This window comes from Hyperolius riggenbachi, chromosome 10 (genome assembly GCF_040937935.1).
Source record: "Hyperolius riggenbachi isolate aHypRig1 chromosome 10, aHypRig1.pri, whole genome shotgun sequence".
In the NCBI taxonomy this organism is placed as follows: domain Eukaryota; kingdom Metazoa; phylum Chordata; class Amphibia; order Anura; family Hyperoliidae; genus Hyperolius; species Hyperolius riggenbachi.
The window spans coordinates 29,003,214-29,253,631 of NC_090655.1; the positions used below are offsets into that span (position 1 = coordinate 29,003,214).

At 44.5% G+C, this 250,418-nt stretch overlaps 2 protein-coding genes across 2 annotated transcripts in view; both read left to right on the plus strand.

Annotated features, from left to right (window-relative positions):
• Positions 1 to 73,986, plus strand: part of LOC137536634 (alpha-2-macroglobulin-like) — a 143,179-nt gene extending 69,193 nt beyond the window's left edge. Inside the window, exons 18-36 of the mRNA XM_068258884.1 lie at positions 11,641 to 11,866; positions 13,383 to 13,503; positions 18,093 to 18,214; positions 19,639 to 19,690; positions 20,299 to 20,382; positions 21,024 to 21,200; positions 22,648 to 22,723; positions 25,915 to 26,071; positions 31,480 to 31,548; positions 34,096 to 34,258; positions 35,500 to 35,672; positions 42,051 to 42,266; positions 53,873 to 53,997; positions 55,359 to 55,449; positions 59,922 to 59,990; positions 64,827 to 64,929; positions 66,539 to 66,580; positions 72,245 to 72,373; positions 73,793 to 73,986. Of these exons, the coding sequence (XP_068114985.1) occupies positions 11,641 to 11,866; positions 13,383 to 13,503; positions 18,093 to 18,214; positions 19,639 to 19,690; positions 20,299 to 20,382; positions 21,024 to 21,200; positions 22,648 to 22,723; positions 25,915 to 26,071; positions 31,480 to 31,548; positions 34,096 to 34,258; positions 35,500 to 35,672; positions 42,051 to 42,266; positions 53,873 to 53,997; positions 55,359 to 55,449; positions 59,922 to 59,990; positions 64,827 to 64,929; positions 66,539 to 66,580; positions 72,245 to 72,373; positions 73,793 to 73,848 (2,251 nt within the window). The 3' untranslated portion in view covers positions 73,849 to 73,986. The remainder of the gene's footprint in view (positions 1 to 11,640; positions 11,867 to 13,382; positions 13,504 to 18,092; positions 18,215 to 19,638; positions 19,691 to 20,298; positions 20,383 to 21,023; positions 21,201 to 22,647; positions 22,724 to 25,914; positions 26,072 to 31,479; positions 31,549 to 34,095; positions 34,259 to 35,499; positions 35,673 to 42,050; positions 42,267 to 53,872; positions 53,998 to 55,358; positions 55,450 to 59,921; positions 59,991 to 64,826; positions 64,930 to 66,538; positions 66,581 to 72,244; positions 72,374 to 73,792) is intronic.
• An 18,024-nt stretch (positions 73,987 to 92,010) lies between these two features.
• Positions 92,011 to 243,578, plus strand: LOC137535246 (alpha-2-macroglobulin-like). Its single transcript, XM_068257060.1, has 36 exons — positions 92,011 to 92,109; positions 98,186 to 98,369; positions 105,475 to 105,634; positions 107,902 to 107,954; positions 108,793 to 108,813; positions 117,415 to 117,568; positions 117,660 to 117,744; positions 124,183 to 124,309; positions 135,872 to 135,986; positions 140,721 to 140,830; positions 141,877 to 142,035; positions 143,355 to 143,585; positions 145,681 to 145,747; positions 147,031 to 147,176; positions 147,977 to 148,126; positions 158,524 to 158,685; positions 164,863 to 164,965; positions 183,519 to 183,696; positions 207,352 to 207,577; positions 208,908 to 209,034; positions 209,504 to 209,625; positions 212,269 to 212,329; positions 214,934 to 215,014; positions 215,230 to 215,406; positions 219,747 to 219,828; positions 221,795 to 221,951; positions 223,403 to 223,477; positions 225,953 to 226,115; positions 226,782 to 226,987; positions 230,076 to 230,291; positions 230,614 to 230,741; positions 232,768 to 232,858; positions 235,455 to 235,523; positions 238,744 to 238,846; positions 239,803 to 239,844; positions 243,473 to 243,578. Exons 1-36 carry the CDS (start codon positions 92,039 to 92,041, stop codon positions 243,496 to 243,498), a joined length of 4,428 nt encoding a protein of 1,475 aa, XP_068113161.1. The 5' UTR covers positions 92,011 to 92,038; the 3' UTR covers positions 243,499 to 243,578.
• The last annotated feature ends 6,840 nt before the right edge of the window (positions 243,579 to 250,418 follow it).

Genomic DNA, 250,418 nt, shown 5'->3' on the forward strand with positions numbered 1-250,418 from the left:
CTCGGCCTGCACTCTGGCCATGGTGCACACCAGTCCAGCATGGCCGTCACTACACAAACAGCTGTTTGCAGGGTATTACACAGTGAGCTTGGTGTGTCAGTGTGAAGCAGTACTCTAATAATACTCCCTGATTGATGTATACACATGCAAGATGTTTTAAAGCACTTTAGGCCTCCAATTTAGCATGCAATGTGATTTCTGCCCTTAAAACGCTGCTTTGCGTCAAATCCAGATTTTTCCCTGCGACTTTTGACATCTGTCCCACTCATCCATGCAAAAACTCAGATGTTAGACCCCTTGAAACATCTTTTCCATCACTTTTGTGGCCAGCATAAGTGTTTCTAGTTTTCAAAGTTCGCCTCCCCATCGAAGTCTATTGCAGTTTGCGAAAGTTCGCGCGAATCGAACGGAAGTCGGAGGTTCGGGCCATCTCTAGTGATGGGTATTACAATGTGCACCTGTCACACACAGACAGGTACCAGACAGGCACAGTGACACTGTGTGCGCTCACGTAGGTAGGTGAGTGCACTGAAGTGAACAACAGGTAGGTATATGCAGTGATGGGTATTACAATGTGCACCTGTCACACACACAGGTAGTCACTGAATGTGCTGGGCCTGGCAGTGGCACACACAGTAGGAATTACTAAGGCTTTCTATGCAACACAAGTGTCTGTGGGACACACACACACACAAATAGATCACAAGAACAAGATTAGCTCTCAAAAGAACTGTTGAGGGGTGCTTTTTTTTAGCAATAAGAATCAGCAAGGAGCAAGCTAAGAAGTCCACAAGAGCCTAACTAAGCTTTCCCTGTAGGTCTCTGCACAACAGCTCTCCCTTCTCTAATTACTGCAGGCACACAAGTAAGTCAAATGGGTGACGCTGCCTGCCTTTTATAAGGGGGGATGGGGCTCCAGGAGAGTGTGTTGCCTGATTGGCTACAATGTGCTTGCTGACTGTGATGTAGAGGGTCAAAATTGACCCTCATGATGCACTATGGGGGGGAATCGAACTTCCGGAAAAGTTTGCGGTTCTCCGCGATCGCGAACCCCGGAAGTTCGCCAGTTTCCGTTTGCCGGCGAACCGTTCGGGCCATCTCTAAATACAAGCACAGCCCACTGTTTTGATCGGTAAGTCCTTCGTCAAGCTGCTTTTCAGCTACATGTCATGCCCTATTTTTCCTATCCTCTATCAGTGGTTGGATTTATTTTGCACTGACAAACTACTGTATTGCATGACTTCCTCATTGATTAGCATCTGTCAATACCTGCTGGAAGTTTTACATCACTTCCTGTAGGGTGTCAACCATCCATCTACCCCCAACTGTAGACCTCCTGAATAGGTCTCTTTAAAATATTTTCATGAATGCACTTGGCGCTTGGAATTAGATGACGAAGTTGAGCAATAAGAGCTTCTATGGTGCTTTTAATGTCCTGGGGTCAGGGTCAGTGCTTAATAAAGCATTTCATACTATATATTTCTTCTGCTTAGTGTTATAAAATTATTTTCAATGTGTGCGTGCGCTTAAGAGCCAATGGGTCATATTCTATTAGCTTTTCTCCTGAGTTAATAATAATATTTTGCCTTATCTAAAAAGTATTTTCTCAGTACTTAGTAATTTAAAATGTACTAAAAAGTAGGTAATAAGGTGATTTTAAATGGGGTTGATTGGAACAGCCAAATTCCAAATTCGTCTGAATTCAGTGTTCTGCCGGCAAATTGCACATTTTGATTTCTGATTTTCGTGTTCTGAAGGCAACACATTTTTTTTTCTGGAACAAATATTTTTGGCACATAGTGACACCAACAAAATGGCCACCATGTAATCCCTGGTCCCTAGAGGCCACGTTAGAGTGGCAGAACAAGCAGTTTTCACATGGATCAGGGGTCCAGGGGACCAGGGCAGGGTATGCTCTGGTGTCCCCTTGACCCCCATTCATATGAAAAAAATGCTCATTCTGCCACTTAAGTGTGGCCTCCGGGGACCTGGAAATCTGGCGGACATTTTGCTGACATCAATGTGGGCTGAAAATTCTTGCTTTAGAAGCCAATTTTCACCATGTTAATGCTATTTTCTGAAAATTCTTGTTTCTGAAGCCAAGTTTTAGAACAGAAGGCGATACTAGTGTAAGTGTATAACAGTGTAAATTCAGAGTTTCCTGATTTTACTCGAATTGGACGAATTCCGATGTGGAACTTCAGAACTTAGAACTGTCCCAATCCGAAAGCTCAACCCTAAAATCAAACTTATTTTGAGTATGTTTTTGCTTGGTGGGTACTTTAAAAGTATTTTATTGATAAGGTTTAAAAATATCTACTCTGAGAAAACTCATGAGAAAAGTTAATTTAGTTTTCTCCTAGGTGATATTTTCACACCTTTGGTACCCTTTTAAAATTTTACAATGCTCAAAAGTTATCTTAAAGAGAATATGAAAATGATCTTCTAGGAGATAACTCGGGAGGCTTCCCCCTCCTGAGGTAAGTATCCCCCCTAAAAAAAAGGCTGTAGCAAAATCCACAGGTTTGCTTTAAGTAGTAAGGAAATTTCTCAAACGGACTTACAGGGTACCAGAGCCCAAATGTAGATGTGAAATGGGGGGAACTGGTATGTATGGTGAGCTTTCCTGATGCTCACCGCTCCCCCCGTTCTTCATTCTGCCTGCTCATTTACATGCAATTGTCATGTTGTCCCTATCTCTTTGCCGACCCGGTCAGGATTATTACGCGTTACTACCATGCCTGCACACGTACTACAACCTGGGCCCCGGCCCACTCTGCACAATCCCAATGACGTCACATGCATGCACAGAGCAGTCCCAGGCGGAGAACGCATGCTATAGTACGCATGCAGGCATGGTAGGAACGTGATAATCCCAACCGGGTCGGCCAGGAGATGGGAACAACATATTTGCAGGGAAACGAGCAGCCAGAAGGGAGAATGGGGGGAGTGGTAAGCATCAGGAAAGCTCACCATACATCACCACTATAGAAAAAGGCACTCCACAGGCTTCAAACTTGCGGCTGTGATTTATTGAGCAAGACACACTACATTTTACGAGTCTCCTGACCCTTCCTCAAGTGTCAGGAGACTCGTAACATGTAGTGTGTCTTGCTCAATAAATCACAATCACAAGTTTGAAGCTTGTAGAGTGCCTTTTTCTATAGTGGTGAAGTATTTGTTTGGCAGGAGTGGTGGACCTGCAGAGAAAGAGCACCGGCATACACTACCTAATCAAGGTGAGCTTTATCTGAGCACCAAGGAGGAGATTGTGCAAACTCACCATCAGTGGTGCTCAGCAGAGCTCGAATATTCGAGTAGCTCGAATATTCGAGCTCTTTTTCAGCTATTCGAGCTCGGTATTCGAGCTCCGAATAGCTGGAGCTATTCGAATGGGCTATCCGAGTACACTCGAATAGCCCATTCACTATTCGAGCTATTCGAGCAACTCGGCGCTATTCGAGCTCGGTACCGAGCTCGAATAGCGTCATAGCCCAGATTGATGTCCTTAGAGCCAATCAGAGGGCTCCCAGGCCCTCTGACGGCAGCCAATCACAGAGGGGGACCCTGGCCAGCCCCTACCCTATAAATAGCGGCCGCCATGTTCCGTTTCTCCATGCTTGCCTGAGACTTGTACAGAGAGAGAGTTGCTCCTTTGTGCTTTGGCTTAGCAAGTGCTCTATTGTGATCATTTACCTAGCGTTTTTGCTCACCTACACCTGCCATATACACCTATATTGTTGTTAGTTAGATAGACATTGTATTTTAGTTAGTAGCTTGTGTGTTACATTAGAGACAGGCAGCTGCTGCAAGCTTACAGGTTTAGGCCTCAGGGGGGCCTTGCCTCTGTGGGCAGCTGTCCTCTGTTTATTTCTCTCATCTATACCAGTATTTCTGCTGTCCTTTACTAATAGTATTGTAGTTATACTGTACTAGGAGTAGGACACTCACTGACTGTCACTGTTTATAGGCTACTAGCTAGCTCCTGCGTGTGTGCACTCACTCACTGTCTGTGTGTACACACACTCTATTTCCTTCTGATTACTGATAGATTATTGTTAGTTAGTTGTACTTACTTACTACTTACTCTTACTGTACCCGTAGGGACACTCACTGTCACTGTTCATATAGGCTACTAGCTCCTGCGTGTGCGCACTGCACTCACTGTCTGAGTGTACACACACAACACACACTCTATTTCCTTCTGATCGCTGATTGATTATCGTAATTAGTTAGTTCTACTTACTGTTACTACTTACTCTTACTGTACTAGGAGTCTAGGACACTCAGTCACTGTCCATAGGCTACTAGCTCCTGCGTGCGTGCACTCACTGTCTGAGTGTACACACACCCACACTCCATTTCCTTCTGATCGCTGATTGATTATTGTAATTAGTTAGTTCTACTTACTGTTACTACTTACTCTTACTGTACTAGGAGTCTAGGACACTCAGTCACTGTGTTCATAGGCTACTAGCTCCTGCGTGCGTGCACTCACTGTCTGAGTGTACACACACCCACACTCCATTTCCTTCTGATCGCTGATTGATTATTGTAATTAGTTAGTTCTACTTACTGTTACTACTTACTCTTACTGTACTAGGAGTCTAGGACACTCAGTCACTGTGTTCATAGGCTACTAGCTCCTGCGTGCGTGCACTCACTGTCTGAGTGTACACACACCCACACTCCATTTCCTTCTGATCGCTGATTGATTATTGTAATTAGTTAGTTCTACTTACTGTTACTACTTACTCTTACTGTACTAGGAGTCTAGGACACTCAGTCACTGTGTTCATAGGCTACTAGCTCCTGCGTGCGTGCACTCACTGTCTGAGTGTACACACACCCACACTCCATTTCCTTCTGATCGCTGATTGATTATTGTAATTAGTTAGTTCTACTTACTGTTACTACTTACTCTTACTGTACTAGGAGTCTAGGACACTCAGTCACTGTGTTCATAGGCTACTAGCTCCTGCGTGCGTGCACTCACTGTCTGAGTGTACACACACCCACACTCCATTTCCTTCTGATCGCTGATTGATTATCGTAATTAGTTAGTTCTACTTACTGTTACTACTTACTCTTACTGTACTAGGAGTCTAGGACACTCAGTCACTGTGTTCATAGGCTACTAGCTCCTGCGTGCGTGCACTCACTGTCTGAGTGTACACACACCCACACTCCATTTCCTTCTGATCGCTGATTGATTATTGTAATTAGTTAGTTCTACTTACTGTTACTACTTACTCTTACTGTACTAGGAGTCTAGGACACTCAGTCACTGTGTTCATAGGCTACTAGCTCCTGCGTGCGTGCACTCACTGTCTGAGTGTACACACACTAAATTTACTTGTGATTACTACTGATTATTGTAACTGCTAGTTGTACTTCCTGACTGTTACTACTTACTTACTGTACTAGGGGACACTCACTCAGTCACCTCACCAACCAACCCACTCCATTAAAGTACCCCACTTTTCACCCGCCCTTTTACAAAACTTTTGTCTATACGCCCAAAACATTTAAGATGTCTGGAAGTGGCAGCCAGCGCGGTTTGGGCAAGGGGAAGGGCAGCAAGGGAATCAGGAGGAGAGGGAGCAGCATTGTGGCAAGCCGCGGCCGCGGGCGCGCCACCATGCACAGTTCCGCAGCAGCAGCAGCAGCGTCAGTGGCTAACATTCCTCCCATAGCCACTGGCCGTGGACGCCTTGGGCGCCGCCCAGCAGGAGCATCTGCAACTCACGCTGCAGAGACACAGCAGCAGCAGCGTGTAGCACCTGCTCCCATTTTCCTCCAGCCGGGTCGGAAATGTCCCATTGAGGAAAAGGATGCAGACACTGTGGTGCAACTCATGACGGAGGATGAGCAGCCCACCATCAGCTCTGCATCCGAGGCCTCCACCCTCACCACCACCACCACCCCTGTTCGCAGCAGCCGCCCAGCAGGGTCTGGGGAGGAGGCCAGTTCACCGTCACTCGCCGACCTGTCATTCAGCAGTCTTTTGACCCCAGGCATCATGAGTAAATTGTCTGCTGTTGTTGGCGATCTTGAGGAGGAGATGCTGATGGGCACTTTGGGGGATGAGGGATTGGACAGCAAGACTGTGGCGACAGTCAAGCAGCCCATCCATGCATCAGGAGAGGAGTTTGGGGGGTCCTCATCCCAGCAGGACATGTTTCAGGAGGGGGAGGATGATGATGACCCGGTGACAGACAGAGACTGGGTGCCACCACCTCCAGGGGATGTCGTCCTCAGCAGCTCTGAGGAGGAGGAGGAGGATGCTCTTGTGGGCCTTGCAAGGAGGCGCATCATTGCAAGCATTGGCAGCAGCAGTAGGCAGGTCCCACAGCCTGCTGGTGTCTCAGGCTCAGCAGCAGCAGCAGCAGCATCTGCCAGTACCACCACCAGCCGCACCCAAGCCCCCCAAGCCCCCCCCCAACCACCACAGGGAGACAGGCAGCAGCGCTTCCATGCCGTAGGGGGATGTTTAAGTCACCAATCTGGCGATATTTCACCATGCCCACTGTGTACAGCAAGTACGCCACTTGCAACCACTGTCAGCGGAAGTTGAGCAGAGGTGCAGACCCCTTAAAGTTCTGCACCAGCTCGCTCATCAACCACCTTGCGGCTAAACATTTCCACCAGCATGAGGAGTTCCAGAGGCTGAAGGCATCTGGTGCTGGCAGTGGCACCACACCCATCACTGCACAGCCTTCAGCAGCAGCAGCAGCAACAGCAGCCACCCGCCCTCCTGCTCCTCCAGCAGCACCAGCAGGAGTGCGGAAACGCACTGCTCCTCCCCCCTCTGCAACTCCTGCCGCCGACACTGAGGCCTGTTCTGGCAGCCAGTCCTCAGTGGCCTCCTCTGCTGTGTCTGCTGATTCCCGTGTCAGCAAAAGGCCACGCCAGAGCCTTTTGAGCGAGTCCTTCCAGGGGGTGGTTAGGGCTCTGCCTCCCAGCAGCCGTCGCGTGCGGCAGCTGAACGGCTTGCTGGCACGGGCCATGTGCTCCCAACTCCTGCCGTACACGCTCGTGCAGGAGGGGAGCGACATTCGTGCGCTGCTTGCTTGCGCAGCCCCAGACTGGCAGCTCCCCAGCAGACACTTCTTTGCCCGCAAGGCCATTCCTGCACTGCACCGCTTTGTGATGGCCAATGTGGAGCGAGGGCTGGAGCACGCGGTTGGTGAAAGGGTCCACGTCACCATGGACTCCTGGAGCAGCCGCTTCGGGACAGGCCGCTACCTGTCCTTCACTGTCCACTGGGTCAGCTTGGTGGAAGGGGGTGAGGATGGGAGAGCAGCAGCGGGCACAGCAGCAGCAGCAACACAGTGGGTGGTGCCACCCCGCAGGCTCAGGGGAACTGCAGCAGGTTCCTCCGATCCTCTGCCATCCTCCGGCACACCTGGCCAAACCCCCCGCCTCAGCAGCAGCGTGAAGGCCCGCCACTGCCAAGCGCTGCTGCACTTGGTCAGCCTTGGGAAGACCAAGCTGACGGCAACCCATGTGTTGGCCAAACTCCAGGAGCAGGAGAGGATTTGGCTGACCCCCAGAGGCCTCAGAGTCGGAGAGGTGGTGGCCGACAATGGGGCCAATCTGGTTGCCGCAATAGACAGGGGAAACCTGACCCACATCCCCTGTCTTGCCCACGTGCTGAACCTGGTGGTGCAGAAGTTCCTGCGCACCTACCAGGGGATGGGCGAACTGCTGGAAACGGCAAGGAATGTTGTGCGTCACTTCCGGCGCTCGGCTGCAGCCTGTGCGAGCCTGGAAGACGTGCAAAAGGAGCTGGATCTGCCACGCCATCGGCTGATCCTTGACGTTCCGACTCGCTGGAACTCCACCCTGGCGATGTTGGAGCGTCTGGTTGAACAGAGGCGCGCTGTCAAACAGTACCTTGCCCTGGCCACTGTTTCCGCAGCTCAGAGAAGGGACAAGACCAGCAACTTCCCGTCCATCGTCCCCGATGATGACTGGAGGCACATGCAGCAGGTGTGCTTAGTGCTGGCTCCCTTCCTGCAGGCCACAAACATGGTGAGCAGGGACCATGCTATGGTCTGCGAGTGGGTGCCCCTGGTTTCTCTGCTGAACAGGGCCCTCGATGCTTTGCTGGAACAGGGAGCGGCAGCCTTGGACCAGCAGGAGCGGCAACCAGCTGCGCAGTCCACCTCTGAGGGGGAGGAGGAGGAGGACTTGGTGGAGGTCCCTGACCTGGCTGCTGATGAGGGGGATCAGCACAGCGCAGCTGAGTTGGTGCGGGGGTGGAGAGAGGATGAGGCGGCAGAGGAGGAGGATGAGGACAGCACTGACGTCGATGTGCCAGCAGACGTGGCCCGCCTCTTCCCAATGGCAGCGCACATGCTGACGTGCCTGCGCAGGGACCCCAGGGTGATCCAGATGAAGCAGAGGGAGGACATCTGGATCAGCATTATGTTGGACCCACGCCTCAAGGGGAAGTTGAGCCAGTTCCTGCCGCCTGCAGGAGGAGACCCAGCGCAACAAATAAGGAGCTTGCAGCAGGCCCTTGTTGAGCGCTTGGAGGAAGCCTTCCCCCAGCCTTCCACCCCCACTGTCCAGCAGCCAGCACAGAGGCAGCAGCAGGTGCCTGCATCCAGCAGCAGCAAGCGCCCCACAGACCTGCTGTCTCTCAGCCACGAGCTCTACAGGACTGTAGAGGCTCCGGCAGCAGTGACTAGAGAGGAGATGCATGCAGCAGCATCCTCCTCTGGTCACAGCCAGCGCCTGACCCGCATGGTGGCTGACTACATGGGGTCGTACAGCGGGCTTGACAGCGATGCCCCTGTTGATCCCATGGAGTATTGGGTCAAGCGCATGGAGATCTGGAGCGAGCTGGCGCAGTACGCCCTGGAAGTGCTGTCCTGCCCCCCTTCCAGCGTGCTGTCCGAGCGCTGCTTCAGTGCAGCTGGTGGCGTGGTCACCGAGAAACGCTCACGTCTGTCTCACAAGTCTGTGGACAGACTGACGTTTCTCAAGATGAACCAGGCGTGGGTGGAAGGCGAGTTCCTGGCCCCTGTTGTCGGCGAGAGGGGGACATGAACTGGCTGCCGGAACCATCGTTAATGTGCCTTACCACCCTTTACCACCTCCTGGCTCCTGCTCACTAAGCCAGCCTGGTTCACTTTGACTATTACGTCGCCTGCAGCCACACATTTTACACCTACAGTGGGCTGCTGTGTACTGCCCTTCTGCTGTCTGTCTGTGTTTCCCACTGCCAGGGTACACAGAATTACCTTCTGCTGCCACTCTGCCACCAGCTATTACGTCAAACAATAGCTATATTGGTTGCAAAACCAAAACCAAACAAACCATTAAAAAAAAAAAAAAGGTTTAATTTTTCTGAGGTGCCCGGGTTGAAAACTGTGTTGTCCCAGTTGTGTATTGGACACAATGTGGGCTGCACGACCGCTGTCTGGGACCTCCTGTTGTGTTTATTTACAGCCCTGGTATCACCGCTAGGTACCAGGGCTATTATGTCACGCTGCCTACCTGCTGCCACACTCACACTGCTCCTCCATACCTCCTCCTGCTGCTGCTGCTGCTGTCTGTCTGTCTGTGTTTCCCACTGCCAGAGTACACAGATGATTTACCTTCTGCTGCCACTCTGCCACCAGCTATTACGTCAAACAATAGCTGCTCGCCTACTCCTCCATTCCTCCTCCTGCTGCTGCTGTCTGTCTGTGTTTCCCACTGCCAGGGTACACAGATGATTTACCTTCTGCTGCCACTCTGCCACCAGCTATTACGTCAAACAATAGCTGCTCGCCTACTCCTCCATTCCTCCTCCTGCTGCTGCTGTCTGTCTGTGTTTCCCACTGCCAGGGTACACAGAATTACCTTCTGCTGCCACTCTGCCACCAGCTATTACGTCAAACAATAGCTATATTGGTTGCAAAACCAAAAACCAAAAAACCATAAAAAAAAAAAAAAGGTTTAATTTTTCTGAGGTGCCCGGGTTGAAAACTGTGTTGTCCCAGTTGTGTATTGGACACAATGTGGGCTGCACAACCGCTGTCTGGGACCTCCTGTTGTGTTTATTTACAGCCCTGGTATCACCGCTAGGTACCAGGGCTATTATGTCACGGCGAGCTGCCTGCCTCATTGACTGCCTGCTGCCACACACTCATCCTCCTCCTCCTGCTGCTGAATTTACCTCCTGCTGTCTTTGTGTTTCCACTGCCAGGGAGCACATACAATGGCGCTTCCAACATGCGTGCGCCCACCAGCTATTTGTTACGCTCAAAAATAGCTGCATTTCTTAAAAAAAAAAATTGAAAAGAGAAATACGTGAAGAAGAAGAAGACGATATTGAAAAGGAAGGAGAAGATGAAGATGAAGAAGAAGAAGAAGATGAAGAAGAAGATGAAGAAGATGATGAAGAAGAAGATGAAAAAGAAGAAGAAGATGAAGAAGAGGAAGAAGAAGAAGATGAAGAAGAAGAAGAAGATGAAGAAGAAGATGAAGAAGAAGAAGAAGAAGATGAAGAAGATGATGAAGAAGAAGAAGAAGAAGAAGAAGAAGAAGAAGAAGAAGAAGAAGAAGAAGAAGAAGAAGAAGAAGATATAGAAGAAGAAGAAGATATAGAAGAAGAAGATCGAGAAGAAGAAGAAGAAAGATAAAGAAGAAGAAGAACAAGTATATACAGTAACACTACTGAACAAAATTAAGGACACAACTTCTCTTTCCACATTTTTTTTTAAAGGAACATCCCCACATAATCACTTGCTGTTGTTACTTGGAAAAAAAGAGGTTTCTTGCATCATTCACCCTCAAAACAAGTGTTGGAAGCTATTTAAGGCCAATTCGAATAGTCAGCTCGAATAGTTAGCTCGAATACCGACTCGAATAGTGAGCTCGAAGTCCGAGGTCGAATCGAATAGTAAAAATTATTCGACTCGAATATTCGACTGACCTCGAATAATTTACTATTCGAATTCGACCAAACTCGAATTTTAAAAAGGGGTATTTGAGCATCACTGCTCACCATACATACCTGCTCCCCACATTTCACATCTACGTTTGGGCTCTGGTATCCTTTAAAGGGAAGGTTCAGGGACACTAAAAAAAAAATCGAAATCCACTTACCTGGGGCTTCCTCCAGCCCTGGCAGGCAGGAGGTGCCCTCGGCGCCGCTCCACAAGCTACCGGGGGTCTCTGGTGGCCGACCCGACCTGGCCGGGCCGGCGGCCAGGTCGGGCTTCTTCTGCACTCCATTATGCGTGTCACGCCGGCGCGCTGACGTCATTGGACGTCCTCCGGGCTGTCCCGCGCAGGCTCAGTAGTTCTGAGCCTCCGCAGTACAGCCCGGAGGACGTCCGATGACGTCAGCGCCGGGCTGGAGGAAACCCCAGGTAAGTGGATTTCGATTTTTAATTTTTTTTTTAGTGTCCCTGAACCTTCCCTTTAAAGTCTCTTGCTATCATGGTACCATATTGCAATGTGCTAATCTGAGAGCAACCCATTCTTTCACAAATGTTTGCAGAACAAGTGTACGCATGTGGCTATGGAAAAGATTGGAATACCTGAACTCAATTATTTGGAGAGGCGTCCCAACATGTTTGGCAATGCAGTGCATGTGCAATCATTTTTTCAGATGTGTGTATTTAATTTTCTTTACAGCTCAGAAGGACATGGTGCATTACATCTAACTACACCAGACACTATCACCAAATGGGAATCAGATGCGGTGTGCTTAGGACCATCTGGTATTGGTGAGACCAAAGATGTCAGCGTCACCGCCTTCCAGCATTTTTTCGTTGACCTAATTCTGCCTTCCTCGGTGGTGCAAGGAGAGATGTTTAAAATTGAAACCCAGGTCTACAGCTTTGAGGATAAATGTTATCTGGTAAGATTGTACATTATTTACCAGTGTTACAGCTAGCATGGAGTCTTCTATAAAGACACAGCGATTGGAGCAACGAAATTATCTTTTATCAACGCATGGCTCATACACATGCCCAACATAATGCACAACCAACCGCATAACATGACCAACCACAAGAAAAGTTATTTACAAGACAAGTACGTACACAAGTGCCAATCAACTAAACAACCAACTCACTAAAAACACTGCATGCACAAGCAAAACAACAAACTGCCCAACATGTCCACATTCAAATACAAGAAATTTGTTCAAACAGTTTGTACACACGTGGACAACCTGCATGATGGTTGTGTGGGTTGATGCACTGGATGGATCTGGCAAACCACCTGTTATCAGTTGTCCATCTTGTTGTTTGCCAGTTATACACACGCCCAACTGTCTTCCAACAGACCAAGTATAGAGGATAGTTGGGCAGATTATTTGGACAAATGTACGAGCCTTTAGAATGGGTTGATGAAAAACAAGCATTGTGCTATTGCTATGTTTTTGCTGCAGATAATAGTAATTTCATGGATTGAATCCTGGTGCAAATGTCTAGATGATTTTTTCCAGCATAAACAATTTCTGAATCACAAATCTGGAACAAAAATCCAGTAGGAATATTTGTGATAGATACCTGGACTATCTCATCATTACACTATACAGTATATCACATATATAGTACACTATATTATTATTATTATTATTTATTGTATTTATAAAGCGCCAACATATTATGCAGCGCTGGACAATAAATAGGGATACATACATTGCAACAAGGGGTGACAGAGAGGTAGCAAACGGTTATACATCATAGCACAAGGTGTATAAAATGCGGTTTACAGAGATCCGGCAAAACAAGTACGAGTTAGTCCAAATATGTAAAATTAATAAATTATTCATTGCACATTCCACTTCTTATAATACCAAATACAATAATTTGCAATGGGTAAAAATTGGCTGTTACAGTACAATCATAGTGCATAACAATAAAATACCTGATACACGTTTCGCGGCCAAACCGTTGCTTCTTCAGAGGCTCAACAGGAAATTCTCAGTTTTACACAGAATTTCTTTCAGCTAAAAAACACATAGTTTATGATCAGCAATCATGGAGGCCAGCAGTCAGAAAAAAAGGATGTATATAGCATCCGGGTCTCACAAAACAAGTACTCACTTAGAAAGCCTCTGAACAAGCAACCCCCAGTCTCCTACCATTTGTCTTTGTCTGTAATTCTGTAATGGCACAAATGCATCAGGCCGATCCTGTAATCTCTCACTCAGAACTTGCATTAGGAATTTGGTTGTGACACACTAGGCCTGTGCCAATTTTTATACATTGCAATTTATTGTCTTTTGTATTGCAGAAAGTGGAATGAGCAATAAATAATGAAATTATTATTATAATAATAATTATTATTATTATTATTATTATTATTATTATGTCCCATGTAAGTAAACCTGTGAGATACTTTGTAATTTTATGGTTTTCTAACAGGTGGGTGTGTCCCTGGCTGATTCCGATGGCATTGAAACAAACTCGCCTAAAGAACAAGTCCGATGCGTCTGTGACCATCATTCAACCCATTTCAGCTGGGATGTAAAAGCTACAAAATCAAGTACTATTCAAGCTTGTGTCACTTATAGTTTATATGTTACTCTTCTTCCAGTAGAGATGCAATCTATCCAATGTAGCCTCCTATAGGTATTATAAGGCCTGAATAGGTTTATGTCTCTGGTGAAAGGAAAGAAAATAAGCAAGATGAAATGCAGCTGGTTTGACCTCGGCCCTCATAGACCTAATAACTGGTTATGTACACAGAAGGATCCGCAGACCAAATGCTGGTAGAAAAATGCTGTTTTTTCTTTATTCAAAAAATTCCATGTTGCATAGCAAATAAAACCACATAACTATGACTAAGGGCAGATTGTAAGCCCGACACGCGTCAGTTGAACCCTGTGGTTTTATTTGCTATGCAACATGGAATTTTTTGAATAAAGAAAAAACAGCATTTTTCTACCAGCATTTGGTCTGCGGATCCTTCTGTGTACATTTGTGGACTGGCTTGGCTCTTTTGATCCTGCACCTGCTGGCTAGTTCCTAGGGGGTAGAGCGTTCTGAACTTTTCTATAACTGGTTATGTACACAGCTTGGATTTGGCAGTCTTCCGAATTCTGACTTTGCATCAGAATTTCATAACTTCACATTGGAAGTCGGAATTCTGATTCCACAGAATTCTGAGTCATAAAATCTCAATGTTACGCAAATGATGTTCGCATACAAGCGTTTTTTTTCACACAAATAGCAAACATTTTTACTGAGCATACTCCAGGGGAATATATTTGAGAATTCTATGTGAAAATGTAAAAATTCTAAGCAAAATTCTAACCTATGATAAACATATTTTTACACATTTACCCTAACCATAGTTAATTTAAAGTTTAGGGCGAAAACATATTCACAATATATTCAGAATTCAGAATTTTGTTCATCATTCCTCGTCAAATTCTGGACTTTTATTGCTTCCTCCACTGTTTGGGTCCCTTCATCTCGGGGTGCCAGTGAAAACATAGTGTTGTTGTTTAACAACACCACGTGGTTTGGAATCCGTACGTCCGCATTCAGCACAATTTCAGCACCGGACAAGCAGGGCTGGATGTGTTCTATTTAGCTTTGAAACTTCCTCTTTCCATCTTGGAATCAGGAAGTATCAGAGCTAAATGAAACATACACCCTCCTGCGATGCAGTGTTGAAATGGCTCTGAAAGCAGTAGGAATGCTCATTCGGATTCTGCGGAAATGCAATTTCCGCAATTCTGATCGGAAATTGCATTTCCGCATCGGAATGCGGAAATTGGTAATGCAAGTGCCGTAGGCGGATTTCCGCTGGAAATCGCGGAAATTCCACCCGATTTTAACATCGATTTTCTCAAAAACTATAAGGTCTTTTTGAAAAATGTTTTTTGCATCTTGTTCACAAGATTCAGTTTAAAAAACCCTGACAATTTGGTGTTTCTAGGACTTAAGGGAGCTTTGCTATTAACCACTAAAGTCGGCGGATTTTTACTGTAATGTAAAATGCAGAAAATTTGCATCTGCCTATTTTCTGCATTTTACATTACAGTAAAAATCAGCCGACTTTAGCGGTTAAAAGCAAAGCCCCTGTAAGTCCTAGAAACATGGTTTATTAAACAGAATTTTCTGAACAAGATGCATAAAAAGACCTTATAGTTTTTGAGAAAATCGATGTTAAAGTCAGACGGAATTTCTGCGATTTCCGGCGGAAATACTGCATTGGAATGCGGAAATTGGTAGCGGAAAGCGGAATCGGTAATTGGTACATGACGGAATGCGGATTTACCGCGGAATCAGAAATTGGCATTCCGACCATCCCTAGAAAGCAGTTGTTTGGGTTCTGAACCAGGTGGTCCTGAATTTGAACACGAACACTACAACACTAAAAGGGGCCAGGTTAAAGTGCAGTAGTGTCGATGTCCCCTTATCCTGTGTGGCAGCAATCTATGCCCATTTTATTGCCCACATGATGCTGTTCCCACTCTTCCACTTTATTCTGTTGAAAATTTGTGCAGCAAGGCCATTCTGGAGCATGTTACCAAACAGAGGGATGCACAGGAAAAAGAGGGTCCTTTGATGGGAAGAATGTGTGAGAGAAGGCCATGGGAAGTGAAAGTAAATAGTGATAACCCTAATCTGCTAATTAACATTATGCAGCATTTCACATAAAATTATCAATCATAATAATAATACATAATTATGATTTGGAAATTCTATTGATTTTTCAAAAAGACCTTGTAGTTTTTGAGGAAATAAACATGCAAAGTAAAAATGTTTTTTAAACTAAAAAAAAAATGACAACTTAAAAACTATTTTCCTTTGCATTTTTAAAATTGATTTTCTCAAAAACGACATGGTATTTTTGAATATAAAAACAGTCAGAAAATTCTGGTCTAGTGATTCAGAAGTTATTAGAGGCAGTCAGGCAGACGATCTTTAACGTTTAAGCAAATAGAATTTTAAAGGGAACCAGAGATGAACGATTCACACAAAATAAACATATCAGTTGATAGCTTGTAAAGAATAAATGCTCTACCTGATAATTTTGCCGCTCTGGTGTGCCCTTTTGAGTGCTTTTTATTCATTATTGCTCCAGGAAATATCCAATATGGCCGCCGGCTCATATTCCTTCTGCTTCCAGGTTATGAGGTGTTCTGGATGTGCTGTCTAGGCTATATGAGACTATAGACAAGCAGGGCTGCAGCTGCAGCATTTCTTCTGTGTGCTTTCAACTTCATATTCTGGCATACTGTGTGGCTGCCTGTAGGAAGTGTCTCTCATAGTAATGAAACTGCATACAGTAGATAATGATGACTGGCTGCACAGACAGAGCACACAGATCACACAGCCACACTTGTCTGTTAGACAGAGATTTTTCCTGCAGCAGCAGCCCCTCCCATATCATCAGAGCTCTCAGTATGTAAAGCAGGAAATCTGATCCAGGAGGTGGCAGGCTTGGGCTTGAAAAGACTCCACAAAAGAGTGACTCAGCTATAATGATTCCAGGTCAAACCTCGACTGAATAGTCGGTGGATTCTTATCACAGTTGATAACAGATAGATTAGACTGAGAAGAATAAAACTAAAAGCAGGGTAGGTGTTTACTGTCATGTTCCCACTGATAAATGTAATAAAATACATGAGGGTGCTTCGTCTCTGGTTCTCTTTAAAAAAGAGGTAATAATGCTCCCATAACCTTCTCACTACAGATCCCTGTATGGGCTTATTTCCACTGGGTGACTTATTCCCACTATTCCCTTTAACAATAATTAACAATTAATACATAATAATGAATACATAGTAATATTGGTGACAATACCATGTACGGTGGCTTTGCTATAAACCCAGGGCTCAATTTGCCATAAGCCACTGTAGGCATGTGCCTACAGCCGCCTAATGATGGAAAGGTGGCTCACTCCCCTCCCCAAGTGCCTCCCTCCCTCCTTTCCTATACAAAGTTCCGAGCATGAGAGGTTACTCACTTAGCTCTTGGCATTCCATTGATGATATTTCTCTTCAGCTAGCTGCTTAACTGCTTCCTGTCCACCTAACGCAGGATGTCCCTTGGATGCCTATTGGCATCATCTCGCAAGGACCGAGATTTGATGGGACCTTGCACTCACACGAGTACACTCTCCTGTCACTCTGCACACTGGGACCCCAGTGATCAGCCTGCCAGTCAGCGATCGGTGCTGGCAGGATGTTGGTTATTTTAGCATTTATATAACGCTGACATCTTATGCAGCGCTGTACAGAGTAAAGTCTCGTCACTTAACTGTCCTTCGGAGGGGCTCACAATTTAATCCGTGCCATAGCCTTATGTCAATGTATGTATAGTGTAGCGTATGTATCTTAGTCTAGGGCCAATGAAGGGGGAAGCCAATTTACTTATCTTTGTTTTATTTAATTTTTTTTTTACAAAATTTCTGTCTTTTTTATTAATTAAAAAAAACTATAAATGGCAGCAGCAATCAAATACCACCAAAAGAAAGCTCTATTTGTGAGAAGAAAAGACGGTGAAATTAATTTGGGTGCTAAGTTGTATGACCGAGCTGTAAACCATTAAATTTATGACGTGCTGAATTGTAACTGGTCACTAGGGGGGTATAAACCTCTGGGGCTCAAGAGGTTGATAATGAGGGTACTTCTGGTTACCTAATGCTAAGGGACACCTGTAGCTCTCTATGACGGGCAGAGGTAGTAAGGGAGAAGTGACAGCTGGGACAGCCAGCACACTTGCAGTGCAGTTTGTTGGGGGTTTGTAGGTTCATAGAGGGTGAAGTCTAAGGTGCCAGGACATCTTTGGCTATAGGCTCCAGTGATGTAAATCCAGACCTATATAAAAGTCTGCACTAAATTACGCAAAAATTACAGAGAATTGCGATTTACTGGTACAAACAAAATTTATTTTAATTTTCTCCCAAATGTCCTATTATGATTTTGCATCGTAATTGTGAATTATGATGTAAAATTACAATTATGTAAAATGTGTGCTCGTCACTAAAAGTAAAATCTGTATAGAAGTAGCCTATACTGTTTTCTCTGCAAAGTTATGGGGGGGGGGGGGACTTTTTAATGCCCTCCCCTTTTTTTTTTTTAATGTAAGGAATCTGATCATCATTTTTCTTTTCAGAGGAAGTCAAGATCCACGTTGACAGCGGAGCATTGCTGAGTGAAGGAGAATGCAAAGAGGATCTTACCTTGATAGGATCGGAGCTTAGAGTGGACTCAATTGAGAAAACCATTCGGATCAATGTAAGGATTCAACATGAAAACTGAGTTTTCATTTCATGCAGAAAGAAATGTTGCCCATGAGTCTTTCAGATTTGCTTTAAATAGCAATGGTGCGCTCCCCATTTTGTAGCACACTGCACAACCATCCTGTCTCTTGACTGGCTTCATTGGGATAATTGTATGATTTATATGTTTGAATTAAAAATAGGGGAAAAGGTGCTCACCTCAGCATAGAAGATTCAACAAGGTAAACATTTGAAAAGTATTCTTTAATAATGTACTCCAATAACTGCAACACGTTTCGTGGGACACAGCCCACTTCCTCAGACAGTGGAACTGGAGCAGCTGATCCGTAATCAAAGTGAATGTGGCACCTTTTATGGTGGAGTGTGGAAACTTTTATCTTGTGGAATATTGTATGGGGAGGTGAGTACCTCTTCCCCTAATTTTAATTTAAACATTGTTTTATCCTTTTGCCGCCTCTGTGTTTCTGATACAATTATCCCAATGAAGCCAGTCAAGAGACTGGTTGGTTGTGCAGTTTGGCAGGCACTGCACTACCAGTGTGCAGATCTGCTAGAGGTTTTTGAAGTGCACTGGGCATAAGGGAGGATTACATCAGGATTGATTTTAGTCAGAAATAGTAAAAATGGAAACTGCCAGGGACAGAATTCTCTTAATTTACTATATGAAATTCACTGAAATCAAAATGTGGACAGTACAATACATGTGTTATGTAAGTAGATCAAGTATTTATATACTTATATATGTGTTTTTTCCCCTGGCATTGTATGGCTGACCCTCCTGCTTTAAAGAGACACTGAAGCGAAAAAAAATATGATATAGTGAATTGGTGGTGTACTATGAATAATTTCTAGAAGATTAGCAGCAAAGAAAATATTCTCATACTTTTATTTTCAGGTATATAGTGTTTTTTCTAACATTGCATTATTCTATAATATGTGCAGATTACACAACACTCAGCATTCAAAATGAGTCTTTCAGAGCAGTCTGTGAAGTAATGACCTCTCCTCTAGCAGAGAAAAAGTAAACAGTTCACTTACAGTTGAGATAATAAAAGTCAGATAACAGCCCTCTCTATGACTAACTTAGTCGGAGAGCTTAATGGCTTGTTTGCATAGAGATAACAACCGGAGTTTCTCAACTCTTCCTGTACTGGAAACAATTAGACTGATGATTCTGATCTTAATGTTTTATTTCTTAGCTGTACTACACATACAAATCATAATATCATAATTTTTTTTCGCTTCAGTGTCTCTTTAAGCAGCACTTTCAGTCGTGGTCAAAGCGTGAAAGGTTATCACACAGTTCACAAGTTGATTTAAAGTTTATTTACCACTTTGGTCTGCTGACCATGAAAGAAATGTGTTGGTTCCCATCCAATGACACCATTAACACTGCTTTCATGTTTTTCTCCATTTCAGCACAGAGGATATGAACAGGAAGTTTCGGAGACCCACCTTCTACATGCATCAGGTGAGCAAAATACTCTGACTACATGGCAATAGGACTCTAATAAACAGACTTGGCCTATGCTTGGGGGGAGTCTGAATCTGGTGCAGCGTATCACAACGTATGGAGTGTTAACAGTGTGAACGGGCCCTCAGAATTTTTCGCTGGAGTGGTCCTCTAAACTTTTTTTTATTATTGTTCTTACAGCACACAGCATGCTTTGTTCTCCCTGTCTTTAGTGGGGCAACCTGGTTCTCACCAACAGCAGTGAATTTAATGACCACGAGGGGTAATGTTCCACTGTCCCTTGTGGTCCCATGCACTCTGGTGAAGAGTCGGTGGCCCTTAGATTCTGCACCTTAAAAGAGCCCTTGTCAACGACTGGTAGAAAAGTGATCAGTACCTGCAAAGACCAGGAACAACAAAAAGATTAGAAATGATAAGGAAGCATAGGAAATGGCTTACCTCCAAGGGCACCTCCCTAGTTTAAACATGAAATGGTCAAAAAGGCAGATAGAGCTGCACTGATATAATAACAGATGTGTTTATTCAGTTTGCCTTATTTTATTTTTTTCACCCACTGAATGTTTTTTCATATACTGACCCAGAACTCTGTATTTTTAAATTAACAGATACCATTGAAAAAGTTGAATTCAACCTGAAATCCCCAGAGGGGCTGATTGCAGGCTCTGAGCGTGCCCACATCATTGTGCTAGGTAAGGCATCAACTCTGCCATTTTGTTTTAGCAGTACATTATTATTGTTTTTATTTGTTGTGTTTATAAAGCAAATACATATTATGCAGAATTGCAGAATGGATACATGGGTTAACATACATTGCTGAAGTGTCAGACATTGCATAATCAAGCTGAAAACACTGGGAAAAGGGCCCTGCCAGAGGCTCACAATCTAAAGGGTGGGGGTAGAGACAATAGGTACGTCTGTTGAGAGGATGCCCAGCAGAATATATTATGGTACTGATGCAGGGGGATAGGCGAGCATAAAAAGCTTAGTCTTGAGGGCCCATTTGAAGGTTTTAAAGTTGGGTGAGTCGGATGGTTGCTGGGAGTGGTGTTATAGAGAGTGGAAGCCCTAGTGAAGTCCTGAAATCATGCATGGGAATGAGATATGCGTGGTGAACACAGGTGCAGGTCGTTGGAGGTGGGCCGGTATGTACCTGTGGACAAGTCAGGCTGGTCATGTGCACCAATTTGTAGGCCAAGCACAGAGTTTTGAAACTAATCCTGAAGTGGATGGGGGGGGAGGGGTTAGTGGAGAGCTTTGCACATGGGAGCTGTAGCCGCGCAAGTAAATGTATATCTTTTGACTTGTATCAATCATTATAATTTCTTGACAGGCAACCTCATGGGAAACATCATCGTTAATCTGGAGCACTTGATTCGATTGCCTGATGGATGTGGGGAGCAGAATGTAGCCAAGTTCACTAGATATCTTTACAGCCTAGATTATCTAGAGCATGCCAAAGAACTTAAGCCTGACATTAAAGAAAAACTTGTGGAGGGGTTGTCTACAGGTAAGTTAAGCATGAGAAACAAATTGTTTCTTTCAATGACAGTGATAAGACACACAAGACAAGGACCTTTTGCCTGGAGTGGCAAAAAGGCTAGAAATGTCCCTGGGCTGGCCTGGTAGCTATGCTGGCTGGCCTATCTCCTGAATTGTTGGTTGACCTGGTTGCGGTCAGCACACTATGATAGAAATCAGCAGGCTTCCTGAATATATTCTTCTAGCAACATGGCTACTATACAGCCTTGCCACCAAGTTGCTATCATGGAATTATCTATAGTTTTCCTTTTATTAATAACTGTTCAGCTTCTATAAATAACATTATATTAATAACATATTGATGGCCTGCTCTCAGTTCCCCCATTATGTAAATAACATTGATGGCCATTTCTTAGCACCCCTGATGACGGCAATAGCTGAAACCGGTTGGGTTGACAGCAGGCATTGCGATTTGGAGATCTGGTGGATAGTTTGAGGAGTACCACTAAATGTGGGAAACGTTTTTTGCCTGCGGGTCCTAAAGGAATTAGGACCCACAAATGTGAGTGTTATTTATCATAATTGTTCCTGGATTTTATTAAAGCAAACAATTTGCATTTGATCCTACAACTAAGGGAGTCCCCCGCTCTCTGTTTTATCTCTAAATATGTGTAGACGTGCATTAGAGTTACATCGATACAAGAGACGGGGAAAATGGGACCTCAGACTGAGTACAAGGATCATACCCTATACACTCGCGTATAAGCTTAATTTTTTCAGCACAAAAAATGTGCTGAAATGTTACCCCCTCGGCTTATATGCGAGTCAGTTCAGCAAAATGGATGGTGGAGCAGGTTTTGTTACTGGCAGATGAGTGTAAGGATCGTGCACTAGTGGTCCTGCTCTTGCCAGCTGGCTTCCTGCTGTGCCTTTGCCCCCCATCCCCTGCAACAGGGTGTGTAGAGTGCACTGCTCAAGATTATCTGTGTCCCCTGGTTTGTGAAACAGAGCGTACAAGCAACGTGTCAGTGCAATGAATCGGGGATTCTTCCTGTGTGGCAATCGTTAGGTCTCATATTTATGATGCCATCTAGTGGCGTCTTGAGACACAGCTATATCATCCTTGGGGCACACCTGGCTACTTTGCAGGGGGCTAAACAGGGGAGGGGGCTTATACGCGAGTCAATCACTTTTTTCCTGGTTTCTGAGGGAAAAGTGGGTTCCTCGGTTTATACGTGGGTTGGCTTATTTGTGAGTATATATGGTATGTTATGCTTGGGAAAGACAACAGCACGTCAGATTATTGTAGATATCTGAGGAGGCTCTGTTTGGGGCGATGCCTGTCTGTACTCAGCTGAGGTGTCACAACATCCCATTGAGGGTGTGCAGGTTGGCTTCTGATATATCTTTAACATTTATCTTACGTTGCTTTTACATACACACTAGTATATGGGTATTTGATTTTGTCTTTGCAGGTTACCAAAGAGAATTAACATTCAAAAATCAAGATGGCGCTTATGGCTTTTGGAACGGTGGTGAGCCTAGTCTATGGTATGTTATCAGCTGGCAAGTGATACACTGGAAAAATTAATATTATTACCATTTTCCTCCAAAAGTGTATAATTTGCATTTGGTGACATATTGGGGTTGATTCACAAAACTTACTTATTTTTCACCTTAACTTGTAAAGGGCCCTTTTACACTTAATGCGTTGGTACACGTTAGTGTGTGTTTTTAGTATGCATTCTTTGCACAGCAGTGCATTGTGAAATATAGTGGCATATAGTCGCATATAGTGGCAATGGTGCTATAGGGAAACACGGGCATTACTTTGAAAATCAGTTTTCTTTCAGTTTTTTCAGTTTTTAACTGAGAGCAACTGATTTAGGCCTGGTCCACACCAGTCTGTTGCAGATCGGATCCGTTTTAAACGGATTCGGTTTTCTAAACTTTTTTTCTTCTCCCCCCCTAAAAATGTTTATTTGCAGCATACGTTTCCAGTTTAAGGAGGGGGTAGCAGCCAGGATGGGAGTGGCAGCAATCAGCGGGGAGGGGGGTCACCCTCCCTCACCTGGGTTGTCGCCCCACCCGCTCCTCTCCAGCTATTTGTGCAAAATTGGTTAAAATGTAAAGTATGCAGCGAGCAGGGAGCTTACCTTCACTCCACTTTCTTCTATCGCCGCATCACTGCCTGCAATGCCGCCCTCTATACTTCGGAGGGCAGCATTGCAGTCAGTGATGCGGCGAGGTTCAAAGGCATAATCCATTCCTTATTTGGGTGTACTTACTCACAATGTAGTATAATTTTCGTACAGACTTTAGCAGTTAATAGCAAAGCCTCCCTACATGCTATTGTCACCAGCAAAGGCGATTTAGTGATGAGATCCCTGAAAGTCCACTTGTCAGTGCTGCCTCTTGGGCTCCAGAGGGTAATAATCAAACACGATTGGGTCCACTCTACTGCACAGTCACACAGGTGCGAGCCATCTGCACAGTAGAGCGGACCTGATTGGGCTTGACTATTTCCGCCGGTGCCTGAGTGGAAAGTCGCCATTGCACTTGTGCAGGCAGGCCGCTGTTATTGTTATTGTTGTGGACTGTGGGGGTCTTGTCACTGGATCGGACTGGCTGAGGAGGATGGGGCGAAGACTTTTTAGGATCCAGATGTTTTTCCCATCCTCAGGTAAGTATCTGTTTTTTTTTTGTTTGTTTTTATTACAGATTCTCTTTAAGGAAAATAGTGGGAACAAGTTAAAGCAGAACTGTAAATACAATTTAAGCATACTGTTTTACTTACCTGGGGCTTCCCCAAGCCACTAGCAGCCGCCCTGTCCCGCGCCGCCGTTCTCCCATCGCCAGTTAGTTTCGGATTCGCCGCCGGGCCACTGCACCTGCACGGCTCTGGTCACAGAGGGGAACACGAAGAAAGGATACGCTTGGCAGGGCTGCGCTGGCCTCGACTTTGAAGTCTAGGAACGTGGCTGGCGGCGGGAGAGCGGAGACTTGGGCAGGACCGGCCCTGGACAGGGCGGCTGCTGGGGGCTTGCAGAAGCCCCAGGTAAGTGGAACACTGTGCTTAAATTGTATTTACAGTTCCGCTTTAAGCAAACAAATTCAGAAAGACTTTGGCCCATATGCAATTCAGTTTTTCTCCTGAGTTTTCTCCTAGGTGATATTTTTACAACTTGTTATAAAATGCCTTTTTAGTAACCATCAAGCAAGAAAATGCTCAAAATAAATTTGATAGTACTTTTTCACCAATTTTTGGGTACTTTTTCAATTGTAAAATGCTGAAAATGTAGTTAACAAAGAAGATGAAAATGATCTCCTAACTCTGGTGAAAAAATGAATTGCAAATGAGCCCTTGTATTTTAGGAGAAAAATGTTTGTTTTTTTTTAAATGAAAAATGTAATTTTACTGAGTTTAAAAACAATTTTCCTTTCAAGCTTTTAAAATTAAATTTCAGAAAAGACTACATGGTCTTCCACTATTCCCCTTGACATATGTAGCAATTTTGTGACAATAGCATATATGGGTGCTTAGCTATTAATCGCGGCTCCTGATTACAGTAACAAACAAAATGAATTACGACTTTTTCCCAAATTTCACGTAACGACTTTGAATCGTAATTGTGAATTATGATACAAAATTAGGACTCTGCATTCATTATGACTGTAATTCAGCCAAGCGACAGAGGCCTTTGGCTGAATTACTGACCTGTTCGTATACATGCTCGGTCCTTATTGCCTGAAGAAGCAGGGTCTAACCCACAAACCACGTTGTATGATCCTTTGGAGTGCATAAATGAACTGCTTTATTGATATTACATCAATATTTTCTTGTGTCTGCTTGGCGAGGTAAGTCCGTTACTGCCTCCTCTATTTTTAATTTTTTTTAGATACTTTTATTCTTTTGGCGCCTCTGTATTCCTGTAATATTGTACACATCCACTCTTGGTGGACAGGTGTTTTTTCCCCTTGTTTTCCTGATCTGCAAAGAGCGACTTCTTAAAGGATACCCGAAGTGACATGTGACATGATGAGATAGACATGTGTATGTACAGTACCTAGCACACAAATAACTATGCTGTGTTCCTTTTTTCTTTCTCTGCCTGAAAGAGTTAAATATCAGGTATGTAAGTGGCTGACTCAGTCCTGACTCAGACAGGAAGTGACTACAGTGTGACCCTCACTGATAAGAAATTCCCCTTTTTATCTCTTTGTTCCTCTCAAAAGCCATTGTCTGCTAGGAAAGTGTTTTATAGTGGGAATTTCTTATCAGTGAGGGTCACACTGTAGTCACTTCCTGTCTGAGTCAGGACTGAGTCAGCCACTTACTTACCTGATATTTAACTCTTTCAGGCAGAGAAAGAAAAAAAGGAACACAGGCAGCATAGTTATTTGTGAGCTAGGCACTGTACATACACATGTCTATCTCATCATGTCTCATGTCACTTCGGGTATCCTTTAATCCTGAGTGGGGTCAGGTCTAATCTCCCCACCTGCATCATCAGTGGTTGCCTGAGAGGTAACCCTGTTTTGTGAGTATATTGTATTTACTCTATCATCTCTTCCTCTACTACCAGTACATACTACACCATATTGGGCTCTCATGGTCCCTCTTTTGTTTTATCTTACATGCAAAATGTGTGCTCATCACTAGCAGTCGATGTTATAAGCCTTAGGAATTCCTATGTGTTTTGTTTTTACAAATCTTCTCATTCATTGTCTCACTGTTGCAGGATCACAGCATTAGTCGCAAAGGCATTCTGCAAAGCTCAGAAGTACATCCATGTGGACCCGCAGAACATTGAGGATGCCATTCACTGGCTGGAAAGTCAACAACAGGCTGATGGATGTTTTCATGAAAATGAATACTTTGACAGTGATTTGGTTGATGTAAGCATTTCAGATGTTACAGTCTGATCTTCTTTTTATAGGTTTATAATTGGTAGAAAAAAAATAAATGTAAGTGTCAAACATAGTTTAAACTGTAATCAAAACAGTTACACGACCACCTACTACTTAAATATATGTATATGAAAAGTAACAACCATTTGCTTTTATCTGACACACAAGGTATTCTTTTTGAGTAATTTAACCACTATGCACCAGCCTAACACTGATGGGCAGTTGCAGAGTGGCTCTCCCAGGACCACCTAAAGCCAGTTGGCATCAAAAGCAGTGGGCGGAGATTAGCACGTGGATCAGTGCAGTTTCTAGGCTAAAATGCACCCAGGGCGAGGGTGTAAAAATTGCGCCCCCCCCTCCCCCCCGGAGCAAGGTATGGGTGCCCGCAGTATAGGTTAGCCAGGTCTAGTTTCACTTAGTATAGGTCCCCCCAGTATAGGTAGCCAAGAATAGGTACCCCAGTATAGGTAGCCAGGCATAGGTGAGCCAGTATAGTTGCCCCCGCTATAGGTTAGCCAGGTAGGTGCCTCCAGTATAGGTAGCCAGTATAGTTGCCCCCAGTATAGGTTAGATAGGCAGGCGCCCCCGGTATAAGTTAGATAGGTAGGTGCCCCAGTACAGGTTAGCTAGGTGGGTGCCTCTAATATAGGTAGCCAGAATAGTTGCCCCCAGCATAGGTTAGATAGGTAGGTGCCCCCAGTATAGGTCATTTAGGTAGGTATCTCCAATATAGGTAGCCAGTATAGTTGTCACCTGTATAGGCTAGCTAGGTAGGTAGGTGCCCCCAATACAGGTTAGATAAGTGCCCCCAGTATAGGTTAGATAAGTAGCTGCCCCCCCAGTATAGGTTAGATAGGTAGCTGCCCCCCAGTATAGGTTAGATAGGTAGTTTCCCCTCAGTATACGTTAGATAGGTAGGTGCCCCCCAGTATAGGTTAGATTAGGTAGCTGCCCCCCCCTTCCAGTATAGGCTAGATTAGACAGGTGCCCCCCAGTATAGGTTAGATAGGTAGCTGCCCCCCAGCATAGGTTAGATTAGGTAGGTGCCCCCCAGTATAGGTTAGATAGGTAGCTGCCCCCCAGTGTAGGTCAGATAGGTAGCTGCCCCCCAGTGTAGGTTAGATTAGGTAGGTGCCCCCCAGTATAGGTTAGATTGGTAGTTGCCCCCCAGTGTAGGTTAGATTAGGTAAGTGCCCCCCAGTATAGGTTAGATTAGGTAGCTGCCCCCCAGCGTAGGTTAGATTAGGTAGGTACCCCCCAGGATAGGTAGCTGCCCCCCAGTGTTGGTTAGATAGGTAGCTGCCCCCCAGTGTAGGTTAGATTAGGTAGGTGCCCCCCAGTATAGGTTAGATAGGTAGCTGCACCCCAGTGTAGGTTAGATTAGGTAGCTGCCCCCCAGCGTAGGTTAGATTAGGTAGGTGCTCCCCAGGATAGGTTAGATAGGTAGCTGCCCCCCAGTGTAGGTTAGATTAGGAAGGTGCCCCCCAGCGTAGATTAAATTAGGTAGGTGCCCCCCAGGATAGGTTAGATAGGTAGCTGCCCCCCAGCGTAGGTTAGATTAGGTAGGTGCCCCCCAGGATAGGTTAGATAGGTAGCTGCCCCCCAGCGTAGGTTAGATTAGGTAGGTGCCCCCCAGTATAGGTTAGATAGGTAGCTGCCCCCCAGCGTAGATTAGATTAGGTAGGTGCCCCCCAGGATAGGTTAGATAGGTAGCTGCCCCCCAGCGTAGATTAGATTAGGTAGGTGCCCCCCAGGATAGGTTAGATAGGTAGCTGTCCCCCATAATGGAGGGGGGAAGCACCGTAGCCGCGGGGAGGGCAACCCGACCTCTCCCTCCCTCTCCCGGGCCGCCCTCCGTGCTCCCCCCTCAGATGTATAGTGAGCAGCAGCAGCCAGGGAGGGAGCGCTGTATACAACATACCTCCCTGGCTCCAAGCGCTGCTCTCTCGTCGCTGGTCTTCTCCCATCTGACTACACGCGTATACATACGCTGCTTCCGGCTAAACAGGAAGCAGCGTGTGTATAAGCGTGTATGCAGAGAGAAGAAGACCGGCGGCAAGAGAGCAGCGCTTGGAGCCAGGGAGGTATGCTGTATACAGCGCTCCCTCCCTGGCTGCTGCTGCTCACTATACATCTGAGGGGGGAGCATGGAGGGCGGCCCGGGAGAGGGAGGGAGAGGTCGGGTTGCCCTCCCCGCAGCTACGGTGCTTCCCCCCTCCATTACAGCGCCCCCCTCCCAACAGCGCCCCAGGCGGTGGCACGCCCCGCACAGGGCTAGAAACGGGCATGACGCGGATGCACCCGCATCCCCACTGAGTCAGGCTCTATTCACACCTGCATTTTGCAGGAGTGATTTTTCCGCGATTTCACGCTGAAAAATCACTGAACACTGCGGCGATTTTGGCGCGATCGCGTTTAGCACTTCTATTGCACTGAAACGCGATCGCCAGGAAATTGCCTGAAAATGTTGCAGGCGATGCGTTTGTGTTTGGCGTTTTTACCCGTTTCTGGGCGATTTGTGGCGATTAGCGCAATTCGCCCAAGTAAGAGCAGGCCCATAGGGTTTCATTACGCTATCGCTTTTAAAAAGCGATAGCGTTTGAGCGTTTTGCTGAAATTGCGGCAAAATGCTCTAGTGTGAATGGGGCCTTACGGAGTTTTGCTCTGTAAACAGCCTGCCAGCCGCAATTGGAGCTGGCAGGCTGTTAGGGGGACAAAATACTGTTAGTTACTGTTTTACAGCGCTGCAATCTAGCGCAGTGCAGTACTGGGGACAGCCCTGCCACTTGGCTGTTCCCTGGAGTGGCTCACAATGTGATTCCTCTCATAAGCTGATGCCTTTGAGAGGTGATCCTGGTGCTGGATCTCGAAGGGAGGGGAGGAAATAAAAAAAAAAATAAAAAAACATAATTTAATTTAAAAAAATACTTTTTTAAATTAATAGAAAAAATTACAACACAGCAGCAATCAGGTGCCACCAACAGAAAGTTCTCTTAGTGGCAAGAAAAGAGGGTACAATTCATTTGTGTGCTAAGTTGTATGGCCATGCAGTGAACTGTTAAAGCTGCTGAGTGCCGATTTGTAAAAAATAGCCTGGTCACTAGGGGGGTGTAAGCCTGTGGTCCTTAAAGAGAACCTGTAACAAAAAAAAGTCCCCTGGGTGGGGGGTACTCACCTTGGTAGGGGGATGCCTCAGGGTCCCAATGAGGCTTCCCACTCTGCTGTAGCTGCAGGCAGTCCAGCCCTGGCTTCCCCGAAGTGTCCGGCAATCCTCCCACGACAAGCGCTGATAAGCACTGATGTATTCACCTTTCCTGGCTCCAGCCGGGGCGCTGTTGCGACTCTCAGCACGGAGATAGGTGAAAATAGCCAATGTCTGTCGGGTCCGCTCTACTGCCTAGGCACAGAGGGCTTGCGCCAGAGCAGAAGAGCGGCCCGACAGTGCTCGACTATTTCCGCCTATCTCTGAGCGGAGAGCTGATACTGCGCATGCGCTGGAGCCGGGGAGGTAAATATTTACATCCCTGCTGCTCCGGGAGGATTTTCGCCACCGCCATGGGACACAGGAGCATGGGAGAAGCCTCAATAGGATCCGGAGGCTTCCCACACCCGAGGTGAGTACCCCCTGGGGAACTTTTTCTTATTACAGGTTTTCTTTAAGAGGTGAATTTGCATCTATTAGGTTAACTTCTTCTCTCCATGCACTGCTTGTCATGTGACTGCAGAATGCTGGTAAATGTTAGTTCAGCGGGATAAAAGTGTACCTATTATGAAAATAGTGGCCCCATGGGGTACTCACTTTAGAAGGGGGAAGCATCTGGACTCTAAAGAGGCTTCCCCAGTTCTCCTCCATCTCTCCTTTCCAGCGCTGGGACACAATAAATTGCACTTATAGGTGCCTTGAACAAGCATAGTAGCTCTGTCATGCTTTGCTATCTGCGGAAAAAGCCGCGCTGGATCGGGTTAGTGCCACTGGCGTCCGCTAACTTGGTTCCTAAAGTGCAGTGTTCAGCATAAGTCAATTTTCCGATTGCAGGATCAGGAATTTTAACACTAACATACCTCACAAAATGTTGAGGTAAGAAAGAGGTGTGCCACTGCCACACCTCTAACCACGCCTCTACCACACCCCTCATCACGCACATCACAAACTATTTAGAAGCAAAAGATGTAGTTTTATCATTTAAACCACACTAGTACTTTCAATCATCAGTAGTTTTTTTCCTTCATTTTATCATTTGACAATAAGAAATATTATAATTTAAATGCTGGAAATAAAATAAGTTAAACACATTTTTCAGCATAAAAATTCCTATATTTACAGAAATGTGTACATAGGTTCTTAAAGAGGGACAAAGGAGGGAGAAGGAGGGGCAGAGGGATTTCATTCTCAAATAGGGAATGTCCCTCCAAAAAGGGACAGTTGGGAGCTATGCACTAATATTCATAGGGCTCGATTCAGTAAGCAGTGCTAACTGTTAGCACGCTTCTGAAAAGGCCATTATCATGCCTTAACTCAGTTTGGGCGTGTTAAAATCAGATCGCGTACAAAGATCCGCGCGCACGGCGCAGTGCGCGCGAAGTGCCCATTCACATCTATGTGACATTCTGCGCACACCGCGCCGTGCACGCGCAAAGTTTTGCGCGCATGTCTTTGCACGCGATCTGATTTTAGAAACAGTGCTAACCTACTTAGCACCCTGGTTAACACGCCTAAAGTCTTTAGGCGTGCTAAGTATGTTAGCACCATTTACTGAATCAACCCCATAGTAATTTAAAGAGACACTGACGCGAGAATAATTCTTGCTTCAGAGCTCATAGTTAGCAGGGGCATGTGTACCCCTGCTAAAACACCGCTATCCCGCAGCTAAACGGGGGTCCATTCACCCCCAAAATCCCCCCCCCCCCCCCGCAAAATCAACGACCAAATTGGTCGTAGATTTTACTGCTCCTAGAGGCAGGGATAACGGCTGCAGCCCTGCCTCTAGTCGAGTCTATCAATGGCGCATCGCCGCCTCTCCCCCGCCCCTCTCAGTGAAGGAAGACTGAGAGGGGCGGGGAGAGGCGGAGATACGCGCTGACAGACGCGCGTGGGGCAGGGCTGCGGCGGTTAGCCCTGCCTCAATCAGGAAGTGATCTCCGGCTGCACGGAGGGGATTTCGGGGGGTAAGGGACCCCCGTTTAGCCTCGGGATAGCGGCAATTTAGCAGGGGCACACATGCCCCTGCTAACGATGAGCTCTGAAGCAAGATGTATTCTCGCTTTAGAGTCTCTTTAAGGCAGGGCTCAAATTTGAATAGGCTTTTGGATTTCTGTTGACTAGATAGACCACAATCCTGTCATATTTATTTGACTGGAAATACAATTTAAAATGTCTGACCTTGTCTCTTTTTCAGGCTGAAGGTGATACTGTGCGAACTGCTTACGTCCTCAACAATCTGCTGGCGGGTGACTGCGTCCATAAGGTAAGTTCTTTCTTATTCCTATTTTTCTTGACACATATTCAGGCAGGGGTCACACTTGTCTTTCAGTTTCTACACTTTTCAGAAAACTGAAAGACAAGTGTGTCCCCTGCCTTACAGCAGCTAATGTAATTTATAGAGAAAACTGACAAATTGTGCAAGATGTCAGTTTTTTTTCTGCACGCGAAATCTGCATTCAAGTGTGACCTAGCTCATTGATTAACATGAGTTCTCAGTTGAAAACAGTTTTTCTGTGCAGAAAACGCGCACAAAAGCTGACAAGTGTGACCCCTGCCTCAGGGAAATTCCACTGTCCTTTAGAAAAATGCAGAGGAGGTCAATAGCACCCCCCCCCCCCCCCCCCCCCGAAAAACAAAAAAAGAATGTTATGCAGAGGCCTTTTAAATGCATAAACACAGGAAAATGATATGTAGTTTCTAGATTTTTCTAATTAAATTCTTTAGAATGACTACCATGTTCAGTTACCCAAAACTTGTTAGATGCAGCCACTGTAGCAGAGGCTTGAAATATTTGGCATTTGCCTGCCTAATAAATTCTTTAAATAAATATTTTGTACTGGGTGGTGCTGGGTGATGCTAGCTGTGGGTGGGCTGTGAAAAGCAGTCAGTGGCTGCACATAACAATTTTTAACATACAGCATGTGTGAAGACATGTAATTGTTTTTTGAACAACTGGACATTTCTCTGCCTAATGAATTATTAGCAGAGGCCTGATAAATTGGGCCTAACGCATTGGGCCTGATTCACAAAGCGGTGCAAACTGTTCGCACGCCAGTGAAAAGCCCTTTATCATGCCTAAACTCAGTTTAGGCGTGATAAGAAGAAACTTGCGCGAAATTCCCTATGGGCGCTGCGCGCGGAACCGCAAAACTTTGCACGCGGGACTTTGCGTGCGATAACCTGCACAAAGCGGTGCTAACTCAGCGGTGCAAAGGTTATCACGCCTAAAGTCTTTTAGGCGTGATAACTGAGTTATCACCGCTTTGTGAATCAGGCCCATTGAGTGACATGCACCGATTGGTGTCACCAAAAAGTGATGTCAGTGACACCTCTCTCTCTTTTTAAATTGTGACAGTGAGGTAAAAAAAAAATCAAATGATGCAGTGCGAGCGAGGCACTGCATTAGTGATAACACACCGTACAAACAGTAACAAAAAAAGTAATAGCCTGATCAGTCCTGAAAAGGACTTTTGGGGTCCCTAGCTGGTGAACTACAAGAATCACAACAACTATGGAAGCAACTGCACAGCAATGGATGACACAGAACTGCAGTCACAGCAAGCCATCTATATGTCCCTCAATCAGCACCGCTCTCCCTACACTGACTCCAGGCAGACTGTAAAATGGCTGCCATGTTCATGTCTTTTATGGTGAGTGGGTGGCCCATGTAATAAAAATGCTTGATTGACTCTCCCCTGTGCCAACTGACGTATGGGGGAAGGGTCTAAATATTGTACCATGGGAAAGTACAGGGTGGACTCAAACATCACCCAACACTCATGGTAAACATAAACGTGGCATAGTCTTACCATGAACTGTCCACCGGCAAGCATGTTTGTCCATCACTACTTTACATACTGCAAAACTAAATGGCAAACATTATTTCACCCCGCTGGCAATTTGGGTGCCACACAGACCACAGAGGTAATTCTGGCTATAGTGGGACCCAATGTATCATTTGGGTGTGGGAGTTCTGCCAAACTCCATCTAAAGTTGGCAGTATGAGCCAACAGATAGCAGCAAACATAGTGGCGGTGTTACACGGAAATAGTGTTAAAGTGTTAAATAGATAAAGTGCTTAAGTGGCGCCAGGGATTTAGCTACTAAATAGCCGAGCCCTTGATATTGGTGTAGGGAGTATGTAGATATCGGGGGGGGGGGGGGGGAGGGAATAAGTGATAAGGTGACCATGGTTAAGTAATGTAGCCTTAACCCCTCCCCAACCATCTAATGCTGATAGGCGTCGGGAAGGTGGCAGCCCCTGGACTGCCGAACGCCCAAGAGGCGTCAAGAGTGGTGGGCGGGGATTAGCTGGGAAGGCGCGTGCATGCACGATTATGCCCCGCCATGACACGGAGTCGAGCTCCGTGCTCAGCCTGCTAGCCTGACAGGCTTTGTAACGGCTGAAAACAGCTGTTATTTACATGCACAGCATTGTGATCTCCTGCAGCGCTGTACGAGTACAGCTGTCACTGAGCTGTCCCCTCAAGTGACTCTGAGGATGATTGCCTCTCATAGGCTGATGCCTATGAGAGGCAATCATACTGATTGGTGCTCGGGGGGGAGGGAGAGGGAATAAAAAATATTAAAGAAATAACATTTTATTTAAAAAAAAAACCACACAAATAGATTAAATACCCCCCCCCCCCCCAAAAAAAAAAAAATCCAGCAGCAATCAGAAGCCACCAACAGAAAGCTCTGTTGGTGGCAAGAAAAGGGGGTAACAAATATTTAGCTATTGTGGAATTTTTCTTTACAGGAAGATTATTTTTTCCTTCACTTGTTGCTTGTCTTATCTGTTTGTATACAGGACACTCTGGTGGAGAAAGCCTTATCTTGCATTAGAAATGGAGAGAAAATTGTCAAATCACCCTATGGATTGGCTTCTCTGGCCTATGCCTTCACCCTGGCACATGACGATGAACACAGAACAGCCGTGCTGAAACGTCTGCATGACAGTGCTGTCAAGGAAGGTGATAAACGCCATCATTTACCCTATCCAAAGGAAGGAAATTATTAAAATGGTATTCCAGTTGAGAATACAATTAGGGAAAAAGTTCCTTCACAAATCTCCTTCATTTTCGATTCAGTGGCAACGGGCATGCTCTGTGCAGCTAATAACCAGGGATCTCTACCGGCAATAGGTATTGGTGTGGGGGCAAAAGAGAGGGTTTAGTATGTATGAAATTGGCATTTTACTTATTTTTACTTACATTTAAATTCTAAAGTTTCAAACCACTTGTTAAGAAATTGCAATTTGGTATGATGTGAAATTCTGTTAGTTTAAATTGGAGAATTAACTCGGCATCCAAATTTGAATATCTACCCGCCAACATAAAGGCATACATGCAAAAAGGGCGCCAGGAAAATTTGGGTGCCAGAAATAGTCACTAGTAGAATATTAGTACTTATCAATATTCTATTATTGTACAGTGGTAATTCAGGAAATGTTACAGATATTTTAATATTGCTTAACCTATGCCTATTCTCACACAGAGATCTGCCTCTACCAAAGCCTAATCCACACCATTTCCCCCAATGATGCTTAATGCTAACCAATCACCCATTATGCCTAACCATAACCAATCATCCCCCACCTATGCCTAACCATAACCAATCCCCCTACTGATGCCTAACCCAAACCGACCCCCCCCCCCCCCCCTTCCCTTCAATGTAAACCAACCCTTCCATGATGCCTATCGACCCTAACCAGTCTCCATTGATGCCCAACCCTAACAAGCCCCACATGATGCTTAACCCTAATCGAATTATCCACTAATGCCTAACCATAACCAAACTCCCCCATCCCAATGATGCCTAATCCTAACCAATATTCCCCCACTGATGCCTAACCCTAACCAATCCCCTCAACCTTTGCCTAACCCTTATCAATTCCCCCATGGATGCCTAACTCTAACCGACCCCCAGATGTTGCCTAACCCTAATCGATCCCTTCCACTGATACCTAACCCTAACTTATTTCCCCCTTCTGCAAACACAACAATTAGCACAGTTGTCATTTTAAATCAAAGATATTGGGTGAAGCACCCACTATTTGTAGCTGCAGTTTGCATTATTTGGGTCTGCAGGAGTCCCAATTTCTTTTATTTACCGATATGAAAATGGGCGCCCAAACTTCTGCTGTGCCTCCAATGCCCAAAGTGCCTGCTTCCACATAACTAATGTGCTCATTTCCACTGTATTTTCCATTCAGAGGGAACATTGCACTGGGAGGCTGAATATTTGTCTGTTGAAACCACTTCATACGCTGTCCTGGCTTTGCTTTCTGGCAAAACAACATCCAAACAAGATTTAGAAGAAAGTGCTGATGCTGTCCGCTGGCTTACATCCCAACAAAACCCATGGGGTGGCTATCATACCTCAAAGGTATTTCTTATAACAATACCATTTTCCTTTTTCCATACTTTTTTTTCATCCGTATAAAGGCATTCCAGGCAAATACCTTATGCATCTCAGAGCCTAGCACAGTAATGTTTCTTACTGATACGGTGACCTTAAAGGACCATTATTGCAAAAAAAGTGGTAACATTTAAAGAGACTCTGAAGTCTCATTAAAATCATGATTTTATATTAAACATCTGTTAAACATGATTGCCCTAACTAAAACGCTGCATTCCCACGGCTGAAATCTAGCTAAATCCCTCCAACCCCCCCCCCCCCCCCGCAAAATCCACGACTTTCTTGGTCGTAATTTTTTGCTGCATCGGGAGACAGAGCTTTCAGCTGCCGCTCTGACTCCATGCGCGTCTATCAGCACGTATCTCCGCCTCTCCCCCGCCCCTCTCAGTGAAGGAAGACTGAGAAGGGCGGGTGGAGGTGGAGATATGCGCTGACAGACGCGTGTAGAGTCAGAGCTGCAGCTGAAAGCTCTGCCTCTCACGGAAGTGCTCCCCGCAGTGTACCCCGGGAAGTTTGGGGGGATTTAGTTAGAGTTCAGCCGCAGGGATGTGGCGTTTTAGTTAGGGCAATAATGTTAAATATTTTTTTAATATAAAAACATGTTTTTTATGAGCCTTCAGTCTCTATTTAAAATACACTTGTACACATATATTTTCTCAGATTAACCATTACCTGACCACTGTATCATATATCTACACCCCTGTGGACTTCACTTCAGCTCCAGGGACATAGATATACACACCAATTGTTTTTACCTCACCATTCCCGATCGCCGTAGCGCTGCCATTCATTTCCATCGGAATCCCACTGTTTTGTGAGCGGTGAATGGGAACAGCTTGTTCCCACACCCATTCAGAGCGCCTGTGATGAATGAGACATCGCTTTCATTAACAAAACTAAAGTAAACAGAGTGAGTTATACTTATTACTTCTGTGTACTATTTACAGTTCTCGGCAATTAAGTGTAGCACCTTGTGGCCAAAAAGTAAAAATGCACACCCATACACTATTTTAAATATAAATACATACATTTTTATAATTTTTTTTACCCATTACAGCACTACCCTATAGTTAACAAATTAAAAACTTGACACCAAAAAAATGACACCATTTAAAAAAATACATAAATAGTCACCTTATGGACTTTTTAATGTGTATGTCATGAAAGTATATTACTGTTACTTTGCAAATAAACGCTCATAATTATTAATATAGTATTAAACATCACTAAATGAAAAAAATGCATCTTTATTTCCAGATAAAATGTTATCACCATACATTGTACTAGGGATGAAATTGAAACATTGTAATAACCATTTTTTGTTTTCTTATTTTTCCCTTTAGAATGCATATAAAATAAATTACTTAAAACAGTACCACCCAAAAAAAGCCTAATTTGTGAAACTGCTTGTTTTTAAAGGGAAAAAAACCTTTGGGAAGTGGTTAAAACGTGCTCTAAATTACTTTTCTTCTATGTTACTATCTCTTACACTAGGCAGTAAAAATCTGACTGGCCTAGTCCATTTTCTCCTTGGTGAGTCTCAGTATTTCCTTTATTACTTACAAAAGCACTACCTGTTAACCATCTTTACAAAGATGTCAGTCAGCCTATTCATTTTCCCACTATTCTGGCAGTTGGACTAAGCCTCTGCCATTCAGTAAGCGCTTTGAAGACCCTAAGAACCCCCCATGAGGAGATGGACTGGTCCAAAACCTGTCACATCTGTCAGATTTGTACTGTCTTCTGTAAGAGACATAGTACATTTTAATCTGGGAGAAATGTACTTGTACTTATATGTAAACATATGTATTTGTAATGTTACTATTTTTCAAAATAGTGGCCCTTTAAGTTTCTATAAACCGCATAAAAACCAGTGTGGACATGGCCCAGACTTCTGGATCAGGTAAAACTTTTTGGGGTATAGAGAAGTTACAACCAGCCCCACACATTCTTACTACCTTTGAAATTTAAATATTCTCCATGTTCCTAGACAATGTAGCTACATTATCCCATTAGAGACGGGAGGCTCTGGCCCCTTTAAAGATTAGAGCCTGGGTTTGGCTAACAGCCAATGAAGCTGGATCCTTACCCATTGCAGGAAGCTTGGCTGTCACATGACACCCGGGTCTGCGGCGGCGTCAAGCAGCGATTGGCACGGGGCCGTGAAAAGCCACGTTGTAGACTCTATGCAACATCAGAAAAACTAGAAACCAAAAGATGTGGAGTACATTCCAACTACAACGGTCCTGAGCTGGTTAAACTGACAAAATCAAAGCACGGTTGGGTTAACAAGCCAAAAAACTGTAATATTTTGGGATGTGTGAAAAGGGAGTTAATAACAACCATGTATGTGTTTCCAAGTTTCAACATACCTACAGTATCCTCAGGAAAGGCCTGTCATCAATATGCAATCCTAAAATGTAGAAATATGATGGCCATAGCCCATCCATATAGTGTTGCTTCTCGAGTTTGGCATTATGGTGTTCAAGACCTGTTCACACGCATTCAGCACCATCTTAGGACCAAACAGCTGGATAGGGTGAATTATTTTTTCTCCAATTTCTTCCTCTTTTCATTTAGGTTCAATACTTCCAAGCCTTTCAACCGCCAAAATAGTGTACAAATTACCTTTTTCCTTTGTCGCTGTCAGTAGGTAGTGAAAATCTGACAAATCTGTCAGGTTTTGGATTAGTCCATCTCTTGGAGGGTTCACAGTTATTTCTGTATTTAGAAAATCACTTACTGTACTGCTTAGTTCAACTGTCAAAATAATGTACAAACAACTAGGGGAGCTGGCACCTTTGTATACCTCCTGTCCTGGGACTGCTTTTCTAAAGAATAAAGGAAATATTGACATCACCCTTTGAGGAGATAAACTAGTCTAAAATCTGTCAGGATTTTAAGTCTTCAGGGAGTGAAAGCAACACGTGGAAAAAGTAATTTAATTTATAGTGCATTTTACTCTGGTAGAAACCTAATATATATATATAGGGTTTTTTCCCTTTGTGGACCAGAGCAATTTTCACCTGTCGGCGCTCCTTCCTTCCTTTCACCAGTAGCTTAATTACTATTAATCACAATGTAATGATCTATGTCTTGTTTGTATTGCCACCAATTAGGCTTTCTTTGGGAGGTACAGTATGCCAAGAATTATTTTATCCTAAATGCATGTTAACATGAATAATAAGAAAAAATGTTAAAAATGCATTATTTTTCAGTTTTTGGCCATTACAGTGTTAAATTAAAACATTTTACTGTGGATAAAACCCACACATTTTATTTGCCCGTTTGTTCCGGTTATTGCAACATTTAAAAATTTTTCCTAGTGCAATGTATGGCGCCAATATTTTATTTGGAAATAAAGGTGCATTTTTTTCAGTTTTGCGACCATCACTAATTACAAGCCCATAAATTAAAAATTAATAGTAATATACCGCCTTGACATACATTTTTAAAAATTTCAGTCCCAAAGGTAACTACATATATATATATATATGTATATATATATATATATATATATATATATATTTTTTTATTTTTTTTTTTTTTTTCATGTAAAAAAATGTTTCCCCCCTTTATATATGAAAAAGTGTGGGTACTATGGGAGGGTGTGGGAAGGAAAATGGTTAATTGTAAAAGTCAGTTTGGGGATTTTTATTAAACAAAAATGAATTTTGGTGTAATATGCTATTTGCCCACAAGATGCCCTCAGTCATTATTTCGGATTCACGTACGTAAGTACGTGAATCGGAAGTAATGCGTAGCAGTGTAACAACAGGAAGATACAATTAATGCCGGCGTCTCGTAGACGCCGGTATTCATTGAATCGGGGACTTAGATTTATGAATGGGACCTATGGTCCCATTCATTCACTTGACCTCTAAGTGGCGGTAACGGAGGTGCGCGCGCGCAGGCGAATGGGAGCACGCGTCGGCTGCACGCCGCTGCAGACTTGTATTCACGGCCCTGGTGCATTCTGTCAATTTTGCAGGGCCGTGAATATACTGCACGGCATGCAGCAAGTATATATATACATATATATATATATATATATATATATATATATATATATATATATATATATATATATATATATATATATATATACATTTTAATTGTTAAAAATGTTTACGGCATTGGTAATTTAATGGGCAACTCAAGGTGGAGATATAGAGAGGTCAGAAAGCAGAAGACATAGGGATAGGCATACTCTCCATCAGCTAATTTTGTTTTTTTATTTGTTTTTTCCTGAATGTTCAATTTCATATGTTGAGCAGGAATGAGCACAAATTAAACATAAATGTAATTTTGCATCATAATTCACAATTTCGATGCAAAATCGTTATGCAAAATTTCTAGAAAAATGGTAATTCATTTCATATGTAAATTAATCCGGGTAATCAGGAACCATGATTATGCAACTTTGAATATATTTCACGTAATTTCAGGTTGACTTTAGAGGCTAAAGTGTGCCAGAGATGACTAATTACAAAGTTTTTTTACACACCCGGGGCTTCCTTCAGCCCCACAAGCATGGATGCGTCCCTCACTGTCCTCCCGCATGCCTCCTTTTAGAGGTAATCAGCTCCGGTATTTGGATCAGTGATGTCTGCCGGGGACTGGAGCTGACTGAGCCAGTTACCGGGGCTGGTTACCAATGAATGGAGGGCAACGGGAGGACAGCATGCTTATGTGCTACACCTGCTATTGCCGAAATTCTGTTTTGTCCCCACGTTTATTGCCTGATGAAGCGAGCTTGGCCTGCGAAATGCGTTGCACTGCACTTTATGGGGTACTATATAATAAATGTGATTGCTACTATTCAGACAGTCTTTCGTGTCTGCTTTATGGCGGTAAGTCCACCACTTCCTCCAAGCAAATTTTAAAGGTTTTATCCATTTTTATCCTGCTGGCGCCTCTCTTCTCCTACTGCTTATGGGGCTGAACGAAGCCTCGGGTAATTAAAAAACTTTGTAGTTTGTGAACTCTTGGTCACTTTGATAGCAAAGCCCCCATACTTGTCATTGTCACCAAAATGGCTACGTATTTTAAGAAGAATAGTGGGAATAAGACAAAAAAAATCAAAAATACCTAGTAGTTTTTTAGTAAATAGATTTTAAAGCAGACCTGAACTCAGAACTTCTTCTCTGCTGTAAAAATAAGTAACAGCATAAAAACCTTTGAAGAAAAACTTTTTTTGTACAGCTGATACAAATCTTGCAATAAATCTGTCTCGTTTCTACTTCCTGCTTTCATGGAAGCAGGCATATTGTTACCATCCTGCATTTACCAATTATCTCTCTGCTGTGGCCGTCAGCTGACACAGCTGGGGGATCAAATTACAACTTGTGCTTAGTCACAGATGAGGGGGAATTAGACAGGCTAAACATTTCTAAATACATACAGGGTGCATTTCTAGGTTTTCCTTCTATCCTGTGCAAAGGTCAGGTCCACTTTAAAAATGCAAAGGAAAAATATTTTTTTAAACTATAATTTTTCTGAGTTTAAAAATCAATTTTTTCTTTGCATTTTTTTAAAATCAATTTTCTCAAAAACTTGAAGGTTTTTTTTTTAATTTACGTATTCCCACTATTCCTCCTTAACACAGGTAGCAAATTTTGTTGACAATAGCCTGTATGCTAGTATTTACTACTATATTTGGCACAAAATGACACAAAATTAAGAAAGGATTACTTAAAATCAATTCAATTTCTAAATTGTAAGTATGTAAGTAAGTAGTATGTAAGGGCTGGGGCACACCAAGTGGCTTTTTGGCCATTTTTGCAGCCGCTAGCGGCTGCGGATACGCTAGGGTGATGTATTTCAATGGGGGTGTGCACACCAGAGCGGGAGGCGTTTTGCAGAAACGCATACTCCCGGGCTGCTGCAGATTTTGGATTGCGGAGGCATTTCTGCCTCAATGTTAAGTATAGGAAATTCGCAAACTGCTCTGAAAAACGGCAGATCAGAGCGGTTTTGCAGCCGTTTTTGTTACAGCAGCTGTTCAGTAACAGCTGTACTGTAACAATATATGAAATATGCTACACTGAAATCCGCAGCAGCAATCCGTAAAACGCTAGCAAAACGCCTCATAAAAATAAAAAAAAAGTGTTTCAAAATCTGCTAGCATTTTGCGGATCTGCTGGCGGGTCTTGGTGTGCACCAGGCCTAAGTAAGTAGTATGTAAGTAAGTAAAGTAAATTGTAAGTATTTCACATAAAATTATGTGAAATTTTGCGTAATCATAATTAGCAGATTATGTTCATCACTAATGTTGGACTTAAAACAACTTTGATGTTTGCTGTTAGTACTGCCTTCTTCACTAACAAGTATTCTGTTTCACAGGATACCACATTTGCTGTTCAGGCTCTTGCTATATATGCCAAGGCCACTTCCAATGAAGAAGAGGATGCCACTGTAACAATTGATGGAGAAGAAGGGTTTCACAAAGAGATTCACATTGACAAGACTAACAGTCTTCTTCTACAAATAGTGGATCTTCCAAAGGTTCCAGGAACTTACACGGCTTCTGTCAAAGGACATGGTTGTGTTTATCTGCAGGTGAGTAAAGATTTGTCCTTCAACTCTAATTGCGGCCCTTGTATTGCACTCACGTCACTTCCTCCTTCCCTGGGTGGTGAGAAAAGATGAACAAATTTGGCCAAACCAGTTCCGTGAATTTTTTCACAAAATCGCAAAATTTTCTGCAAAATGTTCACCATTTTGCTAATTAACATTGTAGTCCATGGGGTAAATTTTTGTGGTTGTTTGCAAGGCCTCCGTACATAATATTGACACCAAATTTGGTATGTATATCAAGGGTAACTCAGGGAACATGTAAAAAACATGATATTAAAATCAAATTGGTTGTGTCTATTAAGGCTAAACCAGGGAACATGTGCACAATAATTTTTCAAAAATAGTTTATACTTTTTGAACTAATCAACTTTAAAATTAAGAGAGAATACATTTTCAACCAGTAAAGGTTCTTGGACATTAATTGAACATCTTATTAAAGGGAAGGTCCAAGCAAAAAAAAATGAGTTTTACTTACCTGGGGCTTCTAACAGCCCCATGTAGCCATCCTGTGCCCTCGTAGTCACTCACTGCTGCTCCAGTCCCCCTATGCCAGCTAGTTCTGCTTCTACCAGCCCCATGTATCCATCCTGTGCCCTCGTAGTCACTCACTGCTGCTCCAGTCCCCCTATGCCAGCTAGTTCTGCTTCTACCAGCCCCATGTAGCCATCCTGTGCCCTCGTAGTCACTCACTGCTGCTCCAGTCCCCTGCTGGCAGCTTTCTGACCTCGGAGGTCAGGGCCACATTGCATACATTTTTACGCATTCCAGCTAGTGCAGGAACAAAAATGTACTCGTTGCACCACTAACGCGTAAAAATGTATGCGTTAATGTTCCTGCACTAGCGGGAATGTGTAAAAATGTACGCAATTCGGCCCTGGCCTCTGAGGTCAGAAAGCTGCCAGCGGGGGACTGGAGCAGCAGTGAGTGACTACGAGGGCACAGGATGGCTTCATGGGGCTGGTAGAAGCCCCAGGTAAGTGAAACTCATTTTTTTTTTTGCTTGGACCTTCCCTTTAAAGAGAACCCGAGGTGTGTTTGAAGAATATTATCTGCATACAGAGGCTGGATCTGCCTATACAGCCCAGCCTCTGTTGCTATCCCAAACCCCACTAAGGTTACCCTGCACTCTGCAATCCCTCATAAATCACAGCCATGCTGTGCGGCTGTGTTTACATCTGTAGTGTCAGTCTCAGCTGCTCCCCCGCCTCCTGCAGAGCTCCGGTCCCTGCCCCCGTCCCTTCCCTCCAATCAGCAGGGAGGGAAGGGATGCAGGCGGGGACCGGAGTTCTGCAGGAGGCGGGGAGAGCAGCAGACTGACACTATAGAGATAAACACAGCCAGCTCTGACAAGCTGTTTGTCAGCAGCGTGGCTGTGATTTATGAGGGATTGCAGAGTGCAGGGGGACCTTAGGGGAGTTTGGAATAGCAACAGAGGCTGGGCTGTATAGGCAGATCCAGCCTCTGTATGCAGATAATATTCTTCAAACCCACCTCGGGTTCTCTTTAAGGCCCCCGTGGGGGTTCTTGGACATTCATTTAACATAGTAGAATAAAAGTCACCACTGTGCACTCCTTTGGGGGATATGCTCTCCCATGTGTGCACGTATGTGCTACCCTCGTTGATGCTCATGCATGTGCTTGTATTTGCACCTGTTCAAACGTGAATGATGGCTGCTTTAGATGAGACAAGACACATCACATCTATAACACGTTTTTTCACTGCAGCCAAATAGACCTGCAAAAGGAAACAAATATGTCAGCCTCCATATCATTCTCACCTCGAGTTCGCTTTAAGATCCATGGAGTCATTTAATGACTGCCATCTGTACTGAGCAGATCCGATCACTAGGGCAAAGGTTGCAAAGGTTTGGGGTCTCAGTGCTGTACAGATGAATCACTGTGCGCTGAGCGATCTGTACAAAACTGGGTTTCCCAAACTGTTCCCCAGCCCTAGCAATTGCACCCACAAGCTGGCAATAATGGTCTGCTACATGCCCAACTAGTAAGGAAATATGGCATATGTGGTATCATTTTAACCAATTTTCATGCATGCAGTTAAAGTTTAGTAAATTATCAAACAAATTCATGACAATTCAGAAAGATTTTTACCTCATGCAGTATTTCATTGTAAGGGTTTCCGCCTTCCTCTGGATCAACAGGGATATGTGAGGGAGCAGGCTGGTGTTGTACTTTGTTTTCTGGTTGAACTCGATGGACGTATGTCTTTTTTCAACCCAAATAACTATGTAACTATTTTAAAGAGTTATGGGGCATTTCATTTTGTCTTTGGTGGATAATTGCAGTGCATAGAAAATGTAAGCTAGATCTGGTACAGAAAGCATTCTTTATTATACTGGCAAGTAACTCCAAGCTGAATAAAATTAACATAAAATTAGTGATGAGCAGAAATCACATCTATGCATAATTATGCATCATAATTCGCAATTACTCATCGTAATCGTAATGCGAAATTTCAGGGTAAAATTGTAATTAGTTTCATATGTATTCATTGTAATCATTCATAATTTCATGTAATTTTTGTGTAAATTTGTGCTGACTTTACCGGTGAATAGCAAAGCCCCCATACATGCAGGGCCGGGCCGAGGCATAGGCTGGAGAGGCTCCAGCCTCAGGGCGCAGTGTAGGAGGGGGCGCACAATTCATTCAGCTATCATTCCTAATGTGTTTGAAGCAGAAAGACATAAGAAAAGGGGATACATAGCAGTGACTGCAAGCCAGATAACTAGATATTAAGGTGTTGGGGAGGTTGTGGGTAGTGTTGGGCGAACAGTGTTCGCCACTGTTCGGGTTCTGCAGAACATCACCCTGTTCGGGTGATGTTCGAGTTCGGCCGAACACCTGACGGTGCTCGGCCAAACCGTTCGGCCATATGGCCGAACTAAGAGCGCATGGCCGAACGTTCCCCGAACGTTCGGCTAGCGCTGTGATTGGCCGAACGGGTCACGTGGTTCGGACCCGAACGCGCTCTGATTGGCCGAACTGTCACGTGGTTCGGGTAAATAAATACCCGAACCACGTCATATCTCCGCCATTTGTCTGTGGGTTTAGCTTTGGGTAGGCAGGCAGGGTAGTTCGCGCTCCAGCCACGCTAGCCAGGGTCCCCCCCAGTCATTGTGTGTCGCTGCTGGGAACAGTAGTACACCGCTCGTTCAGCCACACTATATAGCATTGTGTTTACTGCCACTGTGTACCTCGCTCAGCCACGCTATATATATAGCATTGTGTTTTCTGACACTCTGTGTACACGGCTTAGGCTAGCCTGACTAATATAGCATTGTGTGTACTGCCACTGTGCACCTCGCTCAGCCACGCTATATATAGCATTGTGTGTACTGCCACTGTGCACCTCGCTCAGCCACGCTATATATAGCATTGTGTTTACTGCCACTCTGTGTACACCGCTCAGCCAGACTATATACCGTTGTTTACTGACACTCTGTGTACACGGCTTAGGCTAGCCTGACTAATATAGCATTGTGTGTACTGCCACTGTGCACCTCGCTCAGCCACGCTATATATAGCATTGTGTGTACTACCACTGTGCACCTCGCTCAGCCACGCTATATATAGCATTGTGTTTACTGCCACTCTGTGTACCTCGCTCAGCCACACTATATAGCATTCTGTGTACTGTTCTGTGTCTGCTGGGAACAGTAGTACACCGCTCGTTCAGCCACACTATATAGCATTCTGTTTACTGTTCTGTGTCTGCTGGAAACAGTAGTACACCGCTCGTTCAGCCACACTATATAGCATTCTGTGTACTGTTCTGTGTCTGCTGGGAACAGTAGTACACCGCTCGTTCAGCCACACTATATAGCATTCTGTGTACTGTTCTGTGTCTGCTGGGAACAGTAGTACACCGCTCGTTCAGCCACACTATATAGCATTCTGTGTACTGTTCTGTGTCTGCTGGGAACAGTGGTACACCGCTCGTTCAGCCACACTATATAGCATTCTGTGTACTGTTCTGTGTCTGCTGGGAATAGTGGTACACCGCTCGTTCAGCCACACTATATAGCATTCTGTGTACTGTTCTGTGTCTGCTGGGAATAGTGGTACACCGCTCGTTCAGCCACACTATATAGCATTCTGTGTACTGTTCTGTGTCTGCTGGGAACAGTGGTACACCGCTCGTTCAGCCACACTATATAGCATTCTGTGTACTGTTCTGTGTCTGCTGGGAATAGTGGTACACCGCTCGTTCAGCCACACTATATAGCATTCTGTGTACTGTTCTGTGTCTGCTGGAAACAGTAGTACACCGCTCGTTCAGCCACACTATATAGCATTCTGTGTACTGTTCTGGGTCTGCTGGGAACAGTAGTACACCGCTCGTTCAGCCACACTATATAGCATTCTGTGTACTGTTCTGTGTCTGCTGGGAACAGTGGTACACCGCTCGTTCAGCCACACTATATAGCATTCTGTGTACTGTTCTGTGTCTGCTGGGAACAGTGGTACACCGCTCGTTCAGCCACACTATATAGCATTCTGTGTACTGTTCTGTGTCTGCTGGGAACAGTAGTACACCGCTCATTCAGCCACACTATATAGCATTCTGTGTACTGTTCTGTGTCTGCTGGGAATAGTGGTACACCGCTCGTTCAGCCACACTATATAGCATTCTGTGTACTGTTCTGTGTCTGCTGGGAACAGTGGTACACCGCTCGTTCAGCCACACTATATAGCATTCTGTGTACTGTTCTGTGTCTGCTGGGAACAGTAGTACACCGCTCGTTCAGCCACACTATATAGCATTCTGTGTACTGTTCTGTGTCTGCTGGGAATAGTGGTACACCGCTCGTTCAGCCACACTATATAGCATTCTGTGTACTGTTCTGTGTCTGCTGGGAATAGTGGTACACCGCTCACCCGTCACTGTATAGCATTGTGCTCTGTGTCGCTGCTGGGAATAGTGGTACACCGCTCACCCGTCACTGTATAGCATTGTGCTCTGTGTCGCTGCTGGGAATAGTGGTACTGTATAGCATTTCTGTACTGCCACTGTACTGCTGCCAGTCAGCGTGTACTGTAAGGATAAGTGAAATGAGGAAGAAATCCGGTGAAAGAGGGAGGGGCAAGGGAAGAGGTGTTTCCCCTGACGGTTCACGTACAGGCCACAGGGGAGCACCCAAGAAAACCCACTCAATACCGCCCATGTTGTCCAGGACAACAACCCTCACAAATCCAAAAGAACAGGACCAGATAATTACTTGGATGACCTCTCAAGCGTCCAGCAGTGGGTTAAGCAGCACCAGCACATCACGCACGAGGTCCGAGTCCTCAGCCAGTTACAAGGAGCCAGTGGGCACAAAGCTGACACAACCGGCAGCGACACCACGCACACAACTGCCAGATAACCAGTCCGATGAATTACCTCAGGACACAATGGGGTATTCGCAGGAGCTATTCCCAGCCCAACAAACTTCCACCTTTCAAAGGTCAATGGAGGAACAGCCAGAAATGTTGTGCCTGGATTCACAACCGTTAACTGTGGGAAATGCACCGCGCACTGAAATACAAGGCGAGTCCGAAGAGGACTCGGAAACCCAAATCCCAGAGCAATTTGGGCAGGAGGGGTTGCAATTGCAGGAGGTCGGCCGACAAGATCTGGAAGACGACGTTGGAGTGTGCTGCGCAGAGGTTGTTGTGGGGAGCTCTACTCCACGGCGGTGGCCCACAATGACATATGACGAGTTTGAGGAGATGGAAGAGGAGGGTATGGACAATGTGGACAGAGACCCAGATTTTGTTTGTGAACGAGAACATCGCCGTCGTAGCAGCAGCACAGATGAGTCTGTTGAAGAACACACTGCTGCACGAGTTCGCCTTGTGCCACAAGGTAGGCGGCGCGCAATTTCAGGCACCACAAGCGTGGAAGTTCAAGTGAGAGGCAAAAGAGGAGCAAACAGAAATCGCCAGCAAGGAGGCAGGTGCTCCAAAGCCTGGGCTTTCTTTGAAGACTGCACTGAGGATGTTACCATGGCGATTTGCAAGGTGTGCAAGACCCGCCTGAGCAGGGGGAAAAATATTAACAACCTCTCCACCACCAGCATGAGCCGTCACATGCTATCCAAACATCCCACTCTTTGGGCAAACGCGTCAGAACAGGGTACCAGAAACAACACTGCCTCCCTTGGGTTCACCAGACTCACCACCAGACCCGCCTCAGCAGCAGCAGTAGCCCAGCCATTGCGTGGTTCACAACATTCACAAACATCAGACGACGCTGACACTGTCACTTTCCGGAGTAGTGCTCTTGAGGTCTCCCAGTGTTCATCAAACACAACAACCAACAGCCCTTCCGTGTGCAGCGCTACGGTTCAGTTGTCTGTGTCGGAGATGTTTGAGCGCAAGAGGAAATTGCCAGCAAATGACCCCCGGGCCGTGGCAGTAACAGCCAGCATAGCCAAGCTTCTGGCCTGCGAAATGCTGCCATATCGATTGGTGGAGACAAACAGCTTCAAGGGCATGATGTCAGTGGCCATCCCACGTTACGTGGTTCCCAGCCGCTACCACTTTGCACGCTCTGCAGTGCCTGAGTTGCATGAGCACGTGGTCAGCAAAATAACCCGAAGCTTGAAGAATGCCGTTGCCTGCAAGGTTCACCTCACCACTGACACCTGGACGAGTGCGTTCGGCCAGGGTCGATACATCTCCCTTACCGCGCACTGGGTGAACCTTGTGGAGCCTGGCAGCGATTCCTCACCTGCTACGGCACGGGTGTTGCCCACGCCACAAACAGCTGCACCGCCGTCCCTCCCACTGGATAACAGCAGCACCTACCTCTCTGACTCCTTCTCCTCCAACGCATCTCAAAGCTGTACCTCATCCGGAAACGCTAACCCAGCAGCAGTAGGATCGTGGAAGCAGTGCAGCACAGCTGTTGGCATGCGTCAGCAAGCGTTGCTGAAGCTAATCTGCCTTGGGGATAAGCAGCACACAGGGGAGGAAATTTGGAGGGGAATAAAGGAACAGACGGATTTGTGGCTGGCACCGCTGGACCTGAAACCGGGCATGGTTGTGTGTGATAATGGGAGTAATCTCATTCGCGCTTTAAGGTTGGCTAAGCTGACACACATCCCTTGCCTGGCGCACGTGATGAACCTAGTAGTTCAGCGGTTCCTGAGGACATACCCAGGCGTGCCCGATCTGCTGTTGAAGGTGCGTCGAGTGTCCAAACATTGTAGAAATTCCAGTACTGCTTCGGGGGCACTTGCCAAGATGCAGGAGCGCTTCAATCTCCCCCACCATCGCTTGCTGTGTGATGTCCCTACGCGCTGGAATTCTACGCTGCACATGCTAGCCCGCTTTTGCGAGCAGAAGAGTGCAGTGGTCCAGTACATGACGGCGCAGTACCGAGGCGCATCCGGCCAGCTGCCAAGCTTCTGTGGATCCGATTGGGCCAACATGTTGGACCTCTGCCAAGTCCTCCAAAATTTTGAGCAATCCACGTTGCTTGTGAGCAGTGACAACTCTTCAGTCAGCATTACCATACCACTGCTGTGTTTACTGAAGAGGTCGATGTTAAAAATCAAGGAAACAGCTGTCATGATGCAACTGGGGGAATCTGAAGGAGAAAACGATCAGCGTGATGGTACCAACATCAGGCCATCCGCCTCAGGGAACGCTGGCCCCAGCAGCTATGACGAAGAAGAGGAGGAGGAACAGCTGGAGTTGGAGCAGGAATTTCATGCCACCACTGACGAGGGCCAGAGCGGTGCACGTTGGACTTCCACAATTCAACGCGAATGGTCAGCAGAAGCAGACCAGGAGGAAGGTGACGACTATGATGCATCACAACAACTATCACAACGCTCACAAGAGGATGATGAGGATTCTGGTAGGACTCTGGCACACATGGCTCAATTCATGCTAGACTGCATTGAACGTGACCCACGCATTGTGCGCATTCTGGACAACACCAATTACTGGGTTTATACCCTTCTGGATCCACGGTACAAACACAATGTTCCAAAACTGCTTGAAGAAAGAGTCAGACAGGTCAAAATGGAAGAATACCAGCAGGCCCTTGTGGAGACTTTAGAGAGGAGATTGACATCCTCCCCCTCCTCTAGCCAGTTGTACGCAGACAGACTGACTTCCGCAAACCCAGGACGACCAGGAGGGCAGCAAACAACGCAAGCCGCAGCTAGTACCCAAAAGGGAATGGTATCGGCAGTGTCCTTGGAGTGGGAAAATTTTCTGACACCCATGCAGCCGCAGCCCACTGAACAGCAAGCGTGCAGATCCACCTCCAACACCGATCGCCTGGAGAAGATGGTCAAGGACTACATGTCAGATGGCGTAGCTGTGTCGAACCATCCATCTGCACCCTTCAACTATTGGGTATCGAAGCTAGACACCTGGCACGAACTGGCAATGTACGCAATAGAGGTGCTGGCTTGCCCGGCAGCCAGCGTTATGTCGGAACGCTGTTTCAGTGCTGCCGGAGGCATCGTCACAGATCGGCGTATCCGCCTCTCTACAGAAAATGCAGACCGTCTGACTCAAATTAAAATGAATCAATCCTGGATTGGAAATGACTACGCAACACTCCAGGACCCCAACCAAGTAACATGACCAATGAACATCTGGGATGGTGTTGCGTTTCCGGGCCCTGTTTATTGAACCTCTCATCTGTATTACATTTATGACTGCATGGCGGCAAAAAGCATTGCTGCTATATCCGCACGCTTTTTGTCCACATGCAAGGCCTGGGTTGTTGTGTCTCACAAAGCGTGGCCTTCTCCTCCTGCGCCTGCTCCTGTTCCATCACGTCTGCTGCTGCTGGGTTAGCGTTGCCGCGTGGTCCCTGTTTATTGAACCACTTATCTTTATTACATTTATGACTGCATGGCGGTACAAAGCATGCTATCCGCACGCTTCTTGCCCTCATGCAAGGCCTGGGTTGTTGTGTCTCACAAAGCGTGGCCTTCTCCTCCTGCGCCTCCTCCTGTTCCATCACGTCTGCTGCTGCTGGGTTAGCGTTGCCGCGTGGTCCCTGTTTATTGAACCACTTATCTTTATTACATTTATGACTGCATGGCGGTACAAAGCCTGCTATCCGCACGCTTCTTGCCCTCATGCAAGGCCGGGGTTGTTGTGTCTCACAAAGCGTGGCCTTCTTCTCCTCCTGCGCCACCCTCCTCCTGTTCCATCACGTGTGCTGCTGCTGGGTTAGCGTTACCGGTCCCTTTTCCTGGAACCTCTTATATGTATTACATTTATGACTGCATGCCGACAAAAAACATGTTACCTGTGCAAAGAAAACAGACATTTCCCGCATTTAACAGACAGTTTTCCCTTTGAAACTTTAAAATCGATTTTCTCAAAAACTATAAGCTCTTTTTGCTATTTTTTTTTCCTCTTGTACCCACTCCCAAGGTGCACATACCCTGTAAATTTGGGGTATGTAGCATGTAAGGAGGCTTTACAAACCACAAAAGTTCGGGTCCCCATTGACTTCCATTATGTTCGGAGTTCGGGTCGAACACCCGAACATCGCGGCCATGTTCGGCCCGTTCGGCCCGAACCCGAACATCTAGATGTTCGCCCAACACTAGTTGTGGGCCCTGTGGCACCTCTTAGTCTAATAGCAATCAGTGTGTGACGGCTGGGGTGGCAGGGATGGAGGGGCGCACTTTGGTGTCTCAGCCTTGGGTGCTGGAGGACCTAGTCCCGCCTCTGCATACATGCTACTGCCACCAAAATTGTTATGGAGAATAGTGGGTACAAGTCATTTGTTCAAAAAGACCTTGTAGTTTTTGAGAAAATAAATTTTTAAAAATGCAAAGAAAAATGGTTTTCAATCTGTTATTTCTCTGAGTTTAAAAACCATTTTTCTTTGCATATTTAAAAATGTTTTTCTCAAAAACTACAAGGTCTTTGTGAAAAATTATTTTTCTTGACTTGTACTCACTATTCTTCTTAACACATGTAGCAATATTGGTGAACATAGCATGTATAAGGGCTTTGCTAATCACCTCACCACCAAAGTAACGTGAAAATTACACAAAATTCATGCAGAATTTTGAATGATTATACAAATTCAATTGAATTAACATTAGCTGATTTCCTTAACTGGGGCTTCCTCCAGCCCCTCCCCCCCCTCTGTAGCTTGCGAGGTCCCTTGCCACCCTCTGGGTCAGATCACACCGGCCACGCATGCATGACTTAAGTCAAAGTTGCCACCCTCTGGGTCGGATCACACCGGCCACGCATGCATGACTTAAGTCAAAGTCGCCAGGTTTATGGAGCCACCAGCGGGACCACAGGAGGGATCCAGAGGACGCCGAGGGACCTTGCGGGCTACGGGGGACTGAAGGAAGCCGGAGATGAGTCCATATTTGCTTTTTTTTACCGTTTCTTAGGTTCTCTTTAAAGGAATACTGTAGGGGGGTCGGGGGGAAAAGAGTTGAACTTACCCGGGGCTTCTAATGGTCCCCCACAGACATCCTGTCCCACACACTGCACCTGTGCGGCTGCACCCTCGCTCCCGCTGATGTCACCAGGACTGTATTGCGCAGGCCTAGTACAGTCTGCGTCTGCACAGTATGCTCCTGGTGCCATCAGTGGGAGCGAGGACACAGGCACAGTGGTTTTTAGACTTTAAGTCGGAAATTCCAGAAGTGAACTGGAGGTGGGGCCGGAGCATCCAGGGAGTGGCTGCGTGGGCACAGGATGGACCATTAGAAGCCCGGGTAATGCTATTATTTTTTTTTTGTAAACTCTTCCTGCACTGGAAAACAGAAATAAAAAACACTTCAGACACTTTCTTAGTAGTGCTAGAAGTATATGTACCCATGTTTATCTTCTCATGTCACATGTCACTTCAGGTATGCTTTAATGAAGTGGTGGATGTTCAATTTAGATTATAATGAAAACTAATATCTCCAGAATTTAGACGTCAACAATTGTAAATATAACCTCAGAATTTCTTTAAAGGGGAACTTCAGCCTAAACAAACATACTGTCATTAAGTTACATTAGTTATGTTAATTAGAATAGATAGTTAATATAATCTCTTACCCACCCTGTTTTAAAAGAACAGGCAAATGTTTGTGATTCATGGGGGCTGCCATCTTTGTCATGGGGGCAGCCATATTTTTGGTTGAAAGGAGGTGACAGGGAGCAGGAGACACAGTTCCAACTGTCCTGTGTCCTGATCACCCCTCAAGCTGTGCACCCTAGGCTTCAAATGTCAAATTCAAAATGTAAAAAAAAAGTAAAAAAAAAAAATTCCACCAAAACAGCAGAATGAGAAAAACATCAGAAATCCCATCATGCTTTGCACAGCATCAGGGGAAAAATGCCCGGGCAGTTTTCTTCTGTGCAGCTAAAAATGAGGCTTGTATAAGAGAAACAAAGTTCTAATGCTGTGAAACTGTTAAAGAAACACCAAGCCTTTTCAGTGCTGCCGAGTCGATTTTTAGTCTGGAGGTTCACTTTAACTGATGAACAATGATCAATACATATAACACATGGTGTGTAGAAAGTGTAAGGAAAACAAATGTGTGGTATTGAAATTCTCAAATTTGTTTCCTAATTCCATGTCATTGCAGTCACATGTACATTACTTCAGCATCCCTGATGAACATGAGCACAACTTCGATGTCAAGGTCACCACAGACCCTTCAGAATGCAAGATTGGTGCAAAGAACAAGTATAAGGTCAAGGTGGAAGTCAGGTGAGGATAAAATCCTAAAGAAAAATGTAAATATTGAAAAACAAGATGCAGTGTGTTTAAATAAAGTGTAGGTCCCTGGTTGGAATCCCAGCCAGGGCACAATCTGCACTGAGTTTCTATGTTCTTCCCATGTCTGCGTGGGTTTCCTCTGGGCACTCCAGTTTCCTCCCACATTCCAAAAACAAAAATCTAATTTCTATAAAAATGGGAGGAAAAATTTGGTTGCCCAAAAACTTTTGATTGGTGCAAAATGTTCCAAACCATGTGGTTGTCTCAAAATAAGCTATACATTACTTGCGAGGTGGTACCTCAGTCACCCCCAGTCGACTAGAAAAAAATGGGGAGACAAAAGGGGCACCTTTGTTGGAGATGCCATCTCGAGCCAGGATCATTGAGAAATACAGTTTGTGGTTGTCATGTCCAATTATTAAAACATTTGGGGGGCATATTGAGAACTTTTTAATACATACTACAAAACTACCTACAGTTTATCTGAACACCTCATACTATTTGGAATTCTGGAACCAGAAATGGAAGGGAGCTTTTTCGATCTGACAGTGTTGGCGGTCATGGTAGCGAAAAGCGTAATAGCTAAAAATGTGAAGAGTACCTCTTTGCCTAAACTGGAGGCATAGGTTACCCACATTAGTGATGAGCAGAAATTACGCCTATGAGCAATTACCCATCGTGATTTGCAATTACGCCTCATAATCGCCTTTACGTAACTAGAAATTGTTGATTCAATTTACTTTGTATTATCATTCATACTTACACATGAATTTATGCGTAATTTACACATAATTTTGTGCCGACTTTGGCGGTGAATATCAAAGCCCCCACACATACATATTGGTACCAAAATTGTTACATGTGCAAAAGTTCAGGTCCACTTTAAATTTTATTTTACAGTTATTATATAAATCACCATACATGTATCAAAATGTCACATTACATTATAGTCAGTTCAAAGACAAATTAATTTTCTGCTATTTTTTGCAACCACAGAGCCATTCCTTGGCCCCCTATCCAATAAACCTTTTCGCCTAAGACTCTGCATTTCTCCAAGGTGATATTTTAACACCTTACCAATAAAATGCCTTTTCAGCCTCCAGCAAGCAAGAAAATACTCAGAGTCATTTTTGAACTTTTTTCAATTGCAGAGTGCTGAAAAGTAAGATGAAACATTATCTGCTCAGATAAAACTCTTAAAAGAAAAAGGGGAAAACAAGGGAATGTAGGGCTCATGGCCACTCCCATTTTGTAATTTATTCTTTGAACCGTTGTTAACATTCCTTTCATTAAAATTTTATTTCATAACTAAACAAACCAACCAACCATAATGTGTTTTTTTTTAAATTTAGCTATAAAGGAAAGCGAGTAAAAACATCCATGGCTGTCATTAATGTGGAATTTCCATCAGGACATGTTGCCAACACAAGGAGTATTAGGAAGGTAAGTGTCACAACTGGTATGGGAAAACAAACCCAACTAATCCTTAAAGGGACACTGTAGGGGGGTCGGGGGAAAATGAGTTGAAGTTACCCGGTGCTTCTACTGATCCCCCGCAGACATCCTGTGCCCGCACAGCTACTCACCGATGCTCCAGCCCCGCCTCCATTTCACTTCTGGAATTTCAGACTTTAAAGTCTGAAAACCACTGCACCTGCGTTGCCGTGGCCTTGCTTCCCCTGATGTCACCAGTAGCGTACTGCGCAGGCACAGACCATACTGGGCTTGTGGTATACACTGCTGGTGATGTCAGAGGGAGCGAGGACACGGCAACGGCAGTGGTTTTCAGACTTTAAAGTCTGAAATTCCAGAAGTGAACTGGAGGCGGGGCCGGAGCATCGGTGAGTGGCTGCGCGGGCGTAGGATGTCTGCGGGGGATCATTAGAAGCCCCAGGAAAGTTCAACTCATTTTCCCCCGACCCCCCTACAGTGTCCCTTTAAAGATAGAAAGAGTTTGAGCTGAAGCTCGGGTACAAAACTAGATACTTACCTAAAGAAAGTGAAGCCTCAGGATCCTATTGAGGCTTCCCTCCCTGCTCTGAAGTCCTCCATTGCTGAGCATGGCATTGTCGCTAGTCATATCGGGGCCACACTGCTCTTCTTCCTCCAGTGTGGCTGTGCAATAGCCGACCCAGCCCGCACACACATGCACAGTAAGCCAGAGCCGCAAGCTCCATGGTACTGCACATGCTCAGGCCGGCTCGCACAGCTGCTGCCCAAACACTTCTCAAGAAAGAAAGTAGCTCAGCAGTGGGGGCTTCTGATCACCGAGGAAATGCCGATTTCTGATTTCGTGAAAGTTTAAATTTCCGGCAATGCAAATTACCAATTTTGCCAAGTCTTTTTTAGTCATTTTTTTTGCATTCTCTGATTAGCCAAACACTATATAAAGTTGACTCTGCATTCTCAGTTTGGTCCAGTAAAATTACAAAGTTGCGGCAATGTGGTATTTCTGCAGAAATCCGATTTCCGTTTTTCGATTTCCAAGGAGTCTTTTTTTTTTTTTTTAATAATTTCTTGCACTGTCTGATTAGCCAAATACTTTTCCAAGTTGATTGGTCCAATGCTTTCGAGTTCTGTAATTGGGCTAAAATTACCGATTTGCAGTAATGAAGTATTTCAACAGAAATCCGATTTGGTTCCAATCAGAAATGCTAACATTGTAATTCCATTAAATCTGAGTGAGCATCCCGAATTGCCACTTTTGCATTAGTCTTCTATTAAAGCAAATGGCACAATACAGACAGAAACCCCTAAGAAGTATATCATGTTTAGCTGCCCCTCGGCCACAGCTTATAGGGTCTCTTGCTAGTGGAGATGGTTAGTCAGATGTTATTGGTTTGCCTTCAATGCAAATTTAATGCAGATTGCATGCAGTTTGGAAGTGGGAAAAATCAAATACACTTCCTGTCCACTAGTAATGGTTTAAAGGACAACTGAAGTGAGAGGGCTGCCATATTTATTTCCTTTTAAGCAATACCAGTTACCAGGCTGTCCTGTTGATCCTCTCCCATTAATACTATTAGCCATAGCCCCTGAACAAGTATGCAGCAGATCAGGTGTTTCTGTCATTATTGTCAGATTGTGAGATCTGACAAGGTTAGCTGCATGCTTGTTTCTGGTGTGATTCAGACACTACTGCAGACAAGTAGACCAGGACTGCCAAGGGCTGCCGGGTAACTGGTATTGTTTAAAAGGAAATAAACATGGCAGCCTTCATATTCTTCTCACTTTGGTTGTCCTTTAATTCCAAGCTCAGTACATTTTGTAATGTGTAATATGTTGGTAGCGCTGCGTAATATGTTGGCGTTTTATAAATACAATAAATAAATACAATTTTGCATTCAGTTTGTATGCAAGCTGAGTTAACTGCATCTTCTTGACTATCTCTACCTGCTATGGACAAAAATGACGGGTCTCCTCTCCACCCGGATTTCAGCAATTATAGCTATCTTTATTTAAAGTACCATAGAACAAAATGTACGTTTATGCCTGTTGGCCTTCTTGAATATCCCCTACTGAAATTAAGGGAAATGCTTAACTGTAGGAAGGCAATTTGCAAAAAAAAAACTATCTCACACAATCTTTCATAACACAACATGCATTACCCCCTATGTGCTGGATAGTGTACTGGTTAAGGGCTCTGCCTTTGACATGGGAGACCAGGGTTCGAATCCTGGCTAGGTCAAGTACCTATTCAGTAGGGAGTTCAAGGCAAGACTCCTTAACACTGCAGGGTGGCCTCTTGAGCGCGTCCCAGTGGCTGCAGCTCTTGAGCGCTCTGAGTCCGACAGGAGAAAAGCGCTATACAAATGTTCAGATTATTATTATTATTAACATGCACCTTAACACGGGTCTCTTGTGCGGTGTGAATTTATTAACTCCTACATGACACACACACACACGTACACACACGTACACACACACACACACACACACACACACACACACACACACACACACACACACACACACACACACACACACACACACACACACACACACACACACACACACACACACACACACACACACACACACACACACACACACACACACACAATTTTTAAGATGTAAAGTTTGCTTACATTTACTGATAAGCATGTTACTTAACCACTTAAAGTGGACCCAAATTAAAAATACAATATTTCATAAATAAAATCTATTTTCTAAATTATAATAATAAATAGCAGCCTTTTTTCAGCTGCATGATGACAAATATAAAATATTTTACATTTATTGGAGGAACCCCTCCCTTCCTTTCAAATTGCCGGGATTTTTCCGGCAAACTGGTGGAGTAGATGGTGTCTGGCAATGGAGGAATTGCTAATGGCTGCCCCCAGTATGACCCTAGTTATGAAAAGAGAAGGGTGAAAAGCATGCACTAAAATGCTCATAGGTTTGCAGGAGTGTTTATTTATCTTTGTATGTGTCAGAGTGCTGCAATTAAATATTTTTATAAAAAAAATGTTTGGTTTGGGTCCGCTTTAAATAAGGAACTCCAGTGAAAATAATGTAATAAAAAAGTGCTTAATTTTTATAATAATTATGTATAAATTATTAAGTCAGCGTTGGCCCATTGTAAAATCTTTCCTCTCCCTGATTTACATTCTGACATTTATCACATGGTGCCATTTTCACTGCTGGTAGGTGATGTCAGTAGAAGGAGATGCTGCTTGGTTTTTTGGCAGTTGGAAACAGCTGTTGTTTCCCACAATGCAACAAGGCTCCCACCGTGTGATGTCAGGACCTCAGAGCTGTGAGGCAGTGACATCACACTGTGGGAGGGGTTTCACCACAAAATTAGCCATACAGAGCCCCCTGATGATCTGTTTGAAAAAAAGGAATAGATTTCTCATGGGAAAGGGGGTATCAGCTGCTGATTGGGATGAAGTTTAATTCTTGGTTACGGTTTCTTTTTAAGGACCACAGGTTTACACCCACCTAGTGACCAATTCAGCACACTGCAGTTTTAACAGTGTGCTGCAAGGTGACACAACTTAGCAGCCAAATGAGTCCCCCCCACTTTTCTGCCCACCAACAGAGCTTTCTGTTGGTGAGCTCTGATCACTGCTGCAGTGTTTGTTTGTTTTTATTAATTTGTTATTTTAAATAAAAACGTCTTATTTTTATTTTTCCCTCCCCCCTCCCGAGGTCCAATCAGGTCGATCCTCTCTCATAGGCTAATCTCCTCCCCCAGGACTTGACACCGATCGGCGTTAGGCAGTCCTGGTGGAGCCACCTTCCCGACGCCTAGCGGCATTAGGTGGTCGGGAAGGGGTTAACCCTTTAGGGACAATATTTCCAGGCAGATAAATCAATGAAGAAAAGATGCGGGCACCTTCCGTCCTGTGGAAGTCCAATTTTATTGCAACCAGTTGTAAAAAACGTTTCTTCAAATCAAGGTATACTCACAACGCCATACATGTGAAAGACAAGCCGCTGGTGAAGAGGTGAGAGGTGAAGGACTGAGGTGGGCCTAGCGTCGGCCGTTTCGTGTCCTGCTGGACGCTTGGTCATGCTGCGCTTTCTTCTGATGTTTTTATGCGAAGGCACACACCCAGCAACATATGTATGATACACTACGCAATGGTGATGATTAATAGTCCTCCGTGGTAGTTTCTTGCTGACAGCATCACTGGTTTAGTATACAGGGGAAATGCTACACATCCTTTTCTTCTGTTATATACAATATTTTCAGGCACCCAGCTCTTTTCAGTTATAGTCACACCTCAAAATGAATTGCTTTTCAAAAGCTTACAACAGTAATGTACTCGGTAGACCAATAAGAATAATAGTTTTACCCTACACTTGCTAGAATAGAATCTGACAGTGACTAACACAGGAAAACGACGCCTTGTCACCAATATCGCTAAGGAACAATTTATAATTGTAACATTCTGATTTACCAATAGTTGGAGAAGCAACACAACGTGAAGAAGGTGGAAGTCTCAACAGGAAAGATGGACATATACTTACATGAGGTAAGAGGTAGAGTAGTTAAGTATAAAAACATCATCCGGAATTTAACAGCCATTTTCATTTAAACAATTGTGGAAGCATTTTATATATATATTTTATTTTGGACGCACGGGCCCATATGCAATTAACTTTTTCTCCTGGGTGACATTTTGAAACTGGTCAATAAAATGCCTTTTAAACCACCAGAAAGCAAGAAAATAAGAAAGAAAGCAAGAAAAAATAATTTTGTCTGCACTTTTTAACCTATTTTGGTTCCTGGACGTTCCTGGTCCAGGAACCATGCGCGCTCCCGGCCCGCGGTTCGTTAGCCAGGCAATCAGTGAAGCGGGCTATGGTGCCTGATTCCTCTCCCCCGCTGAAAAAGTGACAGCTTCTCTCGGAAGCTGCGCCTTTTCCGGCTGTTACCTCCCCCATGCGTCGCTCTAAGCGTATGTTACGCTTAGAGTGACGTCATGTAAACAAACTCATGGCCCCCATCTTGTGTCCAAAAAGTAATACTACAACTAACAGTAAAAAAAATAAAAATTTAACACACATTTACATTATAAACCTATTGTTTACATCCCACCCTCCCAAAACTACCCAAATAAAATGTTTAATATAAAAAAAAAAAACATTACAATAAAAAAAAACATGTAAATATTTACCTAAGGGTCTAAACTTTTTAAATATCAATGTAAAGATGATATATTTCTATATTTTTTTTATTTTAAACTTGTAAATAGTGATAGATGCAAAATGGAAAAAATGCACCTTTATTTCCAAATAAAATATTGTCGCCATACATTGTGATAGGGACATAATTTTAACAGTGTAATAACCGGGACATATGGGCAAATACAATACGTGAGTTTTAATTATGGAGGCATGTATTATTTTAAACCTATAATGGCTGAAAACTGAGAAATAATTAATTTTTTCAGTTTTTTTTTCTTATTCTTCCTGTTAAAATGCATTTACAGTAAAGTGGCTCTTAGCAAAATGTACCCCCCAAAGAAAGCCTAATTGGTGGCGGAAAAAAAAGATATAGATCAGATCATTGTGATAAGTAGTGATAACGTTATAGGCTAATGAATGGGAGGTGAACATTTCTCAAGTGAAAACGACGGAACGCAAATGGGTTAACCTACTTTTTGTTACTTTTTCAATTGCAAAGTGAGGAAAAATTAGTCTAAATAGAAAATGAAAAATTATCTCCTAGGAGAAAACTCAGGTGAAAAAGTGAATTGCATATGGGCCACTGTTTCTTCTGACTATTTCTCCACGGAATCACCTCCTCTATTTGAGTCTTTATGACATCTTTTCACAAGATTTTCCGTTTGTTGTTGAAGCATCACACTCCTCCTCTTAGGAACAGTTTACAGTGCATCAGTGGTCAATTTACTGCCCATACACTTCTATCGGCCTGTTCACAACTCTACATTGTAACTAATCAGGTTATTCTAACTCACTGCATGCAGGGATGTCTATGTCTAGTCTCTGTTGTGCAAAAGGGGCCCATACAGTTCCCAAAGCACGGTGCTTGGGGGTAATATTCGACTCATCTCTCTCTTTTATTCCTCATCTTAACTCCATAACCAGCTCCTGCCATCTCCAACTTAAAAATATATCTCGCATCCGTCCTTTTCTCACTCAAGACACAACCAAAATGTTAATACTGCTCTTATAATTTCTCGTCTGGACTACTGCAACATACTACTTTGTGGACTACCTTCTAACAAACTGGCCCCGCTCCAGTCGGTACTGAACTCAGCTGCTCGTCTCATTCATCTTTCTTCTCGATATTCCTCTGCTGACCCTCTCTGTCAAGCTCTTCACTGGCTGCCAATTAACCAGAGGATCCAGTTCAAACTCCTAACCCTAATCTACAAAGCTCTCCACAATTTCTCTCCCCGATACATATCCTCACTAATTTCCAGATACAAACTCAATCGCAATCTCAGATCTGCACACGATCTTCTGTTGTCCTCCTCTAGAATCAAATCCTCACATTCACGCTTACAAGATTTTGCACGCGCTTCACCCTTTCTCTAGAATGCCCTCTCACTAAACATCCGTCACTCGCCAACCTTTGTTACTTTTAAACGCTCTCTAAAAACTAATTTGTTCCGACAAGCATATGCGCTACCCTAGGCCACTTCCCTTTGTCCTAAGTCCAAATTGCACTCCTACTAGGTATCCTAAAACACACTGCCTTTATAAATTTTATCATATACTACCCCTTATCTTGTTCCCCCCCCCCCCCCCCCCCCCCTTTCCCTTTAGATTGTAAGCTTGCAAGGGCAGGGCTCTCTCCCCCTTTTGTGTCTTGGAAATCTTGATACATTTTATTCATCATGTTACTTTTATCACTGTCATTACCACTTCTGTATTTTGTATTCTGTATGTTGTATAATTTTTTGTATTTTGTCACTAATTATGTATCTTGGATATTAGTGAACACCATTATCTGTATTATGTTCCCCATGTTTGTTTCTTACTTTGTACAGCGCCACGGAATATGTTGGCTCTTTATAAATCAATAATAATACACTGGTCAATTTCAGCCATCGATCGATTGATCGATCAATTCTATGGAATTGATCGATCAGAAATCGATTCTATCAAATCTATTGATCGATTTGTGCCCAATTTCATCGATTTGATCTTTCTGACAGGATGGGAAATCCAAGTCGATCTGCTGCTGGCAGCAGATCAATGGTCCATAGAGTTGTATTCGATCTTATGGTCCAATTAAGCATTTAGATCGATTTCCAATAGATTTCCAATAGATTTAATTCTGAAATCTATTGGAAATCTGTTCCTAGTGTATGACACACATCAGATAGATTCCTGTCAGATTTGGCTTGACAGGCATCTGACAGAAATCTATCTGATGGTCCAATCTGCTGCGAATCTATAAGTGTTTGGCCACCTAAAGATAGGGACACCAAGAGCCAAATATAGTTTAGTATGTATTGGTAATAAAGGTAAATTTAGTGTAGTATGAATTAGGATAAAGTTGGTAGAGTAAATACAGATATACTTAGCAGGGTTACCTCAAAAGGCAACCATTGTAAGAGCAGGTGGGGAGATTAGACATGACCCCTCTCAGGATTAAGAAGTCGCTCTCCGTAGATCAGGAAAAAAGGCGATGACACCCCTCCACCAAGGGTGGACTTAGAACAATGTAACAGGGATACAGAGGCACCAGAAGAAATGTCTAAAAAGTTTAAAATTTGTGGAAGCAGTGGTGGACTTACCTCCTCCAAACAGATACAAGATATGCCAACAAAGTTTAGCAAAACAAATTTCTTTACATACTCCAGGGGAAAATGCAACACGTTTCGCAGGTATGACCCCGCTTCATCAGGCAATAGGTAGGAATAGGTACAGTGCAGGTCTGTAGCTGAGCCAAGCGCCTCTCAGACCTGCACTCTGCCTACTCCTACCTATTGCCTGATGAAGCGTAGTCATACCTGCAAAATGCGGGCATATCTTGTGTCTGTTTGGACGAAGTAAGTCCACCACTGCCTCCACAAATTCTAAACTTTTTAGACATTTTTATTCTTCTGGCGGCTCTGTATCCCTGTTACATTAGTCTCTATTGCAGTTCACACACATTTAAATGTGTGCATTATTCAACGCACTGCTGGGAATCTAGCCTAGGCATGGGCAAACTTGGCCCTCCAGCTGTTAAGGAACTACAAATCCCACAATGCATTTGCCTTTATGAGTCATGACTGTGGCTGTCAGACTCTTGCAAAGCATTGTGGGACTTGTAGTTCCTCAACAGCTGGAGGGCCAAGTTTGCCCATGCATGATCTAGCCTACTAGTTGGAGAAACTAAGGGTGTGCTCTTTATGTTAATGCTGTGTGAAAAACAGTTAGTGGCGTTCTGCAGTCACATGACAGGTGGTGAAAGGGGAGAGGAGGCTAACCTGACACATGCAAGTTACATCACAGCAGAAGCAATACCTTGCATGGCAAATAAAATCAAAGGGAGTTTCTAGATGACTCCCGTATATGTCACTTTAATATTCCAACACATCACATACGACTATGCAGTGCAAATTGCAATCTTCTTCTGTATACAAGTCCAAACATGACATGAGGAGAAGAGGAAGACCATGCTCAACTGACTTAACAAACGGAAAGGGAAACATAGGATAGAGGGGAGTGTGTTACTCAATAATAAAAGGTAAGAGAAGATTGGAGGTTGGTTTTTAGGTTCTGTATAAATGTGTTAAAGGTAGGTGCGAATCTAATAGGATAAGGGTCAAAGCAGGTGGTTGAAGCTAATGGCGCTCAGTGCCAAGTGCTGAAACTAGGCACCCCATAGCAGTAAAGTTATACTGCGTGTAATTTGGCGCTCTAGCGATCGGATTGGGAATAGTATTTTACTTCCCCTGGGGATTTGAGGGGCATCAGGATGAGCACCCAGCTCACAGGCGGAGTACATATACATATGCATAAGGGAGGATTTCTAGACAATTGAAGCGGTTCTAGAGAAGTCTTAGAGGCATTCATAGAAAGAGGCTATGAGTGAGGAAGATATTAACGGGTTGATGGAGGAGAGGGGAGGACAAGAAAGAGGGAGAAACAAGCATATCAAGAGAAAAATCACATGAACTGAAACTCACACAGATGGATGCTGCCTTAACAGACTATGGCAGATGAGAATAAGCGAGTTGCCATGGTGAAATAAACTTGCTACCAACATGTCCTGGAGATATATTTAGTTAAATGGTTACTTGATCCACCAGGGTCAATCTACTTCTAAGTCATCAGCCACAACATGTATTTTACATTTCAGACTCCATGTTCGTTACTGACCCCTAAGTCTCATTCTTTCACAGCTTGAAAAACAGCCCCATACCTACGTTTTTACACTCGAGCGAAAAATTGTCATAGAAAATCTCCACCCCGCTAATGTCCTTGTGTACGATTACTACTCCCCAGGTACGTGGACCTAACGCTGATATTAATGTGCAATTTACTGTATGCAGCTATGGAAGAAGATGTTTGCAGAGGGATCATAGTTTTGTTGTGTGATTGCTAATACAGATCACACACCAAAATCCAAGTGTTTCCTGGATAAGCTCACATGATACAATCTGTTTTATAATTAAACTGGCACCCACACTTCCCAGGCAATGCATATTATAAATGTAAATGCAAAGTTAGCAACTGCAAAGTTAGCAACTGATTTGTCTTAGAAATGTACCTCTGAATCAAACCAGACAAGTTCACTCTGACCACTCTTGTCTGTGCTCCACCCCCGAGGATACGAAGCCAGGCTGGCCTCCAAACAGCTGTTCTTACCATGTACCATGGTGTTATTTTACAGGTTCTGAAAATCACAGTTCCAATACAACATGTCTTGGTATAAAAGCCATGTTTAATACAACTGTAGTTGGGAGCTGTACTAAAAAACTATTACATACAGTATTTTGATCTATGCCTAGAGTTTGTTGCCAATGTTATACTGCCTCTCCCCCCCATTAAAAATGTCACCACCTGCATTTAACAAAGCAAATAGGTAAACGCCTCCTGTTTAATAATTATTGTATGAATGACTACATTATGTGCCCAAACAATGAGCTTACTACCTGAATATACTTAAAGAGACTCTGAAGGCTCTGCTTTTGTCTTATAATCCTCTTCAGCATTAATGCCCCAGTGAAATCGCTGCATCCCCGCAGCAGATGGGTGATTCATTAGTGAGAATGCGTCCTGCAAAGTTCTATGACTTTGCTGGTCGCAGATCATGCTGCCCTGACACGCAGGGCTTCTCTTCCTGGAGAGGCTGAGCTTTGAGCTGTAGCTCAGCCTCTCCGCAATCCATCTCTGATGATCTCCGCAGATCTCCGCCTCCTCCCCACCCCTCTCAGTGAAAGAAGACTTAGAGGGGCGGGGAGAGGCGGAGGCAGAGCTACTGCGTACAGCTCTGCCTCATTGAGGAAGTGAAGCCCTGCGAGTCATGGAGCTCTGCAGGGCTAATCCTCTGCCATTAATCACCCATCTGCCACGGGGATGCGGTGATTTCACTGAGGCATTCATGCTGAAAAGGATCATATGGCAAAAGCAGGGAAAAAAAGAGACTTCAGAGTCTCTTTAATCACCGGGCTATTCTTCCCTGATGGCACAGGCATATTTCCAAGATGACAAAGCTAGAATTCATTGAGCTCAGACTATGTAAGAGTGTTTCAGGGAGCATGAGACATCATTTCCACTCATGAATTGGCCACCACAGAGTCCAGACCTTAACCTCATTGAAAATGTTTGACATGAACTGTAAAGAAAATTGAGTAGTGGGCCAGCTCTTTGATCACCTCTCATCTTACTGAAACATAAATGCCACTCTGGACTGAAATGAATATTGTGACATTGCAGAAGCTAATCGGAATGATGCCACAGCGTGCTGTAATCAAAGCTAAAGGCGGTCCAATGAAATATTACAGTGTGTGATTTTTTTTATGGGATGGCAGTGTATTTTATAGTAATGCCAAAAACAAATCAATGTTTTCCATAAAGGAATAAAATAAACAAATATGCTTTTTTCCCTCAGATATCCATTCTCATGAGGTTTATCATGCTCCTTGTATTCAAGGTAAGGAATGTTGATCAGAAGTAATTTACTTGTGATAGCTAAGCCCATCAAAGTGGACCTGAACTCTTGCACTGGACAGAAGGAAAACATAGAGAAATGCACCCTGTATGTATTTAGAGAGTTTAGCCAGTCTATTTCCCCCTCATCTGTGACTAATCACAAGTTGTAATTTTATCTCTCCCCTGTGTCACATGACTGCCATGGCAGAGATGGCAGATAAGCTCATTTGAAAGCACAGGCTGTTAGCAATATGTCTGCTTCCATGAATCAGGAAGTAGAAACAGTGTAGGTTTATTTTAGGATTTGTATCAGCTGTAACAAATAAATGTTTTTTTTAAAGGTTATTATGCTGTTGTGTATCTTTTAGAGCAGAGAGGAAGTTCTGAGTTCAGGTCCGCTTTAAAGGACACCTGACGCAACGGCTCCTGCAAAGGGATTTTTTTAAAAAGCGATTTCCCCAGTGTGTTTAAGAATAAATACATTGTATTTATTCTGTTCCAGGTCAAAGAGTTCACTTCCTGTGTGTCATCAGGAAGAAAACTAAATCACCAGAAAAAAAAAAAGCTCTAAACAAAGCCCTTAACCACTTCCCGACCGCGGTATTGACAACTGGCGGCCGGGAAGTGGACCCCGCAAGGATCGCCGTATTGACAAATGGCGGCGGTCCTTGTAGGGGCATAGGCGGAGCGATCGCGTCATCCGTGACGCGATCCTCCGCCTGCGCCTGTCTCCGCTCACCCGCCGCAACATCCCGCCGGCCATACGGAAGCGCCGGCGGGATGTTAACCCGACGATCGCCGCATACAAAGTGTATAATACACTTTGTAATGTTTACAAAGTGTATTATACAGGCTGCCTCCTACCCTGGTGGTCCCAGTGTCCAAAGGGACCACCAAAGGGACCACCAGGGCAGGCTGCAGCCATCCTATGTCGCACCCAAGCACACTGATTTCTCCCCCCCCTGCCCCAGATCGCCCACAGCACCCCTCAGACCCCCCCCCCCTGCCCACCCCCCAGACCCCTGTTTGTACCCAATCACCCCCCTAATCACCCATCAATCACTCCCTGTCACTATCTGTCAACGCTATTTTTTTTTATCCCCCCCCCCTGCCCCCTGCCCCCTCCTGATCACCCCCCCCCACCCCTCAGATTCTCCCCAGACCCCCCCCCCTACCTGTGTACTGTATGCATCTATCCCCCCTGATCACCTGTCAATCACCTGTCAATCACCTGTCAATCACCCATCAATCACCCCCTGTCACTGCCACCCATCATTCAGCCCCTAACCTGCCCCTTGCGGGCAATCTGATCACCCACCCACACCAATAGATCGCCCGCAGATCCGACATCAGATCACCACCCAAACGCAGTGTTTACATCTATTCAACAATAGGTATCACGCTCACCAGATGCGATGGCTGATATATTATAATCAGCGTGTATAGTGTGGTTGGCAGTCTCGCCTCACGATCCCTGGACCTTCTTCCTATGTATGGCTCAAACAGAAAGAATGTGCATAGCGTAATATTGCCTTACGAACAATGGATTTATTCCTCCACCAGTGTGACACATCACCCGTGTGTCCAGCGTGTTACCACATCACTCCCACTGTGCATACATAAAGGTTTTAGCTGCAGGCTCACCAGATAAAGTTGCTGACCATATGATAGACCAGCGTAATACGCATATAGGAATCAGAACTCCTCCTCTGTTTTAGACAGGCAGCCTTCTCCCTTAATAGACTCAAAAGATAAACCGCTATAGCATAATACCGTAAAATTTGTACTGAGCATACGCACATTGAGCAGTATAAAGCTGACAATTCTGAATAATTTTGGACTAGTCCATCTCCTCATAAGAAAGTCTCAGAATTTCGTTTAGGCCTCTTTCACACCAGGACGTTGCGTTAGAGGGGACGTTAAGGTCGCATAACGAGCCCGTAACGCAACGCCTGGTGGTGTTGGAGCAGGACGCTACCAAGAGGCGCGTTACAAGCAGCTCTTGGTGCGCCTGCTCTGTCGGAGGCACTGCGCGGAGACCACGTGAGCGGAGCTCTCCACATCACGTGGTCCCGCCAGCCAATCCGCGGCCGCTCCAGGATGTAAACACTGCAAGTGCAGTGAATAATAAGTAGCCATGTGACTGGCTACGTAGCGGCCTCTCCCCGCCTCCTCTCCGCCCATAAAATGAAAAAAAAAAACCTACTGAGCATGTGCAAACCGTCTAACACGGCTTAGCTGCGTGTAAAGTACTGCATGCAGTATGTTATGTAGACGTGCTGCGTTATAATGTAACGCAACGTGGGCACTGTGAACAGCTCATTGATTTTTCATTGCTGTGCGTTGGGCTGCGTTACAGGCTGCTCTAACGTGCGCCTGTAACGTCCCACTGTGAAAGCAGCCTTATTCTTTTTTCAAAAACACTCCCTGGAAAAGATTCATATAAAGATGGCTGGCCAGCTTCCCTTCTTATTAGTGCAAAGGGCAGTTGGCAGCTGAACTGAGTAACTACAGTTCAGTAAGTGGTTTTGTAAATAAAGAAGTACGTGAGAATCCCCCATGATGGGATGGAATAAACCAAAACCTGACAGATTTTTACTACCTACCATAAGTGAAAGTAACATAGGAAAAAAAAGTAATTTATAGTGCATTTATATATATCTGAGGCAAAATGTACATTTAAATGTATGTATTTTAAATTTACAATTTTTCACAATAGTTGTCGTTTACATGTAGCTACAGGGGCTATATCAAAATCCTGATCTAACATGACTGCATTGTGAAAAAGGGAAAGAAACCAAGCCCCTTTATTCAATTAACTTTATCATAGACTAACCACTACGGTGGCGTAGTGGTTAGCTCTCTCACCTTGCAGCGCTGGGTCCCTGGTTCGAATCCCAGCCAGGGCACTATCTGCAAAGAGTTTGTATGTTCTCTCCGTGTCTGCGTGGGTTTCCTCCGGGCACTCCGGTTTCCTCCCACATTCCAAAAACATACGGATAAGTTAATTGGCTCCCCCTAAAATTGGCCCTAGACTACAGTACTTACACTACATAATATAGACATATGGCAATGGTAGGGATTAGATTGTGAGCTCCTTTGAGGGACAGATAGTGACAAGATATATATATACATTGTACAGCACTGCGTAATATGTCAGCGCTATATAAATACTAAATAATAATAATAATATATATATATATATATATATAGGATGCGCTTATATGGATCAAAGACCATATAAATAGAACAAGTTATATGAAAATGTAATAATTGTAGTCAATCAGATAAAAAACATGTACAATAAAACAAATATAAATCAATTGATGACCACAGGATGCTGCTTCCAGTTACCAGCGCAGTCACACAAACACAGTTATACTTCACCGGGCTATCAGGGGTTAAGTCTATATATGCAAGGTACACATGACTTCTCCTGCCACTAAGTAATATACTGTAAGTTAGCTGTTATATTTAGCCCCAAAGGTCAGCTGGATATGTCACCTTTAGCCTGCTGGAGAAAGTACATGGATCATCTAATCAGTCATTAGGATTAGTTGGATGTATCACTTTCAGCTTGCTGGAAAAAAAGTTCCTAGATCGCATATTCAGTAATTAATCCTCATTAGTCTCAAGAGTATAGTAGGATACTTCAATTGATATTAGTAGTGCAAGTAATGTGGTTCTTACCACCTCCGTTCTTGTAATTTCGTTAGTGTGGAGTCCTCCAGGACCGCTCTATCCTGGTAGCCCCGGCCGGCGGCTATCCAGGAGAGTCTATGTGCCTAGTGATGACAGGTGTTGCGTGCGCAGGGTCAGCAGACCCGGTCCTGGAATGCAAGTTTCCGCATTCCACGTAGGAAACAGGAAGTCCGGTCCCTAGATTCAGACTCCTCTCTGCCAAAAAATACCAAAAGTAGTAGAAGTACTATCAAAATAGTTTTATTTATTTTCTAGCTTGCTGGAGGTTGAAAGGGCATTTTATTGACAAGGTGTGAACATTGCACTGCATTGAAAAATTGCGGCAAAAATACTCCGCGGTGTGATCGCGCTTCAGTAAAAAATGAATCGCGGTAGTGGAAATGCCCAAGATAATTTTGATAGTACTTTTTCACCAACTTATAGGTACTTTTTTTAGTTATTTTAACCAGTTCGGCCTATCTAGACGAGCTTCCTCGTCCATATAGGCACTGCTGCTGCCGCCGGCTGGTGCGCGCGATCGGGCGCGCCCCCGCGCGCGCTCCTGCTGCCCACCGCTAGCCCCCCGATCAGTGAATGAGAATATAATTCCCATTCACCGATCTATCTTCCCCACAGAAATACCGACGCTTTCTCTCCAGAGAGCGCGGTATTTCTGCCCCCAGGAAACTTCTCCCCAGCATTTTAGTTCCTGGATGCGAGATCGTTCGCATCCAGGACTTTTTTCACTGTGGCCATCTTGTGGCCAAATAGTAAACTGCACCAACAATAAAAAATAATAAAAAAATAATATTATTTTACATTTAAAATTAGCAGTTTCCCTCCCACACCAAAAATTACCCACATACACTTTTTTTTATTAAAAATAAAATAAAAAATACAATTAAAAAAAAACAAAAACAACATAAATAGTTACCCAAGCGTCTGAACTTTTTAAATATGCATGTCAAGAGAATATGTTATTATAGTATTTAAAATTATAAGCTTATAAATAGTGATGGACGCAAATTGAAAAAATGCACCTTTATTTCTAAATGAAATATCGGCACCATAAATTGTGATAGGGACATCGTTTAAATGGTGTAATAACCGGGACAGATGGGCAATGAAAATACATGAGTTTTAATTACGGTAGCGTATATTAATTTCAAACTATAATGGCCAAAAACTGAGAAATAATGATTATTTTTCATTTCTTTCTTAATCTTCCTGTTAAAATAGATTTAGAAAAAAATAATTCTTAGCAAAATGTACTACCCAAAGAAAGCCTAATTAGTGGCGGAAAAAACAAGATATAGATCAATTCATTGTGATAAGTAGCAATAAAGTTATAGGCGAATGAATGGGAGGTGAACGTTGCTCGAATGCATGAGATTTTCGGACTGCGGTGCTGAACCGGGTAAAGAGCATATGAAAATTATCTCCTAGGGGATAACTCAGGACAAAAAGTTAATTGTATATGGGCCAAAGAGAAGGTTCCCCAATGGTGGCAATTGGCTTCTGGTAGGTGTAGCAAAACAATTCAGTTCTTCAGGAACTGATGTTCCTTTATCAATTTTATATCCCAGAGTTTTTTTTTAATGTTTTTTTATTTTACTAATGTATTACCGCTCCACCCATCCTACCCAGTCAGTCCGAAACTATGTCTCATGATAGGTTTTATGTCGTCAGGGAAGTGTGTTTTTCAATCTAAAGCTATACCTCATGATACCTCAACTCAAGGAGGTGTCTTTTCAGTCCAAAGTTATACCTCATGATAGGTTATGAGTCAGCAAGGAGGTGTGTTTTCAGTCCAAAGCTATACCTCATGATAGGTTATGAGTCAGCAAGGAGGTGTGTTTTTAGCTCATCATCATGCCCATGGGACTAGAGGGAGAGTATTTCAGGTTGGAAGGAAGTGAGCAGACAGCAGGATTTACTGAGGTTCTATGAACTATGGACTTTCACCAACGCCTTCTACTTACAGAACACTGTGCTGTATCTGCGGATGCACGAGAGGACTGTGGATTCTCAGGGATCACCCAGGAACAGTGTGAGAAGAAAGGATGTTGTTATGATTCCTCTGCCCACAACATCAAATGGTGTTTCTCTCATGGTGAGCACAATCTGCAAGCTTTCTATTATTGGCAGCCACATACCTATACTGGTCAATTACTGATGTAGTTATATTATGAACTCCTATTTTTTAATAAAATGATGTCATCTTGGAGGAGGGAGTGTGAACGCTGCTAACAGGCAGACCCTGCATCTTCTTCAAGCTGGGGGAAACGTTCCAGCCAGGCTCCTGGAATTTGTCACAATAGCAGTTCCAAGATCTAAAGCTCAGAAACTACACAGAAATCACCCCCTGCCCTAAATGCTTAACTCCCACCTAGGGATGGCCCAGCCTATGAGAACTCATGGAGAAGCATGTGATCAGTTTGGTCAGCTGATAGATTTGTAAGGTCCGGATTTGCTGTGATGACTTCCTGGTTTATCACATGGTCATGACCAGCAAATCAGAGCCCTACAAATCTATCAGCTGATCAAACTGATCACATGATTCTCCTTGAGTTCTCCTAGGCTGGGGCATCCCTACTCTCATCATGCTTTCTGTAACAGCCCCAAGTCTGATACTATTACAGGAAATTCATTATTAATGTCAGAATTCTGGAGGTTTGGACCCAATAACAGTTGAGATATTGGCAAAACCTTGACAGTTATAATTAATTGTTTAAAAAAAAGACTTAAAAATGTTGCCACCAACAGGTGTATATTTTACATTATCAATATTATAACTACTACAAGTAAACCTAACCCTAATCTCACACTGAACCCTCCCACTACTAATACTTAACCTTAACCACCCCCCACAACTAACTTTAACTCCCCCAGTTAACCTTAAGTACTCCGAGCAGTGCAGTAACGATGGAAAGATGCATACCATTTTGAAGCTCTCTTTCTCCTCTTTCCAACGACACATAAATCGCCGCCCTACGCCTTTTAGTTTTCGTTTTTTTTCATGATTGAAATCGTGGCGGCCGCGATTTCGATCGCGAAAATAGTGAAAACTAAAAGGCGTAGGGCGGCGGTTTATATATCGTTGGAAAGAGGAGAAAGAGAGCTTCAAAATGGTATGCATCTTTCCATAGTTTCTGCACTGCTCGGAGTTCCTTTAATCCACCCCCATGGCTAACCTTAGAACCCCCCCCCCCACAGCTCACCTTTAACCCCCTCCCACCCACACACACACCTAACTTTAACCACACACCCCCACAGCTAACCTTAACCACCCCCACACACATGGTTAACCTTATCCACCCACACACGTGGATAAGCTTAACCCCTCCCCCCTTTCCCCGCCTCAAAAAACCCAAAACATGCACACAAAAAAACAACATAATTATCAAACCTGCAAAAGTTATAATTCTGACGATAATAGGTACCCAAATTTCCTGCTTCCGGAAAAATCACTTGAACTGAGCTTTAGTAATGAAAACGTCAGTTTTTAACACACTGTTCTCTTCTATCAAAGGGCACAAAAGTTTAGAAGAGCACGACGACCATCACAGTGAAGAAAAACACGATTAAGTTGAAGAAACTCACTGAGGAAAACTCACTTTTATACAAGGGCCTATGTTCAGAAGAAGCAGTAATACCAGAAACCGTTGTGTGGCTTGTGTCACATGTGTACAATGCAGTCTCTAATAAAGATCTTATTTCTCTCCAGTTGTTGAAGTCTTTGTGCCACACTCAGGATGTCTCCTGCAAAATGCAGCGACTTGTTTGCTCAGAGTTTTCTCATCACTTATTTAATATATGAACCCACAGTGACAGTAAATCTTTCTTCTGCTACACAAAAAGTAAACAGCCAGACCTCACAACTTTTTGAGATGAGAAAGAGGGACACTTAAGTCACGCCCTGCCACACCCCTGATCACACCCCCACACTCCACCCCTAGTCACGCATCCCATAAAAATGTCATGAGAAAAATATGTTGCTTTATAATTCAAACCACACTGTTCCTTTCTATCCTGGTTCTTTTTCCTTCATATTAACATTTTAAAATTAGTGATATATCAATTTAAAGGATGGGAAAAAAGTTTAGAGTCAATCAACCACATTTTTAGTATAGAAATATATATATTTACATAGAAAGAGGGACAAAGTCCTGAAAGGGGGACAATGAGGAGGAAAGAGTGACATTCGGGAGCCATGAAACAGCAGTAATTTTTATTGCCTCGGTAAACCATTTACATCAGAGATTAATAAAGATTTTGAAAAAGGTTTTAGTTTTCAATAATGTTAATATAAAGCTCCTCTTAAGCTCTAAAGCTCTACTTTGGCCAGCAATCAGTCCGGTGGATCAATTTGGCCCAGCGTTGGCTGGAGGGAATTGTCCTCCCTATTCATCCCTCTTGCTATTTGCCATGCCATCACCTGTTGGTCCAGCGGCGTAGCAATAGGGATTGCAGAAGTAGCCACCAAGTAGCCCGAAGGGCCCTCCGTCAACTACAGTATTAGCTCCCTATTGGTCCTGTGCTCATAATAATCCCTTCTATAGATACTTTGATTAGTGGTAATCATTAACAAACTGTTCCCCACCCCCTCTTGCTCCTCTGACGCTGTAGTTGCCATTGGCAGGTTTTGGTGTGCCGTATCAATTGTTATGTATAGAGTGCTTGGGGGGCCCCATTGTAAAACTCACATTGGGGCCCACAGCTCCTTAGCTATGCCAATATGTTGGTCCTCTTTCCCCCTGCAGAGCAACACAACATGTCTCTAGTCTGGGGTGGGGTCATCTGACCGACTACTACAATGGGCTCTATTCTCAAAGACTCCCCGCTTGCGGTAAAGTACATGCGGGAAGTTTGCACCCAAAATACCGTCAAGTTTGCATTCTCAAAATGTTCCGCATGTTTTTTCCGCATGCGGAAAATGTGTGGTAAAAGTGCGGGATTTATGCGGAAAAATTTCAGCAGAAGTCGGTATTTTCCGCAATAAAAGATCAATTCTCAAAAATGTTCAGGCGCATCATTTCGTCGTTAATTAACGATTTTTTATCACCTACAAGTAGTAGGTGATATATTTCGCATCCCATTGACTTTAATGAAGTGTGGAGGCTTAAGGGCTGTGCTTGCTGGACTTTAACTTTTTTTTTTTTAAACACTTTTTCATGCAACCTTTTTACCGCATGATTACCGCATGAATAATGGCTGTTTCCGCATCTTTTTTCCCGCATGCGGAAAACATGCGGAAAATATTAGTGAATGTGGAAAAAATGCGGAGTTTACCGCTGGCGGGAATATAGCGGTAAAATTTTGCGGAAAATTTGGCTCTTTGTGAATAGAGCCCAATGAGGTGGAAAGTGGAGCATCTGGCTACCTATACCAAAGTTACAGTCGCGCTCATACACAGGTACACAGATGGGAGCACAGCAACAAGGACGAATAGACCATTGGTCTGGGGGCAGCTGGTGACAGTGGGCCTTGGTCAGTAGTGTTAAACTCTAATTTTTCTAATAAAATTTCCTTTTAATCAATACCAGTTGCCTGGCAGCCCTGCTGGCCTATTTCTCTGCAGTAGAATCTGAATAACACCAGAAACAAGCATGCATCTTGTCAGATCTGACTTTAAAGTCTGAAACACCTGATCTGCTGCATGCTTGTTCAGGGGCTATGGCTAATAGTATTAGAGGCAGAGGATCAGCAGGGCTGCCAGGCAACTGGTATTTCTTAAAAATAAATAAACATGGCAGCCTCCATATACCTCTCTCTTCAGTTCCCCTTTAAGGGCTTGATTCACAAAGCGGTGCTAACCTACTTAGCACGTTTAAAGTCTTTAGACGTGCTAACCAGGGTGCTAAGTAGGTTAGCACCGGATTTCTCAATCAGATCGCGCGCTAACTTTGCGCGCACAACGTCCTATGCGCGCTAAGTCCCATAGTCTTTAATGGGAACTGCGCTCTGTGCAGTGCGCCCATAAAGTTTTGCGCACATAAAGTTTTTTACACGCATAAAGTTTTGCGCACAGAAAGCTCGTTTAGACGTGCTAAGGGGGTTTTCACAGGCGTGCTAACAGTTAGCACTGCTTTGTGAATCAAGCCCATAGTGTTAAAATTTGCAATTATGATGCAAAATCCTAATATAAAATTTCTGGCAAATCCATAATTAATTTGTGGTATGACCTTAAAGAGACTCCGTAACAAAAATTGCATCCTGTTTTTTATCATCCTACAAGTTCCAAAAGCTATTCTAATGTGTTCTGGCTTACTGCAGCTCGTTCTACTATCACCATCTCTGTAATAAATCAACTTGTCTCTCTCTTGTCAGACTTGTCAGCCTGTGTCTGGAAGGCTGCCAAGTTCTTCAGTGTTGTGGTTCTGTGATGCATCCCCCCCCTCCAGGCCCCTCTCTGCGCACTGCCTGTGTGTTATTTAGATTATTGCAGGTTCTCTCTGCTCTATTATCTTTTACAAGCTGGATAAATCCTTCTCTGAGCTGGCTGAGCTTTCACATACTGAGGAATTACATACAGGAAGAGCTGTCTGCACTCTGCAGGAAGAAAAAGCCTGACACTTCAGTGGAAGATAGCTGCAGGGGGAAAGAAACACGCAAATGATCTCTTGAGATTAAAAAGGAAGGCTGTATACAGCCTGCTTGTCTATGGATGTATTTTCTATGTGTGGACATACTGTACATCAACCTACTTCCTGTTTTGGTTTTTAACCACTTTTAATGCTGCGAGGAGCGGCGAAATTGTGACAGAGGGTAATAGGAGATGTCCCCTAACGCACTGGTATGTTTACTTTTGTGCGATTTTAACAATACAGATTCTCTTTAATTATGGTCTGTCATTTTGCAGTTACGTGAAAATGCTACATTTTAATCTGTAGGGACAGGTTAAAAAAATGTTTTTTTTTCTAAAGCAGAGTTCCCCAGCCCTGCCCTGAAGGCCCACCAACAGTACGCGTTTTGCAGTAAACCACACACAATCACAGACTAGGTCATAAGTGTTGCAGCAGAGATGATTAACTACTTCTGCAGCTTTATACAAAAAAACATGCAGTGTTAGTGGGCCTTGAGGACAGGGTTGGGAAACACTGTTCTAAAGGACCTTGTAGTTTTTGAGAAAATCAAATTTTAAAAATTCAAAGAAAGAATTACATTTTGTTGCTTACGGTACACTTTAAAGAGGAACTCCAGTGAAAATAATGTACTAAAAAAGGGTTTCATTTTTAAAATAATTACGTATAAATGATTTAGTCAGTGTTTGCCCATTGTAAAATCTTACCTCTCTCTGACTTACATTCTGACATTTATCACATGGTGCCATTTTCACTGCTGGCAGGTGATGTCAGTAAAAGGAGATGCTGCTTGTTTTTTTTTGGCAATTGGAAACAGCTGTTATTTCCCACAATGCAACAAGGCTCCCACCATGGTCCAGACATCACTTTGTGGGAGGGGGTTTCACCCCAATATCAGCCATACAGACCCCCTGATGTCTGAGAAAAGGTAAAGTTTTCTCATGTAAAAGGGGGTATCAGCTGCTGATTGGGATTAAGGTCAAGTCTTGGTTACGGTTTCTCTTTAATATACCCCGCGTTCTGAGTTGCATAAACATTTGAAAGCAAACTTGTGACTTTAAAAAGAGAGAAAGTCACATACTTGCCTTGGTAGAGGAAAGCCTCTGATTCCTTCAGAGGCTTTCTACGTCCTCCTGGAAACCACCAATCCAGTGCTGGAAACATCCGGTAGTTCGCAACTGAGCTCCTGTCTGTGACCAAGCACAGGTGCAGGACGCCTCATGTCTGCACAGAGCTGCCCAGATTCGGCTGAGAAAACCAAGCCTGAGCGGCTCCATGCTACTGCACAGACATCGAGGCATCCAGTGCCTGCAGTGTGGCCACGCTTATTCAGAAACGGGAGTGCAGCCATGAACTTCCAGATGATCCAAGAGCTGGATTATTTGTCTCGAGGAAGATGTAGGAAGACTCTGGAGCAATGATCCCCAACCCTGTCCTCAAGGCCCACCTACAGTGCATGTTTTGTGGAAATCCACAATGGTGGTCAATCAGCTCTGCTTAGGGCTCTTTCACACCAGAGCCCACTTCTGGCGTTTTAACGCAAAGTCTATACTTTGCGTTAACCAAGGTAAAAGGAAAGTCCATAGACTTTCCTTTTGCCTTTCACACCCGACGCTGCGTTTTGATACGTTGCGGTACGACGCGTCCTGGCGCATTTTATCGTCGGGAATCGCCGTTTCCGCTTCGGGGTAATTAACTACCGCCGCCACTACTCAGCGTCGCACCGGAGTTTCCCGACGACACGCCGCAACGCGTGCAGGAGCCGTTCTCCTGCACGCTTTTGGTGTGTAACGAGCCTTAGACACTAATTACCTCACCTGCGAATGTTTGTGGTTTCCTGCAAAACATGTACTGTTGGTGGGCCTTGAGGACAAGGTTGGGGAGCCATGCTCTGGGGGATCCAGATTTACTCTACTGAGGTACGTAAGTACGGTATGTGATTGTCCGTTTGCTTTAAAATATATAAAATGTGCATGCAGTACTCGGTATATATTAAAGTGCAATGCAGAAAATTGTCATTTGAACCAGTTTCATGGACAACTGTAATGAGAGGGATGGGGAGGCTGCCATATTTATTTCATTTTAAGCAATACCAGTTGTCTGGCAGCACCGCTGACCCTCTGCCTCTTATACTTTTAGCCATAGACCCATGTATATCAGGTGTTTCTGATATTATTGTCAAATCTGACAAGCTTAGTTGCATGCTTGTTTCCGTTGTGTGATTCAGACGCTACTGCAGCCAAATAGATCAGCAGGGCACAGTGCCAGGCAATTGGTATTGTTTAAATGGAAATAAGTATGGCAGCCTCCATATTTTTCTCACATCAGAAAAAACAATAAAAAAACGTTTTTTTTTTCTCTACATTTTTTAATTTAATTTTTTTTTTACAAAAACTACAAGGTCTTTTTGATTTGTGCATACATTTTTTTTTTATTTTTACATTTGCAGAAAAAAAAGCATTTACGATGTGTTTGTAATTTTGCGAAACATGCAAAATTACAAATGGTTTACAAAATGGTTTACCCAAAATCTATTCACTATTAGGCAGTAAAAGGTACAAATACCACAGTCCATGTACTTGTGCACAAGGTTTAATGCTAGGTACACACAATAAATGTTTCCATTCGATATATGCGTTCAATAGATAATTTCCCACATGTCCGATATTACTTTTGATCATTTTACTGCTCGATTTCTCATAGAAGTGAAAAGTATTATAGACAGAGAATCAGCAGGACAGCCAGGCAACTGGTATTTCTTAACAGGAAATAAATATGGCAGCCTCCATATACCTCTCTATTTACAACAAGCATATTCTCTAGCTTAGGCCATGCACCCACTAAATAACATAATTGCGCACTGCCTGTACACAGGCCCGGATGTACACCACACGAGCCTATAGGCACAGATGCCCTGGCACCCTAGACTCCACCCTCCATAAACCTACAAACCCTCGCCGAAACACACCAGAAGTGTGCTGGCTAGCCCAGCTTTCACCTCTACCTTACTTCCCTTGCCCATCATAGGTAACTACAGGTGCCCCTTAAGGTAGCCAGAGGTATCCTAAGTATTAAGTAGTTAGAGGAACCTCCAACTAAAGGGAGATCTGGTCAGTGGAATGCCGAGACCTCTTAATTACACTCCGCTCGGGACTCTGCATAGGGAAGGAGGTAGGGAGGCACTAGGGAAGAGGAGTGAGAAGCCTTTCCATCATCAGGCGCCTGTAGGCACGTGCCTACAGTGCCTTATGCTAAATCCGGCCCTGTCTGTACATATACTGTATACTTCCCCCACCTCTTGTTTCCACCCCATTCCTTTAGATTGTAAACTTGCAAGGGCAGGGCTCTCACCCTTTTGTGTCATGGACTGTTATTAATCTAATTGCTTGCACACTGTTAGACATTTATACATTTTAGTCATCGTGTTAAATCAAACTGTAATCAGCAGTGCTGTATCTTGTATGAGTGTTCATATTTGATGTATATCATTGTCTGTATCATTATAGAGGTACAGACTAACCAGCAAGCTACAATGGTCCCTGGAATGGAACGCAAACTTTTGTTTTTCTTAACATCTTAGTAAGGGGGCTTTTAGGACCATTGTAGTCCCTCACACACTCCAATGAGTTCTGGGTCACCATGAGCTTGCTGGTTAGTCTGTGCCTCTCGGATTTACAAGCCCTACTCCATAGAGCCAAATTAATCCATGCCATGCACTGATGAGGATCAAACAATCCGAAACAGTCTGTATGCATGTTGGATTATTATGGCTCTGTACAAATTAACAAGCTGACACATCATTGCATTCCAGCGGTTCTGGAGGTGTGTTTAGCTTCTAAGGGTACAATGGTTAATTTGCATATATTCAGCAGTGTTGCTCTGGGAGACATCTCAAGCTCACTCCAACCTGAATTATCGCAAATTCTTTCTGTTTTAGGAAAGCAAACTTTTGTTTTTCTGTATCATTATGTATCCCTTGTTTGTTTTCTTACATTGTACAGCGCCACGGAATATGCTGACGCTTTATAAATAAATAATAATAACATGGCCCGGACTTGTGCAGAAGCAGGATCAGCTATATACCGGCTGTATCCTGTGCCCAAGTCTACTGTCACCAATTTCATATGTATGCAGTCAGGGCCAGTCTGTGCATGAGAAGTGCACCCTCTACGTATCTTTCTGGCGGCTGCTGGAGACAGATATGTAAATAGCGCACTTCACTTGCCTAAGACTGGAGGAAGTTAGGGGACCCTGTACAGAAGACTGAGGATGGCGGCATGGGAATGATCCAAGCGCATGGGGCTGGAGGAAGCCCCAGGAATGTGTAAAACTTTATTGTTTAACTCAGCTCTGGTGGCAGACTTGAAGTCAGGCATTTGTAGGAGGCTTAAAGAGTAACTGTCAGGCTGCAAAAGCTAATTTAAACCTCTATTCTCCTGTGTTAAACAGTTTAGAAGCAAGCCAAAAAGGCAATACTGAAGTTAAAAATCTCTCTTACTTTTGATGTGTGCTGACAGCAAGGCTCTGTATTCCCAAGCTCTTAAAAGGACTAGAGGCCGCATAACATACAGCAAAGCATTCTGGGGCCCTCCCCTAGGCTGCTAGTGAGAAGTTACAGGGTCAAGTTACAACAGCATGTAACTCAGTCCAGCGCACAGCACTGATAAATCACAGGGCAGAGTACATTGCAGGAGTCCGCTATTGTTCCTAGCCACATGGCTAATTAATATTCACTGCACAGTAGTGTTTTCCATTACCGATCTTTTGTGTGAGTGGAATCATCAGGAAACAGGCAGGACATGACGACACATTTGGCTTCATAGGAGACAGACAAACATGGAACCTGCCATGAGCTGTCAGGAGCATCATTCTCTGCAAATACTATATAAAAATTCTGTGAAGTACAAACGTGGACAGTGAAATGCATATGTAATGTAAGTACAGCCAATATTTAGTTACTGATATATGTGTTTTTTTTCTCTGAGACCTTATACCTAACAGCTCCTCTTTAACACAATGGTGAGAGCGTTCACATTGTAATTCGGATGGGAAGTAGGAGTGTATGTCACACACTCAACATCCTTATCTTGTTTTAGAATAAATACAATCACAGCTTCATTCACTGATTTCCAGGAAGTGTCCTCCTCTCAGGCCACATCAGATGGCTTAGACTTCTGGGAAACCACAAATTCCAAACATAGCTTACTCCCCCCATCAGGTCCAGGTTTGTCCAGGTGTTTCATTGTTAGAAAGCAATTTAATGGCCTGATTTGTTTTAATTTTGTTATGAGTCATCCAACACCACCCTCCAGAGCAGGGTTATTCACCAGGAAAACTAATGCTGGGAATACACGTTTCGTTTTTGCCTTCGTTTCGATTATGCCTTTTGTCCTTTTTGTTCCCGAAATAATCGAACGTACGGTTAATATCACCACCCACGGTTTCGTGTTTTTTTTTCGATTGTGATGGTTTCGTTTTTCCAATAATAGAAGGCTGCAAAGAAACGAAACGAAAATCCCTTTTTACAGGGACGGACTAACATAAACGAACATATAATCGATCTGAACAGCCATCAAGCCTACCAATGGCTCGATTAGATGGATAAAGAGAGATAATATCAAACATGTTCGATCACTAGTCGTTCGTTTTTGGGGTCTATTAATCGAAACTATAATGAGATTATGACTATTTTCACATACGTTTTCAACACTCGATTCGTTTACTGAACGAATCGAAGGCTAAAACGAAGGCAAAAACGAAACGTGTATTCCCAGCATTAAAGGACAACTGAAGTGAGAGGGATATGGAGGCTGACATATTTATTTCCTTTTAAACAACACCAGTTGCCTGGCAGTCCTGCTGATCTATTTGGCTGCAGTAGTGTCTGAATAACACCAGAAATCTTGTCAGAGCTGAAAATAATGTCAGAAACGCCTGATCTGCTGCATGCTTGTTCAGGGGCTATGGCTAAATGTATTAGAAGCAGAGGATCAGCAGGACAGCCAGGCAACTTTTATTTCTTAACAGGAAATAAATATGGCAGCCTCCATGTCCCTCTCACTTCAGTTGTCCTTCGAGCTGGTGCCTGGGGACCTCACAGCCCAGAGGGGTGTGCAAGAGGGAGGTGATCTCAGCTCCTCTGACATGCCCTTCTCAAAACAGTAAGTTAGGCAAACACCACACAGACAGACACACAACCACAGGCATAGAGAGACGCAATCAGTATCCGACACAGAGACACACATTACAGTATCACTAATAATCATCTATCACTGACTCCATACATGTAAAGTTACCCTCTATTACTGACTCCATGCAGCTACGGTGACCCTCTATCACTGACTCCATGCAGCTACGGTGACCCTCTATCACTGACTCCATGCAGCTAAGGTCACCCTCTATCACTGCCTCCATGCAGCTAAAGTCACCTGCTATCACTGACTCCATGCAGCTAAATTCTCTCCCTATCACTGACTCCATGCAGCTAATGTCACTCCCTATCACTGACTCCATGCAGCTACAGTCACCCTCTATCACTGACTCCATGCAGCTAAAGTCTCTCCCTATCACTGACTCCATGCAGCTACAGTCACCCTCTATCACTGACTCCATGCAGCTAAAGTCACTCCCTATCACTGACTCCATGCAGCTAAAGTCTCTCCCTATCACTGACTCCATGCAGCTACAGTCACCCTCTATCACTGACTCCATGCCGCTACAGTCACCCTCTATCACTGACTCCATGCAGCTAAAGTCACTCCCTATCACTGACTCCATGCAGCTAAAGTCACCCTCTATCACTGACTCCATGCAGCTAAAGTCACCAGCAATCACTGACTCCATGCAGCTACAGTCACCCTCTATCACTGACTCCATGCAGCTAAAGTCACTCCCTATCACTGACTCCATGTAGCTAAAGTCACCAGCAATCACTGACTCCATGCAGCTACAGTCACCCTCTATCACTGACTCCATGCAGCTAAAGTCACCCTCTATTACTGACTCCATGCAGCTAAAGTCTCTCGCTATCACTGACTCCATGCAGCTAAAGTCACTCCCTATCACTGACTCCATGCAGCTACAGTCACCCTCTATCACTGACTCCATGCAGCTAAAGTCACTCCCTATCACTGACTCCATGCAGCTAAGGTCACCCTCTATCACTAACTCCATGCAGGCCCGGCCCTAGACTTTTTGCCGCCTGAGGCAATTTTCAAAGAAATCGCCGCCGCCAAGCGCCCCCCCCCCCCCCACCAAGCCGTGGGTGTGGGGGGGCCGCCCGAGCTGGAGGGGACAGCAGGCAGGAAGGGGGTATTGGGCCTAGCGGCGGGGTCCCGCCTCGCCTGGGTCCCCCGTCCTCCCCGTCCTCCGCTCCCCTCCAGCTTTAACAAGGTCCGTGCTGGCTGCAGCTATTTGTAAGAGACAACGGGCAGGGATTACTCACCTCTTCCTCGTTCCAGGCCAGCGTGCGCTCCACTGACGTCACTTCCTGCGGCGTAGCAGGAAGTGACGTCAGTGGAGCGCACGCTGACCTGGAACGAGGAAGAGGTGAGTAATCCCCGCCCGTTGCCTAGTCACTCCCTATCACTGACTCCATGCAGCTAAAGTCACTCCCTATCACTGACTCCATGTAGCTAAAGTCACTCCCTATCACCAGGGCCGGGCCGAGGCATAGGCTGGAGAGGCTCCAGCCTCAGGGCACAGTGTAGGAGGGGGCGCCGAATTCATTCAGCTGTCATTCCTAATTGTGTATGAAGCAGAAAGAAATAAGAAAAGGGGATACATAGCAGTGACTGCAAGCCAGATAACTAGATATTAAGGTGTTGGGGAGGTTGTGGGCCCTGTGGCCCTCTTAGTCTAATAGCAATCAGTGTGTGACAGCTTGGGTGGGAGGGCTGGAGGGGCGCACTTTGGTGTCTCAGCCTTGGGTGCTGGAGGACCTTGTCCCTGCTCTGCCTATCACTGACTCCATGCAGCTAAAGTCACCCGCTATTACTGACTCCATGCAGCTAAAGTCACCCTCTATCACTGACTCCATGCAGCTAGTCACCTTCCATCACTGACTCCATGCAGCTAAAGTCACTCCCTATCACGGACTCCATGCAGATAAAGTCACGCCCTATCACTGACTCCATGCAGCTAAAGTTACTCCCTATCACTGACTCCATGCAGCTAAAGTCAATCCCTATCACTGACTCCATGCAGCTAAAGTCACTCCCTATCACAGACTCCATGCAGCTAAACTCACCCCCTATCACTGACTCCATGCAGCTACAGTCACCCTCTATCACTGACTCCATTCAGCTATAGTCACCCTCTATCACTGACTCCATGCAGCTAAAGTCAATCCCTATCACTGACTCCATGCAGCTAAAGTCACCCCCTATCACTGACTCCATGCAGCTACAGTCACCCTCTATCACTGACTCCATTCAGCTAGTCACCTTCCATCACGGACTCCATGCAGCTAGTAACCTTCCATCACTGACTCCATGCAGCTAAAGTCACTCCCTATCACTGACTCCATGCAGCTAAAGTCACTCCCTATCACTGACTCCATGCAGCTAAAGTCACTCCCTATCACTGACTCCATGCAGCTAAAGTCACTCCCTATCACGGACTCCATGCAGTTAGTCACCTTCCATCACTGACTCCATGCAGCTAAAGTCACCCTCTATCACGGACTCCATGCAGCTAGTCACCTTTCATCACTGACTCCATGCAGCTAAAGTCACTCCCTATCACTGACTCCATGCAGCTAAAGTCACCCTCTATCACTGACTCAATGCAGCTAGTCACCTTCCATCACTGACTCCATGCAGCTAAAGTCACTCCCTATCACTGACTTCATGCAGCTAAAGTCACTCTCTATCACTGACTCCATGCAGCTAAAGTCACTCCCTATCACTAACTCCATGCAGCTAAAGTCACTCTCTATCACTGACTCCATGCAGCTAAAGTCACTCTCTATCACTAACTCCATGCAGCTAAAGTCACCCTCTATCACTGACTCCATGCAGCTAAAGTCACTCCCTATCACGGACTCCATGCAGCTAAAGTCACTCTCTATCACTGACTCCATGTGGCTAAAGTCACTCCCTATCACTGACTCCATGCAGCTAAAGTCACTCTCTATCACTGACTCCATGTGGCTAAAGTCACTCCCTATCACTGACTCCATGCAGCTAAAGTCACTCTCTATCACTGACTCCATGTGGCTAAAGTCACTCTCTATCATGGACTCCATGCAGCTAAAGTCACTCTCTATCACTGACTCCATTCATGTAAAGTGACTCCTTATCATTACCAGTGAATCCAGCACCTGCATAGCCCTGTCCTCAGATGAGCTCATAATGTATTCCCTACCATATTCATAGTCTAATGTCATACAAAATTATTATGTATTTATATAGCACTGACATCTGCACAAAATTACTACAGTACATGCATATGTGAGCTCAAACTGGGAGGGGGGGGGGGGTGAGAGGGGGCCAGGGTCAGGGCTGGATTTGTACCTTCCAGTGCCCAAGGCCAGGTGTCACCCACCGCCCCCCACCCCTTCCCCAGCTCTATTTTGTCTGTGCATTCTCTGTCCACTCGTGCTCCATGTAATTCTAGGCTTCTGCCTGAATGTGCACAGCAGCCAATACTGTTCTGGGCATGAATACTTCACAAATGATGCTCGTATGAGCAGTACTTGTCAAGTTCACATACCCATACCACTCTCGGACTCGGCTGCTTTGCACATCCGCACAGGAACGCAAAATTACAAGGAGCGCGAGTGGTCAGAGTATGTGCTGCTTCTTTGTCAGAGCCACAAACAGGGACAGGGTAGCGCAATAAAGAGAAGCCCATCCAAAACTGAGAACAGGTAAGTAACAAATAACAACATCTTGTTAGTATACAGGAAGAAGGCGGCTTAGTAGCAGAAAGCTTTTTCTTTCTCATTTAAAGAGACACTGAAGCGAAAAAAAATATATGATATAGTGAATTGGTTGTGTACTATGAATAATTACTAGAAGATTAGCAGCAAAGAAAATATTCTCATACTTTTATTTTCAGGTATATAGTGTTTTTTCTAACATTGCATCATTCTATAATATGTGCAGATTACACAACACTCAGCATTCAAAATGAGTCTTTCAGAGCAGTCTGTAAAGTAATGACCTCTCCTCTAGCAGAGGAAAAGTAAATAGTTCAGTAACAGTTGAGATAATAAAAGTCAGATAGCAGCCCTCTCCACAACTAAGACTAATGGCTTGTTTGCATAGAGATAACAACTGGAGTTTCTCAACTCTTCCTGTACTGGAAACAATTAGGCTGCATTTCCACTTGTGCGGTGCGAATCGCCGCGGGAAAAATCCACACGAATTCGCATGGATGATGATGCATGCGAATTTAACCATGGCAGTGCTGTTGTGCTTTTCCATTGTTTCTATGCGAATTCGCATGAAAATTCGCATACCAAAACCTCATGCGAATTTCCTATTAAATACATTGTATGCGATTCGCATAGCGGTATGCGGCATGCGAATTCTGATGGCTCTGCCATGCGAATTTTTTCTGCACAGAAAAACGCAAAGGAATCCTTAGGCAGGGAACACACTTGACTTTCAGTTTTCCGCGCGCGTTTTTCTGCATACTTTTTCTGCACACCAAGTGTGTTTCCATGCAGGAAAACGCGCGCGTTTTTTCACAGCAGCTGATGTAATTAATAGAGAAAACTGACAAAATGTGCAGAATCAGGATGCAGAATGTCAGTTTTTTTTCTGCGTGCGAATAACACAGTAAGTGTGAACTAGCCCATTGATTAACATGAGTTCTCAGTTTTTCTGTGCAGAAAACGCGCACGAAAACAGTCAAGTGTGTTCCCTGCCTGACAAGTGGAAACAGTCCCATTCACTTGTATTGCTATGCGAATTTGCATGCGAAAAACGCATGCGAATTCGTGATAGTGGAAATGAGCCCTTAGACTGATGTATCTGATCTTAATGTTTTATTTCTTAGCTGTACTACACATACAAATCATAATATCATCATTTTTTTTCGCTTCAGTGTCTCTTTAAGTTAGCCAATAAATTATATGATCCTGATTAAAAACTTTCTGCCTTCACTGATGGATAGCATAGTACAATACTCTACTGTTACAGGTAATTAGAAGGAAGACAGATGTGAAAATGAGTCAGGAGAGAGTTAAAGGGACTCCGAGCTCATCTAAAAAATAAAAGTTGTACTCACCCGGGGCTTTTTCCAGCCCAGTGCTGGTCGGCGTGAAAGTACTGCGCATGCGCGATTAAAGCACACACGCGCGGTACTGCCACGCCGGCTGCCGTGATGACGCAAGGCGGCCGGCGTGTGACGTCAGCCGCATCATACGCGGAAGGAGCAGCCCGACACTCGGCCGAGTGTCGCCCGGGCTGCGGCCGGTCAGCCATTCCGGAGCGGGGAGTAGGAGAGGAGCCAGGACGCCGTCGTGGGACCTCCCGACCAGCACTGGGCTGGAAAAAGCCCCGGGTGAGTACAACTTTTATTTTTTAGATGAGCTCGGAGTCCCTTTAACTAAAGCGGAAATCACTGCTGCCATAAACATCCCTGGCTGACAAGAAAAAAAGTCATAAGGGTTAGATAAGAAAGTAATTAACAGGAGTCATTCTGACAGCTTAGGAGAAAGGGAAAAGAAACTATCAGAGCTGAAATTCCTCTGTAGCAGTAGAGCAGAGGTGCCCACACTTTTTCGGCTTGTGAGCTACTTTTAAAAATTAGCAAGTCAAAATGATCTACCTATGTGCAATATATAGTGTAGTGGGGGTGTCTCAGCACCTTGCAGGGAAAAAAATATAGGAGACAAATACGGGAGCCCAATAGTGTAGTATATTGGTATGCAATTGAAAAAAAGGAATTTCAATAAATTACTACTCACAAAAGGAGGTTGCAAGGGCAACCAACCGTAGGAAGCAGGTGGAGACCATAAACCCGACTCCACTCGGGGTTGTCCCAGCCGGGACCTGGATGTGGTCGCTCTCCCTGGAAAAGTAGTGACAGGTGTCCACTGTGGGGCACCCACAGGTGGTCTGTCACCACCCCTCAAACACAGATTGTTTGGGGGTATAGCTATGCACAATTGAAGGTAAAGAGGCGCCCTGGTTGAAATAAAAGCATCTAAAAACAGCTTAAAATTGAGGAAATAATATGAGGTGGCTTACCTCAATAACGAAATCCTTGTATATGACAAAAGATTTTTATTTAGCACAGGCAACGCGTTGCGCGGGTCCAAGCCCGCTTCATCAGGCCAATAAAAGTGCCAAATGAACAAGTCGATGTGGCAAAATGAGGCTCCCTTTGCCATATAGACTTGTTTATTTGGCACTTTTATTGGCCTGATGAAGTGGGCTTGGACCCGCGAAACGCGTTGCCTGTGCTAAATAAAAATCTTTTGTCATATACAAGGATTTCGTTATTGAGGTAAGCCACCTCATATTAATTCCTCGATTTTAAGCTGTTTTTAGATGCTTTTATTTCAACCAGGGCACCTCTTTACCTTCAATTGTGCATACCTATGTGCAAATTTAGGAGCACAATTCTATATACAGAATGGAAAATGTAGTGGGGTCGGGATCTACTATGAAGTCCATTGCGATCTACTGGTAGATCGCGATCTACCCAATGGGCACCCCTGCAGTAGAGTATCGTACAGTGTATCATCCTGGTTCAAAACTTCTTGAAATTCCTCTGAATGTGTGCATGAAACCTGTAAACAGTTTTGTCTGCTTTACTGTAAACTAGCACTTTTCACACAGCAGCATGTATGTCCATCAAACAAAGGACGGGATAATCATTAGATGTCCAGGGATTACGGGAACTCTGGAATTTAGATTTAGACATCAATGCGGAGCAGGGCGCTGTGGACCAGAAGAGATGAATTACTTTAACATATGACCTCTTCTCTCTCCAAGTACTGCCGCCCTTATCTTATCTGATTTTATCGCCCTAGGCCATAGCCTTTGTGACCTTCCCAGAAATCCCGTGCTGTGTGTTGCTGAAAATCAACCCCACCCCCCAGCACACGCCAGTAAAAATGTGTCAGTCCCCAGTAAGCTTTGATGTGCATGGACATTAACATGCATTTCTTTCCTCTGCATTATTACCATGTGACAGGGTGTATTTTTAGAGATGACATACTCATCTCTTGTGTTTCTGGGCTGTTTGCAGCAGAGCAGAGAATGAGTTCATTTTTAAGAATACGAAGGCACAGGAAGAGTCTCAGAGCGCCTGAGGGACAATGCATTTGCATGTGCATTATAAGTGTGCATGAGTCCTCAGATCAAAAAACAACACAGCCATCTGTACATACTGTATAGAGCACACACAATGCAAACACACATATTCCATACATCACACACAGCCAGTATCCCTCACTCACTTGTTAGGTATCCCTGTGCTGCCCAATTCCTTTTCATCTGTGAAATTGTTATCAGCTTGGTTCAGAGCTGCCAACAGACAGCAAGGAGGAGCAGACCAGGTTACAGTATATTAACCTTTCTTTCCCTTAGCCTAGACACCATTGTCAATGTCTACACACTTGTGGAATCGCATGTACAAATGTGAACAGCAGTTAGAAGGGGAGAGCTTACCCTCTGCCAACTGTCTCAGCATTGCATGTGGGGAGGGGTGGAGACTACTTGCATGAGGGACAGTAATGCTGGGCATACACGGCTCAATTTTGCCACTCGATTCCCCCGCTCGATCGCTTCGCCGCTCGATTCAGCAGTCAATCCTCTTATCTTCTGATCTTTTTTCCATTCACTTAAATCTGGAATCGAGCGGTGAAACGATCGGGCGGGAGATCGGACATGTCAGAAATTATCTATCGAGCCATCTTAATGGCTCAGAATCAACCCCTGTATTCCCAACATAATGTCTATATGCTTTGCTGGTTTGATGAGCTTCAGGCGGGCTCACACACTAGCTGACAGTGGAATCAGCGCAGGGTGCTGTGAGCAGACACCTTATACACTGGAGGGGGGCTGGCTCCTGGTTTGAATTGCTTGCTGCTCTTGCGGATCTGTGTATGCCAGAAGCCTTGCATGCGTACACGGCATCCCACACCACGATACCCATTTCCGCACACATCCCCCAGTGGCAGAGGTCAGTCCACCGCCAGTGACACACACACCACGTACCCACAGCCTCCAGGAGACAAACCCGGAAGTGCGGCCTCGTGGGAAAGCACAGAAGCCCGACCTCCCTGTGATGGTCCATTCTGCTTGTGCAGCAGACCACCTGAAGCCTCGGAATGCGTTAAGGCTGCCGGATGCCCCTGACAGTCAGAGCACAGAAGTTGTTTGAAGTCACGTCTAGGAGAACTCATGGTGAAGCATGTGATCTGTTTGGTCAGGTGATAGTATGCAAGTCTCTGATTTGCTAGTCATGATCATGTGCTAAAGCGGGATTGTGATCACAGCAAATCAGAACTTTGCAAATCTATCAGCTGATCAAACAAATCATCTGCTTCTCATCAGTTCTCCTTGACACGACCACCACTGTTGTTTACCTTACTTTTTTTCTTACCAGTACAAACTTTTAGCAACACACAAAAAAAGAAAAGCGAAAACCCCCAGGAGAGAAACAAGAAACCATAAAACTTTGACATAAGCTACCTTAATTTTGGCTTGACAACTAAATTATTAAAACATTCAAGTTTGCTTAATACAAATTAGGTACTTGCAATAACAACGATGATAATAATAATAATAATAATAATAATAATAATAATAATAATAATAATTATTATTATTATTATTATTATTATTATTATTATTATTATTATTATTATTATTATTATTATTATTATTATTATTAATAATAATAATAATAATATTATGATTATTATTAGCATTACTGTAAACACAACACAGATGAGTCAGAGCATTGAGACAGCATAGGATTCTGGTTGCATCAATTCTGAGTCATGTCAGGCAGATAGTTTTATTTGCAAGTCCTTTTCACCCCCGCTAGACCTCTGCTAACCAGTCACTTCTTGATAAATATTTGCTGTGTGGTGGTCACTGGTCAATGTCCATTGTGAACTTCCCGAAACAAATAGTACAGGAGGGGGTGTGGTGGGACAGTAAAGGTTATATCAAGGCAGTCCCAAGCCTTCCTAAATCACTTTGAGAGTGAGACTTGCAGCCCTCATGATGGGGTCCTGGGTGCTGTGTGTGGGACTTGTCTTTCTTCATATCTCCTGGACTGTGGAAGCCAAACTGTAAGTAACTTCAAATATTCCTTGTTGATGAAATATCAGCTAACCTTTTTTGCTATTGCCATTTTATATGTTCTCAGCACAAAATGTTTTAAACTTGCTGGGCCAACTGGGTTAAAGCAAATATCAAGGGTCAACAATGCAGCCGATGTCTTGGCTGTGTTCAGATTGTTGTTTTTTTGTTTTGTTTTTTCTTAAAGTATCTTCAGAAATAATGCCCACCAGAAGATATTAAGAGAAATATTGTGTAACATCAGCATTAGCTAGAGCAGCAGATACCCCACTTTATCAGTGGAGTGTGCGCAGTATGGGGCCACTTGTCTTTGGAAGAACTCAGCGACCTGAGCACTTCTGAAGTTTTCAGAAGAGACTCGGAGGCTTATACGACATTAAAGTGACTCTGTAAAAATTACAAAGTTTTTTCTACCATCCTACAAGTTCCTAAACCTATTCTAATCTGTTCTGGCTCACTGCAGCACTTTGTACTATCACGGTCTCTGTAATAAATCAATGTATCTTTCCCTTGTCAGACTTGTCGGCCTGTGTCTGGAAGGCTGCCAACTCTTCCGTGCTGGTCTGTTCCTCTATGCACACTCCAGTGTGTGTTTTATTTACATAAGCCAGCAGCTTCTCTGCTATCTTATCAGTGATAGAAGAGAGCTGGATAAAAATCCTCCTCTGTTAGGCTGTGAAAGTAGCTGGCTGACACATACTGAGGAATTACAAACACAGGCACATGCAGCAGAGCTGTCTGCAGGAAGCCTGTAATGTTCAGTGCATGAGAGAAGAAGGGGACAGAAGGTAAACACACAAATGATCTTTTGAGATTCAAAAGGAAAGCTGTATACAGCCTGCTTGTGTATGGATGTATTTTCTATGTGTGGACATACTGTACATCAACCTACTTCCTGTTTTGGTGGCCATTTTGTTTGTTTATAAACAAACTTTTTAAAACTGTTTTTGACTACTTTTAATGCGGCGGGGAGCGGCGAAATTGTGACAGAGGGTAATAGGAGATGTCCCCTAACGCACTGGTATGTTTACTTTTGTGCGATTTTAACAATACAGATTCTCTTTAAAGTTGGATCGCTACAGTGGGGGCCCCTTTAGATCGGAGGAAGCTAAATTGAGCAAGCAAACTCCACATGCTGCTGGAATATGTTGGATAGTGAAGAGCAAGCAAAATTAAAGTTCGATGTCACACCAAATCAGCTATTTCAGACCAAATTTCATGTTTTTGTGAATTGCATTCAAGTCAATGGCACTGACTTCTGCGATAAATACCAAAACCCCCAAACATGCTATCTTCACCGCATTTGCTAGGTATCTGAGAAAATCGATTTAAAGTTGACTTCCTTTACCCATCTGCTTGGTTAGTGTCGGACATCTGGGAGTACCCTTAATACTAAAGGGGGCTCCTAGATTTTACAACAAGCCCCACCCCCGCACCTATCCCTGCATGTGTGGAGGCAGGTACCCCTACCTCCTGGGCCGGTTCAAGTAACAATTGGGCCCTAGGGCAAAATTAGCCTGGGGGCCCCCCAACAGACACTCCCGACCAAAAAGCGTCATTAGAGGGCCTTTGTTGCAGCCAAACTTCCCTCCTGGGCCCCTGAGCTGGCTGCTGACCCTCCTCCAATCACCTCCTAACTTAACAGACTCTGCAGAGTGCCTAGGGAACAACAGTTAAGATGGGGAGGGACAACTTGGGGGCCCCTACAGGCTCTAGGGCCCTGGGGCAATTGCCCATTTTTTCCTACGGTAGCTCCGGCCCTGCCTACCTCTAACACACAGAGGTGGAAATGACTCCATTGTCCATCATATATGGACAGGGCTTTTGGGGAGAGTTCTTGTTGGCCCTCTTTTATGGAGCCCTCATATCATTGGGATATAGCTCAGAGTACAAAGCAAGGGGCGTAGCAATAGAGGGTGCAGAGGTTGCGACCGCATCGGGGCCCTTGGGCCAGAGGGGCCCTCCCTCAACTACAGTATTAGCTCTCTGTTGGTCCTGTGCTTATAATAATCCCTTCTATAGATACTTTGAGTAGTGGTAATCATTAACAAGCTCTTCCCCATCCCCTTCTTGCACCTCTGACACCGTAGTTGCCATTGGCAGGTTTTGGTGCGCCGTATCAATTGTTATGTATAGAGTGCTTGGGGGGGCCCATTGTAAAACTTGCATCGGGGCCCACAGCTCCTTAGCTACACCACTGTACAAAGCCCTACGTTGTACAGGCTCCATATCCTGTCTATACCTGCCATCATGGGTGACAAGAGGTTAAAGAAACTTTGGGTGGACCTCAGTCTCTTAAAATGTAGTAAAATGTATAAAAAGTTATAACTCATTATTAAGCATACTGCAGCAATCTTGGACTTAATGCATTAAAAAAAATTTACTATCATAAATTTAGAAGGGGCCCATATATATATATATATATATATATGTGGTTTTGCTAGCCACAGAAGTCTTCAATGTAAGTTTGGGAAACTGGTTTGCGGACATTTTTGTGGAAACAGTAAGAGTGGATTTAATTCTCATAATCGCACGCCCACAAGTATTTTGCTTACCTCCCAGTGCTGGAGTTAAGTTCCCCTAGTGTAATAATGTGCCCAAGTGTGTGCATTTATACATCACCTGTCCTATGCTGTCCTATGTCACCCACCATCTTCGGAAACCCCCACTCTTCCATTAGTGGTATACACACCGCCAACATATAACACACGTCGCGTGTGTGATGTCACACACGTGGGATGTACTATATGCCGGTGGCGTGTCTCCCGCTAATGGAGTGGAGGATTCTGAAGACAGATTGGCAGCGCACAGTGAGAAAAATAGGGCAGGTAATGTAAAATGCACACACAGGGGGCACATTTATACATTAGGGGGAACAGCACCAGGGGGTTTTGTCACGTCTGTCACTCATCCCGATATCACTCACGGTTACCGCTGTGTGCTCAACTGACCATGACGGTAGCTAGTGACAATCGTAATCAGCTAATTACGATTACGTGAAATTTTGTGTAAATTTTCACAATTACGCCATAACATAATTATAATTTGTAAATTGAAGTATTTTGTATACACAAGTATAATGTTGTGCAGATTTTAGCAGTGAATACAAAGCCCCCATATATAAATTAATTTTCTCTTATGTTGCTGCCATCTAAATCGGACAGAACCGACAAGTTTTGGACTAGCCCATCTCCTCATGGGAGATTCTCAGGGTTTTGTTTAGTTTCAAAAGCACTGACTGAATGGTGGTTGCTACATCCAACCAGCCAGAAAAAGTGTGCTGCAAGCAGGGAGGCTGGCCAGCGTCATTCTATAAATCCTTTTCAGGAAGTGTCTTTAGAAAGAATGAAAGCCCTGCTGCAAATCCCCCATGAGGGGATGGGCTAGTCCATAACCTGTCTGTTCTGTCAGATTTGTACTACCTACTGTAAGACAGCAACATTGGAGAAAAGTAATTTGTGGCTCATTTTACTCTGAAAGAATTGTACTTCTTATTTGTCTATGTTTACATGTATTTTACATTTTACAATTTCCGCGATAGTGGTCCTTTAAGGAGAATACTGGGAACAAGTCAAAAAAATAATTTTTGAAAACTTGTAGTTGTTGAGAAAATCGATTTTAAAAATGCAAGGAAAAATGGCTTTTAAACTCAGGAAAATGACAGTTTAAAAACCATGTTTCCATGCAAGGTCTTTTTGAATTTTTGAATTATTTGTTTCCGGTGTCCCACTTAACATACACAGCAATTTTGGTGTTGATGGCATGTATGGGGTATTTGCTATTAAATGCCAAGGTAAGCGCTAAATTACGTAAAATTTAGCGAAATTACACTAATTTAAGTATAGATTACGTTTACATACATTTAATACAAATCTTCCCAAAATTTTGCATTGAAATTGTAATTGTGAATTACGGTGCAAAATTACGACTGTGCGAAATGTGTGCTCATCACTAACGACAATGATTGGTCACAACCTCAATCGGGCGTGCTCTCGGCGGCACCAATTCTTATCTGATTTGATACTTATTGAATCAGATAGTCAATCGGCTGCCAAATTGAGATGTATGGAAACCTTTTTTTCCTTCAAATATATAAAGTATCACTGGCGTAACAATAGGGGCTGCAGCCCCTGCCCCCGCGGGGCCCGCTCAGAGCCGTTTTAGGGGGCTGGAGAGGTTGCAGCATGAGGGTAAAACTGGCCGCACATTGGCGGGGAGGGGGGACGGTCTCCTTCCTCCCTCACTTCGGGCTCTCCCCTCTGCGCTCCCCTCCAGCTTGAATAAGTGTCTGTGAGCAGCGGCGGGCAGCGTCAGATCCACATACCTTCCTTGCGCTCCAGCGTGGATGCTTCTCTCTAGTGTCTGACGCTACTTCCTGTATAAACAGAAAGCAGCGTCAGACGCTAGAGAGAGAAGTATCCGAGCTGGAACACAAGGAAGGTATGTGGATCTGACGCTGCCCGTTTTGTTTAAAAGAAATGTAAAATTCCAGCTTTTGCATCAGAGATCTGCAACTTTGAGTTGTAAGTTTGAATTCGGAATTTACGTAATTCCAATACCTAACTTCCAAAATTTGCGTGAAATTACATTTGCATAATGCACAAATGGGCAAATAAAATGTGTGGGTTTTATGTATCGGAGCACGTTTTATTTTAAAACTACAATGGTTGAAACTGTGATTTTTTTTTTCCTGTTTTTCATAATATTCCCTTAAAATGCATATAAAATAAAACAATTCTTAGCAAAAAGTACCACCCAAACTAAGCCTAATTTGTGGCAAATAAAACAAGATATAGATTATTTTGATGTGATAAGTAACGATAAACTTATTAATGAATGAATGGGAGGAGCATGATGTGAAAATCGTAGTACAAACTTGGTAGGAAGGAATCATAAGGTGGACGATACATAGCAAAGGCACACAAAGAAGAATACATTTATCAAAAAACTTTAATGATATCAAAACATATACAAAATACTTAAAATTGCCCAAACCTCAGTACCTGACTGCCCTATATATACTACCTGGGAGCTCCCTACATCCAACCATCCATGCACGTCATACAACCCATAAGGTGCATCTTCATATGCGTCAGAGTAGATCATATATTGTAAAAGTTTAATTCCACAACGTATTCTGCCAAATAATTGGGTACAGGTCATAGACCGCTTGGGATTACACAGTTCCAGTATTGTTGAAGTTTAGAGTACTCCACTCTTGTAACGGCTAACAAAAGATAGCCGTCCCCCTCTGATCAGCCAGTACAGAAACACACAGATGCAGGTGCAGAAGCACAATGTCGTCACAAACTGGTAGCAGGATAGCATTAATCACAGCATTGATGATGAAAGCTTGAAGTTAGTTAAATGCAGCACATGTAGCACATAAATGTCCTCCCAGACGGTCAATGCACAGCAAGCAGCTCTATAATGACAAATAGCAGAAGCAGCATCACATGTCATCTGATCACCATGAACGCACCGGCAGTATGCAAACATTCGTTGACTGAGTACTTCTAGTACAGGCATACATGCCTTCAGCCCGAAGCTGACAGTCTTTCAGCAGAAAGTGCCTTAGATATGGCTCACCAATACTGGTTGCTGTATGCTTTTAGTTGGTTTCCAAGTTCGCAAATATCTCCTGGACAATGGGGCGATGTTGTTGTGTGAAGCCCCTCAGAATCATCTAAGCCGGGCGTGTGGAGGGAGTCCAGGCAGTCAGAGCAGCAGGAGAGTAGGACAAACATGCGGTGACGCCAACTACAGCCCCATGATGTGAAAATCGCTCTGGTTTTTAAGGGGTAAAAATTGTGGTTGGGAAGTGGTTAACCAGGGAAGGTTTGAGGGCCCCTACAGGCTCTGTGGTCCTGGGCAATCACCCAACATACCCCTATGGAAACATCAGCCCTGAATTTGCTTCATTTATGATGTCCTATGCTTGCTTAGCAGTTAAGAATGATCACACTATGCATATATAAATTCTTGCTAGTTTGTTAATTGTGAACAAAATCCATTGCTTTGCAGTTGTTTGTGAGGTTTCAATGTTCGCTGTTCTCACTTTTGCAGACACTATGCTGTTATCTTCCCCTCCGAGCTTCGCTCACAGCATCCTGAAACGATGTGTTTGCAACTGCAAGGAGTTCAAAAAAACTGTTCAGTATTAATCAGCATACATCTGGATGGAAAGAGCACAACTCTCATGGAAAAGTCCTTTGAGCAGGATGTCACATTCACTTGCAGTCAGATCCAGGTAAAAAGTACAATTAACATCTTTTTTTTAGCGGGAGAGATGGCTCCAGGTACATACTGTATTTAACCACTTAAAGAGAGTCTGAAGCGAGAATAGATCTCGCTTCAGACCTCATAGCTAGCAGGGGCATGCGTGCCCCTGCTAAAACGCCGCTATAGCGCGGCTTAACGGGGGTCCCTGTCCCCCCAAACCCCCTCCGAGCAGCGGGGGAGCGCTTCCTGGTTGGGGCAGGGCTAACCGCCGCAGCCCTGCCCCATGCGCGTCTGTCAGACGCGTACCTCCGCCTCTCCCCCGCCCCTCTCAGTCTTCCTTCACTGAGAGGGGCGGGGGAGAGGCGGCGATGCGCGTCTGATAGACGCGACTGGAGGCAGGGCTGCAGCCGTTAGCCCTGCCTCCAGGAAGATCAGCTCCAGCGACCTTTTTCCGACCCAGGTTTGCGGGGGGTGGGGGTGAAGGGACCCCCGTTAAGCCGCGGGATAGCGGCGTTTTAGCAGGGGCACACGTGCCCCTGCTATATATAAGACCTGAAGCGAGATTTAGTCTCGCTTCAGTGTCTCTTTAAGCCAAACTGTACGGATATATTTGTCCTAAAATCTCCACTCAAAGGCAATCTGGATGAATATATCTGCCCAGCAGTGTTGCTGCTCTTGTGCACGCATATCTTCCTGCACAGGCTCATTCCCAGCTGCTATTACCGGGAATCAATTGCTGAAGAGGAACCAGTGTTCCCCTGAGGCAAACGATTCCCTGCAAATTAATCATTTGCCTCCAAACAGGAGGTATTCGATTCATGAACCAAACAAAAGCTCTTGCGCTCCCTGATATCTTCCAGTAGAGTGCTTAGCGCCACCTGGTGGCCAAAAAGTAAAATTAAAGGGCAATTAGGCTTTTTTTCCATGAGCACTGCAGGCAGCAATGAGCAGTTTTGTTTGAAAGAAATGTAAAATTCCAGCTTTTGCACCAGAGATCTGCAACTTTGAGTTGTAAGTTTGAATTCGGAATTTACGGAATTCCAATACCTAAATTCCAAAATTTGCGTGAAATTACATTTGTATAATGCACAAATGTTTGTTTTTTGCATAAATAGCAAAATTGTGCATTTATTATGTTCAAGGGAGTTGAATGGGAAAACGTTAAATGAAAATTCTATGCACATATGGAACATTCAAAATGAAATGTAAAGTAATTGTGAACATATTTTCACAAATTTGCACATATTTAAAGTGACCCAGAGATGAATGAAGCTGCCGTTTTTTACTTACACAGGGCTTCCTCCAGCCCCATAAGCATGGCTGTGTTCCTCGCCGTCCATAGGCAAATGCAGGGGGGTTACAGTTGCTCAGAATCCCCCCTCAGACCAGGGCCGGTGCAGTGTCTGGGAACAGGCACAAGTTGAGACACCAGAATATCTGCAGGTATCCTGCAGCTCACAGCACTGTCCCCTTTCTTTCCCTGCTACAGTTGACTTTGGATGGAGCAGCAGCGTGTGTACAGAGTATGGAGCAGCAGCGTGTGTACAGAGGATGGAGCAGCAGTGTGTGTACAGAGCATGGAGCAGCTCCGGGGAACTTAACAGAATCAGGTTCATACCCCGTGCCCTGCTGTGTGAATGCGCTGTGCCTTGTTGCATTGTGGGAATTAACAGCTTCTTCCAACTGCCAAGCAACCAGTATCTCCCTCTGTGCATAGAACGCTCAGAAATGAACATTCGGCACAGATCACCTGGCAGGACTAAAGAAGTCGCCACCAGTGGCCTGCTGTGTGAATGTTTCACTTCCGCCTTCATTAGCAATGTCGGCTGTCATTATTTTCTGTATCCAAACTACATTGACGGTCGGATGGACAGAAAAATTGCATTATGTGTACCCAGCTTGATGTCCTACCATATTATTATACTTTATTGTGCGAGACTGAGGGAGACCTTTCAGAAATCTCCCCCTTGAAAATCCTGGGTTTGCCCCTGCCGTCCTCCTACCATGTCCCGTTCAGCCGCCATTAGCCCCTGTAAGTGGCTCAGTGACGTCAGTGGCGGACCTTCTGCGCATGCGCGGCAGAAGGCCTCGGCTGACATCACTGACGTACCGGGTTTTGATGCGGCTGCACGGGGGATTCTGGGAGGACTGTGGAAGGACTGCGGGAGGACGGCGAGGGACGCATTCCATACTTATGGGGCTGGAGGAAGCCTCTCTGGGTCACTTTAACCTAATGGTTACTGCAAAAATATATTTGCAATCAATTACAACTTTACGATTTGGCAATTCCGAGTGCGCGGTAGTTTTCTCATGCTCTTTTGGTGATTTCTCTTTGGTAACCTGTATTTGTTAGTACTTCTTTTTATTTTATTTATTTCCATTTTGAGTGATTTACTACACTATTATTGGGCTCTTGTTGTCCCTTGAGTTCTATAAATCCTTTAAAAAAACTCTCAATTGTTGTAAATGTAAACATTTATGTAATGTTTTCCTATTTATATCAAGGGAGCTACTAGAATATAAGCAGTATATCTCCATAAACGTCCCTTTCCCATCCTAACACTTCTTACCACCTCTTCACACCTAAAGCTGGGCACCCATGGAAAGATAAGATCGAAGAAATACGCCGACGATCATTCCCGATCTCTCTTTCAACAGCCGGATGCGACTGACAGAACTCGTACGATCGTTGAAACAATATTTTTGCTAATGTCCATTGACTGTAGAGAAAATCTGATTGATCATTTGTCGATGTTTTCCATCCTGACATTTTTTCAAAACTAATGGTGCATCGGCCGTCTTTAACTGTTCAACAAATTTTTGTTACACAACAGTTACACAATATTGCACAAAACAAATGGTCGTCAGGCAGAAAGACAGACGATATCTTGCCGTGGGTATGGGCCTTAACTTTAACCCTCCTATCCATGCCTTACACTCCCTCTCCACTCCTAACACTAACCTCACCCCTCTCCTCTGCCTAACAATAACCTCACCCCTTTCCTCTGCCTAGCAGTAACCTCACCCCTCTCCTCTGCCTAACAATAACCTCACCCCTCTCCTCTGCCTAACAATAACCTCACCCCTTTCCTCTGCCTAGCAGTAACCTCACCCCTCTCCTCTGCCTAACAATAACCTCACCCCTTTCCTCTGCCTAGCAGTAACCTCACCCCTCTCCTCTGCCTAACAATAACTTCCCCCCACTCCTCTGCCTAACACTAACCTTTCTTCCTATTATCTTGATGTCTTACACTAACCCTCAGGGGCTTCGCTATATTATAGCCAAACCCCATTCCTATCTCCTCAAATTATCTTAGGAGACATACAAATTTGTGCAGCTGTCCCACGATATCGAGTTTAGCTACACTGTATTCATCCACCTGTCTCCTCTGAGGGAAAGTTAGTCACTATCAGTTGTCATTAACTGTCATCTACAGCTACAAGAAGCATCTTTAGGGAGCCATTGACACATTAACTGCAAGCTACGTTTTTGGAAAACTCAGAGAGAAAAACCCCTCCATGGGTCCACTTGTATGTAGAGATGGCCTGAGCGGTTAGCCCGGCGGGTAGTTTGCGCGGATGGGCTAAATTTTGACCCTCTACATCACAGTCAACATACACATGACAGCCAATCAGGCTGCACTGACCCACGGACCCCCCCCCCCATAAAAACGCTGCAGCGTCGGCCATATTCTCAGTCTTTTGATCTTGCAATAGTTAGTGAGAGCAGAGAGAGCTTGCTGGAGAGCTAGGGAAAGCATTAGTTAGGCTTTTGTTAGCTTGTTCCTCGCTCAATCTTGTTGCTGAAAGCACCCCACAAAAAGCTCTTTTGAGAGTTGCATTCTTCCAATCTGTTTTTTTTGTGTGTGTGACACAGGCACTGCATAGATTCAGGCCTGTCTGTCGCAGCTGGCCCTAGTTGCAGTTCTGTGCAAGGCCCAGCCAGCAAACTGTATTACCATTGCATATCTATTCACTGTATTGTGATGTAACTGCACTCTCGCCATTGTGCACACCAGCACGACCATCACTACACAAACAACTGTTTGCGGTGCGTTACACAGTGAGTTTGGTCTGTCAGTGTGAAGCAGTACACTACTTACACTACCTGCTGATCCATGTATACACACGCAAGATGTTTTCAAGCACTTTATACCTCCAATTTGCAATGTGATTTCTGCCCTGCTGTGCGTCAAATCCAGATTTTTCCCAGGGACTTTTGGCGTGTATCCCACTTCGTCATGCAACCCTCCAGGTGTTAGACCCCTTGAAACATCTTTTCCAATCTTTTCCATCACTTTTGTGGCCAGACACAGTGTTTGGACGGATTTCTCCGTCCCTTTTTCCACCCTGTTAACACCAAGGGACGGAGAAATCCGCACCTGATGCCGCTCCCGCCGCTGTCCGCGCTCCCGCTCGCTCGTCCACGTGCCCCCGCGCTCGTGCACGCCGCTGCCCGCTCGCCCGGAGATCAATGAATGGGAAAAAACGTTCCTGTTCGTTGATCCAAGCCCCCGCCATGATCAGCTGCTTCTACGAGAAGCAGCGCGATCATTGTGAAGAAGAAAAAAAGTTTCCCAGCCTTATAACACTTCCTGCCAGCGTCCTTCCGGCCGCTTGCAGGATGCATAAACAAAAAGTTACTGTGGCCATCTTGTGGCCAAATAGTAAAACTACACCCTAAAGCATTTTTCATATAGAAATACATTAGTTAATCACATAAAATTAACTCATTACCTCCCACACTCCCCAATTTTTATTTTTTTTGTAATTAAAAAAAAAAATTACAATTAAAAAAAATACATAAATTGTTACCTTAGGGACTGAACTTTTTAAATATGTATGTCAAGAGGGTATAACACTGTTACTTTATAAACTACGGGCTTGTAATTAGGGATGGATGCAAAACTTAAAAAATGCACCTTTATTTCCAAATAAAATATTGGCGCCAAACATTGTGATAGGGACATAATTTATTAATTATGTTTTATAACCGGGACAAATGGGCAAATACATTTCATGGGTTTTAATTACAGTAGCATGCATTATTTAAAAACTATAAAGGCCGAAAACTGAAAAATAATACATTTTTCCCACATTTTTTCCTATTTACCCATTAAAACACATTTAGAATAAAATAATTCTTGGTATAATGTCCCACCTAAAGAAAGTCTAATTGGTGGCGGAAAAAACAAGATATAGTTCATTTCATTGTGATAAGTAATGATAAAGTTATAGACGAATAAATGGAAGGAGTGCTGAAAGGTGAAAATTGCTCTGGTGCTCAAGGGGTAAAACCCCTCAGTTGTGAAGTGGTTAAATTTCGCCTGCCCATTGAAGTCTATTGCGGTTTACTGAGTTCGCCGGTCTGCGGACTTTTGCGGAAGTTTGGGTCCGCGGACCCAAAACCTAAGTTTTGAGGCATCTCTACTTGTATGCGAAGTAGTGGATGAGTGTGTGGGGCCAGCTGAATTTTATTGTACTGTTGACATTAATGTCATCGATTAAATGTGTGACTCACAGATAACATTTTTGATACTAACAGTCATTGTGAACCATAATTAATAAAGAATGATGCTTTGCAATAGCACACTGCATGGGAATCATCACAATTATTGCCTAGTCTTCCCCAATCGACTTGCCTAATCAAAGTCTCCCAGATGAGCTCTCAATCTAATCCCAATCATAATCCTTGTCTAATGTCCCGATCATAGTCTAAGTCCATAGGAGGGAGGGGAGGGCATTTAACTTACTGATTGTTAGGAACCATGTAGATCCTTCTCTTGCCTGCTGGTGGCAGTATTGGCATGGGCTGCTCAGGACTTTCATTGTGCCACCAGCAGAGGGCTCTGTGAACTTTGAGCAGCCCTGGATTTATGCAATCCACAGGATGCATCCTGTTAATCACATGGACTATTTTAGGACCGCCTTCTGCTCCAACCAGTTGCCAGAACTTTTTACTCCCAGGCCTGAGTCTCTGGACATCCTGGTGCCTGTTCCTTGTCCTGAAACCTGTCTGGGCCTCCCTGTAGCCAAGCCCTGTTTATCCTGTCTGTGACCTTGATTTGGCTTAAGCCTTAGTATTTTAATTCTGATACTGTCTGCTCCTTTGGTACTGTGTATATTTGTACATACTGTATCTTTATGTTGTATATGCCACGGCCAGAACCTAAAGCCTGGCCACTTCGGGTTCTGGCCAGGCAAAACTAGAAGTGGCCGTCTCACTGCGGCCAATGTGCACAATGAATTAAGGTTTAGGGATTCCTGGTGGCAATAATGTAAGAAATGAAGCTGGCTCCTCAGCTCTGGCTCCTCCCCCTGCCCGCCTCCTTCTGCTCTGGCAGCCGGGACATGCGTGTCCCCCAGAGTCGTTCATAGCGGCAGGGTATCCTGTCGTTCATACCTGCAGAGCGAGTGCTGGCGGAAACTATGTCTGCAGCATTCCTACTCTGCTTTCCTGTCACTACGAATTACTCTGGGGGGCACGCGTGTCCCCTGCTAGAGCTGAATAGGCGGGAGGAGCCAGAGCCGTCGAGTGGGCTTTATTTGTTGCTGCTGGTAATCCCAAAATCTTAATTCAGATAGATAGATAGATAGATAGATAGATAGATAGATAGATAGATAGATAGATAGATAGATAGAATAAATTGTGGAAATATGTGTGTGTTCACTGTATTTTCTGGTTGTTTGAAATCTCCCTGTATATAGTGTGTTGTGCATGTGGTTTGCATCATATTTGCATTGTCAGTTGTATGCACTAACTGCTTGTAATAATTTTGCACCTTAATCCCTGCTTTTAGTGTCTGTTTTGCTGCAAACTGTGATCAAACCCTGGTCCTTTGTTCAGACTTGTGACACCGATGTGATTTTGGGAGCCTGAGGACATCCACAAAAATATTCAAAACTTTCAGTATGTGCTTGTTGCCATCAGGATTACTGATAGCAAAAGCATCAGGCTCAAAATTCGATGGCTGTTAAAACTCTGACATTAGATTCACCTGCTACGTTTTGACTTGTATATTTATTGGTATGCTTGTTGTTCAGCCGGCTGTTTGTTCAGCCGGCTGTTTTTCATCCAAAAACTTGGTGCTACAGTTTACCACATGTAGTTATGTTTGTGTTTTCTTGCTTAGATTCCTCATCCTGATGAAAAGGAGGCAGTAGGTGTGGTGACTGCCTTAATAGAACATGGAGAAGACAAGGCTGAGAAAAGCACTAAAGTTCTGGTGAAGAAGACGAGGTCCAGTGTTTTGGTTCAGACCGACAAATCTGTGTACAAGCCTGGCCAGACCGGTAATGCCTCAACTAAAAGGACATTTAAAGCCCATTACCACAGTATTTATTTTCTTTACAATTCCCATCATACATCAAAATCATGGTGGTTACCTCACTGCTTGATATACTACTGGAAGGTCCATGGCTGTAATAGCCATGTATACCCTCCAGTCAGTGGAGGAGATTAGTGGCATGAGTGCTAAACCCCCTCTCAGATGTCTCTCCAGGTAACTGAGCCACTGTGGTGATGATACAACAGCCCAACTCTATAAACTGATGGGGACCTGATTTCAATCTCTTGCACAGGGCCGGCGCTACCATAGAGGCAGAGGGGGCATTTGCCCCGGGACCCCAACCTTTGCTGAGGCCCCAGCAGCGCCGACCCTGCTACATTCTCCTTGCTCGCACTGCTCCCCGGGGCCCTGTGCAGGCAGTGAAGTAAGTAACCTCACCTGCTGGCAGAGGGAGAGACATGATCTATATACATATCTCCTCCAAGTGGTTCGTTACCAGTGTCTGTCTCCTCCAAGCGGTTCGGTTCCAGCGTCTCTCTCCTCCAAATGGTTCAGTTCGACGAACTGAACTGAACCGTTTGGAGGAGACAGGCGCTGGAATCGAAACGCTTGGAGGAGACAGACGCTGGAACCGCACCGCTCCAAGGAGACAGATGCTGGTACCGAACCGGAGCCGGAGGTATGTATATAGATCCTGTCTCTCCCTCTGCCAGCATGTTTGGTTACTTCTAGGGGGGGGGGGGTAAGTTGTAGGTGGTCCCTTGCTTAAGCTTGCCCCTGGGCCCCTTAAACCAGCCCTGCATCTTGCACAGTATTATTGCAGGAACTCGGGTGACCTCAAAAGCTCAAATGGAGGGATTTGGAGGAGGGTTTTTCACTCAAGCTTGAATTGGGAGGCAATGAGAGAAGAAGGGAGGAAGGGCAGGAGGGAGGGTATCAAAAACTTTAAGAAGTGTAGAAAGACTTTAAACCTACCATCAAACACACAGACACCATTGCTACTAAATTATGCCCCTGGGTCCTGATCCTCTCTTCAGGCTGCCCCTAATCTGCCGGTCTGTAAGTGCTTGGGATAGGGGACAGCAGGAAGCTACATACCCTACTGTCACCAATGCCCTATGAGGAGAGGACACCTTTGGCTACCTATACTGGGATTTCTATGCCAGGGGAAACCTTGGCTACATATACTGGAGGCTCTATACTAGTGGAACACTAGTGGGGCTATCTATAATAGGGACACTTTTACTACCTATACAGGGAGTTGCACTTTTGGCTACCTACCTATAACTGGATGATTCCCCTTTATGAGGGGGAGCCCCCTTTGACTACCTATTATTACAGGAGTGGGGGTCTACGCTGGGAGGGGAGCATTAATTATTTGTCACTTGGGGCTACAAACCTAGCAGCTGCCCTGCACAGGAATGCCTCTTCACCATGACCCGGCACATGCTAAACGTAAACTAGGCCATGGGTTACAGAGAAGAAGCAGCCAGCGGTGGATGAAGACAGGTAGCACAGTTCCACAGACTTAGGAGTGCGCCCGCCCGGACAAGTGAGTCACTGCGGATGATCTGCATAGCTCCCAAGTGTCCCTCTTTTGGAGGGACAGTCCCTCTTTGGGAGCCCTGTCCCTCTTTCCTCCTCATTTGTCCCTTTTTCGGGACTTTGTCCCTCTTTCTATGTAAATACATGTATTTTTCTACTAAAAAAATAGTTTGATTGACTCTAAACTATATTTCCATCCTTTAAATTGATATATTTCTAATTTTAAAAGGTTAATATGAAGGAAAATGAACCAGGATAGAAAGGACCAGTGTGGTGTGAATTATAAAACAACATATTTTTCTTATGAAATCTGTATGGTATGGGTGACTAGGGGCATGGCATGGCATGCTCAGGGGTGTGGCTTAATTGTCCCTCTTTCTCATCTCAAAAAGTTGGGAGGTATGGATCTGGGGGATCCCTGCAGGCAATTCGGGTCCTTGGGGCAATTGTCTAGGTTGCCCATATGGTAGCGCTGTCCCTTGGTAGAACAAACAAATGAGTGGAACAGGGATCTATTCCGGATGAGAGCATGTACTAGAATTTTTTATGTCATGTATAAGAAAAGACATAACATGCAGGAAACGTTTTTTAGTTTGAGATGACTGGAAGTGGTTAGAGTAGTCCTGTAAGGTTTGGAAGGATGTGAAGATGGAGATGTGGAGATGGCATTAACTCAGTCAGGAACTTCTTCAGTAACTCATTCCCTCTGTATTTGTCTTCTTGCAGTCAAATTCAGAGTGATGTCCCTCGATGAGGATCTTCATCTCCAAAACATATCGGTAAGTGGAGTCATGTACTAATGATAAAGGGTAACATAACAAATATTCTTCCGTAAAGCGTAATTTGAAATCAACCAATTACAGTTTACTGTATACAGTTTTAGAAGAGATACTACCCTGAAAAAACAAAACAAAAAAAACCAACAAATTGTTTTGAACACTTCCTTTCCTCACATCGCAGCTACCTAAAGCCAGCCTGAGCATATATATTTAACATATAGTAGCAGGTAACTATAGGGAGATATTTTCAGGTGTGGGAAGGGGAGGTGGCATTATTCCACTGCTGTTTAAATTGAATCACCCTATTGTACGGGAGCAAGACAGGGATTAACCTCTCTGACAGCAGGACATTGCCATTGTCTAGTCTCCTGGCTTGACACTTTGAGGCTGGGTGCACACTTAGCAGAAACGCTAGTATTGTGGAAAACACTGCGTTTTTGCCGCTAATGGAAGTCTATGGGCCGCAGGAAAAAACGCATATACAAAATGCCTATGCGTTTTATATACGTGCATTTTCAAAAACTCTGGTTTTGTTGCGTAATATGCAAAAATGCATCAAAAACACACATAATCAAAGTCAATGGAAACGCAATGGTATGCATCTTTCATGCGTTTTCCATGCGTTTTTAATTTGCATAAAACGCAATTGTAAAACGCATGAAAAATTGTAAATCTTTACAAGTTTGCCTCAGGCAGCAAAAAGTCCAGAACATGCCCTGTGTGAAATCACAGCAAATGCAAATACGATTCCTAACTCGCCTCTTGTAGAGCCATATATCATTGTGAAAATGTTTAGCCAAATTTAAACTTCTGTATTTTTCTTCTTTTTTCTTTACAGTTGCCAGTCGTTGAACTACAGGTAAAAAAGACAAAAAACTTTTGTATATCTCTATTATTTACGCAATTGTTGGGGTAAACCCAACCATTTCAGATTTATTATATGACATATTAAAAATCTTTTTGACTTTTTTTTTCTTTAGTGTCCATACAAGTGTAGCCAAGTATCTTTGTCTTAAAGCGGTCTAACACCCAGCATTTCAACTTTGCTGTAATAGATTGCTTACAGCTTAAAAACTATTATGCCAGAATTTTTTTTAAGCAGAAATTCACTGAATAGTTAAAACTCAGCATTTTAGTGCTGTATTCAGCTAGGATTTTGCATCCGAGCTGGGCTTTAGATACAAATGTATCATGTTTGGAATGTAAATAAACCTCTGCAAAGCCTGTCTGGGAAGCCCTCGCTGCTCTCTAAGAGAGACTTTTGTTTATTTACATTTCTAAACATGATACATCTCCAGGGTTGCCACCTCATCCCTTTAAATACTGACACATATGAATTATACATGCCCTGTGGTTAGTTAGATGCAGTTTAGAAACTGATTTTGTGTGAGTAGCCCCAGAACCTGTATAATTTAGATGTTACGGTATTTAAAGGGATGAGGTGGCAACCCTGTACATCTCTAATGTCTGTGTCTCTAATACTTTTAGCCACAGCCCCTGAACAAGCATGCACATCAGGTGCTATGACTGAAGTCAGACTGGATTATCTGCATGCTTGTTTCAGGTCTTTGATTCAGCCACTATTACAGCCAAAGAGATCAGCAGGACTGCCAGGCAACTGGTATTGTTTAAAAGGAAATATCCATATCCCTCTCAGTTTAGGTTCCCTTTAAAGGGGATAATGGCAGTATTTATACTTACCTGGGGCTTCCTCCTGCCCCAAGAGGTCCATGGGCTCCTTCACTGTCCTCTCGGGTGGCTCCATTCAATTTTAGAAGCTCCAGGGGCTTGATTCACAAAGCCGTGCAAACTGTTTAGCACGGGTGTGCTAAACAATTAGCACGTGAAGTGCCGTTCGTGGACTTTTGCGCGCCCAAAATGCCTTGATTCGCGCGATGGCAGACTTTTGTGCGCGCAATTTGCCGCGAACAGCACTTCACGTGCTAACTGTTTAGCACACCCGTGCTAAACAGTTTGCACCGCTTTGTGAATCAAGCCCCAGGTATTTTGGCCAGTTGTTGGCGTCTGCACATGTGCAGAAGCGCATGGGTTCCAGAATACTGGGAGCTTTTACAGTTGAATTTACAGTTGAATGGAGCCACCAGAGAGGACAGTGAGGGAGCCCACAGACCTCATAGGATTGGAGGAAGCCCCAGGTAAGTAAAAATATGCCATTATCGCCATCTCAGGTTCAGGAAATACATTTGGCAGCCTCCATATCTTTCTCACTTCAGTTGTCCTTTAAGTATTTAATAATTAATTTAATAAGTAAATGGTTAGTGAGATCAAAATAATCCCAAGGTGATGCAACTTTATACAAACATTATGTTCAAATGTGTGCAGTTTTAAAATGGATGGTGGGATTTGATTTGTCCATTTACAAGTTGCATAAATTTGCATACAGAATTTGTATAATCCTGCATCAACTTTGAATTATTTGCACCTCATTGACTAACTGTAGTCAATACCTTATCAGTCCAAAACTGTTATTAGAAGATGCTATTAGAAGGTGTTTATTTTTGCCAGGAGCACCCGCCCATACAAACGATTTTAAATTTTAACCTCTTGCTGACTGCGTCACGCCGATGGGCGTGGCCGCGGCGGCAGCCCCAGGACCGCCTAACACCGATTGCCGTAAAGTCCTGGGGCTCTGTTTTGCAGGAGATCGCGCGCAAGATCTCCTGAGCTCCGCCTTCAGTCTCCGAGCGGCTATTGCCGCTCGGGAGACTGTTAGACGGCGTAATCGCCGTCTAATTACCCTTACAGCGCTGCAATCAGCAGCAGCGCTGTACTGGGGACAGCCGTGTGACACGGCTGTCCTCTCCTAAGCCACAGAGGTGATCGGCTGTCATAGGCTGAAGCCTATGACAGCTGATCACAGAGATTGGCCGGCGGGGGGAGGGAGGGAGGGGGGTGTACAAGGGGGAAAAAACACACACGTTTGTATTAAAAAAACAAACAAATAAACACATACAGCTAAACAAACAAACACTGGGGGGGGGGGCAATCAGACCCCACCAACAGAGAACTCTGTTGGTGGGGAGAAAAGGGGGGGAATCACTTGTGTGCTGTGTCATGTGGCCCTGCAGCTTAGCCTTAAAGCTGCAGTGGCCAATTTAATGAAAATGTGCCTGGTCTTTAGGGGGGTTTAACACTGCCGTCCTCAAGAGGTTAAAGGATACCCGAAGTGACCTGTGACATAATGAGATAGACATGTGTATGTACAGTGCCTAGCACACAAATAACTATGCTGTGTTCCTTTTTTTCTTTTTCTGCCTGAAAGAGTTAAATATCAGGTATGCAAGTGGCTGACTCAGTCCTGACTCAGCCAGGAAGTGACTACAGTGTGACCATCACTGATAAGAAATTCCAACTATAAAACACTTTCCTAGCAGAAAAATGGCTTCTGAGAGCAAGAAAGAGGTAAAAAGGGGGAATTTCTTATCAGTGAGGGTCACACTGTAGTCACTTCCTGTCTGAGTCAGGACTGAGTCAGCCACTTGCATACCTGATATTTAACTCTTTGAGGCAGAGAGAAAAAAAGAAACACAGCATAGTTATGTGTGCTAGGCACTGTACATACACATGTCTATCTCATTATGTCACATCAGGTATCCTTTAAGGCCTCTTTTCCACAGACTGTTGAACTGTGTGCTCAGCGAGCAATTTCCAGGCTGCAGTGACCAGTTACCAGGCAGCAGCAAGCAGTTGTGAGAGTTTGAGAGGCATTTCACTGCCTATCAACAGTCCATGGAAAAGAGGCCTAACTTTGCTTGAAAATGTATTCTTGGAGGCCCCTTTTCCATGAGCAGTTTATTAGGCAGTGAAAAGCCTCTCAAACTCTCACAACTGCTTGCAGCTGCCTGACAACTATTTGCTGCTTCCTGGTAACTGCTTGCTGCGCATACAGTTCAACTGCCTGTGGAAATGAGCACTACATTAGCTCAGCTCAGCTCCTAGGGCTTTTTTGTATGGGCAGTTGATAGGCAGAGAAATGCCTCTCAAACTATCACAACCGCTTGCTGCTGCCTGTCAATTGTTTGCTGCTGGCTGGTAGCTGCTCACTGCTGCCTGGTAACTGCTTGCTGAGCACAAAGCTCAACAGGGTATGTTGGCAGTGGAAACAAAGTTTTCTAAAAAAAAAAAAAAAAAAAAAACATCACCTTGTGGTTTTTGAGAAAATCTATTTTAAAATTATAGTTTTTATAAAATGTGGTTAAATGACAGACGAGTGAATTAGTTGTGTAAATTTACATATATAAACAGAAAGAGCAGTGAATGTCATGCCGGAGTATCCAGGTGGTCAGTATGCAGTGCATAATGACATTTAACCGCATTTTAAAAATGTTTTTCCTATTGTAACATTAAAATCAACTTCAAAATAAACTGAGAAGCATATGGATTATTCCTTTTATAATAATACCAGTTGCCTGAATTTCCTGCTCATCCTGTGTCTCTAATACTTTAAGCCACAGCCCCTGAACAAGCATGCAGATCAGGTGCTCTGACTGAAGTCAGACTGGATTAGCTGCATGCTTGTTTCAGGTGTGTGATTCAGCCACTACTGCATCCAAAGAGTTCAGCAGGACTACCAGGCAACTGGTGTTGTTTAAAATGAAACACCTCATCTTCCTCAGCTTCCGCACGGAACTGTGACATATCTTCCTCCTCCTGCTCTAATTCTGGCACCCCACTTAACACTCAGTCAGCAGCCACCAAAGTGCCATCACCCCAGGGCTCAGCAGTGTGTACATTTTTTTGTGTGTCTGCCTCAGATGAGAGCAATGCCATCTGTACTCTCTGCCACTGAAAATTGAGCCGTGGAAAGACCAAGACCCGCGTAGGGACAACTGCCTTATGAAGGCACATGATAAAAAAGCACAAACTGCAATGGGATGGCCACCTGAGGAAAAGCAGCGCACAAAAGCAAAGCCACACACCGCAGTGGAAAATACCATCACGCAATTATTTCTCAAAAAAGGCGATACCTAAACTGTACCGTGATGTTGAAAGGCAAGTGGTGTCATCTCTGGCATACAGCGTTGGGTCAAGGGTCCATCTGACCACGGATGCCTGGTCTGCAAAGCACAGTCAGGCCTGCCCGAAGACTAAATCAGTCCCCACACACAGCATCTCTGCCTGCACGCCGTGTGACTGCCTGCCCCAAGACTAAGTCGGTCCCCACACAGCATCTCTGCCTGCAGGCTGAGGCGGCTTGACTGCCTTCTCCGCCACCTCCAACAGGGTCCAGGACTCCAGGTGGATTCCTGAATTTGTAAGGCCGCTGCTAGCAGCGACCGCTACCAAAAAGAATAATAATTTTTCTGGTGCGTGTACATGCCTGCCTAATTTGCAGCCACATGGCTGCACTGTGGCTGCAACAACAAAACAAAAGGCATGTACATGTGTCAATTCCCCTTCGTGATCGTTACCTTGCCGTGGTGAAGGGGCTTGCGTATCACAATGAAGCAATGACCTATATGAGTGTGTTGGAATGCACACCCAAGATAATAAGGTTGTTGTTTCATTGTGGACAGACCAAATTCGATCAGCTGGACAGTCTCTGTTGTTCTGTCATTGAGCTACCTCAGCCCGACCATATGGGCTTGAAAACCGGCATTGCTTGCACTCTCCCCATGGTGCGCACCAGTCCAGCACGGCCATCACTACACAAACATCTGTTTGGGGTGCGTTACACAATGAGTTTGGTCTGTCAGTGTGAAGCAGTACACTAAATACACTACCTAATCGATGTATACACACGCAAGATGTTTTAAAGCACTTTATGCCTCCAATTTAGCAATGCAAATCTGCTTTGCGTCAAATCCGTAATTTTCCCCGGGGACTTTTGGCGTGTATCCCACTCCGCCATGCACCCCTCCAGGTGTTAGACCCCTTGAAACATCTTTTCCATCACTTTTGTGGCCAGAATTAGTGTTTGAAGTTTTGAAAGTTCGTCTGCCCCTTGAAGTGTATTGCGTTCGCATGGTTTGCACGAACGCAAACTTTTGCAGAAGTTGACATTCGAGGTTAGCAAACTTAAAATCGGAGCTTCGAGCCATCTCAACTGAGGGTTATGCTTATAATCTGACCCGGTCCCGACCCGGACATAAACTGCCACTTGCATACCTGATATTTAACACTTTCAGGCAGAGAAAGAACAAAGAAACACAGCCTAGTTATTTGCATGCTTGGCAGTGTACATACACATGTCTATCTCATCATGTCACATGTCACCACGGTTGTCCTTTAAGGTGAATTCAGTAAAGTTACTCTTAAATTGTACTGTTACTGTAAAGGTAGCCATACATCAGGCGACTTGAATGTTCCCCTCTCGCCCAGTGCAAGTGATACATTACCTGTCCAAAGCCTCCGCTGGCTTCCGTTGCCTAGTAAGGGCGCATGTGTGATGTCAGACATCCCCCACACGGCCACGTTATTAGGCAACCACGTGGTGTGCGTATATGGAGAACGGAGAAAGCCTGGAGCCAGCAACGGACAAGCGGAAGCTTTTGACAGGTAATGTATCACTTGCACTGGACACCGCGGGGAGAATTGACATTAGGGGGGACAGCAACGGAGATTTTGTCACATTTTTCGCTCGTCCCACCTTTGCATCGAGCAAGTCAGCCCTACATTCTGCAGCATGTACGATAGACTAATGCGGCTGAAATTGGTGGCATTGTCGATTGGGCATGCACTTGGAGGCACAGATTTTCATTCGATTATAATACTCAAATGAGATGGTTGATCAACTGCCAACATTAGGGGGATAGTGTCGGGTTGGCGAGGCAGCCGGATGCGGCGTCCATTTCAGCATTGATCAGGAATCGGCCTGCGGTGTATGAGCAGCCAACAGATCTCTCTCTAATCAGATATGAGATGTATGGCTACCTTAAAGCGGACCCAAACCAAACATTTTTTGAATTCAAAATATTTTGTTGCACCACTCTGACACGTACAAACATAAATAAACACTCCTTCAAGCCTATGAGCATTTCAGTCCATGCTTTGCACCCTTCTCTTTCCATAACTAGGGTTATACAGGGGGCAGCCATTAGCAATTCCACCTTCGCCGGACACCATCTACTCCACCAGTTTGACGGATTCTGTCCCGGCAATATGAAAGGAAGGGAGGGGTTCCTCCAATAAATGTAAAATATTTTATATTTGTCATCATGCAGCTGAAAAAAGGTTGCTATTTATTATTATAAATTAGAAAATAGATTTTATTTCTGAAATCTTGTATTTTTAATTTGGGTCCATTGTAAGTGTAGTAAAAAAGTACAAACAGTACGAGCTGATTGCACTACAACAAAAGCAGTCTTGTTTTATTCCTATTTTCTTAGTGGGTGTGTGTACACAGGGCAGGAGTTGCATGACCTCTTTTTCACTAACCTTTTAGCTGTCCTTACTATACCCAGGGCCGGATTTGGACTTCCCAGTGCCCTAGGCCCAATACCACCAACCGCTCCCCCCCCCCCCCCCCCCCCCCCTCACACACTCAGGGTGCATACACACATCAGACCATAGTCTTTGGAAAATGAAAGATCACAGAACAATTTTACCCCCTTCCATGTAGTATGAGAGCCATACCTACACAGTCTATTCTATTGAGCTGAACTCCCCATCAGATAGAAATCTTACCCCCTCCCATGTAGTATGAGAGCCACACCTACACAGTCTATTCTATTGAGCTGAACTCCCCATCAGATAGAAATCTTTGCAAGATGCTGCACACACAGATGCTGTACACATTCAAAAGATCAGTATCTGCAAAAGATCTGTTCCTGCAAAATGCATTCATAGTCTATGATATCTGCAGATCCTCATACACACTTTGTTTAACAGACAGATCAGATCCACCAGGATGGATTTTCAGATCTGCAGATGATTGTCTGATCTGCAGATGAATGTCAGTTAAACAAGGTGTGTATGATGATCTGCAGATCTCATAGATTATGAATGCAATTTGCAGGAACGGATCATTGACAGGAACAGATCTTTTGCAGATACTGATCTGTTGCATAGGTACAGCGGTCTTTGTGTGCAGCATCTTGCAAAGATTTTTTTCTGATGGGGAGTTCAGCTCCATAGAAAAGACTGTGAAGGTATGGCTCTCATACTACATGAAGGGTGGTAAGATTGGTTTGTGATCTTTCATTTTCCAAAGACTATAGTCTGATGTGTGTATGAGCCTTAACGACCACTTGTTTGCAGGAGGAAATGCCTGTTTTAGTGACTCGTGTATACCTCTGAAAAATGATGAATGATTGTTTTTCCTGTCAGAGCAGTGAGTCCCTAATGCCTGGTACGCACCAGATAGATGGGTTGAATCGATTTTCCGATCACTTATACAAAGTCGATTAGAAAAATGATCAGAAATCAGATTAGACCTGTCAGAAATAATCAATTCGAACCCATCTATCTGATGGCAAATTGCATGGTGTGTACCAGGCATGAAGTAGCAGAGCGGCATTCATCTCCCTCTCTGCTCTTCTGTAATCACAGATCTGTTGCATTTATTTTATAGTATTTATTGTACTGATTCTTTCACGGGTGTTTTTGTTTACTGTTTGCCAATACGGTACAAATATATATTTTTTTAAATTTTTAGTATATGTTATTACTTTTGGTATACAAAACAGAATGTAACAATACAAACGTATACAACAGTACATTTGCAATTATAATTATAGAGAAGTTGTCTACCTCATACTACTGCCGACTACTGCTGTCTTTAAAATGAGCCAGCAAGGGGTTAAGATTTAGCTTAGAAGGGGCTACCATAAATCTCTCTAAGGAAAACAAAAACAAAAAACAAACCTTATCTTTCTGTGGAAGATTTACAATCCAGGGGGAGAAAGGAGAAGGAATGGCTCAAGTCATTAACAGAGTCTGACCAGCAATACATTGTTTAGCCCAGCTTGAGTTGTAAAGTGGAAATAATTCTGTTAAAATGTTTACCTTACTGGATCAGAAATTGTCTACAACAAGAGTCACAGACTGCAACAAGCAGTGAGCACATTGTGATCCATGTTTCTCTCACCCCTGGCAATAAACTGAAGCTTGTATGTTAAGGGGATAGCACTGTCTCATCGCACACCAAGAAGTAAGGAAAATACACGGAGCTCTGGAATTCTGACTGTGTGTGCAGCAAAGCAGGGCGGCTTCGGAGCAGGAGAAATGATTTATTTTGACATGCAGCGTCTTATCTCTCTCAGGTCCTGCCGCCCTTTTATCATTCTGATTTTTAGCACCCTAGGCCGTGGCCTTTGTGGCCTTTGCAGAAATCAGGGCCTGGCTATAACTGGCCTTGACTCTGTAGGTTTACTAAAGCAGTTCAATTACTCTTGGCCAGGATTGCAGATCATTTACTATATGTTCTCCAGTGTTCTCTAATGTTTTCATTATTGGAGAACCTTACTAAATCAGGTCCATGTCCATGTCTACTTTCTAGGATCCAGGAAAAAATCGGATTGGTCAGTGGCTGAATGCAAATCTCAAACAGGGAATGGCCGAGTTTTCTCTTCCTCTCTCCTCAGAGCCACCTCAAGGAGAATACTCCATCCGGGTGAAAGACACAGTCCACACCTTCACCGTGGAGGAATATGGTAGGGGTTCAGATTTATTGGTGTTCCAAGGTCTCTAATCACTCTGGTTTTCATGCATCATCTCTAATCTCGAACAATTTTGTCACTACAGTTCTTCCAAAGTTTGAAGTTACTCTTCAGCTCCCCAAGTTTGTTTTGTTTAACATTGACCAGTTTCCAGTTCAAGTATGCGGCAGGTGAGTGTGAACTTGAATTAATGTGGACATGGACTATACCAGACCCTGCTTACTTTAAATGTGTCACAGTAATTATAAGAAAGAAGATTTGTATATCACATTATGCCCCCTTCAAGCTGTGAAGTTTAATTTCCAGAAACATTCAGATCTTAAGTATAAGAGTTTTTTAAAAAAAAAAAAATTGTGCAGGAAAAGTTATAAGTAGAAGAGGATGTAGAGATGTTGGTACCATGAGCCCCACAATAGCACAATAATGCATCACTATGAAGTCTCACATCCCCCTTAGTAATGTAAAAAAATATGTTAAAAGCTAATTTTATGGTATTTTCGTCAAACATAAAGCTAAGATATTTGTGGTGAACTTTTGATGTGAGGCTCTGACCCACGTTCTAATAATTCTGCATGTCATTTCACTGTGCTTACAATTCTATGGGCCTGTTCACATGTCTACATTATAAAGAATCAGGGATGCCTGGTCCACCAGACCGACTAGGCGGTTGCCTGGGGCGTGGTGCAGGGGGGCGGGGTGTGCCCTCCCACCACCTCGCTAGATTGTAGGACCCCCCCCCCCCAGGTGGTGAACTGGCTTGCTGCTTCTAATAGACACCACGCCGGTTCACCCCCCCCCCCACACACACACACAGCCCACAACTTACCTCAACCTGCAGGGCTATGGGAAGATGGCATCTGAAGCCCTGCACTGGAGATTATTTGTGTCTCTAATACAGGGCTTCAGGCACCATCTTCCCATATCCCTGCTCTGCCTGTGTCAGTGTGGGAGCTTCGTAGCCGATGGCTGCAAGAAGATGATCGGGGGCTGTGCACTGGAAGAGAAGTCTCCTGCAGGTGAGCAAATGCTTTTTTTTTTTACAGGTGCACATTATTTTCTGGTGAAACGCTGCCCACATTACAATTATTTTCTAGTGAAACGTTGCTGCATTATGATTATTTTCTGGTGACAAAATTGCTGCATTCAGATTATTTTCTGGTGAAAGATTGCTGCATTATGATTATGTTCTGGTGAAACATTGCAGCATTATGATTTTTTGGTGAAACGCTGCCCACATTACAATTATATTCTGGTGAAACATTCTGCATGACGATTATTTTCTGGTGAAGCACTGCCCACATTTTGAATATTTGCTGGTGAAACATTGCCGCATTATATATATTTTCTGGTGAAACATTGCCGCATTATGATTATTTTCTAATGAAGCACTACCCACATTACGATTATTTTCTGGTGAAACAATGCTGCACTACAATTATTTTCTGGTGTAACATTGCTGCATTACAATTATTTTCTGGTGAAACATTGCTGCATTATGATTATTTTCTGGTTAATACTGGTACAATATTCATACAGTGGGATGCAAACAATTGGGCAACCTTGTTAATTGTCATGATTTTCCTTTATAAATCATTGGCTGTTACAATAATAAATGTCAGTTAAATATATCATATAGGAGACACAAATTTATTGGATTTACAGAAAGTGCGCAATAATTGTTTAAATAAAATTAGGCATGTGCATACATTTGGGCACATTATTGATTCCAAAATTGTCATTTTATTGATTCCAAACCTTTAAAACTAATTATTGGAACTCAAATTGGCTTGGTAAGCTCAGTGACTCCTGATCTACATACACAGGTGAATTCAATTATGAGAAAGAGTATTTAGGGGGTCAATTGTAAGTTTCCCTCTACTTTTAATTTTCTCTGAAGAGCAGCAACATGGGGGTCTCAAAACAACTTTAAAATTACCTGAAGACAAAGATCATGGTTTAGAGGATGGATACAGAAATCTCTATCAGAGATTTCAGCTGTCTGTTTCCACAGTTAGGAACATATTGAGGAAAGACCACAGGCTCAGTTCAAATTAAGGCTTAAAGTGGCTGACCAAGAAAAATCTCTGACTGTTCTCACCATTCCTCGCTTCTGTCTATCCGAGTCAACCCACAGACCAGCACCAAAGACCTACACCATCATCTTTCTGCAGATGGAGTCACTGTGCATCGTTCAACCATTCAGCACACTTTACATAAGGAGATGCTGTATGTGATAGTGATGCAGAGGAAGCCTTTTCTCCGCCCACAGCACAAACAGAGCCGCTTGAGGTATGCTAAAGCACATTTGGACAAGCCAGCTTCATTTTGGCATAAGGTGCTGTGGACTGATAAAACTAAAATTGAGTTATTTAGGCATAACAAGGGGCTTTATGCATGGAGGAAAAACAACACAGCATTTCAAGAAAAATACCTGCTACCTACAGTAAAATATGGTGGTGGTTCCATCATGCTGTGGGGCTGTGTGGCCAGGGACTGGGAATCTTGTCAAAGTTGAGGGATGCATGGATTTCACTCAGTATCAGCAGATTCTGGAGACCAATGTCCAGGAATCAGCTGGGCTCGATCTTTCAACAAGACAACAGCCCTAAACACTGCTCAAAATCCACTAAGGCATTCATGCAGAGGAACGAGTACAACGTTCTGGAATGGCCATCTCAGTCCCCAGACCTGAATATAATTGAAAATCTTTGGTGTGAGTTAGAGAGAGCTGTCCATGCTCAGAAGCCATCAAACCTGAATGAACTAGAGATTTTTTGTAAAGAGGAATGGTCCAAAATACCTTCAACCAGAATCCAGACTCTCATTGGAACCTACAGGAAGTGTTTAGAGGCTGTAATTTCTGCAAAAGGTGGATATACTGAATATTGATTTAATTTCTTTGTTGTGGTGCCCAAATTTATGCACCTGCCTAATTTTGTTTAAACAATTATTGCACACTTTCTGTAAATCCAATAAACTTAATTTCACTTCTCAAATATCACTGCGTGTGTCTCCTATATGATATATTTAACTGACATTTTTTATCGTAACAATTAACGATTTATACAGGAAAATCATGACGATTAACAAGGTTGCTCAAACTTTCACATCCCACTCTATATTCAATGTGACTGAACACAATGGGGTTGATTCACTATCACTATAGCTCCCCTTACTGCACGCTTACGTGCCTTGTCAGAGGTAACATGCCTTATCAGAGTTAATGTGCCTTATCAGAGTTACCGTGCCTTATCAGAGTAGCATAGCGAGCGCTACAGACGCATGCCTGCTAATTGGCAATGGCGAGAGCTCCACTTGTCCTGCCCTGAGCCCCTGCGGGTGCAATCACTTTAAAGGACATTATGCCTGCACATTGATTGCCCAATAGGCTGCCTGTCACTTGATAGGAAACTTGACAGGAAGCCTATTGGGCCAATCAAAGTGCGGGGATAATGTCCTTTAAAGTGATTGGACCAGAAGGGGCTCAGGGCAGCACGAGTGGAGCTCTCATCATTGGCAATTATCAGGCATAAGTTCATACTGCTCGCTATGCTACTCTGATAAGGCATGCCAACTCGGATAAGGCACGCTAACTGTGATAAGACATGTTAACCCTGACAAGGCATGTTAACTCTAATAAGGCCTGTTAAGCGTGCAGTAAGGGGAGCTGTAGTGATAGTGAATGAACCCAATTATTTATTTTTGGTCACACCGGCTGTCAGTTGAGCTCTCTCGTCATCCTTCTAATTAATGTAATTCATTGGTGAGCTTCTGAGAGGAACTGACGACGAGGTAAGTATGTAATATTCATTTGCACGTACATCATGTGTTTATTTCATATAATTTTACACGGTTCAGGTTCCCTTTAAGCATTTTCCAATTGAAAAAGTACCTTGGTGAAAAAGGTACTATTACAATTATTTTGAGCATTTTCTTGCTTGCTGGTGGCATTTTATGAGACGGGCCCAGATGCAATTCACATTTTCTCCTGAGTTTTCTCCTAGGTGATAGTTTCAAAACTTGTAAATAAAATGCCTTTTAAGTCGGCAGCAAGAAAAAAAAATACTCAAAATTATTTGGATAGTAGTTTTATATGACTTTTTGGTACTTTTTCAATTGGAAAATGCTGGAAAAAAAAAAGAATTAAATGAGGGCCGCTGGTTTTTCTTTTTGACCTTGCATGCAATGGCTCTAATTCAATTCACTTTTTCACTTACATTTTCCAAATCAGGTAATTTTTGGCACCATCTCTTCATCTGCACATGCACTGTGCTGAATTTGGGCGTCACCATAAGTCGTAATGTTAATTATGGCTATAACGGTTCTCACTGTGTAATTCAGGTACCGGCAATAGCTGGATCCCGAATTGTGTGCACAAAAAGGAAGAAATTAGGCAATCGTTACGGCAATATCTTTTTTTTTTTAATTTAATTTATTTTTTATATATATTCCCCTGAAATTACCTACAGCAGGGAAAAATGTATTCTGGCTTCTTCCTGCACCCAAACGATACGTGGCCTTTTCACCAGTAGACACATATGCAGTTAACTTTTTCTCCTGAAAATCCTACGAGATAATTTTTCATTTTCTATTTAGAATAACTTTTCCGCACTCTGCAATTGAAGAGTACCAAAAAATGTGGAAGAGTACTACCAAGGCTATTCTACGTATTTTCTTACTTGCTGGTAATTTAAAAGGCATTTTATTGGGATGTTTGAAAATATCACTCAGGAGAAAACTCAAGCCAAAAAAAGTTAATTGCATGTGCGTCGGAGTAAAAATTTCTCCTAGGTAATATTTTCATATCTTATCAGTAAATGCCTTTTATGCCACCAGCAAGCAAGAAAATACAGTAAAATCCCCGGTATCCAGAACTCGTTATCGTTAACCAGAAGTCTCAAGCAACCAGAGTCCTGGCCTTTCAGGAGGCATAAATCTACTTTTACACCTCTTTATACAGTAATAGACCTCTGTCACATTAAGTTAAGTCTGTCCTTTAGGAACTGTTCTGCATGTTAGTAAGAAACTTCTCAAATCCGACATAATAGCGGCAGCTTAGCGTGGGTTTCTAGAGCTGCACTACAGTTAAGAAAAGTGCAAATTCATTCCTAAACTGCTGCAGATTAACCCCCTTGGCGGTATGAAAAATACCGCCAGGGGGCAGCGCAGCAGTTTTTTTTAAAAAAAAATTTTAAATCATGTAGCGAGCCCAGGGCTCGCTACATGATAGCCGCTGCTCAGCGGCATCCCCCCAGCCCCGCCGATCGCCTCCGGCGATAGGCGATCAGGAAATCCCGTTCAAAGAACGACGGGGCGGGATGACGTCACCGACGTCAGCGACGTCGGGACGTCATTGGGAGACCAGATCCACCCCTTGGCGCTGCCTGGCACTGATTGGCCAGGCAGCGCAGGGGTCTGTGGGGGGGGCCGCGCGCTGCACCGGATAGCGGCGATCGGGCGCGCGGCGGCGGCGATCGGGGTGCTGGCGCAGCTAGCAAAGTGCTAGCTGCGTCAAGCAAAAAAAAATTATTTAAATCGGCCCAGCAGGGCCTGAGCGGCACCCTCCGGCGGCTTACCCCGTGTCACACACGGGGTTACCGCTAAGGAGGTTAAGAAGTGCTTCATAGCAGTTCTCCAGATAGTGCAGCAGTGCAGGCTAGACATGATTTGTGAAGTGCTCCTCCCCTCCCTGCTGCCAGGTGTCCTGTGAAGCTGTTCTGTGCTTAACCCTTCCAGTGCTGGGCATTGATGCAATACAGCAGATGTATTGGTTACCTTGGCAACAGCTATTTCCCTCACACACTGCACTGTCTGAGAGACCTTCCCAACTCCATCTATTCCTCACAGTTTAAGAATGAAATTGAACTATTTAGTGATTTCTTAAGATGTCTGAGACAGTTCTGCATGGATTTCTAAAAAACTACCAATATTTTGTCTCAGACACTCTTGATAAATGTCCCCCACAGGGTTTTGTTTGTTTTCAATAGCATTTCTTGAACAGCAGTTGCAAAGTCTAACTGACAAAATAGTGTGCAAGTGAGTAGGGAGGCTGCCTGGTATCTTACTATTTTGGCAGTTAAACTGCTGTTCAGGAAATGCTGTTGAAAACAAAGAAAACCCTGAGACTCTACCATGAGGAGATGGACTGGCCCAAAACCTGTCGGTTCTGTCAGATTTTAACTGCCTACTTTTTCATGATACTGGTCCATTAATAGAGAGTTTATAGTAAGTGAACAGTGTGGGTAAAGTTTTTTTTTAACTGGGCCTTTTTTTTTAAACTTGACTCTCAAGCAACCAGAAACCACACCAATCCGGCATCAGCCGATCCCCTTTGGTGCTAGATAAAGGGGGTTTTACTGTACTCAGAATAATTTTGGCAATACCTTTGCAATTACTTTTGGTACTTATTAATCGCAGAGTGCTGAAAATTTGTCTTAAAAAAAAAGCTATAAAATTATCTCCTTGGAGTAAAGCTAGGAGAAAAGCAAAAAATGTATAAGGACTAACATCTCTTTCCATGGACTTGTCCTAATAATGAATTTTGTTTTAATAGTGTCCCAATAAAGTGTAGCTTTCATTAATATGCTTTCAATCAAATGTTCTTTTAGATACACTTATGGGAAGCCAGTTCAAGGCAACTATACAGTCAGTGTGTGTCGAAGACCTAGAAATACTTGGAGTAGGAGACGTCTGGAAAAGGACATTGCAGAAGTCTGTGCCAAATTCACAGGAGAGGTGAGATCAACATTTTGGCAATTACATTAAAGCGGGCCCAAAGCAAACATTTTTTTTATTAAAAATATTTAATTGCACCACTCTGACACATACAAAGATAAATCAACACTCCTTTAAGCCTATGAGCATTTCAGTGCATGCTTTTCACCCTTCTCTTTTCATAACTAGGGTTATACAGGTGGCAGCCATTACTTCTGAGCTTAGTAGGAGGTTTTAGATCATGGGTGTGTTTGTCATCAGCTACCCTCCCTCACAGGGGCGTCGTCTATGTGAAATCTCACACAAGCTGAGATTACCTCCCCTGTGACATCATCAGTAGCAGCCTGTATTTTGTTATTTATCTTCTCCACCAGTCTGCCGGATTCTGTCCCGGCAACATGAAAGGAAGGGAGGGATTCCTCTAATAAATGTAAAATATTTTATAATTGTCATCATGCATCTGAAAAAAAGGCTGCTATTTATTATTGTAAGTTAGAAAATAGATTTTATTTCTGAAATCTTGTATTTTTCATTTGGGTCCACTTTAATGGTTGGATAAATTGGTACTGAACTGAGGAGCCAGTCAGGCTGGTCCAGGAGCTCCAAGGCAACTGTAAATAAAACTTGTCACAAGTTTGCATTTGTAATTTATCCCCATTCTAAAACTGATGTAAAAGAGAGCTTTTACTAGCTTTTTTTCCCTGGTATTAAAGACAAAAAAGACAAAGACAAACACTTATATAGCGCTTTTCTCCTGGCGGACTCAAAGCGCCAGAGCTGCAGCCACTAGGACGCGCTCTATAGGCAGTAGCAGTGTTAGGGAGACTTGCCTTGCCTAAGGTCTCCTGCTGCATAGGTGCTGGCTTACTGAACAAGCTGAGCCGAGTGCATTGTTTTTACAAGTTTGTCTCCTGCTTCGCTAGAAGGAATAAGGAGATCTGTTGTACTGCTTCTAATTGTGCTTGTATTTGAACCCTCCCCCGGTTTCATGTACAACTCACTAAAATGTGATTACAAGCAGATAAGCACAACAAATCAAGGTGACCAGATAGGACACTTATTTATGAACATGGTAAATACCCTCCCTCCCAGCCCTCCACCCCGCCACACACACGCATACCCCTAACCACACAGGCACATAGCTGTGCTTGACTTAAAGTGTCTTGTAAGACTTTTTAATTCTTGCCCATGTTGCTTTGACCTTTCTTAGCAGACTTAGCCAGTTAGGGCAGCATGGTGGCATAGTAGGGTGGCACGGTGGCTTAGTGAACAGCACTCTTACCTTGCAGCCCTGGGTCCCTGGGTTCGATTCCCAGCTAGGGCATTATCTGCAAGGAGTTTGTCTCTCTGGGTTCCTCCAGGTACTCCAGTTTCCTTTCCAAATCCTAGAAACATATAGATAAGTTAATTGGCTGACCCCTAAATTGGCCCTAGATTACGATGGATTGACATACTATATGACTATAGTAGGGATTAAATGGTGAGCCCTTCTAACGGACAGTAAAGGACAAGACTATATATGTACATTGTAAAAGCCCCACCACAAAAGATGCCAGTGCTATATAAATACTAAATATTAATAACCGTAAGTTCCTGCCTCTCCCCAACCAGGAGACTCTGGTGACTGCAACTGAACTGTAGCTCATTGTGAAAAAAAAGGATTCATTTCTTACTAATCTTATCCTTTTAGCACTCTGGGGTCTGATAATTAACCCAAGCAACCTCCAATTGCAATGCTGAAAAAAGCTGCATAGTAGCTCTCAGCAGAATTCAAAGCTAGCAGGGTGAGCTGTCATTAGGCTCACCCTACGCTCAACATACCGGGTGGCGAATACATACATACTCACCTCAGCAGACCTGACAAGTAGTTAAAACATTATTTAAAACAGCATAAATTGTCCTAAAAAGTTGTTGTAAAGTCACTTTTAAAAAAGCTATTCAAAAGCAATTTTTCAGCACCAATGCAAAGGATAGAGGTGCAAAGAGATGGCACACAAGTTCGACAATCAGGTGGACTATAGAACAGCAAGAAACAAGCTTAAAGGGACACTTAAGTCAAAAAAAAAATGAGTTTTACTCACCTGGGGCTTCCAATAGCCCCCGGCAGCTGTCCGGTGCCCTCGCCGTCTCCCTCCGATCCTCCTGGCCCCGCTGGCAGCCACTTCCTGTTTCAGGGACAGGAGCTGACAGGCTGGGGATGCGAGTGATTCTTCGCGTTCCTGGCCACAATAGCGCCATCTATGCTGCCATAGCATATATCATATACCATATAGCAGCATAGTGGGTGCTAATGTGTCTGGGAACGCGAAGAATCACTCGCGTCCCCAGCCTGTCAGCTCCTGTCACCAAAACAGGAAGTGGCTGCCGGCGGGGCCAGGAGGATCGGAGGGAGACGGCGAGGGCACCGGGCAGCTGCAGGGGGCTATTGGAAGCCCTAGGTGAGTAAAACTCATTGTTTTTTTTGTTTGACTTAAGTGTCCCTTTAACTTTGAACTGAGAGCCACCAGAAAGGTACACACTGAGAGCATGAGATGAGACACAACCTTTGCTCAAATGACCCATGAGCTTTTTGGATAGGGCTCAAAGCTGCCACTAACTATAAGGCCCCCCAACATGCAATACCTAGCGTGGAACTTGCAAAGAATCTCAGTAATTTCTTCTGCATATTCAAGAACCAGACGACACCAGCAGGTCTTTTGGTGTTATCCGACCCCCTCACTCCCCCTCGGCCACTGAGGCTAATGTCCCAGGTCTGAGCTCACCCCCTCCAGCTGTGTCTGAGGCCAATGTTATGTGCCACCTGTCAAGGTTGAACACCAGGAATGCCTCTGGCCCTGACAGCGTATCACAAACCTGCCTGAAAATCTTTTCATAGCAGCTTGCTGCCATCCTCACATCCATCTACATCAGATCCCTTCAGGAGGGCAAAGTTTACATGGGCTTCAAGAGGTCCACCATCATCCTTGTCCATGAAAGCAGGGAGTCTCTGACCTTAACATCTATAAGCCCATGGCCCTTACATCTGTCATCATGAAGACCTTTGAAGAAGTGGTCCTGTCCCATCTGAAGCACTCTACTCTGCCCCTACTGAACCCCTTCCAGCTTGCGCACAGAGCAAACAGGTCTACCAATGATGCCATTAACATCTGCCTGGAGATCATCTGCAACCGCCAGGATAAATCAGACTCAAACGCTAGGATCCTACTACTTCAGCCTGGCCTTTAATACCATCTGCCCTTGCATACTACAGAACAATCTTGCAACACTTGAGGTCCATCTCAGCCTATGCCTATGGATCACTGACTTCCAATCCAACAGGTCCCAAGTTGTCAGGCTGGGTGACATCTCCTCTCAACCAAGGTTTACCAACATTGGTCTTGAACTCACTTCATACCCTCCCCCTTCAGATTCCCCCTCCCCCCCCCCTCCCTCAGGCCATAGCCAAAAGCATGTGTTACTGACAGACAGTCTAGTGAAACATTGCTGTAATGCACCATACTGTTGTTTGTTGTTTTTATCATGTTTTTGTTTTATTTTTATCTAATTTATTTCTCATTCATCTTTTACTCTACTCTGATCTGAGCTACACATTTACCTAAAATCAATTCCCGGGCACGACCCAGTCGTGCTTGGCCAATAAAAATGATTTTGATTCTGGAGTGAAATTGCTCCGAAAATAATTCAGGACCCACAATTGCAATTGATCTAAATCGCAATCAGTCCTGTGAGTTCACCTGCATGCGTTTTCATCAGCATAGTGCTTTTTGGGATTGCCAGCTATCCCAAAGCGCAGCTGAAATCATTCTAGCCTGTCCCAGGACTTACACAGTGGCTGTCCTTTCGGAAGCTGGTTTTCATGATCTATATATCATGTGACTATTATACATTCAATGCTGGGAGAAAGAGGGCAGAGTAAACAATGTGTACTGGGGCCCATGGCTCTGTAGCCATACCACTGCTCTGCTGTACTATAGTTGAACATACTTAGGTCCCTGGTGTGCATTGGGAATAATTAAGGTTTCAGCAGGGTTCGACATAGATTACTTGATAACAAATGTAGACCTCAGTGGTGCTCATCCAATATTCGGGTATCCGAACCACCCAGATAATCCAAACGTTTTCCACTATCCGAACTTTGGATTGGATTCCAGATATCTGTGTAAGTCCGAATAGCACTATCCGAGTAAAGTCGGATTTCCATGTGAAAATCCAAAATCCGGGTGGATAGTTAATTAGGATATCCGAGCAGAGGCCTTCAATGGCTAAAATCCCTTTTGGATTCATGCAGTCCGAGAGAGAAGAGAGAAGAGAGAGAGAGAGAAGAGAGAGAGAAGCATTTTAAAGGCCACGTTTTGGAAGCATTTTAAAGGCCACTTCCGGTTTTCTATCCGGATATCCGAATCTGACTGGATATCCCGGATATTGGGTTTGGATATCCGATTCTACTCGGTTACCCAAAAGTTCGGATTCGGATATCCGATTCGGATCCGGATATCTGGGTATCCGGATCCGAATTCAATTCGGATTTTGAAAAGGGTATCCGAGCAGCACTGGCCTGGATTAATTAAAACTGAGATATTTAGAAAAAGTTGCAATATCAGTTCTGAGTAGACGGGTTCTTTCATAATAAGTGTCATCCACTGTAAGATCTGCAGCATTATGATATCTGCCAATTAAAGTGGACCTTTTATGGAATATAACTCAATTAATAAAATTGCTTATTTTTTTACAATATTGATTTATACATTATCTAGTAACTGTTGGCTTACTGCATAATATTTCCTCTCCCTGATTCACATTCTGAAATGTATCACTAGTAGTGTTGGGCGAACAGTGTTCGCCACTGTTCGGGTTCTGCAGAACATCACCCTGTTCGGGTGATGTTCGAGTTCGGCCGAACACCTGACGGTGCTCGGCCAAACCGTTCGGCCACATGGCCGAACTAAGAGCGCATGGCCGAACGTTCCCCGAACGTTCGGCTAGCGCTGTGATTGGCCGAACGGGTCACGTGGTTCGGACCCGAACGCGCTCTGATTGGCCGAACGGTCACGTGGTTCGGGTAAATAAATACCCGAACCACGTCATATCTCCGCCATTTGTCTGTGGGTTTAGCTTTGGGTAGGCAGGCAGGGTAGTTCGCGCTCCAGCCACGCTAGCCAGGGTCCCCCCTGTCATTGTGTCACTGCTGGGAACAGTAGTACACCGCTTGCTCAGCCACACTATATAGCATTCTGTTTACTGCCACTCTGTGTACCTCGCTCAGCCACACTATATAGCATTCTGTTTACTGCCACTCTGTGTCTGCTGGGAATAGTAGTACACCGCTTGCTCAGCCACACTATATAGCATTCTGTTTACTGCCACTCTGTGTACCTCGCTCAGCCACACTATATAGCATTCTGTTTACTGCCACTCTGTGTCTGCTGGGAATAGTGGTACACCGCTCGCTCAGCCACACTATATAGCATTCTGTTCACTGTTCTGTGTCTGTTTGGAATAGTGGTACACCGCTCGCTCAGCCACACTATATAGCATTCTGTTTACTGTTCTGTGTCTGCTGGGAATAGTGGTACACCGCTCGCTCAGCCACACTATATAGCATTCTGTTTACTGTTCTGTGTCTGCTGGGAATAGTGGTACACCGCTCGCTCAGCCACACTATATAGCATTCTGTTTACTGTTCTGTGTCTGCTGGGAACAGTAGTACACCGCTCGCTCAGCCAGAGTATATAGCATTGTGTTTACTGCCACTCTGTGTACACCGCTCAGCCAGACTATATACCATTGTTTACTGACACTCTGTGTACACCGCTCAGCCAGACTATATACCATTGTTTACTGACACTCTGTGTACACCGCTCAGCCAGACTATATACCATTGTTTACTGCCACTCTGATTCTGCTGGGAACAGTAGTACACCGCTCGCTCAGCCAGACTATATAGCATTGTGTTTACTGCCACTCTGTGTACACCGCTCAGCCAGACTATATACCATTGTTTACTGACACTCTGTGTACACCGCTCAGCCAGACTATATACCATTGTTTACTGAAACTCTGTGTACACCGCTCAGCCAGACTATATACCATTGTTTACTGCCACTCTGATTCTGCTGGGAACAGTAGTACACCGCTCGCTCAGCCAGACTATATACCATTGTTTACTGACACTATATAGCAGACTATATAGCATTGTGTGTACACCGCTCAGCCAGACTATATACCATTGTTTACTGACACTCTGTGTACACCGCTCAGCCAGACTATATACCATTGTTTACTGCCACTCTGATTCTGCTGGGAACAGTAGTACACCGCTCGCTCAGCCAGACTATATACCATTGTTTACTGACACTCTGTGTACACCGCTCAGCCAGACTATATACCATTGTTTACTGCCACTCTGATTCTGCTGGGAACAGTAGTACACCGCTCGCTCAGCCAGACTATATAGCATTGTGTTTACTGCCACTCTGTGTACACCGCTCAGCCACACTATATAGCATTGCGTACTCTGCCAGTCAGTGTGTATATTGCTGGGATCAGTAATACTCCACTCACCGTCAACCACTATATGAGCTCAACATGAGTTCCCCAGAGACCTCCGCTGTGAGCAGCACTCCCAACAACAGCAACAGCCAACGCCCCACGCAAGCTATAACATCCACCCCAGCAGCCAGTGGTCAGCAGCAGCCCTCCCCGGAGGAGAACGTTGTGTCCATCAGTCCGTCGCCAGAGCGATTAATGAGGGCTGCCATTGAGGAGATGATGGGGCCTGATGTGGAGGAGGAGGTCTGGCTCAGGCCAGCATCCCAAGTTAATGTTGAGGACGATGAGGGGTCTGTGTCTGGGGATGTTGGGGTGGCAGAGGTGGTGGGTGGGTCAGACTCAGGAGAAGAGTTGTATGATGAGGATGATGATCGGGACCATCTGTATGTGCCTCAGAGTCCGACCCCGGAAAACATGTTGTATCGTGTGTTTAGGTACTAAAATCTGCGTTCCCTCCCAGTAGTGTTGGGCGAACAGTGTTTGCCACTGTTTGGGTTCTGCAGAACATCACCCTGTTCGGGGTGACTATATAGCAGACTATATAGCATTGTGTTTAATGCCACTCTGTGTACACGGCTCAGCCACACTATATAGCATTGTGTTTACTTCCACTCTGTGTCTGCTGGGAACAGTAGTACACCGCTCACCCGCCACTGTATAGCATTGTGCTCTGTGTCACTGCTGACAATAGTGGTACACCGCTCACCCACCACTGTATAGCATTTCTGTACTGCCACTGTACTGCTGCCAGTCAGCGTGTACTTTAAGGATAAGTGAAATGAGGAAGAAATCCGGTGAAAGAGGGAGGGGCAAGGGAAGAGGTGTTTCCCCTGACGGTTCACGTACAGGCCACAGGGGAGCACCCAAGAAAACCCACTCAATACTGCCCATGTTGTCCAGGACAACAACCCTCACAGATCCAAAAGAACAGGACCAGATAATTACTTGGATGACCTCTCAAGCGTCCAGCAGTGGGTTAAGCAGCACCAGCACATCACGCACGAGGTCCGAGTCCTCAGCCAGTTAAAGTCTGGGCTTTCTTTGAAGACTGCACTGAGGATGTTACCATGGCGATTTGCAAGGTGTGCAAGACCCGCCTGAGCAGGGGGAAAAGTATTAACAACCTCTCCACCACCAGCATGAGCCGCCACATTCTATCCAAACATCCCACTCTGTGGGCAAACGCGGCAGGACAGGGTACCACCAGCAACACTGCCTCCCTTTGGTTCACCAGACTCACCACCAGACCCGCCTCAGCAGCAGCAGTAGCCCAGCCATTGCGTGGTTCACAACATTCACAAACATCAGACGATGCTGACACTGTCACTTTCCGGACTAGTGCTCTTGAGGTCTCCCAGTGTTCATCAAACACAACAACCAACAGCCCTTCGGTGTGCAGCGCTACGGTTGAGTTGTCTGTCTCTGAGATGTTTGAGCACAAGAGGAAATTGCCAGCAAATGACCCCCGGGCCGTGGCAGTAACAGCCAGCCAGCATAGCCAAGCTTCTGGCCTGCGAAATGCTGCCATATCGAGTGGTGGAGACAAACAGCTTCAAGGGCATGATGTCAGTGGCCATCCCACGTTACGTGGTTCCCAGCCGCTACCACTTTGCGCGCTCTGCAGTGCCTGAGTTGCATGAGCACGTGGTCAGCTAAATAACCCGAAGCTTGAAGAATGCCGTTGCCTGCAAGGTTCACCTCACCACTGACACCTGGACGAGTGCGTTCGGCCAGGGTCGATACATCTCCCTTACCGCGCACTGGGTGAACCTTGTGGAGCCTGGCAGCGATTCCTCACCTGCTACGGCGCGGGTGTTGCCCACGCCGCAAACAGCTGGATAACAACAGCAGCACCTACCTCTCTGACTCCTTCTCCTCCAACGCATCTCAAAGCTGTACCTCATCCGGAAATGCTAACCCAGCACCAGCAGCAGTAGGATCGTGGAAGCAGTGCAGCACAGCTGTTGGCATGCGTCAGCAAGCGTTGCTGAAGCTGATCTGCCTTGGGGATAAGCAGCACACAGGGGAGGAAATTTGGAGGGGAATAAAGGAACAGACGGATTTGTGGCTGGCACCGCTGGACCTGAAACCGGGCATGAAGCTAGACACCTGGCACGAACTGGCAATGTACGCAATAGAGGTGCTGGCTTGCCCGGCAGCCAGCGTTATGTCGGAACGCTGTTTCAGTGCTGCCGGAGGCATCATCACAGATCGGCGTATCCGCCTCTCCACAGAAAATGCAGACCGTCTGACTCAAATTAAAATGAATCAATCCTGGATTGGAAACGACTACGCAACACTCCTGGACCCCAACCAAGTAACATGACCGATGAACATCTGGGATGGTTTAGCGTTTCCGGTCCCTGTTTATTGAACCTCTCATCTGTATTACATTTATGACTGCATGGCGGCAAAAAGCATTGCTGCTATATCCGCACGCTTTTTGTCCTCATGCAAGGCCTGGGTTGTTGTGTCTCACAAAGCGTGGCCTTCTCCTCCTGCGCCTCCTCCTGTTCCATCACGTGTGCTGCTGCTGCTGCTGCTGGGTTACCGTTGCCGGTCCCTGTTTATGGAACCTCTTATCTTTATTACATTTATGACTACATGGCGGTACAAAGCATGCTATCCGCACGCTTTTTGTCCTCATGCAAGGCCTGGGTTGTTGTGTCTCACAAAGCGTGGCCTTCTCCTCCTGCGCCTCCTCCTGTTCCATCACGTGTGCTGCTGCTGCTGCTGCTGCTGCTGGGTTACCGTTGCCGGTCCCTGTTTATGGAACCTCTTATCTTTATTACATTTATGACTACATGGCGGTACAAAGCATGCTATCCGCACGCTTTTTGTCCTCATGCAAGGCCTGGGTTGTTGTGTCTCACAAAGCGTGGCCTTCTCCTCCTGCGCCTCCTCCTGTTCCATCACGTGTGCTGCTGCTGCTGCTGCTGCTGCTGGGTTACCGTTGCCGGTCCCTGTTTATGGAACCTCTTATCTTTATTACATTTATGACTACATGGCGGTACAAAGCATGCTATCCGCACGCTTTTTGTCCTCATGCAAGGCCTGGGTTGTTGTGTCTCACAAAGCGTGGCCTTCTCCTCCTGCGCCTCCTCCTGTTCCATCACGTGTGCTGCTGCTGCTGCTGGGTTAGCGTTGCCGCGTGGTCCCTGTTTATTGAACCTCTTATCTTTATTACATTTATGACTACATGGCGGTACAAAGCATGCTATCCGCACGCTTTTTGTCCTCATGCAAGGCCTGGGTTGTTGTGTCTCACAAAGCGTGGCCTTCTCCTCCTGCGCCTCCTCCTGTTCCATCACGTGTGCTGCTGCTGGGTTAGCGTTGCCGCGTGGTCCCTGTTTATTGAACCACTTATCTTTATTACATTTATGACTGCATGGTGGTACAAAGCATGCTATCCGCACGCTTCTTGTCCTCATGCAAGGCCTGGGTTGTTGTGTCTCAAAGCGTGGCCTTCTCCTCCTGCGCCACCCTCCTCCTGTTCCATCACGTGTGCTGCTGCTGGGTTAGCATTACCGGTCCCTTTTCCTGGAACCTCTTATATGTATTACATTTATGACTGCATGCCGACAAAAAGCATGTTACCTGTGCAAAGAAAACAGACATTTCCCGCATTTAAAAGACAGTTTTCCCTTTGAAACTTTAAAATCGATTTTCTCAAAAACTATAAGCTCTTTTTGCTAAATTTTTTTTCCTCTTGTACCCACTCCCAAGGTGCACATACCCTGTAAATTTGGGGTATGTAGCATGTAAGGAGGCTTTACAAACCACAAAAGTTCGGGTCCCCATTGACTTCCATTATGTTCGGAGTTCGGGTCGAACACCCGAACATCGCGGCCATGTTCGGCCTGTTCGGCCCGAACCCGAACATCTAGATGTTCGCCCAACACTAATCACTAGTGGTGGCATTTTTACTGCCAACAAGTGCATTACAGTGGAATGTTTGTTTACTCTATTTGAGAATAGGTTGTGATCTCCTGTTTCTGCTCTATCCTTCCTGGGAGAGCTTCAATGCCAATGCACTCCTCCAAGCAGGTTCACCACCCTTGCTCCCCAACGTGACTCAATTGTATGTAGAAGTAGGCAATCCACAGGCTGGAACTTGCATTCTTGTTTATCGGCAATGGCTATCATTCATAAAGCATTTCCGCATGTGGAAATGCTTAAAACAGCTGACTTTACCGACCACTCAGCATAAGCAACATTCATAAAGGCTCTTTCCGCATGCAAAAATGACACTACCGAGCAGAGTGATAAATCACCGCCTTGTGCGGTGATTATCGGAACAAATGTAGCAAAATGTTCATTCATGAAGATCACCGCAAGCGGTGTGAGGTCGGGAAGTTCCGCTCCCTCTGATGTGGCGATACCAATGCAAGTGAATGGAGACACACAGACCTCCCAGGCAGCTGCAGCAGAGCGGAACACGGAGAAATGTATCAACTCGGCAGCTTCCGTGTCTCCGCAGCCTACTGCCTGCCTAGTTTGGGGAATCTCTGCACTGCTTCCGCACATGGATACTTTTTTATGAATGCCCACCCAGAAGTCTAAAAATCCGCCAGCGGTGTTTTCCCGCACAGATTCTTTTTACCGACAGCCTGTTCATGAATGATAGCCAATGTCTGCACATTACATGTTTCGGGTGTCACCTGTTGAAGGGCGATGTCTGAAACATGTAGTGTGAAGACATTGCCAATAAACGAGAACACAAGTTCCAGACTGTGGAGTGCCTCCTTCTACATACAAAGGTTTGTTTACTGTCTCTTTTGAAGCCAACAGTAATAACAGATCGTCTCCCAGAATTTTTCGGGAGGAAAATTTAGCATAGTAAATAGCCTAGGCTAAACATAACGTGGGGGCGGAGCTAGTACATACCAATAGACTGCAATATGTAGGTAAAGGCAGTGTTAAAGATGCTGAAACATGGATATTTAATGTAAAAGTGGACATCCCGAATAATCAACTGCATTCTGCTACATGTCACTGGAGCTCCAGTTTAATAACTTTGTTTTTCCTCGTCAGTTGGATAAGTCAGGATGTCATACAATAGATGTAGAGGCTGAAAACTTTACACTGAGCAGTAAGAAATTTGAGAAGGAGCTACGAGGAACAGCCTCCGTAACGGAGGAGGGGACAGGTAACTTTTACTGAACTATTGAACTTTGTATAGAATTTGTAGTAGATAATAAACACTTCTAATCTTCAGAACTTTTGTAACCTATACATCAATTTTATTTATGTTTAATATTAAAGGAATACTTTAAAACAACTGTTTTATTTTTTTAATGCTGTATGTTAGGGCACACATTACCACAAGTATTAGGAGCAATTTCCTTCCTCACACAGCTTTGCCTCTCTGTAAAATCCTCTGTCAGTTTTAGATATAAAAGTGTCTGGCTCTGCAGGGCTAGACCATGTTCCTGCACAGGGGGGTTGCTATGAACTCCTCAGTGTATAGTTTAATGATCACCTGCTGAAAGAATCCTATTCAGATGGTGGTAAGGGGCTAAAGCCTTATCTACACCATACAATTTTTTTGTGCGATTTGTTTCGATTCATCAATTCGATTCACTCTGACATGTCCAATCGGGATTCGATTCAATCGGTAGTGTGATTGGTTTGCCATTGTTTTGCAATGACATTTGACCACACTATCGAATTTAATCAAATCGAATCCTGATCGGACATGTTGGATGGAATCAAATCGATTTATCAAATTGAATCGCACAGAAAATTGCATGGTGTAGATGGAGTTTAAAGATTCCAGCAATGTGTGTTTATTATCTTTGCTTCTCTGACTGATAAAAGATCATAATAATGCCTTTGTAAACAGCATCTCTCCCTCTCAGCATGGCACCACATAGCAGCCTGCAAAGTAGATGCAGCCTGGAGTGAAAACTCACAAGTAAGCCAGTCAGTCATGAATAGTGTATACACATCTCCCTGCTAGTTACATTACAGAAATATTACAGCACATCTAGTTACCTGTTACCTCCTCAGATCGGCCTCTTCATGTCTCATGCATGCTGCAATACAGGAAAGTAGATTTGTGAGCTGTGTGAGGAATGAAGCATGATTTTTAAGCAGGGAGAGAGAACTGGGTGAATAAATAAAATGCCCCTAGCACTAGGGGTAATGTGTACCTTAATATAGTGTATCAAAATAAGGAAAACACTAGTGGTGATGTATACCTTAATATAGCGTATTAAAAGAAAGTTGTTTTAATTGATAGTGTTCCTTAGATTGCTCCGTTGAAAGTAGAATTTGCACCTGATCAGACTGCTCCATTGTTGATTTGCCTTGGATCACATGATCCTCCGACTTGTTGGATAATCTGCTTATTGAACTGGCAAAGGGCTCATGTACAACCTCTAAAGGCTCACTAGAGTGTGCTTCACAGTGAAAATTGATGTTTTCCACATCTATACTTGGTGACCCCTTGCTACCTACTGGGAACCTCCAATTATTGGTCTTTATAAAATTAAATAGTGAGGACATTGGCCACAATTCACTAACAAACTTGTCACAAAACATTAATCCACATTAAAAAAGTTAACTCACTAATGAACCTGCCCTTATTAATGTTTTGTTATACGTTTTCTCAGTGACATTGTTATCGTATCACCTCTTACATGTAGTAGATAGGGAGGGGTGGGGCACACACAGGCAGCATGCAGCTCTGTCCCTCCTGCCACCTCTTCTGCCAGAAAGTGTACAGTCAGCCTGCAGGAGGATCCTGTGTATGGCAGCCAGCAAAGTCAAGTGAGTGACAGTGGCTGTTAGGGATGGTCATAAATGCCATTTCCATTTCCGTTGACATTTCCAGTTTACAGGTGTCTTTCCGATTTGCAGACGCATGTACATTTTTTTTTTGTCAATAAAGTTAGTTTATTGTAAAAATAAAAATAAAATGCGGAATCCGCTCTTTTTTGCAGATGTACGCTATTATACGGAAAGCACATTTCCAATAAGAAACCAAAGTCAACTTCTGAAGTCTTTGATTGGTCCAATGCTGCTGAAGTCTTTTGATTGGTCTAAAATCTGATTTCTGCAGAAAAAGGCAGCATTCTGTGATTGGCTTAAAATTTGCAGTGGTCATTTTTATTTCGACGGAAAAATTCTGCATTCTCAGATTGTCCTAAAATAACTGCAGTAATCTGATTTCCGTTCTGCATTCTGGTCCAGTGCTTCTGAGTTGTGTGATTTGGCTAAAATGTCCAAGTTGCAAGTAATGTGGTTTTTCTGTACAATTCCAATTTCCACATACGGCTTTCTGCCACAGTAAGTCCATTTCTAATCAGAAACTTGGAAATTGGAATTCCATGTAAATTTTCCGACCATCCCTAGTGGCTGTGTGTTAATCTGTGTCTGTATTTGTCACTGTGTGTGTGTGTCTGCACGTGTCTGCACGTGTGCGTGCATGCGTGCGTGTGTGTGTGTGTGTGTGTGTGTGTGTGTGTGCGCGTGCGTGCGTGCGTGCGTGCGTGTGTGTGTGTGTACGTATACATATGCTTGATGTTTTTATCTTCCTCCCTCTGTGTGGCTGCCGAGTGTATTTCTCTGTATAAGGTGTCTGCATAAAATACTAGGAAATAAAGCAGACAGCTCAGAATTCTCCATTTTACATTGCAGCTAATAACACTCTGCTTAAAGTGAACCTCCAGACTAAAAATCGACTTAGCAGCACTGAAAAGGCCTGGTGTTTCTTTAACAGTTTCACAGCATCAGAAGTTTGTTTCTCTTATACAAGCCTCATTTTTAGCTGCACAGAAGAAAACTGCCCGGGCATTTTTCCCCTGATGCTGTGCAAAGAATGATGGGATTTCTGATGTTGTTGTTCTCGTTCTGCTGTTTTGGTACAATTTTTTTTTTTTACATTTTGAATTTGACATTTGAAGCCTAGCGTGTGCAGCTGGGAGGGGTAATCAGGACACAGGACAGTTGGAACTGTGTCTCATGCTCCCTGTCACCTCCTTTCAACCAAAAAGATAGCTGCCCCCATGACAAAGATGGCAGCCCCCATGAATCACAAACATTTGCCTGTTCTTTTAAAACAGGGTGGGTAAGAGATTATATTACCTATCTATTCTAATTACCATAACTAATGTCACTTAATGACAGTATGTTTGTTTAGGCTGAAGTTCCCCTTTAAAGAGGAACTTCAGCCTAAACAAACATACTGTCATTAAGTTACATGAGTTATGTTATTAAAATAGATAGGTATTATAATCTCTTACCCACCCTGTTTTAAAAGAACAGGCAAATGTTTGTGATTTCATGAGGGCAGCCATCTTTTTGGATGAAAGGAGGTGACAGGGAGCATGAGACCGTTCCAACTGTCCTGTGTCCTGATCCCTGCTCCCAGTTGCTAGGCAACAAGAACAGCATCCGAACTCCCATCATGCTTTGCACAGTATCAGGGGGAAAATGCCCAGGCAGTTTTCTTTGATGGGGAGGAGCTTAGCTTTTGTGCAAGCAAAAATGAGGCTTGAATAAGAAAAATAAAGTTCTGATGCTGTGAAACTGTTAAAGAAACACTTAGCCTTTTCAGTCCCACTGAGTAGATTTTTAGTCCGGTGGTTCACTTTAAGGACAGCTAAGTCCAGGTGATAATTCTTCACACTCTTTACAGTTGTCATTACTTGCATTCCTCTCTGTGAATAAACATCCTATCCTGATGTTTAGCATTGAATCAGATTCACTGAGACAGCCCCATCACGTGTTTAAATACTATAGATACAGTAAGTATGTAAGGCATAGGTATTTTAACAGGGAAGTCACAGCTCTAAGGTAAAGACTTCAGTCAGGTAGTGAAGAACCTGGAGTATGGAAATCTTTTGGAACATTAAAGAAGGGTATCAGGCTCCCTCATCAAGACCCCTAAAAACTTCAATCCAGGGCAGCCATCAGGGGGGGGGGGGGGGACAACTGACACTGCAGTGAGGGGCCCAGTGCTTCTGGGTCCCTGGGCCCCCCAAAGCGCTGGAACAGTCACATGTGCCGGCTGCGGGCCTGTGGCACACTAACCAGCACACCGCGTTCCAGCATTGAGAGAAGAGTGACATCAGCGCTTGAACGTGGGGAGCAGATGAGTAAGCCCACTACAGCGGACTTTCTATACTGGGGCACTGGCTACAGGCTACCTGTACTGGGCCACCACCTATACCTAGCTACCTATACTGGGCCGGGGGACAAGCTGAGACAAAAGGGGACAAGAGGTAACACGGGGAAAAAAGAGGGACAGGGGGAACAGAGGTGGACAAAAGAGGCACAGGAAGAAAAGAGGGGGACAAAAGAGAACGGATAAAGGATAAGAACGGACCTACAAATCCCTATCTCATTTTTTTAACCAGGGACTACCTGTATTTTGCCTGTATTTGGCTCCACTCACAACATGCCATGGCAACGCCCACTTTTTGCTGCATCATGCAGTGCATGCCGCTTTCTTCAGTGTCGGAGCCATGCACATTTTTTGCCGCGGCGCACTTCGCGCACGGACATGGGGGTGAGGTGGCTAGTGGGCGGGCACAGCAACCAGTGGGTGGGCCCAGGGATGGGGGGGCCCCGGCTTGATGATGTGTGAAGGGCTCCAACATTTCAGAAGGCGGCCCTGCTTTCAATCACCCAAAGAAGATAAGAGCAAAAGAGAATATTGGTGAACTTTATAAACTGTTTCAAAATATGATGTTGGTCTTTTTTTTTTTTTTTTTAATTAAAATATTTGGGGAAGAAGATTTAATATTACTGTTAACAAGAACAAAATGATGCTGAATAGCCAGATTGTGAGATTAACCTATTCGGTCAGATAAAAAAACAAGAGTGCATACCATATATCTTCTGTCACACTAGTTTTTCATGTTTTTGTTTGAAGGAATTGAGTTATCTACAACTAGTACAACTCGTGTGTCCAACGTAATAAACAAGGTGTCTTTTGTTGATGCTGATGCCAACTACAAGGCTGGGATCCCCTACAATGGAGTGGTGAGTTGAAAATACTTCTGCCTGATAGAAAACCTCAGTGCCAGATACTAAAATAAAGAAAAAATCAATACTTTAAAAAGGAACTTTATCACTCTATGATCCTCAATCTTTTCTATCTGACACTTTGGTCACTCCTGGCACCATCTGTAAAAAAAATAAGGGATACGATTAGCTGATTTTCTCAGCATCATGCACTTAGGGATCAACGATGACCTGTAGTGATAAGCAGAAATTACACCTATGCATAATTACGCATCGTAATCCTAATGCAAAATTTCAGGGGAAATCGTAATTCATTTTGTATGTAATTCTAATGATTTGTAATTTTGCATAATTTTTTTGTCATTTTGTGCTGACTTTAGCGGTTAAAAGCAAAGCCCCCATACATGCTATTGCCACCGATGCTACATATATTAACCCCCTTGGCGGTATAAAAAAATCCGCCAGGAGGCAGCGCAGCAGTTTTTTTTTTTATTTTATCATGTAGCGAGCCCAGGGAACGGGATTTCCTGGAGGGCTTCCCCCGTCGCCAAGGCGACGGGGCGGGATGACGTCACCGACATCACTGACGTCGGGACGTCATTGGGAGTCCCGAACCACCCCTCAGCGCTGCCTGGTACTGATTGGCCAGGCAGCGCACGGGGTCTGGGGGGGCGCACGGTGCGACGGATAGCGGCGATCGAGCGCAAAGTGCTAGCTGCGTGCAGCAAAAAAAAAAAAAATTAAACAAATCCGCCCAGCAGGGCCGGAGAAAACCTCCTGTGCGGCTTACCCCGAACTATGTTCGGGGTTACCGCCAAGGAGGTTAAGGAGAATAGTGGGTACAAGTCAAAAAATATTTTTTCAAAAACACCTTGTAGTTTTTTGAGAAAATTGATTTTAAAAATGAAAAGAATAATGGTTTTTAAGCTGTCCTTTTTCTGAGTTTAAAAAACATTTTTCTTTGAATTTTTACAGTTGATTTTCTTGTTGAGCAGAACAAATCACTTGGCAACGTGTTTAGTGTATAAACCCTAATTCTCTCCTCTCTGTTTGATCTTGCTCAGATTAAAGTTGTGGATGCTGGTGATGACGCAAAGCCTGGTGTCAAGGTTTATCTTAAAATTAAAGGCGAGCTGTTCCCAGAGGACTTGGTGACAAATCACAAAGGAGAAGTTTCATTTACTCTCAACACAACCGAATGGCAGAAGAGTATATCCGTATCGGTACTGAAACCTGCTTTTTGATATATTTTCCTGGTCTTGTTTGTATACAGTTACAGGTGTGAGGTGCAAGCTAATGGTGCCCCCCCCCCCCCCCCCTCCAATCCTCCAATTTTTTTTTTGCAGAGTGTAAGCAGCGGAGCATTCTCATCTGTCCAGTTGGTGTGCTCCTCCTTTTTCCGTAAAGGAGATCGGCGATCCCCGGCCTCTGATTGGCCGGGGATCGCCGGCGTTTGATAGGCTGAAGCCTATCCTAAGCAGCGCAGGACGGATTTCCGTCCTGCGCAGCCCAGAGGGAGAGGGAGAGGGAGGGAGAGGAAGGGAGGGCGGAAACCGCTGCAGACGGGGGCTCCCCCCCCCCCCCGCAACACAAACATAGCCGGCGGCGATCAGACCCCTCCAGCAGGACATCCCCCTAGTGGGGAAAAAAAGAGGGGGGGAAGTCTGATCGCCCTGGCTGAAACCTGATCTGTGCTGCGGGCTGGAGAGCCCACGCAGCACAGGTCAGAGCAGAATAGCCTGGTCCTTAAGTGGTTAAAGCGGATCCGAGATGAAAAACTAACTATAACAAGTAACTTGTCTATATATCTTATCTAAAGTTTAGATAGTTTAGACAGCAAATCTAGCTGCAAACAGCTTTAATAGAAAATTATTATTTCTTCCTGTGATACAATGACAGCAGCCATGTTGTTTGTATACATTACACAGAGGCAGGCTTATCTGCATCTTGAGCATTCAGCCCCCTCCTCCCTCCTCCCCTCTGCCTCTGAAATCAATGGCTAGTAACACCTCCTCCTCCTCCTGCCTATACTGAGCTCCCATGAGCCCTTGCTACTGCCAAGGCTCTCTGAAAACCTGTGGGAGTGGTGTATTTAGTTTATAGGGAATTAGAGTATTAAATAAAAAGTATTTGGCGTGAGGGATGCCCTATAAACAATAGGAAAGGAACACAATTATGCAATGAGTAAAAGTTCACCTTGGATCCACTTTAACTATCCCTCAGTGGGTCTCACAATCTAATACGATTCATAGTCATTTGTCTATGTATGTATAGTGTAGTGTATGTATTGTAGTCTACTCTAGGGCTAGTTTTAGGGGAAATACAATTAACTTATCTGTATTTTTTATGTGGGAGGAAACTGGAGTGTTCGTAGGAAACAGACACTGACATGGGGAACATACAAGCTCTGTGCAGATAGTGCCCTGGCTGGGATATAAATCTTTCTTTATCAGTAATCTTGCTTTTTCAGTTAAGTCTAATTTACTATTTGGAGATTGTTTTACTGAAAATGAACAATGCATATACGTGTCTTCTTTTCAAGGTAAAAACAAACTTGACGCTGCAGCCATACGTTTCTGGAGTCATGGTAGCTGAATATGGCGAGGCACGCATGAGCATTAAACCTTTCTACTCTACCAGCAAAAGTTTCCTGAAGCTCCACTCTGTGGATAAAGTCCTCCCTTGTGAAGGTCAGAGGGAGGTTCAGGTGCAATATATCATTAAACAATCAGAACTGATGAAAGAAGGTGACCACTTGGATCTCCATTATTTGGTGAGAACCTGAGTGCACTATACATACAGGAAATTCAAATGTGGACCTAGATTGAGAATAGGCAAAAAGTAAACACGTCAAAAAGTCCCATCTGGAGGACAATTAACAGTTCACAGTCTTATCTATGGACACATACATGTAATTAAGGCACCAGGATATTTGGGCGCAGGGCAAAGCCAAAACACAGCTCACCCTGCTCCTGAAAATGGTCCGGCAGTGTTAATTACTATTCCCCCTCCAGGCCACCATTGACACCGGGGAAAGACGTAATTTGTCTTCCAGCTATAGCTGTTGGTTGATTTACGCTGTTTTTATCATTATTTGGGCTCTGTCTTTTGACAGCACCCGAATTACCGACTGAGAGCAGTCAGGGCCGGTTTAAGCAACAATGGGGCCCCAAGGCAAAATAAACCTGGGGGCCCCCCAACAGATAACCCGGAACAACAATCGGCATTAAGGGACCGTTTTTGCAGCTGGTATAGTCAGGGTGTGAAGCCCCAATCGGTCGGAGGTCCACATTCTGGCTACCCCAGCCTGCAGGGGTGACAAGGGGTTAAAGAGTTTCAGGAGGGGGGACCCCACATAATTTTTAAAAAAAATATTCCCACACTCTAAACATAAAAAAAAAAAAAATAGGGAAAAATGCCAGGGATCTTCATAAAGCCATATTGCGGCTGTATAGCGATCTCTGGCCAAAGCACTGTAGCTGCGTATGGACCCCCTGGAAACCCCGTCAGGAAATTTATTGCTCTTTCTTTTGATACATGTAAAATTACACTACCGTTAGGTTTGCTACTAAAAGTGACATTTACCGCATTTAAAAGTATACTTTTTTCCTTTGAAACTTTAAAATCGATTTTCTCAAAAACTATAAGATCTTTTAGAAAAATTGTATTTTCCTCTTATTCCCAATGATCTCCTTAACATATTCTGCAAATTTAGGGTTTCTAGCATTTAAGGTGGATTTGCTATTAACCATTAAAGTCGCGGGTTTTTAAATGTGTATTTTTTTTCCTTTGAAACTTTAAAATCGATTTTCTCAAAAACTATAAGGTTTTTTTGAAAAATGTTTTTTTTCCTCTTGTAGCCACTGGGAGCCCCTACAAGCTCTGGGGTCCTGGGGCAATTGCCCCCTTTGCCTCTATGGTAGCGCCGGCCCTGAGAGCACTGCTATAGCCGTAATTCACATTATGGCCTATGGAGGCGCCCACATTTCCAAGGCTGTTTTTGCCTGACTCATCTATGGACATACATACAATTACCAAAACTAACTGCTTGTTTTTGTGAGCCTCGTGGGATGGTGGGGTGACAAATAAATAAGGAGTATAGAAATATGGGGACAACCATATTATTATTCTTTGTGGCACAGACTAACCAGCAAGCTCATGGTGACCCAGAACTCATTGGAGTGTGTAAGGGACTACAATGGTCCTAAAAGCCCCCTTACTAAGATGTTAAGAAAAACAAAAGTTTGCTTTCCTAAAACAGAAAGAATTTGCGATAATTCAGGTTGGAGTGAGCTTGAGATGTCTCCCAGAGCACCACTGCTGAATATATGCAAATTAACCATTGTACCCTTAGAAGCTAAACACACCTCCAGAACCGCTGGAATGCAATGATGTGTCAGCTTGTTAATTTGTACAGAGCCATAATAACCCAAAATGCATACAGACTGTTTCGGATTGTTTGATCCTCATCAGTGCATGGCATGGATTAATTTGGCTCTATGGAGTAGGGCTTGTGAATCCGAGAGGCACAGACTAACCAGCAAGCTCATGGTGACCCAGAACTCATTGGAGTGTGTAAGGGATTATTCTTTGTGAATTGACGTTTATGAGGTATCCACCTCACAAGTCGATAATTTACCTCCTAGTCGCTAATTTCAGTTTTCCATGCGTTAACAGCCTTAGTAAATTAAAATTAAACAATATGGTAAACTTCACTGTTTTCTGCTTTATCGCATGTAGTGATGCTTTTAGAATTGAAGCCATTGACTAATAATGATGAAAATCTGTGTACAGCACATAAAGAAGAAAGCCAAAGGAAATTTTCATCTACATTCCCCTTCATTTTCTTCTGGCATTCTGTTTTATAGGTTACTTCCCAAGGATCTATAGAGGATCATGGATCTGTAGAAATTAGCACAGTAAATAAAAATGAAGGTAAGATAACTAAATGTATCAATTAAACAATAGTTTTTTTAACTGAAAGTGGGCCTGAACTTTTTGTTCATTAAAACGAAACTACGGGCTAGTTAGGTAAGGGTTGGTTCCCATTCCTGCCTGCGATCATGTTCAGGCCTGCGATCGTGATTCAGCGGGTGAAATCGAATTGCTGCAATTTGCACTTGGGATTCCTGTACAATAGAGCAAGAATCACAATGCAATTGCCCCTGAAACGCTGCATGCAGCATGTTTGCAACTGATCGAAATCACAAACACTGCAGTGTGAATGTATCCATAGAGATACATCAGCAGCAGCACTATACTAATCACCTGCCACTAGCCCTCACATCGGGGTTGATTTCACTAAGATTACTTATTTTACACCTTAACTGTAAGGAGAGCTAATGCATGAGATAAACAAATAAAGAGAGATAAGTGGAGGAGGAGAGATAAACCGTGAGTTAAATCACTTAAGGAGAGATAAATAATTAGTTATTTTAGATAAGGAGAGATAAATCATGAGTTAAGTAATTTAAGGAGAAAAAAATTGTAAGCTAATAAGTAAAGTGAGATAATTTAATAGAAATATTTTGTTCATCAGTCCCATTCTGTCTTGTGTTGCTTACCCGCCCCTGTATATAATTTTAAGAAATTTTCCTGTTACACTTCTTCAGTTGCAGTTAGTGAATGTGTGCTCACTGTTCTTGAGTAAGGAACATCAGAATCAGAAATCTTTTAATCGCCAAGCACGACTGGGTCGTACCCAGAAATTGGGTTTGGCACATACAATTGCATAACATAAGCAAAACTGTACCCACGCATGTCAAAGGAAGAGGCCACCACAGGTTAATTAACCTGGATGATGTCCTATTGCACATTGATGCATGCTGTGTTCCATCCCCACAACACTTCCTGTTTCACAGTGGAAGTCCTGGCTGTGAAACAGGAAGTGTCAGGAGGATGGAGTGCAGATTGAAGTGCAGCAGCAAGAGGGCAAATCCCAGGTAAATTAACCCTCTCTGTGGCAACCCCCTAATCTGATACAAGTGGGTACAGTTTTGTTTCTCACAAAAGACACTAGCTAAAATGTGTTTTTCTCATATAAGCTTACTTCAATGCATTTAATGGAAGTGAATATTCTTATGCCCATATACTGTATTGTCATGAATATTATGATCTCAATGTAATTTTTTTTAAATGTTGCCCAGTTTTATTTCACAGTATTGTTTCTCGGTTCCATAAACTTGCTAACCCATTACACTCCTATTCATCTTTTGCAGACCTTCATGGCACGACTACAGTGAAGTTTGCTTTACACGCAGGCAAGTCCTCTACACTTCGGGCCCTTGTGTATATTTTGTTACCAGGTGGAGAGATTCTGGCTGACTCAGCAAATTACAAAGTACAGAGGTGCTTTACGAATAAAGTGAGTAAGATACTGAATTAATCTTTAAATAATCCCAGTACTAATGCTGATGGTCGTATTCTTGACACTCAAGTTGTGTGATTTGAAAACATTTGTGAATAGTTATTTGCAAGTGCCTTCCTTGTTTGTTTTGTACATTTTTCAGTGGTGCTCAGCAAGATTTCGGATGTCCGAACTACCCAGATAATCCAAACTTTTTCAACTATCCGAACTTTGAATAGCAAGTCGGATATTTTTTAAAATCCGAATAGACTATCCGAGCAAACTCGGATTTCCCAATCGAAATCCGAAATCCGGGCGCATAGTTTCTTCAGATATCCGAGTAGAAGCCAAAATCGCCTTGAATGTCAAAAATCCCTTTCAAAGGGGGAGAGAGAGAGAGAGAGGAGAGAGAGAGAGAGAGAGACCTCCAAAAGGGGTTTTTGCCATTTGAAGAGACTTTTTGAAGCATTTTAAGCCATTTTCAGGTCACTTCCAGTTTTCTATCCGGATATCCGAATCCGGCCAAATATCCAGGATATTGGGTTCAGATATCCGAGTTTACTCGGATACCAAAAAGTTTGTATTCGGATATCCGATTCGGATCCGGATATCTGGGTATCCGGATCCAAATTCAATTCGGATTTTGAAAAGGGGTATCCGAGCAGCACTGATCTTGATACATGATTAATAATTTGTAAACACGTCTTGCCAGATTGTATACTTGTGTTTATTTTTCTGTATCCAACATGTTGAATTCTAGAAAAAAAAATATAATCAACATTTCTTACTGTGTTTTTTTTTTTTTTTAATCTTCCCAGGTGTCAGTTGGGTTCTCCCCAGAGGAGGTCCTCCCAGGATCAGAGGTGTCTCTCCAGGTTCAAGCTGCTCCTGGCTCTCTGTGTGGCCTCAGGGTGGTGGATGAGAGTGTGGTTTTAATGAAACCAGGGAAGGAGCTGACAGCTGACAAAGTAAGTGGAGAGCAGCAATGTTTGCTTGGAAATGTCGTTTGCCATTTCACGGGCATGGAAGTGTGGATCAGTGGCTGCAATCATCTGTTTGTGCACAGCTTCTGTGTGCAGCATGCCCAAAGCCCATTAAAGTGTGCATCGATCCAACCCAAGAACATTTCTAGAGACTGCTCCCTGGTCCTATATATTGTTTGCCCCCCCCCCCCTCACCTCACCAGCACCCTACATAGTGTTTTCTACATGCACTTCTACATGTACAACCGTGCTGCACCCACGTGAGAGTGGTCATGTGTGCACAGTAGCACAGAGCCACTCATGCACAAACAAGAGCATGGCCTAGATCTGCTTTTGTTGGATTTCTTCATGGGGTCCATGAGCAGCAATGAAGGTCCACTCCAGGGGATGCTGTGGGAAGCCTCTACAGGATCCAGAGGCTTCCCTCTGCTTAGGTCAGTATGTGTTTTTTAAGCCCAGGTTTGCCTCAGGTACACTTTAACCTCCCTGGTGGTAACCTCGACCTGAGCTCGGGGTAGGAAAAAAATGCTGCAAGCGGTAACCATAAGCTCAGGTCGGGGTAGAGAATTACATGCTTTTCAATGTGTTTTGGAGTCCCGCGTGTGATCGCCGCTGCGCAGCGGGACTCCAGCCTCCCTTGCCTGCTAACTGCTGCTGTCTGCGGCTTCTCTGGCTGCCGGGATCCCCATATCCCTGCTCTTGTTCTGGGCACCCGGCGGCCAATCAGTAGGGCGAAAATGGCAGTGGCGTCATGACGTCGGTGGGGGGGTGGGGCTTATTTTTAAAGCAGCGGACCTGAACTTAGCAAAAATAAGTGATCCCATATATATATTTGTATAGTGATGCTCGGATCCCTCTTTTTCAAAATCCAAATTGATTCTGATCCGGATAGCCAGAAATCTGCATCTGATCGGATATCCGAATCTGAACCGTTCTGGTCTCCGAATAGATCCGGATATCCAAACCCATTATCCGGGTAAATCCGAATTAATTCGGATATCCAGATTGAAAACCGGAAGTGGCCTTTAAATTGCTTCCAAAACGTCTTTTATAGTAAATGATGCATGAAGCATCATGTTTTTTTTAAAGTAGATCCGAGGTGAACTTTTACTCATTGCATAATTGTGTTCCTTTCCTATTGTTTATAGGGCATTCCTCATGCCAAATATTTTTTTGTTTTTGTTTTAATACTCTAATTCCCTAAAAACTAAATAAACCACGCCCACAGGTTTTCAGAGAGCCTTGGCAGTAGCAAAGGCTCATGGGAGCTCAGTCTGGGCAGGGGGAGGAGGAGGTGTTACTAGCCATTGATTTCAGAGGCAGAGGGGAGGAGGGAGGAGGGGGGATTAGGTCTAAGCTTTAGATAAGATATATAGACAAGTTACTTGTTATAGTTTGTTTTTCATCTCGGATCCGCTTTAAGAAAAACAGTAATTGTTTATGTGGGGAGTTATAATACAAAATAAAAAAAATAACTGTAAATTAACATCAGGACTAGGTTCCAGACAGAGGTCGTGCAGCCCACATTGTGTCCAAAGTCCAACGCACAACTGAGACATCACAGTTTTCAGCTCAGACACCTCAAAAAAATTACACAGCAATTGTGTTTTGGGTTAAATATAGGTGGTATTGGCAGCAGTGGCCTGTGGCACCCTGGCAGTGGGAGCAGCACAAGCAGCAGGAGTAGGGCAATGCAGCAGCAGCAGCAGGTGTAACGTGTGCCAGGAGCATGCCGGAGATTGTACCATGGCATGTAGCGTTGGTACCACGGCTGTAAAAAAATTGTGAACCAGGCTTAGTTAGTAATAGTTGAGTGCCTAGTGGCGGAATGGACACGGACGCAGCAGAACTGCTGATGGTGGCAGCAATGTTACTCTCTCCTCTTGGCCTTACTGCCCCTCCCCCGGCTGCCAGTGCCAGCAGACATTGAACAACTTATATGTGATGATGTCACCAGATGATGAGGGGTACTTGTACTTTATCAAAATCGGGGTACTCTACTTGGATTTTAAAGAAAATCAGTGGTGGATAGTAGCACAGTAATATAAGTTCACCTAACGGAGTGACAGACACTGAGTACAAGAATGTACACTAAGGTCTTCATTCACAAAAGCATGCTAACTGTTAGCATGCCAGTAAACTTCCTCTTCGCACGTGTTTAGCACGCGTTAAGCTTTACGCGCACTACTTTGCGTGCAAAATCAGCTGCTTCGTGTGCTAAGTAGTGTGATGAGCATACTTTGCACGCGAGGCAGCTGATTAAATAGCACGCGAACAGTAACAGCTTTGCCGTGCAAACTGCTTAGCACCCTAGTTAGCATGCCCAACGCCTTTAGGCGTGCTAACTAGGTTAGCACCGCTTTGTGAATCGCGCCCTAACTGTCTATCTGTCACACTGACTCAGCACTGCAGCACTACAGTAATGTGTAGTAATTAATAATAAAACTAACACAGTACTACTCTCTAACAACTAACTAGTAGTACTAACTAACTACACAATAACACAGTAATCCCTAACCTATACTGTAGCTAAGGCTAATAGTAGGCCAGCAGCAGGCCTGGCCTGCGAACACACAGGACCTAACTACTAGCAGCTGCTGCAACACAGATTCTGACTGTAACTGACTGAAATCACAAAATTACACACGCTAGCTAACTAAAAAGACAATAAAATAGTGGTATAGTACAGGTGTTTATGTGCACAAATGCTAGGTTTTCTCACAGACAGTGACAGTATACAGCACTTGCTTAGCCAAACAGCACTGGAGATGTCTCTCAGTGAGCAGTTACAAGCAAGGACGAGATTATCATCATGGGTCCTGCCTTATATACAGGAGGGGCTGGCCAGGGTTCCCCTCTGTGATTGGTTGCTAGGGCTTCGGCTGGGAGCCCTCTGATTGGCTCAATGAGGTCATGGAGCCCTCTGATTGGCTCAATGACATCATGTGTGTAATGCTATTCGGATCTGGGTACCCAAACTAGATATCCAGATTGCTATCCAGATTCCGCATGCGTTTCCGGATCCAAAATAATTTAGCCAGCTATCCGGAATCCGAATCCGAGGTCGGATAGCTGAAAAAGTTTGGATAATCTGGGTAGTTTGGGTGCCCGGAATCCGGATGAGCATCACTGTACATGTATATTTATATACATATATATGTATATACATGTGTATATTATATATATTCTTCTGCCTGCACCGATGTCTGCCTGGATTGTGACTACTCTTTGCCTGCCTCTTTGCCACAATTTTTTCAGTTTATTCATACATTTAATTAATAATAATTTGTGTTCAAGTCTTTTATTTATATGCAGATTGCAGAATGTCTACCAGGCTTTTATTCTGGCATATTTTGGTGAGTTATGACTTAAGAATTGGAGGCCTACAATTCTTGAAAAACAATGTACTGCTTTTGACTCATAATTCCAGACAGAAATTCACCACCAGGGAGGTTAAGTCTTGTACACATGCTAGAACGTTCTCAGCCACAGTGGTTTAGGTCTGCCTTTTCCAAGAATCTAGTAATTGTACAGCGGCCCAGATGCTCTACCGAGAGATAAAGCACAAGCCAAGCCTATTGTTCTCTTACTCACAACTCCCACTTCATTCTGCACTGGACCACCATAATTGTTGTCCCCCTACTTAACAATAAATTGTGTCTTCAGGCCAGTGGCAGTGCTACACTGGGCCACGCTGGTGCACTGGCCTCCCTGGAAATCACAGTGCCCATTTGAGTGCACCCCCCCGCCCCCCCCTTCCACTCAGTAACATACAGTTAACTGCTTCCAGGTTCCAGCAGTTACACTGAACAGGATAAGGTCTGTAAAAAAAAACTCTTAATGTCAGCCTGAGTCTATGTAGGCGATAAGTAAACTAAAGGTCTTATCTATTTGCCATAAATACCTCACAATCCTTGCAAGATCCCTTGTAATTAATGTATCTGGATGACACTTATATTTTCAAGAAAAATCTATACCTCCTTCTAAATGTTTGTTCTAGCATTGTCAGTCAACAGGAATAGTCTGAAGAAGGTTTACTAGCTGAAAGCTTACAGGATTTTTTTTGTTTTGTTTTGCCTTTTAAATTAGCCAATAAACTAGAGCTTGTATTTTACATACACTTTACATGGTAGTCCTAATTCAAGACTTCCTGTCTGTAGAATACTGTAAGGCTTGGTGGTGTATTCCCCTCAGTCAGCATGCAACGCATGAGCTGACGTGAAGGAGGTACACACACTAGCACAAGGAAACAGGCTATCCCTAGTATAGTGGAGGGGAGGACTGACTCCAATACGAGATTGTGGCGCACAGAGCCGGTGCAGATCCGACAGCCACAAACAATACCTTCGCGATAACGTCTCAGCGCAAGGTAGCGCTGAGCGCATAAACCAGAACTGAGGAGATCAGGATAGGTAGACAGAATGAACGCTTGCTAGCTAGCCACTACTTAGTGACAGCAAGCGTCCACAACAAGACAGACTGGAATGAGGCAGCCAATGCGTTGCAGCGATGGCGTGCCTCACAAAGACAGGACAGGATAGTCAGGAAATAGCAGGATCAAGATAGATGAACGTAACACAGACAAATATATGATCACGATACGCGCAACCTACCAAAACGTGCTGGAAAGCTGACTAACTGCACACAGGATATAAACAGTTTGTGTACGTATACATCAGCGACACTGATGTATCAACGTAACACGAATACAAGGAAAATAATAAACGTGCTGGTATGCATATATATTGGCAATGAACCAATATATGATGCAAAGACCAGCAAAGTATCTTTAGAACAAGAAACACGATCGGGGGCTGAAGCAACAGCAAGACAGGCTTAAACTGAAGCTATGAAAACCCGAGGAGTCCTGCAGGAAGCGGATCTTTATACTGAGGTCATCCAATGGGAGCAGACATGCAGATTCCCACACAGGTGAATGATAATCAGTCACAAGCTGACAGCAGGGAAAGGCAGACAATGCTATGCAGCTTGCATGGAAAGAGATCAGAACTGCCTGAGCTGCAGCACTACTACTTCCAGCAATACCTGCTGCAGCAGCGATAATGACAGTACCTCCCCCTTTAAAAGCGGATTCCAGACGCTTTTCAAAACTGAAATTCCCAACAAAACAGTCTGACTGATAATTCATGATGACCGGGACAGCCCGGCAAGACCAAATTCCAGAATCAGTCCCCACAAGACTGGACCCATCAGAACCAGAACCTACAGAACCATACCCATCAGTACTACAAGCCCCAGTGTGACACCCATCAGAACCATGATTTCCAGAAGAAAGCCCTCCGAAACTCCCTGAGCGATACCCACCGCCTTCCAGGAACCGTTCAAAAATGCCAAAGCCTTTGCAATGCCCACCGGGACTGTCTTTACCAACACAAAACCCACTGTTGAACCAGTCCAAGGCACCAGGACAAGTTTCCTCAGAGATCTCCCAGAACACTTCGAAGCTCCAAAGAGACCCCCATAGGTCAGAACGCCCCTTAGGCTCACATGGAGAACTATCAAGAACCCCTATGGAACCTAGGGCACTTCCCGAGTCAGGGCCACAAGGACAAACATCAAGATCAGGGCTTTCAGAGACCAGAACCATCTCTGGGCATGCAGGCAGACTGGCAACATCAGAACATGTTCCCACTAAGGAAGCATCAGAGCACGCTAACACCTTAGACACACTTGGGCATTCTGGCACACAAAGAACATCTGGGCACACTGGCACAAGAGAAACCTCTGGGCATGTCAAGGAACTGTGAGCCTCAGGGTCAGCCAAGACAGGACCAAAACCAGGACTGGCCAAAAAAAAATCATCATGACTAGACTTCGCAACTATTGGACTTTCACACAAGAATGCAGGATCAGACTTAGATGTCGCTGATTCCAGCAAAGTCAGTAACAAATCAGGTTCAGGGGCACTAACAAGACAGGACAAATCTTCTGATGTATGCACTGAACCAGATAGGGACTCCACAACTTCCTCTGGACTGGACAGAGACCCATCTAATACACTGGATTGGAGCTCATGAGGGGCTGCAGAACAAGTCAGTATTGCAGAAACCCCCACTGGACTAGGCAAATCTGAGGAATTCCCTGGACAGGAAGGGAACTCCGGAATCTCTGCCACACCGGCCAGAGAATCAGAATTTTCCAAGATACCAGGCGGGTTTTCAGGAACACTTACTAAATCAGACTGAAATTCTGAGACTTCTGTTGTTATTTTGTTGTTATTTTGAGAATCAGAATTATCCATGTTACAGGGCAAGACTTATGAAACATTCAGAGGACAGGGCTGGAGTTCCTCGGCTGTTACAACACTGGAGAGGGACTCAACAACATTGGTTAAATCAGACTGTGTACAGGGCAAGGTATCTAAGACACTTGCTGACGAGGACAATATTTCAATGACTTCTGCTTCATCAGACAAAGATTCATCAAATTTTATTAGAGCAGACTGTAATTCCAAAACAGCTGCTAAACAAGTGAATATTGCTGCAACACCCACTGAGGTAAGCAGTGCCTCAGAGTCTTCTTCTAGAGGGTTTGAAGTATCCAAAGTACTGGGTGAAGCATAGGACTCTGCGACCCCAGCTTCACTGGACAGGATCACTGAACAGTCCATATTGCAGGGCAAAACCATGGAAGCACCTGCTGGACAGCATAAGGATTCTGTGACCTGAGCTTCATAGGAGAGATCTACTGCACAATTCATGGTACAGGGCACATTTACTGGAACATTTTCTGAACAAGGTAATAATTCTGTGATTTCAGGTTCACATAGCAGATGCTCTGAGCTATTCACGAAACTAGAGCGAGGTGTAGAAACAGGAAGATCAAGACACAATGTTTGCGCATCTGAATCACCATTCATTTGTAAAATTGGGAAATTCAGATGCTGGGGTTCTGAGGTTTCTAGGCAGGATTGCTGGGACTCAGAAGATAATGTAATGCATCTATTGGCATCTGCTGGATCAGACAGGAGTTGAACTTTATTAACACAGGTAATTTCTGCAGAAGTGTTTGCAGAGGCAGGAAAGATTTTTCTAATGTCTGTTTCACTGAACAAAGAGTCATGAGTACTGGCTAGACTGGACTCGGAAGTCAGCAGGACCTCTGAATTCTCTGCTGAGAAATTTGCGCAGGGCAAGGTTAAGAATGTATCATTGGCTTCTGTTTTAGTGGTAAGTAACACTGAGTTATCCATGGTACAGGGTGGAATTGCAGGAACTTCAACTTCACACAAAAAGAGCTCCGAATCACCTGCTGAATCAGCCAAAGGTGCTGAAGCAGGCGGGTCAGAACGCCAAATTTGCGAATTCGGAGTCACATGAAAATCATCCAAAATCAGTTCCCATACATCAATCAAAGGAGCCACACAGTCATACCTACACACACCAGTCTCTATTAGGTTATAGGCCGACTTAATGCCTGCATTCAATACCATTTCACTTTTTGCACTGTAAAATTGACAAAATGAACTTGAATCATTCTTCCATTCACAGACCAGGGCTTCCAGCTCTCCCCTCTCGAATGGAGGATCCCATGCATACTTAACAGCGAAACATTCCGGCTGATCACAGTTTGCAGATATGATTGTGGCAGGCACATGTATTGGGTTAATTAGCAGGTGATTGGCAGATTCCTTATTCTTAAGAATCTCCAATACCTGTAGCAAGTGTTGAACTGTACTGTATGCAAACTTCCCTTGGTTCACAAATACGTTGATTTGTTCAATACTCTGTAATATCTCCTCATAATCATACTCAGATAATTCTTTTAAACAAAAATCTTTATTTTCCCTAGCCAGTGATGAAAGTTCATTAGTAGTTTCATAAGTCCATTTAACTCCCCTGAAAGACAATTGCATTTCATTATCTGTTAATGGCAGAATCTCATTATACGTCTCAGTCGCTAAGGGTAACGACTCTGCAGATCGGACACGTTTCTTAGAATGTTTGCGTTTTGCCTTAGACCCTGCTGCCTTTGGTGATTTATTCAAAGCTGCAGGAAAATTATCAGGAACACTCTCTGCTTGCTGATCATTTTTGCAAACATTTGAAGGGGAAGCTGATTGGCCTGCTGCCAGGAGTTCATTTAGAGGAAAAGGCAATGGATCTATGCGCAACCAGTTATGGATCACAAACGCTAGAAATTCCAGCGGTCTCTCTTTCAAATCGGAATGATCGAGAACATCAACTGCCCACTGAAACAATTCCCCTTTAAACAAAAGATAACTTAGCTGGAGTGCCCAGGTTGAAACAGGAGTCGCTTGGAGATCGGGATTGGCCAGGAACTTGGCACATTCAGAGAAAAACTCATTTTCTATTTCAGAGTTAAGTTCTTCAAATTTCTTAAAGGAACAGGAACCATAATTAACAGTGTCATACTTTCTGGGAATCCCCCCCACAATGGGGATTGGTAATGGGGTTTTCATAATGTAAGGCTTGGTGGTGTATTCCCCTCAGTCAGCATGCAACGCATGAGCTGACGTGGAGGAGGTACACACACTAGCACAAGGAATCAGGATATCCCTAGTGTAGTGGAGGGGAGGACTGACTCTAATAGGAGATTGTGGCGCACAGAGCCGGTGCAGATCCAACAGCCACAAACAATACCTTCGCGATAACGTCTCAGCGCAAGGTAGCGCTGAGCGCATAAACCAGAACTGAGGAGATCAGGATAGGTAGACAGAATGAACGCTTGCTAGCTAGCCACTACTTAGTGACAGCAAGCGTCCACAACAAGACAGACTGGAATGAGGCAGCCAATGCGTTGCAGCGATGGCGTGCCTCACAAAGACAGGACAGGATAGTCAGGAAATAGCAGGATCAAGATAGATGAACGTAACACAGACAAATATACAGTAAGTATGTTTTCCTAGTGTATTACAATTACAGCTATCAATGAAACTATTTGTAACGTCTGACTAACATATGTATATATCGGCAATGAACATGACATAAGCAGGAACGCTGACTAGGACTGGAGCAGTACAGGAAACAGGACTCAGAAGGATTCGCTATCTCTTCGCAGAGATGAACGCAATCCACAAACGGTAACAGAACAGGATTCAGAAGGATTCGTTATCTCTTTGCAGAGATGAACGCAATCCACAAAGGGTAACAGAACAGGATTCAGAAGGATTCGCTATCTCTTCGCAGAGATGAACGCAATCCACAAACAGAACCAGGAGCAGGGTAACTAACTCAGCACAGGTGATCACGATACGCGCAACCTACCAAAACGTGCTGGAAAGCTGACTAACTGCACACAGGATATAAACAGTTCGTGTACGTATACATCAGCGACACTGATGTATCAACGTAACACGAATACAAGGAAAATAATAAACGTGCTGGTATGCATATATATTGGCAATGAACCAATATATGATGCAAAGACCAGCAAAGTATCTTTAGAACAAGAAACACAGTCTGGGGCTGAAGCAACAGCAAGACAGGCTTAAACTGAAGCTATGAAAACCCGAGGAGTCCTGCAGGAAGCAGATCTTTATACTGAGGTCATCCAATGGGAGCAGACATGCAGATTCCCACACAGGTGAATGATAATCAGTCACAAGCTGACAGCAGGGAAAGGCAGACAAAGCTATGCAGCTTGCATGGAAAGAGATCAGAACTGCCTGAGCTGCAGCACTACTACTTCCAGCAATACCTGCTGCAGCAGCGATCATGACAAATACAAGCTCTAGTCTCCAGCAATGCTTAGCTACTTAGAAAAGGAATAACATACACAGTTTTTCTCTCCCTTCTGCCTCTTCCCCTTCCTTATTGACTCCTGAGAAACAGGCTGGAGGCTGGAATGATTTGTCTGTTATCTGTCCACACAGGAGAAGGTTTATAGTGAGAAAAGCATGAAGCATGTTAGCTGAGTATATATGTAGACCGTAGCTAACTTTTTTTCCCATGATGACATTTTTTTTTGCTCAAATGTAAATAAAGGCTGAGAATTTTTTTTCCCTACAATAATGCCTCTTGTACATGGTCTTATTATCTTTTGGTCTATTGGGAGACACCTATGTCATTTCCCATCACACATTTATTGGTGGTTGAATAAAAGTAACTTTAAGTCAAAATTTTCCAGGGGTATGAATAATTATGGGCAGCACTGCAAGTCCACCCCAAATTGCTGCCCAAGGGATTGAGTTCCAATCCCTGCTGTTGCCAATATCTCGGCATGTGCACGTACCTCTAAACTATGGTACATACATTAGATTATTATCACTAGGGACCAGATTGTGAGCTCCGTTTGGTTACTTCGTGACATAGCTATCTGCTCTAAGTCCTGAGGAAAATGTCAATTCTATATAAATGTACAATTACAGATATGTACCGCATGTTATTTCTTTTTTCTAGGTTTACAATTTGTTTCCATCCCGGGATACAGGTGGATATGATTCCCGGGTCCAAGAAGATTATAAACCCTGTGCATCCTATTCCCCATTTATGTCAAGAAGACATCGTTACTTTATGAAACCTGAAAAGGATGTGGATGTGGATGTGTACAGTTTGTTTGAGGTATCTATAAACTCTAACTCTTATAAAGTCTTATAACGCAGCTTGCCGCACTGCAATGATAATCTTACGGGCCGTTCACAGTCCGACGTTATCCTTGCGTTATGGTAACTTACTGCTTACAGTGTGTTACCGCTTAACACAGAGACATTGGGCCTGATTCACAAAGCGGTGCTAACAGTTAGCACGCTGGTGAGAAGCCCTTTATCACGCCTGAACTCAGTTTAGGCATGATAAGTTTAGGTGTGATAAGTTTAGGTGTGATAAGTTTAGGCGTGATAAGTTTTAGCACCAACTGGGTTAGCACCGCAGTGCACAGCTGATCAAAAGTTTTGTGCTAGCAAAGTCTGGTGCACTTCGCATAGAGTTTAATGGCGCTGCTTTGCGTGCGGGACTTTGCGCGCGATCTAAACTTATCTAAACGTATCATGCCTAAACTTATCACGTCTAAACTTATCACGCCTAAACTGGCTTTTCACCAGCGTGGTGCAATGGTTATCACGCCTAAAGTCTCTAACTGGGTTAGCACCGCTTTGTGAATCGAGCCCATTGTGACTTTAACGTCACATTAAACCGCAGCGTCCCACTGTGAATACCACCAGGTACCTTTGCATTATCAGATATTGCAAGGCCTAAAACCAAGTGTCTCCGCTTGTATGACCACTAAGTGCATCTTGACAAAGAGCACCTGTCTTAAAAGTGGCTGCAGGTAAAGCCTGCTGATACATTTAAGGCTGCTTTCACAGTAAGACGCTACAGGCGCACGTTAGAGCAGCCTGTAACGCAGCCCAATTCACAGTAACGAAAAATCAATAGGCTGTTCACAGTGCCCACGTTGCGTTACATTGTAACGCTGCACGTTATTTGAAAGTGCAGCATGCTGTGCGTTCTACGTTAGACTGTTTGCACATGCTCAGTAATGTTTTTGGGTTTTTTTGAGGAGGAGAGGAGGATGGGAGAGTCCGCTATTGTTAGCCACATGGCTAATTAATATTCACTGCACTGCCTGTAGTGATGGGAAGTTCGTCTCGATTCATTGAATCGATTCATTGAACAGAGCCGGACTTCCCATCACTAGGTTCAGTCCTGCTGCTCTGAATCGATTCTGAACAGTAGAGATAGGAAGTCCGGCTCTTTTCAATCAATCAATTCATTGAAAAGAGCCGGACTTCCCATCACTTCTGCTGTGTTTTCTTCCTGGAGCGGCCGCTGATTGGCTGGCGGGACCATGTGATGCGGAGTGTTCCGATCACGTGGTCCCCGCAAGGTATGAGACAAGGCGCACCAACAGCCGCACAACGCGGCTCACTCTGGCGTCCACCTCCAACATCACCAGGCGTTGCGTTAGGGGCACGTTATGCGACCATAACGTCCCCTAAACCGCAACGTCCTGGTGGGAAAGAGGCCTAAAGCAACAGCACGTGCAGGGACCTTTGCATTATCAGATATTGCAAGGCCCAAAGCCAAGTGTCTCAGCATGCATGACCACTAAGTGCATCTCGGCAAAGATTTGTAAAACAGTATAACAGAGGCGCCAACAAGAGTAAAAGCAATTAAAAACTGTTTAAAAGGGGGAAGTTGGTGGACTCACCTCCCTCATAGAAAAAAACGGACAATGGGACGTTACTCACATACAAAGTAACTTTTATTGAAAGCTTCAAGATTTTCAACGTGTTTCACGGGTCACTATCCCGCTTCATCCGGCAATAGTTTGGAGGGTACACAGTCGGGTCAATATCCTGGCTAAGCGCCTCTATATTGACCCGACTGTGTACCCTCCAAACTATTGCCTCATGAAGTGGGATAATCGTGGAAATTTCCCCCGACTTTACCATCGATTTTCTCAAAAACTATAAGGTCTTTTTGAAAACTTTTTTTGCATCTTGTTTACAAGATTCAGTTTAGTATAATCCTGAATATTTGGTGTTTCAAGGACTTACGGGGGCTTTGCTATTAACCGCTAAAATCGGCAGATTTTTACTGTAATGTAAAATGCAGAAAATCTGCATTATCCGATATGCGGTATTTTTAAGCCAATCAGAAGACGCAGACTGAATAAGCCAATCAGAGAATGCGGTAATTTCCAACTAAATCCCCATTCTCTGATTGGTTTATTCATTCTGAGTCTCCTGATTGGCTTAAAATTACCGCATTTCGGATAATGCAGATTTTCCGCATTTTACATTACAGTAAAAATCCGCCGACTTTAGTGGTTAATAGCAAAGCCCCCATAAGTCCTAGAAACACCAAATATTAAGGGTTTCCTAAACTGAATCTTGTGAACAAGATGCAAAAAAGTTTTCAAAAAGACCTAATAGTTTTTGAGAAAATCGATGTTAAAGTCAGCGGAAATTTCCGCGATTTCCGGGGAAAATCTGCCTACCGCACTTGTATTACCGATTCCGCATTCCGATACAGAAATGCAATTTCTGATCGAAATGTCGGAAATTGCATTTCCGTGGAATCTGAATGAGCATCCCTAATTTCCACAAAGAGTTAAATGAAATAAAAACACAACTACAAGGAATGTCCTTTTTTTTTCTTAACCCATTCGCGTTCCGTCGTTTTCACTTGAGAAATGTTCACCTCCCATTGATTAGCCTATAACTTTATCACTACTTATCACAATTAACTGATCTATATCTTGTTTTTTCCGCCACCAATTAGGCTTTCTTTGGGGGGTACATTTTGCTAAGAGCCACTTTACTGTAAATGCATTTTAACAGGAAGAATAAGAAAAAAACGGAAAAAATTCATTATTTCTCAGTTTTCAGCCATTATAGTTTTAAAATAATACATGCCTCCATAATTAAAACTCACGTATTGTATTTGCCCATATGTCCCGGGTATTACACCGTTAAAATTATGTCCCTATCACAATGTATGGCGACAATATTTTATTTGGAAATAAAGGTGCATTTTTTCCGTTTTTCATCTATCACTATTTACAAGTTTAAAATTAAAAAAAAATATAGAAATATTTCATCTTTACATTGATATGTAAAAAGTTTAGACCCTTAGGTAAATATTTACATGTTTTTTTTTTTATTATTGTAATGTTTTTTTTATTTTTTATATTAAACATTTTATTTGGGTATTTTTGGGAGGGTGGCATGTAAACTATAGTTTTATAATGTAAATGTGTGTTTAGTTTTATTTTTTTTTACTTTTAGTTGTAGTTTTACTTTTTGGCCACAAGATGGCGGCCATGAGTTTGTTTACATGATGTCACTCTAAGCGTAACATATGCTTAGAGAGACGCATGGGGGAGGCAACAGCCAGAAAAAGCGCAGCTTCCGAGAGAAGCTGTCGCTTTTTCAGCGGGGGAGAGGAATCAGTGATCGGGCACCATAGCCCGATTCACTGATTGCCTGGCTAACGAACCGTGGGCCGGGAGCGCACATGGTTCCTGGACGTAGTTTCTACGTCCAGGAACTAAAATAGGTTAATTAACCATGAATACTTACCTGTACCTTTAAAAAGAGCTGTTGACTTCAGGGGTGCTATTTTAGCAATAAGAATCAGATATCAGCAAGCTAACAAGCCTAGAGCCTAACTAATCTTTCCCTAAAGGGGCCCATACACCTAACGATTTTCCCGCCGATATACTGCCGATTTGATCACAGTGATCGAATCAGCAGTGAAATCGCCGCGCACACCGCTGACAGAACGATCGATTTCCGTCCAAAATCTATCGTTCCCGCCGATTCCCGACGATCCGTCCGTGCGGAAGATTTTTCTCGATCGCCGGCGGATCGGGAGTGCGTCAATAGCAGCGTTCGAATGCCCAACGACCGACGCAATACAGCAGGTATACATTACCTGCTCCGCTGGCGCGAATCCCCGCTGTCACTGCTGTCTTCTCCGCTCTGGTCTGGTCTGGTCTCCGGCATGCTTCACTACTTCCTGCCCGGCAGGAAGTTTAAACAGTAGAGGGCGCTCTACTGTTTAAACTTCCTGGCGGGCAGGAAGAAGTGAAGCATGCCGAAGACCAGACCAGATCGGAGAAGAAGACAGCGGTGACAGGGGACTCGCGCCGGCGGAGCAGTTAATGTATGCGGGGGGGGGGGGGGGGGGCGGCGGCAGCAGCACCACCACCACCACAGGTTGTGAACAGTTTCAGGCTGAAGTCAGTTCACAATCTGTTTGCAGTAAAGGTGGCCATACGATCCCTCTCTGATCAGATTCGATCAGAGAGGGATCTATCTGTTGGTCGAATCTGATGGCAAATCGACCAGTGTATGGCCACCTTAAGAGAGACAATCTGCAGCAGCTCGCCCTTCTCTGACTCTAGCAGGCACACGAGTGAGTGTAATGGCCAGTGCTCTCGTCCTTATATACGGGGGGGGGGGGGGGGGCTCCATGACCTAGTGTAGCCTGATTGGCTACAATGTGCCTGCTGACTGTGATGTAGAGGGTCAAAGTTGACCCTAATGGAGCCTTATGGGGCGAATCGAACTTCCGTGAAAGTTCACCTGCAAAGGCGAACCACCCTAAGTTCGCCGGGAACCGTTGGCCGGCGAGCCGTTCGGCCCATCTCTATGTGAGAGAGAGAGAAAGTGTGAGGATGTGAGAGAGAGAGAGTGTGAGGATGTGAGAGGGAGAGAGTGTGAGGATGTGAGAGAGAGAGTGTGAGGATGTGAGAGAGAGTGTGAGAGAGTGTGAGGGAGTGAGAGTCAGAGTGTGAGAGAGTGAGAGTCAGAGTGTGAGAGTGAGTGTGAGAGTGAGCGTGAGAGAGAGAGAGAATGTTAGAGAGAGTGAGGATGTGGGAGAGAAAGAGTGTGAGGGAGTGAGAGTCAGAGTGTGAGAGTGAGTGTGAGAGAGAGAGAATGTGAGAGAGAGTGAGGATGTGGGAGAGAAAGAGTGTGAGGGAGTGAGAGTCAGAGCGCGAGAGTGAGTGTGTGAGAGACTGTGAGTGATAGTGAGTGAGAATGTGAGAGAGAGTGTGAGGATGTGAGAGAGTGTGAGAGAGTGTGAGAGTGAGTGTGAGGGAGTGAGAGTCAGAGTGTGAGAGATTGAGTGTAAGAGTGAGAGTGGTGTCCAAGGGATCCTCCCCCTCCAGGGCTCCACGTCTCCCGGCAGCTGCGCAGGCTTCCATCTGGGCTGTGGCTATACCGGCTCCTCTGCCTGCAGGTGGCGGCGGGTAAGTGTCCTCCAGCAGCAATGGGGCTCCACTTCTTCTCCCCCGGCAGCTATGCAGGCTTCTATCCGGGCCGTGGCTATAACGGCTCCTCTGCCTGCAGGCGGCGGCGGGTAAGTGACCTCCAGCGGCAATGGGGCTCCATTTCTCCCCCGGCAGCTATGCAGGCTTTCATCTGGGCGGCTGCTATACTGGCTCCTCTGCCTGCAGGCGGTGGCGGTGATGTGTGCTCCGGGCAGCGGCGGTGATGTGTTCCCAGGGCAGCGGCGGTGATGTGTGCTCTGGGCAGCGGCGGTGATGCAGGCTCCTCTGCCTGTGGGCGGCGGTGGGTGCGTGTCCTGTTCTCTTCCTCCAGCGGCGATGGGGCTCCACTTCTTCTCCCCTGGCGGCTGCACAGGCTTCCTCCAGCGATGAAAGCTCCTCTTCTGGTGTCAGCCAACCAGGGAAGAGGAGAGATGTGGGTGGGGAAGCAGGGGAGGGGTGGGTGGGTTAGAAGGAGGGGAAATCAGTGAATAAATTATAGATAGGAGAGCCCCCGGCATGCCAGCCGCCGGCGACGGCGAAATATAGGTCCAGTGCAGCATTATGCTGCAACATAACTGCAGACATATTTTTTTAAATTTTGAATGCAGGATTAGCATCTTTATCACTTAATACACTCAGACCAGTTGCTATTAAAATTAGATTTTTATGGTGACAATACCGCTTTAAAGGGCATCAAGGGCTATCATTTTTAGGTAATTCCCGGGAGAGTTTGATCCAGTCATTTATCTGACTGCCATCTGGAGCTGGGAAGGATTTTTTCCCCTTTAAAGACTAATTGGCCCATGCCTTGTAAGGTTTTTTCGCCTTCCCCTGGATCAACAGGGATATATGCAAGTTCAGGATGGTCATTTTTTTTGTTTGTTTTTTTCTTTATTTGTTAATTTTTCTGGTTGGACTTGATGGACAGATGTCTTTTTTTTTTCAACCAAACTAATTGTGTAACTATGTCATCCTGGGATCTCATTGCTCTTTATTTATTTTCTCCTAAACTGCAGGGTGTGAGCCTAAAACTTTTAACATGCATACAAATAAGAAAGCCAGTTGAATGCAACAAAGAATCGGTGTACACTCGTCGTAGAGGACCTATGGTTGTTTTTGGTAAGGTTGTGTATTTTAAAACAATTTCTTTATGTCCCTGCCAGGCTGAAATTTGTGTAACTAATGCCAGGGCTGTTCTCAATAGGCTTAGAAAAAAGTAAAGCCTAGTGCATAACCCCCAACATTACCAGATCATCCTCCGGATCATTTGGAAAAAGGGCCTCAAACTGATTGTCCATCATAGGCCATTAAGTGGCAGCCAAGCAGCTAGAATACTTGATTTGCAGTGCTAGTAAGATTACTTGTACCACGTACCATAAAACCCTTCATTAGAGGTGGATCAAGGTGGGGCGGGACCCTAGGCAAGTTAGGCCCACTGCTATTAGCCACATGGCTTTTTGGGGGGGGTATGGACTAGCATCAACCAGGCCCGCTGGTCTATCTTCAGGCCCCAGGCACCTGTCTAACTTGCCTTGTAAATGATTCAGCTCTGCGTTTCACAACAATAATAATAATAATAATAATAATAATAATAATAATAATAGCTCTTACGGTCACAAGATGGGGGGGGGGGGGGGGATGGGGGTATGGACTAGCATCAACCAGGCCCGCTGGTCTATCTTCAGGCCCCAGGCACCTGTCTAACTTGCCTTGTAAATGATTCAGCTCTGCGTTTCACAACAATAATAATAATAATAATAATAATAGCTCTTACGGTCACAAGATTGCACCTCACTATTTATAATTATTAAGATTTTTTTTGCATCCAATAAAAATGTAGCTGCTACAAAACTTCAAACAAAGGAATTCTCTTTTTAGTTATATATTATAATGGTACATTGGCAAATAATGGACCAAACTTGAAACCTTCAGAATCATTAAAATTGAAGGAAACCTTAAGCCAGTTTTACTTACCTGGGGCTTCAACTGACTCCCGCCTTCACCCTGTGCTCACGCTGGTAGCCAAGAATCCTCCGATACCCCGCAATAGTTCAGTTTCAATTTCGCCGACTGAGCCTGTAGCCGGCCACTGTGCTTGCGTGTAGGGATGATCGGAAAGAGCAAATTCCGTTCCGCCGGAATTCCGTCAGCGCTAAATTCCATAACCATTACATTTCCGCGGAATTCCACATTCCGGCAGGAAAATTAATCGCAAATGAAACCTCGTTTTTGCAAAATGGTAACCCATGGGACCTAGTGGCTGTTCCACGGATCATTTTTTATTTTTTTAAATAATTTTTTTTTTTTTTTTTTTTTTTTGCAGCAGGAGGTGTCGCTTACGCCATGGAACCTAGCAGTGGTCCCATGGCGGTCGCTTTGGCGCTGCAGGAGGTGTCGCTTAAGCCATGGGACCTAGCGGTGGTCCCATGGCGGTCATTTTGGCGGCGTAGGAGGTGTCGCTTATGCCATGGGACCTGGCGGTGGTCCCATGGCGGTGGTTTTGGTGCCACAGGAGGTGTCGAGTAAGCTTTGGGACCTGGCGGTGGTCCCATGGCGGTGGTTTTGGCGCCGCAGGAGGTGTCGCGTAGGCTATGGGACCTATACAAAATGGTTGGGATGGCTGAGATAGCTAGGGAGCTGGTTGCTAACATAGGATTGATTGGTTTTTGTAAGCCTCTGATTGGTGCAGAAATTCCTATTTTCATGAAGAAATCCTGTTGTTTTCACTTGGCTTACAAAAATCTGCATTCCGCCGGAATTACGCATCGCTCCGGCAATTCCGTTCCGATGCGACGGAACGGAACCACCAAATTCAGTCCGGAATTGTGGAAAACAGAATTCCGCGGAGTGTGGTGAGCATCCCTACTTGCGTGGCCTTGGCTGCATGTGTTCTCATTTGTGTTCTCTTCACCGGGAGCATCCTGTGCAGGCGCAGTAGAGATTTTCCCATATTGCTACTGCGCAAAACGATCCCAGTGAAGGGTGCAAGAATGAGGACATGCATGGACAGGGCCGCACAGGCGCAGTGGCCGGTGACAGGCTCAGTCAGCAAAATCGAAACTGAGCCGTGGTGGGGACTGGAGGATTTTTTAGTTACAATGTGGGCACAGGGAGAAGCTCCAGGTAACACTGGCTTTTTATGTGACTTACAAGGCAACTATCAAAGTTAACTAAAATTCTAAATGCCACCAGTGGTGCTCATCCGGATTCCGGATATCCGAACTACCCAGATAATCCGAACTTTTTCCGCTATCCGACCTCGGATCCGAATTCCGGATAGTTGGCCAAATCTGGAATGCGGTACCTGGATTTGCAGCGGTATCCGGATAGGAATTCGGATATCCGGGTCGGATATCCGAATCCGGATAGCGTATCCATGGAGATGACGGACGTCATTGAGCCAATCAGAGGGCTCCCAGCAGAAGCCCTAGCAACCAATCACAGAGGGGAACCCTGGCCAGCCCCTCCTGTATATAAAGCGGCGGCCATTTTAAGGAACTCGTCCTTGCTTGTGACTGCTCACTGAGAGACATCTCCAGTGCTGTTTGGCTAAGCAAGTGCTTTATACTGTGATAAAACCTAGCGTTTTTGCACATTAATACCTGTACTATACCACTCTTTTATTGTTGTTTAGTTCGCTAGCTTGTATTGATTTTAGTAAGTGTGTGTGACACTCAGACCCTGTGCTGCAGCAGCTCTGCTACTTAGGTCCTGTGCTATTAGCCTTAGCTACAGTATAGGATAGGGAATAGGATTACTGTGTTATTGTGTAGTTATTTAGTACTGCAGTGCTAGTTAGTTGTTAGAGTAGTACCGTGCTAGCTTACTACAGATTACTGCAGTGCTGCTGTGCTCAGTGTGACCATTAGTGTGCACTGTCTTCTACTCTGCTGTCTGTCACTCCGTGCTGATTCATTAAAGTCCAACACCCATCTCAATAAAGTACAAGTACCCCACATCCATCTGGTGACATTATCATCATCACACTAACGTGTACTATGTCTGCTGGCACTGGCAGCCGGGGGAAGGGCAGCAAGGCCAAGAAGGGAGGGAACATTGCTGGTACTGTCAGCAGTTCTGCCGCGTCAGTGTCCATTCCACTGCTAGCCACTGGCCGTGGACGCACTGAGCACCCAGCTGTTAGGGGGAGTCACGCTGCAGTGGCGCAGCAGCATGTAGCAGCCATGTTTCAGCAGGGTCAGCGGCGCAAATTGGAGGAGAAAGACACCGAGCCTGTGATGCAGTTGATGGTGGATGAGCAGACCACCACCAGCTCTACAACAGAGACCTCCACCCCCACCACCACTCCAGTTTGCAGGAGCAGCAGCAGCTACCCAGCAGTGCATGGGGATTCGTCGGTCATCATGTCGACCCCAGCGGGCAGCCTAACCTCAGTCAGCGCGCTCCTTACTTCAGGCACCGCGAGCGCAATCAGGGCTGTTACCACTGACTTTGAGGAGGATATTCTGGACGCAATGGGGTATTTGGAGGAGTCACAGATGGTGACGGTGATTGTTGGGGGGGAGGGTCCATGCCTGATGTGTCAGCAGAAGAGGAGTTTTGGGGGTCATCAACATCCCAGCAGTTGTTTGAGGAGGGGGAGTATGAGGATGATAATGATGACAAGATGAAGGACCATGACTACCATCCACAGGAGGGGGATGTTAGCTCTGAGTCTGAGGAGGAGGATGAATCGGTGGGTCTGGCACGGAGGATCAGCATCGCTGACATTGGCAGGAGCAGCAGTGGGCATGGAATGCGGGACCCACAGCCTTCCGCTTCATCTTCTGCAGCTACAACTAGTGTTGGGCGAACAGTGTTCGCCACTGTTCGGGTTCTGCAGAACATCACCCTGTTCGGGTGATGTTCGAGTTCGGCCGAACACCTGACGGTGCTCGGCCAAACCGTTCGGCCACACGGCCGAACTAAGAGCGCATGGCCGAACGTTCCCCGAACGTTCGGCTAGCGCTGTGATTGGCCGAACGGGTCACGTGGTTCGGGCCCGAACGCGCTCTGATTGGCCGAACGGTCACGTGGTTCGGGTAAATAAATACCCGAACCACGTCATATCTCCGCCATTTCTCTGTGGGTTTAGCTTTGGGTAGGCAGGCAGGGTAGTTCGCTCTCCAGCCACGCTAGCCAGGGTCCCCCCCAGTCATTGTGTGTCGCTGCTGGGAACAGTAGTACACCGCTCGCTCAGCCACACTATATATAGCATTGTTTACTGCCACTGTGTACCTCGCTCAGCCACGCTATATATAGCATTGTGTTTTCTGACACTCTGTGTACACGGCTTAGCCTGACTAATATAGCATTGTGTGTACTGCCACTGTGCACCTCGCTCAGCCACGCTATATATAGCATTGTGTTTTCTGACACTCTGTGTACACCGCTCAGCCTGACTATATAGCATTGTGTGTACTGCCACTGTGCACCTCGCTCAGCCACGCTATATATAGCATTGTGTTTTCTGACACTCTGTGTACACGGCTTAGCCTGACTAATATAGCATTGTGTGTACTGCCACTGTGCACCTCGCTCAGCCACGCTATATATAGCATTGTGTTTTCTGACACTCTGTGTACACGGCTTAGCCTGACTAATATAGCATTGTGTGTACTGCCACTGTGCACCTCGCTCAGCCACGCTATATATAGCATTGTGTTTTCTGACACTCTGTGTACACGGCTTAGCCTGGCTATATAGCATTGTGTGTACTGCCACTGTGCACCTCGCTCAGCCACGCTATATATAGCATTGTGTTTACTGCCACTCTGTGTACACCGCTCAGCCAGACTATATACCGTTGTTTACTGACACTCTGTGTACACCGCTCAGCCAGACTATATACCATTGTTTACTGACACTCTGTGTACACCGCTCAGCCTGACTATATAGCATTGTGTGTACTGCCACTGTGCACCTCGCTCAGCCACGCTATATACAGCATTGTGTTTTCTGACACTCTGTGTACACGGCTTAGCCTGGCTATATAGCATTGTGTGTACTGCCACTGTGCACCTCGCTCAGCCACGCTATATATAGCATTGTGTTTTCTGACACTCTGTGTACACGGCTTAGCCTGGCTATATAGCATTGTGTGTACTGCCACTGTGCACCTCGCTCAGCCACGCTATATATAGCATTGTGTTTACTGCCACTCTGTGTACACCGCTCAGCCAGACTATATACCGTTGTTTACTGACACTCTGTGTACACCGCTCAGCCTGACTATATAGCATTGTGTGTACTGCCACTGTGCACCTCGCTCAGCCACGCTATATATAGCATTGTGTTTTCTGACACTCTGTGTACACAACCTAGCCTGACTATATAGCATTGTGTGTACTGCCACTGTGCACCTCGCTCAGCCACGCTATATATAGCATTGTGTTTACTGCCACTCTGTGTACACCGCTCAGCCAGACTATATACCGTTGTTTACTGACACTCTGTGTACACCGCTCAGCCTGACTATATGGCATTGTGTGTACTGCCATTGTGCACCTCGCTCAGCCACGCTATATATAGCATTGTGTTTTCTGACACTCTGTGTACACGGCCTAGCCTGACTATATAGCATTGTGTGTACTGCCACTGTGCACCTCGCTCAGCCACGCTATATATAGCATTGTGTTTACTGCCACTCTGTGTACACCGCTCAGCCAGACTATATACCGTTGTTTACTGACACTCTGTGTACACCGCTCAGCCTGACTATATAGCATTGTGTGTACTGCCACTGTGCACCTCGCTCAGCCACGCTATATATAGCATTGTGTTTACTGCCACTCTGTGTACACCGCTCAGCCAGACTATATACCGTTGTTTACTGACACTCTGTGTACACCGCTTAGCCAGACTATATAGCATTGTGTGTACTGCCACTCTGTGTACACGGCTCAGCCAGACTATATAGCATTGTGTGTACTGCCACTCTGTGTACACGGCTCAGCCAGACTATATAGCATTGTGTTTACTTCCACTCTGTGTCTGCTGGGCCTGGGAACAGTAGTACACCGCTCACCCGCCACTGTATAGCATTGTGCTCTGTGTCGCTGCTGGGAATAGTGGTACACCGCTCACCCGCCACTGTATAGCATTGTGCTCTGTGTCGCTGCTGGGAATAGTGGTACTGTATAGCATTTCTGTACTGCCACTGTACTGCTGCCAGTCAGCGTGTACTGTAAGGATAAGTGAAATGAGGAAGAAATCCGGTGAAAGAGGAAGGGGCAAGGGAAGAGGTGTTTCCCCTGACGGTTCACGTACAGGCCACAGTGGAGCACCCAAGAAAACCCACTCAATACCGCCCATGTTGTCCAGGACAACAACCCTCACAAATCCAAAAGAACAGGACCAGATAATTACTTGGATGGCCTCTCAAGCGTCCAGCAGTGGGTTAAGCAGCACCAGCACATCACGCACGAGGTCCGAGTCCTCAGCCAGTTACAAGGAGCCAGTGGGCACAAAGCTGACACAACCGGCAGCGACACCACGCACACAACTGCCAGATAACCAGTCCGATGAATTACCTCAGGACACAATGGGGTATTCGCAGGAGCTATTCCCAGCCCAACAAACTTCCACCTTTCAAAGGTCAATGGAGGAACAGCCAGAAATGTTGTGCCCGGATTCACAACCATTAACTGTGGAAAATGCACCGCGCACTGAAATACAAGGCGAGTCCGAGGAGGACTCGGAAACCCAAATCCCAGAGCAAGTTGGGCAGGAGGGGTTGCAATTGCAGGAGGTCGGCCGACAAGATCTGGAAGACGACGTTGGAGTGAGCTGCGCAGAGGTTGTTCTGGGGAGCTCTACTCCACGGCGGCGGCCCCCCACAATGACATATGACGAGTTTCAGGAGATGGAAGAGGAGGGTATGGACAATGTGGACATAGACCCAGATTTTGTTTGTGACCGAGAACATCGCCGTCGTAGCAGCAGCACAGATGAGTCTGTTGAAGAACCCACTGCTGCACGAGTTCGCCTTGTGCCACAAGGTAGGCGGCGCGCAATTTCAGGCACCGCAAGCATGGAAGTTCAAGTGAGAGGCAAAAGAGGCGCAAACAGAAATCGCCAGCAAGGCAGGTGCTCCAAAGTCTGGGCTTTCTTTGAAGACTGCACTGAGGATGTTACCATGGCGATTTGCAAGGTGTGCAAGACCCGCCTGAGCAGGGGGAAAAGTATTAACAACCTCTCCACCACCAGCATGAGCCGCCACATGCTATCCAAACATCCCACTCTGTGGGCAAACTCGGCAGGACAGGGTACCAGCAACACTGCCTCCCTTGGGTTCACCAGACTCACCACCAGACCCGCCTCAGCAGCAGCAGTAGCCCAGCCATTGCGTGGTTCACAACATTCACAAACATCAGACGACGCTGACACTGTCACTTTCCGGAGTAGTGCTCTTGAGGTCTCCCAGTGTTCATCAAACACAACAACCAACAGCCCTTCCGTGTGCAGCGCTACGGTTCAGTTGTCTGTGTCGGAGATGTTTGAGCGCAAGAGGAAATTGCCAGCAAATGACCCCCGGGCCGTGGCAGTAACAGCCAGCATAGCCAAGCTTCTGGCCTGCGAAATGCTGCCATATCGAGTGGTGGAGACAAACAGCTTCAAGGGCATGATGTCAGTGGCCATCCCACGTTACGTGGTTCCCAGCCGCTACCACTTTGCACGCTCTGCAGTGCCTGAGTTGCATGAGCACGTGGTCAGCAAAATAACCCGAAGCTTGAAGAATGCCGTTGCCTGCAAGGTTCACCTCACCACTGACACCTGGACGAGTGCGTTCGGCCAGGGTCGATACATCTCCCTTACCGCGCACTGGGTGAACCTTGTGGAGCCTGGCAGCGATTCCTCACCTGCTACGGCGCGGGTGTTGCCCACGCCGCAAACAGCTGCACCGCCGTCCCTCCCACTGGATAACAACAGCAGCACCTACCTCTCTGACTCCTTCTCCTCCAACGCATCTCAAAGCTGTACCTCATCCGGAAACGCTAACCCAGCAGCAGTAGGATCGTGGAAGCAGTGCAGCACAGCTGTTGGCATGCGTCAGCAAGCGTTGCTGAAGCTGATCTGCCTTGGGGATAAGCAGCACACAGGGGAGAAAATTTGGAAGGGAATAAAGGAACAGACGAATTTGTGGCTGGCACCGCTGGACCTGAAACCGGGCATGGTTGTGTGTGATAATGGGAGTAATCTCATTCGCGCTTTAAGGTTGGCTAAGCTGACACACATCCCTTGCCTGGCGCACGTGATGAACCTAGTAGTTCAGCGGTTCCTGAGGACATACCCAGGCGTGGCCGATCTTCTGTTGAAGGTGCGTCGAGTGGCCAAACATTGTAGAACTTCCAGTACTGCTTCGGGGGCACTCGCCAAGATGCAGGAGCGCTTCAATCTCCCCCACCATCGCTTGCTGTGTGATGTCCCTACGCGCTGGAATTCTACGCTGCACATGCTAGCCCGCTTTTGCGAGCAGAAGAGTGCAGTGGTCCAGTACATGACGGCGCAGTACCGAGGTGCATCCGGCCAGCTGCCAAGCTTCTGTGGATCCGATTGGGCCAACATGTTGGACCTCTGCCAAGTCCTCCAAAATTTTGAGCAATCCACGTTGCTTGTGAGCAGTGACAACTCTTCAGTCAGCATTACCATACCACTGCTGTGTTTACTGAAGAGGTCAATGTTGAAAATCAAGGAAACAGCTGTCATGATGCAACTGGGGGAATCTGAAGGAGAAAACGATCAGCGTGATGGTACCAACATCAGGCCATCCGCCTCAGGAAACGCTGGCCCCAGCAGCTATGACGAAGAAGAGGAGGAGGAACAGCTGGAGTTGGAGCAGGAATTTCATGCCACCACTGACGAGGGCCAGAGCGGTGCACGTTGGACTTCCACAATTCAGCGCGAATGGTCAGCAGAAGCAGACCAGGAGGAAGGTGACGACTATGATGCATCACAACAACTATCACAACGCTCACAAGAGGATGATGAGGATTCTGGTAGGACTCTGGCACACATGGCTCAATTCATGCTAGACTGTATTGAACGCGACCCACGCATTGTGCGCATTCTGGACAACACCAATTACTGGGTTTATACCCTTCTGGATCCACGGTACAAACACAATGTTCCAAAACTGCTTGAAGAAAGAGTCAGACAGGTCAAAATGGAAGAATACCAGCAGGCCCTTGTGGAGACTTTAGAGAGGAGATTGACATCCTCCCCCTCCTCTAGCCAGTTGTACGCCGACAGACTGACTTCCGCAAACCCAGGACGACCAGGAGGGCAGCAAACAACGCAAGCCGCAGCTAGTGCCCAAAAGGGAATGGTATCGGCAGTGTCCTTGGAGTGGGAAAATTTTCTGACACCCATGCAGCAGCAGCCCACTGAACAGCAAGCATGCAGATCCACCTCCAACACCGATCGCCTGGAGAAGATGGTCAAGGACTACATGTCAGATGACGTAGCTGTGTCGAACAATCCATCTGCACCCTTCAACTATTGGGTATCGAAGCTAGACACCTGGCACGAACTGGCAATGTACGCAATAGAGGTGCTGGCTTGCCCGGCAGCCAGCGTTATGTCGGAACGCTGTTTCAGTGCTGCCGGAGGCATCGTCACAGATCGGCGTATCCGCCTCTCCACAGAAAATGCAGACCGTCTGACTCAAATTAAAATGAATCAATCCTGGATTGGAAATGACTACGCAACACTCCAGGACCCCAACCAAGTAACATGACCAATGAACATCTTGGATGGTGTAGCGTTTCCGGTCCCTGTTTATTGAACCTCTCATCTGTATTACATTTATGACTGCATGGCGGCAAAAAGCATTGCTGCTATATCCGCACGCTTTTTGTCCTCATGCAAGGCCTGGGTTGTTGTGTCTCAAAAAGCATGGCCTTCTCCTCCTGCGCCTCCTCCTGTTCCATCACGTCTGCTGCTGCTGGGTTAGCGTTGCCGCGTGTTCCCTGTTTATTGAACCACTTATCTTTATTACATTTATGACTGCATGGCGGTACAAAGCATGCTATCCGCACGCTTTTTGTCCTCATGCAAGGCCTGGGTTGTTGTGTCTCAAAAAGCGTGGCCTTCTCCTCCTGCGCCTCCTCCTGTTCCATCACGTCTGCTGCTGCTGGGTTAGCGTTGCCGCGTGGTCCCTGTTTATTGAACCACTTATCTTTATTACATTTATGACTGCATGCCGGTACAAAGCATGCTATCCGCACGCTTTTTGTCCTCATGCAAGGCCTGGGTTGTTGTGTCTCAAAAAGCATGGCCTTCTCCTCCTGCGCCTGCTCCTGTTCCATCACGTGTGCTGCTGCTGCTGCTGGGTTAGCGTTGCCGGTCCCTGTTTATGGAACCTCTTATCTTTATTACATTTATGACTGCATGGCGGTACAAAGCATGCTATCCGCATTCTTCTTGTCCTCATGCAAGGCCTGTGTTGTTGTGTCTCACAAAGCGTGGCCTTCTCCTCCTGCGCCTCCTCCTGTTCCATCACGTCTGCTGCTGCTGGGTAAGCGTTGCCGCGTGGTCCCTGTTTATTGAACCACTTATCTTTATTACATTTATGACTGCATGCCGGTACAAAGCATGCTATCCGCATGCTTCTTGTCCTCATGCAAGGCCTGGGTTGTTGTGTCTCAAAGCGTGGCCTTCTCCTCCTGCGCCTCCTCCTGTTCCATCACGTGTGCTGCTGCTGCTGCTGGGTTAGCGTTACCGGTCCCTTTTCATGGAACCTCTTCTCTGTATTACATTTATGACTGCATGGCGAAAAAAAGCATGTTACCTGTGCAAAGAAACATGACATTTTCCACATTTAAAAGACAGTTTTTCCTTTGAAACTTTACAATCAATTTTCTCAAAAACTATAAGCTCTTTTTGCTAATTTTTTTTTCCTCTTGTAGCCACTCCCAATGTGCACATACCCTGTAAATTTGGGGTATGTAGCATGTAAGGAGGCTTTACAAAGCACAAAAGTTCGGGTCCCCATTGACTTCCATTATGTTCGGAGTTCGGCTCGAACACCCGAACATCGCGGCCATGTTCGGCCTGTTTGGCCCGAACCCGAACATCTAGATGTTCACCCAACACTAGCTACAACCAGCTGCACCGCTCAACCTCAGGCCCCAACCACCGCAGGGAGAAAAACATCAGCAGCAGCTCATTCAGGGCGTAAGGGAATATTTTTATCCCCCATCTGGCAGTTTTTTGATCTGCCGTCAGTGGACAGCCAGTTTGTGACTTGTAACGTGTGCCAGGTGAAGCTGAGCAGAGGTTGTAACTCCTCCAACTACGGCACCTCCAGCTTCATCAACCATCTGGCAAAAAAACATTATCATGAGCATGAGGAGTTCAAGAGGCTGAAGGAACCTGGCACTAGCAGTGGTCAGACAAAAATCACCACCAGAACCCCCTTTGCCACTCCTGCCAACACTGAGGCCTGTTCAAGCAGCCAGTCCTCAGTGGTCTCCTCTGCTCCCTCCACCTCTTCCCATGCAAGCCAAAAACAACACCAGACCCTGCTGAATGAGTCCTTTGTAGTCAGGGCTCAGCCTCCTGGCAGCCGTCGCATCCGCCAGCTGAACGGCCTGCTTGCATGGGCCATGTCTTCCCAGCTCATCCCGTACTTCTTTGTGCAGGAGGGGAGCGACATGTGTGCGCTCCTGCAGTGCACAGCGCCGGTTTGGCCTTTCCAACCGGTACTATTTTGCACGCATGGCCATCCCAGCACTGCACCGCTTTGCGATGGCCAATGTGAAACGTGGCCTAGACCATGCGGTGCGTGAGCGGGTCATTGTGACCATAGACTCATGGAGCAGTCAGTTTGGGACAGGCCGTGATCTGTCGTTCACGGTGCACTGGGTCAGTTTGGTGGATAGGGTGAGGAGGGGACAGCAGCATCGGGCACAGCAGCACTCCAGTAGGTGGTGCCACCCCGCAGCAGGGTCAGGGGAAGTGCAGCAGGTTCCTCTGATCCGGTTCCACCCTCCTTCAAACCCGCCACCAAACACCCCCGCCTCAGCAGCAGTGTGAAGGCCCGCCAATGCCAAGCGCTGCTGGAGATGGTCAGCCTGGGGAAGCACAAACTGACGGCAGACCACGTCCTGGCCAAACTCCGAGAGCAGGAGAGGAGTTGGCTGACTCCCAGAGGCCTGAAAGTCGGAGAGGTGGTATCCGACAATGGGGCCAACCTGGTTGCCGCCATCCACCGGGGAAACCTCACCCACATCCCCTGTCTGGCCCACGTCCTGAACCTGGTGGTGCATAATTTCCTGTGCACCTATCAGGAGATGGACACTCTTCTGGGAGCGACAAGGCAAACTGTGGGTCATTTTCGCCGCTCGGGTGGTGCCACAGCGTCCCTGGAAGCCGTGCAGATGGAGCTGGACCTCCCATGGCACCATCTCATCATAGACGTTCCAACACAATGGAATTCCACCCTGGCCATGTTGGAACGTCTGGTTGAACAGAGGCAGGCTGTCAACCAGTACCTGGCCAAAGCCATTGCGGAGGCCACCTTGTCTGGGACCGGCACCACCCACCTCCCGGACATCATCTTCAGTGCTGAGTGGGGAAAAATGCAGCAGGTGTGCTTGGTGCTGGCACCCTTCCTGGAGGCCACCAACATGGTCAGCCAGGACTGTGCGTCGCTGTGTAAGTGGGTGACCATGGTGTGCATGCTGGACAAGGCCCTCTATGCTCTGCTGGAAGTGGGAGAGACAGCCTTGATCCAGCAGGAGCAGCAGCCACCTGCACAGTCCACCTCTGTGCGGCAGGAGGAGGAGGTTGAAGAGGAGGAGTTGGAGGAGTTGGAGGTCCCTGACCTTGAAGATGAGGGGGCACAGCCGAGTGCAGCTGCAGTGGTGCGGGGGTGGAGAGAGCAGGAGGCTCAGGAGTCAGATGAGGAGGAGGACAGCACTGTTGGCTCTGGGTGTGCCGATGATGTGTCAGCAGAGATGGCAACCCTCTTCCCCATGGCAGCGCACATGCTGCAGTGCCTGCGCAGTGACCCAAGGGTGAAGCAGATGTATGCTCAGGAGGACATCTGAATCACCCTGATGCTAGACCCACAGCTGAAGGGGAAGCTGCATCAGTTTCTTCCTGCAGCAGGAGACCCTGTGCGCTGAATGAGGGACTTGCAGCTGTCCCTGGTTCGGCGCTTGGAGGAAGCCTTCCCCCAGACTCCCACCCCCTCTGCTGTCAAGGTCCAGCCAGCACAGCAGCAGGTGCCTGTGTCCAGCAGCAGCAGGCGCCCAACTAACCTGCTGTCGCTCACAAAGGCGCTCGACGCCACGTCAGTATAGCTGCCTACAGAGAAGGTGCCTGCAGTAGCATCTGGTTTTCGACGCCAGAACCAGCGCCTGACCTAGATGGTGGCAGACTACATGGGGTCCTACAGCGGGCTTGACACCGACACCCCTGTGGACCCCTTGGATTACTGGGTCAAGCACCTTGATATTTGGAGCGAGCTGGCGCAGTACCCCCTGGAAGTCCTTGCTTGCCCCTCTTCCAGCGTGCTGTCCGAAAGGTGCTTCAGTGCAGCCGGTGGCGTTATCACCGAGAAGCGCTATCATCTATCCACCCAGTCTGTGGACAGACTGACGTTTCTCAAAATAAACCAGGCTTGGGTGGTTGGGGAATTCCTGGCCCCTGTTGTTGGCAAGAGGGGGACGAGAAGTGGATGGAAATCACTATGCCTGCCTTACCACCCTTTACCACCACAACCTCCTGGCTCCGTCTTGACTAATAAGCCTGGTTCAAACAATTTTTACAGCCATGGTACTAACACTAGGGGCCATGGTGAACTATTTAAACACAATTGCTGTGTAATTTTTTGGGAGGTGTCTGGGCTGATAACTGTGCTGTCCGAGTTGTGGGCAGGACCCAACTGCGGCAGTATGACCGATTCCTGGAACCTCTCCTTATTAATGTTTTAAATATGCCGTGGTACTAACACTAGGTGCCATGGTGAACTATCTAAACACAATTGCTGTGTAATTTTTTTGGAGGTGTCTGGGCTGATAACTGCTGTCCGAGTTGTGGGGAGGCCCCAGCTGCAGCAGTACGAACGCTTCCTGGAACCTCTCCTTTTTAATGTTTTAACTGTGCCGTGGTACCAACACTATGTGCCATGGTGGAATATCTATGCTGCCTGCCACACATTACACTCCTTCTCCTCCTCCTGTCTCCTACTGCCTGTGCTGCTCCCACCGCCAGAGTGCATCTACCTACTCCTCCTGCTGCTCCTGTCTGTGGTACCCACCACCACCAGGGTCCACACAGAACTATATCTTCTGCTACCACTACCAGCTATTACGCCACTACAATAGCTGCATCTACCTACTCCTCCTGCTGCTTCTGTCTGTGATACCCACCACCACCAGGGTCCACACAGAACTACGGTATATCTTCTGCTGCCAGTCTGCCACTGCCACCAGCTACTATGCCACTACAATTGCTGCATCTACCTACTCCTCCTGCTGCTCCTGTTTGTGGTACCCACCACCACCACCAAGGTCCACACAGAACTATATCTTCTGCTGCCAATACCAGCCACTACAATAGCTGTACAGTACTGGAAGAAAAAGACAAAGACAAACGGGAGCCCAAATAGTGCAGTATGTCACAAGTATTGAGTATCAAAAGTACTTCTGAAAAAAGGGTTCTCACAAAGGTGGGTTGCGGTAGGGGAAACCGACCACTTTAGGCACGTGGAGTGTATTACACCTGACTCCACTCAGGTCTGCCAGCGGCCCTGGACTCGGTCGCTCTCTTAGCAAAAAACTTTGCGCACCCAAAACAGGTGTGCAAGGCCCCCCTCCTGAATAGGTGGGGGGAGTGGGGTACAGCAAACAAAAAGAGGCACCCAATATATATAAAACACTTTAAAATCAAAATAAAGAAGGTTGAGGTGGCTTACCTCATAGACGACAAACTCACTTAATTAAGGAAGTTTAATGGATAATTAAGCACAGGCAACGCGTTTCGTTGGACTATGCCCACTTCCTCAGCCCAATCAAAAGTCTCTTGAGGTGCCCCGACACAATGTGGGCTGCACGACCGCTGTCTGGAACCTAGTCCTGATGTTAATTTACATCCATTTTTTGGTGGGGAGATTTTAAGTCCCCACATAATCATTTAGTGTTTCCCTTTAAGAAAATATGATCACATGTTTGCCTCATTTACCCTAAAAAACGTTTTGGAAGCAATTTAAAGGCCACTTCTGGTTTTCTATCCGGATATCCGAATCCGGGTGGATATCCCGGATACTGGGTTCGGATATCCGATTCTATTCGGATACCAAAAAGTTTGAATTCGGATATCCGATCCGGATATCTGGGTATCCGGATTCAAATCAATTCGGATTGTAAAAAGGGGTTTCCGAGCACCCCTGCCCATTAGTCTTGGGGTGAAATACGAAAAAAGAGAGGGAACTGCCAAGTCTGGTGCAGAAAGCACGCCAGAACTGTGAGACAAATTGGACTCCCCCGTCTGACACAATATTTTGGGGATTCCATGCAGATGGAAAACATGCTTAAAGGGGAACTGAAGAGAGCGGTATATAGAGGCTGCCATGTTTATTTTCTTTTAAGCAATACCAGTTGCATGGCAGCCCTGCTGATCCTCTGCCTCTAATACTATTAGCCATAGCCCCTGAACAAGCATGCAGCAGATCAGGTGTTTCAGACTTTAAAGTCAGATCTGACAAGATTAGCTGCATGCTTGTTTCTGGTGTTATTCAGATACTACTGCAGAGAAATAGACCAGCAGGGCTGCCAGGCAACTAGTATTGATTAAAAGGAAATAAATATGGCAGCCTCCGTATACCTCTTACTTCAGTTCCCCTTTAATGGACAAGTCTGCTAAAACTTTAGTAGAAGATAATCTACGCAAAGGAACAAAATGTGCTATTTTACTGAATCTGTCCACTATCACCCAAATTACAGTGTTACCTACCGAGGGGGGCAGATCAACAATAAAATACATAGACAGATGAGTCCATGGCTTTTGAGGGATGGGTAATGGTAAAAGATTACCCCTCGGGGCAGATTGGGACACTTTACATTGGGCACAGATTGCGCAGGCGGTGACAAAGGCCCTGCAGTCCTTCCTTAAGCACGGCCACCAAACATGATGCGACAGTAAATCATAGGTCTTGGTTTCACCCGGATGACCTGATAATTTTGAGTCATGAAATTGTTCAAGAACCGACAACTGGAGGTGAAGAGGTACAAACAGAACGTCAGGAGTCTTTTCCAGGGGACAGTCCTCCTGAAATGGCATTAAAGTTTCAGCAAGGTCTGGAGAAACAGAGATATTGATAACTAGGGATGCTCAAATCCGAATCTGAGAGAAACCCGGATAGTTGCTATCCGGATATCTTCCAGTAAACCTGAGCGGGGTGGGTGGGGGGTCAATTTTACCTGTCTGACGTCTTCTTCGTCCGTCCCTGGTGCCTCCCATGATGGGTTCCACGCGGCGGTCACGTGACTACAAACACTTCCTCCTTCCGGGTTGAAGTGTTTGTAGTCACGTGATGCGCGTGGACCGCATCGTGGGAGGCGCCAGAGACGGACGAAGAAGACGTCAGACAGGTATGCTTGAACCCCGCCCACCCCGCACAGGTTTACTGTGATAAATCTGGATAGCATCTATCCAGGTTTCTCCTGGATTCAGATTTGAGCATCCCTATTGGTAACTGCAACCACACAATGTTTCAGTAGAATGGACTCTGGAGGCACCGGTTGAAACGTTTCCGGTTCGAAACATCGGGACAGAGCATCAGCTTTCACATTTTTGGCACCTGGCTTGTACATAATGACAAAATTAAAACGGGAAAAGAACAATGCCCATCGAGCCTGTCTAGGATTGAGTCTCTTAACGCCTTCCTTCAATATACTCTAAATTCTTATGATCAGTATAAACAGTAACGGGGTGCTCAGCACCCTCCAACCAGTGTCTCCATTCTTCAAACGCCATTTTGACTGCCAACAGTTCCCTATTACCAATATCATAATTTCATTCAGCTGAGGAAAACTTTTTAGAAAAGAAGGCACATGGATGTAAACGTTCTGGTTGTCCAAAGTACTGAGAGAGAACCGCCCCCACGCCAATCTCAGAGGCATCTACCTCAACAAAAAAAAAGTAATTGAGAATTGGGATGTACCAAAATTGGCGCTGAACAAAAGGCTTCTTTGAGTGCCAAAAAAGCTTCACAAGCCTTTGAAAACCAATTGGACGGAACTGCCTCTTTCTTAGTCAAATCTGTCAGAGGGGCTACCAAAGTGGAAAAACCTTTGATAAACTTATGATAAAAATTGGCGAAGCTCAGAAACCTTTGAAGTGATTTTAGACCTCTGAGCTGAGGCCAATCCAAGACCGCAGTCAGTTTTTTATGGTCCATGGAGAGACCTGTGTCTGAGATTATGTATTCCAAGAATGGAACCTGGGTGACTTCAAAAATGCACTTTTCGAATTTGGCATTCAAAGGATTCTCTCTCAGTTTCTGCAAAACTGCTCTAACGTGTGTTCGATATTCAGAGTGAGAAACTGAGTATATCAGGATATCGTCAAGATACACCACGACAAATTTACCTAGATAATTCCTGAAAATGTCAATTACCAAATCCTGGAAGACGGCTGGGGCATTACAAAGATCAAAGGGCATGACCAAGTACTCGTAATGCCCATCTTGAGTATTAAAAGCCATCTTCCACTCATCTCCCTGGCGAATTCTGACCAAATTGAAAGCCCCTCTCAAGTCTAGTTTGGTGAAAACCTGGTCCCCGGAAACCTTAGCAAACAGATCGTCAATGAGTGGTAATAGGTCATTGATAACATAAAAAGTGATCGATTCACTAACCGGCGCTAACGTAGTTAGCACGCCTAAAGGCTTTGGGCGTGCAAACTAGGGCGCTAAGTAGCTACTGATCGCACTCAGCGCGGTGCGCCAAAAACATTGCGTGGTGCGCCGTTAACATTGCATCATTCGCGTGCTAATTCGCCTTTGCGCGGAAAAATGTCACATTGTTCACGTACTAATTTGCCTTTGCGCGTGAAGCGGCGCATAGTTCATGCAAACTATGCGACATTTCGGGCACAAAGGCGAATTAGCGTGTGCGACGTTAACCGCGCTGCGCACGATCATTAGCAGCTTTGTGCGCGCAAACATTTGCGCACAGTTTAGCGCACGCACAGGGAAAACCTGCTTAGTGATGCAGCGCTAACACTTAGTGCCGGTTAGTGAATCAAGCCCCAAATCTGTACATACAAACAAAGTAATATGACAAAAATGATAACACTGCAAGCTTCTAAAATGATAACATAGTTCAAAAACTTTAATGTTCTAATGTTGTTAATGATATTTATCGGGCGCCCTACTTTCTGCTTTTTTCGGCATATTAACAATAATTGCATTAGAGTCTATGGCGGTGCCGGTTTAATCCACTAGCCGCCGGTGCTCTTTTTTCCTGCTACCCAATTAGTGGTCTACATTTGCCAGGATCATTTCTATTTCCTGGCACAGTGGGGGTTTACTTGTTACACAAAAAAAAAATTCCATTGGCCTGGAGTACCTACAGCTACTCCAAAAAATAAAATATAAAGTCTTGAAAAATTGTACTTGCCTGCTGAAAATATGCTTATAAAATATGCTTATTCATTGCAGCTATGACGCCAACATTCAGCAGAACAGTTTCGAGTGAGAGTGACATTGATTTCATTGAACATCTCCCTGTGAAAAAGGAAGAGAAAGAACCTCTCCCTGAGAAAAAGGAAGAGAAAGAACCAGAGAAAGTTAGAACTTATTTTCCCGAGACCTGGATGTGGGAACTTCTAACAGTAGGGTAAGTTCAACATAAACACCAAACCTGATCATTATATAACATTGTATGGACACAGCCAGTCCCTGGTCATTGTTAGAGGAAGACTTAAAGAGACTCTGTAAGTAAAAAAAAAAAAAACTCTGCAGGATACTTACCTCTGGAGGGGAAAGCCTCTGGGTCGTAATGAGGCTTCCCCGACCCCTGAAGCTTCTCAAAATCCAGTGATGGCTCCCCCGAAACCATCCCCGAAACCTTCCCCAACAAGCTTTACAAAAGGTAATTCTTTTTTTTACCTCTCCACAATCCTGCGGAGGCGCACCAGCGGCTCTTCATTCAATCTAGGTGGAAATAGCCGAGCCTGATCGTATCCGCTCTACTGAGCAGGCACAAAGGACTCGCGTCTGCGCAGTAGAGTGGAACCTATTGGGTTCAGCAATTTCCGCCTTACCCAAAAGAAGAGCCTAGTGCGTCTGTGCAGGATTGCAGTAGGTAAATGTTTACCTCGCTGCAGTTCGGGGGATCCGGGCAGGCTAATGGAGGGACGGATTAGGACGGGGGAAGCCTCATTAGGATCTAGAGGCTTCCCCCTCTCGAGGTAAGTATCTCCCAGAGGGTTTTTTTTTATAAAGATTCTCTTTAAAGCGGACCTGAACTCAAAACTTCCTTGCTGTTCTTAAAGATATGCAGCAGAACACTGAAAACCTTTAAAGAAAAACATTTATTTGTCACATCTGATACAGAGCCTGCAGTAAATCTGCAGTGTGTCTACTTCCTGCCTTCATGGAATCAGACATGGCAGAATTCTAGCGGTTTATTTATGCAGGAAAAGCTGTCATATGTGTATGTTTTAAGTTTTAGGCTGCTTCCACACAGGGACGTTACAGGCGCACGTTAGTGCAGCCTGTAACGCTCCCCAACTCATAGCAATAGCAATACAAAGTCAATGGGGCTGTTCACACTGCCCACATTGCGTTACATGTAACGTTGCACGTTCTTCAGAACGTGCAGCATACTATAGCGTTCCAGCGGCTTAAGCCGCGTTAGACTATTTGCACATGCTCAGTGTTGGGGCGGAGAGGAGGCGGGGAGAGGCCGCTACGTAGCCGCGCACATGGCTACTCAATATGCACTGCCCTGGTGGCCGCTGATTGGCTGGCGGTACCACGTGATGCGGAGTGTTTCACTCCACATCATGTGGCCCCGCCGGCCAATCAGCTCCACTCTCACTGCCCTAATGCAGAAAGAGCTGCTTAACGCGGCTCACTCAACGTCCTCTACCAACACTGGCAGGTGTTGCGTTAGGGGACGTTATGCGACCATAACGTCCACTATAACGCAACGTTCCGGTGTGTAACTAGCCTTAATGTTCTATGCAAAATTTCATTGTAAACTGTAAAGTTGGGGTACTTTTTTAAAATATTACTCTGAGACATCTCAGCATATTCCAGACAGTGAAACTCATAATTATATTATTTTAGTTACAAGAAGCTAAAACATTTTTTGTTTATATTACACAAGCATCTTTCAAATGTCAAGGTTATAGATAAGCGTACTGTGTGGAAGACTGGGAACAAGTTAAAACTCACATTACTGCAGCAATCTTATATATACATTTGCTCAGTTATTACACATAAATATTATTAATCTAAATATTAATAGTCAATACATTCCTTCTAAAGAAAGAAATAGTTATTGTTAAATCATATAATTAAATATAATAGAATTTATTACTATTTAAATGCTGGATTCTGCAGTGAAAGTGTCAAAACACATTAGCTGTGTTTTTTGACTATGAGTGTCCTTTGGAATGTCAACAACTTTACAAGGTTTTTTCTATTGTCCCGTATTTAGGACATTATGCCACCTGGCGGTTTCATAGACTTATAAAATTAATATTATTAATACAGCTTGATATTTACATGATGAAATGCTGACATCTGCCAGGTGAAATTATTATATTTATTTCTTCATCAGAAAGACAAATATATAGAACACGATTATATATTATTAAGTTTTAATATGCAATTATATCTTATATGATTAATTGTTTTAAGCATAATTATATAATACGTTTTATATTTTAATAAGTATATTAGAAGCCCTGTATGTTTCAATAAGCCTTAAATTGCTGAAGACTCTTTACAGTGCTACAGTGTCAACCTGACCAATCTTATTTCTGGGAAAGAACAGACACATTCCAAACTAATTAGCAGAAGGACACATTATCAGAAATGCATCATAAATGACATTGTTTACTGTTTGGAAGTTCAATGTCTGGGGCAAAAATGTCAACCAGCAGACAAGATGGCTGGTGACGTCCATTTTTAATTAACTGCGTGTAAGGAATAGCGGAGATGCCGCCGCTGAGTCAAGCGGCATGGCGGCTATCTCCGCATGTCAACCGGCAGCCTCTGCCGCGCGGGTATGTGCTCAAGGTCCTTCCATTGCTCACAGGTTAAGGGCTACGCGCGCGCGAGCAGAGCAACAGGACCTTTATGCAGCTAAGAGGAGAGTCAGCTGATCATGCGGTCAGCTGACTCCAGCTAGCATCCGGATTGGCTGAGTGGCTGGGGCGGTGCTAGGGAGCATACTGACTATATATAGAGCAGGTCTGTCAGTAGCTCCACGTCTGCTGTTGCGAATGCTATAGTGTGTTCGCGCTCAGACCCTAGTCAGATCCCAAAATGTGCTAGAACCGGCTGGAGCCGGGGATCCACACTTAGTCAGATTCTGATTGATAGCTTTAAAGTACTATTACATTGTTTATCTGTTAGGACCTTTTGCTTGCTCTGACTATTCTTCCGTTTGTCGATTCTGTACCTCAGCCTATCTGATTCACGTTGCCAACCCTGCTTGTCTTTGACGTTGAATCAGGCTTCCGTCTCTGTACTGCATCTGTCCGCTCGTTGCCAAACTCTGTCTGTCTGTGGGCCCTGACACTGGTGCGGGATACTAGTGGCTTACCCCTACCTCTCAGGTGTAGGATACTGATACTTAGTTGTTATACCTGCTTGCAGGTACTCTTAGGCTGCAGTACGGTCTGTATCACTTGCTCTTAGGCAGCAGTACTGCACGTGTCACTTAGTTCGCAGCACCAACTGTATTAACTACACCTAGGCTGCAAAACAGTCGGTACCATCAGGGGGATCCTTGGTCAAGCATCATTAGGATCACTTCTCCTTATACTGTGCACCAAACACTATCTGGTTGCAGTACAGTCTGTATCACTTGCTCCACAGGTGGTCAGCTGTACAGCGTTACTGTGTTCCTTCTCTTTGTTGTAGTATTCATATGTCTATTGGCTGTAGCACGGACTGTCTCATCCACTCATAAGGTGAGCACCGGCTACAGTACAGTCTGAGTCGCCCGCTCCTCTGGTGAACTCTCTCATCCGTCTTACTGTTATAAGAAACACTATCACCCTTCATTAGGTGTCCAGAGGTTAGTCATACTTGTATTATTGGTGATTCTGCAGATCATCCATAATCAGGTATACATCAGTATTGTTGATGATTCTGCAGATCATCAATAATCAGATTCTCTCTGTGTGCTGACACCAATCGTTACAGAACAGCAGACCAAACAATATGGATGCACTACGCAGGCAGGTTGATGTCCTGATCACCGCGGTGAACAATCTCACTGGGGTGATTAATACCCAACAGACTCAGATCACTCAACTGTCTGGGACATTTAGGACACTTCAAACAGCTGTCGATACTGTGCGATCCCCTCTAGTCACAGATTTACGTATGGCTGTGCCCGAGAAGTTCTCAGGGCATAGATCAGACTTTCAGAACTTCAGGAATCGGGTGATGTCCTATTTTGAGTTGAGGCCTAATCTATCTGGATCAGAAAACCAGAGGATAACTTTTATTAAGACTCTGTTGTCAGGAGACTCTCAAACATGGGCATATGGTCTTCCTGCAGAGCACAAAGCATTATCCTCGGTTCATGAATTCTTTGAGGCTATGGCCATTATATATGACGATCTGGACGTGGCGACCACTGCTGAGCGGAAGCTAAAGACTCTCAAACAGGGTCGTAATCCGGTGGAGGTTTATGCTGCGGAATTTAGGAAGTTGGCTGTGTCAGCTAGATGGGGGACGTATGCTTTACTAGACTGTTTCCTGTCAGGATTGTCCGATGCAGTCTCTGATTTAATGTTGGGACATCCCGAACCCAAATCTATTGATGAGGCAATAGCTTTAGCAGTGCGAGTAGATCCTCGCCTGTGTTATCAGAAACAAACTCGTGGAAAACTTACTTTAAGATCTGTCTCCTACACCTCCTATCCACCCCCGTCATCTCCAGACGAGCCGATGCAAATAGGACATTCTAGACTGACGCAAGTGGAAAAGAATCGCAGAAGGTCAAAAGGGCTGTGTCTATACTGTGCAGAGCAGGGTCACGTGGTCCAGAACTGTCCTAAGAAGTCGGGAAACGATGCCGCCTAGGTGTAGTCAGAGGTAATACCCTAGGCGAGCAGTCAATACCTCTAAACAATAATCGTTTACTCCTTCCCTGCTCTATCACTTGGGAAGGACAGACCGTGTCTACAGAGGCCTTTGTAGACTCAGGCTCTGCAGCCAATTTTATAGATTTTGATTTTGTTAAAAAGTTGGGGATTCCATTACTCCCTTTAGACCGACAGATTGTGGTCACAGCAGTAGATGAGTCTCCTCTACAGTGTAGACAACCCCTTTCCCAGACTCCCTTGCTGACATGTAATATAGGGGTACTACATAAAGAGGTATTACAGTTCTTTGTTCTGCACATGGCTACTTCAACCATCATACTGGGTATGCCCTGGTTGCAACTCCACTCTCCTCAGATCGACTGGGCATCAGGTCAGCTACAAAGCTGGTCTACCCATTGTCGTCATCATTGTTTAGAGACAGTTACGGTTTGTGCCACCCAGATTCAGGTTAAAGGGTTACCAGTGCAGTATGTAGAGTTTGCAGATGTGTTCTGTCCTAAATCTGCGGATAAACTTCCGCCTCACCGGAGTTATGATTGTTCCATAGAGTTAAGAGCTGGTTGTATGCCCCCAAGAGGCCATCTTTATAATCTGTCTGGGCCTGAGAAACTGGCAATGCAAGAATACATTAAAGAAAACTTGGCTAAAGGCTTTATCCGTCCTTCCCGGCCACCCGCCGGGGCTGGGTTCTTTTTTGTACAGAAGAAGGACGGAGGGCTTAGGCCCTGTATTGACTACAGAGGTCGAAATAAGATCACAGTGAAAAATCGGTATCCGTTGCCCTTGATAGACGATTTGTTCACACAGGTGACCAATGCCAGTATTTTCTCCAAATTAGACCTGCGAGGGGCATACAACCTGATACGCATTAGGGACGGTGATGAATGGAAGACGGCGTTTAACACGCCCGACGGGCATTACGAATATCTGGTTATGCCCTTCGGGTTGTGTAATGCCCCGGCCATCTTCCAGGAGCTAATTAATGAGGTTTTCCGGGAGGTCTTGGGAAAATTTGCTCTTGTATATCTTGATGATATACTTATTTTCTCAGCTAACCTGACAGAGCATCGTAAGCATGTTAAATTTGTTCTTCAGAAACTAAGACAGAATTCACTCTATGCGAAATTGGAGAAGTGCCTCTTTGAGGTCACAGAAGTCCCCTTCTTGGGATATATCATTTCCACGTCTGGACTTTTGATGGATCCCGAGAAGGTCTCTGCTGTTTTAGAGTGGCCTCAACCTGTGGGTTTGAAGGCACTCCAAAGATTCCTTGGGTTTGCCAATTACTACAGAAAGTTCATAAAGGGCTTCTCCTCTGTAGTGTCACCTCTCACCAGTCTTACTAAAAAAGGGGCTGACACATATCACTGGTCGGAAGAGGCCCAATCAGCCTTTGCTACTTTGAAAAAACTGTTTTGTTCCGCTCCCATCCTGAGACACGTGGATGTCACCTTCCCCTTTATTGTGGAGGTCGATGCGTCTGAAATAGGGGTTGGGGCTGTGCTGTCTCAGCGCTCTGGTCTTCAAGGCAAACTGCACCCGTGTGCCTTCTTTTCATGGAGGTTCTCCCCTGCCGAGAGAAACTATGATATTGGTAATCGGGAGCTTTTGGCTATCAAATTAGCCTTTGAAGAATGGCGCCATTGGCTGGAAGGGGCAGAACATACAATTACAGTTTATACAGACCATAAGAACTTGAAGTACATTAAGGGGGCCAAGAGGCTTAGCCCTCGGCAGGCTCATTGGTCTTTATTCTTCTCAAGATTCAGATTCATTATAACGTATACACCGGGTAGCAAGAATGTTAAGGCAGACACTCTATCTAGGTGTTTTGAGCCTGAGACAGTCCAGTCCTCGACCCCTGAGACCATTCTACCTCAGAAGGTGGTATTGGCAGCTACCGAGACCTGGGAGGACTGGGCAGCTACGTTGGCTCCTTATCAACAGGATATTCCAGAAGGGAAACCTGTGGGAGTTATGTTTGTGCCACTTCCCTTCTGCCTGCAACTCTTACAATTATTCCATACCCATAAGAATGCTGGGCATCCAGGGGCTACCCGAACTCAGGATCTTTTAACTAGATGTGTATGGTGGCCTTCACTGGCATCTGATTGTAAGGAGTTTGTGAGGGAATGTTCAGTTTGTGCCAGAAGCAAACCCTCCCGCCAGGCTCCAGTGGGCACATTACAACCCCTACCAGTGCCAAATGAGCCTTGGACACATTTGTCAATGGACTTTGTTGGAGAACTCCCTAGGTCTGAGGGCAAAATGGGCATTTGGGTGGTAGTGGATAGATTCAGTAAGATGGCTCATTTCGTTCCCCTTAAAGGACTCCCCTCGGCTCAGGAGTTAGCTGATCTCTTCATTCAATCACATCTTTCGGCTGCATGGCATTCCGGAAAATGTGGTGTCAGACAGGGGAGTCCAGTTTTTTCAAAATTTTGGAGAGCCTTTTGCCATCAGTTGGGTATGAATCTTTCTTTTTCATCAGGCTACCACCAACAGACCAATGGCCAGACCGAAAGAATTAATTAGTCCCTTGAACAATTCCTCAGGTGTTATGTGACAGAGGCACAATCAGATTGGGTAAAGTTTCTGCCATTCGCAGAGTTCGCACATAATAACCTGAGAAGTTCATCTTCAGGATTTTCCCCTTTCCAGGTAGTGTCGAGAAAATCTCTCAAGTTTTCTCCTTTACCAGTGGCATCTTTCCCTTTCCCGGCTCTAGAAGATTGGCAAAGGACGCTAAAGGAGATTTGGGGTTCAGTTAAGAGAAATTTGGGGAGAGCATTCCAGTCTCAGAAAAAACAGGCGGACAAGAGGCGGTCTGTTGAGTGGAAGTTTTCTCCAGGGGACATGGTGTGGATTTCTACTCGGCATTTAGCCTTGAAACAACCATCACCCAAGTTAGGACCCATATTTATAGGCCCATATCCTGTCTCAAAAAAGATTAATGATGTCACTTATGCAATTGATCTCCCAGCCAGCATGAGAGGCGTGAGATCGTTCCATGTGTCGCTATTAAAGCCTGCTGTGCATGTGGATTCCTCTCCCCCCCCACCCTGTGATGATTGATGATCAACCGGAGTATGAGAGCGAGAAGATTCTGGACTCTCGATTAGTGCAGAATTCGGTACAGTACCTGGTTCATTGGAAGGGATATGGGCTGGAGGAGAGAACTTGGGTGCCGAGTGGTCGCATGCATGCTGATGAATTAACCTCCTGAGCGGTATGGACGAGCTCAGCTCGTCCATCACCGCCGGAGGCTGCCGCTCAGGCCCTGCTGGGCCGATTTTTATCAAATAAAGTGCAGCACACGCAGCCGGCACTTTGCCAGCCGCGTGTGCTGCCTGATCGCCGCCGCTCTGCGGCGATTCGCCGCGAGCAGCGGCGAAAGAGGGCCCCCCTAGCCGCCTGAGCCCTGCGCAGCCGGAACAAAAAGTTCCGGCCAGCGCTAAGGGCTGGATCGGAGGCGGCTGACGTCAGGACGTCGGCTGACGTCCATGACGTCACTCCGCTCGTCGCCATGGCGACGATCTAAGCAAAACAAGGAAGGCCGCTCATTGCGGCCTTCCTTGTTTATTATGGGCGCCGGAGGCGATCGGAAGAACGCCTCCGGAGCGCCCTCTAGTGGGCTTTCATGCAGCCAACTTTCAGTTGGCTGCATGAAATAGTTTTTTTTTAATTAAAAAAAAACCCTCCCGCAGCCTCCCTGGCGATCTCAATAGAATGCCGAGGAGGTTAAGGAAAGAATTCCATGAGTTGCACCCGGAAAAACCGGGTAAGAAGTGTCCGGAATCCACTCCTCAGGGGCGGGGGGTACTGTAAGGAATAGCGGAGATGCCGCCGTTGAGTCAAGCGGCATGGCGGCTATCTCCGCGTGTCAACCAGCGGCCTCTGCCGCGCGGGTATGTGCTCAAGGTCCTTCCATTGCTCACAGGTTAAGGGCTACGCGCGCGCGAGCAGAGTGACAGGACCTTTATGCAGCTAAGAGGGGAGTCAGCTGATCATGCGGTCAGCTGACTCCAGCTAGCATCCGGATTGGCCGAGTGACTGGGGCGGCGCTGTGGAGCATGTTGAGTATATATAGAGCAGGTCTGTCAGTAGTTCCGCGTCTGCTGTTGCGATTGCTATAGTGTGTTAGCGCTCAGACCCTAGTCAGATCCCAAAGTGTGCTAGAACCGGCTGGAGCCGGGGATCCACACTTAGTCAGATTCTGATTGATAGCTTTAAAGTACTATTACATTGTTTATCTGTTAGGACCTTTTGCTTGCTCTGACTATTCTTCCGTTTGTCGATTCTGTACCTCAGCCTATCTGATTCACGTTGCCAACCCTGCTTGTCTTTGACGTTGAATCAGCCTTCCGTTCTGTACTGCATCTGTCCGCTCGTTGCCAAACTCTGTCTGTCTGACCTTGCTACCGCATCAGTGGGCCCTGACACTGGTGAGGGAAACTAGTGGCTTACACCTACCTCTCAGGTGTATGATACTGATACTTAGTTGTTATACCTGCTTGCAGGTACTCTTAGGCTGCAGTACGGTCTGTATCACTTGCTCTTAGGCAGCAGTACTGCATGTGTCACTTAGTTCGCAGCACCAACTGTATTAACTACACCTAGGCTGCAAAACAGTCGGTACCATCAGGGGGATCCTTGGTCAAGCATCATTAGGATCACTTCTCCTTATACTATGCACCAAACACTATCTGGTTGCAGTACAGTCTGTATCACTTGCTCCACAGGTGGTCAGCTGTACAGCGTTACTGTGTTCCTTCTCTTTGTTGTAGTATTCATATGTCTATTGGCTGTAGCACGGACTGTCTCATCCACTCATAAGGTGAGCACCGGCTACAGTACAGTCTGAGTCGCCCGCTCCTCTGGTGAACTCTCTCATCCGTCTTACTGTTATAAGAAACACTATCACCCTTCATTAGGTGTCCAGAGGTTAGTCATACTTGTATTATTGGTGATTCTGCAGATCATCCATAATCAGGTATACATCAGTATTGTTGATGATTCTGCAGATCATCAATAATCAGATTCTCTCTGTGTGCTGACACCAATCGTTACAGAACAGCAGACCAAACAATATGGATGCACTACGCAGGCAGGTTGATGTCCTGATCACCGCGGTGAACAATCTCACTGGGGTGATTAATACCCAACAGACTCAGATCACTCAACTGTCTGGGACATTTAGGACACTTCAAACAGCTGTCGATACTGTGCGATCCCCTCTAGTCACAGATTTACGTATGGCTGTGCCCGAGAAGTTCTCAGGGCATAGATCAGACTTTCAGAACTTCAGGAATCGGGTGATGTCCTATTTTGAGTTGAGGCCTAATCTATCTGGATCAGAAAACCAGAGGATAACTTTTATTAAGACTCTGTTGTCAGGAGACTCTCAAACATGGGCATATGGTCTTCCTGCAGAGCACAAAGCATTATCCTCGGTTCATGAATTCTTTGAGGCTATGGCCGTTATATATGACGATCTGGACGTGGCAACCACTGCTGAGCGGAAGCTAAAGACTCTCAAACAGGGTCGTAATCCGGTGGAGGTTTATGCTGCGGAATTTAGGAAGTTGGCTGTGTCAGCTAGATGGGGGACGTATGCTTTACTAGACTGTTTCCTGTCAGGATTGTCCGATGCAGTCTCTGATTTAATGTTGGGACATCCCGAACCCAAATCTATTGATGAGGCAATAGCTTTAGCAGTGCGAGTAGATCGTCGCCTGTGTTATCAGAAACAAACTCGTGGAAAACTTACTTTAAGATCTGTCTCCTACACAGAGGCGTAGCTAGGGCTTCCAGCGCCCGGGGACAAAGACTATTAATGCGCCCTGTATGGAGGTCAAAAAAGGGGCTTGGGCATGGTAATGGGTGGGGCCAAATATACATGACCTTAGCAGTGGTGTAAAAGGTCTGGCAGGGAAGTTTGAGCTCTGCCATAGTGTTTCCTCCCAAAATACATGTAATCTGACAGCATTTCACCAAAAATACATGTAATTTGGCAGAGGTTCCTCCAAAATACAGATATTTGGCAATGGTTCCCCCAAAATAGACACAATCTGGCAGCAGTGGTTCCCCCAACATACATATAATCTGTCAGCTGTTCCCCAAAATACACTTAATCTGGCAGCAGCGGTTCCCCAAAATAGGTGCCCCCAGTATAGGTAACCAGGTCTATAGGTGTCCCCAGTGGTAGTAACCAGGTAAATAAATAAAAAAAATACCCACAGGTCACAGCTGGGCGCCCCTAGGGACCCAGCGCCCGGGGGCACGTGTCCTACCCCGCCCACCCCTAGCTACGCCCCTGCTCCTACACCTCCTATCCACCCCCGTCATCTCCAGACGAGCCGATGCAAATAGGACATTCTAGACTGACGCAAGTGGAAAAGAATCGCAGAAGGTCAAAAGGGCTGTGTCTATACTGTGCAGAGCAGGGTCACGTGGTCCAGAACTGTCCTAAGAAGTCGGGAAACGATGCCGCCTAGGTGTAGTCAGAGGTAATACCCTAGGCGAGCAGTCAATACCTCTAAACAATAATCGTTTACTCCTTCCCTGCTCCATCACTTGGGAAGGACAGACCGTGTCTACAGAGGCCTTTGTAGACTCAGGCTCTGCAGCCAATTTTATAGATTTTGATTTTGTTAAAAAGTTGGGGATTCCATTACTCCCTTTAGACCGACAGATTGTGGTCACAGCAGTAGATGAGTCTCCGCTACAGTGTAGACAACCCCTTTCCCAGACTCCCTTGCTGACATGTAATATAGGGGTACTACATAAAGAGGTATTACAGTTCTTTGTTCTGCACATGGCTACTTCAACCATCATACTGGGTATGCCCTGGTTGCAACTCCACTCTCCTCAGATCGACTGGGCATCAGGTCAGCTACAAAGCTGGTCTACCCATTGTCGTCATCATTGTTTAGAGACAGTTACGGTTTGTGCCACCCAGATTCAGGTTAAAGGGTTACCAGTGCAGTATGTAGAGTTTGCAGATGTGTTCTGTCCTAAATCTGCGGATAAACTTCCGCCTCACCGGAGTTATGATTGTTCCATAGAGTTAAGAGCTGGTTGTATGCCCCCAAGAGGCCATCTTTATAATCTGTCTGGGCCTGAGAAACTGGCAATGCAAGAATACATTAAAGAAAACTTGGCTAAAGGCTTTATCCGTCCTTCCCGGCCACCCGCCGGGGCTGGGTTCTTTTTTGTACAGAAGAAGGACGGAGGGCTTAGGCCCTGTATTGACTACAGAGGTCGAAATAAGATCACAGTGAAAAATCGGTATCCGTTGCCCTTGATAGACGATTTGTTCACACAGGTGACCAATGCCAGTATTTTCTCCAAATTAGACCTGCGAGGGGCATACAACCTGATACGCATTAGGGACGGTGATGAATGGAAGACGGCGTTTAACACGCCCGACGGGCATTACGAATATCTGGTTATGCCCTTCGGGTTGTGTAATGCCCCGGCCATCTTCCAGGAGCTAATTAATGAGGTTTTCCGGGAGGTCTTGGGAAAATTTGCTCTTGTATATCTTGATGATATACTTTTTTTCTCAGCTAACCTGACAGAGCATCGTAAGCATGTTAAATTTGTTCTTCAGAAACTAAGACAGAATTCACTCTATGCGAAATTGGAGAAGTGCCTCTTTGAGGTCACAGAAGTCCCCTTCTTGGGATATATCATTTCCACGTCTGGACTTTTGATGGATCCCGAGAAGGTCTCTGCTGTTTTAGAGTGGCCTCAACCTGTGGGTTTGAAGGCACTCCAAAGATTCCTTGGGTTTGCCAATTACTACAGAAAGTTCATAAAGGGCTTCTCCTCTGTAGTGTCACCTCTCACCAGTCTTACTAAAAAAGGGGCTGACACATATCACTGGTCGGAAGAGGCCCAATCAGCCTTTGCTACTTTGAAAAAACTGTTCCCATCCTGAGACACGTGGATGTCACCTTCCCCTTTATTGTGGAGGTCGATGCGTCTGAAATAGGGGTTGGGGCTGTGCTGTCTCAGCGCTCTGGTCTTCAAGGCAAACTGCACCCGTGTGCCTTCTTTTCATGGAGGTTCTCCCCTGCCGAGAGAAACTATGATATTGGTAATCGGGAGCTTTTGGCTATCAAATTAGCCTTTGAAGAATGGCGCCATTGGCTGGAAGGGGCAGAACATACAATTACAGTTTATACAGACCATAAGAACTTGGAGTACATTGAGAGGGCCAAGCAGGGCCGCGCCTGGGCGGGTGCTGCGGGTGCATTGCACCCAGGCGCCTCTCTCTGACAGGCGCCGGCGGGGGTCGGAGTAGGACAAGTGCCCCCGGGCGCTAGGTCCCCACTGAGCTGCAGTGCAGTGGCGTCTCTAGGGGCGTGTGCAGAGGGCGGAGCGCTCTGGGTGTCACCATGGCTAGGGGGATACGCCGAGGCAGAAGTGCAGTGATGTCAGGGCAATATATGTAGAGAGGAGTCTGCAGATGCGGAAAGGGGGCCCGACTTCATTCCTCCCATGTCCCCCTCCTGTCCTGTGTCTCTCCTATTTCCAGAGCGCAGTGTGCGGCTTAAATGATACAATATCCATCACCTACCCCTGGAGCACCAGATGCTCTCACCACTTCCTATTTTCTACATGCCACGTGATTACACTGGACGTGCAGGGAGAGCAGGCAGAGAGCGCACGGCTGATGAAGAACATGCACGATCACAGAGAAAACTTCAGGGGCAGGTGGGAGAGAGTGTATCATTTAAGCTGCACGCTGCGCTCTGCAAATGGGAGATGGGGGCCCATGGTGAATGAGTGAGGGGGATGGGGGTGACGTTGGTCTTTGCAAGGGGAGAGGGGAGCTGGCAGTCCTGACTCCTAAAAGCTGCAGCAACAACTTTTAAAACTCCCACAGCAGCTGTGCCTGTGCAAAGATGCAAACATCCTTAACAGCCAGGGACTCGAGGGTGAGTGCTGAACTGACTGTAGATCAGTCACAAGCAGGGCTCTCAGTGTAACTTTCTGTCTGATCCCCCTCCCTCCCCCGCAATGATGCTTTCCCTTTGCAACAAGCTAAGTGCACGGGGAGGAGAACTTACAGGGCACACGCTGCAGGGAACTGGAGGATTAGATGCCAGGTATTTGCTGCAGCTCCTGACTGTCCTATCAACTTTTATTGCTCTTTTATCCTGACTCCTCAACCCTTCCTACTCTAACAGACCCTTTCCTCACCTTCAGCAGGCTGCAGCCAGTCACCTCTCTGCCAAATGCCACTCCCCTCACTTTTAGCAGCTTGCTGTAATTTATCATCCACTCTCCCATCCCCTATTGTCACCTCTCTCTGATCTCCTGCTATCATCACCCTCCCCTGCTGGTAGCTCTCTGCCACCCTTTCCTTGCCTGCTGTCTCTTCTTTGCTACCCTCCTCTCCCCTCTCTGCCTCCCCCTGTCCCCTCTATACCAGCCTCTCCTTGCCTGCTGACCCCCTATGCCACCCTCCCCTCCTGTCCCCTCTCTGCCACCCTCCCCTCCTGTCACCTGTATACTGCCCTCCCCTTCTGACCCCTCTCTGCTACCTTTTTGCCATCCTCCCCTCCCATCACCTCTCTGCCATCACCCTCTCCCCTGCTGACCCCTCTCTGACACCCTACCCACCTCTCACCTCTATACCACCCTTCCTTTGCCTGTTGTCTCCTCTCTGCCACCCTCCCTTCCTCTCACTTCTATGCCACCCTCTCCTCCACTGCTGACCCCCTCTGCCACCCTCCCCTCCTGTCACCTCTATACCACCCTCCCCTCCTGTCTCCTATCTGCCACCCTCCCCACCTGCCACCTCATATACCCCTGGCTACATAAACTGGGCACATATACCCCTGGCTACATATACTGGGCACATATACCCCTGGCTACATATACTGGGCACATATACCCCTGGCTACATATACTGAGCACATATACCTCTGGCTACATATACTGGGGACATATACCCCTGCCTACATATACTGGGCACATATACCCCTGGCTACCTGTTCTGTGGACATCTCTACCCCTGGCTGCCTGTTCTGGGGACATCTATACCGCTGGCCACCTATTCTAGGGACACCTATAGACCTGGGGCTACCTATTTTTGGGGAACCACTGCTGTCAGATTGAGTATTTTTGGGGGGAACTGCTGCCAGGTGAGAGGCGTCTACCATATTAAGGGGGCATTCTGCCTATTTATGTGAAATGCTGTCCATTTATGTGCCTCATGACTGCTGAATTTGTCTTGTTGGGGGCCTCATGATTTGTTGGGGGCCTCAAGATCGCTGAATTTGTCTTGTTGGGGGCCTCATGATTGGTGAATTTGTCTTGTTGGGGGCCTCATGATTGCTGAATTTGTCTTGTTGGGGGCCTCATGATTGCTGAATTTGGCTTGTTGGGGGCCTCATGATTGCTGAATTTGTCTTGTTGGGGGCCTCATGATTGCTCATGATTGCTGAATTTTTTGTCTTGGAACATGGAAGGTACATACTGAGGGAGGGTGGGTGAGTGTAAGCCTGCTAACTTCCTGTACATTTGGCTTCACCCATAAGAGGTGGAAGGTGTGGGTGTGATTAGGCAGGACATGGGTTTGGTTATGTGGTTGGGCGTGGTTAATTTAACCACTCCCATAGGCGCCAGAAAAAATCTTGCACCCAGGTGCCAGGCACCCCAGGCTCACCCCTGGGGCCAAGAGGCTTAGCCCTCGGCAGGCTCATTGGTCTTTATTCTTCTCAAAATTCAGATTCATTATAACGTATACACCGGGTAGCAAGAATGTTAAGGCAGATGCTCTATCTAGGTGTTTTGAGCCTGAGACAGCCCAGTCCTTGACCCCTGAGACCATTCTACCTCAGAAGGTGGTATTGGCAGCTACCGAGACCTGGGAGGACTGGGTAGCTACGTTGGCTCCTTATCAACAGGATATTCCAGAAAGGAAACCTGTGGGAGTTATGTTTGTGCCACTTCCCTTCTGCCGGCAACTCTTACAATTATTCCATACCCATAAGAATGCTGGGCATCCAGGGGCTACCCGAACTCAGGATCTTTTAGCTAGATGTGTATGGTGGCCTTCACTGGCATCTGATTGTAAGGAGTTTGTGAGGGAATGTTCAGTTTGTGCCAGAAGCAAACCCTCCCGCCAGGCTCCAGTGGGCACATTACAACCCCTACCAGTGCCAAATGAGCCTTGGACACATTTGTCAATGGACTTTGTTGGAGAACTCCCTAGGTCTGAGGGCAAAATGGGCATTTGGGTGGTAGTGGAGGGATTCAGTAAGATGGCTCATTTCGTTCCCCTTAAAGGACTCCCCTCGGCTCAGGAGTTAGCTGATCTCTTCATTCAACACATCTTTCGGCTGCATGGCATTCCGGAAAATGTGGTGTCAGACAGGGGAGTCCAGTTTGTGTCGAAATTTTGGAGAGCCTTTTGCCATCAGTTGGGTATGAATCTGTCTTTTTCATCAGGCTACCACCCACAGACCAATGGCCAGACCGAAAGAATTAATCAGTCCCTTGAACAATTCCTCAGGTGTTATGTGACAGAGGCACAATCAGATTGGGTAAAGTTTCTGCCATTCGCAGAGTTCGCACATAATAACCTGAGAAGTTCATCTTCAGGATTTTCCCCTTTCCAGGTGGTGTTGGGAAAATCTCCCAAGTTTTCTCCTTTACCAGTGGTATCTTCCCCTTTCCCGGCTCTAGAAGATTGGCAAAGGACGCTAAAGGAGATTTGGGGTTCAGTTAAGAGAAATTTGGGGAGAGCATTCCAGTCTCAGAAAAAACAGGCGGACAAGAGGCGGTCTGTTGAGTAGAAGTTTTCTCCAGGGGACATGGTGTGGATTTCTACTCGGCATTTAGCCTTGAAACAACCATCACCCAAGTTAGGACCCAGATTTATAGGCCCATATCCTGTCTCAAAAAAGATTAATGATGTCACTTATGCAATTGATCTCCCAGCCAGCATGAGAGGCGTGAGATCATTCCATGTGTCGCTATTAACCACTTGCCGACCGCACGCTTATACCGTGCGTCGGCAAAGTGGCAGCTGCAGGACCAGCGACGCAGTACTGCGTCGCCAGCTGCAGGCTGATTAATCAGGAAGCAGCCGCTCGCGCGAGCGGCTGCTTCCTGTCAAATCACGGCGGGGGGCTCCGTGAATAGCCTGCGGGCCGCCGATGGCGGCTCGCAGGCTAAATGTAAACACAAGCGGAAATAATCCGCTTTGTTTACATTTGTACGGCGCTGCTGCGCAGCAGCGCCGTAAGGCAGATCGGCGATCCCCGGCCAATCAGCGGCCGGGGATCGCCGCCATGTGACAGGGGACGTCCTGTCACTGGCTGCACAGGACGGATAGCGTCCTGTGCAGCCTCGATCTCCGGGGGGGCAGCAGGTAGGAGAGGGAGGGGGGAATTTCGCCGCGGAGGGGGGCTTTGAGGTGCCCCCCCCCGCCAGCCACACGCAGGCAGAAGAGATCAGACCCCCCCTGCACATCATCCCCATAGTGGGGAAAAAAGGGGGGCAATCTGATCTCTCTGCCTGCACCCTGATCTGTGCTGGGGGCTGTAGAGCCCACCCAGCACAGATCACTAAAAACAGCCCTGGTCCTTAAGGGGGGGTAAAGGGTGGGTCATCAAGTGGTTAAAGCCTGCTGTGCATGTGGATTCCCCCCCCCCCCACCCTGTGATGATTGATGATCAACCGGAGTATGAGATTGAGAAGATTCTGGACTCTCGATTAGTGCAGAATTCGGTACAGTACCTGGTTCATTGGAAGGGATATGGGCTGGAGGAGAGAACTTGGGTGCCGAGTGGTCGCATGCATGCTGATGAATTAAGGAAAGAATTCCATGAGTTGCACCCGGAAAAACCGGGTAAGAAGTGTCCAGAGACTGAGTCCACTCCTCAGGGGGGGGGGGGGGGGGGTACTGTAAGGAATAGTGGAGATACCGCCGCTGAGTCAAGCGGCATGGCGGCTATCTCCGCGTGTCAACCAGCAGCCTCTGCCGCACGGGTATGTGCTCAAGGTCCTTCCATTGCTCACAGGTTAAGGGCCATGCGCGCGCGAGCAGAGCGACAGGACCTTTATGCAGCTAAGAGGGGAGTCAGCTGATCATGCGGTCAGCTGACTCCAGCTAGCATCCGGATTGGCTGAGTGGCTGGGGCGGCGCTAGGGAGCATACTGACTATATATAGAGCAGGTCTGTCAGTAGCTCCACGTCTGCTGTTGCGAATGCTATAGTGTGTTAGCGCTCAGACCCTAGTCAGATCCCAAAGTGTGCTAGAACCGGCTGGAGCCGGGGATCCACACTTAGTCAGATTCTGATTGATAGCTTTAAAGTACTATTACATTGTTTATCTGTTATGACCTTTTGTTTGCTCTGACTATTCTTCCGTTTGTCGATTCTGTACCTCAGCCTATCTGATTCACGTTGCCAACCCTGCTTGTCTTTGACGTTGAATCAGCCTTCCGTTCTGTACTGCATCTGTCCGCTCGTTGCCAAACTCTGTCTGTCTGACCTCGCTACCCGCATCAGTGGGCCCTGACACTGGTGAGGGAAACTAGTGGCTTACACCTACCTCTTAGGTGTAGGATACTGATACTTAGTTGTTATACCTGCTTGCAGGTACACTTAGGCTGCAGTACGGTCTGTATCACTTGCTCTTAGGCAGCAGTACTGCATGTGTCACTTAGTCCGCAGCACCAACTGTATTAACTACACCTAGGCTGCAAAACAGTCGGTACCATCAGGGGGATCCTTGGTCAAGCATCATTAGGATCACTTCTCCTTATACTGTGCACCAAACACTATCTGGTTGCAGTACAGTCTGTATCACTTGCTCCACAGGTGGTCAGCTGTACAGCATTACTGTGTTCCTTCTCTTTGTTGTAGTATTCATATGTCTATTGGCTGTAGCACGGACTGTCTTATCCACTCATAAGGTGAGCACCGGCTACAGTACAGTCTGAGTCGCCCGCTCCTCAGGTGAACTCTCTCATCCGTCTTACTGTTATAAGAAACACTATCACCCTTCATTAGGTGTCCAGAGGTTAGTCATACTTGTATTATTGGTGATTCTGCAGATCATCCATAATCAGGTATACATCTGTATTGTTGATGATTCTGCAGATCATCAATAATCAAATTCTCTCTGTGTGCTGACACCAATTGTTACACTGCGTCAGAAATGACCTAATCAGAATTTATAAACAATAATATTATGATTTAAGTATTCAAAACATGATAAATCATTGACGCACGGAAGCTTTAGCCAATCAGAACCTGGGATTCAGGGAAATTCCAGATTAGGCAGCCATATTGCATCCAATCACTATAAAAGTAGGAGATGAAAGCTCATAATTTGCACAAGCCTACCAATCTCCTGAGAAGACATATGAGGCAGAAGCTGCTTTCCCACAAGTGGTTCTAGATGCTGAAGAGATGACAGAGAAGGGGTAATATGCTTAATATTCTGGTGATTTACTTTATTAATTGTTCAGCATTAAGTTCTGTTAAGATGTTAGCAAGAAGTTTTTTTTAGAAGCTATTTTTTATGCTATTTCTTTAAGAAGATTACTACAAGATTTACACAGCTACTAGATACACAGCTATTGATAGAGATGAGACTACTTTTCATCTTATTCTACATAACACAACTGTTATATTCTTTTTTGAATGTACTTAGAAGATTGATGATCGCTTGGCTCTAAAGCCTTGATGAGATGGAATACTGTTAGAAGGAAACACTACTTAGAACTGTTCATATTTTGGATATAAGCTTTATGATAAACAAATACTATTTTTTATATAAAATCATATACCGAGTGCTCTGATTCATTTCAAGGTATACCGCCAATCTATAATTACTGTTATAGAGGGTTCAGACCCCGCTATGCTGGATTTATATGATAGCAATGTTTTAAGGGCTGGTCCTTTACTGAGTTAGCAATCATGAAAAAGGCAAGAACCGCTCAGGTTTTTGACAGACATAGGGTTAACATCCTGTGTTTGCAAATTAGCAGCTCTGCAGTAATAGAGGAGATTCCTGAGCTGATACAAATGAAAATATCAAATTACAGTGGTGATGATTGGTCACAGATGAGGGGGAATTAGACAGGCTAAACTCTCTACATACATACAGGGTGAATTCCTCTGTTTTACTTCTGCCCTGTGCAAGAAATCAGGTCAACTTTCAGCCGGCTTCACACTTCAGATTTGTAGTTCGGTGGTCACACTGCACCGGTAACAACAGGCCTTCAGGGATTACTGCATTAGTAAGTAGTAATCCCCTTCTCTCATCTGGCCAGACAGGAAGTGATGCTTACTTCCTGTTCGGCAATCGATGAAGTGCGCAGAAGCATATTTCTAACATACGCTTCCGTGCATGCGCGACGCAAATAACTGTGGCAGGGTTTTAAAACGCATGCGTGTTACCATAGATTTACATGACTTCCAGCCTGATGCAAATCGACGCAGCAGGAGCCGCGCAGTAATGTAGGTATTAAAGTGCATTAGATGGGGCACTTCCGGCGCAGCATACTGCAACATTGGGAGTTTAACCTCTAAACGACCGCCTCACGCCAATTGGCGTGAAGTCCTGGGGACCGGGATTCCTGGGGGTGGAGATTGCAGGGGGCTAATGCGCGTGCATCCCCGCTTGAGTGACAGAGTTCCGCTCCGTCATCAGTCTGCCAGCGATGATCCCCATCTATACATTACATTGTACAGCACTGCGATCTACAGCAGCGCTGTACTGGGGACAGCCGTGACACTCGGCTTTCCCCCTGGGTGACTGATGTCTTTGAGAGCCGATCACTGTGGCTGGCGGAAAGAGGAGAGTATTAAAAAAAAAATTAGCTAAATTTATTAAAACCTCCAAAATAAATACAAAAAAAATAATAAACATTATAGCAGTGATCAGAGCCCACCAACAGAAATGTCTGTTGGTGGGAAGAAATGTGTATGTGTGTGTGTGTGTGTGTGGGGGGGCTTTCTATGGCTCTGCAGCAAGCTCTTAAATCTGCAGAGCACTGAAGTGTAAAAAATAGCCTGGTCATTGGGGGGTGTAAGCCTACGGTCCTTAAGAGGTTAAACTCTCCCATATATAAACATTAAAGAAAATCTGTAACAAAAAAACTCCCCTAGGGGGTACTCACCTCAGGTGGGGGAAGCTCCCGGATCCTATCGAGGCTTTCCCCGTCCTCGTTGGTCCCACGGCAGAGGCGAAAATCCTCCCGGTGCAGCGGGGATGTAAATATTTACCTTTTGGCTCCAGCGCAGGCGCAGTATCCGCTCTTTCCACGGAGATAGGCGGAAATAGCCGATCTCCGTCAGGCCGCTCTACTGTGCCTGCGCAGTAGAGCGGACCCGACAGAGATCGGCTGTTTTCGCCTATCTCCGTCAGAAGAGCCGCAACAGCGCCCCCACTGGAGCCCGAAAAGGTAAATATTGAACAGGCTGTCGGGATTGTCGCCTGTGCGTTCCGGGAGCTGCAGCGAGACTGCCGTGGGAGTACCCCCAGGAGAGTTTTTTTTCAGTAAAGGTTTTCTTTAAGCTGCGGTGGGGTGCAGTAAATTTACACTTTCAGTTATGATTGGCCAATCACTGACCAGTGGCTGACTGATTGGCACCTCTATGTAATATGAGGGTTTACCTACACAATCTGCTTTAAGTTTTCAATATCTGTTCATATGAGGATATTACATAGAAGTGGTAAAATTGGTCAGTAATTGGCCAACCATAATTAAAAGTGAGTACCAGGCTTTAACCTTCCTGGAGGTAACCCGCGCACGTAGTTCGGGGTAAGCCGCGCAGGAGGATTTCTCAGGCCCTGCTGGGCCGATTTGCATAATTTGTTTTTTGCTACACGCAGCTAGCACTTTGCTAGCTGTGTGTGCACTCTGATTGCTGCCGCGCAGCGCCGATTCACCGCTACCCGCCGCGACGCCGCCCAGACCCCATGCGCTGCCTGGCCAATCAGTGCCAGGCAGCGCTGAGGGGTGGATTGGGACTCCCTTTGACGTCACAACGTCGATGACGTCATCCCGCCCGTCGCCATGGCGACGGGGGAAGCCCTAATGGAAATCCCGTTCAGAACGGGACCTCCGGACGGGCTTTATCGCCGGAGGCGATCGAAGAGGGTCCCCTGCACAGCGGCTGTCATGTAGCGAGCCCTAGGCTCGATACATGATTTAAAAAAATAAAAAAAACTGCTGCGCTGCCCCCTGAGGGTTAAAGGGAATCTGAAGTGAAAATAAACGTATGAAATAATGAATTGTATGTGTAGTACAACTTAGAAATAGAACATTAGTAGCTAAAGATATGAGTCTCATACAGGAAGAGTTAAGAAACTTAATTTGTTATCTATGCAAAAAAGAGCTTCTCTAAACTCTCAGTCTCAAGGTGGCCACACACCATACAATGTTTTAAATATCTGTTCAATTTAAGAATTGCAATCAATTTTTCTGACTGATTGTAACATTTAAAAAATCTGGCCAATGAACCACACACGTATGTTCAATTTTTCCCCAATTATGATAAAAATGATTGGAAACTCAGACAAAATTGCTAGGGTGTGTATATTAATAAATTGACAATCTAACACACACCATACAACCTTCAGAAAGAAAAATATCTGGCATTCCGGATAGATAAAAAACGAAGAAAACGGGAAATCCGATCTGATTTTTCAGGCGAATGAAAAAAAAGCTTTCGATTTTTTTCGGGAGATCCGATCCTTTTTATTGAATTTCCATAAAATTGGATCATTTTATTGTATCGTGTGTGGCCACCTTTAGACCCAACTTAGATCTAAGACAATCTTGTTTTCTGAAGCACTTGTACATCAATGAAACAGTGAAAGACAACTTCAAATAAGGTTTTACTGCTGGGAAGTTCAAAGGTAGTGGTGCTCATAATGGGTCAATTACGATTACGCAAATATAATTTTTTGCAATTACGCATTGCATAATTGTGATTATGTTACATACAGCTTACAGTTTATAAATTGTAATTATGCCTGTAATTCTGCAATTATGTGTAATTCATGTACAACGCATACAAATATTAGCATCTATTCGCCAGTGTACTGCACATGTGCGGCTATTAGTTAAACATTTAATGCGGAAAATGTGTTCCCACGTGAAAAAATAATTTGCATTCATCAGCCAGTATACTGCACATGTGCAGCTATTATTAAATACAAAAAGTCTGTCTGTGTGCCTAAAAACGTTTGCGTCCGAAATTATGCGCAAATTACACTAACATGCACAGTTATGTTTAGTGATTGCTTTTACATGCAAATTTCACAAATTTTGCATTACAATGCGTTATTACAAAATACAATGCATAATTATGCATGGGCATAATTTCTGCCCACCACTATTTAACTACCTAAAGACCACGTCATGCCAAAGGGCGCGACCGCGGCGGCAGCCCCAGGACCCACTAACGCCAATTGGCGTCAAGTCCTGGGGCTGGCTTTTGCAGGAGGTCGCGCACGCTGCTGCACACACATCTCCGCTTGGTAGGCGGAGCTTGGCTCCGCCTTCTGTCTATTTGTTGTATTTGTTATCTGTACTACACATGCAATAAAAAAAAATGATATCATGAATTGTATTAGTGTCACTTAAAGTACAGAATTACAGAGTATAACTGTGGAAGCTCTGAAAGGCAGCTCATTAACAGTTTACCCTGAAAGGCACTATTTAAATTTCACAATGCTACTCATATATTTCTGGACGTAGCAAGCTTTGGTTTAGGTTAATGCCATTTATTAGCTAAAAGCCCTCCACCAGATTGAAACATGCAAGCTATTAAAATGTTAACTCAGACATACTGTACAGTGGGATGCAAACGTTTGGGCAACATTGTTAATCGGCATGATTTTCCATGACTGAAAAAAATCAGGCTCTTGTAAAGCTTTTGAACAGATATATGGATATATACAGTATATTACAAAAAAAAATTAGTAATGGGGGCAGAGATTATTCAGGGGGCAGGACTTAATCCAGTTAAACGCCCCCCTGGACCAACGGCACCAATAGCACTCAAGGCAATGGCCTGGAATGCCTATGCTTGAAAACGCCCCTGCGGGAAAACAAGACGTTTTATAGGGAGCCTGGCTTTTCAGGGCCTTACGGCATAATCTATTGAGTTTTTTGACACAATCTTCTCTCTTTCATGCTTTGAGTAGAGACTCTGGCAGTGTTGAGCTCCATCATACAGCCCCAGACACTATCACGGATTGGAATGCAGGAGCTGTGTGCTTGGGAAGCAGTGGATTTGGCCTTTCTCCTGCGACTTCTCTTCGAGTCTTCCAGCCATTCTTTGTGGATCTCACCCTCCCGTACTCCGTAGTGAGAGGAGAAACATTCACCCTGAAAGCTTCTGTATTTAACTACCTGAAACAGTGTATCAAGGTTAGTGATGCTGCTGATGTCATGATAATATAAATATTAAAACTGCTTATTTAAAAAAATATTCATGTAAAAATTATTACCTCAATGTTTTCCCATTGTAAAATCTTTCCTCTCCTTGAATTACTTTCTGAAATGTATCACAGGCGGCAACATCTTTAGTACTGGCAGGTGCAGCCATGGGGAATGTTCGTTTACTGAGATTTCTAAAACCAGTAGAAAAGATATCTGGTCTCCCAGAATGCTCAAGGAAGGGGGGATTCCACTTAATAAACTGCCTAGACCAAGCCTCAGTAGAGAGGCAGGGCTGAATACCAATATACAACAATTTATAGCTACTGGAAGTATTTTTGATGCTGATCTAGTGCCCAATAAACGTTATCTGCCCTGCCTGCACATGCTAAGTTTAATAGGGTTTAGTGAATATACTTCTATGAATCTATTTTATGATGTTTAAGCCTTTATGGTGTTGGTGTTTTCATTATCTTTACCACAGTTTCCACTCAATCCAGCAGGTGGTGCTCAAAACAAATATCTCAATTTCACTTGCAAAAGAACAAAAAGAACCTCATACATTTTAAGTACTAATTCTAACAAATACACCCCCCCCCCCACACACACACACACACTCACACACACACACACAGGGCTGCCATCAGAAATTTTGGGGCCCCTCACACATCATCAGGCCTGGGCTCCCCCTTCCAGGGCCAACCTATTGGTTGCTGTGCCCACCCACTTGCCACCCCACCCCCGTGTCTGTGCGTGAAGTGCGCTATGGCGAAAAATGTGCATGGCTCCGAAACTGAAGAAAGCGGCATGCACAGCGTGATGCGCCAAAATGTGGGAGTGACAATGGCATGTTGTGGGTGGAGCCAAATACTAGCAAAATACAGGTAGTCCCGGTTAACAAATCAAGTATAGGTGGTGCCCCAGTATAGGTAGCCAGGTATAGGTAGTGCCCCAGTATAGGTAGCCTGTATCCAGATATAGGTGGTTCCCCAGTATAGAAAGTCAGCTGTAGTGGGCACACTCATCTGCTCCCCATGTTCAAGCGCGATGTCACTCTTCTCTCAGTGCTGGAACGTGGTGTGCTGGTTAGTGAGCCACAGACCCACAGCCAGCACATGCGGCCCTTCCAGCGCTTTTGGGGGTGTCAGTTGTCCCTCCCTGATGGCTGCCCTGCACACACCACCACTACCAAAACCACCACCACCGAAGTGAACAAAGAAACAAAAAAGATCAATGTACAGTAACAATGCACAGTAACACTAGACATCTCTGACTATTTAGTATGGCATCATCATATTTTAACACGTCTTTTCTTTGACAGATAAAAATCACTCTGGGGCCCACTGAGGAGCTTGAACAGACGCCTTGTGCTGACTGTGTCTATAGTCTTTGCCTATGTGCTGATGAGAGTAAAACCTTCAGATGGAACTTGAAGGCCATGAAACTCGGTGAGAAGTGATTCCGAACCCTAAAACTCAGTAAAAATTAGAGAAGACTTGAATCTCACCAACTTTGAGATTCACAGCTTATTTTAGAACTGAAAGTCTAGATTTCTCCTTCTGTAACTAAAGCTTGGCAAATTTAACTATGCTTTAGATATTGTTTTTTTCTGTATTGGCTGGATGGTGTAATAAACATCCCAAGGCTGACCACACTATGTACACTGAGAGCAGGACAGCAGCTTTAGTCCTGCAACCAATCTTTTGTTTATTCCCCAAGCACAGTCGGAGGGTTAGGACCTAGATGTCTCCTTCACATGCTGCTTCATTTAATTGGACTTTCAAGCTGCATACATTTGCGTAAGATGTGTCTCAACTCAGAATTTTTTTGCATCTCATTGACCATCTCTGTTTAGCATTAGTAAGTTGGGAGGGAGGTGTCCCAAATCTTATTTGTTGCACATAACTTTCTTTGTAGGAGAGGTGAATATCACGGTACGGACTGAGGCTGTGAACACGAAAGAGCTCTGCCACAATGAGATACCAGTTGTCCCAAAACAAGGAGCTACTGATACCATCGTGAAACCCGTACTTGTACAGGTCAGTGTCTGGAAATAAAACTGGTGCAGTAATGGAGGGGGGGAAACAGAAAGATGGAGGCTGCATAGTAGTTATACATTAAGAAGAAATGATAGAAGTTGCGCTCCTAAAAAAAGTAATAACAAATTTAAGTCCATAAAAAATAAAATCTAAATTGAAAAACTGAAAAAAATATCCACAATATTTTATTAAAAAAAAAAAGAACCTCATAACGCACTATGGTATGGGTCAATGCAATTGTCAACAACAACCAAAAAAGTAAATAGAATATAAATTCTGCTGCTTTCTTCCAAGAACGCCTGCTCCCGCCTTTATTCAGTCACGGATGACCAGCAATAGTACTTTTCAAACAACACCAGGGCAACCTGCGGGATAAATGCTGATGTGCTGAATACTGCTATTATGGTACACAGTTTTTTTCCCGCCACCACACCGCACTTGTGGTTTTTGAAACATCTCAATGTGTCCTGTCTTCACAAGTAATGCCAGACTACCCCACACACAGGAGGTTTGCCAGATGACTGTAGAGAAAGCAAACTCTCATCTATGGCAGATTCCCCTAGAAGTGCCTACTGTCTAACCCTAAAAACCCCCGGGTGGTGCCTAACTCTAAGATCTCCCTGGTGGTGCCTAACCCTAAAACTCCCTTCCTGATGCCTAACCCTAAAACCCGCTTTCTCTGCTGCAAGTAATGTTAATACAAAAAACAATACATTTCTAAGATAAAAAATTTCAAAATGATAATTTACAAAATTATAATTCTGAAAACAAATTTGAAAAATCATACAAAACCGATAATTTATAAAATAATATTTGTCGATACTAATTTCAAACTAATATTTTTCAAAACACAAATTCAACTAAAAACGAAACATTTTGGTTGAACGGGCTATTTATCGGGTGCCCATATTTCTTCTTTGGTACCTAATAGCCGATATTTATAGTTCATTAGCCCCAGGCACCCATATTCCTGATTGCACTTTAACTTGTCACAGCCCCAATTACTGAATGTTTTATTTCAGATAATTGAAAACATAAAGGAATAGTTGAAAACTAAAAGCATTCAAACATCATTATGGCATACGTCTCATAAACATGTCTCAAGGCGTACTTATAATAATAATAATAATCTGAACATTTGTATAGCACTTTTCTCCTGTCGGACTCAAAGCGCTTAAGAGCTGCAGCCACTGGGACGCGCTCAAGAGGCCACCCTGCAGTGTTAGGAAGTCTTGCCTTGAACTCCTTACTGAATAGGTACTTGACCTAGCAAGGATTCGAACCCTGGTCTCCCATGTCGAATGCAGAGCCCTTAACCATTACTCTATACTTCAAATGGCATTACCCGCAACAAAGGATATTTGGCTAGCAACATCTATCATAAAGGGGAGCATGTTGTTAAAATCATGTTTTTTAGTCCCGGATGTCCTTCAATTCAAATATCTGTTTTTAACTTTTCTGAATTATCAGTTGGTGACCGAGGCACTCACTATGTTATGTTGCGTTAGGGATCCCCATTTGCATCATAAACCCTCTATTTAAGTAAGTTCACTGCAATCTCACTGCCAGAACCTAAGTTGACAGTGGATGAGCCTTTACCTTCTCCCTAACCTTAGGAATGGGCCTTCAAAGATCAACAAAGCTTCTATTATGCCATGACTTGAAATGAGGCATCAATCCCAGGCTTTGTTTTACTTAGGCAACCTCTGGGGTCTAATAAAAGCATAGAGAGTACCACTATAGCATTGCCAAACTGATAGCCAAGCAGAGAGGACTGCTTTGATCATTTGGATTCCAGCAGGACCCAAAATACCTGGGCATATTTTCACAAACATTGCAATTATTAGGTTCCAACAAATAGAGCTGAATATGTGGTACTTGGGCCAAATTTAAGTTCAGCTAAAATCTGAATGGGATTACTGGTTCCAGAGGCATAGCCAGGGTTTTCAGCAGCAGGGGACAAAGACAGTTTTTGCGCCCTCCACCTCTGGACAAATGGAGGTGGCCACACATCAAAATGTGGTCATGGTCATGGGTGGAGTCAAAAGTTATTTAGATAGCTATATGTTCTCCCTCGCCCCATTCAGATAGCCAGATGTGTGGTGCCCCCCTTAAATAGCCAAATGTGTGCCCCTTTAGTTAGCCAGATGTCCCCTCCTTCACCCAGTTACATAGCCAGATGTGCCCCCTTTAGATAGCCTTATTCTGCTGCTGTTAACACTTCTGCAAAATGGAGGTGGCCACACATCAAAATGTGGTCATGGTCATGGGTGGAGTCAAAAGTTATTTAGATAGTTATATGTTCCCCCTCGCCCCATTCAGATAGCCACTAGCCAGATGTGTGGTGCCCCCTTTAAATAGCAAACTGTGTGCCCCTTTAGTTAGCCAGATGTCCCTTCCTTCACCCTGTTAGATAGCCAGATGTGCCCCCTTTAGATAGCCTTATTCTGCTGCTGTTAACACTTCTGCAGAGGGAGGGAGAGAAGCAGAGGCACTTCGGGCAGCCAGTGAGCCACCTCTCATGCACGTTGGGGTGCAATGGCCATGCTGCGCCCGGGACATATGTACCCCCTTGCACACCCATAGCTGCTCCTCTGACTGGTTCTAACCTTGTGTCCTCTCTCTTTTTTATTTTACTGACAGCCTGGTGGAATCCTGGTGGAAAAATCCCAAAGTTCGTTTCTGTGCATCCAGGAGGGAGAAGGTAAGGAGACAACAAATTTGGCCACTAACATAAGGTAACCTATGTAGGAAATGTTGCTTGTATAATTCTGGGAATAAAAAAGTCTACACTGACAAAAGCAATAAAATAATTTGGTATGTTGTCTTGTGCTCCACCAAGTTCCAAAAAAAGACCTAGAAAGAGACCTGGAAAAGACCTGCAATCAATAAAACTGCATGAAATGGTATAAGATTGTCTTATTAGAATCAGTCAGTCCCTTCACTGGCTGCCTGTTACACAAAGGATACAATTTAAAATCATTACTCTCACCTACAAAGCTCTCCACTACATAGCTCCTTCCTATCTTAATAAACTTATTTCCAGATACCATCCTACACGCAATCTCCGCTCTGCTAACGATATCCTTCTGTCTTCTTCCCTGATCACGTCTTCCCACTCCCACTTACAAGACTTCTCTTGATCCTTTCCCCTCCTCTGGAACACTCTCCCTCAACACATCAGCCACTGACCCACGCTTACTATTTTTAGGCGCAATCTGAAAACTCACCTCTTCAGGCAAGCATACTCTCCTACCTAGGACACTGCCCACTAATCACCATTTATACCACCCCATACACAGCTTCCCTTTACCTACTGTCCTATACCTTAAATCTTTAGACTGTAAGGCCTTTTGGCCAGGGCACTCTACCCTTTCATCTCACAATGCTGTGTAATGGGTGTACATACCTCCCACCTCTGTGTAAAATATGTTGTTAATTTGTTCACTGCTATAGCTGCTACACCCTCTTGTATCCACTGTTTGTATTGTATGCTTTGTATTGTGTATTGTACTGTATTCTATTGTACAGCGCTACGGAAGATGCTGGCGCTATATAAATCCATATTAATAATAATAATAATAATAATTAAAAGAAAACAATACCGTTATGTTACCATACCTGAAGTTTGGGAAAAAGAGCACAAAGAGGATCTTCTGTGGATCCGTTTCAGAAGCAGGTTCTTTAGGGCCATAAACAGCTCCTCAAAAGTAAAATGCAAGACAAATAGCATTTATATTGCGCATTGCTCCTTGTGTACTCAAAGCACCAGAGCTACAGCCACTAAAAGCACTATATAGGCAGTAGCAGGGATTCTTGCCCCAGTTCTCCTACTGAATAAGTGTTGGCTTACTGAACAGGTAGAGCTGAGATTCGAGCCCAGGTTGCCTGTGTCAGAGGCGGAGCTCTTAACTATCCAGCCACAGGAGAGATGCATCCACATGTTTTCAATTCAGTCATGCACAGAGGTTTAACAGCAAGTTGTAACAAGTCCAGGCAACAAGGGACAATATATATATATACACAGTAGATAAAACATTCTGGTCATTCTCTTCCTGCACATGCGCAAGATGACGGTTGAACGACAATTGAGAAGTGAGCCTAAAGGTGGCCACACACGATACAACAAAATTATCCGATTTTACAGTAATTTCGATAAAAACGATCGTATCTCCCGAAAAAATCGAAAGCTTTTTTTTCATTCGACTGAAAAATCGGATCGGATTTCCCGTTTTCTTCGATTTTAATCGATCCGGACTGCCAGATATTTGGTGTGTGTTGGATTGTCAATTTATTAATATACACACCCTAGCAATTTTGTCAGTTTCCAATTATTTTTATCATAATTAGGGGAAAAATTGAACATACGTGTGTGGTACATTGGTCATATTTTTGAAATGTTACAATCAGTCAGAAAAATTGATTGCAATTCTTAAATTGAACAGATATTTAAAAAAATGTATGGTGTGGTGTGTGGCCACCTTAAGTGAGGATGTGAGAACCTAGTGCCGTGCAGGTGCAGTGGCTTGTCCACTGGCCAGTCGCCAAAAAAGGAAACAGCCACTAGAGGACCGGAGGATCATTCCAGGATGGCATCGGCACAGGGTGGCTGCAGGTGGCTTGTAGAAGCCACAACTAAGTGAAACTCTTTTTTGTTTTTTTTTCTAGGTAAGGTTCCCTTTACGGTGAAATCAACCCGCAAGCTGAAGTGGTTAAAGAAACGCCACATGTGGGGATGTTATCACACCCACTAACATATGAAATAAAACTCACCTTAAAGTGGACCTGAACTCAGAACTTCCTCTCTGCTCTTAAAGATCAGCAAAAGTATAATAACCTTTAAAGGAGAAACATTTATTTTTTATAGCTGATAGAAATCCTGCATTAAATCTGCGGTATGTCTACTTCCTTTTTCATGAGAGCAGGCATAGGGTTAACATCCTGTGTGTAGAAATGAGCTGCTTCGCTGAGGAAGCCAGCTGACGCAGCTGAGAAATCAAATTACAGTTGTGATAAGTCACAGAAGATGGGAAAAATTAGACAGGATAAACTCACCAAATACGTACAGGATGCATGTATCTATGTTTTCCTTCTGTCCTGTGTAAGAGTTCAGCTCCACTTTAAGTGGGCCAAGCGACTGGAAAGGCACTGTATCTTGCACTAATTAGTGCACACTTTTTTTTTTGTTTATTGCTTCAGGCCCTAAATAAAATATTAAACAAGAATGCATGTTGTTCTTCCGTTATCGGCAAACATGGCTTCCCTACTCTCATCTGTGTTATTTATTGTTATTTTTTTTCTTTTTCAGAGAGTAAGACAGAAGAAGTGTCTCTCAAATTTCCTAAGAAAATCCTGAAGGACTCTGAAAGGGCTTATGTAACTGTGCTGGGTAAGGGTTATATAAGGAACTTTACTTATGTCAGATTAAACTTCCAAAGATTATAACTTATGTCAGATTGAATGTTCCTGCCATAAAACTAACCTATAGCTGTATGTAGCCTTTGGCTTTTACTCACAGAAGGTGCGATTCTTAATTGAATTAAAAACATTGTATTTTTCCAGTCATTTACTCATTTATTGCTTGTCTTTATTATGACCTTACAGGAGACATAATGGGCACGGCATTGCAAAATCTAGACCGTCTGCTGGCTATGCCATATGGTTGTGGAGAACAGAATATGGTCCTCTTTGCCCCTAACATCTTCGTTATGCAGTACCTGGAGAAGACCAATCAAATAACTCACGAGATCAAGAGCAAGGCAACCAAGTTCCTTGAGAGTGGTAAGACACAATTTTTTTTTTCAATAGTTTGACTTTTTCCATCGCATACTTTCTTATGTGCAGTTGAATAGACATGGAAAGAAAAAGAGTGCTTACATCTGTCGCAGAGATGCCCAACCCCAGTCCTCGAGGGCCAAGACACATTTTTGTGTAACATTCTCTCTATTATTATTAAAATTGACACAAAACTCAAAATGTGGGATTGACAGTTCATATATTAAAGGTCCAAGAGGAGTAAAAAAAAAGTCCTCAACATTTTTAGCACAGCTCAAATTCATTGATGGAGCTAAATCAGGAAGGGTGTGGTTCATCATGTAGAACACACTTCTCCATTTCTCACTCCATACTAAACACTGGCCTGGATAAGCCGCTCGAAGACTGGAGATGGGCATCCCTGATCTTTGGAGAATATCCATTATTATAGATGTGGTACCATGAACATGAACATGAACGTTGTGCTAGTTCTCTTGATATGGAGGTAGGTAAAATTAAAGGGACTCCGAGCTCTGAAAAAAAAGGAAAGTTGTACTCACCAGGGGCTTTTTCCAGCCCAGTGCTGATCGTGAGGTCCCACGCCGGCGTCCTGGCTCCTCTCCTTCTCCCCGCTCCGGAATGGCTGGCAGGCCGCAGCCCGGGCGACACTCTCCCGAGTGTCGGGCTGCTTCTTCCGCATATGACGCGGATTACGTCACACGCCGGCCGCCTCGCGTCATCACGGCGGCCGGCGTGAAAGTACTGCGCATGCGCGCTTTGTTCGCGCATGCGCAGTACTTTCACGCCGGCCGCCGTGATGACGTGAGGCAGCCGGCGTGTGACGTAATCCTCGTCATATGCGGAAGAAGCAGCCCGACACTCGGGAGAGTGTCGCCCGGGCTGCGGCCTGCCAGCCATTCCGGAGCGGGGAGAAGGAGAGGAGCCAGGACGCCGGCGTGGGACCTCCCGACCAGCACTGGGCTGGAAAAAGCCCCTGGTGAGTACAACTTTCCTTTTTTTTCAGAGCTCGGAGTCCCTTTAAGGGTTTTTTTGTTTGTTTTCTTACTAGGTGGAAATATGTCATAGCCTTATCCATGCTATTTTGCATGCCTTAGCACCTTCTCTCCTGTACCCAATCAGTCAGGATGCTGCTCAGTAACATGGTTTCTTCTCATCACAACAAAGGTCCATTGCTATACAAAATAATAATAATAATTGCTGCTTCACAAGCTCTTATAGGCGGGGATGAGCTCTGGATGAAGTCCGAATGAGTTTCATTCGGATTTCAACCAGATAATTAGTGCACCTGATGGGGTTAAACTTACCCAGCAGCCTTCTTCTTTAATCCATGCCACGGCTGTGTTCCCAGCTGCGTCACGTGACTACTACGCTTCCTCCTTCAACCCGGAAGGAGGAAATGTTTGTAGTCACGAGAACGCGGCTTTGAATGCAGCATGGAATGCAGCATGGGACGGGTTAAAGAAGACGGCTTCTGGGTAAGTTTAACCCTCCCTCACCCACCCACTCAGCTGCACTATTTATCTGGAGGAAATCTGAATGAAACTCATTCGGATTTCATCCGGAGCTCATGCCTGCTCATAGGTGCTCTGTGCCATAACGCGTGTCATCATCAATAGTAGATTCTACTATAGAGTTGAGCCATTTGAAAGGTTTTTGTCCTTCTGTATGGGCAATGAGCAACAATTATACTGCATAGATTTAGGTCAGGGGTTGGAACTGGCTATTTGTCACTTTGCACTTTGCACCGACTACTTATAGAACTGCAAGTTGTAGCATATATATATATATGCAAATGTTATATATGCAAATGTTAAGATTACTCAGATTATATATCTAGCATTGTGTATGGGAGACCCACCATCCAGCCAAGGTTTCTGGTATGGCCTGTTTCCTTGGATCTTTTAGAGCAGGGGTCTCAAACTCGCAGCCCGCGGGCCATTTACGGCCCTTGATACAATATTTTGTGGCCCTCGCCGGCAAAGCTTCCTTATAGTTCGCTTCAGTGCTCCCAAGTAATCCGCCGCATTCCCCGCCACTAAACGAGGGCTGCAGAGCCCCCAAATCGCCCGGGGGGCAATCCGCCGGCATTTCCTGGAAGGGGCAGAGCTTTCAGCTTCAGCTCTGCCCCTCCTGACGTCAATCGCGGCGCATCGCCGCCTCTCCCCGCCCCTCTCTGTGAAGGAAGAGTGAGAGGGGCGGGCAGAGGCGGCGATGCACCACCATTGTGAAATTCCTTATGCGGCCCAGCCTCATCCTGACTTTGCCTCCTGCGGCCCCCTCAGGTAAATTGAGTTTGAGACCCCTGTTTTAGAGGCTACTGTATATATCTCTGCCTCCATGCACTGTATTTAATGTTAAGCTACCACATCCACTCATATACATTTAGGAAGGTGCTACTGCTCAAATGTGCCTTGAATTGGGGACCCATCAACATTTTGCTACAGGGCCTCATGATTTTTAGCTACTGTATGTCTCTGACGTCTCTAACTAGAGGAGTTCTAAATGTAGCTACAGCATTCTGGAGGTTCTGGTTCTCACTAACATACTGTAAATGTTATCTGTAATTTCTCTATTACCATAATCTTATATGTCAACTAGTGAAGAACAAAAACTGTAATTAGTAACATACTATTAGCCTTTTTTGGGGCATTTAATACAGCTGCTGGCTATATTGATTGGCTGCTGGAACCTATGCTTTGCTAATGCTAAATTCTGTCTCCTGGATGAAGTAAGTAGAATCACCTCTTCACATTCACGTATACAAGATTTCTCACATGTCTTACCCCTCTTCTGGAATCTCCTTCCAAAACACACCGTCACTCTCCAACCTTTGAAATCTTTAAGTGCTCTCTGAAAACGTACGTTTCCTGACAAGCTTACTCTCTAACTAAGGCCATTCCCTTTCAAACTCTGGTCAAGTTGTACTCCTTACTAAATGTAACCTGAAAACACACTGCCTCTAGGTTATACATATTGTAATCTACATATTGTAGTCTACCCCATCTCTAGTTTTCTCCTTATTCCTTTAGATTGTAACCTTGCAAAGGCAGGGCCCTCTCACCCTTTTGTGTCTTGAAATTCGCTACACATTTTTGATCATCATGCTACATTTGTCACTGTAATTACTATGCCTACTAATTCTGTATTATGTACCAGTGTCTATATTTAGTGTATATCATTGTCTGTATTATTATGTACATCATATTTATTTCTATGGAGCCATGAAATGATGTTGGTGCTTTATATACTATTATATTTGCTGTTGTTGTAGTTGATGATAATTATTAGTTTTGATTTTTTTTCTCATAATTTATTTAAACCCATATCTCAAAGTATCGTGTTATTGTATTCCAATTGGAATGAAAACAATCTGTGTAATTACATACAAATTTCAAAGCGCTATAGCAAGGAATTATTGTCCCGCAGGGTGCGCTACCACCAGGTTTAGGTAAACCTTTCAAAAGTCAGTTCATTATTTGTTTTGTCTTCAAATCCATTATTCCTATTTACTGTGTCTTGCATCAATATCGGCAGCACCTCCACCATAGACACCCAGTAGTGAATAGACACTCACCAGACATGTTGGCCACTGTTAGACTGGCCAACCATGCACAATTCCAGAGAACTTAGGTGCCTCAGGATCCTGGTGTCAGTACTGCCCAATATCGTTTTCCTCCTTTGCAAGACAAATCCGCTTTGTGCTAAGCATCCTGTAATTGCAGGCAGTGCCAGGCAGGCACATTCCTCTTGCTTCCTGGTCTCCGGAGGCCGTCCTGCATTTCAAAAACAACCGCTCTGCACTGCAAAAACAGTATCCTGGTGGAAGTATACAGTTTTTGCAGTGCACTGCAGAGCGGTTGTTTTTGAAATGCAGGTCAGCCTCCCGGAGACCAGGAAGCAAGAGGAATGTGCCTGCCTGGCACTGCCTGCAATTACAGGATGCTTAGCACAAAGCGGATTTGTCTTGCAAAGGAGGAAAACGATATTGGGCAGTACTGACACGAGGATCCTGAGGCACCTAGGCTTTCTGGAATTGTGCATGGTTGGCCAGTCTAACAGTGGCCAATACGTCTGGTGAGTCTGTTCACTACTGGGTGTCTATGGTGGAGGTGCTGCTGATATTGATGCAAGACACAGTAAATATGAATAATGGATTTGAAGACATAGAAGTAAAATTTATTGAAGGATGTGCGCTGAGCAAATAATGTACTGAATCTGTGTAATTACCTGGTGATACTTAACAATTAAAACTTGTTACCATTCCCTCAGTGATATTTATTGTTATAAAACATATTACACAATGTAATTTGGATGAGTATATAATTTATTCCTTGCATTCTATTTAGGGTATCAGCGACAGCTGACATACAAACGTGACGATGGGTCATACAGCGCCTTTGGAAAGCATGACCCGGAGGGAAACACTTGGTGAGTTTTGCTCCGGTAAATAAGCTCATTCAATATGCTGCCATTTTTTTGATATTCACATTTTTTTCAGAAGCATAAGAATTTTTGTTGCAGAAATACATGTATATTGTATTTTCAATATAATATATTTTTAAACTTGAAAGTAGAAAAAAAAAGCAGCTATATGTAAAAATATTAAATAATAAAAAAATACTAAAAGGAAAATACAATATTTGCAGTATTAATAATACTTCAATGTTCCAAAAACTAGAATGTCCAAAATACAATTATCTAATTTAAATTAAGCCATTTAAACCCAATTTAAAAACATTAAAGAATATGTAGCAGGTTTTTTTTTTTATTTGCACAACTACTTATACACGGAAATCAAATTGAAATATTACAACTTTAAGCATGCACCAAAAAAAAAAAAAAAAGTATTAGTAAAAGTATAACTCTATGTAACGATTTGTGTCAGCAAGCGACAGAATTCTGATTATTAGGTGATCTGCAGTATCACCTATAATGCAGATATATACCTGATTATATGGTGATCTGCAGAATCACCTATAATACTGGTATATCAGAAGCTGATGTGACAACAAATACAGATGGTGCTTGATGCAACAGTAATACTGATAAGAGTAACACCTCACCAGAGGAGCTGGTGGGTATAATCAGTATAATGCCTCTCACCAGAGACAAGGGCCCTCTGGTGAGAGTAAAGTAGTCAGACAGATCGGGTTTGGCAACAGACAGATAGATGCAGTACAAAATCGGGAGGCAGAGACAGAAAGATATAAACAGTGATATTATAATTGGGATGATGTCTTTTTTATATTTATTCAGGAGAAAGACTAAAAAACCTTTAGGTCCTTTTTGATGTGATCCACTTCACTTCAAAACAACTCACTTCATTTGTAGAAAGGACTTGGATATTTTTGTACCACAAGATCTACAAGACTTTGTGCTTTATCTTTATATCATAGTCCTTTCTACAAATGAAGAAAGATATAAACAGGCAGGGTAGGCAACTAGATCAGATGAGCAAAGGTACGGAATCACTTAGCAAGAGAGAGGTCAGAACGAGCCAGAGACATACACAAATAATATACAGTAAGGTAATGATTAAGGCTATCAAACAATTCCTACCTTGTGTGAAATCCCCGGTTTCCTCCCGGATCAAAGCACACCGGAACTATCTAAGGGTCTGAGCGCTAACACGAAGTATTCGCAACAGCAGACAAGTTGCGAGTGACACAGTACGGCTTATGAAGCAGAGGAGACCCTCCAGGCACGCCCCCAGCGATCATCCAATGAGGAGCGGCGAGCGTCTCCTCTGACGTCAGCCGACCAGCCGGTCAGCTGACGCGCCTCCTCCCCGCATATAGGTCCCGTCTATGCGCGCGCAACAAGGCAACCCTATGTGCAACTGACAGTTCCGTCCTCGGCGTGCTAGACGCCTGAGGCCCGGACATGCTGCTAAACAAGGGGCTGGAGGCAGCTGCGGTGGTAGTGCTATTCCCCGCAGCTGCCTCTCCAGCGTTTATTACACTCTACTTGTTGTTTTACATCCAAATGAAAGAAACTATCATGTTTTCAATACGTAAAAGTGGCCATACATTGGAATTGGGAGATGGTAGGAGGCGCCCGTGGACATATATCTGTAGTTTTAATAGGTAATATGGTAATTAGAAAAAGGTACTATTGTTCCTACCTTATTGTAGTGAAACTCACACATAAGGTAGTGGTAAGTACTTCTTAAATTTAATTGGGGCACAAATGACAACGCGTTTCACGGCCACATCCGCTTCCTCAGGTCTATAGGTGTGCCTAAGGTGATCTCTATCTTCGGCGCCAAAAGTGTATACTTGGGAATAATAATGATATCATATGAGATGGCCACCATGGATGTATGGTGTTGTGCTTGGATTACCGCCTAAATCCATTTACAGGTAATTTTTTGCTACTTTTTGTTTTTGTTCAGGTTAACTGCATTTGTCGTGAAGTCCTTCAGCAAAGCTCGCCCTTACATCTTCATAGATGACAGCCATCTGAAACACTCTTCCTCTTGGCTTCAGGATCACCGGAATGAGCGAGGCTGCTTCCGTAGTGTGGGGAGACTCTTCAATAACGCCATGAAGGTGATTTGATGATCATGTAAAGTACAGAGCCAATCTCACGCTGCATCATTAACTTTGGTTGGAATAACGACCTATATCTGGAAGCTAACTTTGTCACCATCTCTCTGTCGGCCTGGGATTGCATACAGCATTTACCTGGCTATCCATCCTTGACTGCAATTGGGTCCTTGTACATTTGTGTGCTTTTGATATAACTGGCATTGCTCTTTTGCTACAGCTGTAGTGACTGTGGCTGGGTCACTGCCCTGAAAATGAATCACTGGATGACCAAAAGCTGTTTGAATGCTTGTGGCAACTGTGATTAAGTTGCTGCCTGTCTTTCGTATTGATGTGCATTATTCTATCTACTGTTGATAACTTTTATAAACCTGGATTATTTAACAGAAGTCTAGTTTTTAAAAGAAAAGTGGACGTAGAAAGCAAACAAATTGCATGATTCTTGGATGAACTTGTTGTACTTGAGGTTGGCTCTACATGATGAAGATTATAACCATTTATAATTGAACAGGATGGCTAATTTCATCATTAAAGCCTGCTAGTGACTGCATACAATTTGCATGATACTCAATGTGTACCTTTTTGGGGGTACTTTCTTTTTTGGAAACACAGCTATTAACTAGGGATGGTGCGTGCATTCATATTGAAGTTTACCATTTGATTATTTCTTGACTCAGGGACAACCCTTGCATGCTAATTTGTGTGATTTACATAACAGTTTGCAATCCTTAGAGTAGGTTTGGGAGTCTTGTCATTTTCTTGCAGTTTGTACGCAATTTTCGGTTTGCATTTTTCAGAAGTCAATGGTGTGGCTGCGCCTAATTAGTACAGTTAATTCAGGGATGGTCGAAGTCAGCCAACTTCGCTACACTGGAATTACGCATAGTTTTACGCAATTATGCTTCACCAAACTACGGTTTCGAAATCAAATATTCACTTCATATGCACTTCGTAGACTATGCGTTAAAATACGCAATTACGCGTAGTGCAAAGCGTAGTGCATGCGGACGCTTATGCCCTTATGCGGAAAAATTTACGCATTAATTCCTATTTAAATGCTTTTACCAGGAACTCTTCTATGTGTACATTCCCCTTTACAATGCGTAATTTTAGTAAGCATACGCTGAAAAATAGACGCGAGTATGGCATTCGTAGTTTACTTTGCGATACACATGTTAACTATGTGTAGCGGGCATAAACTACGCGTAGCGGTACTTCGCTATGCGTAAATTCGTAAGCGTAGTTTTGAAACTTTGCCTACGAGCTACGATGCGTAGATGCAAACTACGATGCGTACATTCGCAGTGGCATAGTTTCTGCTCATTCCTGGCGGCAATTGAGATTAGCACTGCCCAGGCTGTGGGCCTTTGGCTTTTTAAACCAATTTTGGTATGTTTATAAATTAAAGTTTGTTTTTTTATGATAAATTATGTTTCCGGATTTTTGTATTACAGGGTGGAGTGGATGATGAAATCTCTCTTTCTGCTTACGTCACAATGGCTCTCTTGGAAGCTGGTTTTTCAGCTGAGGTAAGAATTCCTATTTATTTAGTGCTGTCCAATGGGCATGTGAATTGTGATGAAGCGGTCTCTATACTCCTCTCTATATTTTCAGCAAGGAATTATATCTGAAAAAGTAAATTGAGAGGTTAAGGTTCCTTTCACATGACGTCCATTGCGACGAGACGCAACTGAAAATAGAACTCACAATGTGATGCAATTAGATGTCAATGGGGAAATGAACAGAGGCGCCTAAAAGAATAAAAGTAGCTAAACATTGTTTTAAAAATGGGGGAGGCAGTGGTGGACTTACCCCCTCTAAGCAGACACAAAAACAGGTATTATATCAACAAGCAAATTTATTTATATATATATATACACTCCAAAGGGTCATGGCAACGCGATTTACGGGTGTGGCCCCGCTTCATCAGGCAATATGGGGATGGAGCATACAGCAACAGGTGTCTCTGTCTCAGCCTAGCCCCTCTGTGAAGAGACATAGACACTTGTTGCTGTATGCCCTATCCCCTATTGCCTGATGAAGCGGGGCCACACCTGCGAAACGCATTGCCATGACCTTTTGGAGTGTATATATAAATAAATGTGCTTGTTGATATAATATCAACCTGTTTTTGTGTCTGCTTGGAGGAGGTAAGCCCACCACTGCCTCCCCCAGTTGTTGTTGTTTTTTTTTTTAATTTTAGCTACTTTAATCCTTTTGGCACCTCTGTTCATTTCCACATTGTTTGAGTCAACCCATAGTGGAAGGGTGTTAACCCCTAGTTTCCAGATCTACAGAGAGCAACAACAGGTCTAATCTCCCCACCTGCATTTACAGTGGTTGCCTTAGTGGTAACTCATGTTAGTGATCAAGGCTGGATTTACAACTCAGGATCCTTTAGGCAGAGGTGTTCTGGTGACCTAAGCTCCATCCCTCAACACAAGCCACACCCCCAACCCTGGCCTGCATGCAGGCCATCAAATTGCTGGGGAGCAAGACCACAGGCTGGCAACTGAACTGTGTGCGGCTGGGAGGCGTGATTGTGGGTGGGCCGTGGTGGTGACAGCGATTGCGCTCCCAGCATTTGAATTGCAAAACAGGGACATTCAGAGAAACACCTTTGCAGTATAAGGTGCTTGTAGGCATGTGCCTAGAGTGCCGTATGCTAAATCCGGCCCTGTTTGTGAGTACAACTTTACATACTTGCCTCTCATCACTCACATCAATACATACTGCCTTATATTGGTCTCTCGATGTTCTCTCTTGTTTTCTTGGTATATGTCAATGGGAGCTTTCAGGTGTTACTTTTGTTATGATTTCTGATGGGATAATGCACGGCATTCAGTGTGTTACCAGGTGATGCATGTGGTGCAAGCATAAAGTCTATAAACTGTATACTGCATTGAATGGGTCACATTGCAGAGGTAGGCTGTGCTGCAACACTTTATACCACCATTGCGATTTTATTTTTCAGGATAGGCAATGTATATAGCGTGAAAGGAGCCTAATTGGCGTATGTATTAATACGCCTCTGGTGAGTTGGGGACAGGTTGACCCGCTGAAATTCCCATTAAATACTATTCCCCTTTCAAGTTGTAGCAATTGCCAGAGCCCCTGATTTACGTAAGTACCTGAATTGGAAGTAATGCGTGGCAGTATAACACCAGGAAGATACAATGAAGCAGGCATCTAATAGATGCCGAAGTTCATTGACTCGGGGACTTAGATGAATGAACTACGTTCCCATTCATTCATCTCCCCAATAATGGGCGGTGAGCGGTGATTGTAGCATTCACAGGAACGAGAAGACTAAAGGTGGCCACACACCATACAATTTTTTAAATATCTGTTCAATTCAAGAATTGCAATAAAGTTTTCTGACTGATTGTAACATTTCAAAAATATGACCAATGTACCACACACGTATGTTCAATCTTTCCCCAATTATGATAAAACTGATTGGAAACTCTGACAAAATTGCTAGGATGTGTATATTAATAAATTGACAATCTAACACACACCATACAATCTTTAAAAAAATTGAAAAGAAATATCTGGCATTCCGGATCGATTTATATCGAAAAAAACCGGGAAATCCGATCGTATTTTTCAGTCGAATGAAAAAAAAGCTCTCGATCTTTTCGGGAGATACGATCGTTTTTATCGAATTGCTGTAAAATCGGATCATTTTATTGTATGGTGTGTGGCCACCTTTAGATTCACGGCCCTGGGTCTTCAAGTGAAGTTATTCCGGGCCATAATTATACTGCACCTGGCGCAGTAAATAGTTAAAATGCAAATTTTAGCACGGAGATGACTTTGACAAAAATTCAAGCTCATCAATACTTAATAATGTTTGTTACAGGGTCAGGAGAAAGAAGGTTAAAAAAAGAAAGCGTACAAGGACTTTAAAATGCAGAATTTTTCTCCTTCTTATTGTATCACTCTTAACTATTTATAGTTAGAAGGTTCTGAGTTTGTAACCTGATCTCTTTGATATCTAGGTTCCTCTTGTTAAAGAAGCAGTGTCCTGTCTGCGCGCGGCAGCTCCTGGTGTGAGTAATGTATACACCCAGGCTCTGTTGGCCTACACCTTCACATTGTGCGGAGAGACAGAACTCAGGAAGGCTATATTGGCAAAACTAGAGGAAAAAGCCATACGTGGAGGTAAGTCACTGAGTGTGATGCCTGACCCTAACCTCACTAAACACTTTCCTGATCCTTAAACACTACCCCTAAAACTAACACTAATCTCCCTTACCATATTGCCTAACACTAATGCTCCTAATCTAGGTGGAGCCTAACCTCTAACTGATACTTACTTAGAGTCATCCGTTGATGCTACAGCAACCAGTGTGCCCTGGAAACTAGCTTCCCCAACACAGATGCCTGTCGAGAAATATTGTCCACCAAGCAGCGTACACTGATAAGTCTGAGTGCACTACTTCAGAGTTGGAGGAACAACAAGGATGAAAATCCTTATGAAAATACTATTACATATGCAAAGCATGAAATGATTGGCAATCGTTTATCAGTTGTGTGGAAACCATATGCACAGTTTGGAGACTAATTATTAAAAGAATGACCTGATGATATGGAATGAAAACTATGTTTAAGATCAGGCTGAAAGTGAATAATTTTGGATGGTTATGCTCTTCATGCCCAAAGCTTTCAGGAAAAAAAAGCCACAATTCCAGAATCTACTGCCCTAGAGTGGTTGACCTGAATCCTGAAGTTCTGAGAAGCCTAAAGTGAAGTGCTTAAGTCAGTCTTGAAAGAAAGACAGGAACATGGTTTACACTACTTATGTGGTATTTTATTTTATTTCTACAGATAGACAGGTTCACTGGAAACGGGATACTGTCCCGCCTGTTACAGATTCATACTGGTACCGCGCTTCATCTGCAGAGGTGGAGATGACCGCCTACGTGCTCCTGGCTCTCCTCTCAGGCCCACAGCCAGACTTGGGCAAAGCTGCTGAGATTGTCAACTGGCTGAGTAAACAACAAAACCCCTATGGAGGGTTCTCTTCCACACAGGTAATTGATGGGGTAAAGTAAATAATCAGAAGATAAGACTTGAGAATTCCACAGTAGTGATGCTCGGATACCCTTGATCAAGGATTTGACCAAATTCGGACGTGGCTGAATCAAAATCCAGATAAGTCATTATTTTGATCTGGATTTGAAATGGACTTACGGATTTTTGCCATGATTGCCTCTAAAATCCGAGAACACGGCCATGATCTGGATTTGCCTTTAACGTTAATAGCAAGCCCCCATACATGCTACAATCACCAAAATTGCATGGATTATAAAGGTGATCAGTGGCACTTAAAAAAACATCAAAAAGACTTTATTGTTTTGAGAAAATCGAATTTAAAGTTTCCAATAAAAAAGTATAGGTGATTAAATCCTGCCAAAACCTTTAGCGGTTAATAGCACAGCCCCCTTACATGCTACAAACCCCAAATTTGCAGGATATATTAAGTAGAACAGTGGGAAAAAGGGGAAAAAATCCAAAAAGACCTTATAGTTTTTTTTTTATCGATTTTAAAGGTTCAAAGGAAAATAGTTTAAATGCGGCTAATGACAGTTAATGTATTTACCGCATTTACATGTATACTTGTTTCCTTGTTTCCTTTGAAATTTCCTTTGAACCTTTAAAATTGATTTTCTTAAAAAGTATAAGGTCTTTTTGAAAAAAAAAAGTCCCTTGTTCCTTCTGTTCTACTTAACATATGCTGCAAATTTGTGTTTGTAGCATGTAAGTAGGCTTTGCTATGACCTGTAAAGTCGGCTGGTTTATTCACAAATATTTTTACCGTGATCACATTCTGAATACTAGTAACCATGGCCAAATCCGTGATTGAATTCTGTGATCAATTCTCGAAAAAACGCTCATGAATCATGCCTATTCCGTGATCGCGAGGTCATGATGAGCATCACTTTTCCATAGTGTGCCAAATAATCCGGAAAGACAGAGTGCTTCCTTAAAGTACACCTGAACTGAAATATGAAGGGTGCCATATTTATTTTATTTTAAACAATACCAGTTACCTGGCTGTCCTGCTGATCCCCTGCCACCAATACCTTTAGCCACAGACCCAGAACAAGCATGCAAAACAAGTGTTCTGACTGAAGTCTGACTGGATAAGCCACATGTTTGTTTCAGCAGGAATGCCAGGCAACTGATATAGCTTAATAGGAAATAAATATGGCCGCCACCATATACCTCTCAGTACAGATGACCTTTAAAAGTTGGAAGGATAATATAAATATCTTAAAGACTAAAATGTCTCCCAGTTATTTTGGATAAATAAAAGTATGTTTTCTTTAGAGCAGTCTGTTGCTTTAGTTATTTTTGTGACTTGTGACTTAAAATTTCAAGATGAATTGGGCATTGGCTTGAGTGTAAGTGAAAAGATCAGTAATTTGGGATTATTGATATTCTTCTATCAGCTATATGACAGGGCTTTTATTTGCGGTTTCTGCACATCTACCCATCTAACTGTTAAAAAATCTTTTTTTTCCTTTCTCTTTCTTAAACCTAACAAGCCCCCCACCCACCCCCACCCCAACAAAAAAAAAGTAAACCTAACCCTTCTTTGCCCTAATCCTGACCTTCCACAGTCCTTCATGATGGATAACCCTACCATTCTACACATAATTGTTAAATGTTTCCTTTCCCAAAATAACTCCTAAACCTAACCAACCTGACTTAATACAATCAAAACAAAAATTTGCTTTCCTAAAACAGAAAGAATTTGCGATAATTCAGGTTGGAGTGAGCTTGAGATGTCTCCCAGAGCACCACTGCTGAATATATGCAAATTAACCATTGTACCCTTAGAAGCTAAACACACCTCCAGAACCGCTGGAATGCAATGATGTGTCAGCTTGTTAAATTGTACAGAGCCATAATAATCCAACATGCATACAGACTGTTTCGGATTGTTTGATCCTCATCAGTGCATGGCATGGATTAATTTGGCTCTATGGAGTAGGGCTTGTAAACCGAGAGGTACAGACTAACCAGCAAGCTCATGGTGACCCAGAACTCATTGGAGTGTGTAAGGGACTACAATGGTCCTAAAAGCCCCCTTACTACCAACCTGAATTATCGCAAATTCTTTCTGTTTTAGGAAAGCAAATTTTTGTTTTTCTTAACATCTTAGTAGGGGGCTTTTAGGACCATTGTAGTCCCTTACACACTCCAATGAGTTCTGGGTCACCATGAGCTTGCTGGTTAGTTAATACAATCAGGGATGGTTGTAGTCAGCCAACTTCGTTACGCTGGAACTACGCGTATTTTTACGCAAATACGCTTCGCAATCTACGGCTATGTAATCAGAAACTTCACTACATTTGCATTCCGTAGACTACGTGTTAAAATACGCAAGCTTCACGTACTGTGAAGCGTAGTTGATGCGACCGCTTATGCCCCACAATAATCTTCCACCTATTTGCAAATATAAACTAATATAAGCATACATTCCACCTTCCAATGCGGAATTGTATGCGTATAAAAAGGGCAATAATATTTCTGCGCATGTGCAATGATCCATATAGATGCAGTTACCGCACGCGTAGTTGACTTCGCAATACATACATCAACTACGTGTAGCGGGCAAAGCTTCGCATAGCGGGGCTACGACTACGCGGAAATGCGTATGTGTAGTTCTTAAACTTCGCTTACGAACTACGATGCGTAGTTGAATACTACGACGCGTAGATTCGCGCTGGTGTAGATTACGAGCAACCCTGAATACAATATTATTCTGCCATCTTTGTTGGCAGCTGTTATGTCTATGTACTAGAGATCAGTTACTGTATGGCTGAGTGTCTGATATTGGCTATGGCATGTGGCCAAGTGCACACTATAGCTGCTTTTGGACATTTGGCTATGCAACAATCGAGCATGGGCACCCAAAACTTTACAGCTTGCGACATGTAACAAGTTCTTCCTACTGTTTAATATTAAATGTCTGGTGGCCTCCATTTGAACCTGTGAGGATATAACCAGCTTCACTGCACATCACTGATTAAGTTCAACACCATTGAATCGGGGTGCTTTTACCTGGTTTACACGTTGAAGACCTTCACTATTACCTACCCTCTTTTTTAGGACACAGTTGTGGCTCTTCAGGCTCTGGCCAAGTACGCAGAGGCCACATTTAGTGATAAAGGAAATGTGACTGTGACAGTCAGTTCCAGCAAAGGATATCTGGAGAAGTTCCACGTGGACAACAATAACCGCCTCCTCCTTCAGAGGGCCTCACTGCCAGCAGTTAAAGGAGCTTTTACAGTGACCACTGCAGGAAGTGGCTGTGTTTACGTACAGGTGAGAAGAAACTGACTCCCAACTTCTGACTATAATTAGTGATGGTGTTCTAATTCAGGACCATAGAGTTCGGAACCTGGAAAGCCACATTCAGCACCATTTTATCACCAGAGCGCATTTTATTTAGCTCTGACACTTGATTCCAAGTTGGAAGGAGAAAGTATCAGAGCTGAATGGGACACACCCCATTCCCGCTGTCCGGTGCTGAAATGGTGCTGAATGCGGCAGTTCAGGTTCCAAACCATGTAGTCCTGAATTCAAAACCAACACTACCCATATTATTTATGGAACTGTGTTGTATCTTTATGTCTTTATCTCACAGACAGCCATCAGATATAATGTTCCACCAGCGAGAAGAGACACAAGCTTTTCATTAACAGTGACACCACACTCAAATGAGGCGTGTGAGGGGAAACCAGTGACCAATTTTGAAGTTCAAATCAGTGCTGCGTAAGTTTTATTATTGCATATCTTACTCTTTACTAGAGTTATAAATCATTCATGGAGGAGGAAGGGCACTAAGGAGTCAATTTATTAAAGGACCTCTATAGCAAAAAATTGTAAAATTAAAAAATGCATACATATAGAATGTACATTTCTCCTAGAATAAAATGCACTATACTATTTTTCTTACGTTTCTGTTATTTACAGTAGGCGGTAAATAGGTGACGGATCTGACAGGTTTAGGACTAGTCCATGTCCTAATGGTTGATTCTAAGTATTCTTCATTATTCAAAAGCACTCAGTGCAAAAGATTTATACAAAGCCAGCCTAGTTCTTACTCACACCAATTTGGCAGTTGGACTGAGTAACTACAGCTCAGAAACTGGTTTTGTAAATAAAAAATAAAAAAATAACCACCCCCATGAGGAGATGGGCCAATCCAAAACAATTTGTACACTGTAGAGAGAGAAACAGTCGGCACTCAGTTCTTGTTGTTGGGGGTGAGGTCCTCAGCCTGTATCTGTTATCTGTTTTGTGGCATGAAGATGACGAATTAAAGCAGTTTAGGTGAACAGTGCCTGGTCTGCCTTTGAGTACAGTGCATTTGCTAGTTGTTTTCCGTAATTGTAACTGGTTGCACGTCCTTCAGCTTAATGTTGAGTGCCACAATACAGGTATTTTCCCTGGAGTGAAGACTTTGTTACATATACTTTTGTGGCATAAAGATGACAAATTAAAGCAGTTTAAGTGAACATTGCCGGTCTGCCTTTGAGGACAGTGCTAATCCAAATCAAAGCTGTCACTTTTATCAGGTTTTAACTACCTACTGTAAGTGACAGCGACATAGTGATTTTTTTTCCTGGATGAATTTGACAATTTATTGAGCATTTGACTCTGGGAGAAATAAACATTTATATCTACCGTATGTATTTAAAATTTTACATTTTTTCATGATAGTTGTTCTTTCATTTTTAAAATTTCCCTGTTTATTTCCCTTTCTCCATTTTGGGACTTTTCATTTTTTGCTTTCTTTTCCTTAAAGTGTGAGCTGGCTTCTAAAGTGAGTGAAAAGATAAGTGGAAATACGAGGTGGCCATTCCTGAAATTCTTCAGTGCCCCAATGAACTCTTTGGCTCCTTAGCTTTGCTGGCCTCCCCTCCATCTTGGAACTATACTCAACCATTTAACTACTTTAAGATCGCCTCGTGCCATTTGGTGTGAACGTGGCGGTAGCCCCTGGGACCGTCTAACTCCAATTGGCATAAAGTCCTGGGGCAGTGTTAGGCTGGGGATCGCGTGCGCATTCCCGCGCTGTCATCAGTCTCTCAGTGGCGATTGCCACTAGGAGACTGTTAGACGACGAAACTACCTTCTATTTCCATTGTACAGCACTGCTATCTACAGCAGTGCTGTACTGGGGACAGCTGTGTAACTCAGCGAGTCAGCTGTCCCCTTGGGAGGCACAGAGAGAGATCGGCTCTCATAGGCTGATGTCTATAACAGCCGATCGCTGTAATTGGCTGGCAGGGGGAGGGAGGGGTCTAATAAAATAAAAAATTGTGTAATTTATTTAAAAAAAACAAATATATTTATTTTAAAAAAAGCGACAGCCTGCAGCAGTGATCAGAGCCCACCAACAGAAAGCTCTGTTGGTGGGCAGAAAAGGAGGGGAGGATCACTTGTGTGCTGAGTTATATGGCCCTGCAGCGGGCCCTTAAAGCTGCAGTGTCCTGAATTGTAAAAACTAGCCTGGTCACTAGGAGGGTGTAAGCCTATGGTCCTTAAGTGGTTAAACCTCTGACCTAACTCAGTCCGTGCAAGGGCGCATGCTCTGTTCTCTCTGTGCTTCCTGTTCAGAAGCCGTGGTCGGTAGCATTCTGGACTGGTATGTACTATTTGGAAACATTTGTAACTGAACAAATCCTATCATTAGAATATGATTAAGATGAGCATGTTATCTATCAACTGTCCCTCAAAATGGAACCATGCCATGCAAGTCTCTGTTGTCTATCACTGTGTTTTACTCCAACAGATATATTGGAAGCCGGGAGAAATCCAACATGGCTGTTATACAGGTGAAGATGCTGTCTGGATTCATTCCCATCAAGAGTACAATAAGGAAGGTAAGCCTTGCTGTGCCATTGGAGAAGCAGAAGCTGGAGATAATCAGAATTATAAAATAATGTCAAGTTTAAAGAGAGGAGTACATTTCATGGTTTTCATAACTAGAGACCAAGTCTATGGCCCAAAAAGATCTTATTGTAAACATTAGCAATTCTAGATGCCTCTACTATTCTCATTGGTGATCCCAACTCCGATACCACTTTGATAGCACCTTCTTATTGGCTTTAAAAAAGAGGTTTATTGAAAATGTTTAGCCAGGGTCAGTCAGGTTTGCAGCTCAGCTGACTTTTTTTCTGGATGTAGATTGACTACACATCAGGCACTATGTAAGCCAAATCCAAATTGGGACGATCAAGTTTTCCCCCAAGTATCTCCTGGCAACACTAAATCAGCCAGTAGATCGAAATATTAGTCCCCAGCTCTACCCTTGGTTAGGGTCCTCTGACTCCACTTCCAATCCACATCTGGATATCTACAGGGAAATAAGAGGAGAAGCTTGAAACCCTGTAAGATCTTACAATTCCCATAGTTGTGATGCATATAAGTGGCAACGCGGATGAAAATGGAAAAGACATAAGAGAAGATGAAAGATGATCTCCTAGGAGAAACCTCAGGAAAAAAAGGGAACTGAATAACAGCCTGGGTGGCATATTCACTTTTATTATTAGATATTGATTATGGCACCTGGGGAGATAGGAGGTGTGGATTACAGAAGAGCGTGGGTGCCATAGGGATTGGCTGGCATACATAAAAAAACATTCAGTTCAAGTTTATTGAACCATTTATGATATCCTCATTGGAAATAGTAGGAATCTCTACAAACATCTCAAAGTAAGTTCTATTTTACTTACCTGGGGCTTTTTCTCCACTCCCCTTCTCTCCACCCCATAGCCTTAGAGATCCCTTGGTTTCCTTCCAATCTGCTGTGCCGTTTCAATAGATGGCCAAGCACAATCTTGTAGTCATGAGCATGGCTATAAATATGAGCATAAGAGCCTAAGACCTTATTTGAGCATAAGAGCCTAAGACCTTACAAACTGTGCATGCACAGAACGTTCCCAGCCACTGGACCATGATTGAGGAGGCACATGGCTAGGGCTGTGCATGTGTAGTAGTCCATGACCAGGTGGCGAGATTTAAGAGGGGCCAAGCAGCAATAAAGAGCAGCCCGGGAGGAAACCAAGGGACCTTAACTACTTTCACCTTTTAAACATTGCTATTACGTCCAAAAGGCTGCTGCTGCTCTGTTGCGCGCGGCTGCCGCCGCCCGTTAGCCTGGATATCAATGAATGGGAACATGGTTCCCATTCATTGATCTAAGTCCCCATTAGAAAGTCCCACGACTTGTTTCAGAATCCACGATTTTTCTAAAGACTGTGGCCATCTTGTGGCCAAATAGTAAAACTACAGCTACATACATTTTTCTTTAAATAAATACAATTATTTACATTTAAAATTAATTGTTTACCCCCCACACTCTAAAAAATACCCAAATATTTTTTTTAAATAAAAAAAAATACAATAAAAAACAAAACATAACATAGTTACCTAAGGGTCTGAACTTTTTTTAATATGTATGTGAAGAGGGAATATTACTATCATTTTTTAAATTATAAGCTTGTAAATGGTGATAGACGCAAAACTGTGAAAAATGCACCTTTATTTCCAAATAAAATATTGGCACCATACATTGTGATAGGGACATAATTTAAATGGTGTAATAACCAAGACAAATGGGCAAACAAAACATGCGCATTTTAATTATGGTAGCATGGGCTTGATTCACAAAAGGGTGCTAACTTAGTTAGCATGCCTAAAAGCCCCTTAGCACGCAAAGTTTGCATGCAAAGTTAGCACGCACAAAGTTTAAGCACTGCGCGGTGCGCGCGAAATGTCGCCCCAGGTGCGAACAAAACGTCGCACCGAGTGCGACCGAAACGCCGCATGGTGCACACCACACAGCGCTGAACTATGCGCCCGATCAATAAAAGCTTTGGCCGTGCTAACTGCTTAGCACCGTAGTTAGCACACCTAAAGCTTTTAGGTGTGCTAACCGAGTTAGCACCCTTTTGTGAATCGAGACCCATGTATTATTTTAAAGCTATAATGGCGAAAGCTGAGAAATAATGATTTTTTTTCTTTTTTTTTTCTTAATATTTCTGTTAAAGTGCATTTTGAAAAAAAATAATTCTTAGCAAAATGTACCACCCAAAGAAAGCCTAATTAGCGGTGGAAAAAAACAAGCTATAGATCAATTCATTGTGATAATTAGTAATAAAGTTATTGGCGAATGAATGGAAGGTGAAAACTGCTCAGATGCACAAGGTGAAAAATGACTGAAGGCTGAACTGGTTAAAGTCTACAGGGGCTGGAAGAAGCCCCAGGTAATTACAATAGAACTTGTTTCCCCGATTTAACAAATCAGTCCTCAAGTCATTTTACATGCCATAGTGGAAAGCATGTCCCGGGCACTACTGAGTACTCCAGATAATGTCATTAATGCTGTTATTGGAGATTGCAGAGTTATTATATTAAAACAATTTATATACAGGAGATATTTCCCTTACCTGAAATGCTTTTTTTTATCTCTCACAGCTGGAGAAGGACAAGCTGATTCAGAGAAGTGAAATCCAGACCGACGTGGTTAACTTATATTTGAATGAGGTTTGAAATCCTTTTTATAGATTGAAGTGGTTGCGTTGTTTTTGCTGATGCCTTTTTGCTACTAGTGCAGTCAAATTCCCGCACATAGCAGAGTGGTAATTGAGATCCCGATTCATAATCTTTTGAATGAAAGTGCCATACCAACTCACTTAATTTACCCAATCTTTTGTTTTCAAGCAACTTTCTGGTTTTTTTTTTGTGTTTTAATTACTCATTCACAAAAATGTAAAGTATGATCATCATTACTAGTAGGCCAGATTGCATAAAAGAGTAACTGTCGTGCATAATAATAATAAAAAAAAAATCAACTCTTTATTTTTATCTGGTAAACAAGTAATAAGGATGCTAACCAGGCAATCCTAAAGTTAAAATCACTCTTACTTTTCTTGTTGATAAATGATAATTCCCCAGTTTACCTGACTCTTATTTGGTACACACAAAATTTGGTATGCAAAAAGGAAGTTGCAGAGCATGCTGGGTTGTCCTTGCTTCTCTACTCCCCCTCAGACTTAACTAATGCAGCCTGATTGCCTGAAGCCTCTTTCCCTCCGGTTTTCCCCTCCCACACCTCTGTTCCTCTCTGATTGGTCAATATTTCTCATGCAGATACAATGGGCTTGATTCACAAAGCGGTGCTAACCTAGTTAGCACGCCTAAAGACTTTTGGGCGTGGTAAGCATTGCACTAAGTAGGTTAGCACCGCTTTGAGGGAAAAACTCGCGCTCAAAGTTTTAAGTCTGGTGCGCGCGAAACGTCACATAGGGTTTAATGGCGTTGCGAGCGTAAACTTTGCACGTAAAACTTTATGCACAAAACTTTGCGCGCAAGTTTATTTTATCTCGCCTAAGCTGAGTTTAGGCATGATAATGGGCTTTTCACCAGCGTGCTAACAGTTAGCACGGCTTTGTAAATCTAGCCCAATGCATGCACAATCAGGCAGATAAGACTATAGGAGGAAATTCCATCAGGATTGGCTTCAAAATAGCCACACTTAAAATGGGAAATGCTAAAAAGGATTTTCTCTTTTTTTACTGTACAAAAATCACTAAAATCAAAATGCAGACAGTGCTATACATATGTTTTGCAAGTAGAGCAAGTATTTATCTACTTATACATGTGGGTTTTTTTTTTAGATAGTATGGCTGACAGCTCCTCTTTAACAGCCAGGTGAAGATGGTTATCAATGGTCTCTGATGAATTAGCAGCAGAAAGTCACATCTGATTCTTAGATTATTCGGACTCTACAGCTCCTGTACTGTGGCCCCACCTCCTTTAAAGATCGCCACCAACATTTCATTAATACACAGTGCTAGAGAAGATCAAAGTGCCGGACTTTGTCTGACACTTTGATTGATGAAGGGGAACGCCGTGCCTGCAGAGCGGGGGAGGGGTGGGGGAGACGGTGGGTGCAGCGGTGGTGCAGATGGCTAGTGGAAATCTAATATCAGACATAGTCCGACACTCTGATCTGTACAGGATTGCTCTGTGCCAAATTTTATCAGCAGCTAAGCTATCTATTGGCAGACACTTTTCCCTGTGTTGGGACTATGCCCAGCATTGGTGCAATAGAGGAAAAAGGCCAATGTGGGACATAGTTCGACATGAGATTAGATAAAGTTAAGCCTAGTAAGCACATCCAATTTTATCACCTCCCTATAGTATTAGGGGCAACAAATTTTGAAGTAAAAATATTGTGTAGACGAGCGCTCATACTACATGCAAGTGGTAAAATTGACCAATCATTTGCCAGTCAAAATTGGATGTGTGTACAAACCTTTAACCACTTAAAGACAACTGGATGTATAGATTTGTCCAGTGTAGTTGTGGAGAGTGCACCACCAGTTTTTTTACTAAATGAGGCACATGTGGTATCATTTTAACCATAACGAGTTGCAGAATACATTTTGGTGTGTCTAAAAGCTGTGACTCACATCACATGAAAAATAGGTAGGGACAAACTCAATCAAACATAAAAGTCGTTTTCAGAGTTATGATCAAACTTGGGAAAGTTTTAGCAACACTACAAGAGACATATGTGGTATCATTTTAACTGTGATAAGTAGAAGAATAGAGTTTAGAAAGTTTTAGGGTTGAGGCACATGTCTCCTGTATTCTTTCTTGTCACAAACTGAATCAAAAGAAATTAAATTTTGCATTTAGTGTACCAAAATAAAATACTTGTAAAATGAAAACAAAGTGCCAGAATATAAAAGAAAAAAGCATATATTGTTACCGTAGGAACCTGGCTTTTTAAACATGTATACCAGTGGCGTAGCTAGGGCATTTGACACCCGGTGCTAGGTATTGAAAGACACCCCCCACCCACGGTACACCACCTGCGAAGTGCACCCAAGTTTTAGTCACCCTTTCTCCAGAAAATTCACATCATTGCGCAGCTTTTCTCCAGAAAATACACAAAATGTCAGAAGCTTTCAACATAAAATAAACGTAATGCAAGAAAATTTCACCAGACATTACACGTTATGTGAGCAGATTTCACAAGAAAATACATTCAATCATGTCGGCAGATTTGACCAGAAAAAAATCATTCAATCTTGCGGCACATTTGACCAGAACATACACAATGTCAGCACCAGATTTCACCACAAAATACACAATGACGGTAGTTAAACTGACCACAAAATACACAATGTCGGCAGTTAATCTGACCACAAAATACACACTGTCGGTAGCAGATCTGACCACAAAATACGCAATATCGGTAGTTAACTTTCATGAAAGCAGGAAGTAGACATACTGCAGATTTATTGCAGGAGTCCTGTTTGCAACAAACAGATGTTTTTTTTTCTGTAAAGGTTATTATGCTGTTGCTTATCTTTTAGAGCAGAGAGGAAGTTCTGAGTTCAGGTCCGCTTCCACACTGGGAACATACTTGCCTAGGAGATTTGTGTGGGTTTGCTCTCTGCAATCGTTAATGATTTGTCGGTTTGAGGAAAATTTCATTGCCATCAGAGGTGTCCGATTTTAAAATACAGCAAAAACGTGAATGCAAAATGCAGATGAACACAAACGATATGTAATTCCCGTCCAGGCCACTGAAATCAATGGCCAGGGCAGCCGAGTGAGCTTTGGCGTTTGGCGTTTTTTATAGGTTACTGGATGGCCTATAGATGTTACTTCACATCTATCTTTTATTTGTCATTTTAATCAAATACCAATCACAGTGAAGCACATCATTGTAATATGATTTTATTTTTAGATGGGACATGATCCAGTCAATCTCTCATTTATGGTGGAGCAGGATATTGAAGTGAAGGACCTGAAACCAGCCACAGCAAAAGTGTACGACTACTATGAGACAGGTAACAGCCTTCTCTGGCCTAATTGGGGCAATAGACACCTGTAGATTGTTTTAGGCTTTTTATGGGCATTTATTTTCTTGAGACTTCTTTCACACTTCCTGCATCGCAACACGTCACAGTACTCTCCCCCGCTGCATGTAGCGAGGGCAATGTAAGTCTATTGGGACGCAGTGCTGAGAGAAAGAAGTAGCAAAAGCAACACAAGGCCGCCACCAGTGGTGCTCATCCAATATTCAGGTATCCAAACTACCCAGATAATCCAAACTTTTTCCACTATCCAAACTCTGATTCGGATTCCAGATATCTGTGTAAATCCGCATAGCACTATCCGGGCAAATTCGTGTGTGTGTGTGTATATATATATATATATATATATATATATATATAGAGAGAGAGCGAGAGAGAGAGAGAGAGAGAAAAAGATAGAGAGAGAGAGAGAGAGAGAGAGAGGAAAAGTGGGTGCATCTTATATTTTAAAGATGCAGTAATTGTGGCCCCCGTAATATACTTACCGGAACTTGACGTGCATGATGTGGGTGCAGCGTGGCTCATACATCAATAGGAGTGCAGTCTGGATGTGCAGTAGAGTCCCAGGCAATGGCCGAGGTCCAGAGGACACTGGGCAGCAAGGAAAACCTTTGGGGGTTCCAGAGGCTTCCATTACTTTAGGTAAGTATTTCAGTTTTGACCCGAGGTTCCCCTCCAGTTCACTTTAGAAAGAAAAAAAGTTACTGTCAACTTCAGTGTATATTCAGGATCATTGTAATTTACATGGGTAAATGGCTGGTCCATGATTGGTTGGTGAGAGGGACGGCAAATCCAAATCATGCTTCCTTACGTTGCAAAGTTGACATTTGTATACTGTACAAGGCAACACTACATTTTGGTCTTTCACTACAAGGGAAAGACCAATTTAACATTATAGATATTCAAGTTGTGCTTTTTTTACTTTTCAGATGAAGAAGCAGTGGCAGAATACAATCATCCATGCAGCCCAGGTAAGGCTATTTGATCTTAACCTATTTTTGATGGGTGTGGCCGCGATGGCAGCCTCAGGACTGCCTAACAATGATCGGGGTAAAGTCCTGGGTTGCAGGAGATCGCGGGGATTGGCTAGTGGGGATTGGCTAGCGGGGGGTGGGAGGGTGAGCTGGGGAAATTTAGTTTTTTTTTAAAAAAGGACACATCTATTTAAATAATAAAATAAATATTTATTTAAAAAAATAAACACTGGGGGAGCGATCAGACCCCACCAGCAGAAAGCTTTGTTGGTGGGAAGAAAAGGAGGGGGGGTTAATCACTTGTGTGCTGGGTTGTGCGCCCCTGCAGTGAGGCCTTAAAGCTGCAGTGGCCTATTTTACAAAAAACGGCCTGGTCCTTAGGAGGGTTTAGCACTGTGGTCCTCCAGAGGTTAAAAAAAATTCAATTTGAACTAATACAAATCTGAGGTGCCATTTACTTAATCCTATAGGAGAAGATGACAGATTGCTATACCCATTACTGGTTGCCGGTGATGAGAGACCAAACTGTTCTCACACCTACTTCCTCACCGGAAATTACAATGACATAAATGACAAAAATGACACAAATACCATATCATCATACCATACGTTACACCTTTGCCCCCTTCCTTCTCCATAGAAACAGCTAATGCTCTCACGTACAGTATCTAAGCTATTTCTGTATAGGACTTATTTCCCACACTGTTACCCTAAAGATTAAACTTGATCCTTATAGCCAACTCTAAACACTGGTACACACTTTCAGTTTTGAGTGACCAATCATTGACCAATTTTACCAATTCTATTTATTATGAGAGTTTACCTACACAATCCATTAATAGTATTCAATATCTGTTGACCCTCATGCTGTATTGTAAGTACTCCTCACTCCCCACTATTTCACCGGGCAGCACGGTGGCGTAGTGGTTAGCTCTCTCGCCTTGCAGCGCTGGGTCCCTGGTTCAAATCCCAGCCAGTGCCACTATCTGCAAAGAGTTTGTATGTTCTCTCCGTGTCTGCGTGGGTTTCCTCCGGGCACTCAGGTTTCCTCCCACATTCCAAAAACATACCGATAAGTTAATTGGCTCCCCCTAAAAATTGGCCCTAGACTACAGTACTTACACTACATAATATAGACATATGGCAATGGTAGGGATTAGATTGTGAGCTCCTTTGAGGGACAGTTAGTGACAAGATATATATATACACTGTACAGCGCTACGTAATATGTCGGCGCTATATAAATAATAATAATAATAGTAAACCCATGCAGTTTGACCTATTTCCCCAACATAGGCTCATATCTTGTTACATTTTCTCCTGAGTTTTCTTCAAGGAGATATTTTCATACCTTACCAATAAAATACCCTTAAAAGGGAAGGTCCAAGCAAACTAAAAAAAATAAGTTTCACTTACCTGGGGCTTCTACCAGCCCCATGTAGCCATCCTGTGCCCTCGTAGTCACTCACTGCTGCTCCAGTCCCCCGCTGGCAGCTTGCCAACCTCGGAGGTCGGCGGGCCGCTAGTGCAGGAACATTAACACATACATTTTTACATGTTACTGGTTCAATGCGTAAATGTTTACGCGTTGCACCACTAACGTGTAAAAATGTATGTGTTAATGTTCCTGCACCAGTGGGAATGTGTAAAAATGTACGCAATGTGGCCCACCGACCTCCGAGGTCAGCAAGCTGCCAGCGGGGGACTGGAGCAGCAGTGAGTGACTACGAGGGCATAGGATGGCTGCATGGGGCTGGTAGAAGCCCCAGGTAAGTGAAACTCATTTTTTTTGTTTGCCTGGACCTTCCCTTTAAAGCTATAATTTTTTTAGATAAAATGAACAATGATCGCCTTGGAGAAAACTCAGGAGAAAAAAGTTAATTGAACAAGGACCATTAAATCTTGTGGGACATATTACAAAAATAAAATTCTTAAAGAGAAACCGTGATCAAGAATTGAACTTCATCCCAATCAGTAGCTGATACCCCCTTTTACATGAGAAATCTATTCCTTTTCACAAACAGATCATCAGGGCTGATATTGTGGTGAAACCCCTCCCACAGGAAACTGTGAGGACCATGGTCCTGGCAGTTTCCTTTCTGTGAACCTTGTTGCATTGTGGGAAATAGCTGTTTACAGCTGTTTCCAACTTCCAAAAAAAGCAAGCAGCAGCTACTTCCAGTGGCATCACCTGTCAGCTGTAAAAATGTCACCATGTAATCAATGTCAGAATGTAAATCAGGGAGAGGAAAGCTTTTACACTGGGCAAACCCTGACTAAATCATGTATACAGAATTATTGTAAAAATGAAACACTTTTTTATTACATTATTTTCACTGGAGTTCCTCTTTAAATAATGCAAAAAAAAATGCAATTAAACAGTCCTTATTTACCATTTAGAAATTGTTGATTATTTTGTGTTGTTAATTAAATCAAATAGCATAGACAATTTTCACAAAAAATTAGTTTAAAAAATGTATATATTTTTCACATTGTCTACTTACAAGTTATTTGTTCAAACAAGGCTTCAAAAAGATCACTAGAGCGTGCACCTTCCGTCCAAAAGCATTTATTCCTTCCACAATGACAGTAACAAGGTGCAATACAGTGATTTCAACTTGGTGTGCTGCGCATCATACAATATTTCAAATATATGGATGGATCTTACATATCCTTGAAGTGCTCGGTCATCGGTGCAGGAGGTGGGTGGTGGGAACTAGGGTGGTGAGCTCACGGGAATGGATCCGGGCAGCCGCTGGGACGAGCGGGGACGCAGCGGGAGTCGATCCAGCGGCTAATCAAGTCGCCGGATCGCTCCGTGTATGCCCAGCATAATACTTTTAGCCATAGACCCTGAGCAAGCATGCAGCAGATCTGGGGCCATATGCAATTCACTTTTTCACCTGAGTTTTCGCCTAGGTGATATTTTTAAACTTCTCAATAAAATGCATTTTAAGCCACCAGAAAGCAAGAAAATACTCAACATAATTTTTAAAGTACTATTTCACCTACTTTTTTGGTACTTTTTTAGTTGAAAAGTACTGAGAAGTTACTTTAAATTGGATATGAAAAGTTATCTCCTGCGAGAAAAGTCAGGTGAAAAAGTGAATTGCATATGGCCCCAGGTGTTTCTGACATTTTTGTTAGTTCTGACAAGATTACCTGCATGCTTGTTTCCGATGCTATTCAGACTCTACCGCAGCCAAATATATCAGCAGAGCTACCAGGCAACTGGTATTGTTTAAATGGAAATAAATATGGCAGTCTTCATATTCTTCTCACTTCAATTGTTCTTAAATAGCTCAAGCTCACATAGTACCACAAATGGTTAAGGGTTAGCAGGGTTATTTTTTAATGACTCGAAAAACAGGACCAAAATAATAAAGATTTTATTTCTCAAGATAAATAACTTAACATTTAAAATAGTAAGATTTTTGGGGGGAGATTTGCACAAGAAAAAACTAAAAAATACTGCAATAATTAATTCAATTAAAATAATTTAAAATGCTATTGAAATAAATAAAGCTTTGTGAAGTGAACCAGGTATGATTTCACGTGATTATGTGATAGTGTGTAATTACAGTATATTACCGTCTAATAGCTCTGATTATGTTCTGCTTTGCAGATGGCAGCTCTAGCAATTCAAGATGAAGAAAACATAACAAGGGAACCTTACAATGAAAACTTTGAGATCCAACATTTATTAAATAAATAAATATATGTTTACAAAATGTCCCACCACCGTTTCCATCATTTAGAGTCCTATAGGCTAACATTTGTTGACAGAATACATGTCACGAGTATGGGGTGTTGAGATGACGAGAGGAATACTGATACAGATTAAAGGGGAACTGTCATTATTTTAACTCTTTACTGTAACGATCTTAAACGTTACCTCTGTGGTGGAAAGCAGCGCAGCTGCTTTCACACCTGATGTCACCTCTCTGGCCAAGCCATCCCGGGTGCCGCTTCCCGACTCAGCTGGGACAGGGATCTCTGTTGCAGCAGCTTGGGTCCACACGCCTGCGCATGGAGCAAAAGGACCTTTACATGGAGCTGAAGGACCTTTATGGGCAGAGGAGACAGATCAGCTGACTTTGTGGTCAGCTGACTTCCACCTGTCAATCTTCCTTGCAGGTTGGTTCAGCCCCTCAGGCGGGACTGCTTGAATCTGCTGTCAGTATTTAAACCTGGAGTTGTTACTCTGTCTTTGTCTGTCGTCGTGAACTCTTGTGTGTCAGCACTCAGACCATAGGCAGATCCCAAAGTGTGCTAGAACCGGCCAGAGCCGGGGATCCACACTTAGCTAGATTCTGTTGATAGCTTAAAGTACTAATTGAATTGTATCTGTGTTCTAGCATAGTTTCCAAAGGTGTTGACGGCCAAGGATCTCACACCTTAGCGTTAGGAATTGCACTGTATTATTTGTTATGACTTTCTGCCTGCCTGACCTTTCTTGTGAACTCTGATTCTGTACCTTGCTATTTCTGATATCCTGTTGCCAAACTCTGCTCGTTCCTGGACTCTGTATCTGCCTTCTGATTCTGTACCCTGCTTATCTGATACACCGTTGCCAAACCCTGCCTGTTCATTAGATTACGTATCTGTCTCCTCAATCTGTACTTTATCTGTCCATGTGTTGACGACCTGGCTTGTCCAACCTCGAGAACTGGCCTCACTGTTAGAGGCAGTTCACAGACTTGTAAGTGACACCCCCTCTTTGGTGTCACTCACGCTCTGTCCTTCCTACCTTCAGCCTAGCTCCTCCCTCGGGAGAGTCTAGGCCTTGGAAGGAACTTTCCTCTGTGTATACTCAAAGTGTTACTGTTGCTTAAACACTCACTTGTTACTCAGGTGTCCAGAGGTTAGAATATACTGTATATCTGATTATCGGTGATACTGCAGATCATCAATAATCGGGTATATTCTGCATTCTCGGTGATACTGCAGTTCACTGGTAATCAGACCCTCTCTGTGTTACACCGATCATTACTGAACGCCAGACCTGTTAGTGACACCCTCTCTCTGGTGTCACTCACGTTCTGTCCTTCCGTCTCCCTGTCTGACTCCTCCCCGTGGAGAGTCCAGTTTACGGAAGGAACTTGTTGCTGAGCAGTATTCCTATCGGCTCTTGCACCTGTCTTCCAGGTGCGGTCCTCAAGGTATTACTGTTTGCACCTTAACACTCACCTGCTCCACTAGTGCCCATTTGAGCCATGTTATTTGTATCTCTAAGACTGCAGTAAGGTCTGAATCACCTGCTCCACAGGTGACCGTTTGAACCGTAGTTATCTATCTGTACCTTCCAGCCCCACTGGGGGGCCTTGTGTCTAGTCTGTTCTGTTGGTGTCCTGAGTGTTCCTTACCAACTCCTGTGGTAAGGTCCTGTGAAACCATTAGAGTTACGGTGGCACCAGACACACACTTACGCTCTGCTCTCGTTCTTGCTATACTGGTATTATTGGTGATTCTGCGGATCACACATAATCGAGTATAGGGTCTGTATTTTTGGTGATTCCGCAGATCACCAATAATCAGTCATCTGAGTAGTGGCATTAATCGTCACATTTAACAAACAAGATTGGCTTTATACAGCGGAGCAGTGTTTTTCAGCGCTGCTAGATTTGGGCGCAGCCGGCGCCTCCATAGACTACAAGTGGAATCACAACTGACCAGCGCTCAGTGAGTAACGTCGGCTCCGTCTTCTGACGGAGCCGAGGTTGCTTAAAAAACACAATAATTTGGCCTCCAGCAATCGCTGGAAGCCGAATTATTTCATTCCCCACCATCCATGGCGGCCTGGAGGGGGAACAGTAATTAAAACGGCCCGGACTTGTGCAGAAGCAGGATCAGCCATATACCGGCTGTATCCTGCGCCCAAGTCTACTGGCGCCGATTTCACATGTACTCTTTATACAGTGGTGGTGTAACAAAAGCCCTGAAGGCGCTCCGTTCTTGGCTCTAGATACATTTCCGGGACTGTATTTGATCTGAGGAAGTGGATGTTATACCTACGAAATGCGTTGTATGTGCACGATTAAACTTCCTATGCGTATGGATGTGTCATTATTGAGGTTAAGGGTGCTTACAATATGTCCAGAACAGAAGAAGGCTGGAAACTCCAGTGAATTTAGAAAAGAAATTCAAAGTAAAACCTGGAATCCTTCTAAGCAACCAATTGCTCTTGCCATCTGGCAGAAGAACATCCACGCCCTTAGCTGGTGTTATCCCTTCTTTTTCGATTCATCGCTTGATTTGACCTGAGGATGTGGGGAGGGTCCCATGAAACACATTGCCAGTTCTAATAAAGATCATTTATAAATGAATTTGTCTTAATTGAAGTAAGCCACCTCAACGCTTATTTATTTTATTGTTTTTAACTCCGTTTTATCACTTATCATCACCTTTTTATCTGTTTGTGCATTCAATATAACGTTTAATAACTTTTACGTAGATATGTTTTAGAGTAATATGGTAGTTTAAAAAAAAATATTTAGTGTATAGCACTGACATCCTTTGCAATCCCTTTACACATACTGTATTTAACAATAATAACATTTCTATAGCTTTTTTTTCTCCCATTGGACTCAAAGTGCTTAGGCTCTCAGATACAGTAATTGGTATTAGGATGAAGTATTAACACAATAAAATTATATTTCTTCAAATACCAAACTGAACAGGTGGGTTTTCAGTCTGGATTTAAACAAGTTTAGAGATGGAGCTGTCCTGATCTGCTGAGGTAAGGAGTTCCATAATGTGGGAGCGGCATGACAGGAGGCTCTGTAGTGATGTAGAGAACATAACATTTTGTGTTTGTGAATGCAAACGTGAATTTACCACTAATGTTCACGAACATGCTCCATAGCCTTAAATGGCAGGCGAACAGCCGCTGACGTAATAGCAAAGCCCCCCGAACGTGGTAGAAACATCAAATTTGTAGGGTATGTTAAGGAGGACAGTGGGAACAAGAGAAAAAAATTATCAAAAGAAATAGCAGTGAATTTCATGATGGGGTTTCCAGGTGGTCAGACCACCTGGAAACCATGTGGAAATGTGGCAACGCTTTGGCCAGGGATCGCTACACAGCCGCAATATGGCTGTATAAGGATCCCTGGCAACTTTACCTATTTTTTGACCTTTTTTGTACAGAGTGTGGGAAATATAAAATAAAGATGATGTAGGGTCCCCCGTTCCAAACTCTTTAACTCCTTGTCCCCATGCAGGCTGGGATAGCCAGAATGTGGAGCTTGGCCACGTGGGGCTTCGCACCCTGAGCTACACCATGAAAGGTTTGGGCCATCTCTACTCATTGTCCATGCCTGTCCATGTTTAATGGGTGGTTTTAGTACTGAAGCAAATATGACCATTTTCGTTTAGCTGTAATTTTCTCCAAAAATGTCACACTTTTGCACAGATGAGAAAATTTGCAAAAATATGTGGGCATGAGGAAACATATATTCAGCAAATGAATTGAAGTCTATGGGCATCAAAACTACATTTTTACCAAATGCACTGAAAACTGTGAGTATCACAAAACACATTTTCAAGAAAGTTCTAATGCAGCAACTTGGGTGGCCGCTTGTCCTGGACTAGTAATAGACGGTGCACCACCATACTTCAGAGCTAAACAAGGTTATCCGATGTACTTCCTAGTAAGTGGTAATGGTTTATTATAATCTTGGAAGAGGAGCCAATGTACATACTCCATGTTCAGGCAGTGAAGGAAACTCCTGTTAGCTGTCAGCCTTACTAGATTTACACGCAGAACATTCACATAAGGCTTCCAGGCATATTCACTTCCATACCTTCCCAGTAAATCTTGGTTGTTTGCTTTAAGTAGCACACTGTCATCACACCCCCTAGGGGACATGTGTGTGCCAGTGCTGAAGTGGCTTTAGACCCTAGCTGTTCTTTCCAACACTCACATTACGCTTCTGGGTACATTGCTTCAGTTCTATTTCTTACCTTGATAAATCGGCCCCACTGTTTTCACTTTAGACATCAAATCAAATGCATTAAATATATATATATATATATATATATATATATATATATATATATATATGTATACAGTGGGTTGCAAAACTATTTGGCCCCCTTGAAGCTTTCCACATTTAGTCATATTATTACTGCCATAAACATGAATCAATTTTATTTGAATTCCACATGAAAGACCAATACAAAGTGGTGTACACATGAGAAGTGGAATAAAAATCATACATCATTCCAAACATTTTTTTTACAAATAAATAACTACAAAGTGGTGTGTGCATAATTATTTGGCCCCCTTTGATCTGAGTGCAGTCAGTTGCCTATAGACATTGCCTGATGAGTGCTAATGACTAAATAGAGTGCACCTGTGTTAAATCTAATGTCAGTACAAATACAGCTGCTCTGTGACGACCTCAGAGGTTGTCTAAGAGAATATTGGGAACAACAACACCATGAAGTCCAAAAAACACACAAGACAGATCAGGGATAAAGTTATTGAGAAATTTAAAGCAAGCTTAGGCTAAAAAAAGATTTCCAAAGCCTTGAACATCCCACGGAGCACTGTTCAAGCGATCATTGAGAAATGGAAGGAGTATATATAACCAAAGATGAGCACTATCAAATACTTCGCACTACTGTGCATTCCAAATTAAGCCCTGTAGCAATCAAGTAAGAAAAAACAACACCTTGCAGAAAAAGAGAAAGCCATCTAGGGCACTATATCAAAGTAATAAACACCACAATGTCTCCAAATCATGTCATAAATCTTTATTTTAACAAGCCGGTTCACAAGAATAAAAACAATTAAAAATCTCTGTAAAAAGCTCCCAGAGGCTACCAATGTAATGGATAGATAATCCCACTATTGCATAAATAACTTGGTACATATACATCAATTAAATAAATACCATACAGGTATAAGCAGATGCTGTTAGTGCAGAATGTATAAAGTGCTTGAAGTGCAAAGGGAAAGTGCACATGCTATAAATCTGGATATTAAACATATAATGAACAACAAATACAAGTAATGTAAACAACAGTGTCTGCAAAAAAGTGTCAGTGCATTAGAGGTAGACACGTGTGTGCATGCCCACACCCATCAAAACAAAACAATGGGTGTGCGCATACACACAGGACACCAAAACCAAATGGAATATAGTGCTAGTGAACGTTGAAAAAACAAACAGAGTCCCTATCTATACAGTGCATTTCAGAAGCATCAAAGTATTAAGATCAAACATGGACAGTGCTGTGCCCAGTGAAAAGCATCCGCTTACCAGTGGATTGACCGTGGGACACCTAGAGGGTTTGGGGGCCCCAGTGAGTGAGAGAGACCTGGGGCCCCTGGGCTGTCATGTGGACCAGTGTTTGTGATTTTAAATTTATTTTTTGCAGCTTCTAGGATGCGGTTGACAGGTGAGTGGTTAGGGAGGGGACCGTGTGGGAGATGTGCCTACACGGGACGTCCCTGTAAACGACGCAATTCGCGATTGCGTCCGACTGAAGCCTCCCACCTGAATGCTAATCTATGTAATTCCTGCTAGGTATGGTACAGCAGGCAAAGGGTGTATGACAGTGCACCTGATTGGCTGACTGGCGTCTGCTGGCTAGATAGAGGCAGGATATTGCTCTGGCTGGAAGTTAGTAATTGTGTTTGTTACATCTGTAAACCTACCAAGACAAGGCCGTGTACCTAAACTCACAGGCTGAACAAGGAGAGCGCTGATAAGAAATGCAGTCAAGAGGCCCTTGGTGACTCTGGACGAGCTGCAGAGATCTACAGCTCAGGTGGGAGACTCTGTCCATAGGACAACTATTAGTCATGCACTGCACAAAGTTGGCCTTTATGGAAGAGTGGCAAGAAGAAAGGCATTGCTAACAGAAAGCATAAGAAGTCCCGTTTGCAGTTTGCGACAAGCCATGTGGGGGACACAGCAACCATGTGGAAGAAGGTGCTCTGGTCAGATAAGACCAAAATGGAACTTTTTGACCGAAATGCAAAACGCTATGTGTGGCAGAAAACTAACACTGCACATCACTCTGAACACACCATCCCCACTGTCAAATATGGTGGTGGCAGCATCATGCTCGGGGGGTGCATGTCTTCAGCAGGGACAGGGAAGCTGGTCAGAGTTCATGGGAAGATGGATGGAGCCAAATACAGGGCAAACTTGGAAGAAAACCTCTTGGAGACTGCAAAAGACTTGAGACTGGGGCGGAGGTTCACCTTCCAGCAGGACAATGACCCTAAACATAAAGCCAGGGCAACAATGGAATGGTTTAAAACAAAACATATCTATGTGTTAGAATGGCCCAGTCAAAGTCCAGATCTAAATCCAATCGAGAATCTGTGGCAAGATCTGAAAACTGCTGTTCACAAACGCTGTCCATCTAATCTGACTGAGCTGGAGCTGTTTTGCAAAGAAGAATGAGCAAGGATTTCAGTCTCTGGATGTGCAAAGCTGGTAGAGACATACCCTAAAAGACTGGCAGCTGTAATTGCAGCAAAAGGTGGTTCTACAAAGGATTGACTCAGGGGGCCAAATAATTACGCACACCCCACTTTGCAGTTATTTATT

Excerpts from the sequence above, each read along its gene's own strand:
- LOC137535246 (XM_068257060.1), top strand. The coding sequence starts at position 92,039 with ATGATGGGGTCCTGGGTGCTGTGTGTGGGACTTGTCTTTCTTCATATC. Across the intron at positions 140,831-141,876 it reads GGATCCCCTACAATGGAGTG|ATTAAAGTTGTGGATGCTGG; the intron begins GTGAGTTGAAAA and ends GATCTTGCTCAG. Across the intron at positions 147,177-147,976 it reads AGAGGTGCTTTACGAATAAA|GTGTCAGTTGGGTTCTCCCC; the intron begins GTGAGTAAGATA and ends TAATCTTCCCAG.